Here is a 288,358-nt window from a genome sequence, read left to right as displayed (position 1 = left end):
ACAACTAATGGCCTTTGAAGTATCGTTTGTACTCACTGGCCACAATCCCTCCTCTTCATTTGTTCTTGAACATTTCCATCAAGACTTTCACACTCCCGACTCCACTGACAGGACTCTTCTCAAGGTCACCAGTGACTCTGTCTTTGGAGGATTCCCAGTCATCATCTTACTCACTCTGTCAGCAACAGTCAACGCTCCCTCTTCCTTGATGGGTCTTCTTCACTTGGCTTCCATGACAGACACCATGTTTTTCCTACTCTCCTTCTAGCTCTTGGCTGGCCCTTCTGTCTTTCAGCTTGTTTTCCTTCTTCTTCCCAGTCATAAACACTAGACCGTTCCAGGACCCACATCTTGGACTTCTCCACCTGCTGTCATTCCCTCAAAAACTTCATCTCTTGGCTTTAAATAACATCTCTTCATTGATGGCCCCCAAAGTTAATCTCCTGCCCCAGCCCCACCCTTGAATTCCAAACTCATATATCCATCTGCCTGCCTACTTGGGCCCTTCACTTGTCTAACACAGATCTAGGGTGTAAGTTGCTGCAACTGAATTCCTGATCTTCTTCCCAACCTGCACCCGTGAAGCCTTCTGTCTCAATTCATCGCAAAACCCTTTTTCTAGTTGCTCAAGTCAAAAACCTTGACATTCTGTTTGGCTCCTTTCTCTTCCTCACACCCACAACCAACCCATTAGCAAATCTTTTTGACTGTATTTTCAAAATATATCCAGAATCTCCCCACTCCTCACCATCTCTATGACTACTACCCTGGTGTAAGATATTGATACTTTCTTCTCCTCCTGGGATTATTTCAATAGCCTCCTAATTGGTTTCACCCTTGTCCTTCACGGCTTATTCTTAACACAGCAGCAAGTGATCCTTTTAAAATGCAAATCAGATCATGTCACTCCTAGGCTTAAACCAAACCGTGGCTTCTCTTCTTGCTCAGAGTACCTCAGAGTGCTGAAAAAGGCCCTCCACCATCCCCCACCCACACACCCACACCTTTCTGACCTCATCTTCTAGTCTTTTCTGTGCTCATCCTGTTTTTGAGTCAGTCACACTGGCCTGCCGGTTGATCCCTAAACTTGCCAGGTGCGCTCCCGCCTCTGGCCTTTGTATTTGCTCTTGTCTATGCTGAGAATGCTTCTGCCTCAGATATCCTCGTGCCTCTTTCCACCTCCTCCAGGTCTTTCTTTAAATTCCACCTCCTCAGTGAGGCCTTCCCTGACCACCCTATATCATACCGTACTCGTCTTTATTTTCTCCCTAGCACTTCTCACCACCAAACACAACACACACACACATTATTGTTGTCATTGTCTTGTTTATTGCGTGTTCTCCCCATAGAATGTACAGGGAGGGCTTCCCTGGTGGCTCAGTGGTTAAGAATCCGCCTGCCAATGCAGGGGACATGGGTTCAAGCCCTGGTGAGGGAAGATCCCACATGCCGCAGAGCAGCTAAGCCCGTGCGCCACAGCTACTGAGCCTGCGCTCTAGAGCCCGCGTGCCACAACTACTGAGCCCGTGCGCCACAACTACTGAAGCCCGCGCACCTAGAGCCCATGCTCCGCAACAAGAGAAGCCACCGCAATGAGAAGCCTGTACACCGCGATAAAGCCCACGTGCAGCAACGAAGACCTGACACAGCCAATAAATAAATAAGTAAAACAAATTTATGAAAAAAAAAGAATGTACAGGGAATGAGGGCAGGATTTCTGTCATTTTAGTTTACTCCAATTTCTCCAGCCCCTGGAGCACTGCTTGCTTATAATTCAAGCTCAGTAAATATTGATTCAGTGAATGAAATAGTCCCTACTCACAAATGAAAAACAAAACAAACAGCCTTCGTAAAAGAGATCCTGGGGGAAATCCCCAAGAGTTCTTTGGCCCGAGAGAAATACAACTCATTTGAAGGGGGAAATAGTTTTGGTTTTCCCCTTTATTTCTGAAAGTTCTATCTAACAAAGACTAGCCATGCCTGCCCCTGTAATCCCTTTCTAATTTTTAATATGCCTTCATGAGAACACAGAAAAGAAAGGAGTGTGGGAGCCTGGGGGACGGGCAAGGAAAGGGGGAGGAGAGGAGCGGAAGGCAAATGAAGGGTAGAGGGTTCCGAGGAACGCATGACCCACAGGAACTGGACTTGCCCTGAGTGTTTTCTGCCTCAAAAGGGCCCTGAAGCCAGTCTCCTGGCTGCGTCTCAGCTCTCTGGTCCCTCCTATGTTCATCACTTCCCCTAAACAAAGAATCCTTCTGGCCGCTTGCATCACTAATGGAGTTTCTTTTAGGTTGTATCACAGCCTCTCCATTTAAAATTTCCATCATAGAATGGTGTGTGTTAGGAAAGAATAAAGAGCCATTTACAGCCTGCGTAAATACCATTTCTCCCATTAGAGGAAGTGAGGGTAGAAAGGATGCTCACTGTCCCACTGCCTGACAGGGACTGTTTAGTTTGCTTTCCTTAAGTGCACACCTGAGTTACAACAGAATGGCCAACCACAGTTCTCCAGCAGGACCAGTTGGCACAGGCAGATGAAGCAGCCACTCCCCAGGCAGGATTTGAGGCTCACCAAAGACTGTTGTGCCCCTCACCTGCCACAGCATATGCCCTGCTCTGGTTAGGCTGGCCCTTCCCTGGGTTAGGGTGTTGTGTCTCCAGGGCTCGCCGATCAAAGCCCCAGATGTGCTGCAGAAGACAGAGTCCAATCCAACACAGTGTGGATTACACTTGCCAGGGCAAGAGTGCAAAGGGAGGCCTACGAGATATGTGTTTAAATACTTAAAAGTTATAAGTCAAGCCAACAAACTGTTAACCCTAGCTTTTGCAAAGATCACTGCACCTTGGATCCCACACAAAGAAAAGGCCAAAACCTTATTAGAAGTTATTTTCATAAGTCCCTGCTGTGTTTTGTTTTGTATTATGTTGTTTTAAAGCCCATTACATCCCAGTGTAATACTTTATCTGCTAAAAGAGTTTGGCATAAATGTTATAGGTAATGTTTCTGTACTAATTTATTCTCAGGAAAGTCTGTTCCAAGTTTCTGGTGACCACATGTATAGCACTTTTTTTTTTTTTTTTGGTACGCGGGCCTCTCTCTGTTGTGGCCTCCCCCGTTGCAGAGCACAGGCTCCGGACGCGCAGGCTCAGCGGCCATGGCTCACGGGCCCAGCCGCTCCGCGGCATGTGGGATCTTCCCGGACCAGGGCACAAATTCGTGTCCCCTGCATTGGCAGGTGGACTCTCAACCACTGTACCACCAGGGAAGCCCTGTATAGCACTTTTGATCATCATACTTTGTCTTGTATAGGCCAGTTATCTCCTCTATCTAATCATTTCCTAATAAGTCTTTATATTGTCATTTCATTTACCTTTTAACACCAAAAACATGGGTAGATTTTCATTAACTTGAAATTGTTGATTAAATGACTCCTAATTATAGTATCCAAAGTTTAGACTTTTAAGATCTGGCTGTTTAATAGAATTGGGGTGTGTGTGTGTTTAAAAAGTAATTTACATATCTAAATTATCTAGAGCCAATTTAAAATAAACTTTTATCATCAATCCTAATTTTTCTCCTTCAATAGCAGATTTAAATCTTAATATAAATTAAATGTACCTTAGTAATATGTTTTTATTTCTGGAATTTGATTAATGTTACAGGAAAACAAATACATTAAAAAGGAAAACAAACACCAAGAGACCTATGAGATCCTTAGCAAAATGGCCAACCACTCTCTTTCAAGTCCACTTATTTTTGGTTTTCCAGATATGTGGGCACATGACAAATGATTTCGGAAATAGGAAGAGTATGGGACTAGCTGGGAGAAGCTTATCATTAAGAAGTCTCTGATGGTAGTATTTCTATGATATCAGAATTGGAAATGATTTAATTGAAAAAAGTAAGATATTGTAAGTAAGGGTTAAGTCAATGACAAGGGTTAAGACAAACTGTCTAAAGACCAGCTCTCAGAGAATATGGTCTCTGACGCTAGTGATAGACAGTAGGGAGAGACCACCAATTGGTCCAGCAAGACACTCTCCCATCCCGAGAATCAGAGGGTGGTCTGTTACCTTTGTAGACCTCCATTAATCGAAAGTGTGAGTCCCCAGGGAATTAAAGGTTGTCACTAAGGGAGGATTAGGACCATGGAATCCTGGTCATCTTACTAGATCAGGATTTAAATACTTAGTGCTAAAATAATTAGGGACTGCCAAAAATAAGGCAAGCTCTTGAAGGGAAGAAGAGCCTTTGTTGTTTCTGCCCTAAAGGGTGTTTGGAGCTATCTCTGAATTTGGAGACAGAAGCCTTCAGCTTCTAGTCTGGCTTTGCAGGTAACTAAGTGACCTACTATCCTTTATTCCCCCATCTTGGGTACCAGCATCCTCCCATCCGGGGTTGCTATAGCTCACGCTGCACTTTGTTCAAATTAGGAAAATGTGCTCCAGAGAGACAGCCAGAGCCTGCACCCAAGACACCCTGGCCTGGAGGGTGGGGCACAGGCTACTTACCTCTGCCACAACCTCACAAGCGCAGGTGACTGTCCTTCTCCATCAGTTTTCAAACAAGCTTTGTCCCCCTTAAGAAACTCTCCTCCTGGACACCCTTCAGTGACTACCACAAAGCTTGTTTCTCCTTCCCACCTTTCAGTAAGGTCACCAGGAGATTCTAAGTGCCTAAATTTGAGGGACAGTTTTTGTTCCTCATTTCACTAGGTTCCTCTGGAATGTGGACTGTGCTGATCACTCTCTCCTTAAAATGCTCTTTCCCCGGCTTCTGTGGCACCCATGCTCTTAGTCTCCCTCCCCCTCTCTCTGGCCTCTCCTCTCAGTTTCTTTGGCTGGGGTTTCCTCTTTGAAACCATGCTTAAATGTGAGCCTCAGTCCTGACCTTCCCCTCTTCCCGTTCTAGACTCTCTTTGATGCCAGTGACCTCAAATACTATTCCCACAGGCAGGGAAGACCTGTTCCTGAATCCTCACATCCTCCCCAAGAAGGAATGGTACTGGAGCCCCTCTCCTGCCTGTCTCTCCACCACTTACCATGCTCCTCCAAAGACCGAGTATAGGAATTGATGGGAGGGTTGGGGAAATGCTGCACTAGCTCTAGTGACCACACTTCTGGGTCTGGCAATCTCCCCAGGAAGCCAGGAGGCAGGCAGCTGGGGTTGGGAGGTCTAATTCAGGGGGGAGGTGTGAGGAAACCCAGTGGTAGCTGCAGATTCCCAGCTGCATTTTCCAATCCAACTTTATCAGCAATAAAGTTGACATACTGATCCCTAGCAGAGTCCTGATCTTACTTCTCAGTTGGTTCTGAACTCAGAGGAGGGGGATTTGATTTGTTTCCTCCCCAACCTCAAACCATGGCCTACAAACCAGGAAGGCTTAAGGAACAGGCACAATGATAGGGCTTTGGAGATTTAAGATATATCCAGAGAGAGTGATGCTTCAGGTGTGACAGGGATAGGAGGTGTCAATACTTTAGTCAGCACAGGGCTTCCAGGTCCTCAACTGCTTTAAGACACAGCAGTTTAATGAGTCTGGTGTCACAGGACCTCGGCAGGCCCAAGCCTTTGCCACCTCAGTGTACACAGGCTTTGTAGGTTTTTGCAATTTATAGATCTAAGCAGGTATGCCCAACATGGGGATTAGATGGGTCTTTCTGTCACTTAAAACATGCAGAGTTTCAGTGAACAAATTATTTAGGTATTAGTGGTTGGGAAAATTTCTTGCTGCTCCTACCATATCTCTCAGGCAGGAACAGCCCCAAAGAAGCTAAGTTTCACATGAAACTTTCTGTAAATGGAACTAAGCTCCACCTGGGTGAGAGCTGTGGTTCTCAAATGCTAACATTCATAAGAATCACCTAGCAAACTCGTTAAAATAGTTTTCTGGGCTCCCACCACCCGATTTAGTAGGTCTTGGGTAAGACCTATGAATTTGTATTTTCTAACAAATTCCCAGGTGATGCTGCTGGTCTGAGGACCACCTGAGGACAGGGTTAGGATATACTAGTTGTGCATTAAGTCATCTGCCTCAAATTCTCTTCCTCCTTATGTCATGTTGAACTGAGTCCAGTTTTAGAGCCAAGGAGTAAACTGTGGTGGAATTAACCTCCTGATTCCTTAATGACTGATCTACAGACTCCTGGAATCACCCTCAAAGCCCACCACACAGATCAAAGTCCTCTCTAGCTTTATTGCTTAAGCCTGGCTCTGGCTTTGGTTAAAGGCTCAGATCTGGAGGGTCAGCCACAGAGGGTGGTGGCTTTTCATCCCCGAACAGATAAAGGAAAAGAGGCCCTTATTTCATAGGTGGCAGGACATCTTTTTGGACATTAATAAAAATATTAGTAAACCAAAGACTAGGAAGGAGTAGTAAGAGGCCTAATGCCAGGAACATGCTGTCTCTAGGAATCAAGGAGGAGCTGGATTGGTTTAGAAACTAACAAAGATTCTCTCCTTGACCAAACTCCAGTCTGGCTCTTCTGAACTCTCTCTCTCTCTTTTTTTTTTTTTTTGCGGTACGCGGTCCTCTCACTGTTGTGGCCTCTCCCATTGCAGAGCACAGGCTCCGGACACGCAGGCTCAGGCAGCCATGGCTCACGGACCTAGCTGCTCCGCGGCACGTGGGATCTTCCCGGACTGGGGCACGAATCCGTGTCCCCTGCATCGGCAGGCGGACTCTCAACCACCGCACCACCAGGGAAGCCCTGAACTCTCTTTTCAACTAGGCCCTGACTTTTAGGCTTCCGTGTTCATCTCTACTTTGTCCATTGTTAGCAAGAACCCCGCTAAGTCAGTTTAACTCCATCCTCAATTTCTGATCTTCCTCGATATCTGATTAGGTCCCTCATCCTCTACCATACCCCAGGTGACGTCTGATCACCCTTGCCTGCCTTCAGCAAGAAGGTTAGGATGGTTTAGCTGAAAATCCCCGCCCCCACTTACCCCTGATATTTCAGTAAATTTCCATCCACTGACCCCCCCTTCCCTGCTCCTCGGCTATAAATTCTCACTTTTCCTTGTTGTTGAGCCCAATTCAAAGTTGAGCCCAATATCTCTCCCCTACTGCAAAACCCCATTGGTTCCTACAACTACCACAATGGTGCTGAATAAAGTCTGCCTTACCGTTCTTTAGCAAGAGTCATGAGTAACTTTTTCTCTAACAAAACTTTGATCTTGAAATCAGAATGAGAACAGTTGGAGAGAGAAAGATAAATAAAGGAGCCAGGCTGTGTTAGCCAGAGACACACATTGGATGTTTGCAGCCCATGTCCATTCTGACTGGCCAGCACTGGGTCTTACCACCACTGCCATGTAGGGAGAAGGATTTCCTTAAGAGACAGATTTTGATGGCGGGGGCCAGCCTAGTCCAACATAAAAGACGAAAGGAGATACACTTGGACCTATGCTCTCAAGGAAGGTATTAGAAACCATTCTGTTTGTTTGTTTTGGTTATTACTAGACCAGAAAAGGTGACTGGGATCCAATGAACTGTAATGGAGGGAGGTGAAATTTCAGAGAACAGACTGGAATAATCTGCACCTGCCAGCCAAAACCAGGAGTGCAGTTCCAGGAAGCTCTTGAGAAGTGCCATCTTTAAAGGTCAGATAAAGGAGTCAACAGTAAGTTTAATTGGGGAATCACCCTTTAAAGACTGCAACAGTTACACCTGGTCACGCAACTGTGGCCAGATTTGGAAAGAGGAGCACAGCATGCTGCTAGCATTACCAGTGAGTTTCGAGGTGGCTCAATTATCGTAATTATCGTAATAGAAGAGAATGCAGGCATGGCGTGTGCCTTGAGGGAATGTAACCCAGGAAACTTTTGAAAGGGGATGTTCAGGGAAGGCGCAGGAAGGTGAGATGAGCTGCAGGAGAACTAGGTAGGACAGTGGCAGATAAAGTCCAGGCCTTAGATATTGGTCCAGTAGGACAACACCATCCATGAGGGGTCACCCACCCAGGAAGACGGATAAAGGACGACAAGATCTGTGTCAACAGCCACGTTTCTGGCAGACTCAAGACTTCCTAACTACAGATGGCTCACTGGGGTGGACCCCACAAGACAGAATCCAAGGAGTATATCAGAAAAGCAAATGTCTGGACTCAAAAGCATAGGGAAATAAAGAGGAAAACATTAATCAGTACAGCAAATGGTGCTGGCTGATGTGATAAAGAAGGAAATGATCAACTCAAGAAGCAAGTTAAAGTGTTAAAAATGTGGCTGGGTCTTCCTGAAAAGAGAAGTGGAACAACAGAGGCAAACAGATGATCAGAGACATGAGCCACTCCACAGAGAAAGAGGACGTAGGGAAAGTCTCTGCTGCCTTTGACCCAAGAGAAAGGCAGTGCTCTGTGGACTAGCACACGGCAGAGGTGGTTGTCCTCATCAGCCCCAGGGAAGAGCCTCAGAACCACCACCACAAACAAGTATGTGCTGAGAACTTCTGTGTGCCAGGGACTGTTTTAGGCCCTGGGAGTACAGCAGTGAACAAAGACCTCTGCCATCACGGAACACATATTCAATAGCAGCTTTAGTTGAGGAATCCACTATGAGAGATTCTCCAGACTAAGCAAGTGACACAGCTTCTTTAGGAGGCCTGAGAAATTCCAGGCAAGAGGCTGTGGCTCATAAGGGCTCGTAAAAGCTGACACTAAAATATTCAGGGGGCTTCCCTGGTGGTGCAGTGGTTGAGAGTCCACCTGCCAATGCAGGGGACACGGGTTCGTGCCCCGGCCCGGGAAGATCCTACATGCCGCGGAGCGGCTGGGCCTGTGAGCCATGGCTGCTGAGCCTGCGCGTCCGGAGCCTGTGCTCCGCAACGGGAGAGGCCACAGCAGTGAGAGGCACGCGTACCGCAAAAATAAATAAATAAATGAATAAATAAATAAAAATAAAATATTCAGGGATGTAACCTGCAACTTTGGTAGCTTGAAACCTTCCACAGTGGGAGTATTTACACCAAGGAAATTGGCAAGTGCTATCAATCAGGGCTTTTTTTTCTTACACAGAGCCAGTTTACCAGCACACCATTGCAATGACTGCTCACAAGAGGAAATGTGGCTGTGTCCTTGGTTTGACAGAGGAAATAGAAATTAAGGGGTTTTTAAGTGGGGAAGAAATAAGCCTCCAATAAATCCTGGAGAATCATTAAAAATTTCTAAATTTTGCAAGAGGCTGGGAAGGTTTCAATTTCCAGATATGATATGGTAAATCTAGGCCATAATGAACATCTTGATGAAAGACTTCTCCCAACACCATGTAAAGTTAACAGGTCAAGGGACTTCCCTGGTGGTGCAGTGGTTAAGTATCCGCTTGCCAATGCAGGGGACACAGGTTCAAGCCCTGGTCAGGGAAGATCCCACATGCCACAGAGCAACTAAGCCCATGCGCCACAACTACTGAGCATGTGCTCTAGAGCCAGCGAGCCACAACGACTGAGCTCACGTGCCACAGCTACTGGAGCCTAGAGCCCGTGTGCCGCAAGAGAAGCCTCCCTGATGAGAAGCCCGTGCACCACAACAGAGTAGCCCCTGCTCGCCGCAACTAGAGAAAGCCCGCGCGCAGCAACGAAGACCCAGTGCAGCCAAAAATAAATTAATTAAAAAATTTTTTTAAAGTTCACAGGTCAAGAACTATAGAAAAGTGATATATAGACGGAGAGGCATTCAGACAAGGCTAATATCAATAAGGTTTTTTTCTTTCGTGTTTTTTCAGTCTTCCCTCCTCCCCTCAGATTCTGCTGGACCTCTGCCTGGGTCTTCAGTTGGTGCCAGTACTATGTGTGTGTTCTGGGATTTCAAGAACTTTATTTTGACTGAAGTAGACATTCATCTTGATTTTTAGGTGCCCATCATCTACACCTCTTCCCACTCCTTAAGAGTCTTGGTTGGAGGCAGAGTCTGTCTCCTTTTATAGAAGCAGAAAATGCTACTCACTCACATTCCCAGCTTCCTTGAAGCCATATGACAAGAGTGCGGCCATATGACCAAGGCTTATTCTGTGAGACCCACCCACCTTGGATTTTGAATCAGGAGTCAGTGACACACAGATCCAGCCCCAGCAGAGAATTCCCCAAGTCTGTGGGTCCAGGGCTCAGCTGCTGACTACAGGGACTTCTCAGGACCAGTTCATAGGTAACACCAGGTTTTCCAGTCTTCCCTGTGATTCCGCCAACTGCCCAAAGAACTACTAATACATTCCTTCTCTGCTTAAATCAGGCAGAGTTGACTTCTGCAGCTCAAAACCTAGAATCAAGACTGATACAACTGGTCTAAATGCCAGGTAGGGCCAGCAGATTTGACCCTGTTTTCTAAGTTTCCTGGGTGTGGGACTGGTGCTGGGAAATCTATGTCCTGTTAACCCTTTGGACTCTAAAAGTAGAGCATATAAGAGACTTTGCCTGCAACCGCTGAGGGAACTCCGCTCTTTCCAGGCACTGAGTGATGCCCCTGGGCTGAGGCTGAACAGGATGAGAGTTTGTGTAGAAGATAACTGTGGACCTGAATGTCTGTGGTCTTTACCTTACCAGAGCAAGGAGATTTGATTTGGGAGCTTTTAGTCCTCTATGGGGATGTAATACTATGTTTCATAACATCTAACACACTACCAAGAGAGGGGGAGAAAATGCCCACTAAAGTCTGTACAACACTTGTCACTTAAAACGTTTATCTTATACTTTCTTAATAAGCTCTTTTAGACTTAGACATAGATCTTTATCATACATTGTTCTCATGCATATATTAAAAAGAATATGAGCAAAAAAACTTAAAGTATTCTTAGAAGCTCTTTATATTCAGAATTCAAATATTCTGAATCATGCTTATTTTCAAAGTTGGAAAAGAGCTTTTATTGAATATCCTTTTACTTTTTTCCCCTAAAAGATAGTTCACATGTCTATAAGCAGACTCTGAATACAGATATTTTTTCTTTTTCATATTCTTTTCCATTATAGGTTATTACAAGATATTGAATATAGTTCCCTGTGCTATACAGTAGGTCCTTGTTGGTTATCTATTTTATATATAGTAGTGTGTATCTGTTAATCCCAAACTCCTAATTTATCTCCCCCCCCCGCTATCCCCTTTGGTAACCATAAGTTTGTTTTCTATATCTGTGAGTCTATTTGTTTTGGAAGTAAGTTCATTTGTATCATTTTTTTAGATTCCACATATAAGTGATATCATATGATATTTGTCTTTCTCTGTCTGACTTACTTCACTTAATATGATAATCTCCAGGTCCATCCATGTTGCTGCAAATGGCATTATTTCATTCTTTTTTATGGCTGAGTAATATTCATATATATATATATATATGAATACACACACACACACCACATCTTCTTTATCCATTCATCTGTCAATGGACATTTATGTTGCTTCCATGTATTGGCTACTGTAAATAGTGCTGCTATGAACACTGGGGTGCATGTATCTTTCTGAAGTATGGTTTTCTCTAGATATATGCCCAGGAGTGAGATTGCTGGATCATATGCTAACTCTATTTTTAGCTTTTTAAGGAACTTCCATACTGTTCTCCATAGTGGCTACACCAATTTACGTTCCCACCAACAGTGTAGGAGGGTTCCCTTTTCTCCACACCCTCTCCAGCATTTGTTATTTGTAGACTTTTTAATGATGGCCATTCTGACCAGTGTGAGGTGGTACCTCATTGTGGTTTTGATTTGCATTTCTCTAATAAGTAGCAATATTGAGCATATTTTCATGTGCCTGTTGGCCATCTGTATGTTTTCTTTAGAGAAATGTCTATTTAGGTCTTCTGCCCATTCTTTGATTGGGTCGTTTGTTTTGTTTTGTTTTGATACTGAGCTGTATGGGCTGTTTGTATATTTTGGAAATTAATTCCTTGTTGGTTGCACTGTTTGCACATATTTTCTCCCAGTCTGTAGGTTGTCTTTTCATTTTGCTTATGGTTTCCTTTGCTGTGAAAAGCTTTTGATAAAATTTAATATTATTGAACTGAATACAGATTTTTAAAAATATAAGACCTCCATATTGGATGGTATTCCAAAAGGTACTTTTTAAAGCTTTTTACTTTGAAATAATTTTGGACTCACAATAACTTGCAAAAATAGTAAAAAGTGTTCCCATATATCCATTACCCAGCTTCTCTCGATGTTCTGGATCACTTTTTTAAAATGAGATACGATTCATATACCATAAAATTCACGCTTTAAAAGTGTACAATTCAACGGTTTTTAGTACGTGCACAATGCTGTGCAACCATCACCGCCACCTATTTCAGAACATTTCCATCATTCCCCAGAGAAACGCTGTCTCCATTAGCAGTCACTCCCCAATCCGTTCCTCCCACTCTCCCAGCCCCTGCAACCACCGATCTACCTTCTGTCTCTATGGCTGAACCACTTTTTAACTCAGAGTAGCCTGAATGATCTCAGATGGTATCACCATCTGTGTCATCAAGAGCACCTCGTGAGGGAGCATTTTATAACAACACTCTGCTCTGTCTGCTGGGTTTTCTTCCAAGCTGCTGACACCCATTCTGCCAGTTTTGATGCACATGGCAGGCAATGACACCTCCAGCATAACAGCTGCCTGGCTGAGGAAACTGTAATATGACTCCCAATTTTAGAGAGGTTAAAATGTGGGGAAAAATTCACATCCTAGAATCAATGAGATTCTGTAATGGAAGAACGTTATTTGAGACATTTCAATTTTATTGGCATTGCATCATTGTCAAACATCATATTATCGTAAGTTTATACTGTCATTTGATCCCATTGCATATCTTCTGGTAAACCAGTTGGACAATACAGCTGAGCAAATATGGGATAGGAAAGAGGACAGTGATGAGTTTTCACCTTAGGGTGCAGTGGGCATTGAAAAATTTATTAAATAACTGTTCTGCTCCCATTTCAGAGCCTTCTTGGAACAAAAGCTAAACGACCTAACAGTGGTTGAAGGAGGGACTCCAAGGAGCAGTGGATGGTAGGGGGCAGGGTGTGGAAGTTAGTCTCATAAAGGTGAGGACAGAACCATGTGCTGGTTCTTTTCTTTTCCTTTTTTTTGTTTTTTTTTTTTAAACTTCTTGGCCCTGTCGCCCAGCATGCAGGATCTTAGTCCCCTGACCAGGGATCGGGCTGCACCCCGCTGCAGTGGAAGCGCACAGTCTTAACCACTGGAGCACCAGGGAAGTCCCTGTGCTGGTTATTTTCTGATTGCCCATTCCCACCCTTTTCTGCCCTACTTTGTACCTGGGCAGGCTGACTGCTTAACAGACTACATTCCCTGGTCATTATAGTGCTCTGGTTTCCTGTGCGTTTCGTCAATGGGAGGGAGTTTAGACGGTGGGAAGAATGAGTAGGCTGGATATTTCCCCCCCTCACCCCCGCCCCCAGCCCATCCCTACCACTGGCAGTCAAGGGCACACTTTGGGCACTGACTCCTTCCCTCTGCCACATTCCTGTTGGGCAGCGCCTCTGCCTCAGCTACAACTCTCCTGAGTTCTGTATGAGCTCCCTCCTCTTGTACCTAGAACTAGAACTTCCATGTAAATCCTGGATGCTTCCACATCCCTTGTTTGTACCCTTAACCTTGCCCACACCTCTGCAAATAATCCCTTTGCTACATTCCCTTAAATTACCTCTTTAAGTATACCATTTATTTCCTGCTGAAACACTCAGTCCTTCCCCGTAGTAGGAGAGTAGTAGTCTCTCCTACATGATACAATCTTACTGGGGCAGGCTCTATTTCTGAAATAGGGAGATAAGCAGTGCGGGGCAATAGGTTAAGTCCTCGGGGAAGATATTAAAAAGTCCAGTTTTGTCTACAGATCAAAACTATACTCTATAATCTAGCTTAACCAATTAACAAAAGTTAAGGTTTTGTTCCCTAAGGTCTATTTCTCAAGTTGCTTCTGAACTCAGAAGTTAGGGGGCATTATTCATTGGTCCCCTTAAATCCCAACAACCACTCTCAAATGTATATCTCCAGTTTCAGACCCATATAGACAGCTGTCCTGTCATTTTGCTCTTCCTCTTTCTACCCCAACCTGTTCCAAGTTCCCTATTTCATTCCGTCTAACCACTCTCCACCCAAGTGCTCATGCTGAAAGTCATTCTTTTTTATTTGTTTTCTGAGGGCCGGCTTCCAGGTTTATTTTATTTTTTAACATTTTAATTGCAGTATAATTGCTTTACATTGTTGTGTTAGTTGCTGCTGTATAACAAAGTGAATCAGCTATATGTATACATGTATCCCCATATCCCCTCCCTCTTACGTCTCCCTCCACCCTCCCTATCCCACCCCTCTAGGTGGTCACAAAGCACCAAGCTGATCTCCCTGTGCTGTGAAGCTGCTTCCCACTAGCTATCTATTTTACATTTGGTAGTGTATACATGTCCATGCCACTCTCTCACTTCATCCCAGCTTACCCTTCCCCCTTCCCGTGTCCTCAAGTCCATTCTCTACATCTGTGTCTTTATTCCTGTCCTGCCCTTAGGTTCATCAGAACAATTTTTTTTTAAGATTCCATATATATTTGTTAGCATACAGTATTTTTCTCTTTCTGACTTACTTCACTCTGTATGACAGACTCTAGGTCCATCCACCTCACTACAAATAAGTCAATTTCATTTCTCTTTATGGCTGAGTAATATTCCATTGTATATATGTGCCACATCTTACTTATCCACTCATCTGTAGATGGAACTTAGGTTGCTTCCATGTCCTGGTTATTGTAAATGGAGCTGCCATGAACACTGTGGTACATGACTCTTTGAATTATGGTCTTCTCAGGGTATATGCCCAGTAGTGGGATTGCTGGATCATATGGTAGTTCTATTTTTAGTTTTTTAAGGAACCTCCATACTGTTCTCCATAGTGGCTGTACCAATTTACATTCCCAACAACAGTGGAAGAGGGTTCCCTTTTCTCCACACCCTCTCCAGCATTTATTGTTTGTAGATTTTTTGATGATGGCCATTCTGACCAGTGTGAGGTGATACCTCATGGTAGTTCTGATGTGCATTTCTCTAATGATTAGTGATGTTGAGCCTCCTTTCATGTGTTTGTTGGCAATCTATATATCCTCTTTGGAGAAATGTCCATTTAGGTCTTCTTCCCATTTTTGGATTGGGTTGTTTGTTTTTTTGACATTGAGCTGCTTATATATTTTGGAGATTAATCCTTTGTCAGTTGCTTCGTTGGCAAATATTTTCTCCCATTCTGAGGGCTATCTTTTTGTCTTGTTTATGGTTTCCTTGCTGTGCAATAGCTTTTAAGTTTCATTAGGTCCCATTTGTTTATTTTTATTTCCATTTCTCTAGGAGGTGGGTCAAAAAGGATCTTGCTGTGATTTATGTCACAGAGTGTTCTGCCTATGTTTTCCTCTTAGAGTTTGATAGCGTCTGGCCTTACATTTAGGTCTTTAATCCATTTTGAGTTTATTTTTGTGTATGGTGTTAAGGAGTGTTCTAATTTCATTCTGAAAGTCATTCTTGACACCTTCTTCTCAACCTTATACACACGAATTTTCAAATACTGCAGATCCTGTCTATGAACAAATCATTAATCCATCCAACGCTCTCCATCAACACTGCTACAACCTTGGTACAAGCCACCGGTAACTCTTGCCCAGACCTTAGTAATAGCTTTTCTTAAAATTTTAAGGGGGAGACAAACTAAAGAGACAAAGATTTGTCCATATTCTAAAGTCTCAGATGTATCATGAAGCTTCCAGGAAGTCCAAAATAATAGCTAAGAAACATTCATTCTAATACAGAATGAATTCTAGTCCTTTTTTCTAATAGTAAGTGACATATTTTTAAATGAAAGTGACTAACTAATATCTAAGGGCCTTAAAACAATAAAAAAAATAAGTGTCCCAGGGTTTGGAGCTGCGGGAACCGTGAAGGGTGGTGCTCTCTATTTGCTCGATGTTTGCAAGTGCTCCCTAGGATGAGACCTGAGCCAAATCTGACGTTCATCAGTAGCATCACTGTTCTAAGAAATACATGATAAGGAGGACATCTTTGACCCAAAGATCCTCCAGGGCTCTCTGCCCAAATCCATTGCTGTTGTGGGTTGAATTGTGTACTTCCAAAAGATATATTCAAGTCCTAACCCATAGTACAAATGAGTGTGATCTTACTCAGAAATAGGGTCGATGCAAATATATTTAGTTAAGATGAGATCATACTGAATTAGGGTATGACTGGTGTCCTTATAAGAAGAGAAGAAACACAAACACAGATACAGAGGGAAGAAAGCCATATGAAGATAAAGTCAGGGTTTGGAGTTATGCTGCCTCAAGCCAAGGAACACGTAGGGCTGCCAGAAGCTAGAGGAGGCAATGAATTATCTTCCTTCAGAGGCTTTGGAGGGAGCAAGGCTCTACAACAGGTTGATTTCAGATTTCTGGCCTCTAGAACTGTGAGATAATAAGTTCCGCTGTTTTAAGCTACCCAGTTTGTGGTACCTTGTTACAGAAGCCCTAGGAAACTAATACGCCAGCCTTTAGGAACTTAGTCCTCTAGAGCAGGGGTTGGCAAACTGGCTCACTGACTTTTTATTTGGCCCATGAGCTAAGAACTTTTTTTTTTCCAGAGGTACAATTTGCAATCAATTTGAGGATAGGAAACATTAACTTTGAACCTCAATTAAGTGAAATGTTGTCTCCTAAAAAAGAATTCCATTTTTCTCATTAGCAGACCTGTATTACAAAAAATATATATACTCAATTATTATTATATTTTTAATATCATCATTTTGAAATGTGCAGAAATTTGTTTTCTCTCTTATTATATGAATTCCTACATAGTATTTATGGTTTTGCCTCCTGGCCTGCAAAGCCTAAAGTATTTTCTATCTGGCCTTTTACAGAAAATGTTTGCTAAACTCTGCCCTAGAGGAATCTCAGCAACATCTTCTCATTTAGCCAAGGAAATTTCTAAGCATCAGTGAAAACATTTAAAAAAAATATTTATTTAGGGGCTTCTCTGGTGGCGCAGTGGTTGAGAGTCCGCCTGCCGGTGCAGGGGACACAGGTTCATGCCCCGGTCCGGGAAGATCCCACATGCCACGAAGCGGCTGGGCCCGTGAGCCATGGCCGCTGAGTCTGTGCGTCCGGAGCCTGTGCTCCGCAACGGGAGAGGCCACAGGGGTGAGAGGCCCGCGTACGGCACACACACACACACACACACACACACACACACACACACACACACTATATATATATATATATATATATACATATATATATATATGTATATATATATATATATATATATATTTGGCTGGCTGCGTTGGGTCTTAGTGGCGGTGCATGGGCTTATCTCTAGTTGAGGCAAGTGGGCTCCAGAGTGCGTGGGCTTAGTTGCCCTGCGGCATGTGGGATCTTAGTTCCCCAAACAGGGATCAAACCCCCATCCCCGGCATTGGAAGGCAGATTCTTAAGCACTGGACCACCAGGGAAGTCCCAAAAACATTTAATTATGATTTATATCTGTTTTCATTTGACATAAACTTTTTTCCCTTGTTATTTTTATAACAGCTTTATTGAGATATAATTCACACAACATACAATTCACCCACTTTATTAAAGTGTACAGTTAGATGGTTTTTAGTATATTCACAGTTTTGCAATCATCACCACAATCAATTTTGGAGCATTTTCAGCACCCCATAAAGAAATTTCGTACTCATTGTACCCATTAGCAATTAGCCCCCATGTCCCACTAGCCCCACACCCTCCAGCCCTAGTCAAGCATTAATCTACTTTCTGTGTCTATGGATTTGGACATTTCATACACATTTTCCATGTTACTTTTCTACATTTTCTTTGGTTGATCTTAATTTTTATTCATTTTCTTTCAATCCTTTAAACCAAGAACAAGATGAATTAAGACCAGAGGTGTGAGCCATAAAAAGCTTTTACTTCTCTGACATCCATCTTTCCCATCCTGATATTTAGCTCACACATATGGTCCCACTGGCTGCATGTCCCATGTAGACTAAAAATGTCCTGGACTTTACCCTACAGAAACGTTACATGATTGAATGTCCTGAGGTCAGGAAACTGGGACTCAGTCCATAGAGTTCCTAAACCTCCCAGCTTGTAGCTTTTTGAGCTGCTGAATTGTGACAAGTCAGGAATCACCCCAAATATCTGTCATAGTTTGTTGATAATATGAATCTCTGAAATAGGAAGAAGAAGTGGTAAAAAAAGAAAACTACTTACACAAATTGCCTTTGAGAAATACAACATAATCTTTAAACATTTCATGTTTACATAAAGTGAAGTTCTTTCAGAGTCAAGGTTTTTAAAAAATATTACTTGGCCTTACCAATTAATTATTTGCTTTAATTATCGGTAACAGATCCTCTGACTGGAAACCACCAGTTCACCTAGCTCGTTATAGTAATTAGCTATAATGACTTCTAATGGTCCTAGAGTTTTTTCCTTACTTATTAAAGAGCCATAGCATTTAAATCATCTCATCTATTGTTCCGGCTATCTATTGCTGCATAACAAACCACCCCAAAGCTCACTGGCCTAAAATGACAACAATCATTTTATTATCTCTCGTGGTTTCTGTGGGTCAAGAATTCAGGAAGAGCTCCACTGGGTGGTTCTGCCTTAGGTTCTGCAGTTGAAGTCATTCAGTGCCAGGAGCTGGAAGAGTGAGCACTGGGAGAGCTTGGGCTGGCTGAGCATCTCTCTCCATTTCAGAAGGTCTCTCCATATGGTCTGTCTGCAAGCACAAGCATGGGTTAGCTTGTGCTTCCTCATAGCACGGTGGTCTCAGGGTGGTACTGCTTCTTACACAGCAGTTCACGTTTCTAATGCAGGGCCCAGCAAACCAGGTAGACTCTGTACCACCTTTTATGACCTACCCTGGGAAGTCACATAATATCAGTTTTTGCCACAGTTTACTGGTCAACCAGTCACTAAGGTTTAGCCCAGATTCAGAGAGGGGCCACAGAATTCACCTCTTTATGGGAGGTCAAAGGATTTGCAGAAAGTTCCTAAAGCTGTCATTGTCTATGCAGAAGACATTTTTTGGCTTATGCAATAATTACTCCAGTGAGAGACATTATTTCTCTCTTCCTTTTACTTCCTTGTGTTTTTTTTCCTTCTTTCACAATCCCCTTAAAATGTTTCCAATTTAAAGATTTCAGCTCCATATACTTTGCTTGGTACTTTTGTGTTCTGCAGATAGACTAATTCTTGAGCCAGACCCAAATATTTCTGGCTGTTCTGTTCTACTCTGCCTACTTCCTGTTTGGTTGACTTTTATTTCCTGTACTCTTTGTCAAGGGCTTTGTCAAAACTGTAAACTTCCATTTTGGCCTAGGCACTGTTGTCTATTTCTGAATCTGCCAGTGGTCTTGAGCAATAGTATGCATACAGTAACTGCAAATATAATACCAGAAGTGAAAATTAAAATACTATGTCTTAATATAGATAGAATTAAATACCCACTTTAAGGAAATACATATTTTAGTGGAGACCATTTTCCAGGAGATCAGACCTCAAAGAGTCAGCTCACTTTCTCAGGGGTGAACCGCTTTGAGCCATTGGTTGGACCATCGACAATCCAGGTCCAAAGATCTTATTTCCAAGGGATTACAAGGCTGGCTAGAATTCTTTCTTTTAGAGACAGTTCTATAGCTCTTAAATTGTTTTGGGCTGCAAACAATGGGAACCTCAACTCAACTGGCTTAAACCATAAGAGAATTGTTTAAGCAGCTAGCCATGTCATGAAAAACTCAGATTCCCTCTAAATCTTTCTGCTGTAACATCTTCAGTATGTCGGCTTTATTTTTAACTCACGGTCTTAAAATGGCTTCTACAGTTCACTTGTCACTCGCAGACACAGCAAAGTCCAGTAAATTCCTAGATGTCTCTTTTTATTATGAATGAAAAAAAATTATTCCAGAATCTCCCTAGCAAATTTCCCATCTTGTTACATTGCTCAGAAATGTATCATTTGCCCATTCCTAAACCACTCTGTGGCTCAAGAATGGGATTACCATGATTGGCTTAAAGATGCACTTGGCATTTGTAGCACAGCGAATTACCCAAACAAAATCAAGATTCTGCTAAAAAGGAGGAAGAGAAGAAAGAATGACAGATGGGGAGCTTTCTAATATTTGGATTTAATGTAATACAAAGGGAGAAATTCCCCTCCCGTGGAGTTCCTAGATCATTGAATGGGACCACAATTAATACAGTTGCTCAAAGCAGAAACCTGGCAGTTCTCTTTACCTATGTCTCCCAATTATCTATTCCCCAAAGCCACTGTCTTAATTCAAGCACGTATATTCTCTTCCCTCCATTGTTACAATTATTTTCCTTACTGGTCACCTGCCTCTAGTCTTCCACTTCCCTTAATCCATCTTCCACATTGTTAAGAGGCTGAGCTTTCTCTCATGGATTATCAGGGTATTCTCAGTGGAGCACAAATGCTAAAAATGGAGTGACTTTCACCGTCCACTTCCTCCACACGAGTTGGTGAAATGTATTTTGTGGCTGCAGATGTATGAAACAGTTCTGGTGCAAGGGTGTTCAAGAGACAGGTGGGGAAGCAACAGAGGAGATGGGATGGCATTCGTTGCTATCATCAGCCTAATGATGGTATGGAGTCACAGAAGGGGTTAGAGCCGAAAGATAAAGATACTGTATTCATAGTAGATTCTGTGAGACTTTAGGCACAAGCAGTCTTTTGTGAGTCCCAGGTGACTGTGATACAGTGTTGGACAGAAGGGAAGGTCTTCTGAGCTCAGCAAAGCAGGAAAGAATATTTCATGATCTATTGTACTCTGTCCCTCCTATTTCAGTGATATACCAAGATCATATCAAAAGTCTAAGGCAACATGGATGGACCTAGAGATTACCATACCAAGTGAAGTAAGTCAGAAGGAGAAAGACAAATACCATATGATATCACTTATATGTGGAATATAAATATGGCACAAATGAGCCTATCTGTGAAACAGAAACAGACTCACAGACATAGAGAACATACTTGTGGTTACCAAGGTGGACGGGGGGTGGGGGAGGGATGGACCGGGAGTTAGGAGTTAGTATATGAAAACTATTATATATAGAATGGATGGATAACAAGGTCCTACTGTATAGCACAGGGAACTATATTCAATATCCTGGGATAAACCATAATGGAAAAGAATATAGAAAAGAATGTATATAGTGTATAACTGAGTCATTTTGCTGTAATCAAAAATTAACACAACATTGTAAATCAACTATTCATCAATAAAAATAAATAAATTTTTAAGACTAAGGCAAAAAAATACTCAAAATATACCCAGTAATATGAAAGAAAACTTTATGATTCTTAATATTGATCTATAACGTTGAATAAGTACTAAATAAAAATAAATGTGTACATGTTTACTATGAAAATGAAAAAGTTCCTTCTGGAATATCCAAAATTAGGTTTAATACAGTTTGAACCTCATTAGAGATTTTGATAGCTTGCTGTAAATATTAGATGAAATATTAACAATTATTATTAGATGAAAATTATGCTTTCTTCAATTTCAGTTGTTAGATAACAAAATACAAGTCTTTCTTATGCAATAATTTAAAAAGCCCAACTTTCTGCTCATAATTTCCTATTTTTCCAACTTTCCCACTCCATGGTCACACAAAATCTGTTTTTTAACCTCAGTAAGACCTACAAACCTTGGAACTATTCTCAGTTTGCTAGGACATCCATTTTCCAGCCAGCTTCCTTCCTGAAAGAACTTAGTATAAAAACTATGTAGCAACACAAGACAAAGTGGATGGTATAAATATCAAGTGGGGAAAAAAAAAGGCTACCAAATTTTATGTATGCATAGTATTCATCGCTGTAGCTATATAAATTATGCAATAAAAGTTATCTGAGGATATACTCCAAACCATTACTCTTGGATAATTTTTTCCCAGGGTTGGAGGTAAAGTCATTTTAACTGATTCTCATTTTCTCTGCTTTAATTTTTTACCATAATCAAGTAATAGCAGAAGAAATCAAAGCCTGCATATGAAAAAGTCCTGGAAGGAAACACATACACACAGTCACACATGCACATAGGTGATATCTGTATTAGTAAGATAGAATTATAGGCCATTTTTCTTCTTTTCTATAACTGTCTTTAATGTTATATATATATATAATTTTTTTTGTTTTGGCTGCACTGCGCGGCATGCAGGATCTTAGTTCCTCGACCAGGGATCAGACCCACGTCCCCTACGGTGGAAGCGCAGAGTCTTAACCACTGGACTGCCAGGGAAGTCCCCTATATGTATAATTTGGATGGAATTTTAAAATAAAAATTTTAGCAAAAATTTAAGAACTTTGCATATTATTGAATAATTTAAGTGGTTGGCTCAACTTGCTTCTATGATATTAATCCGTGATTTTGGTACTTGTCTTAATATAATCACTATTATGCCTCTCTGTGGGCATGGTTACTTACCTCTTTGGGGAGGAAGAGTTGAAGCCTTGTGTGTGTGTCTCTTTCTCTTTCTTTTTTAATAGTATCTCATGCCCAGTGGTAATAAATTGTTACTCATATCAATACTGGACTGATGCAATGTATAACAATTTATATTTTATTAGATATTTACTGAGCATCTCAATACTCAGGGCACTGTACTGACCACTGTAGGGAATAAACGATGAATACGATTTTTACTTTTCCCATGGAGTTCAATTGAGGACTTTTGGGAAAACAGCATGAGGGTCTTCTTTTTTTTTTAAATTGAGGTATAGTTGATGTACAGTATTACATAATAAGAGTCTTAAAAGATACAGAGCCTGTGAATGCTAAGAACTCCGTATGTTAGCATTTTTATTAGTAAGATTATGGCTGCTAAAAATTTTTTTTATATTGCTTTATATCTTAGATCAGATTTGGAAATGCAATGTGACATACAGGACAAAGATCCAAACTATTAGTTTGGAGGTCTAGTTTCAAGTTCCAACTCAGCAACTAACTAGCTGTATGACGTGGGCATAGTACTAAAATTTTCTGTCCCTCAGTTTTTTCATGTGTAAAATGGGTTCCTTCTAACCTTAAAATTTAACTGTCCTCTGTTGAGACATATCAGAAACATCATATGACTTTAAGGTGATGATGACTTTATTACCAGTTCTGAAAAATGCTAATTCTAAATCTGTGCAAGTAATTATTGGATCACATGCTTGTGAAACACCAGCTATTATTACTACCATTACAGAAACCAAGTTAGTATACTATGTCATACTTCCAAGCAGTGCTATACACATAAAACTAGCATATATAGAACTATAGGGCCTTCACAATGTAAAGATTAAAAAGAGAGAGGTATTTTATAAATGGATGTTTCATGACTGCTTTTTAGAGTTTTCACATACTAAGATTTCATTTCTCTGGGTGTTCACAAATCTCACGTTTCAGTTCCTTAAATGAAAATAGGTGAGTGGGGAGGGTTTCCTCAGAGCTATAGGTTCTTACTTTAGGGACTGGTGTTAGGGAGAACAGGCAAAACTGATGATGGCAGGATCTGGGTTTGCTGCCACACTCCAAACGATTTATGCATTTTTGAAGTTAATCTACATATTTCCATTTTCCTGACAGCAATTCCTGCTGTATCTGCAGTTTTCCAGATTAGAAATCTGGGACTTTTCTTTGACTTATGGTTCTTCTCAATTCCCTATATCCAGTTGGTCACCAAGGCTTATTACTTTTCTTTGTAATACCTCTTATTTTCCTTCCTCTTCTTTTTTCACTTTATTTCCACATTCACCATCCTGGTCTGTTTCAGACTCATATTTGTTTCACTGCAATAACCGCTTAATGGAGCCTTTTTTTTAAAAAATAAATTTACTTATTTAATTTTTGGCTGCGTTGGGTCTTCGTTGCTGCAAGCGGGCTTTCTCTAGTTGCGGTGAGTGGGGGCTACTCTTCCTTGCGGTGCGTGGGCTTCTCATTGCAGTGGCTTCTCTTGTTGCGTAGCACGGGCTCTAGGCACATGGGCTTCAGCAGTCGTGGCTCGCGGGCTGTACAGAGCAGGTTCATTAGTTGTGGCGCACAGGCTTAGTTGCTCCGCGGCATGTGGGATCTTCCTGGTCCAGCGCTTGAACCCGTGTCCCCTGCATTGACAGGCGGATTCTTAACCACTACGCCACCAGGGAAGCCCTAATGGAGGCTTTATATGCTACCAGTGTGATTTTCCTGAAACACTGCTCCCATCACAGCACTCTCTAGTTTAAGAACTTGGAATATTTCTCTAATGCCTATGAGACAAAATTAAACTACTCCTCTAACCCCTCCATTACCAGGTTTTAACCTTATTTCCCTCTGTTTCCTAACACGTACTCATTCGTTATTGTAATGCTAGCTGCTATAACACAGAGATCCAAATGCAATGGATGAGAAAAGAGAGAAATTCATTTCTCAATTTAATGTCTGAGTTCCGGGATGCTCCATGCAATCACACAGGTTCCTTCCATCTTGTTTCTCGATCCTAACCTCTAGGACAACATCCTCAATATTAGAACTGAGTCTGGATGACAGGACATCTTCTCATTAGCTTGAGGGAAGGCAAAAGAAAAAGAAGCAGGCTAAACATCTGAAAGGCTCTGCCTATGAATGGGTGGGCATATATTTCTACCCAAGGGAAGCTGGGAGATAGAGTGTAGTTGGTCAACCATATATCAAGCTACAATTAATACAGAAGAGGAAGAGGAAGAAAAGCCAGCTAGCACTGTCTGCTGCACACCCTCTGCTTCAATTGTCCTGGTCTCTCCAACATGCAGTTTTTCTTTCTTTCTCTCCTTCCCTTCTCTCCACTTAGCCAAATGACATCCACCCTACTTAAGCATTACCTCCTCTTGCCAGTATTGCAGCCATTTTCAAAGAATGCTTCCGTATGCTGAAGAAAGTGGAAATAGTTCCAGGACTGTTCAAAAGTCCTCATTGTTTTATGACGTGTTTTTCACTTTAATTTTGTCTTTTACAACCTCTTAATCCACGGAAGTGGATTTTGGAGGTCTCAAACAATGCCCACATAGGAAGTAAGTAAACAGGAGAGTAGCAGTGAAGAGTTCTGGTAAAATCTACTCCTAACAGCTGAGTCCGGCCATTACAACTGTATGTCCTGACTGGTAGTATTCGAACTGGGACTAGTGTGTAATCTTGATAAGGCTTAATTTCTTGTAAAGCATCCTTGTGGCCTAAATTGATACAAAATATCTGCATAAACTATGGATAGAAGTGGTATCAAAGAGAAGCAATGTGGTCATGTTCATCTAAAATTCTCTAAGAGACACAACGAATCTGATGAACAGGATCATTCTGGTTATCAGAGAAGTATAAAAATAACTGCTTAGGCACATTAAAGTATTGAGAGAGAAGTGTACCACTGTCTACAATCCAAGGTCTGTGCTGTTTGCAAAGCCAGGGCCCTTAGTTATGTATGGAATAGGGAAAATTCAACAGACTTTTTTCCACAGCCTCTATTAAATATTATTCAAGACTCTCTCACTCTTGGGGTAGTCAATACCAAATACAGATTCCAAGGCCCTTCTCCTACCAACTGAATCAGAATTTCTGGGAGCGGGGACAAAGAATCTGTATTCCCAACAAGCTCCCCATGTGATTCTTCTGACAACCAAAATTCAAGAACCACTGTTCCAAACCACTGGGGATATTTTGGAACTCTATGACCAAACAGTCCACACCACTGGCATTTACTGTAGGAGTGGTCAGGAACGCTAGATGCCCTGCAAAGGACAGTGCAGCATGGCTAAGGATTGTTCACCATCCTCATGACTTACCTACGTCTCACCAGAAATTCACGTTCATGTAGATGAAAAGTCTATTATAATAATACAAGCCTAGATCACCACTCCATTTTACATATAAACACAAAATATTTTTTGCATGGTTTTAACAGAAACTGAATTTCCCAGTAATACAACTACAGTCATACCTCAGTATCCAAAAGGGATTGGTTCTAGGACCCCCACAGATGCCAAAAATCCTTGGACGCTCAAGTCTCTTACATAAAATGGCATTGTATTTGCATATAAACTACAACACATCCTCCCTATATACTTTAAATCATCTCTAAATTACTTATAATACCTAATGCAATGTAAATGCTATGTAAGTAGTTGCTAGTGCACAGCAAATTCGTTTTGCTTTTTGGAACTTTCTGGAATTTTTTCCCCCAAACATTTTCAATCTGTGTTTGGTTGAACCTGTAGATGTAGACCCATGGATGACTGTACTGAGTAAATCAAGAGTAGATTGTTTTATTAGAAAACTTTTTAAAAGTTGAGAAATTGTTAACTGTGACAGCTTACCAATACAACATATCAGTGTCAGGCTGCATTTGGAGCCTGTGATTCTACGTATAGGTGCAAACATTTGAAAACTTCATTATGTCTTTTTTTAAAATTAATTAATTTTTCACTGCACTGGGTCTTCATTGCTGCACACGGGCTTTCTCTAGTGTGGCGAGCAGGGGCTACTCTTCCTTGTGGTGTACGGGCTTCTCATTGCGGTGGCTTCTCTTGTTGCAGAGCACGGGCTCTAGGCACATGGGCTCCAGTAGTTATGGCATGCGAGCTCAGTAGTTGTGGCTCATGGGCTCTAGAGCACAGGCTCAGTAGTTGTGGCTCATGGGCTTAGTTGCTCCGCGGCATGTGGGATCTTCCCGACCAAGGCTCAAACCCGTGTCCCCTATACTGGCAGGCGGATTCTTAACCATTGTGCCACCAGGGAAGCCCCATTATGTCTTTCAATGTAGTCATGCCCAAGCATTTACATATCAAAGTCAATATTATTTTTTATAAATGACTTTTTTATTTCACCTCGATATTGCTATTATGGCATTATTTTTGTTTGAAAACGTACATGGAAGGTAGATTATACATACGATTTTCAATTCACGGGAGTAAAGGGGATGTTACAAATATCTGTTATAGGGCTTCCCTGGTGGCGCAGTGGTTGGGAGTCCGCCTGCTGATGCAGGGGGCGCGGGTTCGTGCCCCGGTCCGGGAGGATCCCACGTGCCGCGGAGCGGCTGGGCCCGTGAGCCGTGGCCGCTGGGCCTGCGCGTCCGGAGCCTGTGCTCCGCGACGGGAGAGGCCACAGCGGTGAGAGGCCCGCGTACCGCAAAAAAAAAAAAAAACAAAAAACAAATATCTGTTATAAAACAGTGGACACTGATCTGGTAAGGCAGAGAACCACTGCTCTTGATACTAAAGAACATGCCTTAAACATTTTAAATCTTGCTGTTGAAAGAATAAAAAAGACACTTGGCATCAAACTGAATAGATATAGTTATAACATGGTTTTAGAATTAGATCAATTGTAGGCTCAGAAGAGCTATCCAAATGCAAGGTGTATGATATATAACACACTAAAGACCAGACCTGGTAGGATGTTCAATAACCCAACCAGGCTTGAGAAACAAAGGTGCTAATCTCTAGACAGGATAATTCATTCAACAAATATTGAACATCGGCTATGTGCCAGCCACCTGGAATAAGTTTTCCTGCTTTCAAGGATTTTATAGTTTAGTAAGGGAGCCAGGCACATGACCAGATAACTGTAATTCAGTGTGGTAAACCGGCTGATAGATAATATGCTGGCTATTATGTTGTCCAGAGAAGAAACAGCCTATCTGGCCAGGGGAATCTGTAAAGGCTTCCTGTAAACTGAGTCTTAAAGGATGAGGAGGAATGAACCAAGTGAAGAAGTGGGGGGGGGGGGGGTAATATAGGGGTTGGGGCGTGGGAGGTACAAACTATTAGGTGTAAGATAGGCTCAAGGATATATTGTACAACACGGGGAATATAGCCAGTATTTTGTAATAAATGTAAATGGAAAGTAACCTTTCAAAATTGTATAAAATTTTTTTTAATGTATTACATTGTGAAAAAAAATAAAATGAAAAAAGAGTACAAAAAAAAAAAAGAAGTGTGTGTTAGGATACGGAGAGGAGGAAGGTGGTGAGGAGGGTCTCAAGGTAGGGCTGTGCTGGTTGTGTGGCCCTGGTAGGGAAAGGTATTCAAAAGTCTTTTCAAGTATTTTTAAAAATTGAGATATAATGTACATAAAATAAACAAGTCTTTATACACCAGTATAGCTCAATTAACTTGTAAATATACGTAACCCATGGCAAAGGTAAACAAAGCCAGACACTAGTTACAGTGATAAAGACAGATTCTATTCAGTTCAGTAGGGAAGACAGCCCAGTGTAAACTGACTTCAACTTTCATTTGTGCAGAGGTAACTGGGCATTTTCAAGGGAGAATGAGGGAATAGGGAAGGAAATGAGCAGCATGAGGGAAGTGGAAATTTATAAAAAAGTGGGAAGGGGAGCTGGTCAGTATATTTAGGCCACGCAGGTTTGTTAACTGGCACTTATGGAAGTGAGGCTCCCACTCTCCCACAGAGACTGGGAGATAGAGGTCCTGACTTTAGGTGTTGGTTGGAATAAACAGTAAATTCTTTTGGCAATCTTGAGTTTTCTCAAGCAGGAACCTATGGGGGCTGAACTTGTCATCTTAGGGATGTGGCCTTGAGCTATTAGAAAATTTGCTGGTGTTATTCAAGTCTCTTAGCAAGAGAGGATTGGCAAAATCATTTGTGCTGAGAGTCTTCAGTTGTTATAGGCCAAGGTTGAGGCTTAGTTGAGAAGCGGGCTCAGAGGAGCCTGCCAAGAGTTTGGTCAAGGAGAGAGCCTTTCTCACTCACCACCCAGATCAAGATATGGAAAATTTCTAGCAACTCAGAAGACTCCCTCAGGGCCACTTCTTGTCAATTTCCATCCTTAAAGATACCTAATATTTTGCTGTCCATCACAATAATTAGTTTTATCTGTTTTTGAACTTGATATTGATGGATTCATATAGTATATACTCTATTGTATATGACTTTTCAACTTATAAGATCCACCCACATTGTTATGTGGCAATAGTACATTCTTTTTCATAACTGGGGAGAAATCTATGTTACGAATATAGTGCAGTTTATTTATCCATTCTGCTGCTGATGAACATTTGAGTTGCTTTCCTATTGCTGGATAATACAAATAAAGGTTCCCTTAAATATTCTTATCTGTCTTTTGATAGATACAAGCACTTATTTCTGTTTGGAATATACCCAATAATAGTGCTGCTGGATCATTGGGTATTTATAGTTTAGGTTTAGTAGACACTGCCAATTTTCCAAGGTTGTTTTACCAATTTATATTCCCACAAAAAATTTTAAGAGAATTCCATATCCCCACCAACACTTGGTATTATCCTTTTATTTTTAGTCATTCTGATGAGGTGTAGCATTATTTTATTGTTTTTTTAATACATATTTTCCTGCTGACTAGTGATTCTGAGCATCTTTTTATATGCTTATTAGTCATTTGGCTATCCTCCTTTGTAAAGTGCCTATTTGAGTCTTTTGCCCACTTAAAAAAATTGAGCTACCTATCTTTTTTTTTATTGATTTGTAAAGTGGATATGAGTGTACCAGTTGGGTACTCTGGGAAGCAGATGCCAATATGTAATGAGCAATGCAAGAGATTTATTGGGGTAACACCTACGAAAGACAAAGGGGAGAGAAAGAAGGAGTAGATAGGGAAAGTTCAGATGCAGGTCTGACACTTGTGAAAAGAAAGGGGGAAGGAAGGAAGAAGTGGACAGGAATAGAATTAGATTGGGGTGCATCTATGATAAAGTCTCAGCCAGCCCCATGGGGAGCTCTAACACAAAGATTGCCCACAGAGAAGTCCTGTGCTGGCCAGAGACAGCAAGCCTTTGTACCACCACTGTGCTTATAACTGGCTAGGTGCTTCCAATGAAACACACGGCCTTGGCTTGAAAACTGAGGTAGACCCTCTTGAGAAGGGAGATCTGAGCAGAGTATCTTCATGGATGCCATAGAGTTCTTTATCAGATGTATGTATTGCAAGTATCTTCTCCCAGTATGTGGCTTGCCTTTTCATTATCTTAGTGGCTTTTTTTTTTTTTTTTTGCAGTAGGCGGGCCTCTCACTGTTGTGGCCTCTCCCGTTGTGGAGCGCAGGCTCAGTGGCCACGGCTCACGGGTCCAGCCACTCCGCGGCATGTGGGGTCTTCCCGGACCGGGGCACAAACCTGTGTCCCCTGCATCGGCAGGCGGACTCTCAACCACTATGCCATCAGGGAAGCCCCTTAGTGGCATTTTTTAGTTAATTTTAATTAAGTCCAATTTATCTATCTTTTCTTTGCTAGTTAGCACTTTTTGTGTAATGTTCAACAAGTCTTTGCTTATTCCAAGGTTATGAAGGTATTCTCCTATGTTTTCTTCTAGAAGGTTCATTATTTTACTTTTCACATGGAGGTCTATGATCCATTTAAAATAATATTTTAGGTATGGTATAAGTTTGGGGTCAGGTTTCATTATTTTCCATATAGATGACAAATTTGTCCCAGCACCAGTTAATGAAAAGACCTCCTTTTCCCCCACAGAACTGCAGTGGAGACTGTTGTAACAAGTGACTGTATATGTATGGGTCTGTTTCTGGATTTTCTAATCCAGCCCATTGTTCTATTTGTCTAAAATTATGCCAATATCACTCTATCTTAATTTCTGTAGTTTTATAATAAATTTGTCTATCTGGTAAGGTACATTTTCCATCTTTATTTTTCAATATTGGCTTGGCTATTCTAGGACTTTGGTATTCCTAGATATATTTAAAAATTACTCTGTCAATTCCAACAAAAAATATGCTGTTTCTTTTTCCAATTTTTCAAAGACAGTTTTAATGCCACGGGGAAAATGCTCACGACATTAAAATGGAAAAAGCAAGATACAGTACCATATATGCAGTATGATCTCAACTACGAAATAATTTTAATATTTATACATTGAAAAAAAAAGACTGGAAGAAAATGCACCAAACATTTAACTGTGGTTATCTCTGTATAGTGGGAAAACAAGATACTGAATTTTTTACTTTTTGGAAATTTTAAAATTTTCCAAGAAATCAGTATTTATAAATCAGGAAACCAGTAAAAAAAAAATTAAACTTAAATGTTAAACTGCTTCACAGCTAACTACCAATGGGTTATTAAGGAAGTACTAGGTGAGTAAACTGGCTTTGAGGCATGGCTACATGGACTTTTTCACCTCAATGAAAAAAATGTCCAAGAAAATTTTATTGCAAATTCATAACAGTTTTGTATTATTAATGTTGGAAGCTTTAGTTAAGTCTTACCCACAGAAACTTCAGTAGCTAATATCTAATCTTAATATATAGAAAATGCCAACTTTTCACCAAAAATTTAATGCTATCTTAATTGCCTTAATTTGTTCAGAGGCTGGTCTGAACAAAGGGTATAATTTAAAAATTCCAGCCTTCAGAAGAGTTTCAATTAAAGAAGATTTAAAATAATCAATTTTAAGCAATTAAGAGATGAGATTTGCTTTTGGTGCATTAATCTCTTACATCTTAATTTCCAAATAAGTTTTTAAAACATTTTACTGTTAAATAACTATTGACAGTTCTGTTATTTCAGGAAGATGCAGAATACAACATTCAACAAACATTTATTAAGAATCTACTGTGTTCTGCACTTTGTGCTAGGAGTGTGGGCAAGAGGAGGAAAAGGGATTCTGAAAGGTGGTTGGATATAAATCCCCCACAGGTCAGTTCTAATTAATTCTGTACAACAGAAAATTGCCAAGAAGTTTCTTTCATACTGTACCATTGGTTTAAAAGCACTTAACCTAAGTATCTGTGTGGCTGTCAACGTTTGTTTCTATATATTTAGCTTTATCAATGGATGGAATGAAGAGTGACAGAAAAGGGGAGAGACACAGAACCAGGCATAAATAATCAAATTTCTTCTTAAAGGTACAGATCTCAATTTTATCAGGAAGATTTGTTCTCACCAAAATTTGGGAACTTCTCTACTACACACAGGCCAAAGAATGTTCTGACAAAATAACAAAAGCTACAAAACTTGTGCTCAAAGGAGCAAGAAAATCCTATTGGTCCATGCTGCCTAAAATCACAGCTTTCCAAAACTCTAGGCGAAGAAGGGATCCATTTTATGACAAATTAGGAATCTGCCTTACATTTTTTTCTAAATAAAAATTCCTACCTGACCTTACACCCCTAAATATATCAAATGAATGCATTTATCTTATATGGCCCTATACTCAGTCTCTCCAGATCCAAGAATCTTGTCAAGCCACTTAATGATTTTAAGAGACTAAGGATCACCACATATACCAGAAAAAGACTTTGTTAGACCAAAAAGAGAAGCCAGATATGGAGCCTATTAACTCCTGAAGCGATAGCACCTTGCCTCAATCTGATTGCCTGGGATTACATGCTTCAAACTGTCTAATAATACAATTCTTTTAGGCTAGAAACTCCTTGAGAGATTATGTGATTCATCTTTGTATCACCTGCCCTTATCACTAGCCTCTAATAAATAGAATGCTTGGCTGTTTACTGTGTTCACTAAATGTTGGGTAATAGGAAAGGCTACAGAATGACAAGATACATTTGTATTTTTAAATGATCACACCTTCCACAGAAGGATTTTAATTGCAGAAATCAGAACTCATAACACCACATATGCTGGGTTTTTGATTGGAATCCATTAAATCTATAATTTGAAGAGAACTGACATTTAAACAATATTGAGTCTTTCAAACCACAAATATGGCATGTCTGTGGGAAGGAGCATTCTAGGCAGAAAGGAAAGCATGAACAGGGCAGAAAGACAAGAAACGGCATGGCTCACGGAATATGAGAAGCTATGAAGCAGTTCAGTGAGGTGTGAAGTGCAAGGTGTGGAGAGCAGAGGATGAGGCTAAAGAAATGGACAGAGGCCAGATTATGGGGGAACTTGTCAGCCATGTCCAAGTTTGGATCTAAGGCTAATGGGTGGCCTTAAAGCACAAGAGTGGTAGGTCTGATGTGAATTTGTCTAGAGGATTCAAGCGGCAATGGGTTTGAATATGATTGAGTGGCTTTCAAATGGGACAAAAGTATAGACAGGCATAATAGTTAGAAGTCCATTCCAGTAGTTCAGGTGAGATATGATGAAGATTTGAACAAGGACAATGGCACTTAAGATGGAGAAGCAATGGATTCACACTGGACTGGTAAAATCAGCAGGACTTGATGATTAGACATTGTGGGTTTAGAGGATGATTAGAGAGAGTCAAAGATGGCTCCCAACTTTCTAACTTGTGTCTGGGTAGATGGTGGTACAAGGAATATGGGAATAAGAGTAAACCTGGAAGAGGAGATGCTGTGTTGATTGAGTCTGGGATGTCTGAGTCTCCTAATAGACAACTGGATATACAGGTCTGAAACCCATGCAAAGATCCAGGCTGGATATATGGTCCTGGGACCATAGGTAAAATAATGGGAATGGGTGACATCACCCAGGGAGTGTGTGTGAGCTGAGAAGTACTTAACATCCCTCCCTCATATTCTCATTTAGACTTAAATTTTCCTAGTTCTTTGTCTTCTTCTTCAAAAATAAACCCACTGATATCCCCTGGGTTAAAAACCATATGAGAAATACTGTGTACTGGTCTGACATTATATTTATGACCACAAATTTCAAATGATTATTCAGTACAGCCAGACACATCTAATGTTCCACTCTCACAGACTGCATTTTCAGCTTCTCCTCTTGCTTGTTGCCCTCCACTCTCAGCTGAACATAACCTCATACCTCATACTTCACTAAAAAAAAAAATGCAATTTGACTGACTACTTCATCTCTATACCATCAGGTCTACTAGGTTCTACTTTCCTTCTTGTTACCACAGAGGAAGGGTCCCCATTCCAATCTATGGCCAATCCTATAACCTGTGCTTTAGATTTCATTCTTTCTCCCTTACTCATTACTCCCTTCCTCTCAATCATCACCAATTTCTCCTTCACTAGTGAGTCAGTCTTATCTTTTACAAACATGCCTTAATCTGACCCTCTATAAACAAAACAAAACTGCAGTACCAGAGACTGCTAGTGATTACTCATATCCAATTTCTTCTCTACTTCCACGGCACATATTTAAATTCCATTTCTCAAATTATATTTCTCAGCCCCCTTGTGGAGACCATATGGAAAACAGACTGTTACCAGAGGAATGTATTCCACTTTCAGGTCTGGCACATAAAAATCTCCCATTCGTGATTCTCTATCCTCTTTCCTTTTCCAAGATGACTTTAAAATCCACATGTTGGTGCCACAAGATAGAAGGCATCTAGGTTCCTGGATAACTTCTGGAAGAAAGCCACTCAACTCACATTGGACTGTGACGCAAGTGATAAATAACCTTTGTGTTAACCTGGTGAGATGGAGGTTGTAGCACAGCCCTTAGCCTAAGACAACCCCACATCCCCCTCCAGCTATTGCCCCATTTATTTCCTTTAACAGTCTTCAAAGAGTTGTGTATACTCATCCTTTCCATCATTCTCTTCTCAACCTCCTCCAATTCAGCTTTCATTCCCACCATTCCACTGACATGGCTCTCATCAAGGTTACTGATGACCTTCATCTTGCCGAATCCAAGGTCATTTCTTTATTCTCATCTTTTGCAGTCTCTCAGCATCATTTAACACAGCTGACCACTTCCATTCTTTTTGAAACAGTCTCTTGGTTTTCCTCTTCTTTCACTGGCAGCTCCTTCTTTTCTACCAGCTTTCTTGGGTTCTTTTTAATTTTTTTCCTCTGTGCTCCTTTTTTTAAATGAAATGCTGCTGACTTACACATCTTTATTTCTACCTTTGACCTCTCCCCTTAGCTTAGTTCTATATATTCAACTACCTACTCAGATATCTAATAGGCACCTGTAACTTAACAAGTCTAAAACACAACTCCTGGTTTTCCCTCTCAAACCTTTCTCTCACCAGCCTTCCTTTTTACCTTGTTGCTCGGACCAAAAATGTGAGTTATCCCTGATTCCTTTTTTTCCCCTTCCATCTGCATCCAATCCATCAGCAAGTCCTTCAGGCTCTGACACCTGAATCTTACTGAATATGACCCTTTTCCCCCATCTCCTCTGCTAAAACATAAATCCAAACGACTTTTACTTCTCCCTTAGACAACTGCAACAGCCTCTCTGCCACTCTGCCTTCACTCCTGCCTGGTTAGCATACAGTGCCCCTAGCAGTTTAACACATCAGCCAGAGTAAACATCTGGAAATGTAATCATAAATCAATCACATGCTTAAAACTCTCCAGTAGGTTCCTGTGTGCACCTGGAATAAAATCCATCCTCCTTACCATGGCCTACAAAGCCCTACATTGATCTGGCCCCTGCTTATCTCTTCAACCTCATTCAGTTTGGTTTGGTCCCAGTGGTGTTTCAGTCCCTCACATAAGCTCTTTCCTGTCTCAAGGACTTCGTACTTGGTGTTCCTCGTACTGGAATGCTCTTTCCCTGAATCTTTCTGTGGATGTCTCTTTCTTATTCCTCAGGACTCCACTCAAATGTCACCTCCTCAGAGTATCCCTCTCCCTCAGTCACTTTCTATCCCATTACCTCATTTTCTTGACAGCAATAAAGAAACAAAATGGTTTAATAATAGTATTTTAGATGATCTTATTTGCTAACACGCTTGATGTCTTTCATGCGAAACAGAGCTGCATGAAGGCAGAGATTTTGTCTTTTTTTTTTTTAATTGAGGAGTAGTTGATTATCTTGTTATTAGTGTTCGTGCCACAATCTAAAGAGCAACTGGCACAGAATATATATTTGTTGGACTGAATAAATAGTAGCAAAAACTGTAAGCCCTTGAGGAATAATACCATGTGTTACATTATAATCCCCACCAATTAGCTGCCAATCATCTTTACAGTAATAAACTATTTTCCCCCCACATAAGTCTGAAAAAAATAAAAACCACTACTCACATTTGTTGTTGTTTTTAGTCCATCCATCACCTTGTCTTGTAATCTTCCTTTTTTTCTAATTAAGTTTTTATCCTGCACAAGTGAAATATTTTCACTTTTCAGATGTGGACTGGATCTTTGAAAAAAGGGTTCAGCAAGTTTCTAAAATAGTGAAAGGATTTTCAAAAAAGCCTTTAAATAGGTGAGATAATATAAATCTATAGCTTCTTCATGTGACAAATAGCCCTGGAAATAAATACAAACATGCCATCCTATTAGTGAGGAGGTTTAAATAAGTGAGTCTTTGAAAAATAAAAATAAAATAAATTCAAAATTCTGTAGTGTTACTAAATCTCATAAGATCCAGCTTGTGATTTCATAGTCGGAGTGGTTTTAGGACTAGTTTGGGGTCCTGAAACTGGGACAGATTCTGTTTGGCCCAGAACTCTTCAGTAAGCAAACATTATTGTGTCCTATTAAGAAGCATCTATGGGCTTCCCTGGTGGTGCAGTGGTTGAGAATCTGCCTGCTAATGCAGGGGACACGGGTTTGAGCCCTGGTCTGGGAGGATCCCACATGCCGCGGAGCAACTAGGCCCGTGAGCCACAACTACTGACCCTGCGCATCTGGAGCCTGTGCTACTCAACAAGAGAGGCCTCGCTAGTGAGAGGCCCTCGCACCGCGATTTAGAGTGGCCCCCGCTTGCCACAACTGGAGATAGCCCTCGCACAGAAATGAAGACCCAACACAGCAAAAATAAATTAATTAATTAATAAACTCCTACCCCCAACATCTTAAAAAAAAAGAAGCACCTAAAACCAATCAATTTCTGGAGGTGAAATATAAACAAATACACGCAAACTATTTTCCATTCCTATTCGTCTCTCACCCTCCTGTTGGATTCTTAAACATTTATGCTTAGTTCATTCATATAGTTCTCACATTTGGGGTTGTAAGGGTGAATACAAGTCTAAAATAATTAAATTTAAAAATCTGCCTGGTACCAAAAATAACAAAGAACATTACCCCCTCTCTTTTCATTTAGCAATTCTTTTAGAAAAATAGAAGCTATAAATGATTTCTCTGAGATGTATGTACACCTTTTAAAAAGCTAAACAAGTTTCTTGCCAGTTTTGTACCCCCTTAAGATCTTTCTTGGGGGCCTTTGAGCTATCTCTTTGAAATGTGAATATCAAGGAGGATGGTGCCCCATCTCTCTGTCTCTGTGGGAGTTTAAACCTTGGCTTTTGGCTCCAAGATGTAACTTCCTATTTTTTTTCCTTGGTAGAAGGACAACAGGTATGTAATTGATTGCATCTGTCTGATTATATAAACGAGTGAGATTTCTTCTCTTTGCAATCTCTTTAGTGCATCACAGTATGGTTTAATGCTTATTCTATAATAAAACTATTTCATTCTTTTCTACTTTTCTATATTTTGTGGAGAGGATGTTTTGGGCGTGGCAGAAGAGTTTATTTTTAATTATTTCCCCAACTGGGTCCTCCAGTTTTGGCACTTGTATGGCTAATACTTCCCATTGCCCCTCCATACTTACTTTAGGCAGTAAAGGATAGTGGAAAGAGCATGGAGCTTTTGGAGTCAGAAAACCCTGAGTTTAAACTGTTCTTTTTTTTTTATAGTAGCATTCTGAGGTATGAACAAGTTACTTAACTTCTCTGAACCCTGACTGCCTCATCTATAAAATGAGGATAATACATTATAAGATATAAGATAACTAAACTGACACATAGAAGGTTATTTACACATGAAGGAAACAAAGTTAATTTAGATTCCTTTAGCATACTAAACTTTCGTCCTCCTTTCCACGTGGGTAACTCTGTCAAACCCCAAGGCAGTGTCCACGTCATTAATCTCGAGCACACTGAGTGATGAGGCAACGAACTCACACTGCGGACCTCACGAGTTTAAAAAGTTTTAGTTTGTAAAGTACGTTAACAGAACAATTGAGATGATGCAAAGGGATAAGATCAGACTGCTGGGGTCCCCGTATGCAAATACCTTAATTACAGGCGCGCAGAGGCCGCTGCAGCTTCCGCACTTCCCCTCGACTGCGCTCCGGGACGCCCGCCTGCGCGGGGGCGGGGATTTGCATGTGCGAAATCAGGAAGACGGGGAACCACCCAACGAAAACCCCAGCTGTCCTTACCCCAGGCTGGGAGGACGGGCCCCACTTCGCCGCCCGGCCCGCCCCCAAGTGCTCGCGGGCGGCCGGCCCTCTAGACGTCACCGCACCCTCCCACCCGCTCCTGAACTTTAAGCCACGCGTCCAAGAACACCCTGGAGGAGGGGGATTTCTCAGGAGCCGGCGGCTTTCGCACGCTCGGGGCCGTCACCTCCCGGCTCCCAGCGTTCCCTGCGCTCCCGAAGGTCCCGCGCTCGCGCTTCCGCGACGAGGTCCCAAGCCCACCGGGGCTCCGGGAGAGCGGGCGGGGGCGGGGCACGGGCGGGGCACGGGCACGGGCGGGGTGGGGCGCGGGCCGGTCGCAAGACGCTCCGCCCCCGCCCCAGCCCGGGGGAAGCGGCGGTGAGGAGTTTACGTCAGCCGCGGGAAGTCCCCCCCCGCTGGGCTGTTCGCCTCTCGGGCAGACCTGCCCTCAGCTGTAGCAGCGCTCCGCCTCCTGGCTCCTGCAGCCGGGACGGGCAACGCCGGGTGACCGGAACGCGAGAATTAAGCGGGTGGGAAGGTGTGAGCCGCAAACCCAGAGGAGGGCGGGAAGGAGGAAGAGGAGGCCCCGGGGGTGGTCAGGGGGACTGGGGATCCCGCCGGCAGAGGTCCCTTGGCCGCCTGACTGACTAACGGGCTGATTGACTGCAGCGGCCTCGGATCCGGACGCTCGGAGCGGGGCGGCGCGGTGAGCTGAGCCATGGCCTCAGGTGAGTGTTCTCGGCGCGGGCTACCGAGGGCCGGGCGCGAGCCTGGCCCCGACGGCGGGGGCGGAGGAGGAGAGCGTCCGAGGGTCTTGCCGCTCAGGGTTTCGGGCGCTCAATTTTGGTTGTGACTCATTCTGTCTTTAAAATCGCCTCTGGCAAACTGTCAACCTTTTTAAAAAGTAAGCTGGTTCAGGGTTTGCGTGCGAAATCAAAGTCACGCTCTGTAATTTGATGCCATTATAATAGCCGAAGTCTTAGAGTTTCCCAAAGACTTGGTTTTTGGATTAGGGAAGTAATAAGAATCTAAATAAAGGAGGACGAAGATTTCCCGTATTTAAAAATTGATTTAAATTGAAATGGTGGTTTTACGTTTTAGAACAGGAACGAGGAACCTTCCGACCTCAGGAGAGGTCTATCTTTTTTAGTTTAATTTCATCAGTTGCCAAGAGGTGATCGCTGTCGTGCTGACAGTTGGACAAAATGCGGTGCGGCTTTAAAAATCACCAGTGGTATTTTAACAGGTCTTACGTGGAAATGTTGCTTCAACAAAGTGAATCATTTTTACTGTAAAGTGCGTACTTTCTAATTTATGGAACAGAAGTCGAGTTTTGTTTTGTTTTCCTTTGTTGGAAAGAAGGGGAAAAGAGGATTTTTAGAATCCCCGTGCTTTAAAATATGAGTAAGAATGAAAACAACTTTCTATCACTTATGTGAATACTTACTTTTAGTCAATAAATGCGTGGATCTCTTGCTTTGGGGGAAACCAGTTTACCAAGAAACTGCTTAAAGGGTGAGGGAGGGAGCCTCACATCCAGCCATGGTTTAGGTCTGTCTGTAATCTAAGGGAAGTAAATCAGGTAGACTGCATTCGAGTGGGACCTTTACAGAAGTCTGGCAAGGTTTATGGGGGCACTTTCCCGGCAGAGGGAGCAGCGTGAGCAGAGGCTGGGGGGCCTAAAAGTGTGGATTAACCCTGTGCTAGGAGGCTACAGAGGGAGGCTTGTTTATGCTTGACCCGCATCCTCCCAACTCCCTGGTTCAGTGACCCTCAGTAGAAGGCTGATGACTAGCGGAGAAGAGGAAGTAGAAAGCATAAAGGACTTTTTTTTTTAAAGGGTTGAGCAGAACAAATCCATAGCTAGTGCTGTAGGCTGTGAAGGAAATTGGGGTGGTTCACATGACATTTGATTTCAGTTTGTCTGTGGTTTTCTTGTGAGAATACAAATGTAGTTTAACATATTTCAACTTTCTCTTTAGCCACCTAAGTGACCCTGAACTTTCAGATAATCTTGTAAATTCATAAATTCAAACCGTGTATAAATTAAAAGTGCAAAGTGATTTGAAACACTTGGATAATTTATTGATTATCAGAAAGATTTTGTATGAAAGTTAAAGAAGGGCCAGCATTATAAGAAAAAAAAAATCAGCCTTCTGGTAATTTAACCAAACTTTGTTGATATATGGCATGAATGTAATACTCCTAATTCTTTCAAAAGAGAAAGAAAATAATTAGCCATTTATGTAGAGTATCCTAAGACCCACATCATTTAAAAATGTGATACAATTTAAACTTGTTTAATGACACTATATTTTGTCCTATTGTGAGGACTGATTTCCTAAATTGAAGGGGAAAAAATTTAAAGGAGGGGAAAGTTGTAGGGTAATTTTCTTTTCTTTTTTTTCCTGTTTTCTGGAGTTGCATTAAAATGGGACTGTTTAAAATATAACAAGTTATTTAAGTTGTAATTCAGTTGTCTGAAAACTGCTGAGGAAAAGTCTGGGTGTCCTTAATCACTCAGTAAAGACCTTAGACAGAAAGATTCACAAAATTATAAACTCCCATCCTGTTTTGAAACAGTAATTTAACCGAAAGAGTAACAACAATGACAAAAAAACTTTTGCTTAATTAGTTTATCACTGTCTAGTTTAGAGTCTGTTTGTAGTAAAGTTGTATAAAACCTCAAAAAGTATTTTTTATTGATTACCAAGCATTTAAGACCATTTCTTACCGGATGTAATATGTAAATAGGTGTCTGTAGTTGAATATATGATCTGTATAATGTGAAAGTAACAGATCATTATTTCATAAATAAAATTATATAAGTACCATGAATAACTGGGACTTTATGTATGATTCTAAATTTTGTTCAATTAAATTATGTTATTTAGGATTTCACAGCTCAAGTTCTATTAAGCTGTCTTTATTGCTTTTTTTAAAAAAAATTACACCTTGGTTCCAGTCTTTTGACACAATTAATGAGGACAGGCATTAAGAAAAATGTTCTCAGTCCTATCCAAGGTATGCATAGACAGTCATTACTCTTGTATATTTATGATTCTATCCTGTTTAATATAAATAAAATTAGCTCTTTTTTTGTCTGAATTTAAAGCTTCTCATTGTTCCAGTAGAAAGTGCAAATGTTCCTGTGTGCGCATAGCTCTGTTTACTAATAAATAGTACTGTATTTGGTAAAATATGTTTTAAAATTTAGGTTTTTTATTTACTGTTTTAAAAATTATTATTTTTTAAATTGGAGTATAATTGATTTACAGTATTGTTTAGTTTCACATGTACAGCATAGTGATTTGGGGTTTTTTTTGCATATTCGGGTATATTCCATTATGGGTTATTACAAAATATTGGGTATAATTCCCTGTGCTATACAGTAAATCCTTGTTGCTTATCTATTTTATGTATAGCATATTCACAGTTTTCTTTAGTATAGTTCTGCTATGTCACATAATAGGAAGTACACGAAGAAATCGTGTACTACTTACCAACTTTGTACTACTTACCAACTTTGTAGTGTAAATTGCAAGAGAACTGTTTGTCTTGAGTAAAGGGGAAAAACTCAATGTAGTACGACACAATTTAATCTTTAATGAAAAACTGGAGCTGGAATTGATAGGTAAAGACAGTGATTTATTGTTTTTAGTAGAAGACTGAACACATAAACATGAAGGCTGCTTCAGAAGTGCAACACATGAAAATGTAGAGATAACAGTAGTATAAAAGAATTAAGATGATATATGATAGACATAGAGTGAAGGGAATGAGCAAGTGAAATGACTAGGGAGGAATCATGATGACTCATAATTGGGAACATCTGGGGTGTGTGTAGTATCTTTCTCAAATATAATTTGAGGGACTCAGAATTTCCTTTTGTTCCATCTTTCTTTCATCTGTGTTTTCTGCAAATGATTGTGTTTGTAGGCACATGACCCAAATAATTGCATGGGATATACTTACAGTAAAAAATTATTTGTTTAATTCATATTTAAATGGGCATCCTATAATTTTTATTTTTAAATCTGACGGTCTTAATCCAGACAGATGATTTGGCCTTGCCATCTGTTTTTAATTTAATTTCTCTACTTTTTTCACCCTGGAAGTTAAAATTTTTTTTCAGGACTTATTCTTCCACCCCACACCCCAATGGCAGTGGAATCTCTAGCAGTAAAATCTCTTTGCCAAAATTTTTTACATATTTTATTTACCTTGTGGTGCATACATCAGTCAAATACTCATCTGAAAATTCCCTTACTTGGATTCTTAAAGCCCAGATGAGAGAGTCAGCCTGATATATTAGAGTAAACCTGGATTTTAGTCCATGATGGACCTGGGTTGGTTTTTATTCCAGTTCTGCCACTCTATGATTTGAAAATGGGTATAACTACTGCAGAGTCTTAATAGGAGCAAATGAGGTAATGCATGCCCATAAATGTTAGTTTTCTTCTGTACTGGAGCTGTTTTGGGACTCAGACCTCTAGGAAACAGGAGCTCCTAGAAACACTTGGCACTTAATACTGTTTAAGTATCCTGATGATTCTAGAATTTTACGAAACCTTAAGGTTTCATAAAAATAGACTAGACCAGATGTTAGATAGAAAATATATCTTTCAAGAATATGTAAGCATGCCCATTTACTTTTAAATAATTTGAAGTGGTTTTGTGTATATTTAAACTAGGGGAGTAGAAGTTGACAGTGATGTTTGGAGGCAGTCTCCTTTGTCCACTTAAATGATAGTAAGCATTCTGAAGAAGAAAGTAAATAAAAAATTGCTTAGTAAATAAACTGTGTGTCCTTTTGCTAATTTGATTGATATAACTTATCCTTCCTTTGATTTCTTTTGCACCTTCTGTGTTAGTCTTTTTCAGTCTTTATGGGAATAGGCTTGAGTTTTCCTTGCCCTTTTGTTAATTGGATACAATTCTGTGTAGGAAGTGGTAACTCTAAATTTTTATCATAATTGGGAAGAAATGGAAAAACTCACCTGTGTCTTAAGGTAAAGAAGGTCATCGACATAATTCAGTTGGGTTTGAGGAAAGAAGAACAGGTCTTTTCTTTTTCTCCAAAGTGAGTAGAGGTGATATTTAGAAAAGAATATAGTGGTAACTCCATTTGCTCCTTTGGGTCTCAGGCAATCTGTTATCCTGTACTTCAGTGAATGAGATTCAGTCTCTAGTCAGTTATTCAAAACTGTGGTGTTCACACATTGGCATGCTGTCTTGTAAGAAGTGTTACTGATGATAGTTAAAATATTAATTTTGTAAAAGATTTATTTTAAATATCAGTGCAGTTGAAGGCTATCTCTGTAATAGTGCTTTTTTTCTCTTGCTTGCATTTGGGTAAGCTTTTTAGAGTGGGAGAGAGTTACAAGTAGTCAGAATTCCTCCACCTAGTCTGTCCATCACCCGGTTCATCCTTGTACATGAATTTTGGGGTTGCTTCTCCAGATATGTGCGTTGTTGTTTCCACTTCTTTGTGTTTTAGGGCAATGGTTCTTAATCAGGAGTGTGTTCAAATTGCTTGGGAAGTTTTTTTCAGAAACAAGTCTGGGCTTTAGATGGATTTCTATCTCTATTCAGCAGATCTCAGGTGGGGTCAGGACACGTATGTTTTTTGAAAAAGCTACCTAGGTGATTCTGATATATAGCCCCAATATGAACTTTGTTCCAGGAATTTCATTGCATCTAAATACTCACTTGCCTGTGCCAAGATGCATTATCTTCTTAAACTAATTTGCATTTATTTTAGCTTATTTGCTATATCAGTTATTGTGACTTTATCCACAGCTGCTTTTATGCTGCTTGTTCTCTGAATTTGACCCCCCTGGGATCCCAGCTGTCATATTTGCTAATGTCATTCATAATTTCTTTTTCTTATAACTTTATATAATTTTGAACTTTAGTTTTAGCAACTGTAAAATGGGATAATAATTCCTGTCCTGTTTTTATGAGACTAAAGTTAAAAGGATCAAATGAGAAATGTATATTAAAGTGCCTTAAAACAGTGTTTTAATTACTATAATTAACATTTTTCACTGTGCAATTAATGCTGGTTCCCAGTGCTAGCTGTCTGACAGTTGATCATCCACTTTTATCTTTTATTTCAATGTACGTTCTTTTTTTCTTTTTTTTCCAATGTACTTTCTTTTTTTAATCTTAAAAACTCAAATAGCACTCTTTCTTGCCTAAGTGCAAATAAAAACATAAATATATCTTGCAAATACTTTGGCTATATTTCAAATGTTATTCTGGTCTGTATGAGCATTTTACAATACTGTTAAAAATTTAGGGGTCAATCCCAGCTGTGCATAATATTGGTTAAAGAAAAGTACAGTAATCAGCTTGTTTAGAACCAACTTTTGAAGACATTTCTATGATTTTCAAAACTGTAGTGATTTGAGATAATCTTAGTTAAGAGTACTCATTTTCTCTACAGTTCCCTGATTTATGTTTTACCAACTTCCACTCCATAGATGATTGCATTTCACCACTTTTTATCTTCAGGAAGGATGGCACTTCAGAACGGGGTACTGAGGAAGGAAGTAACTGATACACTGTACTGATGCATGATATTATAAATGATTTATAGCTGGGAATTTTTTTAAAATTATAAATAGAGGTAAAGAAATTAGAATATGAATAGGTATGAGGAGTATGAAGGTGTAACGATTTTAGTACTTACAAAGCACTGTTTTTTTCCTTAGTAGTACAACCTAATAAGGAAAATGTGAATAATTATTAATATAGTCTTTCAATGTTTGCATAATGTAGACAAACAAAGATCTTTAGATTTTCAGTCATTCATTCCACAGATATTTACTGAATATCTGTGCAAGGCACTGATGAGTAGGACACAATTCCTGCCTTTAGGTAGCTTGAAGAAATAAAACAAGTTGTTTGAAGAAATAAAACAAGTAGCTTTTTTTCAAGAAGAAATAAAACAGTGAGTCTTCCCTAACTTACAGTTATTTGCAATAATTGCCATAAACAAAACGCTGTGATAGTTTAGAGGAGGGGAAGATTATTTCCAGCTGGGGGAATGGAGAATATTACAGTAAACTCTGGTTGTTAGACTTTTTACCAATAAAGAGCTTCTACAATAGAAAGAGTTCAAGGGTTTTTTTAAGTACTTGATGTTATATGATAACTAATATTTGTCATTTTTAGAATTTAAAAATCTTTAAAAAATGTTTTATTTAATCTTTCAGCAACTGCTTTTCTGTTTTCTTGTCTACAGACTTTTTTCTTAAACACACTTTCTAGTTTAAGGAAGTGTTGTATAACCAATGAAATATTTGAGTGCTCACTTTAAGCCTAGCACTTTTATTCACACTCCTCCCTCAAAAGTTAGCCACTTACCATTAGTGATGTCATTCTATATCAACTTCCCACTAAGACACCTTTAAATAAGCAGTGGGCAGGGATTTATTTGACCTTTAGTTCAACCACAAAGATGATTTAAGATATTACTTAAAAAATACTGTTGAGTATTTTGAACTTCGTTTTCAGAGGAAAATGTACTTTCTTTTAAATACTCCTACAAGGATATATAAGGTTGTGAAATTTTTTGTCTTTTTTTATTAGAGTATAGTTCATTTACAATGTTGTGTTAGTTTCTCTTGTACAGCAAAGTGAATCATATATATATATATATATATACACACACACACACATATATACAAATATATATCCACTCTTTTTTAGATTCTTTTCTCATATAAGTCATTACAGAGTATTGAGTAGAGTTCCCTGTGCTATACAGTAGGTTCTATTTTTGTGGCTGCGCTGGGTCTTTGTTGCTGCGCACGGGCTTTCTCTAGTTGCGGCAAGCAGGGGCTACTCTTCTTGCAGTGCACGGGCTTCTCATTGCAGTGGCTTCTCTTGTTGCAGAGCATGGGCTCTAGGCGTGAGGGCTTCAGTAGTTGCAGCACGCGGGCTCAGTAGTTGCGACACATGGGCCCCAGAGGGCGCGGGCTTCAGTAGTTGTGGCGCGTGGGCTCAGTAGTTGCGGCGCACAGGCTCTAGAGCACAGGCTCAGTAGTTGCCCCACAGCATGTGGGATCTTCCCAGACCAGGGATCAAACCTGTGTCCTCTGCATTGGCAGGCGGATTCTTAACCACTGGACCACCAGAGAAGTCCTATAGAGTAGGTTCTTATTTGTTATCTATTTCATATATAGTAGTGTGTATATGTCAATCCCAATCTCCCAGTTTATTCTTCCCAAGGGTGCAAAATTGAAATACTCATCTGCATGCGTTACATTTTTCAGTAAAATTGAAATAAGTATTATTAACTTGATTAGGTTAAAGTCAGTTTTCCCTGGCTCTTTGCCTTTTGAATAAACAAATAGGTAGTAAATTCAAGCACAAGGAGTCTAAACCAAACAGAATAAAATTAAAGATACCAGTAATACTTTACTTAGTAACACAAAGTAGAAAATATGGAGCCATCAATGATTCTTTACTTTCTCTTAACTCTAATGTTCGTTCAGTCACCAAGTACTGTCAATTTTATCTTTTAAATAATCCTTCATTCCTATTATCACTACCAAATTTCAGAAATACTCTCATCATTGCCCACATTACTGTAACAGCCTCTAAATTGATCACCTTGCTTTCTCTTTTCCTTTTAATCTGTTCACTGCCACCAGAATTCTTACTCTAAAATGTCAATCAGATCATGTGATTCCCCTGCATAATACCTTACATTGATTCTCTGTCGCTCATAGAATGAAATCCAAATCTCCAAATGTACTCTGGCATTGGTTCTCTTTCTAAGGGTGGAAGTGTACTTCATTTCCATTGGGGCTGTATTGTGATTCTTTGGCTCTTTTTTTCTGTGCCTCCACCTTTGGACACACTCTTCCCTTTCTCTAGAATGCCTGCATTTCTCCCTTCCCCCTCCCCACCATTTTGCTTCAGTACCTCTTTTTATTCCTTTGACATAGGCTTTCCTGACTCTTTTGCTCTTATTACAATTTTATGCAGAATTTTGTTAGCATAAACAAAATTTTGTTCCTTCCTCTATAGTCTAATAATTTGTGTTGTTTGCCTCACTATTCTGTAAGATCCTTGAAAGAAGCAGTTGTGTATATACTGTCATGGTATCACTATAAATCATTGTTTTCAAGAAAGCATTCAAAATAATAATAGACCATTTACCGAATATTTGTTATATGTCTGATACTTGGTAAGAACCTAACACATGTTATCTTTAATACTCACAACAACCCTATGTGGTAGGTGCTATTGTTATTATCTCCATTTTATAGAGTAGGAAACTTAAGAGATATGATTTTCCAGGGTCTTCAATGTTAAGATGTGGCTGAGTAGTACTCAAAAGGCCTCTTCCCCATACTGCACTGATAATACCCACTGTGTTACCCTTTCTGAAGATTTGCTTGTATCATAACAGAGGATAAGCCTTTAGTCAAATAAATGGATATCTTAATTGTGGGAATTTAGAAATCACTAAACTGATTGAGGGAGGGTTTTTTGGGGGGTTTTGGTTTTTGATTTGGGGTTTTTTTTTTAGTGGAAGGCATCTTTATACCCCTGAAATAAAGATACATTGCTAAGTACCCTACTTGTAAGCACACTTGAGTGTCTTTAATTAAACTGTCATTTCCATGATTTGGATCATTTCCATGATTTGGATAATAAGAGGGGGCAAAAGTGCATATGTTTTAGACAGCTTTATTGACATATAACTAATGTACAATAAATTACACATGTTTAAAGTATGCAATTTTATAACTTTTGACGTATTTATACAATTTTGAGATCATCACCACGATCAAGTAATTAACATGTCTGTCATTCCCCAAAGTTCCCCATCCACTCCACACCCCTATGCTTAGGCAACCAGTGATCTGCTTTCTATCATTATAGATTAGTTTACATATTCTAGAGTTTTATATAAATGGAATCATAACAGTATGTGCACTTTTGATCTGGCTTCTTTCACTCAGTATATTTATTTTGAGATTCATCCATGTTGTTCTGTGTATCCCTATTGATTCTAAAGGTATATATTTTGAATTACATTCGTTATAGAAAGTAAATAATTATTTTCTTTTCCTCTGTTGTGTCTTATACTTTAGGTGGGACTGACTGAAAATTCTTTTGAGTGTAAAGTCCCTTCTGGAACTTGTTTTGCTGTACTATGTATAAGTCCTTTAAGATTCCAATGGAGATATAAAAAACTTAACATTTCCTTCTGCAAGGATTTAAATACATTTTCATTTTCAATGAACAGTCTTTTAGTCCACTGTTAAGTCTAATGTAAAATCAAGCAAAGTCACTTTTGGAATATAATACTGTACTTCTGAAGACTATCTTCTTGACCCATTTGGGAGAATTTTGGGGGAAAACCCTTCTGCTTGGTCTCATGTAAGTGGGTATCTCTGAAGTGGTTATCACAGAACTTCACTCTGGCATTAGTTATAGATACTAAACGATAAAGTACTAACCAGTAAATATGATTTGAACGACTTGTGTTTACACTGTACGGGAGCTCAATTTGAATGAGAGAGAAGAGTGTCTTTGCCACCCAATCTTTGATAATTACATTTCAACCTTGTTATTTAATATTGAGAGGGAAAATTTTTTAGTCTACTGTTTTATAAAAAACAAAATGGTCAAAATCCATTATCATTCCTATTGTAATCTCACCCTCCCCCCTTTTAAAATTTTCAGGTGGTAATAAACCACGTATAGAGATAATTGAACAACCCAGGCAGAGGGGAATGCGTTTTAGATACAAATGTGAAGGGCGATCAGCAGGCAGCATTCCAGGGGAGCACAGCACAGACAACAACCGAACATACCCATCTATCCAGGTAATAGACCATTCTCCTGTGTGTGTCTGTCTCTTAGTTGCTTCATATTTTAGCTACAGCAACTATGTTAAAGACTCAGCTTCTTCACAGTGATCTCCACTAGCTTTTCTTCCTATTTTTCTTTTTAATTGATCTATACTGCATAGAATTCTAGGGTCATTTCTTAAGTACAGCATGGATTCTTCATCCCTGTGGATAGTTATACATTGTATGTTAATCTAAGTAGAGTGATTCCCAGTGCTTAGTATACATTGGCAGCTTTTGGATGATGATCCCTTTCATGGAACAAAAAGCTAATGAGGAAAAAGCATTCTCTCCTTGCAGAGGTGATCAGAATTGTTCTGTAGATTGAAAACATGCATTTGGGAATTCAATTAGAATTCTTCCTGCAGTCACTTGGTTAATCTAGGGTCTATGTAAAAAGAACATTTTTTGTCTTTTTTTCCCCCTTACCTTTATTGCCTATCCCTGATACTCTGGGTTGCCTTGACTGATTTGAAATATTGTCACTTTTTAAATATAGTTTTTTCATATTAGCATAAATTTCAAAAGCAGTTTGACTTTGGTAATATACTATAATTATAAACTATACCATATTTGTATTTTATATTTATATGCATTTCCTTCAGTTTTTAATGATTTTTTTTTATTCTTTAAATGCCAGTTTAAAACCTTAATGGCAGAGTGGATTTTTGAAAAGTGTTATTCAATGTTTCATCAGCAGATCTGAATTCACTATTTTATAACTAGATTATTTACAGAGTTTACTCTATTGAACTTAAAGGAAATGCTAAGTTATATAACAAGCCAATGGCAAAATTACATATTGAATTACAAATTCCAATCTTCCATCACATTTTTTTGTTAGCAATATGGATTTGAGTTAGATCTAAGTCTTTTTATATAATGTTAAAATGGGAGAGGTGCTAATAAAAGGTAAATAAGAAAACAGTAATCTTCTATTCCTTTAAGAGTGAATTTTAGCTCTTCTCCATAATTCAGCTTATTCTATACATTCTCTTTAATATTTCTAAGGTCTATATCCTTACCATTCCAGTATGTTCTAAACAACTTTGCAGCTTGAGTTCTACATTAGTCTACCTTATGCTTTTTTCTTTTTTCTTTTTCTTTTGGCTGCACCACACAGCTTGCAGGATCTTAGTTCCCCAGCCAGGGATCGAACCTGTGCCTCTGCAATGGAAGCACAGAATCCTAACCACTGGACCGCCAGGGAATTCCCAGCCTTACACATTTAAGTTGTTACCTTCTCTTTTATTCAGAAAAGCAATAAATACTTTCTGGTTACTGTTCAAATTAAGTTTAAATTCAAAATTATGAATTTTAATGCCCTTTTACCTGTGAAACCACCTATTCTTACTTAACTGCCTTGTCATTTGTGCTTGCAAATTTGCTAGCTTCCAACCTAAACATTAACTCATCCCCATATGCTTCCTTCCTCTCCCATGTTTAACTCTTCTCTTCTTTCTCAGTGTTCTGTGTGAAAACTTAATTTTGCAAAACTCAACTTGATTTATTGCCTGTTATACAGTGAACACTTGCAGTATGCTTACTGATTAACAAATATTTTTGTAAAATGGAATGTAATGTATTAAGTAAAATGATCATATTTGTGTGGTATCATTCCCATTATGGCTTAAATATATACTTTTTTGTTTTTTGGCTGCATTGGGTCTTCATTGCTGTGTGTGGGCTTTCTCTAGTTGTGGCGAGTGAGGGCTACTCTTTGTTGCGGTGCATGGGCGTCTTATTGCCATGGCTTCTCTTGTGGAGCACAGGCTCTAGGTGCACCGGCTTCAGTAGTTGCAGCACGCGGGCTCAGTAGTTGTATCTTGCGGGCTCTAGAGCATAGCCTCAGTAGTTGTGGTGCACGGGCTTAGTTGCTCCGTGGCATGTGGGATCTTCCCAGACCAGGGCTCCAACCCGTGTCCCCTGCATTGGCAGGTGGATTCTTAGCCACTGTGCCACCAGGGAAGCCCTAAATATATACTTTGAAGGGATGTTTATGGTATGACAATGAATATAATGCATGGCATTCAGTGAATCAACATCTTAGAATTTCCTCATGCTCTGTGATAATATTTTGGTGTAATTTTACTTGTTTTCAAAGGAAAATAAGCAGAAATCAGATGATATGACCAATTGAATTAGGGCACAAAATAATATGCCAAGGAACTGAGAGGTAAAATTCTCCTCTACTGGTATTCTCTGTAAAGTTTCATCCAAACTGCAGTTGCCAGTCAATTGGACTTTATTTATCCAGTGCTAACTATATTATATAAATTGAACTCTCATTTTGTAGATCAGTTCTTAATGAGATGTATTTATGGATCATATATTTAATTTCCCCCCTTTTCAGATTATGAACTACTATGGAAAAGGAAAAGTGAGAATTACATTAGTAACAAAGAATATCCCACATAAACCTCATCCTCATGATTTAGTAGGAAAAGACTGCAGAGATGGCTACTATGAAGCAGAATTTGGACAAGAACGCAGACCTTTGTTGTAAGTACACAGTCACAGACATTTTTAGGAATAGGATAAGCATAGAATGAATGCTCTTGATTCCTATCCATGTACATCTGTTATTTTTTAGCAGAATAAACTAATTCCTCACTGTACTTCTATTTAGTATACATTTACATTTTCTTATCATTTGCATTGGAACTACCCTTTCATTCTTTATTAGTAGACACAGTCCATGCTGGTAGCAGGAATACTTCTTTATTGTAACTAAAAGTGAACAAACGTATTTTATGCTGCGATTTTCTTTCTTAGTTTGAACAACTTATGAAATATTTTCTTTCATAAATTTTTACTCTCTTTTCATTGATAGTTAACTTAAAAATTGCCAGATGTGAGAAAATCAACTGGAAAACTGGAATTATTATTTGAAAAGGGCAGTTATAAAATTAACATACAGCAATAGTTCTAAGATTTTTAAAAAAGTATGTAATACTTTGTGTTTGAGGCTGCTGGATGGATCCATTCATCCTATTGGTGAGAGTGTAAATAAATATAATCTTTCTGGTAGGCTTTTTAACAACTACATAGCAAAAGCCTGAAAAATATGAATGTCTCTTGAACTAGCAATTCTATTTCTAGGAATTTATCCTGAGGAAATAATTTCTAATTAAGCATGTTCAGAAATTTAGCTATAACGATGTTCATTGAAGCTTTGTTTGTGATGGCAAAAAGTTAGAAGCAATCCAGATAATAAACAATGGGGGATTAGTTAAATAAACTGGTATATCCATGCAGTGTACTCCTATGTAGCCTTAAAAATAACCTTGCAAATATGTCTTTGTATAGAATGATATTCCCAATATTTAGATAAATAAAATAGGGCTTTAAAACAATGTGTGATAAATAATTTTAAAAATTTTCATTTTATATTGGAGCATCGTTGATTAACAATGTTTTAGTTTCAGGTGTACGTGATAAATAATTTTTTCAAAAGTAAATGTGTACATATACATAGTAGTATAAACACTAAGGTATTGATAGTAGTTGTCTCTGGGTGGGAAGAATTGTGGGGTTTTATGTTCTTTTAACTGGTGTTTATTTTATAATTCATTTTTTGTAACGAACATGTGTTGCCTTTGAGGAAAAGTGAAACCAATTGCAACAGGAAAAGATTAGTAGCCTCCTTAAATACTAGCAGTAACCATTTAGAAAGTATACTTTAAAAATATTCCTCTTTCAGTAACAACACAAAACATAAACTATCTAGTTATACAAACTTGGCAAGAAGTATTTCCTGTTTATATTATTTGACCTCCCAATAGCATTTACATTGTAGATTACTCCTTTATTGGAACATTATTATTCCTTGATTTCTGATTTAGTGAGAACAAACCTTCCTGTTTTACTTCTTACTTCTCTGGCTGTTCTTTCTCAATCCTAGTTACAGGCAGTTAAATTTTTGGACTACCTAAATTATGTCCAGTGATGCCCAATAATGCCTGTTAGGGCTGTCCTACCCTTCCCCTCAATCCAAGATCCTGTTAAGGATCATACATTATTTTTAGGTGTCATGCTTATTTAGTCTCCTTTGATTTAGAACAGTTTCTTGGCCTTTGTTGGTCTTTCATGACATTAACATTTTTGAAGAGTTTAGGTTGTTTTGAAGAATGTTGTTCAATGTGGATTAGTCTGAATGGTTGCTCATGATTATGTCCATGTTACCATGAATAATAATTTCATGTTAACATGAAATATTTTGGATGAGAAATCTACAGAGGTGATGCTGTATTGTTCTCAAAATAATATTTTAGGAGACACCATATTAGTCTATATTAGTACTACTATATTTTCCCATTGGTGATATTAATTGGCATTCTGTTGTAAAGAACTTTTCCACCTTCCCCTACCTCAGTTGAAAAAATAACACTATAGACTCATGGATTCTTTTATTCAGTGTATTATAATTGAATGCTAGTCCATTACTAGCATTATTATTTTGATTTTCAAATTGACCCAAACTTGACCAAGGCAAGCCCCTTCAAACTGTTTCCTGTGTCCTTTTGACATGTCCCCATCTTTCTTCGAGCACTTCTTTACTTTCTGACACAGCGAAGTGTTCAAGACTTACTCGTACTTTTCTTGCCCAAGCCTTGAAATCTTCAGTTGTTTCTAAGGATCCCTGGTTTCTTTCAGTAGGGAATGGTAATAAGGGTGATTGCCTTTTTGACATATTCTCTTAAATAGCTCAAAAGCACCTCAAATAGAATATGCCCCAAACCTTGATCTTACCCTGATCATATATACCTCTTTCCTCTCAAAATTGGTCTTCCAGTGTACCTTGTTTTACTAGTTGCTGTAAAAGCCCCAAACATAGGTGTCATCCTTGACACCTCCTCACAGAGGTGCACATGTTGAATTCACTAACAGGTACCTCCTAAATAGGTCTTGAATCTATCCACTTCTCTCCATGACTCCATCACCAACATACTAATTGATCAACTCTCTCCTATCATAGGTTCCCGTGATATAATGTGTATCTCCTTTATAAAACTTGTCATGATTTCAGTTTAGCATCTTGGTGTGTGATTACTTCATGTCTGTTTCACTAGAAAAAAAGTTTCAGCAAACTTTTTCTGTAAAGGACCAGATAGTAAATATTTTAGGCTTTGCAGGCCCTGTGGTCTCTGCTGTACCTGCTCAATTCTGCTGTTGTGGCATGAAAGTACCTGTAGATAATATGCCAACAAATAAGTTTGTTCGAGTAAAACTTTATTTACAAGAACAGGTAGGTGGTGGGCCAGATTTAGTCCATGTGCTATAGTTTGCCAACCCCTGCTCTAGACTGTAAGCCCCATGAGAGGAGGGATTGTATACTTCCATTACTTACCAGAGTTTTTGGTACATAGTAGGAACCCCAGAACTTGTTGAATGACTATGAATGAATGAGTAATTGATTCAGATAATCTCTGTGATCCTCGGTTTCCTCATGTCAGAATTTCAGTGTGTGAATAGGAGTCAAATATGATTATTCAGAAGTAGTGTATAAATATATAAAAACAAAGAGTTCTTTAAAATCTTTTGTCAAAGAAAAAGTGAGAACCAACCTAAGAATCTTTCAAAGAAGTGGAATACTTTTGAGGAAGACAATCATGATTTCAGGGTTTCAAGAAAGGATTACAAGTTCAGGATGGACTTTTTAATTATTGGAGGCAGAAGAAGGAAATGTTAAAGATATTTTAGGTGCTAACAAAATCACAGGTGTGGTGAATGTGAAGAGCATGAACAATAAGACAACAGCGCATGGAGGGGGCAAACAGGGCAAGCGACCTCCTGGTGCAAAGGGCCATGTCAAGTTTGAACAAATAGTAATGTTAGTATAACCAAGTTTTGCTTCCTTATTCACACCCACCCAACTTTAATGATGTCATGGTTTTTCCATGTGGGAACAAGTATGACTGGTGGTGGTAGGGGAGTTCCCCCCACCATCATCTGTACTACACATATGCAAATTAGTAATATTTGTAGCAGTTGAGAAATTTTCCATAAATGACATTTTGAAACTTTTGTTAAATATTATTGTTGGTATTAAATATCTTTCTAATGAAAAAATATGTAGTTTGATGCTTTCTTATGATGAATGATTATTATAACTTCATATGATAAGGCACAAAACATATTCCACTGCTGCTGGCGGTGAAGTCATTTGAAGTCAAAAACCAGATGTCCATGGAGTGGAGAGGTTGAGGTGTAAGAGGATTAGCAGGCACTGTAGCAAACTGCAGAGCCCTGTATAAATGGGGCTGCAGGTGCTCAGCTCCAGCCAGGTGTTTCTGTGCCAATCTGCTGTTGCCAGACCTTTAAAATGTTCAAGAGAAGCCAGAAATCCAGAATGTTTATATGCAGTTACCTGGTTTTTAAATGTTGGTAGTCTACGCACATTTTTAAAAAATGTAGTCAACACTTTTATGAGCTCAGCAAAACTATATCTGTAGGTGTCAGCCTGTGGGCATCTTTTTACAACTTTTGCTTTACATTATCAAATGTACAGATTTTATTGATTTGATTATGAATTCGTTTGGGAGGTGAATTTTAGCTTTTTGGTGTTGCTTTCCTCTTAATCTTTGTCCACTTTGGTATATTTGATGCAGGAATATTAGTAAGATCTAACCATAAAATACTGTATGTAAAAGTGATGAAGTATACACTGCTTTTCTTTTAACAGTTCTCTTAGAAATATAGCCCCATTTTTTTATCCTCACATCTTTATCATAGCAATTGGAAATGTACTTCATGCTTTTAATATCTCCATCTGACATTATGATGACCTTTCAGTGCTGGTTATATGCTTGATTTTTGCAGTATCCTTTAATAAAACCTCATTTATGTGTCCTTGTATTCAGCTATAAGGAAATTTGAAAGTTCTGTGTTTTCCTTCTAGTTTTCAAAATTTGGGTATTCGATGTGTAAAAAAAAAAGAAGTAAAAGAAGCTATTATTTCAAGAATAAGGGCAGGAATCAATCCCTTCAATGGTAAGTATGTTTGATTTAATTATTTCTATTATTTGGATATTGACTTATTGTGATAAATGATTTCTATTTGTATCTTCAACCTGTGCTTTAAAAGCTGTCTTAAGTTCTGTGTTAACTTATATACTTGTCTTACACCTGTAAATGAGGATTGAAGTATATTTAAAATGCTTCAGTGTTGAAAAAAAAAATCTTACTCACACAAGGCTTTCTACTATCAGTGAAGAGTGTCATTGTTTTCTATAAGAAAACCCTCTCAAAAATATTCTGATTCTTTTGGAATGTGGCCTTCCTTTTGCCACTCCAGCAGACAATATATACTCCCCCCTCTGAATATTGAATAGGCACTGTGGTTATAAGGTATTGGAGTGCATTTAACTCAAGGGCATATTCAACAGTGAAACTTAAATTAATCCCAATGTGGAAGTAGTATAGAAATAGTAGAGGCTATACAAAATATTTTCATAGTATATTTGTGTGTACGGCTAGATATTTACTGTTCAGTGGATTTTGTTGGGGATGGCACTGTCTGGTGTAGCACCTGGTAATGGTACCACAATTGCTACAGAATAGGTGAGGGCTATATTTCTTGAATAGAAAAATGACTACCAAGCTGACGTCCTACACTACAGTGGTCTCCATTGTAAAGTCATCTGCAGCCACTTAAATATGCATAATTCAGGTATTGAACAACTATAAAATTTTCAAAGAATAGATTTCTTTGTCATATTTAAGATATCCTTATATTGTTAGTGTTTTTTGTGGATGTTTAAAAATAATTTCAGGGATATGATGATAATTTAAAGAATATCCTCATAGACAAGTAGTGTTTTTATGAATTATAAGGTCTGCATCTCTTTTCTCTAGGTCTTTATTTTTCATACTATTTAGTATAACACAAAAAGCAAAAGTTCCCTTCTTTCTCTTCAGTATTACTCACTGTAAGAGACTACTGTTAAATTTGATGTAAATTTTTCTAGAATTTTCTTTATACATGTGTCATGTATATATATACACACACATGTATTTTTTATACAAATGGAGTCATGTTACACTTCCTAATCTACTACTTCGTACTTTTCACTCAGGAATATATCTTAAACATCTTTCCATATTAGTACTTATAAATCTAGTTCACTTTTTAACAGTATTCTGTGGTTTGGGTAGGCTTTAATTTGTTTATTAGTCATCTATTAATAAACATTTAAGTTATTTTCAATTTACTAAAAAAAGTCCATTGAATATAGACTTTGAACTCTTGTGTGATATTTTTTTTTTTTTTTTTTTTTTTGCGGTACGCGGGCATCTCACTGTTGTGGCCTCTCCGTTGCGGAGCACAGGCTCCGGACGCACAGGCTCAGCGGCCATGGCGCACGGGCCCAGCCGCTCCGCAGCATGTGGGATCTTCCCGTACCGGGGCACGAACTCGTGTCCCCTGCATCGGCAGGCGGACTCTCAACCACTGCGCCACCAGGGAAGCCCGATATTTTTTAAAAAAATATATTTATTTATTTTTGGCTGTGTTGGGTCTTCGTTGCTGCGCGCGGGCTTTCTCTAGTTGCAGTGAGCAGGGGCTACTCTTCGTTGTGGTGTGTGGGCTTCTCATTGTGGTGGCTTCTCTCGTTGTGGAGCATCGGCTCTAGGCGCACAGGCTTCAGTAGTAGTGGCATGCAGGCTCAGTAGTTGTGGTGCATGGTCTTAGTTACTTAGTTGCTCTGCCGCATGTGGGATCTTCCCAGACCAGGGCTCAAACCTGTGTCCCCTGCATTGGCAGGCGGATTCTTAACCACTGGGTCACCAGGGAAGTCCCACTTGTGTGATTTTTTTTTTTCCTTAAATATTTTCTATGCCTTCATTTCCTTATTTATAAAGTGTAGCTAATAATAGTACCTACTTCATAGGTTGCTATAAGAATTAAATGAACTAAAATATGTAAAGCACTTATTATGTACTAGGAACTATTCTAAGTGCTGTATGAGTATATGTTATTAATATCATGCCTTGTTCTGGATTGGTAAAAACAAAAATCAGAAAACCCCCCAAACTTCCACAGATGGCCCATCTGCCTTTTGACTCCTGCATTTTCCTTTTTAATGCCCTTTCCACTGGAGTCAGGAGATCTGGATTTGAATTCCAGCATTGCCACTTGTACATGGTACGTGACTTAGGAAAGTTAAGTAACCAAAGCTTTGGTTTTCTCTTCTGTAAAGCAGAGATTAAATAAAATAGTGTACATAAAGTACTTAACATTTACTCCTTGACATACAAATAATACTTAATAAATGGTAGCTATTATTTATAATCTCCTTGTTTTATACTGCATTATCCCTGTTTCATACTATGCCTAGACTTGATGGCCACTTTAATTTAAAAGTTGGCCTTTTACTTTAGCAATAAATCAAAATTTTAAATGAGCATACTCTTGACCCAGAAATTTTCCACTTTTGAAAATTATCCTAAGGAAATAATACCTGGTGGAGCTAGAATTTGAAAACAGGTAGCCTGGCTCTCAGGCACATTGCTTTATCTCAACTATGCTTGTTGTATTAACTCCCCGCCCCCACCCATTAGAATAATATTAGAACAGTGCTTTAGCATATTATTGTGATTAAAAAGTTGCAATGGCTCCTTAAATAGTTTAAAAACGAAATGGCCCTAAATTGGAAATCTTCCACATGTAGCTCCAACATATCTTTCCTACCTTCTTGTCCACTGCTCCTCTTCATGAACCATTCTCTATTCCAGAAAAACTGTTTTGTTCATCTACCCTGACCATCTCTCAGTCGTCTCTGTTCTTCTCACTACCATTGTAGGAATGTAAGCTTACATCAGTTTTTAGCCTGGACTGTTATTGATAGCCTCTAAACTTGTGTTCCTGCCTCTATTCTAGATCACCCTCCAAGCAGTTTATACACTCTACATCCAAAAAGATTCTTCTGAAACCAATATGAATCAGTTCAGAACTCTGCTTATTATCCTTCAGTGACTCCACATCATCTTCACCAGTGACTCTCAATTTGAATGTGCATAGGAATCCCTTAGTACTTGCTAAAAATGTAGAATCCAGGCCACATTTCCCCTAATTTGATAGGTCTGATGTGGGGCCTTGGGCTCTGCATTTTAAGAAGCCTCTAGATCCATGTTTCTTAACTGCAACTTACAGTAGGAAATAGATTTTATTTGTCTACTCAATACATACACATGCACACATTCTTACTACATGCAGTATATTCTTACTACATGCAGTATACTCTAGTCCATTCCTTTCGATTTTTTTTTTAAAGCAAATGCATGTCCAACCCAGTAAATTAATTTTATGACCAATGGGTCCTAAACTCTTAGTACATGCAGTATGCTTTCTATTCTATTCAATTCCATTTCTTTTTTTTTTTTAAGGCAATGCTTAATGAAGCCACTGAATTAATTTTATGACCATTGGGTCTCAAACTACAATTTGAAAATCTCTGCCCTAGATGATTCTAATGCAAGTGATCCTGGACCACACTTTGAGAAACCCTGATATACTTACTAGATTCAGTTTCTCAAGCATGGCATTTAAAGCCCTTCATAATCTGATCCTTGTTTTCCATTCCAGCGTCATTTCTAGCTGTCATCCTCTGCCTCAACTTCCTGTCTGTCCTTCCCCTAGCACTGAGTGCACACATGCCATCTGAACTTTTGGCCATTCTGAATTACTTGTCATGTTAGAAGAGCCATATTTTTTCTTGCTACTGTGTTCTTATACGTGCAGTTCCTAGCATGAAATACCTTAATCTACATGGTGAATTCTTTCTGCTCATCCCTCAAGTTTAAGGGACACTTCTTTCAAGCTATCTGTGACCTTCTCAGAGCAAAGTATTCTGTTTTCCCAAAGTGCTGTACATATTCTAATATGGTTAATCCCCCTGAAAAAACTCAAAACCCTAAAAACTAATTAAAATAGTCTGAACTCAGCTATAGACCTTTCTTGGTTGTTTATTCTATGCTATTTTCAGGATATACTGGTAAATTCTACCACTTACGTAGGAATTTGTCAGAGCTGAACTGACACTTTTTTATAGATGTATCACTTAACACAGGAAAATTATACTGGTAAAGATAACAAGATACTAGCCGACTTTGTGTTATATCTTTATGATATATAGAAACAACGGAATTGGAAATGTTTAGCAGAATAGGGTCTACAAATTCTGGTCTATAGACTATCTCATTATGACAGTCTGTTCCCTAAAGATCAAATATGTGAAAATGCAAAGACTATTAAAAATTATTTTTACTTTGCATGTATCTAGGATGTTTTAAGGCGAGTCCTTATCTTTCTTGCCATTAGTTCTTTAAAACAGGAATTGTCTCTTGCAGATAGGGACATATAACAGTCAAGTAGTATTAAACTTGAGGCTTCATGTAAAATACCTGTTCAAATTATCTAATATGTGCTGAAGTCTAAATTGTGTGAGGAATTTATTTAAGGGCTCCATTATCAAATTTTAACAGTGTCCATTTAGCTGGCACCAAAAAAATGTCAGTTAGACTTCATAGGGGACTCTTACTGCAAAAGCAGGGAAAAAATTTTTAATTGTCACTTTCTAACTGTATTTAATGACATATAAGGAATTCTAATATTCAGTGATTAAAATCCATAAGATTTTTACAATAAAGTATTTGCAATTCTGTTTTATTAGTCACTTTAGTTTTTTTCCATGTACAGAGGACATTGAGTTGTTGTGAGAGCACAAAGGCTGTTTTGCAGTTGGGTTTGGGGGGATTATTTTATTTTGGTAGTCTGAAAGAGAATACAGTTTAAAAAGACAGGTAGTCTCTTAACAGATTCTTGTCTCTAAAAGTCTGGTTTGATACAAGAAAATAAGAGCCTTTCCTCACCACTTAAAACTTAAAGCCTAAACATCAAGAAGAAGAAAAAACTCTTGTGTACTTCATTGCAGTCATTTTAGAAAGCCTTCTTTATTATGCTGTGCAGAACTTGGGGCACTTTTATGCCTTCAGCATACTCCCATTTATAACACTTTTCATGTTACATTATGTAATTTTAGTTTATGCATCTGTTTCTCATCCAGACACTAATCTCACTAAGGGCAGGCTGTCTTTTCATATCTCTGTCTAGCATTTGTTTTAGCACATAATAGAAGCCCAATAAATATGTTGAAAGAATGAGTAATTAATGATAGACTGCTATGACCATTTACCTTTTGCCTGGCACACAAGCGCTTAAATGTTAGCTTTTATTATAACTATACATTTTAAGTAACAGAAATTAAAAGAATTATAACTAAACTTTGTTTTTTTCCCTTAAATAAGACATAGCTCTTAAAATTGCTAATCTATATACTGTACATTTTTGCCCTGTTACTTTTTAAATTTTAGTAATATTTAGCAATAATTAAAATTTTAGAAAAGTCACATCTCTAGAGCTAGTAGGTGTTATAATTGATTTAAAAATTTTAATCCCTACTTTGAAAACAAATAAATCATGATCATATCTTTTTGATAAAAATGAAATTCTTATTGCATATACACTGCTTTTAGGACTAAGGAGTGACATTTATTGCTAAAGATAGATTAAGGAGAATAATTGTTACCTTGTATGTATCTTTTTGATCACGTATAAAGGGAAATTTTAAACTAGTTTAAGAGAAATTTAAGAGAATTTGATTGGTCTCATGCTTTCTTTTGCTAGATTTTTCAACTATCATTTTTCACATTGCAGAATTTTTAAAATAAGACATTCTGTATCGTGCTATATATTTAAAAGCCTACTGCAGGCATTATCTAAGTGGAGGAAACATCCAAAGCATTCACTTTAAAGTTAGGAATGAGAAAAGGATGTGCACTCTTGCCACTTCTATTCCACATTGTACTGGAGATTGTAACCAGTGCACAGAGCTGATCAAAAATGAAGAAATAAAACTGTAATTATTGGAAGCTATTATTTACAGTGAAAACTCGAAAGGATATACAGATTATTAATATAATGTTTAAAAGGGTGAATGCATGTACAATTAACATACAAAATTCAGTTACATTTCTATACATCAGCAGCAAATAATTAAAGAAAATATTGTCAGAAAATATAAAATACCTAGCAACAACTCTAAGAAATGATGATCAAGATTTCTTTAGAGAAAATTATAAAATTTATTATGCGATAATAGAGAACACCTAAATAGATGGAGAGGTATATCATATTCTTTAATATCAATATTATAAACATTGCATTTTTTCCCAAATTGATATATGGGTTCAGTGAAATTCCAAACAACTCCCAACAAGATTTTTCACTAAAGTGATAAGATGATTCTGAACAGGAAAAGGAGGATAATTTATAGAGGAGGAATAGTGATGAAAAACTGGCCTTATCAGATATTAGGGTTTATTCTGAAGAAATACTTATGAGATATTAGGGTTTATTATGAATAAGTACTAATTAAGTAATATTGGGTTAACAATAGACAAATTGACCAGTGGAGTAAAATTGAGAGCCCAGAAACAGACTTAAGAAAATATGAAACTTTAGTAAATGACAGTGGTGGCATGTCAGATCAAGAGAAAGGGAGGAAATATTTGATAAGCAAAGCTGGAAAAATGATTAAGTTGGATTCCCTACCTCTCGCCATATATAAAAATCAGCTTTCAAATGGATTAAAGACTTTAATGTAAATCAACACTTAGAAAACTCTTAGTATAAAATATTGGTAAATAGATTTTAGTCCTTGGCTTATATAGAAAGACAAGACACAAAGTGTTTTCTATAAAACAGTTGATAAATTTGATGATGTTTAAAATTTCAGTTTACTGTATTTTTCAGTTCTAGAATTTTGTTTGGTTCCTTTTCCAATAGCTTCAAGTACTCTACTAAACTCTCAATATTGTCTTTAACTCCTTTCATTTATTAAGTGTAGTTATTTTAAATCATGTATCTGAAAACTTCATTGTTTGGAACCTTTGTGGTCTGTTTCTATAGTCTGTTGTTTTTCTTTTCTTTAAAAAAAAAATTATTTTGTCTCTTCTTATGCCTGCTTATTTAAAATAGAATACCAGTCATCCTATATGCAAAGTTGTTTAGGTCCAGGGTGTTTTCTCCCTTCAGAAGACCTTCTTGTGGTGGGTGGCTTGTCACACTAGCAGTCCCAGATCATCTAAAATTAGTGAATGATTTAGGTGAGGTCTGGTATCTCTGCATCCAGTTCACCCTTACTCCTAGGGTATAGCTCCTCCAGAGCCCCAACCAAAGCACTAGGCATTTATCAGTTTCTCCATCCTTAGCAGACCCTGAACTCCTTTATTTTTTGCCTGTAGTCTATTGAGAGTTCAATTCGATTTCTCATCCTCTTAGCTACCTCTTACAAAATTGGCAAGCTATATCTGGAAAAAAGAGTCCTCTTATTCTGAACTTACCTCTCTGGGTTTCTGTGATATTGTGATTTATAATAAATATATCTTCATTCCCATTCCTGGTTTATTAACAAGTCTATTTTTCTTTCATGTGCTATTTTAAAAGATTTTAAATAAACTTTTCTTGAGGTCTCATTTACATACAGTAGGATCCACCAGATATATGTAACACCACCACAATCAAGATAAGGAATATTTCTACTACCGCCACTATTAACTACAAAATTTCCTTGTCCACTTCCCGGTCAATTCCCTCTCCCATCTCTGGCTCCAGTCAGCTATTAATTTGCTTTCTGTTGCCATCAATTAATCTTTTCTAGAATTTTCATATAAATGGATCATGTGGTATATATTTTATATCTAGTTCCTTTTGTTCACATAATGTTTTCGAGATGCATACATTTTTGCGTATATATCCATAGTTCTTTTTTATTGTATAGCTGTCACAGTTTATCCATTCACATAGGTTTGTTTTTAAACTTGTCAGTTTATTTTTGTGTTTATTGATTACTCATCTTTGGAATTGGGAAACACTAATGTCTTCACCTCTAAATTTATAATGCTATAAAAAAATTATTTTGAAGAGGTAGATCTCTCATTGCATACCTAATTGTGCCAGGAGAGTATGCTGCTGTGGTACAGGTGTTTGTATCATAACATTTGACCTTTTAGTTGTACAAATATGTTTTTGTAGGCTCTTTGAAATGCTAGGCTTAAGATTGCTGACAATGGAATAATTTTTAATGTTGTGATAGCTACTGAGTGTAGTTTAAAAAAACAACAGTCAAAAGTACATATGGAGGTTCCTTAAAAAACTAAAAATAGAACTACCATATGACTCAGCAATCCCACTGCTGGGCATATACCCTGAGAAAACCATAATTCAAAATGAGTCATGTACCAAAATGTTAAGTATGGAAACACAAAAGGCCCCGAATAGCCAAAGCAATCTTGAGAACGAAAAACGGAGCTGGAGGAATCAGGCTCCCTGACTTCAGACTATACTACAAAGCTACAGTAATCAAGACAGTATGGTACTGGCACAAAAACAGAAATATAGATCAATGGAACAGGATAGAAAGCCCACAGATAAACCCACATACACATGGTCACCTTATCTTTGATAAAGGAGGCAGGAATGTACAGTGGAGAAAGGACAGCCTCTTCAATAAGTGGTGCTGGGAAAACTGGACAGGTACATGTAAAAGTATGAGATTAGAACACTCTCCCTAACACCATACACAAAAATAAGCTCAAAATGGATTAAAGACCTAAATGTAAGGCCAGAAACTATCAAACTCTTAGAGGAAAACATAGGCAGAACACTGTATGACATAAATCACAGCAAGATCCTTTTTGACCCACTTCCTAGAGAAATGGAAATAAAAATAAACAAATGGGGGCTTCCCTGGCGGCGCAGTGGTTGAGAGTCTGCCTGCTGATGCAGGGGACGCGGGTTCATGCCCCGGTCCGGGAGGGTCCCATGTGCCGCGGAGTGGCTGGGTCCGTGGGCCATGGCCACTGGGCCTGAGCATCTGGAGCCTGTGCTCCGCAGCGGAAGGGGCCATGGCAGTGAGAGGCCCACATACCACAAAAAAATTTTAAAAAAATAGAAAAATGGGACCTAATGAAACTTCAAAGCTTTTGCACAGAAAGGAAATCATAAACAAGACCAAAAGACAACCCTCAGAATGGGAGAAAATATTTGCAAATGAAGCAACTGACAAAGGATTAATCTCCAAAATTTACAAGCAGCTCATGCAGCTCAATAACAAAAAAACAAACAACCCAATCCAAAAATGGGCAGAAGACCTAAATAGACATTTCTCCAAAGAAGATATACAGATTGCCAACAAACACATGAAAGAATGCTCAACATCATTAATCATTAGAGAAATGCAAATTAAAACTACAATGAGATATCATCTCACACCAGTCAGAATGGCCATCATCAAAAAATCTAGAAACAATAAATTCTGGAGAGGGTGTGGAGAAAAGGGAACACTCTTGCACTGCTGGTGGGAATGTGAATTGGTACAGCCAGTATGGAGAACCGTATGGAGGTTCCTTAAAACACTACAAATAGAACTACCATATGACCCAGCAATCCCACTACTGGGCATATACCCTGAGAAAACCATAATTCAAAACTAGTCATGTACCAAAATGTTCATTGCAGCTCTATTTACAATAGCCAGGAGATGGAAGCAACCTAAGTGTCCATCATCAGATGAATGGATAAAGAAAATGTGGCACATATATACAATGGAATATTACTCAGCCATAAAAAGAAACGAAGTTGAGTTATTTGTAGTGAGGTGGATGGACCTAGAGTCTGTCATACAGAGTGAAGTAAGTCAGAAAGAGAAAGACAGATACCGTATGCTAACACATATATATGGAATCTAAGAAAAAAAAATGTCATGAAGAACCTAGGGATAAGATGGGAATAAAGACACAGACCTACTAGAGAATGGACTTGAGGATATGGGGAGGAGGAAGGGTAAGCTGTGACAAAGTGAGAGAGTGGCATGGACATATAAACACTACCAAATGTAAAATGGATAGCTAGTGGGAAGCAGCCGCATAGCACAGGGAGATTCGCTTGGTGCTTTGTGACCGCCTTGGGGGGGGATAAGGGAGGGTGGGAAGGAGGGAGACGCGAGAGGGAGGAGATATGGGAACAGATGTGTATGTGTAACTGATTCACTTTGTTATAAAGCAGAAACTAACACACCATTGTAAAGCAATTACACTCCAATAAAGATGTAAAAAAAAAAGATGTTAAAAGAAGATAAATAAATGTATTTATGTATGTATGTATGTATGTAATAGGACTAAATACTCCAAGTAAAAGATCAATATTATCAGACTAGATTTAAAAAAAAAAAAGGTACATTGTCATTTTTATTAGTTATTGCTAATTGTAAAGAATTGGGGTTTTGGCCTTCCCTGTTGGCGCAGTGGTTAAGAATCTGCCTGCCAATGCAGGGGACACGGGTTCGACCCCTGGTCTGGGAAGATCCCACATGCCGCAGAGCAGCTAAGCCTGTGTGCCACAACTACTGAGCCTGCGCTCTAGAGCCCACGAACCACTACTGAGCCCGCGTGCCACAACTACTGAAGCCCGCGTGCCTAGAGCCCATGCTCCACAACAAGAGAAGCCACTGAAATGAGAAACCCGCACACCGCAACGAAGAGTGGCCCCCACTCGCCGCAACTAGAGAAAGCCTGTGTGCAGCAACGAAAACCCAACACAGCCAAAAATAAATTAATTAAAAAAAAAAAGAATTGGGGTTTTAACTGTTTTCAAATTTAGTGTTTCAAATTTCAATACTTTCTGAAAAGTAAAAATGTTTGTATAATTTAATATGTGTATTTCTTGCTTTTTAAAAATAGGGCTATGTTAGTTATGGTTGATTGCTGCACCTTATAGTATCTTTGAAAAGGCAGTAATATTCTCCTTTGGAACTAGATTTCTTTTAAATAGCAATTTAACAAACTGTCATTATATTATATTCTGTAATAAAGAATGTTTAAAAACTTTTTTTTCAGAACTGTAAAATTTTCCTGCTGTAGCTTTTTTTTTTTTTTTATGCAAACCTAGTTTGCACATAAAATTTCTTATGGAAACTAGCTGACTTACATCCTCTAGTATCCTCTTGGTATTTAATCCCTAAAATATTGATCTAAGTTTTTGTAGATATTCCTGTGTATGTCATTTTTATGCAAAACATATGTAAAATTTTCTAATAGAGTTCAGTTTTTAAGAGCATAGGCTCTGGATTCAATGGCCTGAGTTTGAATTCTTCTGTGCCACTTCTTAGCTGTGAAATGTTGGACAAGTAATTTAATTTAATTTTTTTTTTTTAGTAAATTTATTTATTTTGGCTGTGTTGCTGCATGGAGTGTAATCTCTAGTTGTGGCGAGTGGAGGCTACTCTTCGTTGTGGTGCACGGGCTTCTCATTGCAATGGCTTCTCTTGTTGTGGAGCACAGGCTCTAGGCTCACGGGCTTCAGTAGTTGTGGCTCGCGGGCTCTAGAGCGCAGGCTCAGTAGTTGTGGCTCATGGGCTTAGTTGCTCCGCAGCATGTGGGGTCTCCCCAGACCAGGGATCGAACCTGTGTTTCTTGCATTGGCAGGCAGATTCTTAACCACTGCGCCACCTGGGAAGTCCCAATTTCATTTCTTTAAAATCAGTTCCTCATCTGTAAAATGGAGTAATTCTTATATAGATTTTGGAGATAATTTACAGAGTCCTTAATACATGACTGGACTAAATACATATTTGTTGAATTAATGAATGAATGCCTATTCTCTATTGTGTATAACCTGCAACCATTTTTGTAAAAATTTGATTTATGTCAAGTTTGGATTCTGCTCTAAATTTCACATGACTGGGGTAGTTACTGACCATGGTCATAACTTAACAAATTATGTTGGATAGTGACTATATGATGAAAAGGATAAAAGGCAGTCTTGAGATTATGTACCATTCTATTTTTGTTAGGACAGATTTGGATGCTACTAAAGGTTATAGGCTATATTGGGCAGGGAGGAGGACTTAGCAGGATTTTAGTTCTATGTGACTATTCTGTATTCTTAAAAAAATATATACTTTTCAGTCTCTGAGCAAGAGCTGCTTGATATTGAAGACTGTGACCTCAATGTGGTGAGATTATGTTTTCAAGTTTTCCTCCCTGACGAACGTGGTAATTTGACAACTGCTCTACGTCCTGTTGTCTCTAACCCAATTTATGACAACCGTAAGTAATTTATTTTCTTGTATTTGTAGCCTTAGCTCTTTAAAATGATTTTTTAAAGTGTTTTTGTAATTAGAAAAAGAGGGTTCATTATAGGAAAAATTCAAACATTACGGGGTAGATGTTATTTATCTGAAGTAGATAATGAGGAGAGTAAACCTCCTATACATCTCATCCTCCAAAGATATTTCACCGGCTTCTTCTTCATATATATATAAATACCTCGTTTCATCATCATCACCATCATTCACACAATATATTTTTGGCAACTTTTTGAAAAATCGTCATTGATTTTTTTTTTAACTTTTTTTTTTCTTCTCTTAGCAACATATCTTGAACCTCTTTACCTTTCAGGTACCTTATTCTTTTCGGTAGCTGCATATTTCCGTATATCATAATTTTACTAAATCATTACCCTATTACAAGACATTTGGTTTGTTTCCTTCTCAATTCCTCTTTTTGCTTTAGCAAATTGTTCTGCAGTAAATATCCCACATGTGCATATCTTGTGCAAATGTCTCTAGCATAAATTTGTAGAAGTAGAAATGTTGGCAAATGCTAGATCAAAGGATATGGATATTTATAGTGTTAAAAGATTATGAAATTGCCCTCAAATATTTGTGTGTTTGTATGCTCTTATATATGCACCCACCAGGTGTATGACTATACCAGTTTTACATGTAGAAGGATAGTGGGACATAGAACTATAAAGGTAAATCAGAATATCCTCATCATGGAGAGCTTTGAATGCCAGGGAATTACTGGAATAATGTTGACCAGATAATAGGAAGCATGAAAACTGCATTGCCACAGGGTTATGGTCATGATTTAAAAAGATTAATCTGATGACAATGTATAGGATGGATAGGACGAACCAGAATTTAGAAGCAAGGAGATTTAATTAGAGGACATGTCATTGCCTAGAAATGAAGTCATAACACTAAACCAGGGGACAGATGTGGATGATTAAGGTATTGAGTGCCCTTAATTTATTTATACTCTAAAGCTTTTATCTATCCTGTAAGTTGTTTTCCTAAAATTCTCCATCAGAAAGGAATAAGACATATTATGAAGGTAGCAACCCATTAAAAATATCCTTTATATTTAGGTGCTCCTAATACTGCAGAATTAAGGATTTGTCGTGTAAACAAGAACTGTGGAAGTGTCAGAGGAGGAGATGAAATATTTCTACTCTGTGACAAAGTTCAGAAAGGTATTTTTTTGTTGTTTTTTTGTTTGTTTCATTGAATTCAGAATATATTTTAGATTGATAGATACATTTTGCTTTCTTTTCCCATTGTTACTTGCTTTCGTATTCACTAGATGACATAGAAGTTCGGTTTGTGTTGAACGATTGGGAAGCAAAAGGTATCTTTTCACAAGCTGATGTACACCGTCAAGTAGCCATTGTTTTCAAGACTCCACCATATTGCAAAGCTATTACAGAGCCGGTAACAGTAAAAATGCAGTTGCGAAGACCTTCTGACCAGGAAGTTAGTGAATCTATGGATTTTAGATATCTGCCAGACGAAAAAGGTATGACTTTTTCATGGTAATATTTTATATATTTCTTGAAGTTAGTCCTGCTAAGAACATTTTCTTGTACGATACACTTGAATACAGTTGTGTTTATTCATAATTTATGTTTCTTTTCCTGAAAGTTTTTGGTTGATTTTTGACTGATCTTTGTGATCTTTGAATCTCTTCCTTAGGAAAGGTATCTGGAATAATTTCAAAGTATCTAAACTGTTTATCAAAATTTGTTTTACATTTGAGATTCTATTTTGGTCCCTATTGTGCCCTCTTGATAGATGGCATACTTGCCACTCAGAAAGTGGTCTCCATTTTGGTCCTTATCAGCCATTATTGCATTAATTGACATTGGTGACTTGTAGGTGTTATAAGAAAACAAGATGAATATTATAAACTATTTTTTACTAAGAAAAATATCCTTTATTACTGACTTAGGATGTAGTTTGTGACACTTATAAATCCATCTTATGTACATTTATTTAAAGCATTTTCTATGTAGGAGTAGAATATCTGTATATTTATTAAAGGAGAGGAAGCATAATCCCATGATGAATCATGTTTTCTCGGTTTCTTTCTAACCAGATACATATGGCAATAAAGCAAAGAAACAAAAAACAACTCTCCTTTTCCAGAAACTGTGGCAGGATTGTGGTAAGAATATTTTGTCATTGTTGTTTTTAACAAATTTATTTATTTATTTTTGGTTGCATTTGTCTTCGTTGCTGCCCACGGGCTTTCTCTAGTTGTGGCGAGTGGGGGCTACTCTTCGTTGCAATGCGAGGGCTTCTCATTGCAGTGGCTTCTCTTGTTGCAGAGCACAGCCTCTAGGTGCACGGGCTTCAGTAGTTGTGGCACGCAGGCTCAGTAGTTGTGGCTCGCGGGCTCTAGAGCGCAGGCTCCGTAGTCGTGGCGCATGGGCTTATTTCCTCCACGGCATGTGGGATCTTCCCAGACCAGGGCTTGAACCTCTGTCCCCTGCCTTGGCAGGTGGATTCTTCACCACCGCTCCACTAGGGAGGTCCCTGAACATTTTGGATTGATTTGTATTTAAGTAAATTTGTTTTGTTTTGTTTTGTTTTGCTTTATTCAGTTTTTCAAATTTTAACTGATATACTGTTGTTTTTCAAATTACATTTAATAATGGAAAAAATTTATCATAGGAGTTAATTTTCCTGAAAGACCTAGACCTAGTCCCCTAGGATCAACTGGAGAAGGAAGATTCATCAAAAAAGGTATTTTATTCCCTATAGAGTATTCCTTGTGATTAGAGAGACCAGTGCTTTGCACAGTATATTGGAATTCCATTCTTAGGAATGAAAACTGCCTCTTTGATTTATTCCACTCCTACATATTTTTTATGCTATGAATATTGAATGAATTGATCTCAGCTTCCAAAAGACCTGTTGGCAACTATGATTATGTTTTGGGGATTTATTGTTTGAGAAATTACATTTCATTCATATGGTGGTAATGTTACTAATTACAGTGTGTCATGGAAGAAATGATTTCGATCTGGCCAGTTGCCTATCTTTATTTATTTATTTGTAAAGTTTTACTGGAACACAGCTCATTTGATTGCATATTGTCTATGACTGCTTTTCTTGTACTATAGCAGCAGAGTTGAGTAGTTCCAACAGAGGCTGTATGGCCCACAAAGTCTAAAATATTTACTCTCTGGCCCTTTATAGAAAAAAAAGTTGCCAAATTCTGGTTTAGATCATTCAACCAGGGTTAATTAGAAGTCTTTTTTTCTTTTTACATTCTTAAATCAGAGCTTTTTCTTGGTTTAATATGTACAGCAGTCATATAACATGTAAATAAATACAGACTCCTTCATTTTTTTTCTGACTGGGAATTTTGTAGTACCTTAGAGTGAGTAGTATCTTAATATAGCTTGGAAATTTATGTAGATTTTTAAGTCATCCCTAATGAATGTTTCCTCCATCCCTCCATATTCTCCTAAAGAGGAGAATATGAAATAATTTTGAATATTTAGAGGCCCATTAACTGAAATTCTGATATTTATCTTTCACATTTCAAAAATACCTTTATAGGGACTCAGAAGCTAGATTTTCACATTTAACTGGAGTGAAATTTTCAATGCCAAAGTAACTTACCAAAATTATTTTATAGGTATTTGTAAAACAATTAGTATTAAAGAATTCAATTTTGGACTCGTAATAATTTTTAGTGCTATTTAACATTTCTATTTGAAGTGTTACATTGGTTTCCTTTAAAATTTTTTATGTGTTTATGTAATTTTAATTTAGAAGTAATGCTTTTTATAATTTTGTTCATTTCCGTTTTGTACAAATACATTTCCTCCCCCACAGAACCAATCTTGTTTTCACATGGTGCAGTTTTGACAGAAACGTCCGGGCCAGTTTCAAGTCAAGCAGAATCCTACTATTCCTCACCTGCGCCCATCTCCAGTGCATTGCCACATCATGCTTCGGCCATACCCCCAACGGTACCTCAGCCTTCTTCAAGCTGGTCATCAGTGGCCCACGCCACCTCACGTTCAGTCAATACAAATTCACTGAGTAGTTTTTCAACAGGGACACTATCCTCTAATTCACAAGTTATCCCACCATTCCTGGAAATGTCTGTTGTGAGTGATTTGAATGTGTCTAATGCTTGCATTTATAACAATACTGATGACATAGGCAGAATGGAAGCATCATCCATGTCACCAGCTGACTTATATGGTATTTCTGATGCCAGCATGCTGCCTAATTGCCCTGTGAACATGGTAACGCCCAGTAATGACAGCATGAGGGAGACTGATAATCCAAGACTTGTGAGCGTGAATCTTGAAAATCCTGCCTGTACTTCAATGTTAGACCCAAGAGACTTAAGGCAGCTCCATCAGATGTCCTCTTCCAGGATGTCAGCAGTCGCCAGTTCTAGTACTACTGCTTTTGTTTCACAGTCAGAGGCATTTGAGGGATCTGACTTTAATTGTGCAGATAACAGTATGATAAATGAGTCAGGACCATCAAACGGTACTGATCCAAACAGTCATAGTTTTGTTCAAAATAGTCAGTATTCAGGTATTGGCACTGTGCAGAATGAACAATTGAGTGACTCATTTGCATTCGAATTTTTTCAGGTTAACTTGTAAGATATAAATGGTGATTCAGGAATTAAATCCCTTTAAAGGTAACCCTTTTGATGTTACCTTTATAAATACAACATTATATATTTCTCTAAGACTATACTACAGTATATCGTGGACCCTTGAACAACACGGGTTTGAACTGTGCAGGCAGGTCCAGTTAATACTCACATTTTCTTCACTAAATATGTAGTGCAGTACTACACGACTTGAGGTTGGTTGAATTCATGGATGCAGAAGACATCCATGGAGACAGAGGGCCGACTGTACGGTTTTTGTTTTTTTTTTTGGCGGTACATGGGCCTCTCACTGTTGTGGCCTCTCCCATTGCGGAGCACAGGCTCTGGATGCGCAGGGTCAGCGGCCGTGGCTCATGGGCCCAGCCGCTCCGTGGCATGTGGGATCTTCCCGGACCGGGGCACGAACCCGTGTCCCCTGCATCGGCAGGCGGACTCTCAACCACTGCGCCACCAGGGAAGCCCGACTGTACAGTTTTAAACACAGAGTTTTCACTGCACGGAGCGTCTGCACCCCAACCCCCGTGTTGTTCAAGGGTCAACTGTAAGTATAACTTCAGGTATGTAGGGGATTCCTCTAACAGGCAATCTTGTCTTGGGAGCTTCTTGTTTTTCTGGCAGAGAATTTGTTGGGATATAAAAGATGAATGCTCAGTGCTTGAAGCTGCAGCTAAAAGAGACGGATGAACTCATTTCCCAACTTCAGGAAGAGTTAGAAAAAGTCCAGCATTTACAGAAGACTTTTGCTTCAAAAGTAGATAAATCCACACAGACTGAACTCCTAGGCTATGATGCATTGTGGAATCCTACATACAAAGAAAATTTATGTAAACCAGTGTATGATGAATCTGTGACATGTTAAATACTGAATAAAATCAATTTTTCCATTAAAAAAATCCAACTTTGGGTATGTAGAATACAAAGTTGGAAAGTCATAAAAGGAAAATTCCAAAATAGAAATTTAAAAGAGCTTTACTGTTTCTTCTTTTGAAACATGTGATCTGATACTGTGTGTGGTGGGAATTCTAGCATGAGAATCCTGCCACATTTTCCCAGGACAGACTGAGGAGAACATTAGAGCAAGGCTTCAGTTTTTCCAGCTACATCTTTTTATACTTCTTTTATAATGTATTAATGTATTCTTAGTTAAATGAATTAACTGATATTTGCTTTTAAGCAAATTTAAGGTAAAACCTGTAATGGCTATGTCATTGGAAAAATTAATTCCTTATTATTTTTGAGGCCAATGGGCCAAGGTGACCCCTAAGGGGTTTTCTGAGGCTTTCTGGAGTTTCTTAGATTTACATGTAAATCAAAATTTCTTTAAAATGTTAAGTTGGGCAGCAGGCAGTTGAAGTAAGCTTTCAAGGTATGGGAGTTCCCTACATTTTGAACTATTTAGATCCATACCTGTAAAATTGCTTATGATTTTAACTTTACATCCATGTTTTTAAGAGGAAGAAGTTTTCTTGGATCTGTCCTCTTTGTTATGTGTCCGAACTCACTGTGATCTCATCCAATTTCATGCTGTCAACTCCCAAATTTTACCCCTAGCTTAGACCCATCCCTTGAACTCCAGTCTTGGAGCTTATGTGTGTGTGTAAAACTGCTTATTTGACATCTCTACATAGAGATGTAATTAAAGCTCAAACTCAACACATCCAGAGCTGAGTTCTTGATCTTCCCTCCCAAACTTGCTTATCCTTCAGTCTTCCTCAACTCAATAAATGGCAATGCCATGTTTCCAGTTGCTCAGGTCCAAAACAATGGAGTCATCTTTGCTTCTTTTTTTTCTTTTATCTCTCATATCCAATCCATCAGCAAATCTGGTAGGCCCTACCTTCAAAATATATCTTAAGCTGCCCACCTCTTTTGACCTCTGATATTAACATCCTATTCCAGACCACCATCGTCTCTTGCATAGATTGAATTATAGCCTCCAAAAACTCTCTTCATACTTGTGCTCCTGCCATCTGTTCTCCCTGAAGTAGCCACAGTGATTATTTTTAAAAGAAATAAAATCATATTCACTTGCTCAAAACCATCCAGTGGCTCGCCATCTCACTTAAAGACCAAAATCCTTAAAATTAGCAGGCCCACACTCCCTCTCTTACCCTCATTCAGCTCCAGGCACTCTAGCCTCAATGCTCCTCTTCAAAAACACCGAGGACACTCCTGCCTCAGACCCTTTGTACCTCCCTGGTGGTGCGGTTAGGAATCTGCCTGCCAATGCAGGGGACATGGGTTTGAGCCCTGGTCCGGCAAGATCCCACATGCCACAGAGCAGACAACCCCGTGAGCCACAACTACTAAGCCTGCATGCCTAGAGCCCGTGCTCCACAACAAGGGAACTAGTTGTAAAATAAACTCAGTTGTATGTGTACCTCATGCCTTATATCCTTCAGTCTCACTCAACTGTTATTTGATCAAGGCCTTCTATAACTATATATACATTGACACTCCATGTCTCCCCTCCTTTACATTTGTCCATAGCACTTATCATGATCTGACTTTACTGTCTGTTTGTTTATATTTGTTTTCCCATACTGGAATATAAGCTCCGTGAGGGCAAAGTTTTGTGTTCTTGTTGAATCCCACATTTGTAGAACAGTGTCTGCTTCCTGTTAAGCACTCAGTAAATATTTATTGAACATTCTAAGTACTACTAATAGAACTTCGGTTTTTGAAAGAAAGAATAGCTTTAATTATTAGATGTTTATGATTTTTATAGTTCTGCTTCATGTGACATTGAGTTTATTATATCAGAATCATGTACATTCAGGTTGATGACTAATAATGGTGACCCAAATTGTTTGAAAGCAAAGTAATCCCAGTGGCAAAATGACTGTAGAATTTGGACAGTAATCTTAATTGTGATGGAATCATCATGATGCTAAGTAACTTGCTAAAGATAAAGACCTAGTTTATTTTACAGCTAGAATGTACGTAAACGTTGAGCATATTTCTAGCTAGAAACAATGTGTCTTTTCACTTATGTGTAGTATCCAACCAAACCATAAATTTACTGGAGCGATTAAAGCTAGTCAATTTTGTCAAAATGGGGAATGTGTGAATGTCCTAAAAATTAAAATTCTGAGTTGAATGATACTGGGAAATGAGAAGGAGAGCATGATAAGACTTGGGGTCAGAATAGTCTGGAAAGAAAAAGATTAAAGACACCTAACTATCATTAATATTTCTTAGAAATTATGATTTCAAAAAGAAATACTTCTGTTGTATAACTTTAAAAATCATAAGCATATAACATACTTTAGTAGAACTTACCAGGGAGAAGAAACATGAAGGCATTTCTTCCCTGTTCAAAATATGTACCCAATACTCAGCCATAAAAAGAACCGAAATTGAGCTATTTGTAATGAGGTGGATAGACCTAGAGTCAGTCATACAGAGTGAAGTAAGTCAGAAAGAAAAAGACAAATACCGTATGCTAACACATATATATGGAATTTAAGAAGATAAAAAAAAATGTCATGAAGAACCTAGGGGTAAGACAGGAATAAAGACACAGACCTACTGGAGAACGGACTTGAGGATATGGGGAGGGGGAAGGGTGAGCTGTGACAGGGCGAGAGAGAGTCATGGACATATACACACTAACAAACGTAAGGTAGATAGCTAGTGGGAAGCTGGGAAGCAGCCGCATGGTACAGAGATATCGGCTCGGTGCTTTGTGACCGCCTGGAGGGGTGGGATAGGGAGGGTGGGAGGGAGGGAGACGCAAGAGGGAAGAGATATAGGAACATATGTATATGTATAACTGATTCACTTTGTTATAAAGCAGAAACTAACACACCATTGTAAAGCAATTATACCCCAATAAAGATGTTTAAAAAAAATTCATAGCAAAAAAAAAAATGTACCCAAGATATCTCCAGATAGTAGCTTATAGATGGTGAACTTTTTTTTTTAAATACAGAATCCTATAATTTTGTAGTAACTAGCACTTATCAGCTTAAACACTGACTGTTAGGCTATCTAAATGGATACTTTCAACAACTGATTTGTTTTGCGGGGTTATTTTTCTATGTAAGTTGAATCAAGGTCCAGCTACGTTTGTGTTCAGAGTATTTCCAAAGGATTTTTCATTTTTCAGGTGCTATTTACTGATCACAGATTTTATTTTATAATTTTAAAAAATTGGTAACCTGCTTCTTTTTCTCTAAATGTATTTATACTTTCATCTGTTCTTTTATCACCCTACTTTTAGTTTTGAGGAGATTACCTCTTGCTTCCTAAACTCTACTTGTATACTGGATCCCTCTTCCTTCTCTCCCATCTTGTTTCTGTATCCTCATACTACCATTTAGTGCTTTTCTCGTATAAACACGGTAACTGTTTTCTCTAGCCTAAAGGAGAAAGGATAAACACCTTTCCTACCACTATCGTGCTCCTTCCCTTCACATCCAGACTTACAAAATGCTTTCAGCCTCCATTTCCTCACTTCCCAGTCATTCTTTAGCCTATCAGTTTGTCTCTTTTATCTCCTACTATTTTCTTATGATATTCTGGGAAAAGTGACCAGAGACACCTGCCCTAGTCAAATCTAGTGTCTTTTTATCAGTCCTCACTCTGCTTGACCTATCCTTAACCTATCCTCTCGACCACTCCCTCTTCAGATACTCTCTCTGAGGTTGACTTTCTTTCCAGAGTCTCATCCCCAGCGCTCAGTTGGTGCTACTTTTTTCCCCTGGGTGACCTCATCAGTGCTCAGAAGAAAGCTTCAGCTTTCTCTTACGATACCTGAATGTCTTTATAAATTGGCTGCTCCTGTTGCATTCTCTACTTTCATTAATGGCATTACCACTTACCCTACCATCCAAGATATTTAATAGGAGCCTCAAAATCGTATTTTATTCTTTTTCGTCCTCACACTCAAAGAGTTATCAAGTCCTTTTGGGTCTGCCTCCTGAAAATCTCTTGTATTTGTCCTTTCTTCATTCCTGCTGCTTTCTTAGTTTAGGCCTTCATTCTTTTTCCCTAACAAGACTCCTTTCCGTATTGCCCCAGTTAAAAATAATACCCCTTCTTCCATACACTGTATTGCATAATTAGCATTCCTTGAAGACTCTCTCAGGCCACTAGGCCTCCATGCCTTTCGCATGATGTCCGCTCTGCCTCTGCTCTTTACCTCCACAGCAAGCAGCCTTCAAGATGGGGCTTCTCGGTGAAGTTTGATCCTAGCTGAGGCACAGCTTTACACATACCCACCCTACTGCAGAACTCCTCTCACTGAACTATACAGTTATATGAAATTTCTCGTTCACCTTTGGAACTCCATCACTTAGCGCAATGCCTGGCACAGTTGGTGCTGAATAAATGGTAGTGCTGATAGAGAGGGAAGGGTGAAATTGACATAGGTGTGATTATAAAAAATGTGGACAAGGATATGGTTTTTAAAGGGAAAGGTATTTAACCTGGCAGGAAAAGCCGCGATGCCAAGATTACCAGGCTTGTGACGTACTTTACCCTGTGCCTCCTGTAGTGTCAACTGTATTGCGTAGAAATTTTACAGTTACTAGGACTGTTTCATATCTCTGACCTTACTCCTCCTCTCTCTGTGTGGCAGGTTTAATCTCAGTTCCCCTCTGGTGCATTTCCTCAGTACCTTACCCGTGCACAGAAACTCCAGTATTCATGTGATCAGTCACATTTTTGAATGTCTAATGTGCAAAGCACCATGTTAGGAGCTAGAAATGACATAGAGGTGAATGAGACAAAGTCTTGCTCTCAAAGATGTCAGTCTTTTTCTTTGGAGGGATAACATATAGTAAAGTGCATAAAGTGTACTAATTTTAAATTTGCAGCTTGATGAATTTTTACATATGTAAATAATCATTTCCAGCTCCCCAGAAGTTTCCTTCATGCCCCTTGCCAATCTACCTACTCCTCAAAGCCACTATTCTGATTTCTGTCATCAGAACCTACTATCTTAATGGCCTTTTACATTGGTAACTGGGCTTTCCTACTCAAAACCTTAGTGAACAAAAACAGCTGGGTTGTCAATTTCTAACCTAATGCTTCAGAAAAACTAATTATACTGTCCATGTTAAGAGAGACTTAGAATTGGTGGTCCAGTCTGCCTAGTAGCTCCAAATAATTTCTTCTATCATTAATTGATTTATTGAGGGATTTTAAAACTTACTGTATGATGTTAAATAGCATGGAGAAATGGAAAGAGTAAGTTTTAGTCAGAACATCTGGGTTTGAATCTTCAGCTCTGCCACTTAGAAGTCATTTAATATTTAGCAGATCACACTTTCTATGGGCCTGTCTCTTCAGATATAAAATGCAGATAATTCCCAGCATACTTAACTCACAAGGTGTGTTGTATTAAATAAAATAATGCATAAGAAGAAACACTGTAAATTGTATAATGCAAATCAAATATTGTTAGTAAACCAACATATACTTATATCCTGTGGCCCTGATAATCTCTAATCCAAACACTCCTTCCAGTTCACAGACAGATCACTATGGATTAGATTCTTTAGTAAGAACCCTGGAATGACTTCCTCTTTAGAGTGGCTAGCTATTGCCCAAATATGGGGGACTTTCATTTGGCCATATTCTTTCCCTAACATTTCCTATTGTATAGTGAAGATAAGGTCAGTTAATGACTTCGGGTTCTGAAATTCTATGACTCTTAATTTCTTTGCCAAAATTGACTATGAATTGGGAGTATTATGACTATCTTCCTAAGAAGGAGTCTCATCATAGCTAATGAAGTGGCCACGTAAAGATTTCTGATCTGTTTTGTTTCTGGAGATTGAGTATGAGAGGGGGAAAATTAGGGTGCTTTTTGCATCACAAATAATACAAAATTTCATGCTATTTAAAATTATAAGCCCAGGAGTGGGTAGCAAATCAGAGATAAATGTATGAGTTGTCTGTACCCAGTTTTATGCCTTTGTTTGTCTAAGACTTGGTCAAATTAATATCTTAACTAATACATCTCAGCAGAGTTTAAAGTACAAACTTAACATCAGTAAAGTCTCAAAAGTAATCATGTCACCACTACTTTCACTAACAAAACACAGATACAATTTTTAAAGAATTATTTCTTCTAAATATTTTTTCTATTCTAAATGTCTGTGGCTTTAGAAAAAATTACCTGCTAGTAATTATCTACTTAAAGGGAGTAGCATTTATCATACTCTTTTTTCTCACATCTCTTATTTCTACAATTTCAGTTTACTATTGGACTTCAAAAATTTAAAGAATCACCAAAAATTCATTAAATACCTATGTGTGAACAGTAATACACAGTAATTAGTACAAAATGTTGGTGCTTCAGTAAATCAAGTTTTCAGGAGTATCAGCAGATAAGTAAAATATAAACTTTGTTAAAGGTATCATTTATCTTGCTTATTTTTCTAATTAAACCTTAATCAGAACATTACAGCTCTGCATAAAATGTAGTGAAAAATAAGTTGGAGTGTTTGGGGACCCCATTTGTGGAATTCAGTCTCAGGAGACTTCGTTAGTGACACACTTGATTTTATTGGGTAATCAGCTAAAAATATTGGTTGCTGGTGCACAGTTCAGATAGCTTTGAGATGGAAAGGAAAACAAGTTTTTGGGTAATGGGCATTCTTAAATGCATGGTTCAGACCAGATGAACCCTTTTGGAGATGACTTCCATTTTAAAAGAATGTACTTAAAAATACTGTTGACTATGATGAATCCAGATCCCTGAAGAATGGCACTGCTTATTTTTAAACTGTTCTATTTGTATATGCTTCTTAATGACTGTAATGAATTTGGAAGCACTGAAAAAAATGATTTTTAAAAGTTCTCAGTGTTCAATTATTTAATGTTAAGTGTGATACTTAAAAGTTGAAATCATTTTTTAAATGTCAAAATGTCTTTTGTACAGAATATTTTATTACTTTTGTAATATCTTGTATACAGTGATTTTTTTCTTGATAATATAATAAATGGAAAAAATTCTAAAACCCTTACAAAAATTTGTTGCTGTTTGACTTCAAAATTATCAAGATTTTCTTGTATTTATAGCATCCTCCTTAAAGAGAAAGGCAGTTTTGGTTGCTTAGAAACATTAGACATTTTTATGGAATGCTGTATCTGAATATACTTACATATGTAACTGTCCTTTAGAGTGATAATTTTGGGGCTTCCCTGGTGGCGCAGTGGTTGAGAGTCCGCCTGCCGATGCAGGGGACGCGGGTTCGTGCCCCAGTCGGGGAAGATCCCACATGCCGCGGAGTGGCTGGGCCTGTGAGCCACGGCCGCTGAGCCTGCACGTCCAGAGCCTGTGCTCCGCAACGGGAGAGGCCACAACAGTGAGAAGCCCGCGTACCGCAAAAAATCAAATAAATAAAATAAAATGATAATTTTTGTAGAGTATTGAAATGCCTTTTAAAGAGATTTTCATTTTCTGCCTTCCTGACTTATTTCCTGCCTGTCTCTCTCCCTTCCTGAACAATTCAGGACAAAAGTCATTTGCTTATTCTGAGCAAGGTACAGTTACCTATTGCCACAGGGGGCAAAGATGGTGGCCCATTGTGGGATTACAGTGTGGAGCCTGGGAACATTTGAGGGCAGTAGGGAGGAGAGTCTCAGTGATCTGAAATAAGGATGCAGCAACAGGAGATTGGTTACTTATGAGGGGGAATGATCTATTAAGGAAAATATTAAGGCTAATGGACCCAGATTTCTCACTGTCAGAAAGGACTTACAAATGTGGAAAGGGGGAAAACTAGAATAAGGTTGGAATCGGAAGTACTGGTATAAACTCATAATTTTCAATATATGTAGATAAGTATATAGGGGTGTGTGCATGCATGCATGCCATGAGAGGGCTTGGTAGCAGCAATGCCACAACAGCAGTGAGCACACCTAGTGCCCAGATCTTTTTTCTATCATTTTCCATGAAAAGGAACCAGTTTTTCTTAGAGAAATAGCCCATTCCAGGGCTGGTGCAGATGAAATACAGGATGAGCCTGGAATGTCTTTGTATTAGAAAGTAAGAACATGCTCTAAGAATGATGGGGACATGTCACAAGGACAAAGGAGCCATCTTGAAGGGGCACCCACTGGCCACGTCAACACTTAGAAATCAAAATAAATGTCAGTAACAGATTATAAACCATCAAATAAAATAGGACGCCATGAATCCAGAAGAAGGGAAAGCTCTACCTTTCAGTGTAATGCCAAAAGGAATGGTGGAATTAGAAGATCATTTGATAATCATTGTGGTAATAGAGTCAGGTGAAAATATTCAATAAATGCTAAAACTAGTGAATGAAAGTTTGAAGGTCTCCCTACAAGATACTTATTAAAGGGAAAAAAGGGTAACCGTAAAAGTGAAGGAGATTGGCACACACCACCTTCGTTAACTGATCAAAGCCCAGTCATCAGTAACTGCAGTGATCAAAATTGTGACATCTGAGAAGATGCAAGAAGATAATCTCCCCTCTGTGGTATTCTTGCTAGAAAGGTACAAACTGAATCTAATTATAAGGAAACATCAGCCAAGCCCAAATGAGGAACAGTCTGCAAAATAACTGGCCTGAAATCCTCAAAAAATGTTGAAGTAATGAAAGTCAAGGAAAGACAAACTGTTTCAGATTGGTGAAGATTAAACAGACATAGTTAAATACAAAGTATCATCCCTTGGCTATGAAGGACATTTTTTGACAACTGGTGAAATTTGAGTGGGGTGGGGGTGGGGGGGTCCTGTGGATTACATAATAGTAATGTTAGTGTTAATCTGATTTTGATAGTTACATTGTGAGGAAGTAGAAGAATGTCCTTGTTTGTCGGAATTTGTCCTTGTTTGTAGGAATTACTAATGCATTCAGGGTGATACATTTCTGGGAAAAACATTCTTTGTACTTTTCTTGCAAGTCTGAAGTTATTTCAAAATGAAAAAATTGAATTGAAAATTTTATTTTCCCTATAATAATAAAGGGCAGCATTTAAAAAAATCAACTCAAGAAAGCTTACATCAAAGTTCATTCTCATATGGACTTAAAGATCAAAGAGTAAAGCCCCAAAAGATCTAAGTAAGATGCCTTTTTCTCTTTGGAAACAGAAATTTAACTTCTAAATTTATTTCATATAACTTGTAAATGAAACCAGTTACCTTACTTGGGAAATTTTTCATTTTACCAAAATTTTTTTTTCCCCATTTTTCCAGGTACTCAGTGTTTTTCCTAAACTAAACCACGGACTATATTTGGGAGAAAGAGATACTAAAAGTACAAAGGGCCCTTTCTCTTAAGTGTTTTTTGTTTTTTGGTTTTTTTTTAAATAAGCTATAGAAGATCACAAAAGTAATTTAAAAATATTTTTATATAGGCAAAAGTTAAACTATGTAGTACTCTCATGACTTAATGTCTTCTGTTCTGCTTAAATAAAGACTACATTAATTTTTAACAACCTATGTCTCATATGGATATTTGGAATAAGTATTTGCAGCTAATGCTTACTCTTGAAATTTTGTGTAATCCCAGGAATAGAAATTTAAGAAACAAGTCTTCTAATTTAAGTTTGCTAAGGAGATTCTTAATTCTTCCATTTTCAGATCCACTAAATTCAAAGCTGAGCCAAAAAGAAACCTGCAAAAGACGATTTCCCAAATTATTTAAATCTCTTTTGTAGCAAAGTTTCCCCCCAAACTGAGAAACATTCACACAAACATTCTTACCTTTTTATCAAGTTTATTTCTATTATCCCTTTCTCATTTACCGGCATTGAAAATAATGAAAAAGTTATTTGCTATTATTCACATATGAAATTTCTTCATGTCATTTCAACTGTTTTCCTGATTCTTAAGGTGAATGATACAACTTAGTATCTCTGAATTATGTTTAATGTAGAGATGGGAAATTGAATAATCCAATACTATCCAAGTCATGTGTTCCAAAATAAGCTCAGAAAGTTGAATCAGGGTGATGGAAACTGCACTTAAATCTGAAATTTTAATGAGACTCTTTTCTGAAACTTTTCTCTTAATGATCTATCCATTTTCTTTGCTTCTTTAATGTTTTTCCTCTTCGTATTACCAACTAATGATTAATTAACAAATGGTAATCATATGAGCTCATGTGAAATTTACTTGGGCAATTTTTTTGTAAGCCTGATTTGGTATCTAAATTCCAAAAGTCAATTCTCATGGTTATGTCCATTAAAATGACATTCTTGGTTGCCTCCTTCATGTAGCAGATGCTCAATAATAAGATTTATTAGAAAAGACCCTAGAGACCAGGAAACTTCAGTCCTAGTCCTAGATATGGAAGTAACTAACAATTTTTAGATAAGTCAGTTCACTTCTATTCTTTGGTTTTCATATTTATAAAGTGGAGATAATACCCTATCTACCAGATGAAGATGTTTGAAATTGGATAATACATTGAAGCACTCTGGAATAATATCAGCTTACCTTTCTTTAGCAATGTCAATTTTTCAAAATCTTATCCCTGGGACTGAAGTCATTGAAGGCACTTGGGACTCCTTATTTAAAAGATTTATGAAAGTCTCTTATGGTATGCCTCAATTCCTAAGGTCTCACATTCTCTCCCCCAGGAAATGTACTGACAATTTTAGATTGTCAAAAGAGTAGCTTGGAGTCATTAAGGTTTGTGACAAATTGTACCAAAACACACTTCTATTGGTAATAGCTTGCTTGAAGCTTACTGGGAAAAATATTAATGATGTCAGATTTGCATTGGGTATCTTAGAATATTACAAGGATACTGTGCTGCATAAATCTAGATGTAACTTTTATCAAGATCCTTTTAAAAATTTTAAACCTGATTTTAAAAGTGGTATCTGGGCTTCCCTGGTGGCGCAGTGGTTGAGAGTCCGCCTGCTGATGCTGGGGACGCGGGTTTGTGCACCGGTCCGGGAAGATCCCACATGCTGCGGAGCGGCTGGGCCCGTGAGCCATGGCCGCTGAGCCTGCGCGTCCGGAGCCTGTGCTCCGCAACGGGAGAGGCCACAACAGTGAGAGGCCCGCGTACCGCAAAAACAAAACAAAAAAAAGTGGTATCTGTCCTGTGGAGGGCAATTTTGCTGAAAGAAATTACAGCTTCTCAGATTTTCAGAGAATGTATCCTGTTTGTGTACCTCTCTGAATGGACGGTTTCATTATTCATAGTTTGGCTTGTGGGGGGTTGGAGAAGGAACGAGAAAAATCATAAGATATCCTTAGAACAATTCAACACAAAATATACATGTACATAGATCCTGAGATGTTACAACAAATTTAAAAATAGATAGATCAACATGATCCAAATGGTTTCCAAGACACCGTTATGGTGGGTAAAAACAGCCATCTTACAGTGTATGCTGAATGGACGTCCACATTTTGCTGGAAAACCCTACTCTTTGTTTCCCATTGAAAGCTAGTCATCCAGAGCAGGGGGCCAATCGACATCTACAGACTAGAAAGAAGAAAACAAGTCATTAAAACATTATTGTTAAAAAAAAAAAAAAAAAAAAAACATTATTGTTCTAGTAAGCATTTGCCGGTAATGCTGTATAAATCTAGTAGTTTTAATATAATGCAACAGAAGAAACTGCATTGGAAGAAAAGAGCCATTGAACACCACGATTTCACACTCTAAAATCCATTCTAGGACATAGGATTCTTGGGCCTGAGGTCTGTTCCTGAAATCACTATTTGGTTACTCAGCCAGTTATTAATTGTACCTTTTGGTCAATACAAGACTAGAGTATGTTTAAATTTTTCAAATGTTATTTATGGGAAAAGTAGCAAATAATGCAGGGGCCAACACCAACTTTCCCTCAGAAGTCTCAGGAACTTTTAGTCTTCTGACTGTTTTCATTTTCCCATCTTGCATTTAACAGTACTCAAGTAGTCTGTATACTTATAATCTTGTTTGTAACTTAGCAACTAAATGTGAAATAAATGGTTATGAAAGATCACCTGCAACTAGAAAAGGATCAGAGATCTTTGCATGTCACTTCAGCAGAATTTTTGTTTCTTTTAAAATTGAATTTATCTATCTCTACTCATCCTGGTTTGGCACTTCTAGAACGAAACCTTGATCTTTAAGTCATAATGGAATTACAGTAGCAGACTATTTGTCTCCACATAAATAATCAAGTCCCAGCCATTAGAAGTATGAAATTGCACTTTGCCTTAACTACCGTAGAGGGCCTAATTTAGAAGTTAAAACAAAAAAATACAAAAAACGAACAAAGAAAAACAAAATAACTACCATACCCATGTCGTTTTTTGAGACTTAAAGTGTAAAACCTGAAATGATTTACTACAAATTATTTTTAAAATTAATCTGAGTCACTACCAGATTTGGAAATTTTTATTAGAAAAGCCCAAATAAGTATGTGTGTATCTTTTACAGATGCCAAGAAATACTTTGGTTTTGTTTCAGAATATAGCCATAAAACAAACACCCATATATAAATTAATGGGTGGTTTCTCAAGCCTGAAAAACAAACATTACTGATCACAATCTTGTATGTGTTGAGGTCAGGGGAAGGTAGGCATGTTTGTAGGGTTTTAAAAACTCTACAGGTGATTGCAATGGACAATCAGGGCTGAGAAACCCCAGCCTTTGGCTCTTTGACACTCCTAAGCTGTCCTAAGAATTAAGGTCAAAGAAGATGAATGCATTTGGGATTTTCTTTAAGAGAAGGTGGTCTTCCTCAAAATGATAGTCTTACTAAGCAGACTCCCTGCAACCTTGAAGATGCTAGCACTGGTTGTACCACAGGTGTATAAAATCTAATCTGAACGCGCACAAGAGAAGTGCTGGTAAAGCAATGACGTTCCAGTGATCATTTGATTACCATGGCTGTTTTCATACTAGGCAATTATACCCACTTCTTTTTATTTATACTGAGATTATTCCCAAGTGCAAAAATTCCTTTTTTTGTGTGGGGTGTGGGGAAGCTGTTCTTAACCAGATATTTACCAAAGTGCACAACTCGTGACTCAATACCTATTGATGCTCAAATGAGAAAAATGTTTATGGAGAATTGTCTGAAAGATCCATTCATTCCATTCTTCTAATTACTTAAGAATGTAATCTGATTTCAATTTAGACTATAAGAGCAGAGAATTTCTCTTATACCACATCACAGAACCCTTATAGAACTGCTTTTATTTATAACAATTAGCTCATCCCATTTTCTATCCCTGTCCTGAATATATGTTTCTGAGGAGGCTGCCTTAAATTCTTTATAAGAGAGTCCAAAGGATATATGAAGGGCACTTACAACTTCATTTCCTTGCTTGGTTTAAGGGTTTAGATCTCATGTCATATGTAAAGCACAGTTAGTAAATTAGCTATATATTTGCAAGGATTATAAATGAGACCTTGTGTTTTTTAAAAAATAAAAATTCTGAAGATAGTCCCTCCCTGCAATTCAATGCTACTGTGAGATTTTGACTGTTTTCAAATACCTATTAAAGTGAATAGTACTATTTGGTTTAATGCTAAAAAAGCATAACCTTGGCTGATTCAGTGTACAAACAGGCATTTCCACAATAAAATGGTTTACCTCAACATCCAGCTCAAGAATATCTGCAGTCACATCCATCAGAGAGCAAATGTTCGGCTTCGTTCTTCCAAAGTCTCCATGTACAAACTCTTTAATGTAGCTGGGTTTTGTTTAAGGAAAAAATGAAGATAACCATGCAACACCAACTGTTTGATGAGATTTGACAGGTTGAAGGGGAAATGACAAACAAAAGCAGAAAGGTTATAAAAGGGAGTTTATTTCTGAGCCATGACTTGGGATGTATGTCTTAGAAATTACAGCTATGGCAATAAATAAACTAAGGATGGCAAACTGGTTCCTACCAGCCTGGCAGCCAACACTGGGACCTAGGGCCCATGTCAAACTTCCCAAGAGTCATGACTTTTCTTTTGGCTCATCTCCAAGTGCCAAGGTTTGAATATGGATTTTTTAAATTAACTATAGTAAAAAAAACCCTCAGCTATTTTCTTTTTTGCCACAGATTCTATTTGGTCATCTTTTTGGTCTCATCATTTTTCGATAATGACAGCAGGCGGCTGCCAAATGGTAGGTTTTCACAGGGTCACTCATAGAGTGACCTCAATGATGGCTTTCCTTATAACATGATCCAGTGACAACAGCAACAGGATGGGAGAGAAAATGAACTTATTAATTTAGACTTGATGAAGGCCCTTCAGAAGGATCATCAAAGGACGTAAATTTTAGTTGTTTGCAACTCTTGCATGGTTAGCAATAGACCTAATTCTTTTTGTGTGTGTTTTCCTCATAGATCTTCAAAATTTCAAAGTCAATGACTGATCCTAGAATTATTCAGATGACCTTAACACTCCTTACACAGAACTCTACTATAATCTTAACAGTATTTTATCTGAAAGATGTGTTTTTGCCAGCATTCAGTAAACACTCATTTAGCATTGTTGTGTCTATAAAGCAGCACTTAGTATAAAAATTAATATAATTTGAATATAAAAAAGTTTATTCTCAGATGATAAATAAAAAGTTAATACCATAATATGCTGACATTATGTCCTCCTCACTTTCTGATAGTTTGTTTACTATACTTTCACCAAATGTTTTGACTCAAGCATAAGGCATATAATTATCTATTAACTGTCTTCTTTGCTAAACTCATAATTACTCAACAATTGTCCTTTTTCTCTCACTTCTTTAGAGAGTGCTACTTCTAAGTAGCAATGATGAGGGGAGATGACCAAAAAGCCCCAGAATAACCAGTTAACAGGTCCAGAATGTTTTTTATGAGGTATAAGTCAAATGAACTACTTCATTATACTGAGCAATATACGAAAAAAATTCACATACTTCTGTGTATAACCACGTGGTATCTAAACTTTTACCAAATAGGGACTTCCCTGGTGGTGCAGTGGTTAAGAATCTGCCTGCCAATGCAGGGGAAATGGGTTTGAGCCATGGTCCGGGAAGATCCCACATGCCATGGAGCAACTAAGCCCATGCACCGCAACTACTGAGTTTGTGCTCTAGAGCCCGTGAGCCACAACTACTGCGCCCGCGTGCCTAGAGCCCGTGCTCTGCAACAAGAGAAGCCACCGCAATGAGAAGCCCACATACCACAACAGAGTAGCCCCCACTAGCCGCGACTAGAGAAAGTCCGCGTGCAGCAACGAAGACCCAACGCAGCCAAAAATAACTAAATAAAATAAATAAATTTATAAAAAAATAAAGTTTTACCAAATAGCCTTTCTTAGCTAATGCCTTAAGTACATGTACATGGCTGGTTCTAAAATATGTTAATGAGATTGAAAAGACATTAGCTTCTCCATAAGACCATTGCATTTCTTCCTAGCACACCAAAACCAAAGCTGAAATTAGGTAAAAATGTTTTTAAAATCTGTGATTTCTTTGAAATTCCATCCACATTCCATCTACAATAGGCAAATGTGCTCCAAGCCCACTGGTCTAAATAGATCCAAACTGCAAAAATTTAGAAGATTTTAGGAGTAAATAACCTGTACCTGTTTCAGCTTAGTCAGTCCTGGGGTGGAGTAGGGAAAGAAGAGGGGAGAGAATGTTGATGGGAAAGGAGAGGCAGACTAATTATAGCAATATAGTGAGAATGCTATTTGGTGATTAAAATGACACTTTTCCCTCTATTGTATCCAATAAGTATGTCACTAGTTTTATACTAATTAGAAGGTTTCATGCTTCATGCTATTGGATCACAAAATAATATAAAGCCAAGAAACAAACAAAAACTAGGAGCACCTTTGAAAACTAAACTAAAGCTAAGACTATGGCAGCTCCCTGATATATTTTAACCAGAAACTAAGATATGATACAAAACCACACAAAGCAGGGTAAGTTATGAACAAGTGATCAAACTGGGACTATTCTCTTGTTCTGGGCCAGTGGCCAAATAATGTGATGGTCTACATGTAAAGTAGGGCCATTCCCATCTACCATCCCTGTTTAATCATTTGGGGCAAATGCTCGAAATGCTGAAAGGACTCAAATGTGGTCATGAATATGTGACTTGCAAAATGTGTAAAGACATGAATCGATGAATGAATCAATTAAAAGTGTTCCCTGAGCACTTACTATGCCCTCAGCACCTCAGCATGATGTGAGACACTAAAAATTTTAAGGTTCACATTGAATTCGCTGCTGCCTCGTGGTTTAATATGTCATCTTGAAAAACACAAATTTAACGGGTAAAAACACTCCAGACCAAAAAAAAAAAAAAAAAACAAAAAGGATTCTTCTCCAGCCCAAACCTTTCCCGAACTGTTCCGAGATAAGGTTGAACCTCTTTTCTAGGGCAGCATGAACTTTCCCAATATGATTCTGGTTAGATTAGTGCTACACAAGACGGTGAAAGGATACGTTCCTGCCTGAGTCTTCAGGTAGAGGCGGAAATGGTGCTCATCCACGTAGTGTGTCTCCATGGAGTGAATGATGCGAGTTCTCACAGCCAGGGGCCTCCGGTGAAGGACCCGTAAAGGTGTCTTCTGGTCAATCTTTAAGTCCTAGAGGAGGATATGATAACCATGCGTCAGCTTTGCCGCCCAGTGAAGCCCATTTTAGCATCTTCTTTGTTCATCCATGGCTCACTACAGGCACCCCCATCTATCACTGTCAGGATAGAAACTAATACTATCATAAATTGTATCCTCTAAGGTTCAGATTCTGTGAGACTTCCTATAACCTAGGCCACAATTACTCATTTTCTGGGCCCCAGTATGCCATTTAAAAAAAAGGCTTTGAAGTAAATGATACCCAAGGTCTCTTTTGCTCTAATATTAACAAATTGATTGGACCCTGGAGTCTTATCCTGCCCTTTAAATAGAGCTCTTCTAAAAGATAATGTTCTTACCTTTTTTTTCCCTAACCCAACAGAGTGACCTAATAGTGGGGATTTCAGACTGAGGTGAGAAATGGTGTAGAAGGTGGGACATGAGCATCACCTGTGTGCCTGGGCAGTGTCCATGTTTTAGGGAGAGCCATATACCTACTCACAGAATTTTTTTTTTTTGGTTATACAAAAGGACTTATCTGGAAAATTAACAGCTGCATCTCTGTCTAGGGTGGTATTTCCAAATAATAATTACAAATAAGTGCGTACAATAAACCAGGACCTCTCAATATTTGTTAGCCCAGTTCAGGTTACTTGAGAATAATACTGCATGTTTCTTTACAACTCAGGTTTTTAGGGACAAAGTCTTGTTTTTCTCACAATTAGAGATGTCCTTTTATGTCACAAGATATAAATTAAGAAATAGAGGTTGGGCTTCCCTGGTGGCGCAGTGGTTGGGAGTCCGCCTGCCTATGCAACGGACACAGGTTCGTGCCCCGGTCCAGGAAGATCCCACATGCCGCAGAGCGGCTGGGCCCGTGAGCCATGGCCGCTGAGCCTGCGTGTCCGGAGCCTGTGCTCTGCAACGGGAGAGGCCGCAACAGTGAGAGGCCCACGTGTCGGGAAAAAAAAAAAAAAGATATTGGGCATAACCAGCAACTCAGGCTCATAAGAACTTTGAATCCTCTGAAATTTCTTGTAGGAACAACTCCTGCCTGATTTACATGATTAGTGAGTGCCTAAAGCCATGCTGAGAAAAGAAAGATTTCTGTCTGGTCTCCCCCTACCAAGTTCTGTACCAAGAAAGAAGAGCAGGTTCTGACAAAGAGTACACTTGAAATGGTATGACTGCTTTTATCAGAGCAGTGAGTCAGTGACTCCTCCTTACGATTCTATAATTCTTTGATTTTTAGAAGCACTTTGTTCTGATGAGATAAGTTGTTTCCACAACGTTTAACATTACTCTGGCCAAAAAGACCAAAAAAAGGACAAGGCTGAATTATTATAGAATCGATAAAGATATGGCCTCCACTTAAGAGCACAGAACCAGCTGGCCTTTAAAGGAGTGACTCGCTAAGGTGTGCCCTTCCCCTCTGTTTCCTTTACCTCGAGTCACTCCCTGGACTCTGACCCAGGAGCAGTCAATGGAGGTACAACTGAGCTAGTAGATGCACCACTGCTTCCAACATAACACTCAGATCAACACACTTGCGTGTCGTTTTTGGTTGCTTGTGTCTAGCAAATGAAAGGAAACCGCTTCATTTACTCCAACACTGCACTCTGCTGTCCCCATACTGAATTTTCAGAAACATACGCAGGTGACTTTTTTCCTTAGAAGTAGGTTGCCCTTAAAAAAAAGGAGGCAAGTGGTAAGTCTGAAGTGACCTTTTCTCAGAATGGGGCAGTAACTCAGTTTTTTTTATTTTTGATGCCAATAGGAATATCTGAAAAATGTTTTAACCCTAACACTTTAAAAAAATTATTAGACGTCACCTAGTCTCATCAGTCCAATTGGGCGGTGGGCCATTAAATCAGACCCTTTCACTACTTAGTGTGTACCTATAACAATCGTCTTTCAGCATCATTTCTGAATCAGCTCTATGGCTACTCCCAAACTGTAAATCTATTTTTAAAATGAGTTTTTATTTTCCCCACAGCATTCTAAATGAGCTGTATACATGTGCACATGTGATAGAATAGAGGTTTACAAATGTGTCTTGCAATCTTAAGGATATCTGTCTATAGCATAACTATCATCCTAAAGACCCTAGATAATAGGGCCAAAGGCCAGAAGGCCTTAGATTTGGAATCACAGAACCTGAGAAGTGGAGGGCCCACTGGGGATCATCTAGTCCACCCCTCATTTTATAGGTAAACTTCTCTAAGCAGGTTAATGACATGTATGTTTTCACCAAAACACTCATACTATAAACGTTATTCTGCACCTTGCTTTTTTCCGGTAATATCATGGGTGTTCCTACAAGTCCTAGATGTAGACCTACCTCTATCTTTTCTTCCAACAGTTTTAGGCATATATACACACAATAATGTAAATTAAATGGGATCACATGCTGTTTTAGTTTTTTTAAACAGCTGCATAATATTCCAACGTGTTCTACCATTTCCTTATTGAAGGAAATTCATTTTTGCTTCCAGTTTTGTTGTTGATTTTGTCACTCTGAACAAAGTCAACAAACATCCTTGTGCACATATCCTTATGCACTGGAGTTTTATTTCTTGTCCTGCCAGTAGTGGAAGTACTGGGTAGAAGACCAGTCTGTTTTTTATTTTTACAGTCACTGCCACATTGTTTTCCAAAAAGGCTGAAACACTTACATTTCTACTGAAAATGTATATAACTAGCCTTCTCCTCCCTCCAACCAACAGGTATTTTTAGTCTCAGAAGAATAAAGTGATGTCTTATTGTTACTTCAATCTGGAGGTGGAACATCTTTTCAAATGATTCTTGGCCATTTGGAGTTGCTCTTTTTTTTTTTTTTTTTTTTTTTTTTGTGGTACGCGGGCCTCTCACTGTTGTGGCCTCTCCCGTTGCAGAGCACAGGCTCTGGACGCGCAGGCTCAGCAGCCATGGCTCACGGGCCCAGCCGCTCCGTGGCATGTGGGATCTTCCCAGACAGGGGCACGAACCAGTGTCCCCTGCATCGGCAGGTGGACTCTCAACCACTGTGCCACCAGGGAAGCCCTATTAACAACATGTTTTATTTATGCACTTAATCTGAGCATCAATTCTATTAGATAAGTTCTATTTTCTATTTCCTTTTTGCAAATGGCCAAATATAATAATAGCATTGCTGAGTGTTTTCTATGTGCCAGATTCTATTCTAAGGGCTTTATATGGCTAACCCTGTTTAATTCTTCTAACTAATTTTACAGATGAAGAAACTGAAGCATTAAGAGGCTAAGCAACTTGTCCAAAGTCACACAACTAAGAAATGCAGAACCAGGATTTGCACCCAGACGATCTGTCCTTGGAGTCAGACTCTTAATCACTAGCAACACTGCTTCTCACACAGGTTAGATGAATTGCCCAGTCATTTAACTAGTAAATGGCAAAGGCAAGATTTAGAACCAGGTCTCACAGTCCCCAAAGCCTATGCGCTATGACTTGTTGGTAATAAACGAGAAGACAAAGGACTCTTTTATAGGCAGTAGAAAAATAAAAGAATTAGAGCACTGAACTACCTTTATGTCATCTAGGAATCCAAGGTCCTTCCTCTGTATTGCTTTATTTGTCCATATTAAGGCACTATAGGTCTTGGTCTTTTCTTCTTCACCTTCTTTCATATGACCTATTGCCTCTCTAAACAAAAACAATAAAAGAAAGTTTGTCTGAATATATAAAATACAGACAAGACTTGCCCCAAACTTCTCTTTCTTTAAAAATAGATTTATTGAGATATAATTTACATACAATTCCCCTGTGTAACTGAACGATTCAGTGATTTTTAGTACGTTTACAGAGTTGTGCAGCTATTACCACAATCTAACTTTAGAACACTTTCATCACCCCAGAAGAGAAACTCCGCGCCTATTTGCAATCACTTCTCATTCCTCATTTCCCCCAGCCCTTGGCAACCACTTGTTGACTTTCTGTCTCTATAGATTTTCCTACTCTGAACATTTCATATATTAAAATGTGAATATTGTAAAATACACAATAAGTGATATTTGATATCTAGCTTCTTTCACTTTATAATGTTTTCAAGGTTCATCCATGTTGTAGCATGTATCTGTACTTCATCCCTTTTTATTACTAAATGATATTCCACTGTATGGATATACCACATTCACATTTTGTTCATCCATAGACATTTGGGTTGTTTCTACTTTTTTGCTATTATGAGTAATGCTACTATAAACATTCATGCAGAAGTCTCTGTGTGGATGTACATTTCCATTTCTCGTGGGTATACATCTAGAAGTGGAACTGCTGGGCCATATGGTTACTCTATATTTAACTTTTTGAGAAACTGCTAAACTGTTTTGCAAAGTGGCACCACTTATAATCCCACAGCAATGTATGAGGGATCCAATTTCTCCATATCCTTGCCAATACTTGTTATTTTCTGTCTTTTTGTGAAGTGGGATCTCACTGTGGTTTTGATTTGCATTTCTCTAATGACTAATGATGTTGAGCATTTTTTCATGTATTCACTGGTTATTTTGTGTATCCTTTTTGGAGAAATGTTCACTTAATCATCTCTCCATTTTTAATTGAGTTATTTTCTTATTATTGAGTTGTAGGAGTTCTTTACATATTCTGGATACAAATCCCTTATCAGATAAATGATATACAACCAAAACTCCCCTCTTGAAAACATCTCCAGTGATCCTACCCTTACCTTGTGACAAGCTGCAAGTCACGGACTTGGATTTTGTTAGACGAGTTATTAATTTTCTGTAGTATTAGAGAAAGAAAAACAATTAGCAACTCTAGTTCAGTTACAGAGTTGCAGAAACATGACAATTTCCATGTCATGAAGTGGTTTACCTGCTGAAGTTCCTTAATTTCTTGTGAAGTGAAATGTACTCTATGAGGATTCACCAGCTCAATTGCAAAGGGCCTTCCTGGCAGCACACACCCCGTCATGAAACAGAAACGTGTTGATGGAGTTAACATTTGGGCTAATGCAAGAGGGTTAGGAGGTGTGAAAAAACGAGTTGAGCTCTAGAGGACTGAAAGTTTAGTGACATGACTACATCTGGGGGAGAGAAGAATGTGTGAAAAGAATCAAGGGGCTTTTTGGGGGCTGCTAAACCCCAGGACAGGCAATATGTAAAAACGACTGCTTTCCCAAAAGTCCATGAACAAGCCTGTGTTAATTACAAAATCAAATCCAAACAGCCACTAATTGACTTGGTTACACTAACATAATGTTGTCACATGCAGCTATGCCCAGGTATACCAAATTGAAATACATTCTCCTAGCCTAGTGAAATGAAAAGCTGAGATTCCATGAGAAGAAGGGACTATAAATCTCGAATACCTGAGGATTACTCTCATCATCCTTCTTGTAATGCAACAATGTAAAATGAGAGAAATGAAGGCTAAGAGAGCAGAAGCACTTTTTAAATGAAGACATTTTGCAATTTAAATGAGATGCATTTTGAAAATTGTACTGGTACTGAAATGTTATTAAAAGGAACAATTAATTATCAAAGTTTTGGAAAAAATCAGGCACCTCTTTGTTAATGCACATAGAAGTCCCTTATAACCTACAGGTATTCAATAAAGATGGCCTCTGAAGAAATGATCCCTGTTAAAACATAGTCATATAATTTACAAGGGTAGCTCCATAATCCACAAGGCTTCCTCACATGGAGAAGCTCTGGGCTCTGCCAACTTTGATTATGACTAAGTGACTACAAAAAAGCTGCTGTCTGAAAAGGGTGATAATCTGAAAGTTAGTTCCAGTCAAGTGATACTGTCACAATCTTACCATTTCCTAATGTTCTCACATCTACATCTTCTCTCCCAGAGGATGAAAAATTAAAGCCTTTGGAAAGCAGATAAAGAAAAAAAAAATCAGAGACATAACAGTGCTAAGACTTTCATTCCCATCCTTTGGTAGAAACCCAATTTGTCTTAAACAATCTACAAGAGAATCCCAAGGAATAGTCATCATCACACCTCTAATCCCAATCTCTACTAAAAATAGCAATGATAATAATAAATACCACTTATTGAGCACTTATTACATACCAGGTACTGAGCTAAAATTCTGCATACATTATTTCACTCAATCCTTTTTATAACCTTATGAGGTAGGTATTAAATAAAAGAACACCAAGCTTCTGAAAGGTTAAGTACTTTTCCCAAGGGAACATGATTAAATGGCAGAGCTAGATGTTTCTGATGTCAAAGCCAGACCTTACTTATCATCCCAGCCCACCATTCCATGGGAAAGCCAAAGGCATGGCACTGTTTGGAGGAAGGCCCCACTACCACCCTGGCTACAAACTTATGGTGAAAAATCTATCTTTCGTCTTTTCCTTGAAACAAAAGAAAACAAAATAAAAACATTATTTGAGAATTAAACTCTATGAAAGGAAGAGGAGGGGGAAAAAAAGGTTTGATTCTAAAAGGAAATTCATTATGTAAGCAAACCTAAGCTGGAACCACAATATAACTAGTATACACTTTAAGATAGATGGATCATCACAGACTAAAAGCTGCTAATATTGGAATGGGAAAGTGGTCAATACAGTGTGGGTGGGCAGGGGAAGTGGTTCCATGATAACTTTCTTAGATACAGAAATAACTGATGATTTCACCACAGGAAAGATTACCATGAGCAGGCATTATTCTAAGTACTTCATATATGTTAACACTATGAGGTAGATACTATCATTATCCCCATTTTACTTATAAAGAAGGTGAGACAGAGACAGCATAAGTAACGTGCCTAGGATCACATCACTGGTAATTGGTAGGGTCAGGATTTGAACCAGGCTGGCAGTCTGGCTCCAGAGACTCTTAATCACTGTCTACACTGCACCACCACAAAGACAGCTGGAAGAGCTCAGACTCGTGCCAACTGGGACAAGCAAGACCAATCAGTCCTCTTGTACCAGGGATTGGGAAAGACTAGGATGTTTTGGAAACCCTGGTCAATCCATAGTTCAGCCACTTTGGAGAGCACAAGATGAGGAAGGACAAGATTGCTGGGAAGGACAGACAGGAAAGGTAGAAGGGAAGGAGGGTCTGTACCATTTTGACAGACATTTTTCTCCTAGGAAAGGTTCAATATGCAAAGGTCCCATGTAGATTTTAGAAAAAGGAAGGCTAAAAGGCTTGAAAAGTGCTATAAAAACTACACTGAAGATTAGCTCTCCTTTCTAGGATGTTTAGCTGTGAAGAAAGTAAGATTTCACCCTTCCTTCACCTTTAAGACATCCCTTTAGCAAGTCAAGGCCAACGCTTGTTGGAAACATGGGCTCCAAGCTGTTGCCTGCCACCCACTGCCAAGGTGAAGTGGGCTCTGCCCACTTCATGGCCCAACATGGCCCAAAGCTGTGGGTCTCCCAGAGAGGACCAACCCAGGACTGGTTAGGTAAAGCCTAGGTATCTAAGGTCGGCCTAGAATTCAAGCTGCTCAGAGGTCTGGGTAACTTGTGCAGTGTTAACACCTGGGGACTAGCCAAGCGGGCAGCCATGAGGGGCACAATGTCAGGCTCTTCTCCAGGGGGAGAATCTACACCAGGCAGGTAGTAGGATTCTGCAGACCATTAAGTCCCAAAGAACCCTCCATTCCATGTCTATACTCCATTGTCAAGCAGCGAATAAACCTATAGCAACATCAGCAGCTTCTAGTCAGAGTCAACAGACTCAAGAGTAGTGCTAACTAGGGATGGATAGCTACATGGAGAGTTCAAAATGGCATCTGGGAAGCTGAAAGATACTCCCTGGGGTGGGAGTGGGGGGCGGTAGTTTGTCTTATACCTGCCCACCTCCATCTCTAATCCAGGCATAATACTGGGGAACCAGGACCCTACAGTGACTAAGCCATAACCTGTGACTGATAGGGGTGGAGGGAATGAACAGGACACAAAGAGGTAGATCTACTAGTGACTACTCAATCAGACCAGAAATCTCAAATTCATAAATTAGCCCATAAAACTTCCCACAAATTCCAGCCCATCAATAAGAAAAAAGTACAGAAAACTAGGCTCTTGAGAAGTCCAAAGAAACATTAAATCCAGATTAAGGGAGAAGGGGTATTTATTATATCTTTCAGAAAAATGTTGCAAATTTGGACCCTACGTTGAGAAATACTTCAGGCGGCAAACTTTAAAAAATAATTTGCAATTATGAATAATAAATGACAAAAAAAGGAAAAGGAGTCACTGCCTTAAGTATGAGGAAATATATGCTTAAAATTTAGTTGATTTTTCTAAACTCACATTACGCCTTGCCTTATCCCCCTAATCCTGTGAGTTCTACAGACTTCTGCTCAATGGAACAGATATTTCAAACATACAAACAAACAAACAACAAGGACAAAACCAAGGGCAAGAATGATCAGGAACTGTAAGGGGTTCAATAGTCTGTAGTGGCTCTCATACCTGGGGGCAGATAGACAATGGGACTGAAGAATGGGCAGAGGCCAGATGATGACGGTCTCAGAATATCAAGTTATATAGTTTGGACTTTACCCTGTAGCTAGTCACTGACCAGTTTTCAGCAGGGAACTGACATGACAAATATTTATTCCATAAGTGAAGTAATAAATGTATTAGGAAAACACTTCTTAGACATACTGATTTTGAGAGTGTGTCAAAGTTTTACTTATTAACTAGAGAACTGGCAAGTAGAGAATATGATGTGTCAGTCTGAAGTGGCTGAGAAACAAGTTTGTATCTCCCACTGAGGGGAAGGAGTACTAGTTACTTCTGCTTTATAGAAGTAGCTAGGCTGCTTCATGCAATACTGGTTTATTTTCATAGAGCTGTAAAGCACAGAGGTACAACTGTCAGAACCATTTTCCCAGAGTTGTCAGATGTGAATCACAGAAGTAACGAGTAATGTATCTGAGAAGCACAAGTTTAGCAAATCGATGCTATTAATCAGGCATTTCGAACAACAAGGTTTTATTTCACGACAAGGAGCCAGTTAGCACAGAGGCCCAGAGGTCTGCTTTTTCTCAAGCGGCTCTTAATAAATTTCCTCAGCACACAATTACAGATGCTAAACACACAGTTTGCTTTATTTTCAGTTTGGAGAAATTTTTTTCCCTCCTCAAATGGAAATTGACAACAAATCACCTTCATGAAAGATTTCAAGGGGGAAACATATAGCTATTTCAGAGCCCCCCAACATCCCTCTTGGTAATGGAGGCTTCCTTGGGACCCAAATAATCAGAACAAAATCTTGAATTTTCTTACAGAAAGGGAATAAGGTAGCCCCCCAAAAAGAGTTTGAAGGACACTTTTCATACTAACGCTTTATTTTCACTTCTTCGTAACTTGGATAAGTCTTAGGAGATAATCAGCGTGTAAATATTAAATCAAGTAGGTAAAAGCTCGTGGCAATAGCCCTTTACAGCTAAGATTTTGAAAAATATTACGTTGCTAGGTTACTTTCTTCTCCATTCAGTAAACAATTATTAAAGGCCCTTTTTAAAAGGGCCCACCTACCTGATAGGCAACAAATTATAAGAGGGATATGGTTTTTGAAGTGCTTCTCTTTCCTCTTAACAAGCAGAGAGCTGGACGGGATAGCCATGTCTCATTTTGGTCACCTGCTCGCCATTCCTAAAGCAGGCTTGTCTTAAGGTTTGTCAGAGAAAAAGATGGATGTCTTGGTCTATCTGGTCCTTCAAAAAAGGTGTTCTGGGACTTCCCTGGTGGAGCAGTGGTTAAGACTCCATGCTCCCAATGCAGGGCCACGGGTTCAATAGCTGGTCAGGGAATTAGATCCCACATGCCTGCCGCAACTAACAGTTCACATGCCACAACTAAGGAGACTGCCTGACGCAACTAAGGAGCCCACATGCCGCAACTAAGGAGCCTGCCTGCCGCAACTAAGACCCAGCATAACCAAATAAATAAATAAATATTTTTTAAAAAGGTGTTCTAATTATGCTAGGAGACCCACTCCAAAGAGTATGATATACTTACTCATTGTCTACAGTTTCTCCTGATGTACAACATGGTTTCTTGTGATTGAAATCTTAGTCCCTTTCCTCTAGTCTAATCCTAGGTGAAATCAAGGTTTTTTACTCCTTTGACCTGATAGTCCTATTGAGCAAAGAAAGCATATGCCTGACAGGATCTGACTCACCCCACAAACCTGGGCTCATTAATACTTAGGAAATTAAAACAACACAACTACTATTAAGTCTTTGTAAAATGGTAGCTATTGATCTATTTTCTCTAGGCCTGAACTTTATTCTGGGACACTTTAGCCGTTAAGATGGAAGCTGGGCATTTGCCAGTGATTATTCTTGAACAGCACTTGATGTGGAAGCTGTATTTTAATTACCTCATATTCCCAAAAAGAGGCAGAGGCTCAAGGTGTCCCAAGGTCAGAGCTTAAGTGCATTCATTTAAAGTAGTTTCAATTGTTTTGAATTTGCCCAGGAAAAAGCGTAATCTTGAGAGAGGAGAGAAATCCTAGGGCACCTTGGCTCAAATCCAGCCCAGGGCAGAGGAGCTCAGGACACAGCGGTCCCTGTTCACAGGAAGCTGCCAGCCAAGGGGCCCAGACTTGGTGGTGGTTTACAAAATATAGAAATCTTTCCTGCCACCTCCAAGAAGTCTATTCATGAATGACAATGTAAATAAAATATGGATATTATAACACTTACTCTCTGCTTTGAACACTGTCAAAAGATGGTCTGAAATTAATTCTTCCACTGAAGAGTCCAGCTTCCTTTCTCCATCAATTATCCAAGGAGTTTGTGGTAGATTCCTGGAGTATTTATTATATCTCCCTGCCAAAGAAATATAAAGGTCACCTGGATGGAATGTGTGCTTAACACAATAGGATAAAAAGGAAAGCAACAGCTATTTATTGAGTGCCAGTATCCTAGGTGCTATGATATAAAACAAGGCTTAGCCTTCAACTAACTTACAATCTAATTTGGAGAGTCAACACATACACATAATTAAATGAAAAAATTTAAGGTAGCAATAGAACAGATGGCTAAAGACACGGTATGAATCATCAAATGAGTTCTAAAGGAATGCTCAATATACTTATTAATCTTTTTGGCTGACTGAACAAGTTACAATAGTATGGAACACACTATGAATCACTTAAAAAAAGAGCAACTACTGTTTTTATGCCTGGTTAATAACACTCTCAGTGTAATAGTCATTGGTGATAATGTATTCCAAAGAATTCAAACACAGGAAATTTTGAAGTTTTTGTAAGCAAAAAAAAAAAACCCTAATAGAATATGACTCACTGTTTTATGAAAAAAGCTACTCCAAGGCAGGTAGCTTTTATTACACCAGGGCAGGGTATTATACTCAAGACTAAAGAGCAATTTCATTTCAGCTATTACTATGAAACAGCTGTAGCTTTCAAAACAAGAACTGTCTACCCGATTTACCTCTTGGGAAAGTCAATGCAACAATTTCTTTTTCCAGGCAGAAGCCAAATGTTTAGTCATTTTGCAGATAATAAAATAACTTTTTTCAGGATTGATTTCATGTTATAAAACATCCTCTCCCTTCTCCTGACCAGTTTCAGGTCTGTACATGTACCCATATTTTTACCTGGCCATCTCTGATGAAAACTATTAAACCTGGGAAGTATCATTTCCCTTCAACATGGCATTTTAAATAACAAATCTCCTGAGTGACCCTTAAGAATGTCTACAGAACCTACAATAAACTTGGTTATCAGCTCTAGTTCTCAAAAGAGTTAACTAATCAGAAATTAATAACAACAGTAAGAAGGAAACAGAGGAGGAGTTAGTTGAGTTTTTCAGAAAGGAGAGAAAATTGACAATGTAAGTATATCCTGGACTAAATATTTTACCAGCCACAAAAACAGCACCATGAGCACATTCAATTTCAACAACACTGCATACAGCCTTTGGTGAGTTTGGAGGACAAGGAAACTGCCTGCAAAACAAAATAAATTTTACAGCTACTATTTTCCAGACATGATATTGAAACACATAACTAAGATGAATCAGCACTGTCTGAGTTACACAGAGCCTGAGTCTCTCAAGGACTAAGCCTCTCCCTAATTTTAAGTTTTGGAACCATAAGGGTCTCTTAGGCCTCTGGAGTACCACTTTTCATACATGAGAGTGGCACTAAGTAAATAAGGGCTCGCTAATAACATTCATGCTCAGGAGGCCTCATGTTCCCAAATGACAGTTTCCAAAATCAACCTGGAGATTTGGGGAAAAAAATGCATCTATATGTAGTGGAAACCTCTCCAGGTTCATTTTGCTATCCATGAACACTTGCTGCTGGCTGACAAGGTCCTCAGTCATTTGGGTAAAGCTGGTGTGCAGTCAGAGACTGGCCACATGAGCATGTCCCACCTGTGGCGAGGGTACTCCAACATTTTTCTCTTTTTCCTCTTCATTTCAACTATGACCTTGGGAATCAGACCACAGAGCCAGAAAAAGTGGAATATGGCAGACTCTGTACTTTAGCTAAGAAACTTCAATCCAGCTGAGGACAGACCAGAAAGAGCAATGTATGGCTTTATTCTCTGTCCACCATCTGAGAAATTCCAAAGCCATGGAATGGAATCTACCTGTAAATGACTAGATGTGGACTTAATCCAAAATGCTTGTCTTAAAGTTTTCATTCCGTTTCCCAAGATGTCTTAACAAAGAAAGCACTTAGAAACTCAGGAACTATTGCTTGTAGAGAGTAACTGTCTTTACTTCCTAAAGTTTAATGGGGAATTCCCTGGCAGTCCAGTGGTTAGGACTCTGTGCTTCAACTGCAAGGGGCACAGGTTCAATCCCTGTTCGGGGAACTAAGCTCCCACAAGCCATGCAGCGTGGCCAAAAAAAAAATTTTTTTTTAATAAAAATATTTCCATTCTGAGACTCATGTTTAGTCAGAAAAATATATGAAACCTTCGCCATAACTTCTTCTGGAAGGATAACTATGATAATATTTTATTAAATAAAATGAACACACTGAGAATTAAATCTAAGATTTACTGTAGTTCAGTATATTTTAATAAGAAAGGAAACTCAGGAGCCCTTTTCTCCCTCTTCTGGAGATGTACAATAACAGGAAATCCAGGACGAGGGATGTAATGGGGCCAGTAGTAGGCTGGAGAATCAGGAAACCTGGCTCTATGTCCACTCTCTATTGCCCAGTTGAAATCTTAGGCAAGTCAACTCCCTCTTTGGACCTCAATATCCTCCTCTAAAAGATAAAGAAGTTGGACATGATTCATAAATTCAAATATTAATTTGACATTTACTGAACACCACTACATGCCAGATACTGAGCCAGGGATTGGGGATATAATAAAGATTAAGACACAATCCTGTTCCGTAAAATATATCCAGTCTTGTTTTAGAGATAATGCAGATTATTTCTAACATTCCCTTTATTCTAAAATTCCATGATTATTTCTTGTTTCTATAATTCTACTTACTTGCGGAAATCCTCTTCTTTAATCTTATTCAAAGCTTTCATAACTGCCATTCTAGTGAATACTGACTATATAGGGTAAAATGAAAAGAAAAGACATTTTATCACCTATATAAGAAAACATCAGAGTTGAAACAAAGAACATGGTTGGAGAAATTATATCATTTTAAACCATACTTAAAAGGGAGAAATACTTAAAAACTTCAAGAAAATAAATGAAGCACAAGTGTTCATACTGTCAGTTCTGTGATTGGTAGACCCTATAACCCTTCTCTTCAATCTAGTCTATGTCTATAATACCAGGTGGATCTAGCAGAATGTCTTCTTCACTGCACTCTCCCATTCCCCTCAAAATGTGGTATTCTTCAAATACAAAAATGATGACATTGCAGGAAATGTGCTTTGAATATTTTTTCCTAGACCTCAAAAGAAATTTAGACTGACCCATCTACCTTTTCTTCCCTACATCCCTTCAGGGGCCACGGTATATAGTTTAGGAGTTGGCTGCCAGGGTAAGGGGTAAAACAGAGCCAACCAGGCTGACTTGGCATCTAGCAATTCAATATCACTCACCAACCTCTGAGAAAGTAAATGAATCCACTATACTGAATAAAAGGGCATCTACAAACGTCCCACTCTGGGTTTTTTAAAATAAGAAAAGCCAAACCTCATGGTAGACATGCTAGAACTAATTAGTGCATATATTTGTGGTCATTATGATAAATCACAATTATTTCTTCTGTTATGAGAAATTATACTTGACTGAAAAGAAGAATAATGTAGGTATCTAAACAGTTTATCATCAAAAAATGATTTTCTAAACCATATTCTGGGGAGCCCTAAGGTGTCGTAGGGTTAGAATTAAAAATTAAGTGCCTGTTTGTTAAGATATGAAATCTTAGGCCTGAAAGAATCTCAAAAGGTCATTCAAATTATTCCCAGCCATAAGGCAGGAAAACTACATTTAAGACTATACAACACCTACTGGCCAAATGGCGTGGTGTCCATGATCGTTTGACAAAAACTTCCTTACTCTATTATTTGATGCTGGTACTTATATACTTCCTCAAAGATAACAACAAATAAAACTAGATCTTTAATATAAATATGGCTTACAGCTCATTTGGGCAGAGCTTCCCAAGTGGTATGGCAAAGCATACCACTGGGCCACAGTTGTGCCCAGATCCCTCTAGTTCACAAGGGCTGAGGGGCAGGGCCTGGAACAATGAGAACCCCCAGGCCTATTGCTTACAACTTAGAGCAACTTCATCTGTTAACCTCAGGGTGCTGGCCAAACATGGTAATGTTCTAGGTATACCATGATGTGAGAAAAGGAGGCAAGAAGTGTTTTAGGCTCCCTGCATTTCTGATTATTTCCACACAGGGTATTTGGCATATGTTACAAACTCCCCAACCCTCCCCTCCCACCCCAGGCAAGAGGAAAGACCAAAAGATGTATCTTTGGCAATAAACTTATATTCTTTTTAACAACCACAGCAGCGAAATGGATGTCGGTAAAACTAGGAATGCCTGAGTCTACACAAAACCAGTTAAGTAACTGGGGTGTGAAAGCTTGCCAATATCATACCATGCTATTCTATCCTGGCATAATAGAAACTAAAAGTACATGCTAACTAATTTTTCTCATTAACACGAAGACCAGCTCACATCAGACAGTAAAGGAGAGTTTAAATAAAATACCTTTTGGCAAATGTAGCCTGAAATAGGCGCTATTAATTCAGGACTGTTCTAAATAAAATAATTTACTTTGGATTATATTTTCAAAATACCGATTTCTAGAAAATAAATATTAGACAAAAGTTTGGAATGGTGATGATACTGAACAGGTATTTTCCCAGATGACATAATCTTGGGGAAACAATCCAGACACTGACACAAGCATGAGAACATTTGTGTGTTACGACTTCCCAGCCAAAGGCAAAGGTGTTGAGAACTGAAAAAATGGAAATAAATGTAGCAAATAGAAATATTTAAAGACTGATTCTTAGTATAATAGATTGCCAACATTTGTAATGCATATCCTTTTTGTTGTTAATTTGAATATTCAGCTCAGACAAAACTCACTAAAGAGTAAGAAGCAGGAATCCTTACCTGTTTGTTTTTGGCTGGCTTGAAACAATCTGGGCATATCGCACGTCTAAGTAAAATTCAAGGTAATATAAAAGATTAATGAGTTTATTTTGGGGAGGATAAAATTCAAATATATTTTATACAACATGGCTGCTAAATTCAGGATATCAGAAGCAGACAAAATGAATCCCTATATGAGCTGCATTGGTTTGCCTAGACCCTTATGTCAGACAGCTCACAACCTACTAAGACATGACAAGTTCTGACAGGCTCATTAGAAAGAAGAGCAATACTATTTTCACGAAAATCAAAAAATATTAACAATGTTGCACAATTGGCATTGTTGTTTACATTGTAACTTACAGGAAGTGGCAATCCTCAACTGTTTCTGGGTGAGCAAAGACCACACTCACTTCAAACAAGCTCTAAAAATTATAAAGACAGTTTAAAGATGAGCAAAAGGAAACTAACATCTAACAACTTATGAATGGAAACAGAAATTAACTCTCAAAGGTTGGCTCAGAAAAAGAGTGACAAGAAAAACTGGAAATACTACTGTTTTCATATCAGCTTGTTCACAGGGCAGCTGTAAAGGAAATCGTCTTTTTTTTTTTTTAACTTCTAAAACTCAATCATCAGTGATCCTACAAAAAACAAGTTTAAAACAAATTTAAAAATAAATTTGTATGATTTTTTGTACATGTATACATTTTTGTACAAGTATATTTTTTCTACATGTATAAATTTTGTATAAGATTATACAAAATTCCACACTGAGAAAAATATATAAATGTACAATTAGGTATGAAGATGAATGAGAATTCAGGGAATTGGAAAGGGATAACTGAAAGAAATGAAGAATTACTCCTGTCAGTACTATGATTAGAATTATTAGCAAAGCAAATAGCACTTTATGCACATGCTTAAAAACTCTGTATGAGGCTTGTTTTAAGTGCTCAAACTTCGTAACGGATTTGACTTTTAAAAGCAAGATCTTAATTTTTTGCTTTATTAAAAAAGTGATCATAATAAATTATAAAATAATCAAACAGGATGGGTTTTCAATCCCATTCCACTGAGGTAGAACCAGTAACAGTTTGGCATGTTTCCTTCTAGCCATTTTTATGAATATAAACATAAATGTATATACTTCTTTGTATATTAAACAGACTTGGAAAATTGCTTAATTCAATTAATATTGCATCATGAACATCTTTTCCACTCTAGGGACTGTTGGACGTTTAAGTTGTAGTTAAGTTTTTTCTGTTTTTAAAAAATGCCACAATGAACATCCTTGTACACAAAAAAGCACAAGTTCATACTCTATATACATTTACCTCCATGGAGATTATACAAAATTCCACACTGAGAAAAATATATAAATATCATACCATATAACAATTTTTCCTTTTTTATTGTGTTCTATATTTACTGATTGCATTGGATCGTCAGCAGGCCTATTAGCGACTCTATAATCACAATAGTGAATAGCTAGATTTTTGCTCTAATCTACAAAATAAAATTAAAATTGCAACACATTCCTTTTACTCAAGAAAACTTCATTCATCCTGAATCCATTAGAACATTACCGCATCTTTTGTTTTTTATTTTCTGTTCTCACTGATTCAACATGTAAAATTATCTGTGCTTCAAACTGAAATTTGAGGTTAAAATATTTTGCATCAATGACTTCTCTAATTTCCAAAGTACTTTCATCATCTCATTTCCTCTTCATACTATCGGTGAAGTGGTTTTATTCTCTATTCTGTTAGTATTCAGTTTAAAGGACAGAGCTTACTCTTACTAACAGAGGGAAACAGAGCTATATAATTCAGAACGAGGAAAATTTTTTAATTACTTAGCTTTGAAAGATGGTTTTGTGACTTTACTTGAATAGGGGTGTGTCTGATATTCAGGGAATTTCCTTCATGCAAAATGATGAAGCAATGAGGCCATACTATTAAAGTCTAATTTAAGAGGAGCTGGGAATATGTCCTCTTTCCATCTCTGGAAACCTATTGAACTCTTCCCTAAAATTCAATCCATTTCAAAGGCTGAGGCAAGGTCTGCCTTGGAATAGGGGAGATGGTAAGTGTTCTGGTTTCAAAGGCAGTCTGCTTAAAATTAAACAGAGGGACCTGAGATACCAACAAGGTGGGATAGGTTGAGCCCATGCTCACTGTAGTTGAATAGGGTCTGTCTGCATATTTGAAAACAAAATTAGCCACAGATAACCAAAATTAAACAGTCTAGAGATGACTCCACACTTGTTCCTAGTTATTTATGTTTAGCTTTGTATCAGTAAATCTATCTAATTAAACTATAAATATACTAAAGGCAAAGATTCACTTCTAACCTTTTAAGGTCAATTAGGATACACTGCACCTGTTATAAGTGTCTTGGATCACAAAGAAATCTTTAAAAAAAAAAAAAGACACAAAGAAAAACTTTAACCTCAATTTAAGACTGTTAGAAATTAACATTTTAAAATCTTAAAAAGCCTTCATTGGATTATTGAAAGAGAAGATTCTTTTGGATAACCAAAACTCTGCCATTTAATGAAATAAAACTAGTAAAACCACAGAATAAAATTAACAATGCTGATGACCCAATACCTTTCCATCAATGGGAACACCCAGTTCCTCTGAAAACAGGGGGTGAGTTATCCATTTGTAGGCTTCTTTTAGCTGAACTGTATCATTTCTTTCCAGCGACAGACTCTGCTTTCTGAATAACATAAAAATTAATTCACTGACATGAAAAGCTTCATTTTTATGAAAGTAAGAATTTATGTGATTATTAAAAAGTATATATTATTGAGTGCCTACTATGTCCCAGGCACTATTGTACACATTAGATAGAAAGCAGAGACCAAAGCAGACAAAAATTCCTCAGTTCATGGACCTATATTCTAGTAGAATCAAGAAACTGCTTTTTTTTAATGGCATATAAGACAGTTTTTGAAGCTTCAAAGACAAAAGCATACAAATGAGGTTTTTCTGAGATAGAATTGCCAGATTCCAGGATTTATACATCAGAAGATGGAAAGGTGGAATAGAGAGGATTATTTATTGCTTAGAAACTACAAACTGTGTATTACAATAATCTCAGACCAAAAATGTTTGTATCTACTCTCTTCCTGATAATGGGGGCTTACTTTTGGGAAATCAATGTAAAAGCTGTACTTCTCTTTACTGGTAAAGAAGAAGTATCAAATCCTAAAGTATCAGTGTTCTAGAATGCTCATCAATTTAACAACATATAAATATCTCAATAAATATTTTACATTCCCCCAAAATCTACTCATGAGCCAATAAATAGGTTTGGGGAAATCCCAATTATGAGTTCTAGCTTTTAGTTTGTAACCTAAAATGAGACAGAAAGGAACTGAAGAAAAAGGAAAGAAAAACATGGTATGGTAATATTTAAACAGTCCTACTCTGCAGTATCACTATTAAACAGGCCGTATCATTCAAATAATTAAAACTTCAAATCAGTCCTATAGCTATTTACAGGACTGCTTTTAACAAAAGAGGTGTTTAGGCCAACTTGTGAATCATTTCTTTCAATGTCCTATTTTCACTATTAGAAAGGACAATATAGTCAATATCCATTGTAATTTAATTCCTCAAGACCAAAAGACACTAAGAATTACAGGTAGAAAACAAAAAATAATTTAGCTAATGGCTAAACTTAATTGATCTAAATACACACACACACACACACACACACACACATAAAGACCACTGTCCCTCTAAAAAATGCAAATTAAGAAATAGTTGATCTACCCATTCTTATCCAGCTGAGAATAACTGGTTAAACAGAATGCTTTCATATGCTTTGGGATTGTGGTTTAACAATGAAATACTCTGATAAGCCCTACATCTGACAAAAAAATTAAGTTACTTCCTTACACTTAAGAACTTATTCAAACACTGAGCGTTTTAGCTTCATAAACTGTTCCTAGTTCTCTATCAGAAACATTTTAGAAATTTTCAGACTATCTTGATATTGTATCAACAGTTTAACTAATGATGTTTGCATAAAATAGCATCGCAGTTGAAAAGTAAATAATTAAGGTATGAGCACACATTTTAAAGAATAAAAAGGTGAAACAGAAAACACAAGAACAGAAAACCCTTCAAAAATTGTTTAGACTCTAGAGAGTACAAAGGATTGTAGCCAAAGCCAATCCTAAAAATGGATTAAAACATGACTCATTATATATTTAAGAAAACTGATACTTTAAGTCCCTCATGTCTCTGAAAAACATTTAAAGCACGTTAATCCAGTTTAAAAACTTCAACAGGAATTTTTTCCTTCCAGATTAAAGAGCTATAAGAAAGCGTTAAGAGACGTTTTGGAAACAACCTCACATTTAAGGCAAAAATATAATACTTAAAACTCCATATTTTCAATCCTGCAAGTTGAATGTGGCTAATAGCTTTTCTAATATAATTTAGGGTGAATGTTTTCACAAAGGTCCTTAGCTTATGGCTGATGGTCCTTTAGGGGAATCAGTAGTCATTAAGGTAAATTCAGTACCAATTTAATACTTAGTAACTGCATTTCCCTCTTTCCTCTGCTAGATAACTAATGATGAGGATATTAATTAGGATCACTTTTGCTATAGATACAACAGGATAACCATTCTAAAGCAAACATGAACCAAAATATCCAATACATTTTTCCCTAAATTCCTTGAATCAATTCTTTAACGGCAATTCCTCCACAACCTTTCGATATTAGAATGAACTAGGGACACTGAGAGAAAAGACTACTATTCTATATTTTTTTCTGTTCTAGTATCCCTATATTGATCAGGATCTTTTGGAAGAACTAAGCTTAGTTTAAAATCCTTCAATAAGAAATAACAACAGCAAGCAAGGTAGATGCAAATTGGAAACATTTAAAAAATAGCATGCTCTGACTTGACTATGCTAACAAATTTCTAACAAACACAGGATCAAATTTTATTACGCCAGAATCACAAGCACTTGAGACTAATTTAACATAACCTAACAGAACCCCCAAACCTTTAATAAACATGTGGTTATTACCCTTTTAAAAATGCAGATGTGAAATACAACACACACAAAAAAGCCAAATCAACTAATTTTCTACAAAACACCAAGTATGAGATTCTGATACAGAAATTTATACTTCTTTCTGTGGTTTTCTTTCCAGAGTACACAGGAAACTCCAGTAGTCACATGGTCCTTTTCATACTGGTATAAATTTTTTAATTTCAAAATCCAGAAAGCTCTGGGAAATTAAAGATTTTTTTCCTTAACTCAGTTGGCAACCAAACTCTGACTTGAACATGTGAGGCTATTTATTCAGACTTTGTTTATCAAATTTATTGTGACTATTCATATATTTCACTGCAGAAATATTAATGTTTGATTATATAGTACTATCCCAGACCCTGGAGGAGACGGGTATATTATATATGGTATTTATACTGCATTACATTTCCAAAGTCTAAAAAATTCTAAATTTCAAAACACATTTGGCACCAAGGGCTTCAGATAAAGGATTGTGGACCTATGTTTTCTATGTCTTATCTATGTATAAACTCATTGTTGTTCTGCCTTAACTAGGACTTTACTATGTATCTTTTATAGCATAATTAGTTTTATAATTTAGTTTCTAAGACCAGTATAAAATGTGTTCCTTTAAAATAAGTTGCCAAACTACATGCATTTACATTCATGATAAATCTACCAAAAAAAAAATGAGTCTGCTTTAATAGACTACTAATATGCTGTGCAAATAAACCAATTAAACAAGGTTAACACCTTAAATATATACAATAAAAATTTCCTCTTTGTGCCGATTTCTCTAGCAGCTAGTGAACTCCGTCTAAAAAAAGAGATAGTAGTAGTAAAAGTACTTTAAGAATCAGGTAGCTTATATTTAAAGGGTAGTAAAAATTCCCTACCTAAATTACTTACCCCATTTCCTGTTTTACCAGCAACCATGCAGCATGCTGTAGGCAATTTAGTCACACCCAGAAAGAAAAGGGAAAAAATGTTCATTGAAATTTGGTTCCAATATCATTAGTAAACTGCTTAAGTAACTGCCTAATCAAACTCTCCTTTTCAGGAGAGGAGTTAGTGTTCAGAAATGCAGCAATGACCTCAATCTCATTTAAAATCAGAAGTGAGGTAAGATGCCACTTTGTAGTGCTGGCTTGCTGTGGCCTACGAATTCAACGGTGGTATCCCCCTCCTCCCCACAGATTTCTATTTCTCATTAATGAGTTACAAGTGTTTTTTAATATGGGTAGCTTATATATATATTTTTTAAATATCTTACTATTTCATAGGGGAAAGCTCAAAGTGATTGAGGAGTACATACTATGTCTCCAAAGGACTCAGTTATGTTTTTTTAATAGAGCTAACATTTTTAACTCTAATTAATGATATCCACATATAAGTGTTTAGGAGTAAAATGTGCTAATGTCTATAACTCACTTTGAAATACAACAAAAACTAAGATGGGTGGCTGGATAAATTGATAGGTATATAATAAAGCAAATAAAGAAAAATAGCAACAAGTATAGAATCTAATGGGTATATGGGTGTTCACTGTACAATTCTTTCAACTTTAATATAGTTTTGAAAATTCTCATAATTAAATGCTAGGGAGAATGTTCTGGGAAGGATTAATAAAAAACTGAAAAAGTTGCTAAAATGAAAACAATAACATTCACAATCATGGTCGTTATGAGGATTAAGTGAAATTCATATAAAATGCTTTGCATGGTAAGTGTGTGACAGTAAGATTTCTCAGTTTGCCATTAGACTCCCACAGCTTTCACCTTAAAGAAAGGTAATACATGGCCTGCCTCGTATATACAGCATTCTGTGAACATGACAGAAGCATACGTGTGTAAGTCAATAAAATGCCATAAGTAGTCTCTGCTTCTACACGTCACAAAAATGGCCAGTCACATCCACTTCAAGACCTGGAGAAAGAGAGGGACAGAGAGAGCAAGACACAGAGAGAGAGACAGGGAGACAAAGACAAAGAGAAAGAGAGACAGAGAGAGAGACAGCTTTTGTTGTTCATATGTAGAACCCTGTCCTTTTAAACTTCAAGTGGCTGGTGGGGCACCAGAGACTGCTAAAGACTTAGGATCATTTGGAAACATTATGTGCATTACTTTGTTCAGACATGAGCCAAGCAGAATAAATTAATCACTAGCTAGGTAAGAACTAGAACTGTTCCCAATGTCTAAATGTCTCATCAGTACCTTCCGATCTGTTAGTTTGTTTACTTTGCTAGCTCAAACTAATACCATTTATAGCACTGCAAGACCCCTTCCTTCTTGCCTTCCATTTACTCAAGCTCTCTCTGAAAGTACACGGGCATGGTGTAATACACAAATTATGAGTTGTCAGAAGACCTGGCTTTAGGCTTTACCAGATTTCTGGCACTCTGTTTCCTAATGTATAAAATAAGAGAGTTAGACTAAGATGATTGTAATTTAAAATTTTCTGGATGGCTAAAGGTCATCATTAATGGACATTACTTAGTATACTGTTTTGTAACAGGGGCTATTAAGACTTATAGGACTTTGAGATCATAGAAAAAAATAAATAAATAATAAAAAAATAAATAAATCGACTAAAGTTGAAACCTCGTATTCAATGTTACCCCACCTTCCTTCAGCCTCCATACTTTATTTAACAGATCAATAAATACTTGTTTCTTCATCTGTAAAGGGATATTAATACTCCCCTTGCAGAGATATTATAAGGATTTAATGAAATTATATATGTAAAGAACCAAGTAAGATTCCTGGCATGTACTTAATAAATGGTAACTATTACTCTCATTTTTGAATTAAAACCTCATCTGTATTTCACAAGTAATAAAATTATTATCCCTTTAAAGACTTAAAAGGCTTGATCCCTTTCCCTCACGTCCCAAACTGCTCTGCTATAAGCAGTTCTGGAACCTCCCTCATCAATGAAACCCTCATGGGTATCTGAGCTATAGAGAACTATCTGTCCTTTTTTTAAGGGAACTCAGACTCTTCTGTCCTTTTATATTGACCTTTTTCTCTCCTCTTTTGAGGCAAACTCTGTTCCCTATGGTCACTTCCAGATGATGCCATCAAGTCTGTAATCCACCTGCCATCCTCTGATTATAAAGTAGGGTAGAACTGGAGGTTGCCAAGGGAAACCAGATTACCATGTGTAACATGTAAAATTAAATCAAATGTCTTCAGTACCTGAGATTTGTTAAAGGGTTTTTCCTTCCTAATCCTTTGCAGGCTCCCTGCTTAAGCATGCCAGCAGGTTGGACTGAACTAATCACACAGCAGGGGCTGGAAACCTGAATCCCAAAGTAGTCAGTGTTGCTCAATTATTCAATTTTTATCACGTGCTAATAATGCCTTGACCTGCTTCTGATGAGGAAAAAGAAGTACATTTCCCCCTTTCAGTCACCAAGATAATTTTAATAAATGTTCTTTTCCTTAGTGGAAAAAATTCATTCTCTAGAGTAAGCAATTTAATTCTTCCTCCGCAACAGAACCAAATGGCATTATAGTTATCAAGTTTAATCAAATCTGATACCAAAGGCAGCATGTCACCTCCTGAAAATTCAGAAACCACAGAATTTAATCCTGGGCTCAGCTTTGTTAAATGGGGCAGTTGAATAACGTGCTTGCTAAAAGTGCTTGTGCACTCTGGCCATACACAGACATACAGACACACACACACATAAGCATATACCTGTATACACACATCATGGAAACTCTATGCCTGGGAATTTTTTTTTTCCTTTTTTTTTTTTTGGCTGCGTTGGGTCTTTGTTGCTGTGTGCAGGCTTTCTCTAGTTGTGGTGAGCAGGGGCTACTCTATGTTGCAGTGCATGGGCTCCTTGTTGCGGTGGCTTCTCTTGTTGCGGAGCATAGGCTCTAGGCGTGTGGGCTTCAGTAACTGCAGCAAGCAGGTTCGGTAGTTGTGGCCCACGGGCCCTAGAGCATGTGGGCTTCACCAGTTGTGGTGCATGGGCTCAGTAGTTGTGACTCCTGGGCTCTAGAGTGCAGGCTCAGTAGTTGCAGCGCAGGGGCTTAGTTGCTCCACAGCATGTGGGATCTTCCTGGACCAGGGATCAAACCTGTGACCCCTGCATTGGCAGGCGTATTCTTAACCACTGCGCCACCAGGGAAGTCCAGGGAATGGCTTTTAAGCTTAGAGTTCTGAGCTGGGGGTGCATCCAGCACCAAACTATGAGAGTGGGTTACAGTAAGGCCAGGGATTGAGGCTGATTCAAGCAGAGGTGGAAGGAAGGAAGAACAGAGAGAGAAGGGGAGGAATTAAAAATGGCATGTTGTCACATATGGATCAATGGAACAGAATAGAGAGCCCAGAAATAAACCCACACACCTATCATCAATTAATCTTCAACAAAGGAGACAAGAATATAAAACAGGAAAAAGACAGTCTCTTCAGCAAGTGGTACTGGGAAAGTTGGACAGCTGCATGTAAATAAATGAAGTTAGAACACACCCTCACACCATGCACAAAAATAAACTCAAAATGGCTTAAAGACTTAAACATAAGACATGACACCACAGAACTCCTAGAAGAAAGCATAGGCAAAACATTCTCTAATCGTACCAATATTTTCTTAGGTCAGTCTCCCAAGGCAATAGAAACAAAAACAAAAATAAACAAATGGGACCTAATCAAACTTACAAGCTTTTGCACAGCAAAGGAAACCATAAAAAGAATGAAAAGACCACCTACAGAATGGGAGAAATTATTTGCAAATGATGCAACCTACAAGGGCTTAACCTCCCAAATATACAAACAGCTCATACAACTCAACAACAAAAAAGCAAACAACCCAATTGAAAAATGGGCAGAAGTCCTTAATAGACATTTCTCCAAAGAAGTCATATGGATGGCCAATAGGCACATGAAAAGATGCTCAACATCACTAATTATTAGAGAAATGCAAATCAAAACTACAATGAGGTACTACCTCACACCGGTCAGAATGGCCATCATTAAAAAGTCTACAAATAACAAATGCTGTAGAGGGTGTGGAGAAAAGGGAACCCTCCTACAATGTTGGTGGGAATGTAAGCTGTACTGCTGGAGAACAGTATGGAGGTTCTTCAGAAAACTAAAATTAGAATTACCATATGATTCAGCAACCCCCTCCTGGGCACATACCCAGAAAAAACTATAATTCAAAAAGGTACATACACCCCTATGCTCATTAACAGCACTGTTCACAATACCCAAAACATGGAAACAACCTAAATGTCCATTGACAGATGAATGGCTAAAGAAGCTGTGGTACATATATACAATGGAATACTACTCAGTTGTAAAAAAAGAATGAAATAATGTCATTTGCAGCAACATGGATGCAAGTATTATCACACTAAGTGAAGTCAGAAAGAGAAAGACAAATGCCACATGATATCACTTACATGTGGAAACTAAAATATGGCACAAATGAACCTATCTACAGAACAGAAACAGACTCACTGACATAGAGATCAGACTTGTGGTTGCCGAGAGGGATGGACTGGGAGTCTGCGGTTGGTAGATGCAAACTATTACATTTAGAATGGATAAGCAGCAAGGTCCTACTGTATAGCACAGGCAGCTATATCCAATCTCCTGGGATAAACCATCATGGAAAAGCATACAGAAAATCACGTCTATGTGTATAAAACTGAGTCACTGTGGTGCACAGCAGAGATTGGCACAGCACTGTGAATCAACTACACTTCAATAAAAAGAAAAAAAGGCATGTTGGGGAACTACAATTCAGTAAAGTTGGAGCTTGGGGTATGTATGTGTGTACATAAATGTGAGTAGGGGTTCAGAGACTAGAGATGAAACTGGAAAGGTCAGCAGATTTTGAGTGCCAAGCTAGGGCATGAATCCAAAGATTGAAACCATAACATGAAGTGCCACATTATGTGTATACAAATTCCCATGGCAGCACATTTGATCTTCTATAATTGATCAAGTCACAATATAACCATCATCTTCACACTATCATTTTTCTTATGCGGTAGCTTAAGAGAAAAATAAAGTATTTCTTGTACAAAAATATTTCTTTATTACACATGGGAAAATACAGTGTGAAACAGGCATATGTTCAGAAAAATGTCAGAATGACCGTAAAAAAGACAATCCACTTCTTTCATATTTGTTGCCTATCTGGCCCTTACAGACACCTGAATCTGTAATTCTTGGCAGAGGGAAACAAACACTAGACTCTAAATATTGTGTGAGCACTTTGCAAGGTGGCTTACCTCTCTGAGTCTTGGTTTCTCAACTATAAGATAAAGGGGCTCAACACTTCATTATTTGGGGGGTACCTCCTATGTGGTGATATCTTTACTGAGAAAACAGACCTGAAAGACTAGTTTCTGCCCATAAGGGAACTCGTGAACTAGGAGAGAATAAAGGTAAGTAAAATGATAATAAAACCATAATAATGATTAATAATATTAATACAAATAAAAATACAGAATGGTAGGGGCTGTGACAAGGACATATTCTGAGTGGACACTTAGGGCATCTTCAGCTCAGCCTTGGCATTAGAGTTATCAAGAAGTGACACCTAATCTGAGCTCTGAAAAATCAGGGATTGAGAATTAACTGGGTGAAGAGTGGGGAAAGTACATTCCAAACAGAGGAAACTGTTGTGCAAAGGTCACGGAGCATGAGGAAGGTTCTGGGAACTAAAGGTTAGTGGTCCCTAAAGAGCTGAGGATGTGTGGCTGCGAAGTGCGAAGGAGGAAGCAGGACTAAGGTCATAGAACTAGTGTACCCATGCTAAGAGGTTTAGATTTTACACTTAAGGCAATATGGTGCCACAGAAGGATTTTAAGCAGTGGAGTAGCATGGTCACATTTGTCATCAGGAATGCTCACTCTGGTTGCAGTGGGAACTAGAGGAAGAAGATGGGAACTAAGGGAAATGAAGACGTTTCGTAAACAAAAGCAGTAATTCAAGTAAGAAATAACACATATGGCAGTGGCGGTAGGAATGGAGAGGAGGGGGCAGCTGTAAGAGACAATAAAGACACAGACCAGCAGGACTTGGTGATCGACAGTGGTGTTGGGGTTTCTAAATTACCACTAATGCCCTTGAAACTCTGAAGTCTTTTGAATCCTACACATCTCTTGGACTCATTTATAATTACAAGGGTAAAGCAAATATAGACGTGCACCAACAGGGAAATGACAATAGTTGTGTGGGCAGCTATAAGTACTACGCCCTGCTCTTTCTTCTTCTCCCAACACACACACACACACACACACACACACTCTCTCTCTCTCTCACTCTCTCTCTCTCTCTCTCTCTCTCTCTCTCTCTCTCATGTATTTTTCTTGCATACAAATAGCCAGTTGGGAACTAGGCTCAATAATGATGTTAGTAACAACAGAAACTCTTATTCCCTCTTCCTACCCAGCAAAACTGCCTGAGCTTTCCTCCTCCTCCTCCCCACCCTGCAGTCTGCAACACTTTGAACATCTGCCTGCTCTTCACCTTGGGTCAGGTTTGGTGTCAGGAATGGTGGCAGAAAGAGAGGTAGGGAGAATATCCTCCTAGAACCCCTCTAGACTCTTCCACTTAGCTATCCCCATGTCTCCTCACCACCGTCACCTCCCTGCCACTCTTTTTTTCCCCAGAATCTCGGATGTCAGACCTGTGATGTAAAACTAACACACTGAGTCTGGATGTCTCTTTTGATAAATAAATGTTCTGTTAGCCGTAATTAAAAAGCCACCCCAATCCTCTACATTTTCTTTCTCCACAGGGTTGAGAAAAACGAAAATGAAGCCAGACATTTTCTAATTTTCTGTTCTTTTTATATAGCATGTTAAAAAGTATAGAACTGTTATTTACTGCGGAACGTAATTTTCTCTCTCTTTCTCTAAGGATATTATCTCAACCTCAAAGGTTTTGTGTTTTTCAGCAAAAAAAAAAAAAAAAGTATGAGGGTCCCTGGGGAGCAGAGGAGAAGGAAAAACCTCCTTCCTCCCATTCCCCCTTTCTTCCTCTTACTCTGATCATTGGATAGATATAAATTGCCACTGCTGCTGCTGCTGGGAACCTGGGTAAGACATGCTGGATATGGTCCAGAGTGACTATAGTCAATGCCAAATAACATTGTGTCCATGTGTGGTAGGCATATATTAGTAGACAAAACAGACACAAATCCCTGTCCTTACAAAATTTATAGTCAAACAGAAAACAAGCAAAATAAGTAAACAAATCACATGCTGTTTTATGTGATAAATGCAATGAGAAATGATAAATAGAGTGGAGAAAAGTAACAGACAGGAAAGAGGAATGGAAGAAGAGCAATTTGCAATTTTAAACAGGGTAGTAAGGGAAAGCCTCACTGAGAAGGAAAAATGATATGAAGGAGGTGAGGGAATAAGCGATACATATATCTGAGGGAGAAATATTTTAGGCAGAGAGAATAGCAATGCAAAGGCCCTGAGGCAGAAGTGTGCCTGTTGTGTCCAATGTGGCTGGAACAGTCAGGAAAGAGAACAAGTATCAAGTGATGAAGTCAAAGAACTAAGGTGCAGTGGTAGGGCAGGGCCAGTATAGGACCTTGTAGGCAATTAAAGGACTTTGATTTTACTCTGAGGGAGATGGGAAGACATAGGAGGGTAAGCAAAGGAAGGACATGAATTGATTTACTTTTTAAAGTGGTAGGGGACAAGCATGGAAGCAGGGACAGCTTTTAGGAGGCTACTGAAAAAATCCAAGCAATTGCTCAACCTGCCTCTGGATAAAGGAAATGATTTTGACAGGTACAGCAAGGAGAAGGATTAGGGTCTTTTCCAGTCTTGGATCTCAATGCCTTCAAACTAACCCTTGTTCAACAGTCCTCAGCCCTTTTGCTGAAAGAATAAGTTGAGGCTTTAACAGCTAAAACCCTGTCCTAGGTCTTGGCTTGTAACCCTATGCCTCACTGTGCTGGATTATTCCCTTCCAAGAAGGAGCTCCCAGTGCACAGGTAGCAGGCAGGAGGTACCAGGCCCAGGCATCTCATCTGTGCCCTGCAGTACATCTCCACAGGCACTGGCCTTCAGAGCCAGAGGCTTCTAGATAGTCATCATGGATAAGAAGATCAAATAGTCCATCTTGATGGGACTGGGGAGGAGGGTACACTGAGGACAGACAGCTGGCATGCATAGACTACAGGCCCCAGAAAAGTACTGACCATGGGATTCATAGTGGCCAGGATCCTGTATATAGCAGACTCAGTCTAGGGAGTTTTCTGGATTCCTACCCTGGACACAATATGGGTTTCAAGAAATCCAATGTAGGGCTTCCCTGGTGGCGCAGTGGTTGAGACTCCGCGCCTGCCGATGCAGGGGACACGGGTTCGTGCGCCGGTCCGGGGGGATCCCGCATGCCGCGGAGTGGCTAGGCCCGTGAGCCATGGCTGCTGGGCCTGTGCGTCCGGAGCCTGTGCTCCACAACGGGAGGGGCCGCAGCAGTGAGAGGCCCGCGTACCACAAAAAAAGAAATCCAACGTAACCATCAGAGCATAGGGCTGGCCTATGACAGCAACTTCCCTGGGAGAGCCTCCCACTCTTTCTGCTACAGATCAGGAACTCCATGCCTTTCATCCAGGCCGACCATCAGAAGTCTGCCAGTTCACATACCTAAGTCACTTCTGTAAACTTGGCCTGTGGACAAAATCAGCCACAAAGAAGATCCAAAATACCACGTGGGCCAGTTCTTCTATCTACATTGGGGTTCTGCTCACAAGCACACATGAAGAGACACACAATAAATATGTAAAAAACAAAGATGCAGCAAATACGTATGTGTACGTACAGATGCAGATATATATATGTATGTATATATATGTGTGTGTATGTGTGTGTGTCTGCGTATATATACATATATATATATAAACATACCCATAAGGCAGAAGGCAGAATATTCTATTCAAAGAAGATTTTAAGAAACATAGCTGATAAGTACATGTATTTTCAAAAAAATTAAATTATTAAATCTAGATCAGTGGTTCTCAAACAGTTTGGTTTCACGACTTTTTACAGTATTAAACATTTTTGAGAACCCAATATAGCTTTTGTTTATGTTGGTTATATCTATCAATATTTATAATATTAGTAATTAAAACTAAAAAATTTAAAAATATTAATTCATCTAAAATTGATAACAAAGTAATAAATCTACTACATGCTAACATAAATAACATTTTTAAAATATTATATTTTTCAAACAAAATAATTTAGAAGAATGGGAATGCAGTACATTTTTGCAATTTCCTCAGTATATATCTTAAAAAAAGATAGCTGTTTTTTCATATCTGCTTCTACATTCAATTTGCTGCAATAGTAGATATCATGTAGCCTCTGGAAAACTCCACTTGAGAGGATGAGAATGAAAAAGGCAAATAATTATATATATTATGAAAATACTTTTGGTCTTATGAATCTCTTGCAAGGACGCCTAGTAGTTCCTACACAACACTCTGAGAACTACTGATGTGACTGAAATGAACAATTTTGAAGAAACATACAAATAATTAAAATTTGACTCAAGATGAATGAACAAACACATATAGACCAATAACCTTCAACAGAATAAATGGAAAAAGTAATAAAGATCTCCCCTTAGTACTCCCTAAAATGTTTTCTTAAGTGTAGTCTATCAGAACTTCAAGAAACAGAAACAGATTACTCCTTTGTTGCTAAAATTTTCCAAAGACAAAAGATAGAAAGCCTAAATTTGCACAAGCCTCTTAGATAGCCTCATCCACCAGAGGGCAGACAGCAGAAGCAAGAAGAACTACAATCCTGCAGCCTGTGGAACAAAATCCACATTCACAGAAAGGTAGACAAGATGAAAAGGCAGAGGGCTATGTACCAGACGAAGGAACAAGATAAAACCCCAGAAAAACAACTAAATGAAGTGGAGATAGGCAACCTTCCAGAAAAAGAATTTAGAATAATGATAGTGAAGATGATCCAGGACCTTGCAAACAGAATGGAGGCAAAGATTGAGAAGATGCAAGAAATGTTTAACAAAGACCTAGAAGAATTAAAGAACAAACAAACAGAGATAAACAATACAATAACTGAAATGAAAACTATACTAGAAGGAATCAATAGCAGAATAACTGAGGCAGAAGAATGGATAAGTGACCTGAAAGACAGAATGGTGGAATTCACTGCTGCGGAACAGAATAAAAAAAAAAAAAGAATGAAAAGAAATGAAGACAGCTTAAGAGACCTCTGGGACAACATTAAATGCAACAACATTCACATTATAGGGGTCCCAGAAGGAGAAGAGAGAGAGAAAGGACCCAAGAAAATATTTGAAGAGATTATAGTCGAAAACTTCCCTAACATGGGAAAGGAAATAGCTACCCAAGTCCAGGAAGCAGAGAGAGTCCCATACAGGATAAACCCAAGGAGAAACACGCCAAGACACATAGTAATCAAATTGGCAAAAATTAAAGACAAAGAAAAATTATTGAAAGCAGCAAGGGAAAAATGAAAATAACATAAAAGGAAACTCCCGTAAGGTTAACAGCTGATTTCTCAGCAGAAACTCTACAAGCCAGAAGGGAGTGCCATGATATACTTAAAGTTATGAAAGGGAAGAACCTAAAACCAAGATTACTCTACCCAGCAAGGATCTCATTCAGATTTGATGGAGAAATCAAAAGCTTTACAGACAAGCAAAAGCTAAGAGAATTCAGCACCACAAAACCAGCTACACAACAAATGCTAAAGGAACTTCTCTAAGTGGGAAACACAAGAGAAGAAAAGGACCTACAAAAACAAAACCAAAACAATTAAGAAAATGGTCATAGAACATACATATCGATAATTACCTTAAACATGAATGGATTGAATGCGCCAACCAAAAGACACAGGCTTGCGGAATGGATACAAAAATAAGACCCATCTATATGCTGTCTACAAGAGACCCACTTCAGACCTAGGAACACATACAGACTGAAAGTGAGGGGATGGAAAAAGATATTCCATGAAAATGGAAATCAAAAGAAAGCTGGAGTAGCAACACTCATATCAGATAAAATAGACTTTAAAATAAATAATGTTACAAGAGACAAGGAAGGACACTACATAATGATCAAGGAATCAGTCCAATAAGAAGATATAACAATTAATATACATACACCCAACGTAGCAGCAGCTCAGTACATAAGGCAACTGCTAACAGCTCTAAAAGAGGAAATAGACAGTAACACAATAATAGTGGGGGACTTTAACACCTCACTTATACCAATGGACAGATCATCCACAATTAATGGAAATAAGGAAACAGAAGCTTTAAACGACACAATAGACCAGATATATTTAATTGATATTTAGAGGATATTCCATCTAAAAACAGCAGATTACACTTTCTTCTCTAGTGCACATGGAACATTCTCCAGGATAGATCACATCTTGGGTCACAAATCAAGCCTCAGTAAATTTAAGAAAATTAAAATCATATCAAGCATCTTTTCTAACCACAACACTATGAGATTAGAAATGAATTACAGGGAAAATAACCGAAAAAAACAAAACACATGGAGGCTAACCAATACGTTACTAAATAACCAAGAGATCACTGAAGAAATCAAAGAGGAAATCAAAAAATACCTAGGGACAAATGACAGTGAAAACACGATGATCCAAAACCTATGGGATGCAGCAAAAGCAGTTCTAACAGGGAAGTTTATAGCTATACAAGGCTACCTCAAGAAACAAGAACAATCTCAAATAAACAATCTAAACTTACACCTAAAGGAACTAGAGAAAAAAGAACAAACAAATCCAAAGTTAGCAGAAGGAAAGAAATCATAAAGATCAGAGCAGAAATAAATGAAATAGAAACAAAGAAAACAATAGCAAAGATCAATAAAACTAAAACCTGGTTCTTTGAGAAGATACACAAAATTGATAAACCTTTAGCCAGACTCATCAAGAAAAAGAGGGAGAGGACTCAAATCAATAAAATTAGAAATGAAAAAAGGAGAAGCTACAACAGACACTGCAGAAATACAAAGCATCCTAAGAGACTACTACAAGCAACTCTATGCCAATAAAATGGACAACCTGGAAGAAATGGACAAATACTTCGAAAGGTATAACCTTCCAAGACTGAATCAGGAAGAAATAGAAAATACGAACAGACCAATCACAAGTAATGAAATTGAAACTGTGATTAAAAATCTTCCAACAAACAAAAGTCCAGGACCAGATGGCTTCACAGGTGAATTCTATCAAACATTTTGAGCAGAGCTAACACCCATCCTTCTCACACTCTTCCAAAAAATTGCAGAGGAAGGAACATTCCCAAACTCATTCTATGAGGCCACCATCACCCTGATACCAAAACCAGATAAAGATACTACAAAAAAAGAAAATTATACACCAATAACACTGATGAATATAGATGCAAAAATCCTCAACAAAATACTAGCAAACAGAATCCAACAACACATTAAAAGGATCATACACCATGATCAAGTGGGATTTATCCCAGGAATGCAAGGATTCTTCAATATATGCAAATCAATCAATGTGATACACCATATTAACAAACTGAAGAAGAAAAACCATATGATTATCTCAATAGATGCAGAAAAAGCTTTTGACAAAATTCAACACCCATTTATGATAAAAACTCTCCAGAAAGTGGGCATACAGGGAACCTACCTCAACATAATAAAGGCCATATATGACAAATCCACAGCAAACATCATTCTCAATAGTGAAAAACTGAAAGCATTTCCTCTAGGACCAGGAACAAGACAAGGATGTCCACTCTCACTACTAGTATTCAACATAGTTTTGGAAGTCCTAGCCAGAGCAATCAAAGAAGAAAAAGAAAGAAAAGGAATACAAATTGGGAAAGAAGTAAAACTGTCACTGTTTACAGATGACATGATACTATACATAGAGAATCCTAAAGATGCCACCAGAAAACTACTAGAGATAATCAATGAATCTGGTAAAGTTGCAGGATACAAAATTAATGCACAGAAATCTCTGGCATTCCTATACACTAATGATGAAAAATCTGAAAGAGAAATTAAGGAAACACTCCCATTTACCATTGCAACAAAAAGAATAAAATACCTAGGAATAAACCTACCTAGGGAGACAAAAGACCTGTATGCAGAAAATTATAAGACACTGATGAAAGAAATTAAAGATGATACCAACAGATGGACAGATATACCATGTTACTGGATTAAAAGAATCAATATTGTGAAAATGACTATACTACCCAAAGCAACCTACAGATTCAATGCAATCCCTACCAAATTACCAATGGCATTTTTTACAGAACTAGAACAAAAAATCTTAAAATTTGTATGGAGACACAAAAGACCCAGAATAGCCAAAGCAGTATTGAGGGAAAAAAACGGAGCTGGGGTAATCAGACTCCCTGACTTGAGACTATACTACAAAGCTACAGTAATCATGAGAATACGGTACTGGCACAAAAACAGAAATATAGATCAATGGAACAAGATAGAAAGCCCAGAGATAAACCCACGCACCTATGGTCAACTAATCTATGACAAAGGAGGCACAGATATACAATGGAGAAAAGACAGTCTCTTCAATAAGTGGTGCTGAGAAAACTGGACAGCTACATGTAAAAGAATGAAATTAGTAACACTCCCTAACACCATACACAAAAACAAACTCAAAATGGAGTTTAATGTAAATGTAAGACCGGATACTATAAAACTCTTAGAGGAAGACATAGGAAGAACACTCTTTGACATAAATCACAGCGAGATCTCTTTTGATCCATCTCCTAGAGTAATGGAAATAAAAACAAAAAAAACCAGTGGGACCTAATGAAACTTCAAAGCTTTTGCACAGCAAAGGAAACCATAAACAAGACGAAAAGACAACCCTCAGAATGGGAGAAAATATTTGCAAACGAATCAACAGACAAAGGATTAATTTCCAAAATATATAAACAGCTCATGTAGCTCAATATTGAAAAAACAAACAACTCAACCAAAAAATGGGCAGAAGACCTAAATAGACATTTCTCCAAAGAAGACATACAGATGGCCAAGAAGCACATGATAGCTCTCAACATCACCTATTATTAGAGAAATGCAAATCAAAACTACAATGAGGTATCATCTCACACCAGTTAGAATGGGCATCATCAGAAAATCTACAAACAACAAATGCTGGAGAGGGTGTGGAGAAAAGGGAACCCTCTTGCACTGTTGGTGGGAATGTAAACTGATACAGCCACTACGGAGAACAGTACGCAGGTTCCTTAAAAAACTAAAAATAGAATTACCATATGACCCAGCAATCCCACTACTGGGCATATATCCAGAGAAAACCATAATTCAAAAAGACACATGCACCCTAATGTTCATTGCAGCACTATTGACAATAGCCAGGTCATGGAAGCAACCTAAATGCCCATCGACAGACGAATGGATAAAGAAGATGTGGTACATATATACAATGGAATATTACTCAGCCATAAAAAGGAACGAAATTGGGTCATTTGTTGAGACGTGGATGGATCTAGAAACTGTCATACAGAGTGAAGTCAGTCAGGAAGAGAAAAACAAATATCGTATATTAACGCATGTATGTGGAACCTAGAAAAATGGTACAGATGAACCGGTTTGCAGGGCAGAAGTTGAGACACAGATGTAGAGAACAAACATATGGACACCAAGGGGGGAAAGCCGCGGGGGTGGGGTGGGGATGGTGGTGTGATGAATTGGGCGATTGGGATTGACATGTATACACTGATGTATATAAAATTGATGACTAATAAGAACCTGCTGTATAAAAAATAAATAAAATTAAATTTTAAAAGTTTTAAAAAATGATAGAAAGCCTGATAATTAAATCTACATAGCTTACATAATCTAATATTCAAACCATAATCCAATATGTAATCTAATTGCATAATTTAAAACCCAATCCAAAGGTAGCATAAAAATGTTAGATAATAGGCTATTCTTATTTATATATATACATACATATTTATGTATATATGTAAAAATCCTATATAAAATATTACTAAGTCAAATTTTTATGTAAATAAAATGACTGAAAAATGTTATCTCAGGAAAACAACAAAAGTTCAACATAAGAAAACCAATTCATTTACTTGACTATAATAATAGCTAAAAAGAGAAAAATACGTCACAAAATATCTGTTCCTGATTCAAAAAACTTCCTATACTTGGAATGGAAGCAAACTTCCTTAAATAGATAAAGAGTATGTATTAGAAAAGAGTTAACAACGTAATTAATATTTAAACTCTAGAAACATTCCTATTATTGAGGGTCAAGACAAGGGTCACTAGTATTACCATTAGGTAACATGCTTTGGAGGTCCTAGTCAAGTCTATAAGATAAATACACACACATACATACACACATATACAATAAATATACACATAAATAGTAGGAAAAGAGAGTAGAAAAATGATCATTATTTGCAAATAAGGTAATAGCATATTTAGATAACCAACTGAATTAGAATTAATTCAGAATTAATTAATAATAGAATTATTATTAGAGGAATATCACTAGAATTAATAATAGAGGCTAGAAAGTTGGGCAGTTACAAGATAAATATCAAGACACACAAACATACACACATTACTTTCCTAGTAACCAAATAGAAAATGTTATTAAAAAAAAAAACCTACTCAGATTACAATTAAAATAAAAAATGAAAACATGTTAAAAAAACCCACATACGAATAAATTTATGAAATGTGAGATGAAAACTGTAAAATAATTGTAAGCCCAAACAAAGAATTGAAAAAATGTAGAGAAATTTGTTCCTAGTTGAAAAGTTCCACAAAAATTAGAAATTTAAGTTTTTTGAATGACCATAAACAAAGATAAATGACAAATGACAGGCTGAAAGAAATAAAATAGACAAAGGATCAATAACCATATGTCCAAAGAGCTCTTAAAAATCAATTTTAAAGAGCTAAATAACCAAATAAAAAGGAACCCCAATGGTTAATAAACATGCAAAAGAGATGTGAAACCTCACTTGAAAATCAAACAAGTGTAAATTAAACAAGATAATTTTTGCGTGGTTTAGAATACGAAAGAGTACGATATACCCAGTTTGGGCAAGGGTACAAGGTTGTAATACACTGTTGTAAACTGGTAACATCTTTTAGGAGGGCAATTTGGAAATACTTATCAAAATTTTAATCAATTCAAAGAGAAGAGTTGCCCATTTTAAATGTAAACCTCATTCCCCATAAATACAATAGCTATCTTTAGAAGTGCTGTGATGACAGAATGAATGTTTTGTAAACTATAAAATGTACACACAACACCCTCCCCCACCCCATATAACATGATCTTATTTTTAGAGAAAAATCTTTCTCCAAGTTAATGAATTTTATTATAATTTGAGAAATAGCTTATGTGTAAAGGTATTAATATTGGAGGCTTTCTAAATTTATTAAAACAATGTCCTGAAAACTTCAAACAAAATCTTTCCAAATAAATGACAAACTCCTCTGATCTGGTAAGGTTTAGTGTGCCTACCACTTTTTCTTTCCAGGAACTTGCCTAAGTAGTGTCAGAGGTGGGATGGGAAGGAGGTCAAAAAGCATCCTGGAAAAAGCATGGGAGTCTGAAATAGAAAGAACTGGGTTCAAGTTCTCTTCCTACTTAGCAGCAAGTAATTTGGGGCAATTAAATGCCCTTTTGGTGTTTGTTTCCTCGTCTGTAAAACAGGGAGAATGCTGTTTCTTGCATAATTGGAAGTTTAAATGAGATATTATACCAAAATGTTAATTGTTTTTTTATAATGCAGGTCTCCTAACTCTGTTTAGTAATGCACATTAAACAAAAAAGGGGATTTCCTCAAGCCTTGCCCCTTCCAAACTTTCAGTTCTAGTTTTAGTCTAAAAGTTTAAGGAAGGTGATTTGTTGTGAATTTGAGAATGGAACATCATCTGCACTGGGCCAGTTTCTAGCCATGAATGCTAGTTAACGGGTGTGCAGAACATAAAGGCAAATGATCAAGGCAGATCAAACCATATACCCAACAACAAAATGCAGTATGACGCTGGGGAAAGGAGAAAGGCAGGGGCCCTTGGACCTTAAATTTTGTCCAGTTTGAATCCTGCCAATATCTTTATTAGGACACCTTGATATAGTATTTGGAAGGAAGGGAGGGAGCAAGGGAAGGCAGGAAGGTAAGGGAGAGGGAAAGGGGGAGAAAGAGATGGAGACAGTGAGAGAAAAAGAAGGAAGAAGGAACCACAGATTCCTACGAATAATTTGGTGAAGACTATCTAATGGCAAGATCTAATGACAAAGCTTTGGTGGCTGGGATATTTCAAGTGCATTTCTAGAAAATGGCAGTGTGATGAGTTATTCATATACTATCACTGATTTGTACAATATGATATAAAAATAGAAGCTAAAATAACTAAACAAATAAAAAAGGCCTAAGTTCATGAGATGTCAAAAATGATTAGTAAATATACTCATGAGTCTAATTGGTAATGAATTTTTTCTACCCTTTTCTTCCACCTACCACTCCTCCATTATATAACCTTAAAATATGCAAACATTGTAAAGGTCATTATTGGGTATGAACGCTACTATTAACTGCCAAAAAAGAATATAAAATTTCTTCAAGAATATTTTTTCTTCATATTTTTCCATATAATTAATTTGTAAAATAAAAACTAAATTGACAGATTTCCATTAGGGTTGTTATAACATAAAAAAGTATTTCTAACCTCACAGATGAAAGAAACTAGACAGTATACTTTGATTTTGGTAATTTGTTTAATGTAGTAAATAAAAATAATGTAACTATAATAAATATTAAAATGAGACAAATGCAAAAATTGTATTTTAAAAGTAAGCAAATGTATTTGGACTTCTGGGTAAAGAGAGAATATCAAATTCAGGTATGTACTTTTGCTAATCCTCTAAAACAACAAGTAACGAGATTTGTTAAAAGAGCATAAAATCCACCAGGATGGGGACAGTGGGAGTGTAGTTAGAAATCTGGAAGTTGGAAAGCAGATAGAGGAATGGTAAAGGACAGAGACACACACAAAAAGCTGAAACCTAAACTGGCAGCACGCATAACTGATACGCCACAATCAACAAAAGTCTGAGGAGTAAACACACCACCATGGAATTCTGGAAGTGGGGATAGAAGGAGCAAAATAAGGAAGTTTGACTGAAGATCTGTTTGAAAAAAGAGGCAGCTCTTCAAATCCCCCACATCACTTCATTTAGCCAGGTGAATGACCTGCCCTAACTCCTCTAAAAGACTATTTATTTTTTTTGGAGAAGGTAAAATGAGGGTCTTTTCAGTGGGGGTCATGAGTCACATGAAGGGAAATGACACCAGATGTCAACTTGGATCTAGAGAAAATGAGGAGCACTAGAAATGGTAAATTTGTGGTAAATATAATAGGTAGGCATATTGTTTTCATCTCATCTTTAAAAGATATGTATTTCAGGGCAAAAATTATAACACAGTATTGTAGGTTTAAAACGTATACAGACATAACAGATATACAACAATTGCACTAAGAACAGTAAAATAGAAATATAATGTTGTAAGATTATAATATTCTTGATTGAGTTAAGATAAAGATGGTTATTATAGCCCCTAGAGCAAAGCTTGGCAACATTTTTCTGTTAAAGACCAGATAGTACATATCTTAGGCTGCTGGACATATGCATCTAGCACACCTAATCAACTCTGCTATTGTAGCACAAAAGAAGAAAAACCCAAAATAAACTATCTAAGCTCCCAACTTTAGGAATACAGAAAAAGAACAATTAAAGCCATAATAAGTAGAAGGAAGAAAATAATAAAGAACAGAAATCAATGAAATATAAAATAAACATATACAGAATTAATCAATGAAACCAAATACTGGTTCTTTGAAAAGATCAATAATATCAGTAAATCTCTAGCTGCACAGATCACAGGAAAAAAAGAGAAGACACACATTACCATTGTCATGGAATAAAACATTAAACCATAAGAAGGGGGAACATTATGAAAAACTTTATGAAAATAAATCTGACAACTTAGATGAAACAAATTCCTCAAAAGATACAAATTACCAAATCTGACAGAAGAAGTAATAGGAAACTTGAATAACCCACTATCAACTGAAGAATCTGAATTTGTAATAAAAAAAAACATGGTCAAATATCCTAAGGAATCTACAACAAAACTATTAGAACTATTTTTAAAAGTTTAGCAAGATTGCAGGTTACAAGTCTGCAAAAACCAACTATATTTCTACAGATCAGCAATGAAAAATTGGAAAATGCAATAAAACTCCAATTCCACTTACAAGAGCACCTAAAACAATGAAATTCTTAGGGACAAATTATTTTAAATATGTGTGAAATCTGTACACTGAAAACTGTAAACCATTATTGAAAGAAATTAAAGATCAAAATAAATGAAAGTAGGAATGTAGACTAGTACAACCACTTTGAAAATAGTTTGGCATTATCTGATAAACTCAAAGAAATGTATTCCTTATGACTCAGCAATTCCACTCATAGGCATATACCATAAACTCCTGCATATGTGCACTAGGATAAGCTTCAAGAATGTTGATGGTTTCACTGCTGAAAGTAGCTAAAAACTAGAAATGTCCTCAATATCCGTTAATAGTAGTATGAATAAACTGCAGTATATTCATGCAACTGAATACCGTACAGCAATGACAACCTACAGCTCCACATAGCAATATGAATGAATCTCTTAAAAATAACATCAAATGATAGAAGCCATACACAAAAGATTTATCATGTTATGATTCCATTTTATATAAAGTTCAAAATCAGGCCCATTTCAACTCTAGCTTTCGGAGTAAAGACAATGGTTATCTGTGAGAAGGAAGGGGTTAAATGCTGATGAATATAATAACATAAATTGCTAAAAAGAAAATGAAAATATTTCTATTCCAGGATAGATTTCAACTTCAAGGACTCACATCATGTAATCTCTGTGTTTCCTATGAGGCAATTACTTAAAATGTGAGAAACATGAAAGACAAAACAAACTGGAAAAAGACTACCTAAGATGTCCAACAAGCTATCCAATAGATGTACTATATCAAAAGCTCAGAAAAAAAGTCTCTATGCTAATTGAATATTGTTTATCTGAACACTCACTCTGATTCATTACACTATACCTGTAGTGAGTATGATTAAAAGCCCTTCAAAAGACACATGTGGGGCATCTTAATCTTATTTACAAAATAACTCAGGTTGCATCATGAATAAAAATGTATCCAAAAGAAGTGCCCTGAATACATGTCTGCATTTAAAAAAATCTTTTGGAATACCAATTTAGCATTCGTTCCTGGTTACTGATTTATTCAATAGGGCTTGAGTGTACATGCCCACTTTCTTCATAAGGAGAGATTCTACCAGGTAATGCTTTCAGAAATACGATCCAAAGTCTCACTAAAATCATTCTCTCAGTTTCTAATATGAATTTATAGTGATAATACCAAATGAACAAATATTATCAATACACATAACACCCCAGCTTCACAAAAAATTTAAATCCTAGATGTGAACTGAATTCTAAATAGAAACTATTTTATATTATGATTCTTTTAATGAGTTAAGTTTTTTTTAATTTATTTTTATTTTATTTATTTTTTTTTGGCTGTGTTGGGTCTTCGTTGCTGCACACGGGCTTTTCTCTAGCTGCAGTGAGTGGGGGCTACTCTTCGTTATGGTGCACAGGCTTCTCATTGTGGTGGCTTCTTTTGTTGCAGAGCACGGGCTCTAGGCACACAGGCTTCAGTAGTTGTGGCTCACGGGCTCTAGAGCGCAGGCTCAGTAGTTGTGGTGCGTGGGCTTAGTTGCTCCACAGCATGTGGGATCTTACCGGACCAGGGATCAAACCTGTGTCTCCTACATTGGCAGGCAGATTCTTATCCACTGTGTCATCAGGGAAGCCCTGATTTTTTAAATTGAGATAAAATTGGTATATAACATTATATAAGTTTCAGGTGTACAACATTATAATTTGACATCTGTATATACTACAAAATGATCAGCACCAATAGTCTAGTTACCATCCTTCACCATACAATTGACCCCCCTCACCCATTTCATCCATCTTGCAACCCCCTTTCCCTCTGATAACAACCAATCTGTTCTCTGTATCTGTGAGTTTGGAGGGGGTTTTTAAAAATATTTATTTATTATTTTTAGCTGTGTAGGGTCTTTTTGTTGCAGCATGCAGGATCTTTCATTGTGGCACACAGGACCTTTCGTTGTGGTGTGCCGGCTTCTCTCTAGTTGCGACGCATGGGCTTCAGAGCACGTGGGCTCAGTAGTTGCGGCACGTGGGTTCTCTAGTTGTGGTGTGCAGGCTTAGTTCCCCCGCAGTATGTGGGATCTTAGTTCCCTGACCAGGGATCGAACCCATGTCCCCTGCATTTGAAGGCAGATTCTCAACAGCTGGACCACCAGGGAAGTCCCCTGTGAGTTTGTTTTGCTTTATTTGTTCATTTGTTTCTTTAAGTTCCACATATGAGTGAAATCATACAGTTTTGTCTTTCTCTGACTTATTTCACTTAGCATAATATCCTCAAGTTTCATTCACAGTGTTGCAAGTGGCAAGATTTCCTTATTTTCATGGCTGAGTAATATTCCACTGTATACATATACCACATCTTCTTTATCCATTCATCCTTCAATGAACATCTAAGTTGTTTCCATATCTTGGCTACTGTAAATAATGCTGAATGAACATAGGGGCACACATATCTTTTCAAATTAGTAATTTTGTATTCTTTGGATAAATACCCAGAAGTGGAATAGCTGGATCATATCATAGTTCTAGTCTTAATTTTTTGAGGAATCCGCATACTGTGTTCCAATAGTGGCTGCACCAATTTATATTCTCACTAACAGTGTACAAGAGTTCCCCTTTTTCTACATTCTCTCCAACACCTGCAATTTCTTGTCTCTTTTATAATAACCATTCTAATAGGTGTGATATGATTTTTTTTTTTTTTTTTTTTTTTTTGCGGTACATGGGCCTCTTACTGTTGTGGCCTCTCCCGCTGCGGAGCACAGGCTCTGGACGCGCAGGCTCAGTGGCCATGGCTCAGCCGCTCCGCAGCATGTGGGATCCTCCCAGACCGGGGCACAAACCCGTGTCCCCTGCATTGGCAGGCGGACTCTCAACCACTGCGCCACCAGGGAAGCCCATGATTCTTTATATAAGAACAAAAGGGCTACCTGTGTTGATACCAACGCATCTATTTCATTATTTCATTTCCTTTTTTATACTTCATGACCACATCTAAATAAAATCCATTTTATTTTTCCCCACAAATTAGTTCCCCTCACATTATACCTGCCCAGATACTCACAATAACATTTTAACAACCACCTCAGAGATAAACTGAGATTCCACCAGAGGAAAGAATCAAGAGTTTCAATCACATCAATACTTCAACAGTTACTTATATGAATAACTTTCTTTGTCTTTTTTTTTTTCTGGCTGCACTGCGCAGCCTGTGGAATCTTAGTTTCCTGACCAGGGATTGAACCCGGGTCACGGCAGTGAAACCACCTAGTCATAACCACTGGACCACCAGGGAATTCTCTGAATAGCTTTTAAATGATAATAAAAATAATATAGGACTCTTTAATTTGCCATACATATAAATATTTAAATAAAAATTTATATAATTATATACCTCTTAAATAAAAAACTTGCCCTCTTCCTTCTGCCAGTACCTGCTCTGAGCACTCTTGTCAAGGTTGTAGAGACAGCTGTACACCCATCTGATCTCCGACCCACTAACTGTTAAACCCAAAGCTACAAGCAATAAAAAGGAAGTAACACTGTGAAATGACAATCCAATGCTAAACTAAGGCCTTTCACATGAGAGTTTTATAAATGATGAGTGTCCAAATTGGTTGAAAAATATTTATCATATTAAAAAAATCAGATAACTGCATAATAAAAAATAATGGCAAGGAAAAAGATACCCAGTTTTTCTTAGGAAAAAAAATTCTCAGATACCATTTCCTTGAAAGGTATTTACTCTAGAAAATAGATTCCACTAATACTGATCCTGTATTAATACTGGTAAGGAAAAACAAAGTTTCATTTAAAAGGAAAGATTTGTGGGACTTCCTTGATGGTCCAGTCAGTAAGACTCTGTGCTCCCAATGCAGGGGGACTGCGTTCGATCCCTGGTCGCGGAACTAGATCCCACATGCATGCTGCAACTAAGAGTTCGCATGCCACAACTAAGAAGCCCATGTGCCACAATGAAGATCCCACATGCTGCAACTAAGACCCAGTGCAGCCAAAATAATAAATAAATAAATATTTTAAAAAATAAAAGGAAAGATTTGTAAAGATAACATCCAATATTTTAAGCAGTACAACCTAATTTGTTTTTTAAAAAAGAAGCAGGAGCAGCTGTAGCACTACCATTAATCAATACTACTAATTCTTTTTTTTTTAAAGGTAAGAAAGTAGCAGTACTACTTCTCAAGGAAGAGATTTCTGAGAAGTCAATAATGAAGTTAGATTTGTCTGACTTCACGGTGGCACCAGCTCCCTCTTTTTGGATATTTGGAAGTACACATGACAAAAGGACATGGCTGAAATCCTGACATGCCCACCTCTAATTATTAAGGGAATAACATAATAATTCATCATCACACACACCTATCAATCGTTCTAAGATTAAAGGAAAAACAGAAGTAGCTCCTCACAAAAGTGAATGGAAATTCCTCTATTTTAAGACATCTGCTGTAAAAAGATATTTGATTTAAAACCTCTTCTGTACCTATTCCAGTTATCTGATAACAAAACTTGACCTCAAGTGTGGTCGGAAAGTGCTAAAAAATGTAATTTTAATTTTACTTTCAAAGTTGTAATTTTAGAGAATCACCAAATAAATTGGTGATTTATCATCATGTTTGTTAAATTATTACTCTTGTTAAAATATTACAAGAGCTCTGGTTCCATATATATATATACATATATACTTTTACCAAGAATCCTTTCCCTAACTTTGAAGATACCACACCATTTGAGTGTAAAGGTCAAAACCTAGACTAAGCCTCTCCTGTAAACACAGATACACAATAACCCACTTCTGATATCTATCTGACCAAATCACAGTGTAGGTAGTAAGTAGGGCACAGCAATAATCAAAAGCATATACTTTGGAGTTGGATACATGAGCGTTTAAATCCTAGCTCTGTTATTTATTAGCAGTGTAACCCTGAGTTTCAATTTCATCATCTGTAAAACAGAAATAATAACACTGCCTACTTCAAGGGGTTGTTATGATTAAATGAGACAGCACAGGCAGCACACTCTCCTACAAATAATAAATGGTGGCAGCTACTGCCCCTTGTTTTTTCCAAGAAAGGGGTTGTATCTCACTGCTCCTAAAATATAAGCACACATTGTGGTGGTGTGGCTGTTTCACATATAAACTATCACTTTATATACATATATTGTATATATAAATTATTATGAATGATTTTTCAAAAATAATAGTAGTTGAGAATTAGTAAGTCTAAAACATGGTGGTGATCTCAGCAAAAAGGGTAATTGAGATGACTTCTCTATGTAACAAAAGAAATCTGAAATAGAGTCTAATTTAGAAGCTCCCTTTTTCTGAAACTTAGTCCACTAGGCCATGCAGTCCTAAAACTGAATGAAAAAAAGGAAAGTTTGGTAAGGAACTCAACAGTTGGTAAGTAGCAATGTGATAATATGTTGCATTTGATGGGGAAATAGAAAAAGGATTTGCTTCATCTTGTATTCCTATTAACTCTGTTATATAACCATTTCTCACTAAAAATTTTAAAGATGCAGAATGGGACAATTCATGGAATAAGACCATACAAATTAAAACATAAACTTCAAAATTTTAAGGCTGCCTCATGCTCTTAACACACCCTGCTACCTCTCAACCACCCACACTGGTGGATTAGCCATAGCAACCTTTTCTTTCTTGCTGCCTCCTCTGCCTATACTTAGCTGGTTCAGGCCAAGAAAAAAGCAAAGCTAGGAAGTAAACATACGCACCTTCAAGTATTTAAACATATGTCTGAATACTCCGCCAACTGCATTCCTGAATCCAGTATACGTTATTGTGATGGTTTTTAGAATTAGCCTTGCTCCTTGTCCTACTTCACCATGGCATCTCATTCGCGGGAATATGATTTGTTCTTCCTTGCTACAAGGCTCAGTGACTTCAGGAAAGGGTTCTTGCTTTATTTGTTGGTCTCCCTGCAACTGTACCCTCTAATAGTGAGTTATTAAACCTATTCAATACCTGCTCTGACTCCCTGACAGCTGGACTGCTGACTGCCCACCCTAAACTAACCAGGACTTGGGTTCTACAAAGACCTTGACTAATCACAGGTCACTCATCCTTTCTTCCTTGGAACACACGTCCCAATTGTAGATGGAGTAACAGAATCCTGAACCTGCTCCCATGTCTAGTCCCATGTTCCCCCGATGCAACAGCTCTGCCTAGATTTTATCATTCTTTTGTCCCCTGATCCTTCTCGAGTGTATGGCTTAACAAGTGCAGTAGTTAAGAAAAGGCAATGCCCATAGAGCCAAGATAGTTAAGTAAATAAAACATGCCTAAGTATAAGAGATGGTGTGGATTTAAAAAAAAAAAAAAGAGCGTGAATGAGGGAGACAAACCCAAATTCCAATAAATGTGACACATTGGGCAAGGTTTGGTCTTCCCCCCTTCACATGAGATGAGTGAGATGATTAGTGAAGTAATCCCAATCCGTGAGGCTGAAAAAAATCATCCAAACACACCTTCTTTCCAATTCACAGACACCGGGGATCCGTTAAATTTTCAGAGATTAAAAGGTTGGGAACTCCTGGACTCCATCAGAGATTCTCAGTAGGTTTTAAGGGATTTATACCTGAGATGGTGGCATGGGCAGAGCTCTGACAAATCACAACCATATACATGTCATTTTTCAATGAGGCTAGATGGTCACCAAGGTCTCCTACAGATCTATGATTCTGTGATTCTGATCATGCAGACTTCCATATACTGATGTTGTGCTCACAGAGGTATGCTATTGGGGTCACCTCTCATAAGGAAGATGGGTTTGCTGCATGTCCTCTGAAAGGCTTAAAATGTTGCAGCCTGTATATGCAAAACATTAGCAAGGTTACATCCCCTCAACCCATCCATAAAGGATCTACTGAAAAATCCCTAAGAGGCCGAGACAGTGATTGCTATAATTTTGCATGTTTTTCAGTGCCTCATTCAGCAACCTTGTAAAAATGCTTTGCATGGATAAATGGACCACATAAAGATTGAAGCAAGTCTTAACTAACTAACCTAACCAAAAAATAGGGTTACAAAGTCTGAAAACGCCTTAGTAAGCCGAGAAAGTTTATCGATTGAAGTGAACCTTAAGTTGGTACTAAATGGTGGGTAAGAGAGAACAAAAACTGATTTAAGCAAGGTGTTGTCATACAAAATAAAAATTGAGAAGTCACAGAAAATGAATAAAACGTAGAAAATATGCTTGCTAAATTAGAGAGTTGGGTTAATGAATGAAGATAGCCAGCTCAGGCCTACACATACAATATGAAATTGAAAAGTGTAGCTCTCTGTACTTGAAGTCAGAGATTTCATCAAATTCTGTACTATGAGCTAATCATAATTAGAAAAAGCATTGCCCTTTAGAAAAAGTAAGCACATCAATCAATTACAGAGGGGGAAAATTACTGGAGTGTCCAATTAAGAAAGATCCTAGGTTAATGGCTGGGAGTTTGAGAGGCCTATATAAATACATGCAAAATTCTGAATACATGCATTTTTAGGACAAGGGAGTCATTGCTTTCTTTAGATTCTTAATGAGATGATGGTCCCAAACTGGCTAAGACCGCACCGATTTAAGTAAAACTCCAAAGTCTTTTGAATACCCATTTGTCAGAATTTAAGAAAAGAACAACTTTGTAAATATAAACTGCTACCACAGAAATGGTACTGCTTTTATTTTTGGCTACTTTTCTAGGGCTGTGTATAACTTATAGTACTTAGTGCAAAGCATGGAAATATCATAAAGTATAACAAATGAGAGAAAAAAGGTTTTGATTTGACAAATAAAACCCAAACTATACCAAGTTGCATATAGAGAAGTAGGTGTTTCAAACGACCAAAGTAACATTTAAGGTACAATTAACATTCAAAGTCAATAGTAATTAAGGACCTACTGTAGAGCACAGGGAACTCTGCTCAATACTCTGTAATGACCTATGTGGGAAAAGAATCTAAAAAAGAGTGGATGTATGTATAACTGATTCACTTTACTGTACACCTGAAACTAACACAACATTGTAAATCAACTACACTCCAATAAAAATGAAAAACAAAACCCCAAAAAGTCAGTAGTAAACAACTGTTTCCCGCACGCTGCTCCTGAGGTGGGGCCAGTAGGCCAAACTGATAGTACAATATTGCCCCCTACTGAACTGTACTAGTAAAGATAAACCTAGAAGAACAGGACTTTAAAGTGCTTACTTTTAAAAGGACCTACTTGGAATGCTCTTTTCCCATCAATACCAGGTTAGCCTAATATTAGCATAAGTCTGGGTTATTCACTCTATGGTAATTTTAGTGTGGCAGTAATGTAATGTGGTGTAGGAGTTTAGAGGAATCAATCATGAATATAAGGTAACATTTAAAAATTACTATAATAAATATTTTTCTTAAAACTATATAGGATCTTAAAGTTTGTAAAGGCTGAACAAAGTCTCTAGTCTAACTAACTATAGGTTCACAACTTCCTTATATATATATCTCTGCCAAGTAGTTGCCCAGTCTTGGCTTAAACATTCTGGTGACAGAAAACTCACCATTCCTGAAAACAGTCTATCCTGTTTTGGATAATCCTCCTTACAGCTGAAAATTACTCTATCTCTCCAGGAGAAAACCCCTCAAATATTTAAGCAGGGCAAATTTGTCCCACTAAATCATCTATTCTCCAAATTAAATAACCCAAGTTCCTTTGGCAGCAGTTCCTGTGACCAGGGTTCAGATGTCTCCAACATTCTAAATGCACTCATCTAATGTGTTTGTTTCTATTGTTGCTATAACAAATTCTCACAAATTTAGTGGTTTAAAACACAAATTTATTATCTTACAGTACTTTAGGTCAGAAGCCTGACACTGGTCTCACTGGGTCAATAGGGCCATATTCTTCTCTGGAGGCTCTAGGCTAGGAGGACCTGTTTCCTTGCCTTTTCTAGCTTTCAGATTCCACTCATTTTCCTGGGCTCATGGCTCCCTCCCACTATCTTCAAAGTGAGCAACACTGCATCTCTCTGACCATTCTCAAACAATCACCTTTTTCTCTTACTATCACCTCAGCCAGGAAGGGTACTTTTAAGGACTCACATGATTAGGTTGAGCCCACCTAGATAATTAAGGATAATCTCTGTATCTCATCATCCTTAACCTTAATTACTTCCGCCAAGTCCCTTTTTTAAAAATGCAAAATAACATATTCACAAGTTTGGGGGACTACTACAAAATGCCTTCCCATTTGTATTTGCTCCTCCTAAAGTAGAACATTCCATCTGACTATGGTACTCTAGGAATGGTCAGCACTGAGTAAAAAAGGATTGTCACCTTCATCTTTTCAGATACTATACTTCTAGTATCTGGATGAAAATCCAGAGAACTTATCTAATCACACCCATAATTCTCATTGGGCTACTAACTAAAACTCCTAAGCCATCACTATAAACACAGCTCTTTTTTTTTTTTTATTGGAGTATAGTTAATTTAAAATGTTGTGTTAGTTTCAGGTGTACAGCAAAGTGAATCAGTTATACATATACATACATCCACTCTTTTTTAGATTCTTTTCCCATATAGGCCATTACAGAGTATCGAGTAGAGTTTCCTATGCTATACAGTAGGTCCTTATTAATTATCTATTTTATATATAGTACTGTGTATATGTCAATCCCAATCTTCCAATTAAACATAGCTCAAGCCACTCCTGCCTCATCCTTTACTTGGCAGTTGTTTTTCTAAACCCAAGTATAAGAATGTAGGTTTAAGGACTTCCTTAGTGACACAGTGGTTAAGAATCTGCCTGCCAATGCAGGGTACATGGGTTCGAGCCCTGGTCCAGGAAGATTCCCACATGCCGTGGAACAACTAAGCCTGTGAGCCACAACTACTGAGTCCACGCTCTAGAGCCTGCGAGCCACAACTACTGAAGCCTGCATGCCTAGAGCCTGTGCTCCACAACAAAAGAAGCCACCGCAATGAGAAGGCCACGCACTGCAACGAAGAGTAGCCCCCACTCGCCGCAACTAGAGAAAGCCCTCATGCAGCAATGAAGACCCAACGCAGCGAAAAATAAATAAATAAAAGCAAGAAGAGTTTATGCAGAATAATTCTATTTTTTAAAACAGCATCTTCTATTTCTAATATGGAATATAAATACTTCATAAGTATTTAACAAATATTAAGTTAATATTGTTAAAATCATCACATGTGGTAAAAATGGACAATACAAATTTTAACGTAAAAATATAAACTTTGAGATGAAGATTGGTAGTAAGATATATAACCACACTTAGAAAATATATTTCTTTTCCTATTTTTGTTACTCAAACACTGAAAGCTTTTGTGAGTCACTTAGCTTTTGGAAGTCTGTTTTTCTCCACCAAAATTGGACCCTGGAGATGACCTATCTGTGAGAAATGTACTGATGATTGACTAGAAAATGACTTTAAGTGTTTATAAACCTCAGTATTATCATTATCACTGCCTTTACTCTTCCATTTGCTCCATTATCTTGTCATCAACAGAGATACTACTTAAAATCACTCTACTCTTTTTCACTTCCCAGCTCTTCTCTATCATTTATCCAGCCTCAACAAGTCTTAAGTCAATCTTTAGCCTTTTAGGGACTAATAAATATATTCACCCAAAGAAAATGATGGTATAAGATATAAGGTGATGCTTTGGGATTCTTAAGGAAAATATACCTCATACATATAAATAGATGTGTTTACAGCTCATTATAATTTGAGGTTACAGAGGCCATTCTCTCTATACTACATTTAACAGTATTAACAAAGATAGTTTTGTGTTTTCACATCAGTTTCTACACACAGGAACATTACAATAATGACTACTATTATTTTTTTCACTTACCAAAAGAAAAAAGTTAAAATAAATATGAGGCTATTTCTCTCCCTTTTTCCATTGACTAAAAGAGGTGCCGTCTTTTTATATTTTACTCTGGAAAAGAGAAGGCTCATCAAAATTAAAATGATCTTATCCTAGGACCATTATAAAACATATACATCTGCCCCAAAAGATCTCTGAAGTCCTGGTCAAATATCTTTCTCTGACCAACATGCCACTCAATGAATGTTGCTACTGAATTAGGACCTTTTAAAAAGATGGCAGTACTGTGATGAATAAACTAACTTGAACCAATAATTCCTTTTCTCATCCATTCACTCAACATCATTAAGCAACTATAATAATGTAATGCTTTCAGTCATTCAATAAATTCATAAAATGTGAAAATATAATATGGGAAGGAATATTTATACTTTCCTATATTTTTAGAAATTTCTATTGTGTACTTCACATATAGTTTTATGTATGTAAATGACCTTACCTCTCTTACAGATAGCTGTGGTGGGAAGGAGATTGACAATACCAAGTTGGTGAATTCAAACCCAGAGGCCTCAACCTTTTGGCACACCTAAAAAAGTATTACATAAAAAGTATTTTTTATTACATAAAAAAGTATTATATAAATTCCCAGGAACTGCTCAAATTTTTACACTAATCTTCATAACATGAATTTTTGGTCCATGAGATGACACTGCAAAACTTCTACACTTTTACCTTTGAGTAGGAACTCTCACAAACATCCTGAAATCAAATATTTGCCAACTATGACCCTGAGGACTGATATCACAAGGTGCCAAAAGAGCCAGGACTCACCTGCAGAACAACCTGTTGAATGTCAAAATACTTTTCTATTAAGTCACCTGGTAATTCAGAAAAGATCTTAAACAAAATAAAGCCAAATAGGCACTCTTGATACCTGGAAACAAAAAGCAATCCCACCTTCAATCATGTACCTTCCTCAAGGCTGTAACACTAGTCTTTTCTAGACACTAAAAGGTATGACTAAAGAAGAACTTTTCTCTAACTCCTTAGCTATGTTAAACAGCAAAGGGAAAACTGCTACATTTTTGTTCAATTGAACAGCACTCATAACTGAAATACATGGATACATATTTCATTAATTTTCAGACATGTTGATAAAAAGGTAATTTGAGAATAGTAGGCTTTTTTAAAAAAAATTAAGAAAACGTTCTAATGATCCATTTGTGTGAAACAACTTGAAACGAATGGCATTGTTCCTTTGGATACAAGAATTCTAGGCCTTAGAACTGAAAATCTTTACGAATCGCACATTAATAAAAAAACAGTTTACCTTTTTAATGAACTCTTTTTCACAGAAATCTTGAAGAATTCCTAGGCATACATTGCATACATTTAAATTTGAGTTCTTGGAAGCAATGCTTCCATCTTCAATAATCAAGATCTTTCCCTCTCCATTTTGACTCAGATTATCCATCCCATCAATCCCATCTTCTAGTTCTTGTAGTCGAATTTTCTTGGGAGGTGGGTTTGGAACTTCTGAAATTAATTCATCTTTTTCAGTTTCCAGAAATTTTTGCAGTTCATTGAGCAACTCCTGGAAAGTTAATTAAAAAAAAAAAAAAGTAATGACCCTTTAACAATGTCCTTAAGGGTAAGATGAAGCGTGAAAATTATGATACATCACAGACTTATACAATGCTGACTTACATCAGTTCTGGAGCAGTTAGTTTTATTAGCCAGCACTGGCTTTCAGGAGAATTTAAAAGAGAATACCTAATTCCTATAATATATGTGTGAATATTTTTTCAAAAGAGTTTCATACATCAGTGAAGCTAAAATCCTAAATCTGAGATGGAAAGGCTCCATTAACAAATTTATTAATTTGGCCTGTAGTTCTGTTGTGAGGGTCATTCACTTGCTAATTTCAGCAAAACAAACAAACAAAAACAAAAAAACCCAACTTCAACTCTAATTATTAGCAAATAGAAATGCAAACTGAATTTCCATCTATGCTAGGTTATTTAATAATCTCACAACCACTAAAACTTCATATGTACAATATTTAATATGAAATATGAAAAATTACATAGATTAGAAGTCTATTAAGTAAAAATAATTTCTAGTCAATTTACTAAACAAAGGCAAACAGATGCTGGCAATGCTGAAATTTGGCATCATAATTACAAACCATTTACAGGCATTAATTGAAAAAAGCCCTCTACTACATTCTGGTTTGCCTAATTTCTGTCACTCTTTGTATTGGAATGTAAAAAGTGGCATTCCTTTCAAACCACTATAATATTTCAGACATTCCACTCATCTAAATACTCAGAGGACTTTTCTTCTGTTTTGTCTAAATTGGGCAGGTTTTATTATTCAGTTGTTGAATAAATATCCTTTTGAAATTCACTCATATTACAATTTACTGACTCTAAAGGGAAAAATCTTTCACTCAAACAAATTTAATTCATTTTATTAAGACATGAGCTCTCCTATTAAATCTTTAACAGAGAAATACATACACATATACACATACAGGCATATTATGGCCCACACAAATATGTTTATTATTACCTAAGACCTATAATGTCAATATAACATCGTATAGATACATGCATGTGTACATATATCACATGAATAGAAAATATCAAAATATATTTACCCAGAAAAGTCCTCAGATATTTTCATGTTTATTTACATAAAATGATACAAAAGTTGGTAACACTAAGCGTCTTTCTATAATATATATTTTAAAACTTACAACATATGTATAAAATAATAGATTATAAGTGTGTCTGAAAAAAATTGTAAGGCAAGTTACACAAACTCAATCTTATCACTTCATAGTCATTATGTGTATAAAGAAATATAGATGTATATATTAATCATCATAGCATATGTACCATTTCCAGTTTTCAAAGTGTTTTCACATACTTTATTAGATATTGTCCCTTAAAATCCTGAGAGGTGGATGTTATCATCACGCCCATTTAAGAGAAGAAAACTGAAGCTGGAAAGTGGTGAAACTGGGATTCAAATCCATGTCTTCTAGCTCCAAATTCTAGGCTTTGGATTCAGACAGACAGTTCATATCCTAGCTTGCTCACTTAATAGCTGTGTAACTTTGGGCAGGTTGCTTAACCTCTCTGTGCCTCAGTTTCTTCATCTGAAAATAGAGACAATCATAGTATGTACTTACCTAATAGGTTATTGTGAGGATTATATGAGAGCTTGACATATAATAATGCTATATGAATACTGGATATAATTATTTCCAAAATAATAGAAACTAATACATAGGAGAAATGACTGCCATTGCTAACTCCTGGGCAATTTTTTTAAATTATAGGAAGCTGAATGTGTATGTGTATGTGTGTGTGTGTGTGCGTGTGTGTGTGTGTGCGTGTGCGTGTGTGGTGTATTCGTACTGTTTATAAGTACATATTTACACATATGTATATAATTACTATCTGCCTCTGAAAAGAACATCACTGTTAGAATAAAATATATTTCACAAAATGTTATATATTTTATATGAAATATTCTATTAAATGTCAAAGCTCTCTGTATATTACCATAAATGTCAAAGACCTCAGTATATTACTTTTGCTATTAATAGTGGTAAGTGATAATAAGCATTTACTTCTAGAGAGTTGCAAACACCTATTTGTAAATACAAGTGGTAATACAGAAAACAGAAAAAGAAAAAAGGCAACCAAACCCACCATGCTTCCACCCCCCCATTACATTTTACTAATATCTGGTGAGATGCACTATTTTGTGATATTCTGTCTAGATATTCTTTAGGAAAGATCTATGCAAACATTAAATGCACCAGTGAATTGCTTCACAAAGATCTCACTACATTAAATGTTAAATATAATCACTTAAGAAGGAACTTACATTTTATATGGTAATGGCAATTCCAAAATTACCATTATCGGTAACTACTTTATTATAGTTTTTTTAAAAATTTAATGAAGAGTTATGAACAGATACTTGCCCTCAAATACACAGGTATTGATTTAAGACCCTTTCTTAACTTAAAAAAAAAAGGAAGGAAGGAAGGAAGAGAGAAAGAAAGAGAGAGAGAAAGAAAGAAAATACCCTTACCTTGTAGGGAAGTTTGTATGGTGCATGAAAATCCACACCACAGAATCTGAAGATACATCTTGGACAGGTACCAGTACTGAGCAACAACTGGGCCACATGCTTGTTTTCCACAGTCAGTGGAAACATATTAAATAACTACAACTAGAAAAAAAGAAAAAGTAAAACTAATGAGCACCTTTTGTGTTTTACTTTCACAGACAAATATATGGTCACCTTTAAGGATAAAAATCTTTAAAGATAAAACATTTATATTTGAAAATCACTATTTGGTATTCTCCAATAATGTCCCTTTCATTATATCCATATTGAAACAAAAACTTGAAGGCAATTTATTAGATGGATCAGGTAAAAGTTTCTAATTGTCAAGGACTTTAACATTCTGGATTATGATAAAGTGCATCAACATAACTAAATCAATCAAAAGAAATAAAAACTAATAAAAAATGGCTATCTCTAAGGAGGGTAATGAAAACAAGAATACAGAGTGTAATTTTGCTTTTTATTTTGTACCATTCAGTATTGTTTGAGAACACAGAGTTGTAAATTCAATAAACTTTCCTGTTAGAAATAAGAAATGAGTTTGCTAGAAAAAATAATCAGATCAGTCTACGTTATGTAATACTTGACTGCCCTTAATGATAGTTAAGCAGTCAAGTATTCAAAGCAAACTGATCAGATTCAAAAACATCAATTTTACTTTGATGAAATAATAACTAAATAAAAGCCAACTATTAGCAAAATGAGAAAAATCTTCCTTTCATACACAAGTAAAAACTCCAACAAAAACAAATAAAGTGCAAAATATTTTAGAGTAATTATTATCTAAAACAAGTTGCCACTTTTTTGCAATTTGAACAAACTCACTTGGAAGTAAATACGACATAGAGAATGGGTTCTTGTCGCCAGGAAGGAGTGGGGTAATGAAAATTAAATTTCGTAGTCATTCTGTTTGGAGGGAAAAAAAGGTCTTCTGATTAATGAATCAGCTCACATTACTTTAAAATGAGGAACTAGTGATATTTTATAAAACTATGATTGCATGGTTATGGTACTGAGGTCATAGAGATAAAAGATTGTGGCACCTTTAATTTGTTCATTTTCATAATTCAAATGAATTTAGTATTTGTGGAGGGTGAAGCTCTTACCAACTGCTTACTATAAAGATGTGACTCTTAGAATTAGTGTTTTCTAACCCTTTAAAACCCACTACTTACTTTCAAGTTTCTAAATGTTTGTGGCCACTTATCAAGAATAGATCCTTGACAGAAAACAGATAGGACTATGGAACTCTTCACCATAAAAATAAGGTCAGCAAGCAGGACTACAAAAACCAGATTGCCTGTGGCTGGGTTCTAATTCAGGTACCAGAATATGTAAGTTGTCAGGGAGGGAAAGGGAAGAAAACCAAGCTTCTCTGGACACACCAGTGAGAACTTTCAGACACCCAGATTGGGAAACACTGATTTAGGATTGCCTAAGTAAATTTGAGCTCCAGAAAGTACAAAATATGTAAAGAACAACCTCTGCATAACGAAGCTCTGTGTGATCATTGTTATTTACAAACGATCTTAATCCCTTCCCCCAGCTTATTTAATCTAATAGTTTGATGCTGATAAGGGGTTGGGATTCTTTGAGGAGCTGATTATCAGCATTTAAAGTGTATCCCAACTGCATTCCCCTCACAGAGAAACTGTTTCTATTTCGTCCTTTTTATCTCCGCCTTTCCATTAGCTAAAGCCAAGGATTTCATTTAATTGAGAATTAACCTTTAACTCAGAAAGAGAAACCAATAAACCCTCCTGTCCAATAAATAAATCCAGGACTGAGTGCTTAAGATGGGCACTTTGTATCAAAGATTTCCCAGGAGACTTAAGTTAAATAGTTGTATTAAAATGTATGCTTTTCCCCCCCGTTGGCTTAAAGACAATGTTTGTTTCTCCAATAGGTTCACTAGAACAAAGGTATCACGCTAGTCAATAAATGACACATTATACTCTCTTGGCTCTAAAGTTTCCAAACCCGTTCAGAATTAGGAAATCTCCTGTCTTGAGTAATTTGAAGAGGTCTTACAAACCCTCTTCCGTAATTATGTCAGTAATCGAATGGCATTACAAATTTCTCAAGATCACTTTCACCTAGCAACAATCTAGCGACTTCCCAAGCGCGTTAACATTAGGAAAAAATACGTTCTTAAATTTGGTTGTTTCATCTTGATGTACAGCGCTGAAATGCCAGGATTTCATAAGACATCAGAAATCAGTTGTTCCATATTAGATTTATTATCTTTGAAACCAAGCCCTGAGAAATGCATCCCGTACTGTAAGGTTTTCATTATCAGTTGCCTTTAAGATGTTTGTTTTTCGTTTACGTGTTTACTTTACCCGAAGAACTGGAACATATCATTGCAACAGAATCTCTTCCCAGGTGTCAGGATCCTACGGCGATCCAGTCCCTGCTCCACAAATCAATGGTAACTAGCCCCGTCTCTGGTTTACCAGAGAAGATGGTTTTTCTTTTCACTTCTCGGACGATTACAGAAACTATTTATTACAAACAGGCCAGGAGCAGGCAAAAAAACCAGGCTGAGTCTCACATCCCGGGATCTTTTAAAACTCATTTTCATACAGAAGGGTGTCATTCGTCTTGTGGGGTGGGGGTGGGGTGTGGATTTTTAAAGAAAGGCGCTCGTAACTTCATCGCGCTACCGATACACTCAGCAGTGGAATCTACTCTAGATTTCTGGAAAGTTCAACCCCAGGTCTAACCTCCAGTCTTTCCTTTGGCCAACCAAGGAAGCCCTTCTCACCTTCAGTCGGGTCCCCAAACACTTCCCACTCACCCCTCCTTGCTAACAAAGCCTCTCCCACTGGAAGGAAACGATCCCCTCCATCCACACCTCTCCGGCATGCAGTCCTCACCCCCTCTCCTCAGACCTCCCTTGCCTCACCTTCTCCCACGGCGCCGGAGCTAGAGATTTAACCCCTTCCAGCCCTCCGAGGGAACGGGGAAGACTAAAGACAACGCACCTATTGCGTCTAGCAATTCTGTTCCCCGAGGAAACGAGAGCTATAGAACAAAAAGTACCAGCTCCCTCACGCGAGGACTGAGTGAATTCTCCCCTGCTTGTTTGCAGGGAAACCAGTCAAGATACCTGGCCGGCCGCCACGCACCCTGCCTGCCCCGCGGGTGGAGGAGTGGTGTGTGGGGCAGTACTCTCGGCCGCTTGCAGGACTTGTCCCAGGGAAGCCTCCTTGGGACTCTGACGTCTAGGACATTATAGCCGCCACCAGAAATATCGATGAGCTCTTACCCTCTGTTTAGAATGGAAGTTCTTTCCAAGGCAAATAAAAAGAAAGCGTTTCTTCCCATAGGTTAGTGGCATCCTCCTAGGCTGTAATACCAGCCAGCAAAGCACCACAAACCACATCCTGACTGCAGGGGAGGGCCGGGTGGAGGGCTCTGCACTCTGCATGTTGTGCCTGGCGCTTAAGCGGCTGGTGTCCTCGGGCCTGGAGAGTCCCAGCGCAGAGCGGGATCTGAGAGGAGGCGGAGATGGCGTCCCAGCCGCCGCCTCCCCCGAAACCCTGGGAGACCCGCCGGATTCCGGGGGCCGGGCCGGGGTCAGGACCCGGCACCACTTTCCAGTGAGTGTGCGATTTTTCAGGCCGCGAGTTTTGTGGGCCATAGCGGGGACTTGGCAGGAGGCGGTTGAGGCCGTTGTTGGGTGTGAAGTATCCCCTCCCCCTCTCAACCAGCCCCCACCCACACTCCTAGTCTTAAGGGAGGTCGAAGTGCCGCCGGGGCGCCTGCAAGGGGAATTTCGGTGTCAGACAGCTGTTTCTGACTCGGCGGCTCTCGGCAGCGACGTTTCCGGGGGGGTGGGTAGCGATAGTCCTGGGCTCCTGTCTGAGTGCCGGTGCTTGGAAGAAAGGGTCAGGTACCACCTGTCCCTTCTGTTTGGGGGACACCCTGACTGAACTGCACGACTCTCTTCCCCCCGCCACCCCCACCTTAAAGAGTTAAGACTTTCGGTCCGTAGCAGGTGAGAGAGGCATTTGCCCGGCCCCGGCTCGTCAGGGAGCAAAGTCTCTCGAAAGCTTTTAACCATCTCTCGACAAGTTGGTGAAAGCCCAAAAGGTTACTTTTACACAACTGGAACTCAAGCCTGTACAGATTGTGTTCTTTTCTAGCATAACTCAGCAATGTTTCGGATAAAGATTTGGAAAAGCAACAAGCGGGAGTTAAAAACTGAGGCCTACGAGTGGCCTTTGTGTGCTAGATAGTGTGTGATTTTTTTCTAAGGCCTGTGGTTTTTTGTTTGGTTTTAATCAGTGTTAAATGGATCTACAACTCAAAAAAGGCTAAAATAGAATAAAAGAGAAGAATTTCACATAGAGAATGGGTTCTTGTTGCCAGGAAGAACGTGTTTTGTGTTGGGTGGATCTGGACACCTTTTTTAAAAATTTTTTATATTGGAGCAGAGTTGGTTAATAATGTGTTAGTTTCAGGTGTACAGCAAAGTGATTCAGTTATACACATACATGTATCTATTCTTTTTCAAATTCTTTTCCCATTTAGGTTATTACAGAATAGTAAGCAGTGTTCCCTGTACTATACAGTAGGTCCTTGTTGGTTATCTATTTTAAATATAACAGTGTGTGCATTGTCAATCCCAAACTCCCAATCTATCCCTTCCGCCCTTGTAATCATAAGTTCTGTTCTCTAAGTCTGTGGATCTGGGCATTTTAATTCAGATGGTGAGACTCGAATGTCACATTGCCTACTGTGGTAGGTTTACTTACATAGAAATCCCCAACATACTGGAATGTATTTCTGCTATGTTCTAAAATCTTGTAATGTTTTTTTAAGGTGTTTGAACACAATTGCTACTTTATTTAATAATGAAGGTACATAAGTAGTAAGCTTTAATTTTGCTATTAAGTTAGGATGACACTTTATGCTACTTTAAAAAAAATAAATTTATTTATTTTTGGCTGCGTTGGATCTTCGTTGCTGCGCACAGGCTTTCTCTGGTTGGCAGCGAGCAGGGGTTACTCTTCGTTGCGGTGGGTGGGCTTCTCATGGCAGTGGCTTCTCTTGTTGCGGAGCATGGGCTCAAGGCACATGGGCTTCAGTAGTTGTGGCTCGCGGGCTCTAGAGCACAGGCTCAGTAGTTGTGGTGCACAGGCTTAGTTGATCCTCAGCATGTGGGATCTTCCCAGACCAGGGCTCAAACCCGTGGCCCCTGCATTAGCAGGCAGATTAGCATTTTTTGCTAATATAAAGGTAGCATCTGCTACCTTTTTTTATGAGTGGTTTGACCTTCTTTAAAAATTTGGACTGCTCTTTAGAAGAGAGACGTTTTATTTTTGCATCTGTTAAAGTTCTGTTTATGTAAGATTAACCATTTTCCCACTTTTTAAGAAAATGTGAGGTATTTTAAACACCTAGAGACTGGTAGAGAGTAAGATGATAAATACTTGTGTATTAGCTCCCAGCTTTAAGAAATATTAACATTTTACCAGATTTGCCTCAGATTTTTAAAAAAATAAAAATTAGAGCAACAGTTAAACCCTCCCATTCTTCTTTCCTACGGTAACTACTGTCCCTATTTGGTTTTTATTGTACACAATGTTTTTATACTTCAGTATTTAGCTTTGTATGTACATTACATATGTATATATGTATGTATTATTCAGTATATTTTTGACTTTAAATATATTCGAACTGTATGTATCATTTGCAAAGTGTTTTTCCAGTAAGTATTATTTATTTTGAGATTTATCTTGTTCATTCTTGTAACTGTACAGGCATACTTGGGAGGTATTGCAGGTTGGATTCAGACCACTGCAGTAAATCAAATATCGCAATAAAGCGAATGAATATCGCAATAAAGCGAGTCACATGAGGTTTTTTTGGTTTCCCAGTGCATATAAAAGTTACGTTTACACTCTACTGTAGTCTATTAAGTGTGCAATAGCATTATGTCTAAAGAAACAATGTATATAACCTTAAAGATACTTCATTGCTAAAAAAATGCTGACCATCATCTGAGCCTTCAGCCAGTTGTATCTTTTTGTTGGTGGAGAGTCTTGCCTCGATGTTGACTCATTGGAGGTGGTTGCTGAAGGCTGGGGTGGTTGTGGCAGTTTCTTTAAATACGACGACAATGAAGTTTGCCACATTGGTTGAGTCTTCCTTTCTCGAACATTTCTCTGTAGCATGCAGTACTGTTTGATAGCATTTCACCCACAGTAGAACTTCTTTCAAAATTGGAGTAAATCTTCTCAAACCCTGATGCTGCTTTATCAACTAAATTTACATAGTAGTCTAAATCCCTTGTCATTTCAACAGTCTTCATATCTTCTTCACCAGGAGTGGATGCCATCTCAAGAAACCACTTTCTTTGCTTACCCATAAGAAGCAGCTCCTCATCTGTTAAAGTCTTATCATGAGATTACAGCAATTCAGTTACATCTTTAGGCTTCACTTTTATTTTTAGTTCTCTTGCTATTTCCACCACATCTGTAGTTACTTGCTTCACAGAAGTCTTGAACCCCTTTAAAGTCATCCGTGAGGGTTGGAATCAACTTCTTCCAAACTCCTGTTAAAGTTGATATTTTCAACTCATCCCATGTATCACAGATGTTCTTAATGGCATCTAAAATGGTGAATCCTTTTAGAAAGGGTTTCAATTTACTTTGCCCAAGTCCATCAGCGAAATCACTATCTATGGCAGCTATAGCCTTATGAAATTTATTTCTTAGATAATAAGACTTAAAAGTCGAAATGACTCCTTGATCCATGGGCTACAGAATGGATATTGTGCTAGCAGACATGAAAACAACATTAATCTCATTGTACACCTCCATCAGCTCTTGGGTGACCAGTTGCATTATCAGTGAGCAGTAATATTTTGAAAGGAATCTTTTCTTCTGAGCACTAGGTCTCAACAGTGGGCTTAAAATATTTAGTAAACCATATTGTAAACAGATGTGCTGTCATGCAGGCTTTGTTGTTCCACTGATAGAGCACAGGCAGAGTAGATTTAGCATAATTCTTAAGGGCCTTAGGATTTTCAGAATGGTAAATGAGCATTGGCTTCATCTTCAAGTTCCAGCTGCATTAGCCCCTAACAAGAGAGTCAGCTTGTCCTTTGAGGCTTTGAAGCCTGGCATTGCCTTCCCTCTAGCCATGAAAGCCCTAGATGGCATCTTCTTCCCATAGAAAGCTATTTTGTCCGCATTGAAAATCTGTTGTTTAGCATAGCCACCTTCATTAATTATCTTAGCTAGATCTTCTAGATAACTTGCTGGAGCTTCTACACCAGCACTTGCAGCTTTACCTTGCACTCTTATGATAGATGGCTTCTTTCCTTAAACCTCCTGAAACAACCTCTGCTAGCTTCAGACTTTTCTTCTGCAGCTTCCTCACCTCTCAGCCTTCACAGAATTGAAAAGAGTTAGGGCCTTGCTCTGGATTAGGTTTTGGCTTAAGAGAATGTTAATGGCTGCTCTGATTTAGCTAGACCACTAAAACTTTCGTCATGTCAGCAATAAGGCTGTTTCACTTTATCAATAGCGTGTTCACTGGAGTAGCACTTTTAATATCCTTCAAGAACTTTTCCTTTGCATTCACAGCTTGGCTAACGGTTTGGTGCAAGAGGCCTAGCCTTTGGCCTCTCCTGACTTTTGACATGCCTTCCTCTCTAAGCTTAATCATTTCTAGCTTTTGATTTAGAGGTGTGTGACTCTTCCTTTCACTTGAACACTTAGAGGCCGTTGTAGGGTTATTAACTGGCCTAATTTCAACATTCATATGTCTTAGGGAATAAGGGAATCTCGAGAAGAGAGAGAGACTTGGGAGGAAAGGCTGGTCGCTGGAGCAGTCAGAACACACACATTTATTTTGAGAGTTTGCTGTCTTATAGGGGCACAGTTCATGGTGTCCTAAAACAACTAGAATAGTAACATAAGAGATCACTGATCACCATAACAAATATAATAGTAATGAAAAAGTTTGAAATATGGTGAGAATTACCAGAATGCGACACAGAGACAAAGTGAGCAAATGCTGTTCAAACAATGGTGCAGATAGATGGGCTTGACACAGGGTTGCAATAAGCCTTCAATTTGTAAAAAACACGATCTGCAAAGCGCAGTAAAGCAAAGCATCATAAAATGAGGTATGCCTGTAGTTCGTTTTAACTGCCATAGGATATTCTGTTATATAAAAGCAAACTATTTGTTCTGTTATAGATATTAGAGTATTAGTTGTTAAATATTTAAAGCTACTGCAGTCAACATTCATGTGTCTTTCTCCCTGTGCACGTTTCCAAGAGGTTTTCTGGGAGGAGAGTTGCTTGTTGGAAGGGTATGCTTATCTTCAAGTACTGACTATCATCAAGGTGCTCCTCGAAGTGGTCGTATACCAATTTTTACATTTTCACTAGCAAGGTATTCTGTTTCTCTACATTTTTTCCAACACTTGATGTTATTTTGTAGTACTGTATTTACCAATCAAATAGATGTGAAATGGTATTTAATTTGCACTTCTCTGATCAGTAATAAAATTGAGGATCTTTTTGAATGTTGATTTGAAATTTTTTCTGTTGGTAATCTTTTGCCCACTTTTATGTTGGCTTTATCTTTGCTTATCAATTTGTAGGACTACTTTATTGTTTGTACTGATCCTGTTTTGTTTTTATCTTTCAATCTTTGGCTTGTCTTATTGCTTTATTTACATTCATGTTCATTTTTGTTGTACAGATATTTTAATTTTAGTATAGCCAAATTTTTCATCTTTTATTTGTGCTTTTTCTGTCTTGGTTAAGAAACCCTTTCTACCTCAGATCAGGAAAATTTTTCTCTATATCTTCTTTTAACTGTTCGTTTCCCATTCATATCTTTTTTTTTTTTTTTTTTGCGGTACGCAGGCCCTCTCACTGTTGTGGCCTCTCCCGCTGCGGAGCACAGGCTCGGAACGCGCAGGCTCAGCGGCCTTGGCTCACGGGCCCAGCCGCTCCGCGGCATGTGGGATCCTCCCGGACCAGGGCATGAACCTGTGTCCCCTGCACCGGCAGGCGGACTCTCAACCACTGTGCCACCAGGGAAGCCTCCCATTCATATCTTTAATCCACCTGGAACTGGCTTTGTTGTATAAAAATCAGTGTGAAATAGAGAATTCAATTCTTTTCCATGTGGATAACTTATTATCCCAGCACCATTTATTAAGTAGTTTATTCCATACTACTTTATAATGCCATCTATATCACACCAAGTTCTCCTAAATGTGTGGTTCTGTTTGGGGGACTTTATAATATGTTCTGTTGCTGTATTTATCTATTCTTATGCTAACACCACACTGTCTTTATAATAAGTTTTGATATTTGGTATGTCAAGATCCTCCACACATTGCTGTTCTTCATAATTGCCTTTGTTGCACTTAGCCTTTATAAAAAGACTTATTGGGATTTTTATTAGAACTTTATATTTTATTGGAACTTTTATGTAAAGATCAAGTAAGCCTTTTTATCCATCAGTATTGTGTAAGGTGCAATTGGTGAGATTTTGACATTCTTTTTTGCTTTAAGTAGTGTTTTATAATTGTTTCCATGAAGTCCTTTCCCATCGTTTATAAGATATAAATATTATATCCAGCATAATGTCAGACTCTTAATTTGTTCTGATGGTTTGGTTGAAATTCTTTTGAGTCCTATGTTGACAATCCTGTCATTTACAAATAAGCCAGCATAAATTGCCAACATCCTTGTATTGTTCCAGGCTTTCATTGGAATGCTTCTGAAGTCTCACTATAAATTATGATGTTTGCTTTTTGTTTTTGATAGATATCCTATCAAACTTCTATCTCTCTACCTTGCTCAGATTTTTATTATGAAGGGGTATTAAATTTTATGAATAACTTTTCTGCATCTGTTGGGATAATTATGTGTTTTTATTTTAATATGAAAATGTGGTTTATTGCATCAATTAATTGTCCAATGTTGAATCATCCTTGCGTTTCTGGATGAACTCTGCTAAATTTTGATTTTTTTTTAAAAATACAGTGTTGAAATCTAATATTTTAAGATCTTTGCATATATGTTCCTAATTGGCCTATAATTTTCTTTCTTTGTATTATACCTTTCTGGCTTGGTGTCAGAGTTTTGTAGCTACAGAAATTTTTCTATTGAGTCTAATTTTTATTCCTTTACAGACTATGTTCTCCTTAGCAGCCTTTAAGATTTTCCCTTACCTTGGTCCTCTACAGCTTTATTAGACTCTATCTAGGTTCAAATATTCAGACATACATATGTACATGTATATATTTTCCTCCTGCTCAGCAGCTACAATGTTCATGCTCAGTACCCACAGTGTTGAATCCGAGGATTCACATCTGTCTTTAATTCAGGAAAACTCTCACGAATCCTATCTTTAAATATTGTTTGAGCACTATTCTTTCCCATCTCTTCTTCTGGAACTACTATTAAACATATCAGGAATAGTTCTGCTCCAAGTAACAATATCTGACTTTCTGTGCTTTCAACTATAGAGGCATTTATTGTTTAGTTGACTAGAAGTCTAGAGATCTGCTAACTCACCATTGTCATCAGGGGACCTACATTTTTCTTGGCTTCCTTTTTGTCTGTCAGCTTTCTGGCATTTTCAGTCATCTCTGTCTTACTCTTGCACCTTCGAAAGGAATCTCTTTTTTTTTTTTTCCAGCAGTTATATTTTGTTGGACTTCAGTGTATTTTTCATTATATTATTTTTGGTGGGATTCATAGAGATACTTGAATCTGACTTGATGTCTTTCATTGATTTCAGAAAAGGCTCAACCATTATTTCTTTAAATATCTCTTCTGCCCATCCTCTTTTCATTTCTCTGACCCCAATTACATATATGCTCTATATTTCACTATACACTCTGTATCTTACACTCATTTTGTATGTATCCTTTTGTTACTCATGCTTCATTCTGGGTATTTTCTTCTGAACTCTTCTAGTTCACCGGTATTTTTCTTTCAGTGTGTCTAATCTGATAGTAAACGAATCAGTCATTGAGTTCGTAGTTTCAGGTATTTTATTCTTTTAGTTTCAGAATTTCCATTTGGTCCTGCTTTATAGTTTCTCTTCTCTGCTGAAAATCTCAATCTTGCCTTTTTTTCCTTGAATATGTATAGCATAGTTGTTTAAAGTCTCCACCTGATAACTCCATTATCTGGATCCATATGGATCATTTTATATTGGCTAATGTCACTCATTTTTTTTTTAACATGTAGTTTTGTCATCATAGAGGCTCAATTATTTTTCAGTGAGAGCTGGGCATTGTATATAGATAATTTAAGGTGATTTGAGGCCTAGGATGGTCTCTTCCTCCAGAGAGTTTTACTTTTGATAGGCACCTTGGGCCACTAGCAATCTAAGATCATTTTAATAATTTCAAATTTGAGCTAACTTGAAATTGTGGTTTTCAGTTTCTCCCAGGGCTAGTCTATTTCTTGTTAACCTTTTTCCCCTTACTCCTAGCATGTGGCTGTTTAAAGTCCCAGTCTGAAGTGTGGGCATTTATCTTGTCCCTCTTTTGGGACTTCTGAATTCTAGTTTTTGTCTCCTTAGCCCAGAGAGTCTATTAAAAGCTCTACTCAACTTCTCATCCTGTCAGCCATCTCTTCTGGAATTGGCCCTCTTCCCTTGAGAAACATCTAAAATGGGCTCTCTAGATTTTCTCCTACTCCTGGATCTTGACTCTAATTCCTCAGTGTCTTGTCTTCTCATGCTTTAAACAGATAATTTTATATTTTTTCTAGCTTTCTAATTGTTTTCTGTGAAGGAGTTGGTCTGATTACCTAGAATATCATTACTTGAAGTAGAATTCCACAAGTTCCATATTTCTACTCTGTACCTTAGTGTACAACTAATTTTCTTTTTGCCTCATAGTTATAAGATGCCTTGTGGCTGTGGGCATTGTGTATAAGATTTCTAATGAAATTTTTTTCATATTTACATGGTTTTTTTTCAATTTTTATTTCACAGATGTTACTGCTACATTTATCTCTTTGACTTTTTAAAATCCATTCATTCAATCTCATATTATTCTTGTTCTGCTTATCTCTTTGACCATTTTAAACATATTTAGAATCTTTGATGAGCTATTATATAAAATTAATTTTTCCTTGAATGACTTTTCATTCTTATTGTTAATTTTTGTTATTTTGGTCTCTTTGTGTTTTTTTTTTCTTCTTGTGGGTAGTATTTTTGACATGTCCATTTTGAGTGGGAATTTTGGGGTTCTGTTGTCTCACTTTTCCTTCTACATTCAGCTCTTTCTATCTAGTAGGCTTCCTGTTGCTTGTACCTCCCTCTCAGCATCCACTCTCCATGTAAGAATCTGATATAAAGTGGCTTAGATTAAGGATATCGCAGATTAAGTCATTGAGTCAGTTGTTAACTTGTTTCATTTTCTGAGTTTGAGGCTTTATCAGAGTCTTCCCCCATTCTTAGTTTTGTGACTTTCTAAAAATCCTAAAGTGTTGTCAGCAAATTTTATAATCTCTTTTACCACTGTCAGCAAATTTTTATGAGGCAAGGTGGCACTTCCCAGTCCCCAGCCTCAAGCAATGAACTAGTTTCATTTGAGTGGAGCACTTACCCTCAGAGCTGCTTCATCCAAACCTGAATATACTACACTATTTGGTAGTCTACTGACCCTTTTTAAAGTTTTATTCCTTTTTTTATGATGTAATACAATCTGAGGTAAACAACTTCGCTCATGATTTATGCTTGCCAAAACCTTTAGATCAAACCTTTAGATGCATACTTCCAGTTTATACTTCCAGTTCATACTTCCAGTTTATACTTCCAGTTTAACTGGAAGTATAGAGGATAGGGGATAGTTAAACAACATTTGGGGGTAACACAAATCCAGAATGTGGGACACTCTACAAGAAATTGACTGGACTCTTCAAAAAGTCCAGGACATTATTGTTCTGTTTAGATGAGAATAGGGACACAACCAACCAAATGCAATATGTGAGACTTAATTGAATTTTTGTTTCAAAAAAACCTAAAAAGACATTTTGACTTTTACAACTCAATGATAAAAAGACAAATAACCTAATTTTTTAAATGGGCAATGTATGTGAATAGACATTTCTCCAAGGAAGATCTAAAACTGGCCAATAAGCACATGAAAAGATACTGGAGATCATTAACCATTAGGGAAATGTAAATCAAACCCACAGTGATGTACCATTTCACACCCACTAGGGTGGCTATAGTAAAAAAGACAGATAATAACAAGTGTTGACAAAATGTAGAGAAATTGAAACCCTCATGCACTGCTGGTGGGAACGTAAAATTGTACAGTTGCTTTGGAAAACAATTTGGCAGTTCTTCAAAAGGGTAAACAGAGTTATGATATGACCCAGCAGTATCATCCCCAAGAAGCATGAAAACACATGTTCACACAAAAATTTGTACATAAATGTTCATAGAAGCATTAGTCATAATACCCCAGAAGTGGAAACAACCCAAATGTTTATCAGCTGATGTATGGATAAATATAGTAATAAAAAAGAATGAGGTACATGCTGCAACATAGATGAACCTTTAAAACATTAAGTGAAAGAAGCCAGTCACAAAATACTACATATTGTAAGTTTCATTTACCGTAGATCCTCATTATTTGCAGATTCAGTATTTGCAAACTCTCCTACTCGATGAAATTTATTTGTAACCCTAAAATCAGTACTTGAAGCATTTTCATGATCTTTTCAGACACGCATAGAGCAGTGAAAGATGTGAGTCGTCTCTCAGCTAAGGGTGAAAAAAAAGCAACATTCTGGCTTGTTTCAGCTCTCATACTGTAAACAGGTGTCCTTTTCAAAATCAGTTAAGTGCCAGCCACGTTTTTCACATTTTTGTTGATGATTTCACTGTCTTTAAATGGCCCCTAAGCATAGTGCTGAAGTGTTCCTAGAAGGCCTTATGGAGAAAATATTAGCATTAGATAAACTTTGTTCAGACATGAGTTGTGGTGCTTTTGGCCATGAATTCATTGTTAATGAGTCAACAATGTAATTAGATAAAGTATCTTTAAACAGAAACATACATAAAAAAGTATATGTATTGATCAGTAGATAGATGAAAATGTTGTGACCAGAGGCTTGAAGGAACCTAACTCTTTGTTTCCTCCAGGAGCAGTGATTCAGTATTTGCTGATTCATTGTTTGCAGTTTTATAGAGCATAACTATCTCAAATAACAGGAATCGATTATATAGGAAATGTCCAAAGTAGGCAAACCTATAGAGACAGACAGTAGATTAGTGTGATTGCCCAGGATTGGAGGAGGGTAAGAAATGGGGAGCGACTGCTAATAAATACGGGATTTCTATTTGGGATGATGAAAGTGTGCTGAAGTTGCATATGGTGATAGTTGTACAGCTCTGTGAATATATGGAAAACTGTTGCTTTTTACACTTTAAATGGGTGAATTTTATGGTATGTGAATTTTAACTCAATAAAGCTGTTTAGACAAAGATATTTGAGAGTAATGGATATGTTTTGAATATCAATTGGGTAATAGATATGGAATTATTAATTTTCAAAGATGGGAAAACAGTATTATGTTTTTGTATAAAATATCTTTATTCTTAGGAAATGCCTGTGAGGCATTTAGGAGTAATTTATTAGGTCTACAAGTTAATTTCAAATAGTTCAAGAAGTTTTAAAAGACTAGAGAGTGATAAAGAGAAAGCAAATGTGGCAAAATGATAGCAGTTGTTGAATCTAGATAGAAGGTATGTGGATATTCATTGTACTTTTCTTTCAGTTTTTTTTTTTCCTGTTTGAAACTTTTCAAGATAAAAAATTGGGTGGGGGAGATTTTGCACATTCAGCAATGAGAATAAATCATTGTTCTTCTAAGTCATAGGCTTCTTTAGCTCTCATTATGCTTGTTGTAACAGAAAGCAAGACTGTACATGCACACTGAATGCACTTGTGTATGCCAGAAACAGACCGCATTAAAACCAAAGAAGAGTGAATTCCTTGGTGGTCCACTGGTTAGGACTCCTCATGTTCACTGCCGAAGGCCTGGGTTCAGTCCCTGATAGGGAACTAAAATTCAACAAGCTGAGCAGGGCGGCCAAAATTTAAAAAAAAACAACACAAGAGTAAGAGGAAAGCTCTTTATTTTTTTATTACCAAATGTTTAAATTTAATTCCCTATAATTTTTTAAGTTACATATTCATCACAATTTATGAAATAATACAAAGATATATAAAGAAAAATCTGTATTAATAGTGTGTGATATATGTGTATTAAATTTTACTAATGAAAGACTCCAGTATAGTGTTTGTATCAGTACCTATTTATATGCTAAGCACTATAGTTAGGTGATGGAGAAACAAGGAAAGCTCCCGTGCCTTTGAGGAGCTTGCCGTTTACAGGAAGAGTCAGATGTATAAATAAATGTAAGATACTGTACAAAATATGGACAAAGAATTATAGGAAGGACTTTTGATGATGGCAGAATAAGTACTTTAGGAAAAAAAACTATTGAGGACAAGTAGAAAGCTAAGCAGAATATAAAACATCTGGAAGGCATTATAGGGCAAAAAAGAAGATAAAGATTTATGGAGCCCAGATTCAGGAAAGTTAAAAATTCACAAAGGTGAGCATTGCCTTTGAAAGCACTTTTCCCATAGAAGCTTCTGCTGATTTCAGAAGAAGCAGCTTAGATAATGAAGCGAGTTGAGTAGAACTTCTGACAGACTCTTGAATCATGGTTGGAGTTCAGACGTCCTCCAAGACGAGATACTGATAAATTACCCATACCTAATGTTAGGTACATCTAGATATAAGGGTATAAAAGATACATCTAGATATAAGGGTATAAAAGAAGTAGACAGGCTCTTATAGGAACAGAAGCCCAGCGTCAAATCATCAATTCCTGAAATTAGGGACATCATGAATTGATAGTAGCCTTAGCAGCCTGCCTGAACCAAATTAGAGAATAGTTCAGAAAACAATATCCAGATACATATTACTATATATAAAATAGATAAACAACAAGGACCTATTGTATAGCACAGGGAACTAATGTATAGCACAGGGAACTATATTCAATATCTTGTAATAACCTAAAATAGAAAAGAATCTGAAAAAGAATATACATATTCACTTTTATATGTGTGTGTGTGTGTGTGTATATATATATATATATCTGAATCACTTTGCTGTACCCCTGCAACTAACACAACATTGTAAATCAACTACATTTCAATTTTTTAAAAAAATGAAAAGAAACAATATCCAGAATGAAACACATCTGGAGAAAGAGAACATCATCCAGAATCTCAAATTACTGCTACAATAATAATTGCTGACGCACAGCAAAATCAAGTAGCCAGAACCAGAAGGACATTATGTAACATAAATGACAGCTAAGTTAACATCTGGATAAACAAATTCATAGGGACTCTAGATATTGGAGTTAGCAGAGACTTTAAATTATCTTTAGTATGTTGAGGGCAATAAAAGAGAAGCTGAAGAATTTTGGCAGAGAATTGGAAACTATTAAAAGAGGAAAGGAATTTCTAGAACAAAAAATACAGTAACCAAAATTGAGAGCTCGTTGGATTTAGAAACAGATTAGACACCATTACGTAGAGAATTAGTGACTTAGAGCAGTACTGCTCAAAGTGTGTTCTGTAGCTGCTGAGAGTCTATGGGCTGGCTGCTATTTTTTGAACTATGTAGTAACAGTCCACAACAAGATAGGAAATTTGTGTCAATGTAGAACAAATTGACCCTGAGCATACCATTTAGTTCAACTGGCATTTTCTTTTCTTTTCTTTTAAATTTTTATTGGAGTATAGTTGTTTACAATGTTGTATTAGTTTCAGGTGGACAGCAAAGTGAATCAGTTATACATATAAATATATCCACTCTTTTTTAGATTCTTTTCCCATATAGGCTATTACAGAGTACTGAATAGAGTTCCCTGTGCTGTACAGTAGGGTCCTTATTAGTTATCTATTTTATATATAGTAGTGTGTATATGTCAATCCCAGTCTTCCAGTTTATCTCTCCACTACTCAAGTGGCATTTTCTTTTTCTTTTTTTTTTTTTTTTTTTTTGCGGTACGTGGGCCTCTCACTGTTGTGGCCTCTCCCGTTGCGGAGCACAGGCTCCGGACGCGCAGACTCAGTGGGCCATGGCTCACGGGCCTAGCCGCTCCGCGGCATGTGGGATCTTCCCAGACCGGGGCACGAACCCATGTCCCCTGCATCGGCAGGCAGACTCTCAACCACTGCGCCACCAGGGAAGCCCTCAAGTGGCATTTTCTTGATAGCAAAACTTTCTCTGTGAAGAAAGAATTTGTTGATTTACATTATAGTGCAAGCTCCTTATCTTGCAGATTGGCCCCTTGAGTAGCAGTGACTTAAAGAATAGTTGGAGGGCTTCCCTGGTGGCACAGTGGTTAAGAATCCGCCTGCCAATGCAGGGGACACAGGTTCGAACCCTGGTCCGGGAAGATCCCACATGCCACAGAGCAACAGCCCGTGCGCCACAACTACTGAACCTGAGCTCTAGAGCCCGCGATCCACAACTACTGAACCCACGTGCCACAACTACTGAAGCCTGTGTGCCTAGAGCCCGTGCTCCACAAGAGAAGCCACCGCAATGAGAAGCCCGTGCACTGCAATGAAGAGTAGCCCCCGCTCTCAGCAACTAGAGAAAGCCCGCGTGCAGCAATGAAGACCCAACGCAGACAAAAATAAATAAATAAAATTAAAATAAAAAAAAAGAATAGTTGGGAAGAAAATATCTAGAAGGAAGTACAAAGAGACAAAAGGACAGGAAAATACAGAAAGGAAGGGAAGAGATTTAGAGGATGAAGCAAGGTGTATTTTACAGATAGAAAAGATAAATAGTCCTTTAACACTTGAAGCAGTGCTTCTCAAAATATTTGTGATGATGGCCAATACTTTTTATAAAATGCAGTAAAAATATCATAGCAGTGTCAAATTACTTAAACACAATCTCGTTTTCTGTACTTACTATAGATTGGTATAAAATGGTTCATAAAATAGCACTGGTCCACAGACCACATTTTAAGTAGCATGATACTAAAGAAATTAAATTCATAATGAAAATTCTTCCCAGTAGGAGAATTCCAAGCCCATATGATTCACTGGTAAACTCTAGAAACCTTTAAGGAAGAAATAATTAACTTTTCTAGAATATAGAAAAGAGTGAAAGACTCCCCCAACTCTTCTTAAGAGGCCAGTTCAACCTTGATGTCCAAACCTGACAAAGACGTTTACAATAAAAGCATATTAGGACAGTCTCATTCATGAACATAGATATAAAAAAATCTTCAATAAAATATTGGCAAACCAAATTCAGAAATATATTGTGGCCTACTTGATTCTACTTCAGGAATGCAGGTTGGCTTTAACATTTGAAAATTAATGTAATTCATCATAGACAGTAAATGAAAAAATTCATATAATCATCTTGATAGGTGCTAAGGAATCGTTTGATAAAATTCAGCATTCATTCGTGGTAAAAAATTTTATCGAAAAGGAATAGAAAAGGAACTACTAAATCTACAACAAACCTACAACAAACATGATAATTATTGGTGACATCTTGAAAATTTTCCCTTTGAGATTAGGAATGAGACTAGGATACCTTCTATCATCCCTTCCATTCAAGATTGTACTGCAGGTCCTAGATGCAATACCTTAATAATCAAAGCTGTAAGAATTGAAAAAAGGAAGAAATAACCTATCATTATTCGCATACAATATGACTGCAGATCCTTAAGATTCTAGAAAGTACAAAAGAAGAATCCAAAATAAGGTTGTTAGATATAAGGACCATATTTTTTTAATCAATTATTTCTATATAACAGCAAAAAAGTGAAATATTAGAAAGACACCGTTTACAATAGCATCAAAAAAATCAAATATATAGAAATAAATCTAAAGAAAGACCTCACAGTAAACTATAAAACATTGAGACTCAGTGGTTATTTTATTTTTTAAATTAATTTATTTATTTTTGGTTGTGTAAGGTCTTGATTGCTGCCCATAGGCTTTCTCTAGTTGCGTGAGCAGGGGCTATTCTTTGTTGCATTGTGCACGCAGGCTTCTCACTGATGTGGCTTCTCATTACAGAGCATAAACTCTAGGTACGCGGGCTTCAGTAGTTGTGGTGCATGGGCTCAGTAGTTGTGGCTTGCGGCCTCTAGAGCGCAGGCTCAGTAGTTGTGGCTCACAGGCTTAGCTGCTCTGTGGCATGCAGGATCTTCCCGAACCAGGGCACAAACCCCTGTCCCCTGCATTGGCAGGTGGATTCTTAACCACTTCACCACCAGGGAAGTCCCTCAGTGGTTATTTTAAAAAAACATTATTAAGGAAAATCTTTAAAAGACATAAGTAAATGGAGGATATGTTATATTGAATTGAAACTCTCAATATAATGGAGATGTCAACTACCTCAAATTAATCTACGAATTTAATGTAATCCCAAACCAGCATCTCAATAGGGCTTTTGTGGGGAGAACAGTGTAGAACTTCAAACTCTGATTCTAAAATATATATGGATATTCAAAGGGTCAAATAGCCAAAACACTCCTGAAGATGAAGAATAGCGTAGGAAGATTTGTCTTATTGGATATTAAGACCTATTATAAAACTATAGTAATTAAGATAGTGCCATTTAGGTGTAAGGGTGGACAGATATCGAGTTGTAACTAACCCTGAGGAAATGGACATGTGTCTTAAAAAGAAACCAAAGGTTGAAGATACTACTAATAATGCAGCATAAGTAAACAAGAATATAGAGTTCAGTCAGCTATTTTATCTTATCCATTTTGTCTTAACACAGATTTTAAGCATCTGGATATTAGAGACTATTCCTTACTTTAAGACATCTTTAGTAGGATCTGTCATAACACTAGGTATATACAAAGTGTTTAATAGTTAACTTTGAATGAATTTATTGTGTGCTTAAGTTACAACTTTGAATCCTTTTTGGTTTTAGATCTGCTGATTTGGGTCCTACTTTATTGACAAGACCTGGACAACCAACACTTACCAGAGTGCCACCGCCTATTCTTCCAAGGCCATCCCAGCAGACAGGAAGCAGTAACGTGAACACTTTCAGACCTGCTTACAGTTCATTTTCTTCTGGATATGGTGCCTATGGAAATTCATTTTATGGAAGCTATAGCCCTTATAGTTATGGGTATAATGGGTTGGGCTATAACCGCCTTCGTATAGATGATCTTCCACCTAGTAGATTTGTTCAGCAAGCTGAAGAAAGCAGCAGAGGTGCATTTCAGTCCATTGAAAGTATTGTGCATGCATTTGCCTCTGTCAGCATGATGATGGATGCTACCTTTTCAGCTGTCTATAACAGTTTCAGGGCTGTATTGGATGTAGCAAACCACTTTTCCCGATTAAAAATACACTTCACAAAGGTTTTTTCAGCTTTTGCATTAGTTAGGACTATAAGGTATCTTTACAGACGGTTACAGTGGATGATAGGTTTAAGAAGAGACTCTGAGAATGAGGACCTGTGGGCAGAAAGTGAAGGAACTGTGGCTTGCCTTGGTGCTGAGGACAGAGCAACTAACTCAGCAAAATCTTGGCCAATATTCTTGTTCTTTGCTGTTATCCTTGGTGGTCCTTACCTCATCTGGAAACTGCTGTCTACTCACAGTGACGAAGTAACAGGTAAGAGTAATAAAATGGGTTCAAAAACCATATAACAATTTCAAGAATAGATTAAATTAGCTTTCTTTATGCATTTGTATTTAATATTTTGATCCAGTTATATTTTCAGTTAAGAACTTCAAAACTGGAAGAGGAACATGTAGCAAAAACAGGCTTCTTGATTTATTCTTTGTTACTTCAGTTTAACAGCACACATTACTTAACTACTGTTCACAAGTCACTGAACTTGATGCTGTGGAAGATACAAAGATAACATAGGGCATAATCCCTTTATCTTTCTAAAACTTACTGGGAGAGAGGTGGGCGAGACACATAAATAGGTAATTGTAATGAGGCATAAAGAGTGTAAGTAGTACGACAGTTGGGGAGAAACATAAGACTTATTGAGTCTTTTTTTTTTTTTTTTTTTTTTTTTGCGGTATGCGGGCTCATGGGCCCAGCCGCTCCGCGGCATGTGGAATCTTCCCGGACCGGGGCACAAACCCGTGTCCCCTGCATCAGCAGGCAGACTCTCAACCACTGCGCCACCAGGGAAGCCCGAGCCTTTTTTTATTATTATTATTTTCTTGAATTTTATTTTAATTATTTTTTTATACAGCAGGTTCTTATTACTCATACATTTTATACACATCAGTGTATACATGTCAATCCCAATCTCCCAATCCATCATACCACCACCCCACCACCACCCTCCACTGCTTTACCCCCTTGGTGTCCATACTTCTGTTCTCTACATCTGTGTCTCAATTTCTGTCCTGCAAACTGGTTCATCTGTACCATTTTTCTAGGTTCCACATATATGTGTTAATATATGATATTTGTTTTTCTCTTTCGGACATACTTCACTCTGAATGACAGTCTCTAGATTCATCCACGTCTCTACAAATGACCCAGTTTCGTTCCTTTTTATGGCTGAGTAATATTCCATTGCATATATGTACCACATCTTCTTTATCCATTCGTCTGTCGATGGGCATTTAGGTTGCTTCCATGACCTGGCTATTGTAAATAGCACAGCAATGAACATTAGGGTGCATGTTTCTTTTTGAATTATGGTTTTCTCTGGGTATAGGCCCATTAGTGAGATTGCTGGGTCATATGGTAATTCTATTTTTACTTTTTTAAAGGAACCTCCATACTGTTCTCCATAGTGGCTGTATCAGTTTACATTCCCACCAACAGTGCAAGAGGGTTCCCTTTTCTCCACACCCTCTCCAGCATTTGTTGTTTGTAGATTTTCTGATGATGCCCATTCTAACTGGTGTGAGGTGATACCTCATTGTAGTTTTGATTTGCATTTCTGTAATAATTAGTGATATTGAGCAGCTTTTCATGTGCCTCTTGGCCATCTGTATGTCCTCTTTGGAGAAATGTCTATTTAGGTCTTCTGCCCATTTTTGAATTGGGTTGTTTTTCTTTTAATATTGAGTTGCATGAGCTGTTTATATATTTTGGAGATTAATCCTTTGTCCGTTGATTCATTTGCAAATATTTTCTCCCATTCTGAGGGTAGTCTTTTCGTCTTGTTTGTAGTTTCCTTTGCTTTGCAAAAGCTTTTAAGTTTCATTACGTCCCATTTGTTTATTTTTGTTTTTATTTCCATTACTCTAGGAAGTGTATTAAAAAAGATCTAGCCATGATTTATGTCAGAGAGTGTTCTTCCTATGTTTTCCTCTAAGAGTTTTATAGTGTCTGGTCTTACATTTAGGTCTCTAATCCGTTTTGAGTTTATTTTTGTGTATGGTGTTCGGTAGTGTTCTAATTTCATTCTTTTACATGTAGCTGTCCACTTTTCCCAGCACCACTTATTGAAGAGACTGTCTTTTCTCCATTGTATATCCTTGCCTCCTTTGTCATAGATTAGTTGACCATAGGTGTATGGGTTTATCTCTGGGCTCTCTATCGTGTTCCATTGATCTATATTTCTGTTTTTGTGCCAGTACTGTATTGTCTTGATTACTGTAGCTTTGTAGTATAGTCTCAAGTCAGGGAGTCTGATTCCTCCAGCTCCGTTTTTTTCCCTCTAGACTGCTTTGGCTATTCAGGGTCTTTTGTGTCTCCATACAAATGTTAAGACTTTTTGTTCTAGTTCTGTAAAAAATGCCATTGGTAATTTGATAGGGATAGCATTGAATCTGTAGATTGCTTTGGGTAGTATAGTCATTTTCACAATATTGATTCTTCCAATCCAAGAACATTGACTATCTCTCCATCTGTTGGTATCATCTTTAATTTCTTTCATCAGTGTCTTATAGTTTTCTGCATACAGGTCTTTTGTCTCCCTAGGTAGGTTTATTCCTAGGTATTTTATTCTTTTTGTTGCAATGGTAAATGGGAGTGTTTCCTTAATTTCTCTTTCAGATTTTTCATCATTAGTGTATAGGAATGCCAGAGATTTCTGTGCATTAATTTTGTATCCTGCAACTTTACCAGATTCATTGATTATCTCTAGTAGTTTTCTGGTGGCGTCTTTAGGATTCTCTATGTATAGTATCATGTCATCTGCAAACAGTGACAGTTTTACTTCTTCTTTTCCAATTTGTATTCCTTTTCTTTCTTTTTCTTCTCTGATTGCCATGGCTAGGACTTCCAAAACTATGTTGACTACTAGTAGTGAGAGTGGACATCCTTGTCTTGTTCCTGATCTTAGAGGAAATGCTTTCAGTTTTTCACCATTGAGAATGATGTTTGCTGTGGGTTTGTCATAAATGGCCTTTATTATGTTGAGGTAGGTTCCCTGTTTGCCCACTTTCTGGAGAGTTTTTATCATAAATGGGTGTTGAATTTTGTCAAAAGCTTTTTCTGCATCTATTGAGATGATCATATGGTTTTTCTTCTTCAATTTGTTAATATGGTGTATCACATTGATTGATTTGCATATATTGAAGAATCCTTGCATTCCTGGGATAAATCCCACTTGATCATGGTGTATGATCCTTTTAATGTGTTGTTGGATTCTATTTTGTTGAGGATTTTTGCATCTATATGTATCAGTGATATTGGTGTGTAAGTTTCTTTTTTTGTAGTATCTTTGTCTGGTTTTGGATCAGGGTGATGGTGGCCTCATAGAACGAGTTTGGGAGTGTTCCTTCCTCTGCAGTTTTTTGGAAGAGTGTGAGAAGGATGGGTGTTAGCTCTTCTCTAAATGTTTCATAGAATACACCTGTGAAGCCATCTGTCCTGGACTTTTGTTTGTTGGAAGATTTTTAATCACAGTTTCAATTTCATTACTTGTGATTGGTCTGTTCATATTTTCTATTTCTTCCTGGTTTCAGTCTTGGAAGGTTATACCTTTCTAAGAATTTGTCCATTTCTTCCGGGTTGTCCATTTTATTGGCATAGAGTTGCTTGTAGTAATCTCTTATAATCCTAGGTATTTCTGCAGTGTCAGTTGTGATTTCTCCTCTTTCATCTAATTTTATTGATTTGGGTCATCTCCCTCTTTTTCTTGATGAGTCTGGCTAATGGTTTATCAAGTTTGTTTATCTTCTCAAAGAACCAGCTTTTAGTTTTATTGATCTTTGCTATTGTTTTCTTTGTTTCTATTTCATTTACTTCTGCTCTGATCTTTATGATTTCTTCCCTTCTGCTAACTTTGGGTTTTGTTTGTTCTTTTTTCTCTAGTTCCTTTAGGTGTAATGTTAGATTGTTTATTTGAGATTTTTCTTGTTTCTTGAGGTAGGCTTGTATAGCTATAAACTTCCCTCTTAGAACTGCTTTTGCTGCATCCCATAGGGTTTGGATTGTCGTGTTTTCACTGTCATTTGTCTCTAGGTATTTTTTGATTTCCTCTTTGATTTCTTCAGTGATCTCTTGGTTATTTAGTAACGTATTGTTTAGCCTCCATGTGTTTGTGCTTTTTACGTTTTTTTCCCTGTAATTCATTTCTAATCTCATAGCGTTGTAGTCAGAAAAGATGCTTGATATGATTTCAATTTTCTTAAATTTACTGAGGCTTGATTTGTGACCCCAAGATGTGATCTATCATGGAGAATGTTCCGTGCACACTTGAGAAGAAAATGTAATCTGCGGTTTTTGGATGGAATGTCCTATAAATATCAATTAAATATATCTGGTCTATTGTGTCGTTTAAAGCTTGGGTTTCCTTATTAATTTTCTGCCTGTATGATGTGTCCATTGGTATAAGTGAGGTGTTAAAGTCCCCCACTATTATTGTGTTACTGTTGATTTCCTCTTTTAGAGCTGTTAGCAGTTGCCTTATGTATTGAGGTGCTCCTACATTGGGTGCATATATATTTATAATTGTTTTATCTTCTTTTTGTACTGATCCCTTGATCATTATGTAGTGTCCTTCCTTGCCTCTTGTAACATTCTTTTTTTTAAAGTCTATTTTATCTGCTATGAGTGTTGCTACTCCAGCTTTCTTTTGATTTCCATTTTCATGGAATATCTTTTTCCATCCCCTCACTTTCAGTCTGTATGTGTCCCTAGGTCTGAAGTGGGTCTCTTGTAGACAGTATATATATATATGGGTATTGTTTTTGTATCCATTCAGCAAGCCTGTGTCTTTTGGTTGGAGCATTTAATCCATTCACGTTTAAGGTAATTATCGATATGTATGTTCTTATTACCATTTTCTTAATTGTTTTGTTTTTGTTTTTGTAGGTCCTTTTCTTCTCTTGTGTTTCCCACTTAGAGAAGTTCCTTTAGCATTTGTTGTAGAGCTGGTTTGGTGGTGCTGAATTCTTTTAGCTTTTGCTTGTCTGTAAAGCTTTTGATTTCTCCATCAAATCTGAATGAGATCCTTGCTGGGTAGAGTAATCTTGGTTTTAGTTTCTTCCCTTTCATAACTTTAAGTATATCATGCCACTCCTTTCTGGCTTGTAGAGTTTCTGCTGAGAAATCAGCTGTTAACCTTATGGGAGTTCCCTTGTATGTTATTTGTTGTTTTTCCCTTGCTGCTTTCAATAATTTTTCTATGTCTTTAATTTTTGCCAGTTTGATTACTATGTGTCTCCGTGTTTTTCTCCTTGGGTTTATCCTGTATGGGACTCTCTGTGCTTCCTGGACTTGGGTGTCTATTTCTTTTCTCATGTTAGGGAAGTTTTCGACTATAATCTCTTCAAATATTTTCTCGGGTCCTTTTTCTCTCTCTTCTCCTTCTGGGACCCCTATACTGGGAATGTTATTGCGTTTAATGTTGTCTCAGAGGTCTCTTAAGCTGTCTTCATTTCTTTTCATTCTTTTTTCTTTATTCTGTTCCGCAGCAGTGAATTCCACCATTCTGTCTTCCAGATCACTTATTCGTTCTTCTGCCTCAGTTATTCTGCTATTGATTCCTTCTAGTATAGTTTTTATTTCAGTTATTGTATTGTTCATCTCTGTTTGTTCTTTAATTCTTCTAGGTCTTTGTTAAACATTTCTTACATCTTCTCGATCTTTGCCTCCATTCTTTTTCCAAGGTCCTGGATCATCTTCACTATCGTTATTCTGAATTCTTTTCTGGAAAGTTGCCTGTCTCCACTTCATTTAGTTGTTTTTCTAGGGTGTTATCTTGTTCCTTCATCTGGTATATAGCCCTCTGCCTTTTCATCTTGTGAATGTGGTTTTTGTTTCACAGGCTGCAGGACTGTAGTTCTTCTTCCTTCTTATTGAGCCTTTTTTATATGCAAGACACTGTGCTAAGTATTTTGTGTATTTTACTCATTTAATTCTTACAACAATTCTAAGAGAAATTATCCTCATTTTACAAGTGATAAAACTGAGGTTCAGAGAAGTCTCTTGTTTAAGGTCACATCTTTAATAAGCCAGACCAGAAACAAAACCAGGCATATTTGACTGTTAAGCCTCTACTCTGTCAACTGGTACAGAGTATTATCTCAGCTCAGAAGAGAAGCTGACATTTTTTGACTCTTCGTATCCAGAAAGAAGTAGCATCTAAGTTAGATTTTTGAAAGATAGGTAACATTCCATCAGTTACATAGGAAAAAAAAAAAAAGACTGAAGCAGATGGAGTAGCTTGAACAAAAGTATATAGGTAGGAAATATGAGATTTGTTCATCAGCTGTCCTATAGTATTGAATAGAAGGATATTAAGAAGTAAGGCTGAGAAATTAGATTGGAGCCTAGTAATGGAAGATCTTAATTTCCATGACAATACTTAATCTTCATTTAGTAAGGAAAAGATGGTTTTTTGGTTGTCTGCTTTTGGTTTTGTTTTTTAAAGCAGGCTTGTGACGTACATATAAACAGTGCTGTAAAGAGGTCAGTCTGTCTTAAGTGTTTAAAATAGGTCAGTGCAGGTTAACACAGGTTGAAATTGGATGGTAAGATTAATAAACAATTTTGGGTTATACTTACCATTGTATTCCCGAAAGCTAACAACCTGACCAGCATATCCAAGGTGCTTAATAAATATTTATTAATTTAGGGACATCACTTATGATGCTTTTGCATTTGAATGGATGAGAAATAATGAAGACCTGAACTAGGGTATGTGAAAAGCAGCAAAGATATAATAGACGTAACAGATTTAGTTACTAGCTAGATGGAGTTCGTAAAGGGAAGGGAGTAATTGAAATGCCCTAGACCTTTTAAATTGAGTTATGAGAGGGATAATGTTTTATTTGTTAACAAATATTTGTTGAGTGCCTACTACATACCAGACACAGTTCTAGGATCTAGGGATATAGCAGTGAGTAAAACAGATTTTAAAAATTCCTGCCCTTGTGACTAGTGGGTAGAGACAGCAATAAACAACTAAGTCAAATATATAGTAAGTCACAAGGTAATAAGTGCCATAGGAAGAAAATAAAGCAGGGAAGAGTGTTGCAGAGTGCCAGTGGTAGGAAATGGGGTTACAGAGCTACACACAGGGAAGGCCTCTCTGAAGGAGATAAAGGGGGTAAGCTGAATGAGGGAACTGCTGGAGGCATAGGGAACAGCAGAACTGCCTAAGTGGCAGTGTGCCTGGCATGTCACATGAACGACAGGAGGCCAGTACGAATGGAGCAAAGTCAGAGTACCAGGAGATGAAGGAGGGAAGAGTACAGAGTGTCGATGGTATAAGCCTTGTAGACATTTTAAAGAACTTTGGCTTTTATTCTGAAATGCGAAGCCATGGCAGAATTTTGAGCAAAGGAGTGATATGATTTGACTTAGGTTTAAAAAAAAATCTTTTTCCTGAGAATGAATTTTAGGTAGAGCTAGGGCCACAGAGACCAGTCTGGAGAATCTAGAGGCTGTTATAGTAATTCAAGTGGGAAATGGTGGTGGCTTGGCTCTGGGTCACAGTGATGCAGGTTCTGAGGTAGGTCACATTCTGGATATTTATTTGAAGGTAAAAGTCAATAAAATAAATACAGAGAAATCACATGGAACAACTGGTTTGTGAATGATTATCATTCATTTCATTAGAGCTATATTGAGTTTGGTTGTGCCAGTGGGACATTCAAATGGAACTTGAGAAAGTTTCAGAAAGCAGTTTAAAAGGCAGGAAAGGATCTTAGGAAAGAGGTGAAAAATGAAATATTTAAGAGTCATCCACATAAAAGTGAGAGTTGAAATAGTGTTAGTGGATGATATTACAGTGGTAGAGAGAAAGAGGAACTAAGATGGAAACCAGGAAGAGCAGAAGTAGAACTATGTTAATCCTGTGTTATAGAAGTGAAGGTGAAAGGAGGAAATTTCAAGAAGGGGGAGAAGGATGATGCCTGGTGTCAGATGCTGTAGTAAGATAAGATCGAGAATTGAAAAAAGGTCATCGGATTTGGCAATTGGAGGTCATCAGCTCCAGCAAGCAATTTTAGTAAAGTAGAGGAGACAGAAACCATGGAAGAGTATAAAGGGTATATAAAATCAGAAGGTGTGAAAAAAGGAAAAGATTAACAATGAATGGAGGAAGAAAAATCAACAGGCTGCTTGGGTAAAAGCAAGTTGATGTGGTAGTTTTCCGTTTTTTTGTTGTGCTTTGTCTTTTATGAAGTGAAATCTGGGAATGTTTTTAGGCTGAAAGAAAGGAGTCTGTAGAGAAGGATTGATTGTCGAGGAGGGAGAAACAGGAGTCAAAAGATGAAGCCTCCTGTAAGAGGTGGGAGAAGATACGATCCAAGGCAGGTGAAAAGGAGGGGCGATTTTTTTATCTGAGGCCAAAGAGGGAGCAATGGGTAATGATACTAAGAGATTTTTGAGGAAAAGCGGAACTGAGGAAGCTTAGGCCCTATGACTTCTTAGCTGCTTAGGACAGGGGTCAGCAAACGATAACCTGTCAGCAAGATCTGCCTTGCTCCTGTCTTTGTACAGCCCACAAACTAAGAATGGTTTTTACAGTAAAATCCAAAAGAGTACTATTTGTGACATGTTAAAATTATATGTAATTCAAATATCTGTGTCCATTAGTAAAGTTTTATTAGAACACAACCACATTCATTCATGTATGTATTGTTATGGCTACTTTTGTACTGAAAGACCAGAGTTGAGTAGTTTGTAACATAGAGATCCTATCTATGTTGGCACTCTCATTGCTTTGCACTTGTTCTGCACACTGCAGATCTCAGTAACATAACTTGGCAATGTGTTGAGTGCCACATGTACTGTTATACTCCAATATATATTTTTATTATGAGTACGTACATGCCACACAAGAAAAGAAGAGTGAAGTGGACTTTGAAAGTCACACTTTTAAGGCACAGTATAGTCTGGATTATTTTGTTACTGAATTAGGTGGTAAACCATTATTACATTTATTATGCAGTGACAACATAGCTATGTTAAAGGATTACAATATATTGCGTTGGCCAAAAAGTTCCTTTGGTTTTTGTTGTGTTTTTTTTTAATTTTATTTATTTATTTTGGCCGCATTGGGTCTTTGTTGCTGCATGCAGGCTTTCTCTAGTTGCAGTGAGCGGAGGCTACTCTTCATTGTGGTGCACGTGTTTCTCACTGCGGTAGCTTCTCATTGAGGAGCACAGGCTCTAGGCACATGGGCTTCAGTAGTTGTGGCACATGGGCTCAGTAGTTGTGGCTTGTGGGCTCTAGAGCGCAGGCTTAGTAGTTGTGGCACATGGGCTTAGTTGCTCCGTGGCATGTGGGATCTTCCTGGACCAGGGCTTGAGCCTGTGTCCCCTGCATTGGCAGGCGGATTCTCAGCCATTGCGCCACCAGGGAAGTCCTCCTTTGGTTTTTAAGTAAAAATAAAAGACACATTTTTCATTTTCACCAAGAACTTTATTGAACAACATATTCACCATTTTGTTCCACTACCTTCTGCCATTTTTCAGGCAACTTCATAATTCCATCTTCCCAAAACTTTTTATCTTTTTGAGCAAAGAACTGTTCCAGGTGCCTTTTACAGTCTGCCAGGGAATTGAAACATTTTCCATTACGAGAATTTTGTAAAGACTGAAATAAATGGAAATCTGAATGAAGGTGCCATGTCTGGTGAATACCATGGATAAATCAGAACTTCCCAGCCAAGCTCTAACTGCTTTTGCCTGGCCATCAAAGAAACATGTGGTCTTGCGTTATCCTGATGGATGATTATGTGTTTTCTGTTGACTAATTCCGGACGATTTTCGTAGAGTGCTGCTTTCAGTTGGTCTAATTGGGAGCAGTACTTGTTGGAATTAATCGTTTGGTTTTCTGCAAGGAGCTCATAATAGAGGACTCCCTTTCAATCCCACCTTATGCACAACATCACTTTCTTTGGTTTTTTTTTCTTTTTTTAATATTTATTTATTTTTATTTGGTCGCACCAGCTCTTAGTTGCAGCTCACGGGCTCCTTAGTTGCGGCTCACCCACCCCTTGGTTGCAGCACATGGGGTCCTTAGTTGTGGCATGTGAACTCTTAGTTGTGGCATGCATGTGGGATCTAGTTCCCTGACCAGAGATCAAATCCAGGCCCCCTGCATTGGGAGTGTGGAGTCTTAACCACCACGCCACCAGAGAGGTCCCAACATCACCTTCTTTGGATGAAGACCGGCCTTTGGTGTGGTTGGTGGTGGTTTATTTCACATGCCCCACGATCTCTTCCGTTCCACATTATTGTACAGTATCCACTTTTCATTGCCCATCATAATTTGTTTTAAAAACAGAACACTTTCGTTACGTTTAAGTAGAGAATCACGTGTGGAAATATGGTCAAGAAGGTTTTTTTCTCTTAACTTACGTGGAACCCAAACATCAAAGCGATTAACATAACCAAGCTGGTGCAAATGATTTTCAACGTTTGATTTGGGTATTTTGAGTATGTCAGCTCTCTCCCGCGTGGTGTAACATTGATTGTTCTCACTTAATGTCTCAATTTGATGGGTATCAACTTGAACTGGTCTACCCGACCGTGGAGCATCCTCCAGCGAGAAATCGCCAGCACGAAACTTTGCAAACCACTTTTGACACACATTCGATCAGTCACAGCACCTTCTCCATACACTGCACAAATCTTTTTTTGCACTTCAGTTGTGTTTTTACCTTTCTTGAAATAATAAAGCATAATATGCCGAAAACGTTGCTTTTTTCCTTCCATCTTCAATATTAAAATGGCTACACAAAAATTCACCAATTTTGATTTTTTTTTTTTTTGCTAATATAACAGCTGTCACAAAACAGTCTAACAAAATTGTTTCAAATGAAGTTAAAGACAACTAAGCACTACTGGAGCCATCTTACAGAAAAATAAACTCTTTGGCCAACCCAGTACATCAACATTAGCAGACTGAGCACTCATCACAATATTCCCAACTCACAGGAAGTCAACAGTCAGAAAAATTAGAAAATTTAAAATGGAATAGCTCATCATAGCAGAATTTCCTCACCCAAAAGGGGTCAGGGGAGGGAGCAAAAGAAGGGGCTTCCCTGGTGGCACAGTGGTTAAGAATCCGCCTGCCAATGCAGGGTACATGGGTTCAAGCCCTGGTCCGCGAAGATCCCACGTGCCACAGAGCAACTAAGCCCGTGTGCCCCAACTACTGAGCCTGTGCTCTAGAGCCCACGAGCCACAACGACTGAGCTCGTGTGCCACAACTACTGAAGCCCGTGCGCCCAGAGCCTGTGCTCCACAAGAGCAGCCACCGCAATGAGAAGCCTGTGCACTGCAACAAAGAGTAGCCCCTGCTCGCCACAACTAGAGAAAGCAGGCACGCAGCAACGAAGACTCAACGCAGCCATAAACAAATAAATAAGCAAAAGAAGAAAAAATAAGCCTGCAACCAAAATAAGTTTCTGAGAGGCTCATTTGTCAGATTAGCAAGGAAATCTGTTTACCAGTGGTTATTGCAACAGCCAAGGAAATGTGTCAGAGAAAGTAAACTTGTTTAAGACTGTTAACCTTTCAGGGAGAACAGTTTCTTAAAGAGTATTTGAAACATCATTTTAATAGTCATTTTAAAACAAGGCAGATGAGTTCAAATGGATTTACTTGGCTCATGATGACCCAGTAGATATGGTTACTGCTCAGTGGTTTATTGGAAGAGTCAGTGTTGAATTTGAAGTGGCTGAAGATGTAGCCTCTGTGAATAGTCTGCATGGAACAACTACAGACAAGAATATCTTCAAAGAATTTGGAAAAAACTAATCTGCAAAGATATGTTGTGACTGATGGTGGTAAAAATTTGTGTGGAACAGAAAAAGGCTTAGTTGGGCAAAATTTACAGTTTTGAAAATATAAGGTTTTTAAAGCCTATAGTTATTCATTGTATTCTTCATCAGCAGGTACATTGCAGAAAATATTTGAATTTGTCATGTGTTACTGAACTAGTAATGTCAACGGTGAATTTCAGTCACCCTTGTGGACATAACTATTGTAAGTTCCCTGAATTTTTGTCAGAAGTAGAAGCTGAAGATCCTGACTTGCCCTACCACACGGCAGTTAGATGGCTAAGCAGTCAGTGGTTAAGTTTTATTACTCTTTTTGAGGGATCAAGGCCAAGACTGATATTTTTCTGAAAAACAAGAACCGCCATCAGCCACTCTTAGAAAACGTTTAATGGCTTTGGAAATCAGCTTTTGCTGCAGATTTGGTAATCTTCTTAATGAATTCAACCTAAAACTGTAAGGCAGAATAGCAATTATATTTTGAAACTTACATTGGAGTGAAGTTATTTTGACAACAACTAATATTGTTTGAATCACAAATAATGTCACACTGCTTTATACACCCCCCACCCAGGTTGTCAAAAGTTAAAGAAACAAGATTTCCCTTCCCACATAAATTTGCAGCAGATAGACTTTTCAAGCTCAAACTACAATTCAGAAGTGTTTTTGGACCTCCATGCAAGTGCGAAGGAAATGTCCATATTTCAAAATCCATTTAACTGCCGTTGAGGAGTTTCCATTTAGTCTTCATTTGGAAGTGATTAGTATCTAATGTAAGGACATGTTAAAAGGTTAATATTGAAGGAATTTAACAGAATTCTACTCTATTCATCTTCTTAGGATGAATATGCTCAATTAAAACCACATGTTCAATGTATTGATATCAGAATTTGGCAATACATATCTATGTGAAAAAACATTTTCAAAATGAAATACCTCAAATCTCATTACAAATTAGCATTAACAGATGAATATTTGCAATTGATACTGATGATAGAAAACACTACCTTTGAACCCCAAATTAAGTGAAATATTATCCTATCCCCAAAAGATTCCGTTCTTTGTAGTAGACCTATATTACAAAAAAAGAATTCAATTGTTATATTTTGAATTTTTCATAAAATTTATGGAAAATTTTTTTCTCTCTTTATATAAGAAACTACACAACATGTTCAATTTTGCCTCATGGCCTACAAAGCCTAAAATATTTACTATCAAAAATCTTTTTACTCTACAAGAAAATTGCTGACCCCTGGCTTAAAGTAAGGGAACTAGAATTTGGAGCTTAATAGGAAAAAGTTTATAATAGGTATCGTAATGAACATATTGTTGATTTTACGTAGTGTTAATTGTGGAATTTACTTTGAGGGGAACTTTTCTCTTGGCAAATAAGTTTATACAGTTTGCAAAACATAGCCACTGAAATATCTTTTTTTTTAAGTTTTACTAACCTAATCTTAATTCTTAATTTGGTTTATAGACAATACCAACTGGGCAAGTGGTGAGGATGACCATGTAGTTGCTAGAGCAGAATATGATTTTGTTGCTGTATCCGAAGAAGAAATTTCTTTCCGTGCTGGTGATATGCTAAACTTAGCTCTCAAAGGTAACAAAACATGAATAAATTGGAATTATCTGCATTTTTAGAATTTGTAAATGTAATATTAAAAACTGCATTAAAGGATCTTGGTCACCGTTAGTTAACTCAGAAGTAGTTACTAGGATTTCTTTTTGTCAATGTAGACCTTCTAAATCTGGGGGAGTGGGAGAAAAATGTCCCAACAGTGTTGTTCCAATAATATTTCACTGAGATAAGGAAAAATTTTGTTTATATAATCTCTTCTGAACTCAAAACACTTTTAATCACCACCCCAAAACATGAGGTTAGCGCTAAGTGTAACAAATCTAATAAACCAAAGTAATTGTCTAGCATCATCTAAGCATCCCTATTGGTCTTTTATTGCTGGGACTAGTATTGCTTTCTTTTTTACTTGAATAATGTTTACTTCAGAAACTTCAACATGAATATTTAGGAATTACTGTCATGACGTATTAAAGAACCTCAGCAAGAAATTTATAGGCATTCAGGTTAATTTTCAGATGAGGTCACTAATAGTTTTTAACGGCTCCAGACAAAATGGCCTTTTCCTCCACCTTTCCCCAGTAATGATCAGAATTTTTGTGGATTTATAAAAAAAAGATTTTTTGTGTATTTGTTGGGATTCGGGTTTGCCACGAAAAGTCACATTTTGTTGGTAAAGATACTAATAACAATAATAACAGCTGTCATTTATAGACTGCTTATTATGTACTAGGGGGAATTCCCTGGCGGTCCAGTGGTTAGGACTCCACGCTCTCACTGCCAAGGGCCCAGGTTCAATCCCTGGTTGGGGAATTAAGATCCCGCAAGCCATGGGGCGGCCAAAAAAAAAGAAAAAAAATGTACTAGACACTGTACTTTACATATTTCGTTTAAACCTTATAATAATGCTGTAAAGTGAGTACTGTTATTATCCTGTTCCTGCTTTACACATGAGGAAAGCGAGATTCAGAATGAGTAAATTGTCCTGTGTGTTGGAGCTGGACTATGAACCTAGGTTTATCTAACTTCAGAACCTGTATTTTTAACCACTTTGGCTGATTTGCATGTGATCTATTAATGGAAACTTTAGCCTTTTATTGGTGTTAGTCACTCTTTACATAAGGGAAAAATACCTTCAATGTTCAAATCATTAGTTTAATGTGTAAATAATTGAAAATTTTGGATCAAACTTGCTAAATCTCTGCCTCATCTCTTCACACACAAAACCTAGGCTTCCAATAAAAATTTTTAAATAATAAAATAAAATGTAACTTTTCAAAAATCCTGGCTTTTAGGTATTATACTCATGTTTCTCTTCTAGTGAAAATAGTAACTTACTATTTTAGATTTCAAAAGAATTATTTCTTTTTAAGATTTATTGTTAGAGGAAAATACAGATAATTAGTTTTAATAAATCTAATTAAAGAGTAAAGATCAAATGTGGTTTCTTTCAACTAAATTATAATATTCCAGAAAAATTTTATATCAGATTATTCTTCAACTAATAGTGCCTTTTAACACTTTGGCTTTGCTTTGTTGCTTTCCTCCATTGCTCAATTAAAATATGTGTGGGCATTTAGAACAAAATCAGTCACAGACATGGTTAATTTAACTTTTTAAAAATTATTATTATAGAATAGTATTAAACATGAAAATGTCATATTGTGCCTAAATTATAGTGTTGAACTAAAACTTAACAGTTAAACAGGTTTTTAAAGACATGGATAAAATAGGTGGGAGAATATCAAAATACAAAACTGAATATTTAAATAATCTTTCCTACTTTAAGCTTAGAGTATTGCCTTTAACTTTTTCTTATGTGGCTATAGTTAACTGAGGTCTTCAATTTTTGCCCACCTTGGATTAAAATTAACATTCACTGTCCTTCAGGATTATACATCACAATCATATAGAATGAATTTTATATTTCAGCTAAAAATATATAAAGAAAGCTGCCTTATGTAAATGTATATATTTATTTTCTATACTTACCCCTAACTTATCCTATTGAGAAGTAATGAGATATTCATTCCTTAAATTTCAATTTAAAATATGAAAGACATTGATGTTAATTTTCATCTTTTGATAGAACTGAATCGTTTTACTCTATGAATGCACCAACTGATGTAAACTTCATGTTCTTCAAGGCTGAAAAAATATTTAGTAAATATAAAATTAAAAGTGTAAGTTGTAAGAAGGGATCCTAGACTTAAACCTACTCATCTTGATTTTTTGAATATTCATGTACACTATTTGTTTATGTATTTTATTATATAAGTGTAACAGAGATTTTACTTAACATTTCATTATCAATATTCTGTTGGACCCTCAAAGTATGTGATAATTACAAGGCTGTCTTTTCTTCCATCAGAACAGCAACCCAGAGTGCGTGGTTGGCTTCTGGCCAGTCTTGATGGTCAAACAACAGGACTTATACCTGCTAATTATGTCAAAATTCTTGGTAAAAGAAGAGGTAGAAAAATAGTGGAATCCAGTAAAATTTCCAAGCAGCAACAGTCTTTTACCAACACAACACTAATTAAAGGAGCAACAGCTGCTGATTCTTTGGATGAACAGGAAGCTGCCTTTGAATCTGTTTTTGTTGAAACTAATAAGGTTCCAGTTGCACTTGATTCCACTGGGAAAAATGGAGATAAACAAGATCTTTGATAACTTTCATGTTTACCTGCAGCTGAACTATACTTCAGAGTACTTTTAAAAAGTTTCTTCTTACAAAGAAATTCATCTTCAATCCAATGAAAACATTTGTTAATGGCTATTCCAGATGTTTTGTTGCTAGAAATTATTAAAGTTGTACACTAGTATGTTGGTCTAGTGACCTGGTTACATTTTACGAGTTGTTATTGGACTATGAGGATATTTGTTTTACCTAGATTTTAAGATTATGGAGACTATCATTATCATCTAATTTAAAACCCTGTGTTTATTGAAAGAATACGATTCATGAACTATAGAATACACAGTTTGCTACAGTAGGGATCACTAATGCATTTTAAAATTCTAGATTAATTGACTTGGAATCCTCAGAAGTTGAGTGACAACATATAAATATCAGAACAGGCAAAAAGGCTAATTTTTCTACAACTTTAAACAGAATAATAAAAATTTTCTGATGTGTATTACATCCAGTATTGGGTTTTTTTAGGCAGTAGTAATGTTTTCACCCACTGACAATTGATACTTTTATCTTTTATTGTATTTTTTAAAAATTTATCTTGGAAAAGTCACTAGAAGCATTGTGAAGGAAATGGTTCCAGGGTGACATATAGCCCTAATTTAGTTTTCCCTGCTAATAAAGAGGCTATAATTTATCTTTCTTACAGATTATTTCCATTTCTTCAGAGGATCATATCCCTTTACAGTATGATTAGTTTTCATCCTGGGTGAATCAGAATACACATATGAAAGATTTACTTTGTTTTCCAGCAGCCAAGACTCAAGTCCTTTGAGTTTCCAACTCAGTTCCAGCAGCAACGATTTTAAATCTTTTCATAGATTCTCTGCTTCTACCTAATATAATTAACTTTTTAAAATTCCATATTCAGGCTGTTCTTTAAACATTGAGAGTGTGTCACATTGGGTACACATTTCTTTTAGGTGTGGTTTTTACCACTGAGACTATAAATACAATGCTGAATTGCCATTTAGAATATGATAGTGCTATTCGACTTGTTTTTTGTTTAATAATGATTTTAAATCTAGTTAAATTTCAGAACACTGAATATTTCCCCACAAAACTGGAAAATTCATGTACTTGCTGTGATCATACTACAAAAATAATACTATCAGAAATACAGGGTACAAGAATACATTTACATATATTGTTGAAAACTTGGAATTATTTGATATTTTGATTTAGTATTTTTATCTTTCTTCTTACAGACTTTATGTTTAACAAGTAAGTAATTCTAGAACAGTTCAAACTAAAACATTAGGAACCAAGTATGTGTATAATCAACATAGAATTTTACTAAAGGCTTCTTGGGAATCTCTCTTTTGAGACAATATAATAACTAATATATCATTTAAAGTACAAATGTTGACCCCGTGCAGAAAAAGTAATAAGATAGTAAAATCTGTTTATCTTAGGCATATTTTTCTAACACCCGGTTCTTCAAACCTTCAAGTTAAGGGGATTAAGTTACTTATATATTATTTTCCATTTGTGTTCTACAACTAGAGGTTCTGCTTTGTTTGTTAGAAAGTAATTTATGGAAATTTTGTTATTGAAACAATTTTTCATAAATTAATAAATTTGGCATTGAGACATCTAAATTGAATACTAGAAGTGAAGTAGAGGTGAGATGTTGAGTCGGCGCTGTTTAGATTAGAAAAGGTGGGTCTTTAAGATAGTACTTGTGATTGCTATTAAAGATGTATAGGGAGAAGAGTATAGTACAGAATGAATGACAAAAATAATTTGACTTGGGACATCCCTGGTGGTCCAGTGGTTAAGACTCTGAGCTTCCAATGCAGCGGGCGTGGCTTCCATCCCTGGTGGTCGGGGAACTAAGATCCCACATGCCTGCATGGCATGACCAAAAAAAGAAAAAAATTGACTTTTCTTAGGGTGTTTTTGGTTTTGTTTTGTTTGTTTGTTTTTGGTTAAGAATGCTAAATTGCAATGTATATTATCTGACAGGTAACTATTTGTGTTTGAAAATTCCTTTTCTATTAAGAATCTAGAAAAGGAATTTAGGACTAGAACAAGCAGAGACATTTTGTAACCTTTTTTAGATGACTAAATGTAATGTTTAAGGCTCCAATATTGTTATTTTTAGGAACTTATTTAAGGACTGCTACTTTACAGAAATTACTAACTGAAACTAAAACACTTTCAATTAAATAAAATAATAAATCACAAGTTACAACAATAAAACAGGTTTCATTTAAAAATTTTTTCTGATTGTAGTTTACCAGTGTAGAAAAGAAAAGGTAGGAGGACTATAAATTTTCATGTTTTAACATTTCATTTAGGTACTTGATTTAGTCTATCAGTGTGTCATAATTATATATTTACTTGAATACTGCTGTCCTTTATCTTGTGCTTTCTTTAATAGAAAAAAGAATGATATTAAATGCAGTTAAAATTTTATTTTTAATAGATTGTTAAGTTGCTTTTACTGGACAAATAAAAATATATTAAACTTGATTGACATTTTTTGAAGACAAACTTAACTCTTTTCAGGATTGCAATTAATGTAAAAGTCTCTGTATTTGTCTTCATATCATTGTGTATATTAACTACTGCAAACCAATGTGTCTGCTCTATTTCCTTGTGATTTAAAGAAAATATTAAATTTACATTTATATAAAAATTATCTAGAAGGTGAGTTAAATAAAAATAAGGCCTCAAGTCTAGGTTTTGGGAGACCTAGATTCTAGTCTGGACACCACTACTTACTTACTGTAAGATTATTTTTCAGTTTCCACATTGATAACATTGGAGATAGCTACTACATCTGCCTCACATGAGAGTGCTTTTTTTAAAATATGAAGCACAGTCAAAAGTAAGAGATTATGACAACTACTTATTTGTAATTTTTTCATGTATATTTAAACTTCTTACATCCTGTTAAAATGTCACAAGGTATTTATATCAATGTAAAATTTCAGATTCACACATAATTAAAATTAGTTCACTTATAACTTTGCCCAAAATGTAATTTTAAATTATTTTGCTGAATACCAGAACAGCCTAGAAAAATGCAGTGGAATATTTGTTCAACACAAAGAAATTTTGTTTTTTAAGCATTGCCTTTAAGTGTCCTTTCATATTGTATGTTGTTTTTATTTAGCTTATCTTATTTGGGAGAATGAACTGTTTCTTTTAAAGACAGCTAACTCACAAATCCTGTGGGGTACTTACTATATTATGCCCTATGGATAGTTTTTCACATTTAATGAAGAAATGTTTTAGTCTGACTTAACTGTGTTTCTCTCCTCATATAAATCGTTTCTTTTTTTTAAGGATTTCATGTGCTCAGCATTGACTCAATCATTAATTATACTCTTTATTAATGACAGCAGTATCATTGGTCTAGAAAACCTACACTTTTGTTCTGCTTCATTTTACCTTAATAGTTTTTCTTCATCTCCTGGCTGCAATTCCATACTCCCCACTCTCTACTATATTTAATGTTTATCCTTCCAAGCCATCTTCCAAATTTTTGATATATTTCTTTGAAAAAATATATAATAACATTTATTTTGTATAACTTTTAAATTTTATATCAATGATATTATGATATAAATTTCATTTTGCTTCTAACTTTTATAAAATATTAGGTTTTTAAGAACTATTCATGTTACTGTATATAGCATACTTCTGACTGCTGCATATTATTCTATTTTATTCACATACCATAGATTATCTTTTCCTCTAGTCATAGATAGGTTATTTCCAGCTGTTCCCACTTCTACAAACTTGTACATTTCTTCCTATGACTCTGCCTTGTAGTTTCTTTGGTATATATGGCCTAGAGTAGAATGGCCGGGGTTTTGAGTATATGCATATTTAATTTCAGTTAGTAATGCTGGATTGTTCTTGGAAATGGTTGTACCAATTTGCACTTACACCAGCAAGACATGATGATTTCATTTTCTCTACATCTTCAGCAGTACTTGATATTTTCTGATTGTTGTTAATCTGATAATGTATGAAATTGTATTTTGTTTAATCTGCATTATCTGATTACTAATAAGTCTAAGCATATGCTTTTTAGTCATTCTGGTTTTCCAGTCTATGGATTGCCTATACTTATAATTTGCCCATTTTTCTACTAGACTTTTCTCTTTCTTGCTGATTATAGTACAATAAATTCTTTATATAGTCTAAATAATGTTTCCGGAAATAACTTAGGCTTTTCATTTATTAATTCTTGTCTTTGGTGTCCTTTATGGAATAGAAATTTTAAATTTTGCCCCCAGTTGTTTGTATTTTTAAGGTCTTGTTCTATCAGTGTTATAGTTTTACCATTTACATTTAATATAATTGGAGTTTATTTTTGGATATAGTATAAGGTATGAGTCCAACTTTTTCTCCAGCTAATCATTAAGGGAAAAGTGTTATTAAGAAAACCACTTCTCTCTCTCTCTAGAGGAAAATTATCTTGGATTTACTTTTTCCTTAGCACTATTTCCTTGAAACAGTGGGTTAAGATAAATAAGGAATGCCAGCTGTTTACCCAGCAACATTTTTTTTATTGTAAAAAGCACAGGCTTTGAGATTTCTCTGAGTAAGGTACAACTGATAACCAAGCTTGTTCCTCCTTGGGGAGATGTGGAACCCACCTTTAGGGATTTTTACACCATAGTGGTTCCTGTGGCATGTGAGGCTTACCTAAGGTGGATGCTCTCCTCTATATGCTGTGTTTACAGTGCTATACCTTTCTGGCAAGCTAAGTGACATTGGTGCCTTTTGGATCTTGTCAGTGTGAATGTCTGCCGGGTATGCAGAGTAGAGTTGTAAGTTTTTCTAACACCATCTATTAAATCCATATTTTCCCATTTCATTACATACCAAGTTTCCATAAGCATGAAACTGGGGCGCTCTGTTCTGTTTATTGGTAAATGTCAATTCCTTTCCCAGTACAACACTTTTAATATAAGTTTGTAATATGTCTTAATAGGTGAATCTATTTGTCCTACTTTGTTAAAATTACCTTAGCTGTTTGTGGATTTTTATTCTATGTATGTATACATTTTAGTATCTATGTATACATTTTAGTATCAGTTTATGAAGTTCCCCAAAACAAGCTGCTGAGATTTTTATTGGAATTGAATTGAATTTGCAGATTAATTTAGAATTAACATTTTTACAAGGTCAAATCATCACATTTGTGAACATAATTTTTTTCTTCATTTATTCTGGACATCATGTGTTTATGGGTTTTTTATTTGTTTGTTTTTTTGGCTAATTCCTAGGTACTTCATACTTTTCGTTGCCATTGAAAATGGTATCCTGTTATTTCTGATCATGTTGAACTTGATGTTGATCTTGTATTTCCAGCTTTGATGAATGCTTTTTAATTCTAAAGTTATTGATTCTCTTTGGTTGTCTATCTAAATGCAAATGCAAATAATGAGTTTTATTTCTTCGTTTTCAGTCCTTATACCTTTCTTTCCTCTTTATTGTTTCAGCCAGGTTGCCAGTCTGTATTTGATGGTAGTTGTGGTAGCTGGCATTTTTATCTTATTTCTACTTCAGAATCTAAAGTTGCTTTATTAAATGTGATGCTTGCTGGAGTTTTATGCTAGTTAGTCTTTATCGAAAGAAGTTCCCTTTTATTGATAATTTAAATGTGCCTTTGTTTAGATGGTCTTTTGATTTTTGACCTTTAGTAATAGTAATATAGAGTATAACATTGATCTTCTGGTATTGAACCATTCTTGCATTCCTACTTGATGTTATTTTTTTCAATGAAATAATTTGTTTTATCAAAAATACATATAAATGAGCATGGAAGATGATTAATATAAAAGTGGGGTATCATGCAGGAATGTAACACTATTCAGAAGGCAGAATTGCCACTGTTTGATGAGGTGTCCCAGAAGATAAGCTGAAAAGAGGCACTGGGTCATAGTCTGGCTTCGTTGTCTCTAAAATTTTACAAGAGCCTTTTCTGGAGGAAGTAATTGGGCAAGGCCCTGAGCAAATATTGGGAAGCCTAGAGTTATCCACAGTTTACGTATTTTGAAATATGTGCCAGCTCCTAGAGCTGGATACTGCCTGTGACACAGGAGGAGTGGGCTGCTTAGGCTTTTCCGCTTTTAAGTTCCCTATGGCTGTCCTTCAGCACTCAGGAGTAGGTCAAAGCAGAACACTTGTGTGTTCTCAAAAGATCCAGGGAGCAGAAGGAAAGAGCTAGACCATCAGCACATGGTCTCACAAGCCAAGTACAGCAAATAACCTAGGCCAGAGTCACCCAGGCACTGTCAGATTTCTTAAAAATAAGGTATACCATAAGAAAACATCAGTTGTCTCTTAAGTCATTCTGCACGAATCTGAACTGGCTGCTCTCTTTGCCTGGTGCACAATTACCCTGGGTTCTGTATTTTCCTGAGGAGTCCTATGATCTTTCTTATTTCTGTACCCTACATTTGCCTCTTTCTTGGTTTACTCTCTTGGAGAGGTAAAGCACATCTAGTAGCTTCCTGAGAAAGGCTGCATGGGAGGTAAAGTGTGGGTCCTTGAATGTCTGAAAATGTCTTTAATTCTAATCTCAATTTGAATAATAGTATGGATATAGAATTCCAAGTTTGCAGTTGTTTTTCTTTAAAAATCTGAAGGGATTTCTCTGTTGTCTCTAGCTTCCATTGTGGCCACTGCGAAGGCTGAAGCTGTTTTGATTCTTGATCCTTTATATGTGCCCTATTTTGTTTTTGTTATCCTCTCTAGAGGCTTGTAGGATCCATCCGAGGACATTAATGATTGTAAATTACTTTGTTTTTTATTTGTTTGTTTATTTCGGCTGTGCCAGGTCTTAGTTGCAGCATGCAGGATCTTTTAGTTGCGGCATGTGGACTTCTTATTTGCAGCATGCATGCGGGATCTAGTTCCTGGACCAGGGATCGAACCCGGGCCCCCTGCATTGGTAGCTTGGAGTCTTACCCACTGGATCACTAGGGAAGTCCCTAAATTACTTTGTTTTGAAGTTTCCATTTTCCTACATAGTCTTTTCTTTCCCCTATGTTACTGTGTGTGTGTGTGTACGTGTGTACGTGTGTGTGTGTGTTTATGTTTTATCTCTATCACAATAAAGATTTTCCTCGGGTTTCTGCTGAACTTTGGCTGCCTGCTTATATTTAAGAATAAGAGTCTGAACAGCTGATTGAAGACTTTGAGCAGATAGGGAGGGCTTGTTGTCGGTGAACTTTGTGTTAAAGTAGTTTGGAACGTATGACATACGATTTGCTAATATTTCCCTAAATTAAACTTTCTATCCAGTCTCAGGTAGAGTGACCCACCAAACTTACAGAATGGTCAGGAAAACAGAACAGAAAGCACTTTAACTGTAGGTAGGCAGGCAGCTCCAATGAGAGTAGAGAGAGAATGGAAAACTGCTTGTGTATAGTTTCTCCTTCCAAACTCACCAATCAGCTAAATCACTCCTTCCCTAAGAAGCTGTTAGTAAAATAGGGAGAGAAGGAGGGAGAAAGAGGCACCAGTGTTATTCTAGAGAAATACTTCCATGTGAAAAAATGGAGTAGGGAATTATGTTAGATTGAACAGTATGTTAAAGTGAATGTATATTTTAGATTTGTCTTCATATTTGCTTTTGGGGTGGTCTCTTTGCTGTTTCTAAGAGAAATATATTTAAAAATCTCCAGTTGTTGATATATTCTCATGGTTTTATCAGTTGTTATTTTGTATATTTTTGCTACCTTACTATAAGTTTTGTACTTAGCATGCTTTCTGTTTCTTTTTTTTATAGATCAGATTTCTCTGCAGGTTTGGAAGCTGTACATTCTATTTTTATTCTCGTTGTGGTTACTTCTAACCCATAATTATGATTATTTTTCTCTACCAGCGTTTAAAGTTATCAATGTTGGAGTCTTACGATAACACAAGAATGTTGGCACACTATCCTCCCTGCTTTCTGCAGACACTTTTCCTATTGTCTCCCTGCCCCTATTCTTTCACTTGTTGGTATCACTTGGAGTTTTTTATTCCAGTTAATTTTTTATTTTGAATATTTGCCTAGTAGAACAAATAACTTGTCTGAGGTTACTATTTATCCTTCCTATATATGTTTTATCCATTCAGTTACATGTTTAACCATCAAACTAATAATCACATGGTTTTAAAAAATCAAATTGTGATTAAAAACACATAAGGAAATAAAGTAGTCACCTACCTCACTCCAGAGTCCTGATCCCAGAATCAACCACATTTAACTCCTTGCTAATCTGTTTCTATCTTCTTATTTCAAAATAATGTGGTCATCTCACTTTTTTTTTTTTTTTTGGCTGTACGCGGGCCTCTCACTGTTGTGGCCTCTCCCGTTGCGGAGTACAGGCTCCAGACGCACAGGCTCAGCGGCCATGGCTCACGGGCCCAGCCGCTCTGCGGCATGTGGGATCTTCCCGGACCGGGTCACGAACCCGTGTCCCCTAGCATCGACAGGCAGACTCTCCACTACTGCGCCACCAGGGAAGCCCTCATCTCACTGTTTTAACTTACCAACTTTAGAGGTTATCTATTACCCTCTCCTTCCCACCCCCTGCCATGGAGGATTTGGCTACCTTACACTACCATCCCACACTTCTTCTTACCCATCTTCCTAATATTATTTTAACTTTTAGTCAAGTCAGTGAAAATGTTTGCATTATTGTGACCATGTAAGTATTGTTTCTTTATTTATTATGTAACTCTCTGGTTTTCCTGGTGTTGACATTGCCTTGCTTTTTTATTTGTCTAGTTTCTATGTACTGTACCTGGCTAAAAGGAGTGGTGCCTAATGCTTTCAAAGTGCTGAGACTTTCAGGAGTTCTGCAGTGTAAACAGTCTTAGTTGTCAGAATCCCAGTCTTTGGTATAATTTCATCCCCTCTGCTAAGTCAGTTACCTTACATCCATTTGCTTTCTTACTGCTTCTGAAAGTCTCACTCATTGTTGTCTTCTCTTGGGACTTCCCTGGTGGTCCAGTGGTTAAGACTCCATGCTTCCAATGTAGGGGGTGCAGGTTTGATCCCTGGTTGGGGAGCTAAGATCCCACATGCTGTGCAGTGTGGCCAAAAAAACAAAAAAAAACCATTGTTGTCTTCTCTTTATGCTTTGTCCTGGTTGTTTAATACCTCTCATTCTTTTTTTTTTTTTGTCATTTTGGGGGAGATTTTGAGGGGAAAGGAGAACAAGGTGAATAATCTCTTGTATTTAGAAAACAAAGTGGTTTTCTGCAACCATGTGTTATATACCTTCGAGAGAGTTATCCATAGTGCTGCCCATTCATTCCTCCATACCTCCCCCTGTTCTGTGTTGAACTCAATTCAACAGGTTTTTCCCACCACCACCACCCCCATCAAAACAACTCTTGTTGAGGTCACTAGTGACCATTACACTGCTTTCCAGTGACCAATTCTCAGTCTTCGTTCTACTTGACTTAAGGTGGCACGGTTGATTACTTCCTCCTGCTTGAAAATCTTTTTTCCCTTGGCTTCCAGGACACCATACTCTCCTGGTTTCCCTGCAATATCACTGAACCCTTCTTTTCAGTCTTCATTGCTGGTTTCTCCTCATACTCCCTACCTCTAAATGTTGGAGGATCTCAGAGTTTAGACCTTGGACCACTACTGTATACTCACTTCCCTGATGATCTCACCCAGTCTGGTGACTTACAATACCATATGTTTTGATTACAAAATTTTTGTCTTCAGGCCTCATCTTTTATTTGAATTCCAAAATCATATCCACCTGCCATTTCACTATCTCCACTTGGTATCTACCAGGCATCTTAGGTTTAGTATGCTTAAAAATCCTGATGTTTCCTTCAAAACCTGTTTCTCCTTCATTCTCTTCCATGTGTCACTAAATGTCAACTCCATCTTTTGTTTAGGCCAAAAATTTTGGAATCCTTTCTCTTTTTCATTCATACCCCACATGTATCAGGGAATCCTGTTCGTAGTAACTTTAGAATATATTCAGCATTTAGCCACTTAGCATCTCCACTGCCCCCTCTCTGGTCTAAGCCACATCATTGCTTGCCTAGATTATTGTAATAGCCTTACGACTTGTGGCTCTGCTTCTGCCTTTACCTCACCAGACCTATAGTCTGTTGTCAAGACAGGAACAGAGTGATCCTTTTTTTAAAAAATCTAAGTCATAATACAACACTCCTCTGCTAAAAACTCTCCAGTGGCTTCACATTTGACTCAGTAAAAACTCAAAGTCCTTATAGCGGTCTACACGGTGTTAAGCTATCTGACCCTTTCTACTCTTTGCCTTCTACTTTCCTCCCAGGAGTCACATTGCCCCCCTTGTAGTTATTTGAATATTCTAGGCATGCTTCCATAGGAGCTTTGCACATAGCTTTTCTTGTGTCTGGAGCCCTTTTCTCCCAGATATCTTCACGGCCCTCTTCTGCATCTTTCTGGTCATTGCCCAAAAGTCATCTTCTCAGTGAGAAGATCCATGTCACTCTTTTAAACTGCAACCCTTTCCTTCTCCCTCTGCATTCCCTTATCCTTCTGCCTTTTTTCTTTGCAGCATATATTGCTTTGTGTCCTCCTGCATCCCCATACTTGAAAGTACCTGGCAAATTTAGGCATTCATTTATATTGAAAGAATGAGTGGATAAATCATAGTAGTTACCTGTTCCTAATACTCTCAATGTCAAAACGTTTCACTGTAAAAAGAGCATATACGACTGTTATGAAATTAACACTCATGTTAATGGTAAATGACAAAATCAGTGCAAGGTAAGTTAATGGCTTAAATTCATAACTACTAGCTACAGTATGCAATATTTCCCTAGATATGTATAATTCATCAATGTTTAGTTGCTTCTACCAAGGGTTAGGAACTAGGCTGCACAGCCGGAGGTGAGCAGCAGCAAGCAAGCAATCGAAGCTTCATCTGTATTTACAGCCGCTCCCCATCGCTCACGTTACCACCCGAGCTCTGCCTCCTGTCAGATCAGCCATGGCATTAGATTCTCATAGGAGCGCAAACCCTACTGCGAACTGTGCATATGAGGGATCTAGGTTGCACGCTCCTTATTAGAATAATGCCTGATGATCTGAGGTGGAGCTGAGGCAGTCAGTGATGCTAGCGCTGGGGAGCAGCTGCAAATGCAGATTATCATTAGCAGAGTTTTGACTGCATAGAGACCATAATCAATCAATTGCTTGCAGACTCATATCAAAACCCTATCAGTGAGCGGCAAGTGACAAGCTGCATCTGGTGGCAGGCTTTAAATCAGAATCTGACACTAATTTTAGTCCGCACATGGCCTGCCTTTTTTTTTTTTTTGGCTGCGTTGGGTCTTTGTTGCTGCACACACAGGCTTTCTCTAGTTGTGGCGAGCAGGGGCTACTCTTCGTTGCAGTGCACGGCCTTCTTTTTTTTTTAAACATCTTTATTAGAGTATAATTGCTTTACAATGTCCACGGGCTTCTCATTGCGGTGGCTTCTCGTTGTGGAGTACGGGCTCTAGGCAGGTGGGCCACAGTAGTTGCAGCACGCAGGCTCAGTAGTTGTGGCACATGGGCTTAGTTGCTCCACGGCATGTGGAATCTTCCCAGAGATCGAACCTGTGTCCCCTGCATTGGCAGGCGGGTTCTTAACCACTGCGCCACCAGGGAAGAACTCTGCCCATTATTTTATTTACCACTTCCATTCACACCTCTTTCCCACGCTGTGCACTTGTCTCAGTCAGTTTTGGTTAAGCCCACAAGCTAACCCTAGCCAAAATGAGTAAAAAACAAACGTCGCTGGAGAGCTTCTTTGAAAAGGGAGAAAGACCCAGTGATGAGACAGCAGAAGACTCTAAGACTGTCAACAAAACGAAATCTGCATTTAAAAGAAAATACCGAGTCGTACTTAAATTACGGGTTCATTGCAACAGGTAATTCACATTCTCCAAGCCCACTTTGTATAATATGTGGCAACTGGCGATCAACGAAACCATGAAACCTTCAGAACTGCTTCGCCACATGGAGACCAAGCACCCTGCATTAAAAGACAAGCCTTTGTAGTTTTTCAAAAGAAAAACCCCCACAAAGAACAGAAGCAATTATTGAAGGCCACCACTTCATCAAATGTGTCTGCACTAAGAGGATTATTCTTTTTTTTTTTAATTAAGTTTAAAATTTTTGGCTGTGTTGGGTCGTCATTGTGGTGCGTGGGCTTCTCATTGCAGTGGCTTCTCGTTGTGGAGCATGGGCTCTAGGCGTGCGGGCTTCAGTAGTTGTGGCATGTGGGCTCAGGAGTTGTGGCGCACGAGCTTAGTTGCTCTGCAGCATGAGGGATCTTCCCAGACCAGGGATTGAACCCATGTTCCCTGCATTGGCAGGTGAATTCTTAACCACTGTGCCACCAGGGAAGGCCCGAGGGCATCATTCTTAGTGGCTAACCGCCTTGCTAAATCTAAGAAACCCTTTACCATTGGTGAAGAGTTGATTCTGCCTGCTGCTAAGGACATTTGTTGTGAACTTTTAGGAGAGGCTGCAGTTCAAAAGGTGGCACGTGTTCCTCTTTTGGCTTAGCACCATAACTACATGAATTGATGAAATAGCAGAGGATATTGAGACACAATTGTTAGGGCTAGTGAGTCAACGTGGTACACAATCCAGGTTGACAAGTCTACCAATGTTGACAAGCCAACAGTGCTTGTTTTTGTGCGATATATTTTTCAGGAGGATGTGCATGAGGATATGTTATGTGCACTTTTGTTGTCAACCAACACCACAGCGGCAGAACTATTCAAGTCTTTGAATGATTACATAACAGGAAAACTGGTCATTTTGTGTTGGTATATGCACGGATGGAGCAGCTGCCATAACTAGACAGCTTTCTGGTTTCACTACTCAGGTCAAAGAGGTCGCTTCTGAATGTGAGTCTACACACTGTGTCATCCATAGAGAAATGCTGGCTAGCCGAAAAATGTCACCTGAACTTAACAACATTTTGCAGGATGTGATTAAATTTATCAACCACATTAAAGTAGATGCCCTTAACTCACGTCTGTTCGTGCAGCTCTGTGAGGAGATGGACCCAGAGCACACACGTCTTCTCCCATACACAGAAGTGAGATGGCTTTCTAAAGATAGATCACTGGCCAGGGTTTTTGAGTTACAAGAGCCACTCGAGAGATTTCTTTTAGAAAAACAGTCACCACTGGCAGCACATTTCAGTGACACAGAATGGGTCACAAAACTTGCTTACTAAACATATTCAACCTGTTCAATGAACTCAATCTGTCACTTCAGGGGAGGACGACAACTGTATTCAAGTCTGCAGATAATGTGGCTGCATTCAAAGCCAAACTGGACTTATGGGGGCAATGAGTGAACACGGATTTTTCACGTGTTTCAAACATTAGCAGAGATTTTGAAAGACTGTGCCAGGGCCTTCTTTCTCCCAGCTGGTGCATGATCACCCATCTCAGCTTTCAAAAGAGTTTGCGCATTACTACCCAACCACAAAAGACCCCCAGACGGGGAAGGAATGGATCCGTGACCCATTTGTGAATAAGCCAGGTGAATCGACCTTGTCCGTGCTAGAAGAGGATCAACTGCTTGAGATCGCAATTGACGATGGCCTTAAAATTATGTCTGAGACAAGTCCAAATTTCCATACGTTCTGGATTAAAGTCAAGGCGGAATAGCCTGAGATTGCCACAAAAGCACTGAAAAGCCTGCTTCCATTTCTAACATCCTGTCTTTGTGAAGCAGGGTTTTCTGCAGTGACAGCAACCAAAACGAGATTACAGAGTAGACTGGACATAAGCAACACACTTCGTGTGTCACTGTCTCCCATCACCCCCAGGTGGGACCATCTAGTTGCAGGAAAACAAGCTCAGGGCTCCCACTGATTCTGCATTAGGGTGAGTTGTATAATTATTTCATTATATATTACAGTGTGATAATAACAGAAATAAAGTGCACAATAAATGTAATGCGCTTGAATCATCCCGAAACCCTCTCTCTCCCCTACCCCCCAAAACCCCGGTCCGTGGAAAAATTGTCTTCTATGAAACCGGTCCCTGGTGCCAAAAAGGTTAGGGACTGCTGGCTTATACTATTAATAGACAATAATAAGTTAAGATTAAAATCCATAGAAATATCAAACTGTTTGCCCTTTATCATTTACATTTTGTGTAGTTTAAATTTGGTTGATTTTCAACTCCAGTAATATGTTCATAACCTAGCATACTTAAAGTTTTAGTTTAAAGCCAGCTTTAGTAAGCTTCAGTTAGAAATTAAGCCCCAGAGAAAAGACTACAAGTCATTTAGATAGCATACTTTTTAGATGACATAATTAGAATTGATACTGTAATTGCCCCCAGCAACTTCATTTTATTTATTCTATTCAACATACATTTGATTTCAGGATCTGTGGATCTTTGGATTCATCTTTTAATCAGTTCTGGAAATTTTACAATTATCTCCTTTCTGTTCTCTGTAGAATTCATATTAGACATATGTTTAGCCCTCATTCTACCCTCCATATCTTTGTCTTTCATATTTTTCATCTCTTTGTCCCTGTGCTGCAATCTGGTTAATTTTTCATGTATACAGCATCTGCATGTTCACTCTTCAGCTATTTCTAATTTACCATTTAACTGATTCACTGAGGTTTCTTTAAATTTCCATAATTATATTTTTAAATTTAAATAATTATAATTAATTATATTTCAATAATTGTATCTGGAAGTTTTTTTTTCAAGCTGCCTATTTATTATTGATCATTTATTATGCCCTTTATTTAAGTATGCTATGTTAATGTCTGCAAGAACTCAAATATCTGCAGTCCTTGGAAGCTAAAATGCTTATTGCTTGTGCTGACTCTCACACATAGTATCTGGCCTCTTTACATTTATGGTGCCCTTTATGAATTCACTGCTTGTTAATCTGTAAATTCCACAGGCCAAAACTGGGTAAGGCTTGACTGCAGAGGATTCACTTTTGCCTCTGCTGGTATAATAGAGGCATCATTATTTTGGGACCATTTCAGTCCTTCCTTGAAGGTCTTGAGTAACTGTAGGGGATAGTTAATTTCCTCTCACCCTCACTCTACTTCTGAGCCAAAGCTCAGAATCCTCACAGCTAAGTTGCTATGGTCATCCACTTCTCGGGACACTCATACCCCTCTCTTCTGCCTGCAGTTTCCACCAGTTTTGATGGATTTTGCCTCTCCCCCTACTTCATATGAGATCAGTAGTGTGTTGATGTGCGTTTCCCAGCCAGAGTCTTACTTGTTCATCAGGAGAGTCTCACGTGTAGCCAACCACAATGTCAAAAGTAGAAGTTCCCTCCAATTTCCAGACTCTCATAAACAGTTATTTCAAATTTTACATTGTGGAACATCCAATATATCTGTGTTTTTGTTTCTTTGAGATGTTTTGGTAAAACCAATATTTACTTTATAAAAACTAATCCTTTCATTGAAATTAACTGGGAATCTCAATATCCCCAATGGAACATGAGGAGAAACCAGGAATGAAGAAATGATATTAATACCAGAAAGTAAACAAAGCATAATTTCTATTAGTAAACTTAATAAACCAGCAAGCATGTATATTTCACCTTATTTTTCTCATTTGCCACAGATCTTCACAGGTCCTTAAATTAAGACAGATATTTGGAAACTTTTGCTTTAAGATTTAGGAAGATTCCTAAGTGCCTTCTGGCTCATCAAAGGAAAGTCAGATACATTTATAATAGTGTAGTTTTATGTATTTTTTATAGTCGATGGCAATATTCTTTGAAATTCTTTGAAAACTGTTCATCCATGTATGTTCAACCATATATGATAAGGCAACTAAACTACTAAATTGATTGGAAAACCCCACTTCTTAACCATTGTATTAATGATTAAACATTTAATGCTTTACTCTTTTTCCATTTGTATGTGAAAGAAAATTTTTAAAGCCAGCAAAAATTAATTTCTTGATATGAATGGTTAACACATTTTCTAACTGAAACTTGGTAATATTTATTAAGTTCAAAATAATATCTACTTTATTGAGTTGTTGAGAGGTCTAAAGGATACTCTGTGTTAAGCAAAGTAGGTAGCATATAATTAGGGCTCTTGTTAAAGGTCATAAGTACTTCTTAATAACCATGTTATCAAGATGCAGTTTTGAATCAGGAGCTGTCTTTAAAGACTAAGGACCTGCTCAGGGGATCAGGTGGAACAGTGCGGTTGGAACAGAGATGTTCTCTAGTAGCATCCTATTAGAAGAGTGGGAAATTATCTCTACCTGTTACTAGCACAAGTACTGAGGGACAAGGGGAAAAGTTATTGTTCAGGAGTAAGCAGTCAAGATTCTACAATGTTGAGCGTAGAACTGCCACACACATAGTACATATGTGTGGACTATGTATGTATACATACACACGTACACAGATGGAGGACTTGCAGGCTGAGCATGTGGTATATCAATTTAAGAATCTCCCAAAGCAGTGTCTCCCGAACAGCAAAACTGGGGAAGTTTTAAGCTAAGGGTACATGCATATTCATGAAGGAGCTTGAGCAGAGGAGGATTCAGCATAAAATTGGAGCAAAGGTCAACAGAGTCCAAGTCTTACTTGATTGAAGTCAGGAGGGTCAATATCATCATTCCATCCTTCACCTGGATGGGGGCCTTAGCTCCTGCAGAACTCAAAGGTATAATTATTATGTATATGCCTTGAGGAGGAGCTAGGACTCTGCTTTATCACTGCACTTTCTTTGTTCCTGCGTCCTTTTGTTCCCTTAAGATCATTAATTACTGAGTCATGTTCAAGGGCAAGCATCACAGCACGCTTAGATCACAAAATGGCTTAGGCCCAGTTGGCTTCTCTTATGTTCATAGCAGCACTATTCACAATAGCCAGGACATGGAAACACCCTAAACGTCCATCGACAGATGAACGGATAAAGATGTGGTATATATATATATATATATATATATATATATATATATATATATATATATTCCACAATGGAATACTACTCAATCATCAAAAAGAACGAAATAATGCTATTTTCAGAAACATGGATGGGCCTAGAGATTATCATACTAAGTGAAGTAAGTCAGAAAGAGAAAGACAAAAACCATATTGTACTACTCATGTGTGGAATCTAAAATATGATATAAATGAACTTATCCATGAAACAGAAACAGACTCAGAGACACAGAGAACAGACTTGCGGTTGCCAAGGGGAAAAGAGGATGGGGTGGATTGGGAGTTTGGGATAGCAGATGCAAACTATTATATATAGAATGGATAAACAATAAGGTTCCACTGTATAGCACAGGGAATTATATTCAATATCCTGCCATAATGAAAAAGAATATGTGTGTAACTGAATCACTTTGCTGTACAGCAGAAACACAACACTGTAAATAAGCTATACTTCAATAAAATAAATTTTTTAAAAAAAGGAACACTGACATGTAGCATTTACCCTACAAGACTAAACTTTATACATCTGACTAGGTTCCCAGCAGTAGTCACCACAATAACACACTTGGCTGAACATATTAATGTATGAAAACTCAACCTGTAACTCAGAGCTATTTACATTTTTCAAGAGATGCCTCCTGATGAAGACAATGCTTCACCCTAGATTCTTTTGATGTCGCTCAGATCATGCAATTTTCCCATTCTACCTAATCAGGTATATCAAAGACTCCAACAATTTCACCCAATTTTTATCTGAGTTCTTCTATCTCCCCTACGTTCCCCTTTCTTCTGGACTGAGAGTTGATCATGTAAGTTCTGGCTCGGGGCATCTGGTTGCTAAGAGACAAGACGCTGATAGGGTGGCACGCTGCACTGCGACTAGAGTGAATGCGAGGTGGGGCCGGGGAGGAGGAAGGCAAAGGCTAGGCGCAGCGGCCAGTCGCCGCCGCAGCTCCTCGGCTCCCTCCCTCCCGGCCGGAGCTTGTCGTTCATTGGCTGCGCCGCAAAGGCGCTGGCCTACGATTGGCTGGCGGCTTTGATCCCCGCGCTCCCCGCCCCGCGGAGCTGGTACCCTGCAGTCTCCTGCTAGCGGGCGGGGGTAGCTTGTGAGGGCGCCGCGGCCGGTTCATGGCGCGGGCGGTACCGGTCTCTGCAGGTGACGGAGGCACAGCGAGGGCCGCCCCGGCGTAGAGGTGAGCGGGACGCCGAGGGGGCTCGGGTGCCGGTTGGGGGCGGGAAGTGTGGCGAGAGGCGGTACCGCTGGCAGCTAGCGGGTTCCCTCTGCGGCCTCCTCCCCTGGCGGCCGGGGTCCAGCTCGTCCAAAGTGCCTCCCCGAACGCCCCCACGCGCAACCCGCAGCCCGCCAGCCGTGCCTACTCCAGGTTCCCGAAGCCCGTCCAGCCCGCGAACCAGCTGAGGGACCCCCGGCGTCTGCCTCCCGGCCTAGCCCTGGGTCCCTGCCCCGCATCTTCTCCTCCGTCGCCTAAGCTGTCCGCCCCGCGCCTTTGTCCGCCCCTCACCCGCTCAGCTCTCGGAGCTTCTGCCCCTTCGGGGGAGGCGGGGAGACCGCGAAGGTCTGGGCTGCCCCAAGGACGTGCTGCGCAGCGAGCCTCTGGGCCGACGGTTTGCAGGGCTTTGATCTATTCTTCTAGGTTTCAGCTGTGATTTTATTTTCCCCTTCAGGATCAAAGCCAGCTGCTTCCGTTCTCATTCGTGGTCAGAAAGCCTGGGCACAAGGCTTCTACCCTAGTGCGAAATAACTCTCTTATCCCCCACCCTCTGTTATGCCAGAGGCCTTTGACCTGACCTACTGGCCGCCGTCGCTTCCCATCTTCCTCTACCCAGGGGAAGAAGTCTCTGTCTACAAGACCCTTTTTCTGTTTGAAAAAAGAAAACGAAAATACAGATGCCAGTCGTGGACCTCTGGTCTTAATTACATTGGTTTTATTAATACATTTAAATAAACTACGATTGTGGGAATGGGGGAGAGGACATGAGGTGTGTTCTTTAAAAGTGTAGAGTATTAAATAGAATTTTTATTTTTGGTAAATAACACGTTTCACATTTAACATCTTTTTCATGTTTTATCATGAATGGGCGTAGATCTAGTAATAGTGTAGTTTGAGCTTCAGACTTTTTCTTATTGGCAGTTTTCAATAAGTCTATACTTCTTTACCAGGATGGGAGGCACTGTGACAGCTACTCAGAGAATTTATTAAGGTTTATCCATCAATGCTATACCTTTCATACTTACATTCTGACTTTAAGGGATGCTTTCTTGAACATTCGTTTAACTGGAATTAATACTGGGTAGTTTTCCCTTGCTTGATATGATTCAGTTGTGTAAAGAAAATGTTAACAGAAAAAATTTTTTTCATATTTAGATGATTTAAATTATTCTTAAACGTATATATTATAAATGAGTAGTATTATATTGGAAATACACATACAAGTTTTAATTATTTTATATGAACAGTATATTTGATTAGCTAACAGGTGCCTGCACATTGTAGGCCACAATAAATATTTTAGAAATTTTAAATGAATCTTTTTCGAAGTGGAGTAAAAAATCAGCACCCACGTCCTTTCCCTGAATTCTGTTTCAGACTAATTTTTATTGAGGCCCAAACAAATTGTAATAAAATACCCCATGCTCTAACATACTTCTCAAATTGCGTGGTATGAAAAGTGATGATGTGCTAGGCACACAAGTAGAGAACAGTGAAGTTCTGTAAAATCTATTTTCAACTGGTCTCAAGGCATTGTTTTACATTCTTAAACTAATTTTTGGCAATTTTTATGCCAATAATGGCCAAAATAGGAAAATAATAATAGCAATAATAAATTATTCATTGAGCACCTTTTGTATGCCAGGTAGTGTGTTATATATATTATCAAATCCTTACAATAACCTCAAAGGTAGGTATTATTTTCCCTATGTTGTAGCCGAGACCACTGAAATAATAGGTTGTACTGCTGGAAATGGTAAACTAGATAAGAATCTAGATCTGACTTTCTACTCATTTTGTTGAGAGCATACTTCTTGGAAAGTTGCTGTCTCTCCTTTCATCTGTCACATTTATCTTTTTGAATCCATTTAATCTGAGGATTTTTGGAATGGTAACGTTACCACTACAAACATTATGTAGTACTAAGTGCCAGGTAGTACTGTCCATATGTCCTCAAAAGTATGTGGGCTAGCTACTATTTTTCTTTGTTTTACAGATGAGGAAACTGAGGCATAGAGGTACGTAATCAGAACCAGATAATACCTTAAGTGGTAGAACCAGGACAAAAATTTGGGTAGTCTGGCTCCAGGGTCCATACCCAACACGATTCTGGCCCATCAACAAGGTACCTCTCTGGTTGCTAGGAAGCTGTGATTTTTAGAGTGCTTAGTGTTTTTCTTTGTTTCTTTTTAATGTTCATGCAGAAACATGTAGGATAACTTTATGATGTCTACCACCTGATGTCCTACATCAGTATTTTATGTAAACAATTACATAGTACTAATCATAGTTAACACTTAACTGAGAGCTTCTGCATTCCAACTCCCCATTCCAACATTTAAACATCTCACATAATCGTTAGCAGGATCCTAGGAGGTAGATACTGTTATTTTATGTTGCGTCACATTTGTAAGGTGCTTTTATTGTCTTCAAAGTGCCTTCACAAAAATAATCCCTTTGATTATTTGTATGATGTCAAGTAGAGGTATTACCAGCACTTAATTTTTATTGCAGAATTTCAAATGACTTGCCTTGACTAACTTGTGTGGAGTTAAAACTCAAACCAGAGCTTCAGACTCCTACGTTCATTGCTTTTTCCACTATACTGGTCTCTCAGTGGATCTTTGCTTTATACTTCTTGTCCTAAAATAGATAATATTTTTCCATAGGAACAGCTTATATTTGGAGATTATATTCCCAACCCAGATTCAACATCAGTTAAGTCATAGATATGATTAGCTGTAAATCTTTGTCATTATTTTCATCTGTAAATTTATGTTCTGACTTCATATATAATGCCTGGCACATGGTGAGGCCTCAGTAAATGTTAAAATTCTTTTTTTTTTTAAATTTCAGCTTTATTGAGACATAATCGACATAAATTCTCAAAATTTTCTGAATTTGAAGGGAGTAGCTTCTTTTTCTCTTCGATACCACAGCCTTCTCCCTCCCTTGCCTCACAAACAGCTTTCAAAATTGTTTCATTGAATCATAACTAACTTCAAAATGTTTAGACTCTCTCTCTACCCTAAGCCATCATTCCCAACTGCTGTCTTCCCTATACTCTCCTAGAATATAATGGAAAGAGCATGGATTTGAGAGTCAGTTTTACCTGGATTTGAGTCTTTGATCTCCCTCTTACTAGTTCTGTGGCCTTGTACAAATTATTTAACTTTTCTGAATGTGTTTCTTCATCTTGTAAAATTGGGGAAAGCATCTATCTTATAGGGTTGTGGTGAGAATTGAAATAACTTATATAAAAGGCTTAGCCAGCTCCAGGCTCCTAGTAAATATTCAGTAAATAAGTTCTTAAAATTCTCTAAGGTTGAAGGAGGTAGCTTCTTTTTCTCTTTGGTACTGCGGCCTTACCCTCCTCCACAATACCAACAGCTATTATGTGTCCCTCCTCTGCCCCTGATGGCTCCCCTCTGCTTTGGCTGTCAGCAAGTGATATTAAAATAATGTTTGTCTGTTTGTATCCTCAACTCTCTACTAGTAAACTCCTTGAGGACAGGGACCATGCCATATTTATTATGGTATCCCCAATGCTTGGCTTATAGTTGGGACTCACTAAATGTTTATTGAGCGACATCCATTTGGAAAGCCTTCTAGAGACTTTTTTCTTGGTCATCCTGTTGCCTGAAGATTTTGGACACACCCTTAGTTACTTGATTCAAGGTCTCCTGGATTGAACCAGAGGATGTGTGATGGTAGGAGAGAGGGTGCGGAGCCAGATGAAGAAGCAGGCGAAACCTCCACTCTGCAGGTGTGAGTGCATGTGTGTATATGTGTGGAGGTAGGTGCCTTGGCTTTTTATATATGAGAGTCAGGGTGTTTGTTTGGGTGTGTGTAAGGGTTAAACCTTATCAGGCCAGTTGTCACATTGCTTCTGAAGATAAGGAATAAGGACTTTCCAAAAAATGTTTCAAACATATAAAAACAATGCTAATTACATTTGTTGATATACTCTCCCCACCATATATAACTCATAATCACATGCGTAGTAACAATGATTATGCTTACCCTAAAATGTCAGATTAACTTAATTCTAAGTTTCGTTTGATTACATCAGTCAAAATTAAGTATACTCAGCCTCCATTGTTTATAGCATGGACATTCACTCACAGAGAAATAAAGGAAATATGGCTTAGGACTGCAATGAAATTATCATTCTTTTTAACTAGATTTTTTTTTTTCACAGTTTAGTTCTACCATCCATGAACTGCTAATCAAAATACAGATCAGGCATACATAAGGATTTTTTTTTAAGGAAGATATATTGTATTCAACTTTTTCTCTCAACATATTATTATGAAAAACTTTAAACATACAGCAAAATCAAAAGAATTTTATAGTGAACACTTGTATACCCGTCACTTATATTCTACCCTTAACATTTTATCATACTTTTTTAATCACATATTTACCCATCTGTCCATCCTTCTATCTATCTATCCACCCATCCATAATATTCAAATGCTGTTATATTTGAAGAGATTTGAGCTATATATTCTGTTTTGATTTTAGGTCAGTTTTATCTTTCCTTTATGTAGTAGTAGATAATTCTTAGGAGATAATTCTTAGGAATGAATTATAACTGATTTATAATGTTCTGAAAACATTTGGATTTCAGATGCAAATAAATCTATTTGTCTTCTCTGTCTCTAGTTCCAAAAGATGAGTCATGGATATTCAGAAAACAACAATTTCCTAAACAATAACAACCAAATGGTGTTGGACATGATCCTTTACCCATTAATTGGAATCCACCAGACCATCAACTGGGAATCAGTGGCAAGGCTTCTGCCTGGATTAACACCCAAAGAGGTAAGTAACAGTTTTCCAGGTATCTACTGAAAAGAGATCAGAAAAAGTGCTCAATTTAAAGGAATAACTGTTATACTAAGAAGAAATATTTGAGTTTTACATATTCATATGTACATATAAATACTGAATATGCATACATATGATGCAATTTGGCTAAATATAATCTATGTAAGTTATATGATATATTAACCCACCTGGTATGTTTAAATTCAACCTTATCTTAAATGTTTACAACTGAATGGGTAGATAACATTTTTGTAAATCCAGTTTTATTAAATTGCTAATTCTATGCTTTTCAAACTTGAGTAATGTACAGACCTTTTTAAAGGAAAAAAACCTTGAAAACTGCCAATGATGACTTAAATTATTATAGTGGAAATTAAATGTGCACTAACAATACTGGGTATAAACACACCTATACGATCATAAACCAAATTTACATTTTATAGACAAGTGAAAACTCAAACCAACACAATTCAAACTAATAAGCTTACTTAATGTGATAAGTAATAGTATTTTGCTGAAATTAAATTTCTGATTATAATGCAAATATTTGTGTAGCCTCTTGTGGCACAAATTTTTTTGCATTTAGCCTGTACTACCATGTGCCCTTCAAAGCCTTTACTCTTTCTCCACTTTTCTCTCTTTAACCCTCTACCATGAAGCTGTGTGTTGTGCCAGGACATTACTTGCCTTCTCTTGGCACTAACACATCTCTTCTCTATACCAGGTTTCTTCTCCACATTGTCCTTTATTAAAATTAGCCGTGGGGGCTTCCCTGGTAGCGCGGTGGTTGAGCATCTGCCTGCCGATTCAGGGGACACGGGTTCGAGCCCTGATTCGGGAAGATCCCACATGCCGCGGAGCAACTAAGCCCGTGCGCCACAGCTACTGAGCCCTCGCACCTAGAGCCCGTGCTCCACAACAAGAGAAGCCACCGCAGTGAGAAGCCCGCACACCGCAACGAAAAGTAGCCCCTGCTCACTGCAACTAGAGAAAGCCCGCACGCAGCAATAAAGACCCAAAAGCAGCCATAAATAAATAAATAATAGAAAAATAAAATTAGCCGTGGACAATTAAAATATTTCTTGGTACCAACTTAATTTTCAATTAATTTACAATAGAAAAGCGAATAGGCACGGAAATATTCTGTCATCCTAATGACCTGGATGATTTTATTAATGTTATCCTCAGAATCAAAACTCACAATCTAAAAACTCTTCTAGGGAACTCTTAGGTTTCTTGTAATTCATCTATGCACCCTAGTTGGAGAAACACTGACCTCAGAATTTTTTGCTGTTAAAAGGAACCCTAAAGTGGATGAGTCATCTCAGATTTCTAGAAGTAGAAAGGACATTAGTGATTTTACCCAGTAGGTTTTAAGCATATGTACCACTGCCTGGCCCATAATACACACTCAATAAATACCTATAGGATCAGTGAATGAACCAAATTCTACCCTCTTCTTTTACAGCTGAGAAAACCAGTACCCACAGGGATTACTTGCCCTCGGTTATGTTATAGGTCTTTGTGAAATGATGAGGGAATTTATTATTAAGTGTATATTATCATTCCCTAATCTATACTTTTTCATCTTTTGGAATTTTACGTGTTAGGTTTTAAAACAAGGCAAACCTGTGAATTTGACTATTTTTCCAACTTTTTATTGTGAATATTTTCAAACATACAGAAAAGTTAACAGAATAGTATAGCATCCCTATATCCTTTATTTGGAGTCAGCAATTCTAGGTGTTTGCTTGATCTCTTTATGTAACTTTTTTTTTCTTTGACATTTAGAAGTAGGTTTCAGACATCACGATACTTCATAGACTGTAGCATACATCTTAAAATAAGGATATTATTGCATAACTACAGTACCATGATCAAACCTAAGAAAATTAACAATAACTCCATCTTATCATCTAATATCCACTGTATATTCAAATTCACTCAGTTGAGAACTTTGTTTTTTTTTTGGCTGTACTGTGCGGCTTGCAGTTCCCTGACCAGGGATCGAACCCGTGCCCCCTGTAGTGGAAGCACGGACCCCTAACCACTGGACCACCAGGGAATTCCCAAGAAATTATTTTTTTAACTAAAATGCAACTAAATGTGAATCAGACTGTTTTTAAGTAATGTTAATTTTTTTTTTTTTCGCGGTACGCGGGCCTCTCACTGTTGTGGCTTCTCCTGTTGTGGAGCACAGGCTCCAGACGCACAGGCTCAGTGGCCGTGGCTCACAGGCCTAGCCGCTCTGCGGCATGTGGGATCTTCCCGGACTGGGGCATGAACCCGTGTCCCCTGCATTGGCAGGCGGACTCTCAACCGCTACGCCACCAGGGAAGCCCAGCAATGTTAATTTTTAATTAATTTCTTATTACTAAACAAGACATATCCTCAAAGAATACACACACAGACATAACACACACACACAAGGAAACAAGTGAAAAATCAGAATTATAAATATGACCCGACCTAAAGTAAGCTGTTGAAACCTTGTATATATCCTTCCAGATTCTTTTCTATTCATATATGAATTCTTAAAAGTGGACATGTAACAAATGTACTACTTTGCTGCTTTGTTTTTCACTTAGCATATTGTAAACATCTTTATGTGTCAGTTGCTAGAGTTCTACATTTGATGACAGTATACTGTTATTTGAGCTAAATCATAATTTATTGAACCTTTTATTGGATATTTAAGCTATTGTTTCCAACTTTTGACTACTGTAACAAATATCTTATTCTTTTCTTAGGGGATAATCTCAGAAGTAGAATTGCTTCATTAGAGGGCATGTGCATTTTTAAGGCTTTTGTTACATATTGTCCACTGGAAGGGTCATCCATGTTGTACTCCAGTCAAAATAGCTGAGTGCCTGATCCTTGCACTTTATATATCAAGTGTTATTTCTCTGTGTGTCTTTTCAAAATTCTTATTTATATGTAAATAAATATTTATATGATTTTAATGTTATCTCATCACAGTTTTCATTTCCCTTTCTTTAAATCCTAAAGGAAGAATGTTTTATATTTTATTGTTCCATATCCTTTTTCTATTTGTAAATTTGTTGTTTTACTAGTTTAATAACAGTTTTCTATGTATTGAATATATTAACCCTTAATCTAGCTTATTTTTCTCAGTTTTTTTTCAGCCTATAAGTTATTAATGATAGTCTCTTGTATACACGTTTAAAAGTTTATGTTAAAAATCTTTGAATCTTTTACTTTGATGTTCTCCTTTTTTGTCATGTTTAGAAACCTTCTCAACCTAAAGACCATGAATAATATAAAATCACCTATATTTTGCTGACTGCTTTTTTTTGTTTGTTTGTTTGGTTTTTTTTTTGTTTTTGCGGTACGCGGGCCTCTCACCGCTGCGGCCTCTCCTGTTGCGGAGCACAGGCGCCGGACGCGCAGGCTCAGCGGCCATGGCTCACGGGCCCAACCGCTCCGCGGCACGCGGGATCCTCCCGGACCGGGGCACGAACCCGCGTCCCCTGCATCGGCAGGCGGACTCCCAACCACTGCGCCACCAGGGAAGCCCTTGCTGACTGCTTTTTATTTTACATTTAAATGTTGACTCCACTTGGAATTTTTTTTTTTAATTATTTTTTTGGCTGCGTTGGGTCTTCATTGCTGCACACTGGCTTTCTCTAGTTGTGGCTAGTGGGTGCTACTCTTTGTTGTGGTGCGCGGGCTTCTCATTGCCGTGGCTTCTCCTGTTGCGGAGCATGGGCTCTAGGCACGTGGGGTTCAGTAGTTGTGGCACATGGGCTCTAGAGTGCAGGCTCAGTAGTTGTGGCACACAGGCTCTAGAGCACAGGCTCAGTAGTTGTGGCGCACGGGCTTAGTTGCTCTGCGACATGTGGGATCTTTCCAGACCAGGGCTCGAACCTGTGTCCCCTGCATTTGGCAGGCAGATTCTTAACCACTGTGCAACCAGCGAAGTCCCTGGAATTTTTTTAGTTTTAACTTTTTTCCTAATGACTAGTTAGTTGTCTCAACATTTATTGAATAGTCCATTCTTTATTACTGGTTTGAAATTTTACCTTCAGATCTATTTCTCAACTTACCATTCTAATCCATTGATCTCTCTATCCAATCCTACTGACTGTTCCGTACTGACTTATTTTCAATACTGTTTTATTATCTGGTGGACAAAAAGAAACTATATATATATATTTTTTTAAGGTTTATTTATTATTTATTTAATTTATTTTTGGCTCTGTCAGGTCTTAGTTGCAGCACGCGGGGTCTTTGTTGAGGCATATGAGATCTTTTCGTTGCGGCGTGTGGGTTTTCCCTTCTCTAGTTGTGACACGCAGACTCCAGGGTGCGTGGGCTCTATGGTTTGTGGCATGCAGGCTCTCTAGTTGAGGTGCGCGAGCTCAGTAGTTGTGACGTGCAAGCTTAGTTGCCCCATGGCATGTGAGATCTTAGTTCCCTGACCAGGGATCAAACCCGCATCCCCTGCATTGGAAGGCGGATTCTTTACCACTGGACCACCAGGGAAGTCCCCAAAATTATATATTTTTAAAGTTTCTTGAATGTTCTCTTAATCTCCAGATTTTTTTTTTTCATTTTGAAGTTGACCTGTTGGTATTTTGGAAGTGGAGAAAGGATGAATTAAAATTTTCTAGATAAGCATTTACCTTAGCTAAGATAATGTATCTAATTTTTCCAAAGTGACTATACCATTTTACATTTTCACCAGCAATGTATGAGGGTTCCAATTTCTCCACATCCTTGCCAACACTTTTATTATGTCTTTTTTATTATGGCCATCCTAGTGTGTGTGAAGTGTTAACTCATGATTTTGATTTGCATTTTCCTAATGGCTAATGATGTTGACCATCTTTTAATGTGCTTATAGGCCATTTATAGAGCTTCTTTGGAGAAATGTCTATTCATATCCTTTGCCCATTTTTCAATTGCGTTGTCTTTTTATCATTGAATGGTAAGAGTTCTTTATGTATTCTAGATACAAGTCCCTTGTCAGATATGTGATTGGCAAATATTTTCTCCTATTTTGTGGACTGTCTTTTCATTTCCCTGATGGTGTCCTTTGAAGTACAAAGTTTTAAATTTTAATGAAGCCTAGTATATCTAATTTTTCTTCATTGCTTGTGTTTCTAGTGTTTAAGAAACTGTCACCTAACCAAGTCATGAATATTTTTACCTATATTGCCTTCTAATAATTTTATAGTTTTAGCTCTTATACTTAGTCTTTGATCTCTTTTGAGCTAATTTTCTTATATGGTGTGAGGTAAGGGGTCCAACCTTTCTTTTGCATATAGATATCATGTAATTTTTGCTTAAACACAAAAGAAGATTTAACAATGTACTTTAAATTATTCACAGTTCACTTGCTTTTTGTTTAAGCAATCATGTGTTCATTTCAAATATTCAGGTTTCATAATTTTATTATTTCATAAGTATTAGAAATTGTTGTAAGCTTTGTTAAATAAGATAAACCTACATTCAGTTTCCAGTATAGCTATAAGAATTACCTAAAAGGTATCAGAAGAATCTACAGTTTAAAAGCCTACCTAGGGCTTCCCTGGTGGCACAGTGGTTAAGAATCCGCCTGTCAATGCAAGGGACATGGGTTCGAGCCCTGGTCTCGGAAGATCCCACATGCCGCGGAGTAACTAAGCCCGTGCGCCACAACTTCTGAGCCTGCGCACCTAGAGCCTGCGCTCCGCAATGAGAGAAGCCACTGCAATGAGAAGCCTGCGCACTGCAATGAAGAGTAGCCCCTGCTCGCTGCAACTAGAGAAAAGCCCGCTAGCAGCAACAAAGACCCAATGCAGCCAAAAATAAAAAATAAATAAAATAAATTTATATTTAAAAAAGCCTACCTAACCACTTTCACTGTTACAAAAAATAAACTCATTTTGTAGGAAAAATGGATTCAGTTAAATCACTTATATTCTTTATCCTATAGATGTACCTGTGAACCTGTACATTCTTCTAATCATTACAGCATTTTTTTTCTTTGCCAGGCCTTCAGCACTGCTTTTTTCAGTCCTCATACAAAAATATTTTCTGTTTCTCATATTAATTATTTTTATTTAATTTTAAGACTTTGCTTAAAGAGGTGGGCATACATACTGAGTATAATATTTTAGTCTAAACTTATGTATATTTTTGTTTTGTTTTTGTTTATTCTTTTGGCTGTACCATGGAGCATGTGGGATCTTAGTTCCCTGACCAGGGATCAAACCCATGCCTCCTACAGTGGAAGCATGGAGTCTTAACCACTGGACCGCCAGGGAAGTCCTACACTTACGTGTCTTTTAAATGCATTTTCAAAGGACTAAGCCTTGAATAGGGATTTCTTTGTAGTAATAGTACTATAGTACTATTAGTAAACAATCTTTTTTGAAAATGGTGCTTAATATCTAGTGGGTACTTGATAAATTTTTGTGTAATAAATGAATGATGACATACCCAATGCATTATTCACTTAACATATACGTGTATACGTGATATATATTTTTCTCCTTTTGCACCTCCCAGATTACTTGGTCTGCTATGCAATTTGCCACCCACGTTGCTACTGATAGAGATTTAAACATGAATGCTATAGAAGTGTTGTTTGACCAAGACCCACATTAAAGAAGGCATTTTATGTTGTGACGTAGTACACACTTAGAAATGACATTTTCGTGAAGGACTACTTAGCCTTATTATGCTTAATGCACTCTTGATATTTTCTAATCTATTGTATTTTATTTCTTTTTTTTTAGTTGCTAATCTGGGCTTTTCTAAATTGATTCTGTGACTAACAATGGGTTAAGGAAAAACACTGTTCTAGAACAAACTGCCCAAATATGTGGCCATGAAGTGTTACTACAGTATTTTGTGCATGGTGAACCTCACTGTTAGTAAGAACAAAGACTCATTATTTTAATAAAGAAGATCTAGTGTCACAAATCAGATACTTTTTGTTTTTTTTTTTCTTTGAAGGTTAGAATTTGGTCTTGTTCCTGGTGGAAATTCAGTGTGAAAATAAAAGCCAAGTTTTTAACTAAATTATTAAAATTATCAACTGATGATAGACGTAGACCATGGGGAAATATGGTTGATAAAGGCATTCTTCATTTTTCTACAAAAGCATAAGTACATTATGCCTTTGAGTTAAAGCATATTTTTTTTAAGAACTACCCTGAATTTTAAAAAAGAAAAAAGTAAGTCAGAGGCTTTCATGTATTGAAATGTGCGCAAATTTTCTAGCTGTTACCCAAGAGATTAATATTCACTTATAAAAAATGATTTAAAACCCCCCAGACATGCATTTCCTTCCTTTATGTCATTACAGTGTGCAAAGAGGTTTGATGAACTGAAGAACAGTGGAAGCTCACCTGTGGACAACCACTGTAGTCTCCTCATGGCTGCTGGAGAGAGTCCTGTTGAAACTTTAGCCACGTATATCAAATCCTCGCTTCTTGGCACACAAAGAGAATTTCAGGAGACTCCAGTTGGTCAGGAGGCAGTTTCTAAAACAGGTAAGGTTTTAAAAACAAAATGCAGTGCTTGTCCTTATGACAATTCTACAAAATATTATGCATTCCCTTCAACTTTTCTTTATTTAAAGGCTAATAGAAACATTAATAGAAAAATCTATTAGTATTTTCCTGGGCTTTAGAAATTTGTCTTTGCTGTATTTAAAAAAAAAAGTGTAGATGTTAACATACAGGTCAAACACTATTACCAAAAAGAGCTTTTTACTTTATCAAAATTTACTACTCCAGTCCATTAGCCTATTTATGTTATGTTGTAAATTTTAAAGGGATTTGACCTGTACCTTTTACTTAATTTTTTTTTTTTACTGGGAGAATCTTGCTTGCCTCTCATGTTATCTTTGCTACAGCTCCCCTCTATTGGAGTCAGCAATAGCTTCAGATGACATAGCAGCAGTGTAGAAGTGATGTTTTCCACAACTTCATTGGAAATAATAACTGGTTTTAGAAATCTTCAGTGTAGTGAATTATTTTAATTTCAGCAGCAGCAGAGTATTGATATAAAAATTTGCTTCAGGAAGAGAAAACTATATTGTAGGCTTTTGAAAATTTGACCCCATCCCTACACACCATGTTAGTATTTTTTAAATCTTCAGTGTAATGTTAGCAATTTGTGATCCTTTTTTCGTACTGTTTTTTTCCATATACCTTTAGAAATATTAAGGCACCTGACAAAGTACCATCTTTAAGTACTCTTGGAAACCATGAATTTATAGTATAACCATTCAATAAGTAAAAACCCATTCTCAGTTAGAAATGCTAACCTCCCCCCTTTGTTTTTGTATGTGTTTGTTTCTGTATTTAAGGAAGACATAGTATAGCTTCCACAAGGAATTGTTCTTCAGAAAGTGAAAATTGTACTACTCATAATGGTGGAGAAAAGACTGAAGAATCTGAAGGGTAGGAGGCTGGTTCTTTGCTAGATAAGCTTTAATATGAATATCAACTTTAAATTATAAAAATATGATTGCTAATTTTATATATCAGTTACCATAATTTAGGAATTTCACATTATGCAATTGCTGAAATAATTGAAATGAGGGTAGTTGATGTGTTGAACTATAAACAATTGCTTGATAGGTAAACGTATGGCTTATTCATATAACTTATAAATTGGACAATAGTTTTCCACTTTAAAAATTCATTTTCATCTTGTAAGTATTAGAAATAACATCTATTAACATAAAATTTTGAAAAGTGAATTTTAAAACCCAAAGAAAAGTCTCTGCCATTAGTTCTCCAAGTTTATTAAAGAAACTGGATGTGCGTTTTAGAACTATTTGAATATAATTACTCATTGTAGAAATATTTAAAAATTAAAATACATCTTTCAATATAATGCAAGTTTTGATAATTTTGTATTGTTTTGTGTATTTTACATACAATAAACTGCACATTTTAAGTATTCACTTTGATGAGTTTTAGCCATATAACCAATGAAGATAAAGAACATTTTCATCATCTCTAAAAGCTCCTTTGTATATTTTCTGTTCTGATAGTTTTTTATAACAGCTTTATTGATATATAATTCACATACCATAACATTTATCCTTTTGAAAAGTTCTGGAGATGGATGGTGGTGATAATTGCACATCAGTATGAGTGCACTTACTGCCAGTTAACTGTACATTTAAAAATGGCAAATTTTGGGGCTTTCCCGGTGGCACAGTGGTTGGGAGTCCACCTGCCGATGCGGGGGACGCAGGTTCATGCCCTGGCCCGGGAGGGTCCCGCATGCCGCGGAGTGGATGGGCCCGTGGGCTGTGGTCGCTGGGCCTGCGCATCCGGAGCCTGTGCTCCGCGGCGGGGGGAGCCGCATCGGTGGGAGGCCCGCGTACCAGGAAAAAAAAAAAAAAGAGCAAATTTTATGTTATGTGTATTTACCACAATAAAAAAATTCACCCTTTTATAGTTTAGTGAATTTTAGTTTATTCACATAGATTTTTTTTTTTCGGCCGTACTACGTGGCTTAGTTCCCTGACCAGGGATTGAACCCACTCCCCCTGCATTGGAAGCACAGAGTCTTAACCACTGGACTGCAGGGAAGCCCCCCTCACATAGATTTTTAACTGATAGGTTTTGGGTATGGCACAAAAATTTATCTGATAAATTAATTAGGATTATCTAATTTCATGTTGTGGCCCAAAAAGCCACAGAAATTTCATACTTCATTATACCAGCCATTACCTGTTTATATTTTGACCACAATTTCTTTGAAAGAACAACTTGCAAAGTTACTTAAATTCCTTTGACTTTGACAGAGCATTGATTATTAATCCTTTTTCTGTAGCCAGTTTTGTTTCAAATGTAATTTCTCTGTATTAAAATTTTTTGAAGTTCAATTAAACACACATTAAATTCATATTATAGGGTAGTCTGTCACTTCCTATCTAATCTCTTCCTTTTTTAATGACATGAAGGCAGTTATGGATCACACTAGTGTTTCTTTTTGTGGTGATGTAATTTTCAAGGGCATATAAATTCAAGGAGTATAGAATTTTTGAAGCAATCTTTCTGATGCATCATCTAAACTTATTCTTAAATTGTTTTTTAAATGTGTAAATAAGCATGTTGTCGTCTTAAGAATTTTTTAACCACATTTACTAATTTATATTTATTGAATGCCTAGAAACAAGCTTTCTTGCTGTTAAAAATAACAAAGTAGCTATGCTAATTTTTTGATACTTCAATGAATAATTTTAACTGTTTTTCCTATTTATTAATAGTAAGAAAATTTTAGTATTTAATCTATATCTCCATCCCATACCCATTACCATGTAAAAGTGCTGTTTTATGTTCCTCACAAGAATTAGAATGCATAATTTAATTTTTCTTTGTGAATTGGTATTTTTAAAAACATTATAATTAACTTATAATTTGAAAATAAATTTAAAGCCCTGTAAATTATAAGTTCTGTAGTAAAAATATTTTTATTTGTTTTATTAAATCAATAGCTTAACTAAAATTAGTCAATTTTCAGATACAGATCAGGTTAGCAAGACACTTATGAAAACTTCTGAATGTCAAACCCTGTAAAACTGATGTGTGGTTAAAACCTTGAAAAATATCTTGTTCTCATACTTCCAATAAATGTCAATATTATTGGCTCCTTTTCTAAAATTCTAATAATTTCGTTTCTGTGTAACATTTTTTATGAAGGCCAAACATGGTGATCCATGTATGTGATGAAGCAAAAAACTTGAAAGAAGATTTTATTTGCCCACGAGATCTTTTGATATCAGAAATGAAGTACTTTGCTGAATATTTATCTGTGGATGCCCAGCGCTGGGAAGAGGTGGACATTTCAGTTCATTGTGACGTTCACATTTTCAACTGGTTGATAAAATATGTTAAAAGGAACACTAAGGAGAATAAAGGTTGTGAGATGCCCACTTTAGGTAAAAGACAATCTGTTGCTTATTTTGTAGCGCAATTTTTGTGTCAGCTGGAAGTTGCTTCAGGCCAAACATGAAATGTGGAAAATTGTTCAAGCATTAGTATTTATGCTCAGATTAGTAATCACCTTTTAGGAAACTGATACCTCACCCTTTGTAAGCCAATTATAGTGAATTTATGGCAAATGGACAGGTCTCTAGATCAGCTATTTTCACTGTATGATACAGTGGCCAACCACTGGAGTCCTAAAGATCCTTTTAGAGGATCCACAAGGTCAAGAGAATCTGCTTAATAATGCCAGTATGTTGCTTGTCTTTCTCTCTGTGTTGACATTTGTTCAGATGGTGCAGAAGTAATGGAGGATAAAACTGTTGGAGCTTTAGCACACATCAAGGAAGGAGCATCACACTGTCTTAGTGGTCACTGTGTTCTTCAACACCATGTGCTCATAGGAAAAAAGAAAACAAAAAACATTTTCACTTAAGAATATCCTTGATGAGGCAGTAAAAATTACTAATTTTATTAACTCTTGAGTATACGTTGTTTTGATATTCTGTGTAATGACACAGGAAGTGCATTCCTGCTGCACACCAAAGTATGATGGCTGTCTGAAGGAAAAGCATTTGTACAGTTGCTTGAGTTGCAAACTAGCTGCTGTTTTACGAAACCATTTTTACTTGGAAGAATGGCTGACAAGTTATGGTTATTCAGACTTAGGCATTTGGCAGATACTTTCTTTCTCTCTCTCTCTCTCTCTTTTTTTTTTTTTTTTGGCCACACCATGCAGCTTGCAGGATCTCAGTTCCCTGACCAGGGATTGAACCCAGACCACTACAGTGAAAGCCCAGAATCCTAACCAGTAGGCCACCAGGGAACTCCCCAGACAAATATTTTCTTGAAAATGAATTCAATGAACCAGTCAACTAAAGGGAAACAACTAACAATATTTGTTGCCAATGATAAAATTCAAGCTTTCAATTGAGACTTAGAGTATTGGAAAACTTGTATCTGCTTGCATGTACTTGACAGTTCCTCAGTATTTAAAGATGTTTCTGATGAGACTGGTGAGATTTTGTGTGTGTGTGTGTATTGTGCAATGAAATGTTTCAACATTTGGAAGATTTGCGTAACTCAGTGAACCAATATCTTCCTAATGACCAATGCATGATGTTAAAAAAAATCATGCATGGGGTTGAAGGTCCACTCAAAGTACAAGATAAATCAGTGGATTTGAGATAGCAGAATAGGAAAAGTTCATTGATATGATTTCAATTCCCATTGCAACTAACCTTTAAGAAAGACTACTCACAAATTCAATGTGGAAACAGATACAAGAGAATCTAGCTGTCTTCCCTTAAGTCATACATTGAAGAGATTTATAAAAAAATGTCAAACAGTGTTATTTTCACCTATTTTTTTGTTTCTATTGGAAAATATAGTTATTTTTCATAAAATATGTTAATATGTAATTAGTTCATTATTTTTAAATGAATTTTTTTTAATTTCTGTTTTAATTTCCAATATGGTAAATACTGATAGATATAACCCACATAAACAAAAGCTCTCCAGGAATTTCAGTTTTTAAGATTTTTTTAAAGGGGTCTTGAGAGTAAAAGTTTAAGAACCAGTGTTCTAGAGGATCAGAAGACTAATTACTAAGTAATCTTTTTGGGGCATTGACTTGTATAGGAAATCACACTGGTGGTTTAATAAAGTCTTTCTGTGCATGAGAATTGCAATTTACTGTAGTAGCAAAATATTTCTAGACTCTTGTTAGTAAATAAACCTATACTGACAGTATGTAAGAAGTCTTCTGAGGAAGTTCATAATTTAATACATTTTTGTGAGCAAATTAATAAAAAAGGTTTCTATTGGTCCTTAAAATTACAAAATTGCTAACTCAAAATTTTCAATCAGTCAGAGCCCAGAGATTCCAGACCATGCAGATATGTATGTGTGAAATAAAAATCAAAATACCTAGAGAGAAAAAAATTACTGTTTGATCTAGTATGTTTAAGAACATAGTACAGGTTAAAAAAATGGTGCAAAACTGGTGTCTCTGTAATCTTGGACATTAAATCAGTGGCTACAAATGTAAGCTTTTATAAAAGCAATCTTTATTCTAACTAGGAAAACTACCAAAATGCTTAATTAAATTGCTGATAATCCAGACCTTGTGTCTTAATTGGAATGGGTTATATTATATTTTCCTGAGGAACTTTTTCACCAGCTCCTTCCTCCATTTACCATTGCTCTTTGAGAACCTTTAATCTAGAATTGTTACTTAAGGAAAGATTGGGATTACTTATTTTAATCATTGCCTGCATAGTCCTTTATTTAGGAGGATTGTCTTAGTACTATAATGGTAAAAATCACAGTTTTTTTCTTTTTCTTAAAAATATACCTCATGGGAGATGACTGAAGATGTTTTACTAAAATGATAGATAACATCAGCCGGCATCCCCCTTTCCCTGGTTGTGCCTCCGAAGTCTGCCTTTAGGAAGTAATTTTGTATTTCTGCAATAGTAAATTTTATATTATCTTTCAGAATCTTTTAAATTAATTACTTGTTCATAACAATCATTTGAACCACATTTGAAGTAGCTTCACTGTCATTTTTGTGTGATGAGTTATATTCACAACTTTAATTATCCTTTTCCCTGGTTTAGTTAAGGAGGAGTTTGCATATGTCATATCTTTAGCTGGAGTCTTTTTACTTGGTATGAATCTAATTCTAAGGCAAATTTACTATGCATTTTCTCTATACTGTAAGTTTTAACATTGCATTTTCTTTCTTTCATGTATATAAGCCATAGTAAGATTTTATTAAATTGTTCTTATTAAAGTAACATCCTCTTTTAAGGTGAGAAGGGCCTGTTCTAAGGAGATTGAGGTACAAATCCAAAGGAGAATTTAATTTTTCTCTCTTTTTTTTTTAGAGCCAGGAAATGTCATTTCAATTCTTATTTCTTCAGAATTTTTGAAAATGGATTCATTAGTAAGTATTAATAAGAGATTCAAGCTCTTCTATTCACCCATACTTGATTTAACGTACAACTTGATGTTTCCTTCAAGTATCTAGAAAATTCTAAGACATCTTCCTGACGTAATTGTTAATTCAAGAGTGTGATTCATTAGAATAAACTGCTGGTGTTTGGAGGTACTTTGTTCTATTGGGAAGGCTATTGTTAAGGCTACTATGTATCATTAGTATATGATGCCTATAAAACAAACAATTTATCCTCAAGGGAGGAGTTAGCTGTTGCATTAGGTGAAACTACACAGAATTAATTTTACGCCAAAAGGGATTTTGCTCTGAAACCAAATTAAATGAAAATTAATTGGAATACATTTGTTTTACTATTAAAGTAATTGGTTTAAGCATGTTTTACTTATTTGTGTCTTTCATTTATAGTTCAGCGAATTAAGAACAAACACCCAACTACTAAAAAATGTAATTTTGTATGTGTAAACCACATGCTCATGTCTGTTGTTTAAGAATAGTTGATAAAACATAAAAGCATAATATATACATATCAAGCTGTAACATTAAGTATATTTGTTTTTCTTCTTTTTCCTTTTATTTAATAAATTTCTTTATTGTTCAAATGTTTTTTATATGTTTTTTGTGGTTTAAATTAACATTTAAATGAATATTTGCTTTTAACCTCTGGTAAAACTAAGCAGAGCAAAATACCCCTTTGCTGTGTTAACAGATGTGAAGTTTATTTGTTTGAAGTTTTATTAGTTCCCTGTATTCTTTGTACTCCTTAGTCCTTCTCCTTTCAGTTGTTGGTATTTATTGCTTCAGGGGAGGGTTATAGAAAAAAAGCAGAGACTAAAAGAGTCTCTGAGTTTTGATTTTTGAAATCTAAGCCCTAAAGGATGATTCTTATGCCATAGCAAAATATTTAGAAGAATGCATAATTAACCATTGCTGTTTTTCCCCAAAACCCAAATCTACCTCAAAAAGTAAATAAATACACCTCACAGTGAAGAAAGGGGAAGAAAGTAGTCAGAGAGCAAGCACAACACAACTGAGAAAACCCTGAAGTGACTGAAATTGTGTTTCTGCCACTCAGAGAAACGGAGGCTTAAAATTATCACTAAGTTTAGTTATAGGAAGTCACATATCTTGTACCCTTGAGTTTGTGGACTAAAATTTATATCTGCCACAGTCATGAAAGATGTTCATTACATTATTGTTTGAAATATTCTAAGAAGTGTGAAAATTATTTTTCTAGCTATGTTTGTACAAATTTGACCTGCTAGACCACTTTGGAACAGTGTAGATTAACCCAAATAGGCAGAACTAAGTGATTGTGTAGCAATACATGGATTAGCCTTTTAATGAATCTTATCTTTGAAAAGTATTGATATGACATTATCCTTTATGCTACTATCTTCAATATTCATTTTCTATTGTGTTTTTTGTTTAGGTTGAACAGTGTATTCAGTATTGCCACAAAAATATGAATGCCATAGTAGCTACCCCATGCAACATGAATTGTATTAATGCAAATCTTCTTACACGTATAGCTGATCTATTCACACACAGTGAAATTGATGATTTAAAGGACAAGAAAGATAAGTTTAGGAGGTAATTTTTAAATTTTAATTTAATTTATTTATTTTTTTAAAACTTTTGGTGGCACCGCACGGCATGTGGGTCTTAGTCCCCTGACCATGGATCGAACCTGCACCCCCTGCAATGGAAGCACAGAGTCTTAACCATTGGATCACCAGGGAAGTCCCTAAATTTAATTTTAAAAGTAATGTTCCTATTAGAAGAAATGTATTATTTCTATTTCATTTTAGTAAAAATTCTATATTTAGAATATATTTAGAAATCTATTTCCATTTTATTTTATTGTTTTTGCGGTACGCGGGCCTCTCACTGTTGTGGCCTCTCCCGTTGTGGAGCACAGGCTCCGGGCGCGCAGGCTCAGCAGCCATGGCTCACGGGCCTAGCCGCTCCACGGCATGTGGGATCTTCCCGGACCGGGGCACGAACCCATGTCCCCTGCATCGGCAAGCGGACTCTCAACCATGGCGCCACCAGGGAAGCCCTCCATTTTATTTTAAATGAAGTAAAATATATCCTGAGCCAGTGGCTCAGGTAAAAATTAGTAATTAAATTGGTTACTCTGAATAAGACACATATAAGCAGATTGTGGTGGTGAATTATGTTAAAAATTATTAAGACAGGCCTTAGTATAAAGGGGCAGAGTGATATGAGATGAGGTCAGCAGCACTTAGGGGCTGTTTAAGTCATAGCAAGGAGTGTATACTTTATTCTAGGTGGAATGGAAGCAGAGGAGTGGCATGATCTGATTTGTTTTTAAGAGCTCAGTCTACTCTGTGTGGAGAATAGACTATAAGAATATAAGAAGCAAGACCTATTAGAAGTCTAGTGCAGCAGTCTAGTGAGAGATGAAAGGCTTTGGACTAGAGTGGAGGCAGGGGAGCTTGAAGGAAGTAGATGGATTCAGAATATGTTAATAGAAAGATTTGACAGATTTTCAAATGGAATGATGTGGGAAGAGAGAAAGTATTTTAGGATAATTACTAGGTTTTAAGGTTGAGCAACTAAGTGTGCTAGTTTCATTAATAGAGAGGGCAATGACTGGGGTGAGGGGAATCAGGAGATGGGTTTGGGTCTTGTTAAGATTATTTAATATACTTCTTGGACACACAGGTAGGATGGCAAGGAGATAGTCGGATATGTAAGTCTGAAGTTTAGGTCAGAGGTCAGGGCTTAAAATAGAAATATAAGAGTAGGTGAGGTTTGAAACCATGGAAGTGAATGAGATTTCCTAGCAATACCATATGCTGTCCCCTGAATTGCAGTGGCACCTTTACTGTAGATCAGGAGACTATACATGTGAGGTCTCTTTCTGAATTCTCCATTTTGTTCTGTTCATTTCTTTGTCTGTACTTTTATCAGTAGCACACTGTCTTAAGTACAGTATGTTTCTAATGTTTTTTTGTATCTAGTAATCTGAATTCTCCAGCTTTGCCTTCCTTCAAGATTGATGTCTTGGTCATTTTTTTTTTTTTTTTTTTTTTTTGCGGTACGCGGGCTTGTCACTGTTGTGGCCTCTCCCGTTGCGGAGCACAGGCTCTGGATGCACAGGCTCAGCGGCCATGGCTCAGGGGCCTAGCCGCTCCGCGGGATGTGGGATCTTCCCAGACCAGGGCACGAACCCGTGTCCCCTGCATCGGCAGGCAGACTCACCCACTGCACCACCAGGGAAGCCCTGTCTTGGTCATTTTGTATACTTTGCATTTCCGTATGAATTTTATAATCAGCCTGCCCATTTTCTCTTCTTTCCCTCTCGTACACACACACAACCCTGCAGATTTGAGGGTTAATATTCAACCTGTAGATTTGGAAAGAGACATCTTAATAATATTGAGTCTTTCAGTTCATGAACACGGTATAACCCTCCATTTATTTTAGCAATGTTTTATAGTTTTTAGTGAGAGATACTTTTCCTTTTTTAACTAAATTTATTCCTAGGCATTTGAATTTTTTGGTGCTATTGTAAAAGCTATTTTTATTTATTTTATTTTCTAATTGTTAGCAAGAGAGTATTGATAAAGACTGTCCAACATTTGGAGGTTCAACAAGGGAGGAGCCAGTGAGGAGCCTGAGAAGGAGGAGCCGGGGGTCAAAGGGAAGGCAAAAGGAAAGAGGGTTTCAAAAAGGAGAAAGTGATTAAGTGGTCAAATGTGTGGAATGCTGCTACCCTGTAGGGTAAGATGAGAACAGAAATGTGGCCAGTTGGATTTAAACAGCTTTTTTCCAGATGTTTTGCTCTGAATGATTGCAGAAAAATTCAGCAGTAGCTATTATAGATAGGTAGGCTCAAGAAATGATTTTTTTTTAAAGAAGGGAGATACTAGATTATATTTATATATGCTGATCAGGATGATTCCTTATAGTGGGAGAAATTGATAGTGCAGGGAATTATCTAAGAGTTTAGTCCTTAAGGGGAATGAGACACAGGGGAATTATCCAAGAGCTAAATACTTGAAAATGGAATCAGGATCCTAAATCCAGATTGGCCTTTAATAGCAGTCATTACTTGAGAGAAAATGGAGACAGTCAGGGTGTACACTTGGAATTAATGACATACTTAGAAGACTTAAAGTTCATGCAGAACATTATTATATTATGCATAGTAATAAAGTATTAACATTTATTGAATGTTTAATACTGTCTGGCACTCTTTAAAAGACTATCTCATTTAACCCTCATAAAATCTTATGCATTTGAAATAACTAACCCCATTTCATAGAGGGAGAAAATAAGGTTCAAAGATGTTAAGTTGCCAAAGATCACATACCAAATTATTGATAGACCCAGGATTGTTAACTTTCCAAAATCCTCGGTCTTGAATATTCCTTAACAAAGGACTGAAAGAGGGGTAGATATCCATCTGTCTCATTTTTCTTGTGAAAATGGATTCTTGATCAGGCAGTTCTCATTAGTAGGTTTATTTACTTAGAACACTAAATATTTATTATAAATTCCCAAGGAAGGGCTCTCTAAGGATTTATTAGTCTTATTTTCTACATGTGCAGATAGGTCAGTGTTTATTTTCATCACTATCAAGTAACTTTAATAAAGTAGATATAAAAAATTAATTGTTGGTCATTTGTTCTTAATAGTAAACTTTTTTGTAAGAAGATTGAGAGACTGTTTGATCCAGAATACTTGAATCCAGATTCTCAGAATAATGCAGCAACATTATACAGGTACAGTGATATGGTTTTCTTTGGTATGCTATATAATGCAGCTAAATTCTTTAATTTTACTACATTTGAAATTTTCTTCTTGGATGTTTTCGTATCTTCTTTTTTGTTGTTTTTTAATTTTTAAAATTTTAATACAATTTTTATTTTATTTTTTAAATATTTATTTATTTTGGCTGCACCCGGTCTTAGTTGTGGCACACAGGATCTTTAGTTGCAGCATGAAGGATCCTTTAGTTGTGGCATGCAGACTTCTTCAGTTGCAGCATGTGAACTCTTAGTTGTGGCATGCCTGCGAGATCTAGTTCTCTGACCAGGGATCGAACCTGGGCCCCCTGCATTGGGAGCGTGAAGTCTTACCCACTGGACCACCAGGGAAGTCCCAAATTTTTTATACAATTTTTAAAGTTTACTTTCCATTTACAGTTATTACACAATATTGGCTATATTCCTTGTGTTGTACAATACATCCTTGAGCCTATCTTATACCCAATAGTTTGTATCTCCCACTCCCCCACCTCTATTTTGCCCCTCCCTACCCTCTCCCCACTGGTAACCACTAGTCTGTTCTCTGTATCTGTGAGTCTGCTTCCTTTTTGTTATATTCACTAGTTTGTTGTATTTTTTAGATTCCACATATGAGTGATAACATATAGCATTTGTCTTTCTCTGTCTGACTTATTTCACTTAGCATAATGCCCTCCAAGTCTATGTATGTTACTGCAAATGACAAAATTTCATTTTTTATGGCTGAGTAATATTCCTGTGTGTGTGTGTGTGTGTGTGTGTGTGTGTGTGTGTGTGTGTGTGTGTATACCACATCTTCTTTATCCATTCATCTGTTGATGGAACTTAGGTTGCTTACGTATCTTGGCTATTACAAATAATGCTGCTATGAACATTGCGGGGGTGCATGTATCTTTTTAAATTAGTTTTTTGGGGGTTTTTTTGGATATATACCCAGGAGTAGAATTGCTGGGTCATATGGTAGTTCTATTTTTAGTTTTTTGAGAAACCTCCGTACTGTTTCCACAGTGGCAGCATGAATTTACATTCCCACTAACAATGTACAGGGGTTCCCTTTTCTCCACATCCTTGCCAACATTTGTTATTTATGTTCTTTTTGATGATATCCATTCTGATGGATGTGAGGTGATATCTCGTTGTGGTCTTGATTTTCATTTCCCTGATGATTAGATGTTGAACATCTTTTCATGTGCCTTTTGACCATCTGTATTTCCTCTTTGGAGAAATGTCAATTCAGTTCCTCTGCCCATTTTTTAATCGGGTTGTTTGTTTTTTTTGATTGTATCTTTGTGTTATAGATGCTGTTTGTGTAAGAAACTTTTAACAAAAGAAACAGAAAGAAGAATTCCTTGCATTCCTGGAAAAATCAATGTGGATCAACATGGAAATATTATCTACATTCATATAAGGTGTAGTGAAAATAAAATACAGCTTTTTAAATGTGAATTAATAGTGTATTTATTAAAAGCAAAACTACTCTTATAAGGAATAGGATACTATCTTTTCTGCAATGATCCAACTTTGATTTAGAAAGATGCTACTTTCAAAACAAAGTTGTTGTAAAAGCTTTATTTTATCTTGAAAGATATTCTGATCAGTGCCATTAAAATGATTTCTTTTCACTAACATTTTAGTTATCTATTATATAAGTGTTTTTGAGAAGACAACCAAATTTACTTTCAGATAAATTTTGGTGAGTGATGCAAATTGTCTTTAAAATTGGATTTTTTTGTAATTTATTCTTCATACTTTGTCAGTATTCCATTAATGCATCGTCCTTTTTAATTCCCCTTTAAGTTCAAAACTGGTTCTCAAAAAAAAAAAAAAAAAACTGGTTCTCATCCTGAGTTGGGGAGTAGGGAGAGAGTGTTATAAATCGGTATAATGTCTCAGGATAACAAAAACTTTAAAATATATATGTATATTCTCTGACAGTATCCTACTGCTAGGAATTTATTCAGAGAGGTAATGTTGATTTGTGAAAGCACTTAATAAGGACATTTATTGCTCTATATAAATAAGAAAAAGTAAAAAAAACACTCAAATGATTAAGTGAACTAAGATATATCCATAAAATAGTATATCTATATAAAACATCTAATCAATTCTTAATGTGCAGCCTTTGAGAATGTAAAAGAGTATATACTCAAACAGAAAATTGTTAGTGGTAAATTAAATAAGAAAAAAACAGGTTATAAAACAGAACTAGAAACATGTTCACTAAAATGTTAACTGTGGTTTTACCTTTGAGTGATAGTATTATGGATGATTTTCGTTTGCTTTTTTTCCTATATTAAAAATGTACAGTACTTTTACTAAAGAAAAAACCCTACAAATGTTAGATTTCATATTTTAAACATTAAAACAGAAACCCAGAGAAACACATGACATTTGACCCTAGTGTTAATAATAGCACAGTCAACATTAAAATATTTCATTTTTCTCTCCATATAATAAAGGGAATATACATTAGTTATTATAAGCACTTGGGATTTTTTTTTAATACAGCAGGTTCTTATTCGTCATCAATTTTATACACATCAGTGTACATGTTAACCCCAATCGCCCAATTCATCACACCACCATCCCCACCCTCCCCGCGGCTTTCTCCCCTTGGTGTGCATACATTTGTTCTCTACATCTGTGTCTCAACTTCTGCCCTGCAAACCGGTTCATCTGTACCATTTTTCTAGGTTCCACATACATGCGTTAATATACGATATTTGTTTTTCTCTTCCTGACTCACTTTACTCTGTATGACAGTTTCTAGATCCATCCATGTCTCAACAAATGACCCAATTTCGTTCCTTTTTATGGCTGAGTAATATTCCATTGTATATATGTACCACATCTTCTTTATCCATTCGTCTGTCGATGGGCATTTAGGTTGCTTCCATGACCTGGCTATTGTCAATAGTGCTGCAATGAACATTGGGGTGCATGTGTCTTTTTGAATTATGCTTTTCTCTGGGTATATGCCTAGTAGTGGGATTGCTGGGTCATATGGTAATTCTATTTTTAGTTTTTAAAGGAACCTGCATACTGTTCTCCATAGTGACTCTATCAATTTACATTCCCACCAACAGTGCAAGAGGGTTCCCTTTTCTCCACACCCTCTCCAGCATTTGTTGTTTGTAGATTTTCTGATGATGCTCATTCTAACAGGTGTGAGGTGATACCTCATTGTAGTTTTGATTTGCATTTCTCTAATAATTGGTGATGTTGAGCATCACTAATTATTATGTTGAGCTTTTCATGTGCTTTTTGGCAATCTGTATGTCTTCTTTGGAGAAATGTCTATTTAGGTCTTCTGCCCATTTTTGGATTGGGTTGTTTGCTTTTCTAATATTGAGCTGCATGAGCTATTTATATATTTTGGAGATTAATCCTTTGTCCGTTGATTCGTTTGCAAATATTTTCTCCCATTCTGAGGGTTGTCTTTTCGTCTTGTTTATGGTTTCCTTTGCTGTGCAAAAGCTTTGAGGTTTCATTAGGTCCCATTTGTTTATTTTTGTTTTTATTTCCATTACTCTAGGAGGTCGATCAAAAAAGATCTCGCTGTGATTTATGTCAAAGAGTGTTCTTCCTATGCTTTCCTGTAAGAATTTTATAGTGTCTGGTCTTACATTTAGGTCTTTAATCCATTTTGAGTTTATTTTTGTGTATGGTGTTAGGGAGTGTTCTAATTTCATTCTTTCACATGTAGCTGTCCAGTTTTCCCAGCACCACTTATTGAAGAGACTGTCTTTTCTCCATTGTATATCCTTGCCTCCTTTATCAAAGTTTATACTTTTTTATCTTGAGACTTGATTTACCTTTTGAAAATTACTTCCATTTTGACAGCAATAACTATTAATATTACTATGTGAATAAATGGATATTAACTTCGACATTCAGTTTTGTTGTTTTATTCAAAGTATTTTCCTGCAAATCATTTGTGGATGACATTTTTCAAAAATGTCTTTAACCTAAAACATGTAATTTCTAATAACATGATGGCATTTTGTTATTTATTGAACTAAGGACAAAACTAACAAAAGTTCAGAAAGATTGGGGACTTAGACAATAATAGGAACCTGTTACATATGACCATAGCAAATGGAGTTATAAGCCTTGCCTGTTTTTTTATAAGTTTATATCACATAACTTACAAATGTGTTATTACCAAGACCTGCTTTTTCATTACTTTATTACTCAACTACTAGAAAATGCCTTGTGAAAATAATATAAAGAACTAATACATTAATGGAATGTTTAGAATCACCAATAATTAATACTTATTTTATAGTATGTACAATTAGAATAAAAGGTTCCATTTAGCAACATAATCCTAAGTTCCAACTGTGAGCCTGCTCAAACTATATTTAATTTATAATGCTTTATCTAGCATAGTAAAATAATTTGGCATTCAGTCTGTCACAACTTTTTCTGTTGTCCACAGGAAAAAAAAAGAATAAACAAACTCCCAAATGAAATTTTACCTACCATTCAGTGTAGTCCATTCCACAGCCATCTTTTGGGGAACGTTCTTGGAAATATGTCACAGATTTTAAGATATTTGTTTGAACTAAATTGTTTATATTGCTTGTGTGTAAAATAATATAACAACTGAAGCTCTTTTCCCCAGAGATAAGACTTGGGATGTTCATGAGTATTTGAATAGTCTTTCTGAAGAATTAAAATCTTGGAGAGATGTATATTGGCGCTTGTGGGGAACAGTCAACTGGCTAACTTGTTCAAGATGTTATCAGGTGAGTTTTGTCTTTTTTTAATATCCTGCTCTGCAAACATTGAGAGCAGGCTCTTTTGATATATGCTGTTTAATTAGGGTGTGTTTGTACAATATCTGACATCTTTTTAAGAAACTAGTGTCAAAACGATGGTGCTGTTAAACATTGCTTGCATCTGACTTCATTTCTCATACTATGGTTCTTCCTCTATTTTATTTCCATTGCTGAGACAATCAATGACTTGATGAATTTTTATAAAACCAACAGGTTTTAAGTGATCAAATACATTTTTTTCAATGGAAAAAAGATAACAGAATTCTCACTGCCTTTCATTATTTCCAGCCAAACTGTTTCTCTGTTAGTCCATAAATTTCTTTAGAAATTCAGAAACACCCTTGCAGATAGGATACTAATGAGATGTGCCCTTCTTGTTAAAATAATTGTGTTACCAGAAAGGTTTTGTTCATTTTCTTCTAAATGAAGTCTATCATAAAAGCACAAGAAAGCTTGCTATTTGAAGGTACCTATAATAAATCCTTTTCTAGAATAAATAGATCTTTATTGGTCGCAGTCATTCCAAATTAGTCTTATGTATAAATCCAGAGTGTTCTACATAAAATTTTTTTGAATCCCTCAGGTCTCCCAGCCCCCAGTTCTTTTCCTTTCTCACTTGGGTAATTATTTTCAGTAGAAGGAAGGAAGAGCAGTGGACTCCCTATGTCCCCACAATTTTTAAAACCTTGGTTTATTGAAGTATAATTTACATACAGTAAAATTTATCCTTTTGTGAGGTTTGACAAACTCATACAGTCATGTAACTACCATCACAATCAAAGCATAGACCACTTCTGTCAGCCTAAAAAATTCCCTCATGCCCGTTTTTAGTCAATTCCTTCTTCCACCCCAGGCTCTGACAACCACTGTTCTGTTTACTGTCTCTATAGTTTTGACTTTTCCAGAATGTCATATAAATAGAATCATACAGCTTTAGCTTTTATTTATTTATTTTTTTTGCGGTACGCGGCCCTCTCACTGTTGTGGCCTCTCCTGTTGCGGAGCCCGGGCTCCGGACACGCAGTCTCAGCGGCCATGGCTCACGGGCCCAGCTGCTCCGCGGCATGTGGGATCTTCCCAGACCGGGGCACGAACCCATGTCCCCTGCATCAGCAGGCGGACTCTCAACTACTGCGCCACCAGGGAAGCCCAGTTTTAGCTTTTTGAGTCTAGCTTCTTTTACTTAGGAAAATGGATTTGAAATTTATTCACATTTTTGTATCTATCAATTTGTTCCTTTTTAGCCTTAGGTAGTAGTCCATCATATGAATATATCCCAGTATGTTTATTCACTTACCAGCAAAGGACTGTAGGTGTTTCTAGTTTGGGGCCATTATGAAGAAAGCATCTATAAAGATTCCCTTACAGGCTTTCATGTGAATATGTTTCTCTTGGGTAGTTACCTAGAAGTAGGATCGCTGGATTGATGGTAAATGTAAGCTTAACATTTACCATGCCTAACAGTTTCCCAAAGTTCCTGAACCACTTTGCATTCCTTCCAGCTATGTATGGGAGTTCCACTTACCCCACATCTTCACTAGCACTTGATATTGTCAGGTTAGTTTTTTGGTGTGTTGTTGTTTTTTTTTAACTTAATAGCTGTGTAGTGGTCCTCCCCACAATGGAGTGTCGCTTATAATCAAGGATATCAGGCTTCTAAAACCTGACTTGTTTAGCATGTCAGAATGTAGAAAATTTGAAGGATTTTTTTCTCTTCTTCATAGGAAATTAAGTCTTGATTTATAATATTTAATATTTTACTATGGAGAGTTCATAAACTCATAAAATAGTTTGTATGCACAATACTTTGAGTGTACACCTTATAGCTTTTATCAGATGCAGAAAATTTTAATTAAAATCTATTATTTGAAAATCATAATTAGAACTAACAACTAAGAATTCTGAATTATAGACTATCCTTTCTTGCTTTTGTGTTCAGGATCTTTTTATTTTCTTTAAATTATCTTACCAGCTTATAAATGTATCTGAAACATGACTATTAATTTTACAATTAAACTTCGATAAGATTTTCACCAGTGATTCAAGGTTACTCCATCGTTGTCACTAATACTGATGCTAAGTATTTACCTTAAAAAATATGTCAAAGAATAAGTGAGGCAAATTTTTATTTAATTTTTTCCATTGGAAAACCTCTTATGTGATTGGCCAATTATAAAATTAGATGTACATCAAGATCAATTTAACTCATCTGAACTTAGTGTTTTTGATTTTGTTTTTTAATAGCTTTACTGAGGTATAATTACGTTCCATAAAAATCACTCACTTTAAGTGTACAATTTACTGATTTTTAATAAATTTACAGAGTTGTGCAACCATCACCACCATCCAACTTTAGTACATTTCCATCACCCCAGAAAGATCCCTCATGTCCATTTGCTGCCATTCCCCAACCCTGTCTCACTTTTAACACCAGGCAACCACAAATCTGCCTTGTGTCTCTAGAGATTTGCCTTTTCTGTGCATTTTATGTGATGGAACATACAGTATGTGGTCTTGAGTGAAGTATTTTTGAGATGTATAATTTCATTGTGGGAATAATACTTGATTTTACGTATTTCTTTTATTCAGGCTTTTCTGTGTATAGAGTTTTCACATTGTCAGTATCACTCAGAAACAGTGATTTATCCTACTGCAGGAAGTTCGCTAAGTTCTGTTGGCACTGGAATCTATCCCTGCTGTAACCAAAAGGTTCTTCGGTTTGACCCCACTCAGCTTACAAAGGTAAATTTTGAATGTTGCCCTTTTGTAATTACAGCACTCACTAACACTTTGTATTTAAGTCTTTTCCTCTTTTATTGTTTTTAAAATGTAAATATACATTCATGTAGAAGAGACTTAAAGCAATGCATAGGTAAGTATGGTCTCTTCACACCACTCCCTCATTCTACATCTCTTCTTAGAGGTAACCACTGTTCACAGTTCCTTTCAGACCTTGTTTTATACATTTCAGGCACAAACTATATGTTGTTTTTCATTCTGGAAATAGGATCAGACTATTCATGTTATTCTTTAGTTTGCCTTTTTCACTCAATAATATAATTAGGTGATCATTCTGTGTAATATTAACTGCTGTGTAATACTCCAAGCTTTGCGTATTTCACAATTTATTTAACCAGTCTCCTATTGATGAACATTTAGGTTGTTTCCAGATTAATAATATTACAGTGTTGCAGTGAACATCCTTGCACATATATCTTGGTGCAATATATGAGTATTGCTCTAGGTTAGAGTCCTTGATCACTCACATTCTTGAAAATGTTATGTAATTAAGTTTCGTGAATGGACGAAAGGAACCTTCAGGTCTTCATCATCATCATCCATACAGTAAATATTTATGAAGTGCCAAAGTTGTGTCGCAGACTGTGCAAGGCAGAGAGTAGTGTGTAAAACTGGGTAGTTTCTGCCTCCATGGAGCTTACAGTTCAGGCAATAATGTCAAAAGGGGGGGAAAAGCAGGCAAAGGAATGTTTGAAGAATTTCTGTAATAGGCTGGTTTGATCTGGACCTTGAAATCAGGGAAAGCCTCCCTCCGTAAGGAGTTGGCACAGAGATCTGAAGGGTGGGTAGGAGTATGTGAGGCAAAGAGGAAGGGAAAGAGCCCCTTTGGTCAGAACAGCAAGGCCAAAAGGAATACAGTGGGTAAATGAGACTGAAAGAAACTGTGCCTGTTGTAAAAAAACATGCATGGCTGAAGATGGGGCTGGAGAGGTCAGCAGGTGTCAGCCATGCAGGGGTGGGACCTCCTAGGCTGTGCTTTAGTTTCTTCTTTATTTCAGATTTTGAAAATATCAATTGTGTGTGGAGAACGGCTTAGGGAATAGTCAGTGGAGTCAGGTACAAGGGGAACTATCAGAGTAGTCTTAGGGAGATGACAGTGACTTGGACTAGGGCAGTGGAGACAAAGAGAAATGGATGAATTCAGTATTTAGGAAATAAAACCGAATTGACCTATTGGATTATTTCACAGAGGGGATTGGAAGAGTCAAGGATGACTCAGTTTCTTGCTTCTGCTACTGGATAGATGGTGGTGCTATTCACTGAGGAGGAAAACAACAGAGGAATCAGGTCTGGAGAGGAGCTCATGAGTTCTGTTTTGGACATTTTGAGTTTGAGGTACTTTATGAGATAACCAGGCAAAGAGTGTTAGATACGTGGGTTTTGGTGTTTAGAGAGTGGGTAGGCTATAGGTAATAATTTCTAAGTCTTGCAAATAAGTGATAATTGAAGCCAGCAGGTATAGGTGAGCATAGAGCAGAGGGTTTACAACAGAGCCTAGAGAAACTCCAACATTTATTGGTTGGATAGAGAAGCATGATCCTGCAAAGGAGAATGATCAGGAGGGGACAGAGTAAACCAAGAATGTCATGAAAGTCAAGGGAGCAGTATTTGAAGATGGAGAGAGTGTCCACGATGCCAGTTATTGCTAAGAGGTCAAATAAAATAATGAAAGAAATGTGTCTTTTGTGACCTGGAATTCTTAAGTGCGAAGAACTGTTTTGATGGAGTGCTAGATTCAGAAGCCAGATTAGTATGGGTTGAGGAGTGAGTAGAAGAAAAACAAATGGAAACAGTGTGATTAACAACTCTTTTGGGAAATTTGAGAAAGGAAGAAGATGGATCAGTAATTAGGTTATGGATATTTATTGTTTCTGTCTTTTAAAAAATTTTTTTAATGGAGTATAGTTGATTTACAATGTGTTAGTTTCAGGTGTATAGCAAAGTGAATCAGTTATGCATATACATGTATCTGCTCTTTTTTAGATTCTTTTCTCATATAGGTCATTACAGAGTTTTGTTTTTTTAATATTTATTTATTTGGCTGTGCTGGGTCTTAGCACACAGGATCTTCGTTGCCGCATGTGGGATCTTTTAGTTGTGGCACGCAGGATCTTTGTTGCAGCATGCGAGGTCTAGCTCCCTGACCAGGGATAGAACACAGGCCCCCTGCATTGGGAGCACAGGATCTTAACCACTGGACCACCAGGAAAGTCCCATTACAGAGTGTTGAGTAGAGTTCCCTGTGCTATACAGTAGGTCCTTATTAGTTATCTATTTTATATATAGTAGTGTGTATATGTCAGTCCCAATATCCGTTTTCTACATCTGTGACTCTATTTCTGTTTCGTAAATAAGTTCATTTATACCATTTTTTTAGATTCAACTTATAAGCAGTACCATATGATATTTGTCTTTCTCTGTCTGACTTACTTCACTCAGTGTGACAATCTCTAGGTCCATCTATGTTGCTGCAAATGGCATTATCTTCTTTTTTATGGCTGAGTAATATTCCACATCTTCTTTATCCATTCGTCTTTTGATGGACATTTAGGTTGCTTCCATGTCTTGGCTATTGTAAATAGTGCTGCAATGAACATTGGGGTGCATGTAATCTTTTCGAATTATGCTTTTCTCTGGGTATATGCCCACAAGTGGGATTGCTGGGTCATATGGTAGTTCTATATTTAGTTTTTTAAGGAACCTCCATACTGCTCTCCATAATGGTTGTACCAATTTACATTGCCACCAACAGTGTAGGAGGGTTCCATTTTCTCCACATCCTCTCCAGCATTTATTGTGTGTAGATTTTTTGAGGATGGGCATTCTGACCTGTGTGAGGTAATACCTCATTGTAGTTTTGATTTGTGTTTCTCTGATAATTAGTGATGTTGAGCATCTTTTCATGTGCTTTTTGGCCATCTGTATGTCTTTTTTGGAGAAAGGTCTATTTAGATCTTCCACCCATTTTTTTCTTTTTTTAAAAAATATTTTTATTTTTTCCATTCTTTTTCAAATTATTTTCCCATTTAGGTTATTACAGAATATTGAGCACAGTTCCCTGTGCTATACAGTAGGTTCTTGTTGGTTGTCTATTTTATTTTTACTTTCTTTCTTTTTTTTTAATTGAAGTATAGTTGATTTACAATGTTGTACCAATCTCTGCTCTACAGCAAAGTGACTCAGTTATACACATATATACATTCTTTTTTTATATTCTTTTCCATTATGGTTTGTCACAGGATATTGAATATAGTTCCCTGTGCTATACATTAGGACCTTGTTGTTGGTTATCTATTTTAAATACAGCAGTGTGTACACTTCTGCCCATTTTTTGGTTGGGTTGTTTGCTTTTTTTGATATTGAGCTGCATGAGCTGTTTGTATATTTGGGAGATTAGTCCCTTGTCGGTCTCGTCATTTGCAAATATCTTCTCCCATTCTGTGGGTTGTCTTTTCGTTTTGTTTATGGCTTCCTTTGCTGTGCAAAAGCTTTGAAGTTTCATTAGGTCCCATTTGTTTATTTTTGTTTTTATTTTCATTACTCTAGGAGGTAGATCAAAAAAGATATTGCTGCTATTTATGTTAGGGAGTGTTCTGCTTATGTTTTCCTCTAAGAGTTTTATAGTATCCGGCCTTACACGTAGGTTTTTAATCCATTTTGAGTGTATGTTTGTGTATGGTGTTAGAGAATGTCCTAACTTCATTCTTTCACATGTAGCTGTCCAGTTTTCCCAGCACCACTTACTGAAGAGACTGTAGGAGAGACATTTTTAAAAGTCAGTAAGAAGGATCCAGTTGAGGAGGAGAGATTGATAGTACAAGGTTTATGAGGAGGCAGGATAAGGTGCAATTTTAAGCACATATGGCAGTATTCGTTTAGAGAGGAGGAAGGGCAGCCCCTCTATTATAACAGGAGAGAAGAGTAGGATGGTTGCAGATAATAGTAAAATTGTGTTTTTGTCATTTGGATGATAAGTTGTTCTAACCTATTATCTTTTCTGTTCTCTGTAAAGTAGAAGGTAAAGTCATCTGCTAAGAATGAGGGGGAAGGGACTTCCCTGGTGGTCCAGTGGTAAAGAATCCACCTTACAATGCAGGGGAGGTGGGTTTGATCCCTGGTCAGGGAACTAAGAACCCACATGCTGCAGGGCAGCTAAGCCCACGTGCCACAACTACTGAGCTCACGCACCTCAACTAGAGCCTGCGTGCCGCAAACTACAGAGCCCACGTGCCCTGGAGCCCACCCACCACAACTAGAGAGAGAAAACTCACACGCCATAACTAGAGAGAAGCCTGCGCACCACAGCGAAGATCCCAAGTGCAGCAACTAAGACCCGAGGCAGCCAAAAAATACAAATACAAATAAATAAATAAATAATAAATAAATCTAAAAAAATAAAAGAATTCTTTATTAAAAAAGAAAAGAATGAGGGAGAAGAGAGAAGGGTCCAAGGTTTGAAAGAAGTACCAAAGGTTTGAAATAGTCTTTTTGGAAACCAGGAGAGTGAATTTTCCAAAGAAATCTTGTAGGTTATTAGGCAGTTTGAAAGCCCTAATGGAATTAGGATCTAATTAAATGGAATGGATCATGAATTTACAGTGAAATCCAACATGCCTTTTTATATCACTCTCTCCAGCAGTCCTTAGCTGCTTGAGTGCAGGCGTAGAGAAAGTAGGTATTTGAGCTCATCTTGATGAGTATAATGAAATTTAGGGGCAAGGAATTTGGAGTATTAGCCATAGATGTTATTAAAATGATGGATCATGAAATTTAAGCTGGATTAAGAAATTTGTTATATTTACGATCAATTAACAGTTTTGATTAGTCAGAAATTTTATTGGTGAAGTAATAAACAGGTTACCCTTAAAATGTTCATGTTCATGTTTAAAGTTTTAGATAATGCTTTTCACACAAAGCTATTTAAATGGGGCATGAGACTTTAAGCAAAATGGGGTTCGCTTTGATAGGCCCAAGATAATTGCATTAATTCATGATTATTGTTATGGTTTTGCAGTAACATGATTTAGTCATTGCATTTCTTTATGGTCAAGCTTCTCTTTTAACTGTCACATTTATATCACTTTGAACAATATTTCTAAGAGTTGTATCTCTTTGGCTTTTTGTTGTCTATTTACTGGTTGTATTGACTACTGATATTCCATTCATTGTGAGAGGATTCAGGAATAAATAGCAGCTAAATTGTATTTTAAGTCTGGTGTGCAACATCATGGAAATTGATTAAAGTGATTTCTTAGACTAAGTGAAATATGAATAGCTCATTTGGTGAGTTATATTTCCAGTAATGGCAGACTAAGTAATTCAGACTAATCCTCCCATCAAAAGGTAACTAAAAAAAGAAGTATGAAATATAACTGTAAAGATTATATTAAAAGCATCAAAGAGCTAATGGGGAATTAGTGTTAAGATATAAGAGATGATGGGAACCCAAAGAAGTGAGCCAGCACTTAGGGCCATTTTTGTCTTGGAGGTGATGACCAAACTGAAAGAGACAGCTGAGAGTCTGGGCTGAGCTTTTGGTGCCTATCAGGTCCAGTAGTTAGGATGCCAAGAATGGGGACATTAATGAATAACATCCCCAGCCCTACACTTTGTATTGGTATCCCAAAGAAAATAAGAGGAAATGAGAAGCAAACCTTCCCTTGATTGAATAGCAACCTGGTTTTGATTTATTTGGGTAGCCTAAGAAATTCAGGCCCTGAACTTGGATTAAGGTAATCCTGGATTGCCATGGTCCCCAGACATCTGGCAAAAGCAGTAAACATCCTCTTTGAAGAAAGAGAACATTATTGTATACCTCAAATTATTTCTACAAAAAAATTTTTAAACAAAATATTCAGCATACAAAGATAACCTGACATAGATGAAAATAAGTTACCAAGAATGGGAACAGCAGAACTTAGACAACAAAAATAAATGACAGAGAACTCACATATTGGAATTATTGACACATAATAAGATTACTAGTTTAAGTTGATAGAAGCCAAGTTCAGAAATTTTTGACAGGGAATTATAAACTATAGAAAGTGACAAAGAGGGACTTCCCTTAGCTTCTGGTGGTCCAGTAGCTAAGACTCCACGCTCCCAATGCAGGGGGCCTGGGTTTGATCCCTGGTCACGGAACTAGATCCCACATGCCACAACTAAGAGTTCACATGCGGCCCGGAGATGGAAGGAACCTGGGCGCCCATCATCGGACGAATGGATAAAGAAGATGTGGCACATATACACAATGGAATATTACTCAGCCTTAAAAAGAAATGAAATTGAGATATTTGTAATGAGATGGATAGACCTAGAGTCTGTCATACAGAGTGAAGTAAGTCAGAAAGACAAAGACAAATACCGTATGCTAACACATATATATGGAATTTAAGGGGAAAAAATGTCATGAAGAACCTGGGGATGGGACAGGAGTGGAGGCACAGACCTACTGGAGAACGGACTTGAGGATATGGGGAGGGGGAAGGGTGAGTTTTGACAGGGCGAGAGAGAGTCATGGACATATACACACTGACAAACGTAGTAAGGTGGATAGCTAGGGGGAAGCAGCCGCAAGGCACAGGGATATTAGCTCGGGGCTTTGGGACAGCCTGGAGGGGTGGGAGGGGGAGAGTGGGAGGGAGGGAGACGCAAGAGGGAAGACACATGGGAGCACATGTATATGTATAGCTGATTCACTTTGTTATAAATCAGAAACTAACACACCATTGTAAAGCAATTATACCCCAATAAAGATGTTAAAAAAAAAAAAAAGAGTTCACATGCATGCAACTAAATATCGTGCATGCAGCAACTGAAAAGATTCTACACGCCACAACTAAGACCCAGCGCAGCCAAATAAATAAATAAATATTTTTTAAAGTGACAGAGAGTTTAAATAAAAACAAATAGAAATGCTACTACTGAAAAACGTAATAACAAATTTAAGATCCGTGGCAAATTTAACAGCAACTTAGTTATAGCTGAAAAATTAGTAAAATGAAAGATAAAAGTCAGAAGAAACTATCCGGAATGAAGCACAGACAGACAAAATTATGAGAAATATAAAAGAAAGTAAGAGACCTAGAGAGTACATGTCTAATATTTTTTAATTGTAAAGTAAACATAACATAAATTTGCCATCCTTTTTTTTTTTTTGGTTGCATTGGGCCTCCGTCGCTGTGCACGGGCTTTCTCAAGTTGCAGTGAGCGGGGGCTACTCTTTGTTGTGGTACATGGGTTTCTCAATGCAGTGGCTTCTCTTGTTGCAGAGCATGGGCTCTAGGCTCGTGGGCTTCAGTAGTTGTGGCACGTGGGCTCAGTAGTTGTGGCTCAGAGCACAGGCTCAGGAGTTGTGGCGCACGCGCTTAGTTGCTCCGTGGCATGTGGGATCTTCCCGGAGCAGGGCTCGAACCCATGTCCCCTGCACTAGCAGGCGGATTCTTAACCACTGCACCACCAGGGAAGTCCCCATCATCATTTTTTAAGCATACAGTTCGGTAACGTTAAATATATTCCTGTTGTGCAGCCCATCTCCAGAACTCTTTCCTCTTGCAAAGCTGAAACTCTCTACCTAATGAACAATTCCCATTGCCTCCTGGCAACCACCACTCTACTTTGTCTCTATGAGTTTGACTACCTCTATTGTGGAATCATACAGTATTTGTGTTTTTGTGTGAGAAGGTCTAAGTTTTTAATGGGGTTTCCCCTTAGAAGAGAAAAAGAATGGATCAGAGGCAAAATTTGAAGAGATAATGGCTAAGATATTTCAGAATTATTGAGAGATATTAATTTATAGATTCAAGAATTTCATTGACTCCCAATAAGATAAGAAATCCTGTAATATACAACATGATAAATGTAACTGTTATATATAAATGTTAAGAGAGTGAATCCTAAGAGTTCTTGTCCCAAGAGAAAAAAATCTTCTATTTCTTTAATTCCGTACCTATATGAGATGATGGATGTTCACTAAGCTTATTGCAATAATAACTTAATAATGTATGTAAATCAAATCATTATGCTGTATTCCTTAAACTTCTGCAGTGCTGTAGGTCAATTATATCTCAATAAACTGGAAGAAAAAAATTTTTTTAGTTTAAAAAAAGAATGTCTTTCAGGAAAAAAAAATCATACCCATACCTATCATAATGAAACTGCAGAAAACAAAAAGAGCATTTTTAAAGCAACCAGAGGGAAAAAGTATAGAATCTCTTCAAAAAATCAATAATTAGAGTTCACATCTCAGCAATAGCAATGGAAGCCAAGGTATAGTCCACTAGGTCTTTTTTGTTTGTTTTGTTTTGTTTTTATAAATTTATTTATTTATTTGTTTGTTTTTGGCTGTGTTGGGTCTTCGTTGCTACACATGGGCTTCCTCTAGTTGTGGCGGGCGGGGGCTACTCTGTTGTGGTGCGCAATCTTCCCATTGTGGTGGCTTCTCTTGTTGCGGAGCACGGGCTCTAGGCGCGTGGGCTCAGTAGTTGTGGCTCGCGGACTGTAGAGTGCCAGTTCGGTAGTTGCTCCATGGCATGTGGAATCTTCCCGGACCAGGACTCGAACCCGTGTCCCCTGCATTGGCAGGCAGATTCTTAACCACTCCGCCACCAGGGAAGCCCCTCTACTAGGTCTGCAGTGTGACAAAAGAAATAGTTAATAATCTAGAAAATCTGTGCCTTCCTTAAATATCCTTTGAGAATGAAAGCAAAATAAAGATTTTTTAGGCAAATAAAAATTGAAAGAATTTGCAGCTAGCAAACTGCTTTAAAAAGGAAATACTGGGACTTCCCTGGAGGTCCAGTGGTTAAGACTACACGCTCCCAATGCAGGGGGCCTGGGTTCGATCCTTGGTCAGGGAACTAGATCCCACATACCGCAACTAAGGGCCCACGTGTCACAACTAAACATATCCCACATGCTGCAACAAAGATCCCACGTGATGCAGCTAAGACCTGGTACAGCCAAATAAATAAAAATAAATAAATAAAAAATTTTTTTTTAAAAAAAAGGAAATACTAATGGATGTTCTCAAGATACAGGAAGGAATGAAGACCAAAGAAAGAAATTAATATATTGGTAAATCTAAATGAACATTGGCTGTATGAAGCAATAATGGTAAAACAATAGTGGTAATGCTTTATGTGTGTGTTTTTAATAAATGTATAATTACATTAATCATATAGACAATTTTAAAATAATTGATATATACTATACATTTTAGTGTATAATATTAAAACCCATAATAATAGCCTATAAGTTGGGAGAGTGATGAAATGGAGTTTAAAAGGTCTTGCATTAGGGAGTGTATTAAATTAGACTTTGATAAGTCGAGGATACATGTTATAAGTTCTAGGGTAACCACTAAAAGCATAGAAGGGTGTATAACTTCTGAATTAATGTGTGTGAAGGGAATGAGTGGAATGATAAAAAAGCAGAAACAAAAATTAAAATTCTTACTAATGGAAATAAAAGGGACATGATGTAATCTAATAAAGGATACATAATATAAGACTTACAGCAAATATTACACTTGATAGTGAAATGTAGAAAAATTTTCCTTTGAAATTGGGAGCATGATAAGGATGCTCATTGTCAACATACTTCTATTCAAATTGATCTGGAGGTCCTGAACAGTATATTAACACAAGAAAAAGAAATATTAAAAGGTTATAGAGATTGAATGGAGCTCTCATAATTTGCAGACGATAATTGTGAATGTAGAAAACCCTGAAGAATCTATAGACAAATCATTAGAATTAGTAAGAATTTAAGATTGATCTATTAAAAATCATTTACAAAAATCAATTGTATTTCTATAAACCAATGAGATTAGAAAATGAAATTTATAAAAAGAAACCACTTACAGTAGCCTCAAAAATAAGTACCTAGGAATAAATCTAATAAAATAAAACATAAGAACTCTATATAGAAAACATAAAACATTATTCAGAGAAAATGAAACTAAAAAATGGATTTTTATACCATGTTCATGGATTCAGACTCAATATTGTAAAGATATAAATGTTCACCAAACTGACCTATATAGATCCATGCGATCTCAGTAAAAATCCTAACAGGTTTTTATCAGGAACTTTTCTAAGCTGATCCTGAAATATTTATGGAAATACAAAGGGCCAAGAATAGCTAAGATACTCTCAGAGAACACAAAGGTAGAAGTACTTTCTCTGCTCAGTATCAAAATTTATTTTAAGTCTTAGGTAATTAAGACAGAGTGATACTGACAAAGATTAAACAGATGGACCAGTAGCAGAGAATGAAGTACATTTAACCCTTGAACAACACTGGTTTGAACTGTGTAGGTCCACTTATACATGAATTAAAAAAAATAAAGACGTACAGTACCACATAATTTGCGGTTAGTTGAATCTGTGGATTTTGGTATATACGGGGACTCCTAGAACCGATCCTCCACAGATACCAAGGAATGTCTGTACTCAAAGCTACTTAGATACTTGGAGTACTTTGTACTCAAAGCTACTTAGCTACTGTGACAGAGGTGACGTTACAGACCAGTGGGCAAAGGATAGACTTTCCAATGAGAGGTACCGGGACATTGGGATATCAAAATGGGGAAAAAATAGCCCAAACTATTCCCCCCAAAAAGCCTATATGTGAAACAAAAGCTAATAAAGCTGGGAATTCCCTGGCAGTCCAGTGGTTAGGACTTCATGCTCTTACTGCCGAGGGAGCGGGTTCGATCCCTAGTCAGGGAGCTAAGATCCCGCAAGCCGTGCAGGGTGGCCAGAAAAGAATAAAAAACTTATAAAGCTATTAAAAGATAATACCATAAAGGGAGAAATTTTAAATTCAAGTACATTAACTACATTAAATAAACTGAAACTGAGGAGACAAACTCACAAGTGGGACCAGATATTAGCAACACATATCCATAAAAGGTTCATATTAAGATTTTTTTGACTTGTACAAATTAATAAGAAAACGACAATAGGAACTTCACACCAGAAAGTTCCTTGTTGTTCAGTAAACATGAAAAGGAGCTCAACCTCATTTTTAATTGGGGAAATGCAAATTAAAACCACAGATACCACTACATGCTCACCAGAATGACTACAATTAAAATGTCTCACCAAGTGTTATCAAGAACATAGAATAATGAGAACTCTTATACACTGCTGATAGTAATTTAATTTGGTATACATGAGCACTTGTGCATCAGGAAACATGTTAAGGAATGTTCATAATACTACTACTTGGACTAGTTCCAAACTGGAAATAACCCATCCACCAGCTGTAGAATAGATAAGCAAATTGTGATTATTCATACAATGGCATTAAAGCAAATGTTAGTTACATGTAGTAACATGGTTGAATCACAAAAACATAGTATTAAAACAAATGAGATGGGACTTCCCTGGTGGCGCAGTGGTTAAGAATCCGCCTGCCAATTCAGGGGACATGGGTTTGAGCCCTGATCCGGGAAGATCCCACATGCCGCAGAGCAACTAAGCCCATGGGCCACAACTACTGAGCCTGAGCACTAAAGCCCACGAGCCACAACTACTGAGCCCATGTGCACAACTATTGAAGCCCGTGCACATAGATCCTGTGCTCCGCAACAAGAGAAGCCACTGCAATGAGAAGCCTGCGCACCACAACGGAGAGTAGCCCCCGTTCGCCACAACTAGAGAAAGCCCGTGTGCAGCAGCAAAGACCCAATGCAGCCAATAAATAAATAAATTTATTTCAAAAAAAAATACAAATGAGACAAACTAAACTGTAGTGTTTAGGAATACATCCTTAAGTGGTAAAAGGTATAAGCAAGAAAGTGAGAACCATAAAAGTCGAGGTAGAGGTTATCCTTTGGGAAGGATGGAGGCAATTATGGTTGGGAATGGGCCCAAGAGGAATCCTGGAGTATTGGCAATATTCTGTTTTTTAGTGTGGATAGTGTTACATGGATATTTGTTAAGGTATACATTTATGTTTCATGCTCTTTTCTGTATGAGTATTATTTTTTGAGATACTGAGAAAGGTGTAAAAGTGTTAGTAGGATGGTATGACGGGGCAAAGAAGAACAGAAACATACAGTCGTCTTTAAAGGAATGTTTCTATAATGAACCAACCTCTCAAATTTAGTCTTTTACGTGACAGGGTTGTAAAGTGAAGGACCACATGGTTGTTCTTCGTGATCAAGGTGAAGGTGAAGATTTGCTGTCCTGCCCAACTGCCAGAATACTGGATGATCTGCAGAAACACAAAGATATCATTCTTGTGCCTTTTGCTAAAGATACAGTCAGGTGAGGTGGGGGAAATGGTGTACTGCGGCTTTATTCAATGGTTCGCATCCTGGAATCCTCTACCCCCCAGTACCTCCCCAAATCAATAATGGCAGTCGTTTTCGTTATTTCAGAAAGCCTAGCTGAAATTATATGTTAGCTTACAATAAGAGCAAGCAGATGTTTATTTGGTAGGAAAAAAACCTCTAAATACTGGAAGTCCAAGGGGAAGAAAAACTAATAATAGGAGTTCCTGGTGATTCAAAGGGTGGGGCCCACACTCCAATTTTAGAGGATTTAAAAAATGTTTTTCCAAGTTACTTAAGCCCATCTTAGCTAATTGATGGAACTAGAAAAAAAAATTGATGGTTGAGGTTATCTTTGCATAAATTTGAACTCCTTGGATTCAGTAATTAATGAAGTCACTTCCATCATTTTACAGTTGCAACAGGCTGTCAGGTTGGGGGTAGGAGGACTCTCTAATAAAAGCTGTCCTCAAAGCAATATCCACCATAGCAGCCTGTTTCACCACCTGGCAGGTACAATGCTTGGAGTATAGTGGTGCTCCCCCCATATGGAGTGACTTATGCTGGGGGAGTCACTAGATGCATTAAGAAATGTAAATGTTGAAGTGGCATACCTTTATACTCAAGAACTGTATTTCTAAAGAGCAATTTATAAAACATTTGCAATAAGAAAAGATATTGTTTGCATTTAAATTCTTAAGAAATTGGGGAATTCCCTGGCGGTCCAGTGGTTAGGACTCGGCAACTTTCACTGGCAGGGCCCAGGTTTGATCCCTGGTTGGGCAACTAAGATCCTGCATGCTGCGCAGCAAGGCCAAAAAATAAATCTTAAATTGAACACTTCTCCATAAAATGTCTTTTCCTTTCAAGTGATTTTGGTGGTCCTTGTGATGAAAAGGGTCTAGACTGTGATGTTTTACTGGAGCCAAATACACCATGGGGCCCCAAGAGTGGGGAGCTCAATGCTGTAAGTATCTTGCTTCATTTATTCTTTATTTATAAAAACAATTGATAATATTTAATTTTTGACAGAAATTTGATCTGTTTAAATTAATACTGAAATTTTCCATTAATATGCATTAACTCTCATAACAAGGTATTATGCTGAGTTAACAGGACTATAAGGATGATGCATTCCTTGCACTCAAAGAATTAATAATTAATCAACTTAAATTTGGGGGAAAATATAGTCTTCAGGGTTTATTATGGACAAATAATGATTTGAGAAATGAAGATAGTATGAATGGGATATTTTATCCCCTCCTAGTCCTGTAAACATTTTTTGGTATGAAATTCTTTTTGTTAATTGTATTCAGTAATGCATTTAGTTTTTCCAGGGTTTCAAAACTGAGATATTTTCAAGGTGACTGGAAAGCTTTGATTCCTTTGATTCCCGTTACTAACAGCCAGGGAGTCTCTGTTTGCCTGTGAACTTCCTGTCTGTGTTAGTTGAAGTAGCATTTACTTGAGAAAATGAAATATTCCATGTAAAATGCATTATAAACTTTAGATGGCTGTGTTTAATAACTAACATTTATTTATAAGTTATTTACAAAATAGCAAATTAGATTTCTTGAATATCCATATATAGTCTGGTTCCTTAATTTATAATAGAATATAAACATTAAAAAGTGATTGAAATAATTCACAATATAAAATTATATTATCTCTATATGTGATTTACTTGTCCTTTGGAAATGACCCTAGGAAATGTTGATTTTTTTTTTTTTCTTTTTTGTAGACATACACATTTTTTCTGGGCAGGGAATACAAAAGATTGTACTATATCATTTTTAGATGAGTTTAAAATTATGTTTCAACCTAGAAGGGAATGAACTTTTTTAACTTTTTCCAACTCTTCTACAATATCCATATGAAAATAAGGAGCTGCAATCTGGGTAGATGGAGATATATGAATCTCTTATTCCTTTGTCTTTTTTATAGTTCTTATCACTGAAAAACTGGACACTGCAGCTGGTAAGTGAGCAACTATATTTCACTTTCATGAATCTCTTTCTTCCTAAATCAAAGTTCAGTTTAATAGAATCTCATGAGTATCTAATTTTATAGATTTTAGTTAAACGTATATCATCCTTTTCAGCTTCTGTAATTTCGCACTTCTTAAAAAGTCATGTTTAAAACAGACACATACTCCATTATCTAGCTGCAAAATCCATAAGTTTTCTTTTTTTTTTTTTTTTTTTTTTGCCGTATGCGGGCCTCTCACTGTTGTGGCCTCTCCCATTGCGGAGCACAGGCTCCGGACGCGCAGGCTCAGCAGCCATGGCTCACGGGCCCAGCCATTCCGCGGCATATGGGATCTTCCCGGACTGGGGCACGAACCCGTGTCCCCTGCATCAGCAGGTGGACTCTCAACCACTGCGCCACCAGGGAAGCCCCATAAGTTTTCTTAAATGACTTTTTTAAAGTCACTTTTAAGTCACATTTAGAACATTGAACAAAACAACATGTCAATTAAGTTCCAATTATTTGGTTGTTTGATTGATTTATTGATTTTTTTTTGTTTTTTACCTATTTGCCATTACTATGCCATCTGCCACCAGTATTCACAAGAATGGAATAGAAATTTGTATCAGTGATAACAGACAGTAGGGTAGATAGATGGAGGAAACTGATGACGATACGTTCAGATGATCCAGCACCACATTCACCCAGAGAATGTGCACATTTACTTGTTTATGAGACTACATTCATATTGGCAATTATTGTATTTTAGTTTAATCTTTTTTTTAGTTTTATTTATTTATTTTTGGCTGCATCAGGTCTTAGTTGCAGCACGCGGGATCTTCGTTGAGTCATGAGGGGATTTTTCGTTGTGCTGTGCACGCTTCTCTAGTTGTGGCATGTGGGTTTTTTTTTTTCTCTTTTCTAGTTGTGGCACACAGGCTCCAGGGTGCGTGGGCTCTGTAGTTGTGGCACATGGGTTCCAGAGAGTGTGGTCTCTGGTTTGCGGCACGCAGGCTCTCTAGTTAAGGCACACGAGTTCAGTAGTTGTGTCATGTGGGCTTAGTTGCCCCACGGCATGTGGGATCTTAGTTCCCTGACCAGGGATCGAACCCGCATCCCCTGCATTGGAAGGCGTATTCTTTACCACTGGACCACCTGGGAAGTCCATAATTTAATCTTAATATCAAGGAAAATACTTTCAATTGAGTGATAGAAGTGCAGTTCAACAAATACTGAGTACTTATAATGTGCCCATCACTCTGCTAGAATCTGTGAAGGAAATAAATTTTTAAAATATTTAATGTAATGCTATCTTGTCCTAAATGTAGAAATTCTTACATCCATTTCCTGAAAGTTGTGCTAGACAGTGGTCATTTTATCAGTTCTTGTTTGGCTCATTCATCCAAAATAAATTTAGATGAGTGTGTTTGAAAGAATTCATTGGTGATGTGATAATATACAGTTTTAATACAATGTATTTGTTTTTTCAATTCAGAAACAGCAGTCATTATTTTCAGAAGAAGAAGAATATACCACTGGGTCCGAGGTCACTGAAGATGAAGTTGGAGATGAAGAAGAAGTATCCAAGAAACAAAGTATGGATTTCTAAGTTAAAAATCAAGTCTCACTTTTATGAGGAGGGTATATTCCAAAGGATTTAATGCAAGGGATGAAGAATTGGCTTTATAAGTCTACATGGTAGGTTACAACATGGAAAAAATAAATAATAGAGGCTTCATCAAGATTCCCTAACCCTGACACTAACACAGAATACTCATAAAGTTATTTTTTTTTTAAAGTGCTGTATACTAAGAAATAACCCTCCAAGTTTTCATTTCAGGTGTAACCTAATGGGTTTCTCAAAATGTGTGACTATCTCATTGTACCTGAGATGATTTGAAGTGACACTCAAATGAAGCATTAAATAATAGTCATCAAAGTATGATTTTTTTAAGTTAAAACCATAACTTTATACACCTATAGAATGAACTTGTGTCAAAATTTTTCAACCCATTAGTGAGAGAAATAGCAGGGAAAGTTAGGGTTAGGGTTAAGCATTTGAAGGCTCAGGTATTTGTAGGCATTTGAAAAAAGAATGTTAAAAAAAGATTGCAAATTAGATACAACACTGATTAATGTCATATAAGGCAATAAACCCATAACCACCGGGGTTATCTTTGTTTTCCTTTTTTCCTTTTTTTGGCCCCGACACATGGCATGTGGGATCTTGTTTCCCCAACCAGGGATCAAACCCGTGCCCCCTGCAGTGGAAGCACGGAGTCTTAACCACTGGACCAACAGGGAAGTCCTGGGGTTATCTTTTCTATTGGACAGAAATCATTTGCATTTCTGTTAGAAAAATTTGTAAGGTAACATGAAAATTCACAGTATCTGGGCCTTCAATCAATAGTAGACAGGAAAGTCAAACATAAGGACGTTCTCTTAGAGGATTAAGTAAGCAGTCCTCCAGTATATCACTTAAAGGACATGCAGTCTTCCCTTTGTCTTATTTCTAAGTTTTATATAATTTTTCTTTACATGTTGAATTCCCCTAATGAAAAAACTAGTCATTTATCAATTATTTTTCAATACTAATTAGTGAAGGAGAAAATGCTACTATGTTTTGTGTGTGTGTGTGTGTGTGTGTGTGTTTCACAGTTGATTGAGGTATAGTTTACATGTAATAAAATTCATTCATTTTTAAGTGTACACACTGACGACTTTAAGCACAGTTGTATAACTACCACCAAAATCAAGACCTAGAATATCACTCCAGAAAGCTTCCTTCTAACCCTTTACACTCAGTTCCCTTTCCCCACTCCCAATCCCAGGCAACCAATAATCTGCTTTTTGTCACTGTGGTTTACCTTTTCTAAGATCTCATATAAATGGAATCATGAATAGCCTTTTGTGTCTGGCTTCTTTCACTTAGTATGATGTTTTTGAGATTCATCCATTTGTTGTGTGTATCAGTAGTTTGTTCCTTTGTATTGCAGAGTAGTGTTCCATTGTAGAAATATACCATAATCTGTTCATCCATCCACCATTTCATGGACATTTGGGTTCTTTTCAGTTCTTGGCTGTTACGAATAATGCTGCTGTGAACATTTGCGTAAAAGTTTGTGTGGACATATGTTTTCATTTCTCTTGGGTAGATACCTACAAGTGGAATTGCTGGGTCACAAGCTCAGTGTATGTTTAACTTTATAAGAAACTGCCAAACTGTTTTGCAAAGTGACTGTACCATTTTGCATCCCACCAGCAATGTATGAGAGTTCCAGTCGCTACACATTTGTACCAATACTTGGTATTATTGTGGTTTTTTTTAATATTAGGCATTCTAGTGCGTGTGTAATTCTTCGCATCTTTTCATGTGCTTCTTGGTCATTTATATGTCTTTTTTGTGAAATGTCTGTTTAAATCTTTTGCCTTAAATCTTTTTTAATTGAATTGTTTGCCTTATTGAATTGTAAGATTTCTTTATATATTTGTGGATACAAGTCCATATGTTTTGCAGGTATTTTTCCCTAGTCTATGACTTGCCTTTTACTTTTATTAACATTGTCTTTTGAAAACAAGTTTTTAATTTTGTGAACTATAATTTTTTAGCTTTCCTTTTATGTTTCAGGCTTTATTAGCTAAGAAATCTTTGGCTACCCCAAAGTCACAAAGATTTTCTATGTTTTCTTTTAGAAGTTCTATGACTTTAGCTCTTATATTTAAGTATACAGTACCTTCCAGGTTAATTTTTGTGTGTGGTATGAGGTAAGAGTCAAGATTCCTTTTTTTTCCCATAGGCATAGCCAGTTGTCCTAGTACTATTTGTTGAAAGGACTGTTCTTTCCCCATTGGATTACTTTAGCAACTTTGTTAAAGAATCAGTTGACCATTACATATGGATCTACTTCTGAACTTTGTTCTCTTCCATTGATTCTTCTGTCTTTACATCAGTATATCAATGTCACACTGTCTTAATTTTTGTAGTTTTTAGTGACTCTTGAAATCAGTGGTGTGAGTCCTCCAAAACTGTTCTCTTGTCTTAGTTTATTTTGGTATTGGAATTGTGTTGAAGCTGTATGTTGCTCTTTTATTTCCCAATGGTAAGTCTTCCAATCCATGAACACGGACTGTCTCTCCATTTATTTAAGTCTTCTTTAATGTTTCTCAATCATGTTTTGTAGTTTCATTATGCAAACGTTGTAACATCTTTTGTTAAATTTGTTCCTAAGTATTTTCTTATGCTTTTATAAATGGAAGTAGGTTTTTTAAAGTTTCCAATTGTTCATTGATGGTAATATTGAAATACAGCTGGTCTTTGTGTATTGACTTTGTATCCTATGACCTTGCTAAATTGACTTAATTTTTCTTTGCTTATTAGATTGCTTTCAGTATGTATGCCTTTTATCTCTTTGTCTTGCCTTTTTGTGTTGGTTAGGACCTGATGTTGAATAGAAGTGGTGAGAACAGACATACTTGCCTTGTTCCCTATCTTAGGGGGAAAGCATTCAGTCTTTATATTTCTAAAGATTTTTTTTTGATGTGGACCATTTTTAAAGTCTTTATTGAATTTGTTACAGTATTGCTTCTGTTTTATGTTTTGGTTTTTTTGGCTGTGAGGCTTGTGGGATCTTAGCTCCTCAACCAGGGATCAAACCCACACCCCCTGCACTGGAAGGCGAAGTCTTAGCCACTGGGACTCCAGGGAGGTCCCCTCTATCTTTAACCATTAAGTATGTAACGTTAGTTGTTGGCTTCTCATAAACGCCCTTTCTTAGGTTGAGGAGGTTCCTTTCTGTTTCTAGTTTGCCACATGAATGGGTGTTGAATTTTGTCAAATGCTTTTTCTCCATCTACTGAGATGATAATATAGTCTTTCTCCATCATTATATCAATATGATGAATTACATTGATTTTTCAAGTGTTACATCAGTCTTCCGAGGTAAGCTTCACTTGGTCGTGAGGTGTTTTTTCTCTTTATATGTTAGTGTATTGGACTTGCTTGTATTTTGTTAAAGATGTTTTGTTTGTGTTCATGAGGGATATTTGTCTGTAGTTTTTTTGTGATGTCTTCTTCAAGTTTGTTATCAGGTTAATACCTCATAAAATGAGTTGGAAAATGTTCACTTCTCTTTTCTGAAAGAATTTGTGTAGTATTTGTATTCTTTGTCCCTTAAAAGTATGGTGAAATTCAGCAGTAAAGTCATTTGGGCCTGGAGTTTTCTTTATAGGAAGCTTTTTAATTATCAGTTAAGGTCTTTAATTAATATAGTGCTATTCAGGTTTTCTATTTCTTCTTGAATGTTTTGATAATTTCTTTCAAGGAATGTGTCCATTTTATCCAAGTTGTCACATTTATTGGCATAAAGTTGCTCATGGTATTTTCTTATTACCCTTTTCTGTCTGAAGGATCTCTAGTGATATCCCTCTTTCATTCCTGATATTGATAATTTGTGTCTTATCTCTTTTTTTCTTGGTCAGTTTAGCTAGAGGTTTATTAGTTTTGTTGATCTTTTCAAGGAACCAGCTTTTGATTTCATTGACTTTCTCTGTAGTTTGCCTATTTTATATTTCATTGATTTTCCCTCTTATATTTACTATTTCCTTCCTTGTAATTACTTTGGACTTAATTTCCTCTTTTTTTTAGGTTCTAAAAGTGGAAACTTAAATCATTGGTTTTTGTTGGGTTTTTTTTTTTTGCGGTACGCAGGCCTCTCACTGTTGTGGCCTCTCCCGTTGCGGAGCACAGGCTCCAGACGAGCAGGCTCAGTGGCCATGGCTCACGGGCCTAGCCACTCCGCGGCATGTGGGATCTTCCCGGACCGGGGCACAAATCTGTGTCCCCTGCATCGGCAGGTGGACTCTCAACCACTGCGCCACCAGGGAAGCCCAAAATCATTGTTTTTTTACTTCTTTTCTAGTATAAGCATTTAAAGCTATAAGATTCACTCTAAGTACTGCTTTTAAGTATTCATAGACTTGATATATCTTTTTTTCATTTATATTCAATACAAAATATTTTCTAATTTCCCTTATGATTTTGTCTTTGACCCATGTGTTGTTTAGTAATGTGTTTAATTTCCAAATATTTTCAGATTTTTCTGGATACTTCTCAGTTGTAGGTTTCTAATTTAATTCCATCATGGTCAGAAAATGTACTCTGTGGTTTCATCTTCTAAATTTTATTGACACGTGTTCCAGATGTGCATGAAAAGAATGTGAATTCTGCTGTTATAGGTGGAGTAGTCTTTAAAGGTAGGGTCAAGTTGGTTTGATTTTCTGGTACAAGTCTTCTCTAATCATATTCTGACTACTTGTTCTATCAATTACTAAGAGAGTAGTATTGAAATCTCAAGCTATGCTTGTTAATTTATGTATTTTTCCTTTCAAGTCTGTCAGTTTTTGCTTTGTGTATGTGTTAGAGCTTTGTAATTAGGCACATGTACATTTATAGTGTATTGACTCTTTTCTCATGATCTACCCCCTCCTTGTCTATAGTAAAACTGCTTGTCTGAAAGTCTGTTTTGTTTAATATTAACATAATCACTCTAGATTTTTTTTGTTTACCAGTTGGATAACATATCTTTTCTCTATCCTTTTATTTTCAACTTCTTCGTGTTTTTAAATTTAAAGTGTGGGGATTTCCCTGGTGGCGCAGTGGTTAAGAATCCGCCTACCAATGCAGGGGACACAGGTTCAAGCCCTGGTCTGGGAATATCCCACATGCTGTGGAGCACCTAAGCCCATGTGCCACAACTACTGAGCCTGCGCTCTAGAGCCCGCGAGCCACAACTACTGAGCCCGCGAGCCACAACTACTGAAGGCCGCGTGCCACAACTACTGAAGCCCGCGTGCCACAACGACTGAAGCCTGTGCACCTAGAGCCCATGCTCCGCAACAAGAGAAGCCACCGCCATGAGAAGACCACGCACCACAACGAAGAGTAGCCCCTGCCCGCCACAACTAGAGAAAGCCCGCACACAGCAACAAAGACCCAACACAGCCAAAAATAAATGAATAAATAAAATTTAATTTAAATTGTGTATCTTGTAGATAGCATATTGTTGGTAATTGCTTGTTTATCTAGTTTGACAATCTCTGCTTTTTTTTTAAATTTTTGGCTGTGTTGGGTCTTCGTTGCTGCGTGCGGGCTTTCTCTAGTTGTGGTGAGTGGGGGCTACTCTTCGTTGTGGTGCGCAGGCTTCTCATTGCAGTGGCTTCTCTTGTTGCGGAGCACAGGATCTAGGTACGTGGACTTCAATTGTTGTGGCTCGTGGGCTCTAGAGCACAGGCTCAGTAGTTGTGGAACATGGGCTTATTTGCTCTGCAGCATGTGGGGTCTTCCCGGACCAGGGCTCGAACCTGTGTCCCCTGCATTGGCAGGCAGATTCTTAACCACTGTGCCACCAGGGAAGCCCAATCTCTGCATTTTGACTGAAACATTTATTCTATTTATATTTAATGTGTTTATTGATATGGTTGTATCAGGTCTGCCATTTTGCTATTCATTTTCTAATTTTCTCAGATGTTTTGCTTCTCTGTTTTGCCTTTCCTGCTTTTTTTGTGCTAAGAAAATAATTTCAGGGTATTATTTAAATTATTTTATTTGCTTTTCAGTTATATTCTTTGCATTTGTTCTAAAGATTACAACATGCCTCTTTAACCTATCACAATCTACTTAAAGGTAATATGAATTATTCCAGGTAAAATAGAAGAACCTTAAAATAATATATAGCTCCATTTTCTTCCCCTTCTTTGTGCTATTGTTGTCATATATATATGTGTATATAAATATCATATATCATATGATATACATATCATACATTTATATATATATAAATGTATATTTTTGCTTTACACAGTTATATGTCATTTAGAGAAGAATAAAAGAAAATATATACAATTAGTCTTTTATATTTATCATTTGTCTCTATCTTTGTTACATCTGATGTTATTTTCTTTCATTCTGAAGGACTTCTTTCATTATTTCCTGTAGTGTGGTATACTAGTGAATTCTCTTATTTTTATTCATCTGAAAATGTCTTTATTTTACTTTTGTGGTGTTTTTTTTTTAACATTTATTTGGTTGTACTGGCTCTTAGTTGCAGCAGGCAGGCTACTTAGTTGTGTCTCGAGGGCTCCTTAGTTGCAGCTCACTGGCTCCTTAATTGCAGCACATGGGATCCTTAGTTGTGGCATGTGAACTCTAAGTTGAGGCATGTATGTGAGATCTAGTTCCCTGATCAGGGATCGAACCGGGGCCCTCTGCATTGGGAGCGTGGAGTGTTAACCATGGCGCCACCAGGGAGGTCCCTTGCTTTTGTTCCTTTTTTTTAATATAAATTTATTTAGAGAGGGCAGACAGCAGAAGCAAGAAGAACTACAATCCTGCAGCCTGTGGAACAAAAATCACATTCACAGAAAGATAGACAAGATGAAAAGGCAGAAGGCTATGTACCAGATGAAGGAACAAGATAAAACCCCAGAAAAACAACTAAATGAGGTGGAGACAGGCAACCTTACAGAAAACGAATTCAGAATAATGATAGTGAAGATGATCCAGGACCTTGGAAAAAGAGTAGAGGCAAAGATCGAGAAGATGCAAGAAATGTTTAACAAAGACCTAGAAGAATTAAAGAACAAACAAACAGAGATGAACAAAACAATAACTGAAATGAAAAATACACTAGAAGGAATCAATAGCAGAATAACTGAGGCAGAAGAACGGATAAGTAACCTGGAAGACAGAATGGTGGAATTCACTGCTGTGGAACAGAATAAAGAAAAAAGAATGAAAAGAAATGAAAACAGCCTAAGAGACCTCTGGGACAACATTAAATGCAACAACATTCTCATTATAGGGGTCCCAGAAGGAGAAGAGAGAGAGAAAGGACCTGAGAAAATATTTGAAGAGATTATGGTCGAAAACTTCCCGAACATGGGAAAGGAAATAGCCACCCAAGTGCAGGAAGTGCAGAGAGTCCCATACAGGATAAACCCAAGGATAAACATGCCAAGACACATAGTAATCAAATCGGCAAAAATTAAAGACAAAGAAAAATTATTGAAAACAACAAGGGAAATACGACAAATAGCATACAAGGGAACTCCCATAAGGTTAACAGCTGATTTCTCAGCAGAAACTCTACAAGCCAGAAGGGAGAGGCATGACATATTTAAAGTGATGAAAGGGAAGAACCTACAACCAAGATTACTCTACCCAGCAAGGATCTCATTCGGATTCGATGGAGAAATCAAAAGCTTTACAGACAAGCAAAAGCTAAGAGAATTCAGCACCACCAAACCAGCTCTACAACAAATCCTAAAGGAACTTCTCTAAGTGGGAAACACAAGAGAAAAAAAAAGACCTACAAAAACAGACCCAAAACAATTAAGAAAATGGTAATAGGAACATACATATCAATAATTACCTCAACCCTGAATGGATTAAATGCTCCAACCAAAAGATACAGGCCCACTGAATGGATACAAAAACAAGACCCGTATATATGCTGTCTACAAGAGACCCACTTCAGACCTAGGGACACATACAGACTGAAAGTGAGGGGATGGAAAAAGTTATTCCATGCAAATGGAAATCAAAAGAAAGCTGGAGTAGCAATACTCATATCAGATGAAATAGACTTTAAAATAAAGAATGTTACAAGAGACAAGGAAGGACACTACATAATGATCAAGGGATCAATCCAAGAAGAAGACATAACAATTATAAATATATATGGTCCCAACATAGGAGCACCTCAATACATAAGGTAACTGCTAACAGCTATAAAAGAGGAAATCAACAGTAACACAACAATAGTGAGGGACTTTAACACCTCACTTACACCAACGGACAGATCATCCAAACAGAAAATTACTAAGGAAACACAAGCTTTAAATGACACAATAGACCAGATAGATTTAATTGATATTTATAGGGCATTCCATCCAAAAACAGCAGATTACACTTTCTTCTCAAGTGCACATGGAACATTCTCCAGGATAGATCACATCTTGGGTCACAAATCAAGCCTCAGTAAATTTAAGAAAATTGTAATTATATCAAGCATCTTTTGTGACCACAATGCTATGAGATCAGAAATCAATTACACAGAAACGTAAAAAATACAAACACATGGAGGCTTAATAATCCATTACTAAATAACCAAGAGATCACTGAAGAAATCAAAGAGGAAATCAAAAATACCTAGAGACAAATGTCAATGAAAACACAATGATCCAAAACCTATGGGATGCGGTTCTAAGAGAGAAGTTTATAGCAATACAAGCCTACCTCAAGAAAGAAGAACAATCTCAAATAAACAATCTAACCTTACACCTAAAGGAACTAGAGAAAGAAGAACAAACAAAACCCAAAGTTAGTAGAATGAAAGAAATCATAAAGATCAGAGCAGAAATAAATGAAATAGAAACAAAGAAAACAATAGCAAAGATCAATAAAACTTCTCAAAGCTGGTTCTTTGAGAAGATAAACAAAATTGATAAACCCTTAGCCAAACTCATCAAGAAAAAGAGGGAGGGGCTTCCCTGGTGGCGCAGTGGTTAAGAATCTGCCTTCCAATGCAGGGGACACGGGTTCGAGCCCTGGTCAGGGAAGATCCCACATGCCTCAGAGCACTAAGCCCGTGCACCAAAACTACTGAGCCTGCGCTCTAGAGCCCGCAAGCCACAACTACTGAAGCCTGTGTGCCACAACTACTGAAGCCCACGCACCTAGAGCCTGTGCCCCGCAACAAGAGAAGCCACTGCAATGAGAAGCCTATGCACCACAACGAAGAGTAGCCCCCACTCTCAGCAACCAGAGAAAACCCGCATGCAGTGAAGACCCAAAGCAGCCAAAAATTATATGAATATGAAATATGAATAATTAAATAAAAAATAAAAAAAGAAGAGGGAGAGGGCTCAAATCAATAAAATTAGAAATGTAAAAGGAGAAGTTACAACAGACACCGCAGAAATACAAAGCATCCTAAGAGACTACTACAAGCAACTCTATGCCAATAAAATGGACAACCTGGAAGAAATGGACAAATTCTTAGAAAGGTATAACCTTCCAAGACTGAATCAGGAAGAAATAGAAAATATGAACAGACCAATCACAAGTAATGAAATTGAAACTGTGATTAAAAATCTTCCAACAAACAAAAGTCCAGGACCAGATGGCTTCACAGGTGAATTCTATCAAACATTTCGAGAAGAGTTAACACCCATCCTTCTCAAGCTCTTCCAAACAATTGCAGAGGAAGGAACACTCCCAAACTCGTTCTATGAGGCCACCATTACCCTGATACCAAAACCAGACAAAGATACTACAAAAAAAGAAAATTACAGACCAATATTACTGATGAATATAGATGCAAAAATCCTCAACAAAATACTAGCAAGCAGAAATGAACAACACGTTAAAAGGATCATACACCGTGATCAAATGGGATTTATCCCAGGGATGCAAGGATTCTTCAATATACAGAAATCAATCAGTGTGATACACCATATTAACAATTGAAGAATAAAAAACATATCATCAAAATAAAAAACTTTTAAATATTAACAAATAAAATCCAGTAAAAAAAAAAAGGTTAATATATCAAGTAATTGACCAAGTAATGTTTATATCAGGAATGCAAATTTGGTTTTACATTTGGAAATGCATTTCACCATATTAACAAAATAAAGGAGAAAATCCATATCATCATCTAAAAAAATTTATTAATTTATTTTTGGCGGTGTTGGGTCTTTGTCGCTGCTCACAGGCTTTCTGTAATTGCGGTGAGCAGGGGCTACTCTTCTTTGTGGTTCACGGGCTTCTCCTTGTGGTGGCTTCTCTTGTTGCAGAGCACGGGCTCTAGGCATGCAGGCTTCAGTAGTTGCAGCACGTGGGCTCAGTAGTTGTGGCTCCTGGGCTCTAGAGCACAGGCTCAGTAGTTGTGGCGCACGGGCTTAGTTGCTCCACGGCATGTGGGATCTTCCTGGACCAGGACTCGAACACATGTCCCCTGCATTGGCAGGTGGATTCTCAACCACTGTGCCACCAGGGAAGCCCCTTGCTTTTTTAAAATTATTTATTTATTTATTTATTTTTGGCTGCTTTGGGTCTTCGTTGCTGCACACGGGCTTTCTCTAGTTGTGGCGAGTGGAGACTGCTCTTTATTGCAGTGTGCGGGCTTCTCATTGTGGTGGCTTCTCTTGTTGCAGAGCACGGGCTCCAGGCACGCAGGCTTCAGTAGTTGTGGCACGCGGGCTCAGTAGTTGTGGCTCATGGGCTCTATAGCGCAGGCTCAGTAGTTGTGGCACACGGGCTTAGTTGCTCCGTGGCATGTGGGATCTTCTCGGAGCAGGGCTCGAACCCGTGTCCCCTGCACTGGCAGGCAGATTCTTAACCACTGCGCCACCAGGGAAGTCCCTGCTTTTGTTTTTGAAGTACAGTTTTCTTGATATATAATTCTTTGTTAATAACACTTTTTTCTTTTTGCACTTTAAATATGTTGTTTCAATGTCTTCTGGCCTTGATTGTTTCTGATGAGAAGTCAGTCATTGTGATAAAATTGGTCTCATATATCTCAATATTTTTCTTGTTTTTTACAGAGGCTAAAATTTCCAGTGGTGGTAGTTTTCATTCTTGTCTTGTTCTTTATTCAATGATAATGCCTTTAGTGTTTAACCATTAAACATAATATTGGCCAGAGTTAAAAAATAAACGAATAAATATGTCATTTCAGTGTCTTCTGGCCTCCATTGTTTCTGATGAGAAGTCAGTCATTGTGATAAAATTGTTCCCCTCTGTATGTAATGTGCACTTTTAATCATGCTGCTTTCCAAATTTTCTTTTTAGCTTTAACTTTTAGAAGCTTAACTATGATATGCCTAGATGTGACTTTCTTTGAGTTTATCTTACTTGGGATTTGTTGACCTTCTTGGATCTGTAAATTAACGTTGTCTTACAATCTTTATTCTTTAAGTATTTTTTTTGCCCCTTTCTCTCACTCGTTTTCTGGAGCTCCAGTACACCTATGACCTTTTGTTAACTTCACGTTCACTGATTCATTTTTCTGCCATTTCACATTTTCTCTTGAACCCATCTGGTACATTTTTTCATTTCAATTATTGTGCCTTTCAGCTCTAGAATTTCCCCCTGGTTCTTTTATACTTTACGTTTCTCTGTTGAGATTCTCTATGTGCTTACTCAATACTACCATTTTTCCTTTGAACATATGTATAATAGTTGCTTTGAAGTTATTGTCTCCTAAGTCCAACATGCTGGCCCTCGCAGAATCAGTTGCTATTTACTGTTTCTTTTCTGGGTGTTTTCTGACTGTTTCTTTTCTTTTCACTTTCTTTATCTCATAACTTTTCAGTGAAAACTGGACATCGTAGATTATCTTTGTGCAGCTCTGAAATCTCTTTTGTTCTTCTGAGGATTGTTGGGATTTTTGTTCTAGTAAGCAATTAACCTGCTGGACCCAAACTGCAAAATCTGTCTCCTGGCTGGTATGCAGTGGATGGTGTTTTTCATAGGTTTTTTGGCTGCTGACTGCTACTGCGTTAGCCTGCCCCCACCCCACCCCCGGGGGCCACACCAGCCTGTGTAGTTTAGTGGTCAGCCAAGGATTTGGACAGAATTTATATTCAGATTTGGGGGCTCACCTGCTGAGTGGTTTCCTTGCTTTTTGGGTTCCCTCCTAGATTCCTACTTGTTTTTCCAGTTCCCAAGTCTGACCTCTGATACCTCAAGACTATAAGACTCTCAGAAGCTCAAGCTAAAGGCAGTTTGGGGAAATCATTCAGTCAAAAGGCACAAGAAACTCCCACATCTCGCAAAGAACAGTTCTGTCTTGCAAGGATCAACACCCCACCCTAGTTTCTGCTTGCCTTTTTAGCGGGGCTTCCTAGGGTCTCCCATATACCTGCAGAGTTTAACACACAGCTAGGAATTTGGGCATAGTTTATACTCACATTTTAGACCTCAAGTCTCTTTCTTGCTTCCATATTTTCCCCTTTAAATTTCCAGCTTCTTGGGGATTCCCTGGTAGTCCAATGGTTAGGACTCTGTGCTTCCACTGCAGGGGGCATGGGTTCAATCCCTGGTCAGGGAACTAAGGTCCCACAAGCCACGTAGCACGGCCAAAAAAAAAATTCCAGCTTCTCTGTTACTTCGAACTTTATCATCTTCTCCCTAGAACTCAAGGCTGTAATTTTCCTCCCTGAACTGGGGAGGTGGGGAAGTGCCCTCAGACAAGAAAGTCACAAACTCACAGCTCTTAGCTCTTGCATCTTTCAAACGTAAACACTGAACTTTCTGTCTTCCTTTGACTATTCCCCAGTACCTGCAGATGGTTGTTTATAATATTTTTGTTCTGTTTTTAGGGAAGGAATTATCCAGCCTTTTCACACTGCCATTATCATATGTCCCACCCTATCATGGCTTCTAGAAATTTTATAACGCTTAAATCTCCCACTTTAACAAAGAGACACGTCAGGGACTCAGGGCTTGCCAGCAGGCAAATAAATCTATCCAGATTATTGATGTTGTTTTGTCTTTATTCTGTTATCTTCAAAATTAGCTTCTATGTAGCACATTTTACAGGTTTTTCATTTATGGTAGTGATAAAGTTTCCCTTTTAAGATAGAGCAAAAAGTGTGAAGGTGGTGTACAAATAATTGATACTTGGGAAACAGTGTTCTAATGTGCTATTCTTAACCTTCAAACATTGTTTTTAGAGAAATACTTCTTTCCCCTCCTTTTTGCCTCTCTCCTTTCTCCACTAAACTGTCAGCCAGAGCAAAGCAGAATACTGACTGCAGGAATGCCTTAGTTTCAAATATACCTTGTCCCAGATCTGGTTCTTCACAAGATCATTTATATTCTACCTTCATAGCCCACCTCCTGCATGAACAAAAGACATTTTAAAGATTTTTTGTGAGCTCTTCTCTCCTCCCATTCTCAAATTGTGTTTTTCTGGGTTATAGTTATTTTTTATATAAAAAATTTGGAATTAGGAGGTGTGACTCCACTGGCAAATTAGATTCAGAGAAAGAAATATGAATAATTTCCCCAACATTTTTCTGTATTTAATTTCACTGGCACTTGGAATTCATTGCCCTCATTTTTTTCCGCAAAGATTTTCACCAAGTAGAAAGAAGAAAAGTAATTAAAATGAACCTCTGTAAAGCAGTTTTAGTTTGATTTCTCCATATAGTTACTTTTTATCCCAAGGTAATTTGTTAGTTTTTAAAAACAATGTTTTATTTTTCAGTGGTTTTATTGTTTGAATGTGACAAGTGCATGGGAAAAGTATATGGGACTTATGCTCATAACATTGACCTTCTGTTATCAGGGAAAAAGGAGAAGCCAAAGAAATTCACTAAACAACCAAAAAAGCAGATGTCTTCACCCTGTGGTCAGAAGAAAGAAAAGGCATTGGAGAAGGTAACACTAAATTATCTATTACTATTCTAAAGTTCATATTGAGAAATAAGCAGGTACAGCCAGGAAAAATTCGAAAAAGAAGAGTAATGAATGCCACAGTGGAATGCTAGCAGTGTAAAAATGAGTGAAGAATCACTATAAAGACTGAGATTAAAGATCTCTAAGGTATATTGACACATGAAAAAAGGAAAGTGAGTTTGGGGGAGAGAAATTAGGGGTTTGGGATTAGCATATACAAACTACTACTATATATAAAATAGATAAACAACAAGGTCCTACTGTATAGCACAGTGAACTATATTTAATGTCTTATAATAAACTATAATGGAAGAGAATGTGAAAAAGAATATATATATATATATATATATATATATATATATATATATATATATATATATATATATAACTGAATCACTTTACACCAGAAACTAATACAACATTGTAAAGTAACTATACTTCAATAAAAAGAAAAAAAGAAAAAAGGAAAAGTGCAGAGCAGTATGTATAGTGGCATATTATGCTACCATTTTTGTAGAATAGATGAAGGAATATATATGAATTTTCTTGTATATCCATAAAATATCTGTGGAAAGCTATACAAGAAATTGATAAAATTAGTTGCCCCTAAGGAAGGGAACTGAATGTCTGGGGGACAGAGGCTTTTTAATATATGTGCTGTTTGTACTTCTTGAATTTTGAACCAGTATTACTTGTTCAAAAAATAAGTAGCCTTTAAATTTTTAAAATAAATATTTTATGACCTTTTAAAATTATTCTTATTTCCCCGTGCCTTCAAAGGAAGGAGTAAAAAGCCAGGTAGGAATAAGAGAACAGTATAACTACAGTTAGCTAAAAGAGAAACTATAGATTCTAAAAATGTGTGAAAAGCTGGGGTTCAAACAAGTTCCACACAATATATGTTGGATGGGTTGTACGTTCATCTCCATATTAAGGACCACAGGCACAGAATGAGTGAATTCTAAAAGATTGCATAGAGGTGGGGGGCTTCCAGGTCAGATAAATAAAACTGGGTTCAAATTCTAGGTCTGTTTCTCTGTGGAAAGTTTCTTAACTTCTCTGAAGCTGTTTATTATGGAGGTAATAATAGCACCTATCTCACATGGTAGTTGCAAGGCTTCAGTGAAAGAATGCTTGTAACGCTCTTGGTACAGTATCTTGCACCCAATAAATGTAAACTCTTTATATTACCTATAACGCTAATCAATAAATATGTTCTAATTGGGCCTTAATGTTGTCTACTTTTTTTTAGTCAACTTCTAGAGATGTGTCTCCTTTCATGTGAGTATTGCTCCTTAATCCAGTCAGATGTTCACTGTAAAAGCATCATTGCTGATTTTTGTTTAATTTTTTCAATAGTGTGAGTATGCAGAAGAATAAGTGGGATGCCACAAGATCCTTGAGATTCAACCAAGATGCACAAAGAGAAGATGGTAAGTTTTATTATTTGTGTAGTGTACAAATTAGGTCTAAATAGCAATGATAGGAATCTTTTATTTTATGAAGTATGCTGAATAGCTTTAAAGATTCCAACTGGAATAAGGCCCAGAATTAGCACATTCCCTTAGGCATCAACCAGAGTTTCATTACTAGACAATCCCAGTAGATAATATGTTGTTTTATGTATCTGTCATTTTGAGGCCTCTCAGACTGACTTTCACCCACTACTTCTACTCTCAAGAAGGCTGAATATGTCTTAGGCTGATTTACAGTAATATTAAAAGCAGCACAGTTATCTGTATATGAGCCATTTTGCCACTTGCAGCCTAAAATCCTTCAAAGATAAATAGGTGTATGTGTCTATAAATAATATCCTATGATATTTTCATAAACTCTTGATGATTGCAATCTTCTTTAAGAAATAAAATAAAACATCCTCATAAAAAGTAAGGTTTATTAATTTTTACCTTCAGATCAACGGCGGATGTCTGAAATTACAGGGCACCTAATAAAGATGAGATTGGGTGATCTGGACCGAGTCAAGTCAAAGGAAGCAAAAGAAGTAAGAATTATGTACTCGTGTACTGTGCTTGCTTGGATTTGCCTTCCTACTTTATTTTCATCATAAGTATAAAGATGCTTTATAATTTTAAAAGAGTAAATTTTTTATGTATTTTTATATCCTGTACCAGTTAGCCAGTTTGTTCACATAAGTTTTTCACCACCTCTTACAGTCCATAGGTCCTCTCTATAACACACATAGTAAAGTACGTTGTTACTGAAAGTGTAATGTCCAACCAAGAGCAGATTAACTGTCTGGAGGGTGACCCCTGGAAGTTGCTAATTTTCATCAACTCTGCATGCAGTGCTTAGACATTATCTTTAAAATAAGATGTTATCTTGATGAAAATGATCACAAGAAATACCTTACTCTTACTGAATTACATGTTAGTCATAACATTATGTATCATCATTAGTACCAGTATTATGTATCCACAGTAACACTTGCCCCTATTTCTTTTATTTAAAAATTTACTTCCCTACAAGAACAAAACACAGGAAAAAAAATCTTTATCACCATGGGTTAGGCAAATATTTCTTAGCTACCACACCAAAAGCATTATCCATAAAAGAAAAAAATTGGCACATTGGACTTCATCAAAATTTAAAACTTCGTTTTGAAAGGCATTATTAAGAGAATGAAAAGACAAGCCATAAACTATGGGAATATATGTGTAAAATATTTATCTGGTAAAGGATTTATATCCAAAATATATAAAGAATTCTCAAAACTCATAATAAAATAAACAACCCAATGACAATAAGTGGGCAAAAGATTAATCATACACTTCAGAAAGAAGGGATACAGGTGGCAAATAAGCACAGGAAAAGATGCAACATCATTAGTCATTAGGGAAATGTAAATTAACACCTCAGCAAGATAGCACTATACACCCACTAGAATGTCTAAAAAAGTTTGGGGTTTTTTTTTGTTTTTTGTTTTTTGGCTGCATTGGGTCTTCGTTGCTGCGCGCAGGCTTTCTCTATTTGTGTCGAGCCGGGGCTCTTCGTTGTGGTGTGTGGGCTTCTCATTGCAGTGGCTTCTCTTGTCTGGAGCACAGGCTGTAGGTGTGCGGGCTTCAGTAGTTGTGGCTTGCGGGCTCTAGAGCGCAGGCAAGCTCAGTAGTTGTGGCACACGGGCTTAGTTGCTCTGCGGCTAAAAAAGTTTTTTAAATATGCTGGCAAGAATATAGAGCAACTGGAACTCTCGTGTATAGCTAGTAAGGATGCAAAAGGGAATGCCTACTTGGGAAAACAGTTTAGCTGTTTCTTATAGCATTAAGTGTTTACTCACCATACAGATCATTTCACACATATCTTTACAGTGGCTTTATTTAGAGTTGCCAAGAGCTAAAAACAACCCAAATGTCCTTTACATGATAAATGAGTAAGACTGTAGAATAGGTAAAAAGAATGAGCTATTGGTACATGCTGCAACATAGATGAATATCCTACACGTTATGCTAAGCAAAAGGAGCCAGATTCAGAAGGCTACAGACTGTATGATTCTATTTATATAATGTTCTGGTAAATGCAAAAGTATAGGGACATAAAACAAGTCAGTGGTTGCCAGGAATTGATAGTGTCAAATCATTGGACTTAAAAGGGGCACAAGGGGATTTTCTTGGGGTATTTGAACTGTTTTATGTCTCCATTATGAGTGGTTACGCAACTATATGCATTTGTCAGAACTCAGAACAGTGCACTAAAATGGGTGAATTTTACTTATATAAAATTGTAACTCAGAGCCTGAATTTAAAAAATCAAAATAAAATTACTTCTAAGTTAAAAAGTAATGCCATTTCAATAAAGCAGAGCCTCTATTGGTTCCTTAAAGATAATAACTTAATTTTTCTCCTTTACTGTGCAGTTTGCAGGAGGTATTTATTCCAGGCTCGAAGCACAGATCAAGGCCTCAGTGCCAGTCAGTGCACGGCAAAGCAGCTCGGAGAAAAACACAAGGTGAATCCGCATTAATGAATCCAGAATGCCACTAGCTTTGAAGTGATTTTTTTTTTTTTTGGAAAAATCATATGAACACTAGAAGCACATAATTTGAGTTTGGTTTTATTTTGTTTCGGGGATTTGATCATCCAGACATTAATTAGAACCAGATTTTTAACTTAAAAGTTAAGACTTGAAGAGGTCATGATCACAAAATTTAATGAAAGTATACTTTTTTTAAAGTTTTCTGTTTATTGAGTCAGCTCCGTTCTGAGCCAACTGCTGATAAAAATGTAAGCTATAGTGTGAATTAGCAGGATTTTTATACTATTTGTAAATAATATATTACTACTTTATATAAATCATTGAAACCTTTCTTGTTTCTTGTTCTATCTCTCTTAATAAAGTCTAATTTGTATGTTCTGTGTCACTTTACAGCACAGATTTTCTTTGAAAGATTAACAGTTACTGAGATTTGATTATTAATACTACAGATCCAAATGCCTTATCTGCAATTCTGAAATCCAGAAAGCTCAGAAAGCCAAAAGCTTTTTGCATACATTTGTGGCAACTCAAGCCTGACCTGAGCTACTATTTATAGTTTTTATTTATCCCACTTAATGTAAATGCTCATTTGTTTCACTGAAGAAGTATTAATGTGTTTGGTTGTGAGGCACTGCTCCAGATTCATAATATACAATATATGTACATATTATTTCCCCGAAATTAAAAAAATATCTGAATTCCAAAATAAATCTCCAAGAATTTTTGAAAATGGATTATGGAGCTACATGAAGTTTCATTAAACTTTGACACTGTCAAGCAAACATGACCTAAAGCAGTGGCAACTTATTGTTTTAGAAGCACCTCTGACCTTCTTTTCTGTTTAAAAAATCTAGGTCTAAAAGTCGTTTTGGTCAAGGTCGGCCTGCATAAAGCACCTTAAAATATAAGAAGACAGAAGACTCACCTCTGGACATCTGAAATTGCTCATCACTTCTTGAAGGTCTTCAGAATGATGACTTCTAAATGTTTTAAGTTATTTATTAATTATTCTTGCAAGCCACATAAATCGTAGTGCTAAAAGAAATATATAGTTAGGTCTTATGAAATCTAATTGTAAATATGAAACTTCTTAAATCTAATTTTCCTTTGGTGTGATGCTAGGCTATGTAGAAAATTAGTATTTACAAATTTGCATACTTAAGCCTCCTAGTATTTGTTATCCTTTATTTATTTGAAAGAGAAGAGGTCTAAACTCTCAAGTAGCTAAGAGTTTTTTAAGACCTTAAAAATTAGGGGAACACAGCTGGTAGTGGTATGGTACATGTGCACTAATTATAGTATGTCTTTTGGGCTGTAAATCTTGGGATAGCACTGAGAACTGCAATTTGTGTGATGAAATTTCCAGTGATGCTAATTTTAAGTTTGCATGATTATTAAGGAGTTACAGATCTCAAGACTGCATTAAATAAATTTTCAAGATGAAGTAGTTCTTGTGTTGGGCATAAGCCTTAATTTTTTTCAGCATTATTCCATAGAAAGCACAACGTTAATCCAACTCTTTTTTTTTTTTTTAGTTGTGTTTTTTTGTTGTTGGTTTGGTTTTTTTTTAGTTTTTAGTACTTATTGGTCATCTGAGCTGGAATTACTGATTATTACCTCTTTCTTCTGTGAAGCTAGTGCCATTCTGAATTTGTTAAAATAACCATTGATAATTTTAAGGCTAGTAAATCATTTTAGTTGTATGAGACACCCACTGTACAGTTCTCAGGGCACTAAAACTCAACCATATTTCTATGGCCATTCGAATAGCTCCTTAAAACAGTTATAATTAGTTATTACTTTAGAGATGTCTAGAAGGAAAGATTCCCAAATACATTTGATGGATGAAAAATTGCATATATTTAAGAAAAATCAAAATCAAATTCTATTCTATAGATCATGTTTTAATTTTCTAACCAAGCAGAAAGAGTGCTCAGGGAAAATTTGTTCCAAACCATAAGCATATAAAAATTATGCGTTTGGAAATTACTTGTATGTAGGTCTCTGAAAAACTTTAAGATGCACTGTTTCTATTTTTAGTCTTCCTTTGCCTTATAATTGAAATTTCTTCAGATTAGAAAACAGACTTTAATAGTGTATGACAGAACAGCAATTTCTGTTGAAATGTCCAGGTGTTATACTCAGTTTAGACGTACAGAAATCATTATTTTTAATGAGTGTTTTAGTTGGTAAATGAAGCTAGATTTTATTTGATGTTATACGTATGGCTTTGCCAAGATTTTTGAACTTCTCTTTGGAAATTTTGTTGCAGTCGATATATTTTTCAATTGTTTGATATTTTTGAAACAGATTATAAAATTTTTATTTTCAGAAGAAAATGTTTTATACTATATGATCTGTACGCCCTGTTAAATACCAGCGTCTTGTTTAGTTTACTCTGATCAAAAGGATTTAGGTTTGTACATGTTCTACAGTGCTGTGACGGTCACAATTAAAAGAGGAAAATATGCTCATTTGATTTTTAACTGATGGTAGCAAGGCAAATTACTTCTCCCCTGGGGGGACTGTACTGCTGAATTTTTACAAACAGAATTTGATTTTCTTCAGAATGTGCTTTTAATTTTGTGGATGTCTGTAATTCATAGCACAGGTACCACAAACATTTTAATCAAACTCGTAATAGCATTTGTTTTGCCAAATACTTTGAGGTTTTATCTTCCATTAATTCTGAATTCACATTTATTTAATTGAAATAAACATTAATGACAAAAGTTGTCTGCAAAGTCCCCTGATCTGAATCATTCCATCTTCTCAAAAATGTTCGGATGGGCTCTAGATCACAGGTTTTCATGGAAGAGGTGAACTTTGTAAATTTTAAGGTTGTTTTAAATGAGATTATCCTGGTAAAGATTCAGCAAAACGTTTAAGGGTAAAATACTTCAGAAAAGATAATTTGGTAATAGTGCTGATTCCATACTGTTGGACCATTTTGTTACTGTCCTTCTTCAGAACACTCAGCCAGGTATTGTGAGATATGCTAAGTGCTTTGGAAGCAGAGGCTGAAGCCCTATCACGCTAATCTGCCAAAGGCAAATCTTAGTATAAAAACAAACAAACAAACAAAAACCCTTTTATCTCCAGTACCTCGAATTAATTCTTCAACCCTCAACTATTCCTTAAAGAACTATTATGAACCTCACCTTTTCACACGGCTCAGTTAAAAGGCACTGGGGATACCTAGCCATAAATTGTAGTGCTAAGAGAAATATATAGTTAGGTCTTATGAAATCTAATTGTAAATATGAAACTTCTTAAATCTAATTTTCCTTTGGTGTGATGCTAGGCTATGTAGAAAATTAGTATTTACAAATTTGCATAGTTAAGGCTCCTAGTATTTGTTATCCTTTATTTATTTGAAAGAGAAGAGGTCTAAACTCTCAAGTAGCTAAGAGTTTTTTAAGACCTTAAAAATTAGGGGAACACAGCTGGTAGTGGTATGGTACATGTGCACTAATTATAGTATGTCTTTTGGGCTGTAAATCTTGGGATAGCACTGAGAACTATAGCCAGTCCAATTCTTTTTTAAATTTTATTTATTTTTGGCTGCGTTGGGTCTTCGTTGCTGCACGCGGGCTTTCTCTATTTGTGGCAAGCGGGGGTTACTCTTCGTTGTGGTGCAGTGGCTTCTCTTTGTTGCGGAGCACAAGCTCTAGGCGCGCAGGCTCAGTAGTTGTGGCTCACGGGCTCAGTAGTTGTGACGTGCAGACTCTAGAGCGCAGGCTCAGTATTTGTGGTACACGGGCTTAGTTGCTTCGCAGCATGTGGGATCTTCCCTGACCAGGGCTCAAACCTGTGTCCTCTACATTGGCAGGTGGATTCTTAACTACTGCGCCACCAGGGAAGTCCCTAGCCAGTCCAATTCTAATTGGCTAACTCTCTCATTTAAAGCTGATCTATTGGGGAGGATGATATGGGGATAATATTATTTCTACTTTTATAGGACTGTTGCGGGGGCGGGGTAAATGATTTAGAGATCTAAAACAATTAGAACAATATTTTCTGGCTAATCGTAAGGCCTCCAGAAATGTTAACTATTATTATTGTTGCACTGTGGGATCTTAGTTCCCTGACCAGGGATTAAACCCGGGCCCTTCGCAGTGAGAGGGTGGAGTCCTAACCACTGGACCACCAGGGAATTCCCTGTTATTTTAATATTTGGGAAGTGCCCTTAAAAGTCTTTAAGATGGGAGATTGATATCCCTCTTCCTATAACTTGAGTTGCTAAGACTGATGTGTGTTTGTTTAATGCAAGAAAGAAAAGAGGCACATAATAGTTCAGTGGTTGCTGTGGCATCATTTGTTACTTTGTTATACTAAACCTCTTGCCTCATTTAAGCAGTGTAAACAGGATTTGTAGGAAGAGGTAGGAAAACTGTTTCCTCCCGTGTGGTGGTGAGTGACCTGTGCTGTCTTCAAAGAGGTTTACTGAAGGAGAGAGTGAGGCTGCAGCATGGTCTTATAGCAGCTCTCCTTCCAAGATTATCTTTCCTTGAGAAAACGTAGCTAGTTTCGCTTTTACTACTTGTCTATGACAAGAGTAGTTCTTATCAAACTGTAGAAGAGTGGTTGCTAAATTAGTAGCTGCTGAGAATGCTGCTAGCTCTCTTAAGGTGCCTTATCTCCTTTAGTCTCACAATAAACCCCCAAATCGGGTATTATCCCCATTTTATAGGTGGAGAAGAAAGTTCAGGGAGCTAAAGTAATCCGCACACTGGGATTGAAGTCTAGGTCTGTCAGCACATTCCAACACCTTGAAACAATTTTACCTTGGATTACCTGAAACATTTTCTCTTAGAGTGCTTCCCGGCTCACTGGCAGCTCCTTCAAACTGAAAACAAGTGATCCCAGCTCACTCCCTGTGGTTCTAGCCTTGTTTATCCAAGTGCCCACTTGAGATTTGTATTTGGAATATCAGTAGGTGTCTCCAACTTAACGTAATAAAAGCAGGACTTGTGTTATGTCTCCCCAACCCACCACCAACTCCCTGCTCATTCAGTAAATGGCACTACTGCCCACTCAAGTGCACAAGCCGAATGTTTAGAAATTCCTCATTATTCCTCTTTTTCCTTCACTCCCCACATCCAATTCATCGGCAAGTCTGATATAAAACCTACATCCATTTGCTTCTCTCCATCGCCATAATCTATCACTCCAAGTTATTAACATCCCCAAGCCTCCTAAGTGATTCCAGCTCCCACTCTAACCTCTGTTATTCACAAAGCAACTACAGTAATTTTGAAACGTGAATCAGATCACATCACACTCCAGTAGCACCTCATCAAACCTAGAATAAAATCCAACTTCCATTGCCCGGGTTTACAAAGTCCCACACAGCCTAGCCCCTGGCTGCCTCTCAGTCTCCTTTCCCCTCTTGCTACTACATTCCAGTCACATGGCCTACCTGCTCCTCCAATAAGTAAGCTCATTCCCACCATTTAGTTCCTTCACATTACTGTTCCCACTGTCTAGAAGCCTCCTTATTATAATTCAGATTTTAGGTTAGGTGTCATTTCCTCACAGGAGGCATTTCCATGTACCCAATCTAAGGTAGCTACCCAAGTCACTCTCATTACATCATCATAGTTTATTTCTGTACAAACCACAAATCTGACATTATTACATCATTATTTTTTTCTTTTCTTTTTTTCTTTAAGTCTTTATTGAATTTGTTACAATATTGCTTCTGTTTTATGTTTTGGTTTTTTGGCCCCTAGGCATGTGGGATCCCGACCAGGGATTGAACCCGCACCCCCTGCACTGGAAGGCAAAGTCTTAACCACTGGACCACCAGGGAAACCCCTTCTTTCTTTCCTTTTTGTCTATTGGTTTGCAATTTGTCTTCCATGCCAGAAAATGAAATGCATCCAAATAGGAAAAGAAGTAGGGCTTCCCTGGTGGCACAGTGGTTAAGAATCCGCCTGCCAATTCAGGGGACACGGGTTCAAGCCCTGGTCCGGGAAGATCCCACATGCCGTGGAGTAACTAAGCCTGTGTGCCACAACTACTGAGCCTGCGCTCTAGAGCCCGCGAGCCACAACTACTGAAGCCTGTACACCTAGGGCCCGTGCTCCGCAACAAGAGAAGCCACTGCAATGAGAATCTCGCGCACCGCGACAAAGAGTAGCCCCACTCACCGCAACTAGAGAAAGCCCGTGCGCAGCAATGAAGACCCAAGGCAGCCAAAAATAAATAAATAAAATAAATTTAAAAAAAAAAGTAAAACCATATCTATTCACAGATGACATGATCTTGTATATAGAAAATCCCAAGAAATCCACTAAAAAACTATTAGAACATATAATTAAGTTCAAGATTTCAGGATATACAATCAACATACAAAAATCAATTTATTTCTATATACTAGCAATGAAAAATAGGAATATAAAATTTTTAAAAATTCCCTTTACAATAGCATCAAAAAGAATAAAATACTTAATAAATTTCACAAAAGAAGTGTAAAATGTGTACTCTGAAAACTACAAGATATCATTGAAAGAAATTAAAGAAGATCTAAATAAATGGGAAGATTATCCCATGTTCATGGATCAGAACAATTAATATTGTTAAGATGGTAATACCCCTCAACTTGATCTACAGATTCACCACACTTCCTGTCAGATTTCCAGCTGGCTTCATTTTAGAAACTGACAAACCAATCCTAAAATTCATATGGAAACTCAAGGGACCCAGAACTGCCAAAACAATTTTGAAAAAGAACAAAGGGTTCACACTTTCTGATTTCAACTCTTACTACAAAGGTGCAGTAATCAAGGCAGTGTAGTATAGTACTAGCATATGGATAGACATACAGATCAATGAAACAGAATTGAGAGTCCAGAAATAAACCCATCTATTTATGGCCAACTGATTTTCAACAATAGTGCCAAGACCATTCAATGGGAAAAGAATAGTCTTTTCTACAAATGGTGCTGGGAAAATGATAGCTTCATGCAAAGGAGTGAAGTTAGACCCCATCTCACACTATATATAAAAAAATTGATTCAAAATGGATCTCAGACCTAATTGTAAAAGCAAACTGTAAAACTCTTAGAGGAAAACACAGGGGTAAATCTTTACAAACCTTGGATTTAGCAATGGATACTTAGATAAGACACTAAAAGCACAAGCAACAAAAGGAAAGATAGATAAATTGGACTTTACCAAGATTAAAAACAATGGATTTAGCAATGGATACTTAGATAAGACACTAAAAGCACAAGCAACAAAAGGAAAGATAGATAAATTGGACTTTACCAAGATTAAAAACATTTGTGTTTCAGTGGACACAATCACGAAAGTGAAAAGACAGCCTATAGAATGGGAGAAAATATTTACAAATCACATATCTGATAAGGGACTTATATCCAGAATTTATAAAAAACTCTTACAACTCAAAATTTAAAAAGGACAACCCAGTTTTTTAAATAGTAAAGGATTTGAATAGACATTTCTCCAAAGAAGATGGCCATTTGGCCAAAGCCACTTGAAAAGATGCTCAACATCATTAGCCATGAGGGAAATGCAAATGAAAACCACGAGTTACCACTTCATACCCAGTAGAATAGCTATCACCAAAAAGCCACCTAATAATGTTGCCAGGAATGTGGCAAAATTGGAATCCTCATGAACTCCTGGTGAGAATGTAAAATGGAGCAGCTATTTGGCACTTTGCAAAGCAGTCTGGAAGTTCCTCAAAAGAAATTAAACATAGAGTTACCATTTATCTACCAATTTACCCTAACAGGTATATCACTTTTTATTTAGTCTCTTCTTGTGTTTACCTATATGCACATATCCATGCACAGAACAGTATTATCTGCTTTTTTTTTTCCAGATGGAGAAACTGAGTCCCAGACATGGCAACTTGTCTAAGAGAAACAGAAAAGAATGACCTGAGCAATGTGCCCTTGATGACGGTATTGCTATGTTAAACAAGTTAACACATGCATGTAAAGCAATTAGAACAGTGCCTGACATATGTAAGTGCTCAAAAAATGTAAAATATCATTAGACCATTATTATTTAGAAGTAGCTATGTGCTCATTCCCACTTTTGGCCTTGCCTCATGCTGTTCTCCCATCTAGATTGCTCTCTTGCTTTGCTACCTATTGAAGTTTTCCCCTTGCTCCAGGTCCCTGCTCAAATCTCACCTTCTCCATGAATCTGCTGACCTCTCTCTTCTCTGAATCGTGTTGCATTCACAACGTTTCCACAGTTTAGCAGTCAGATGTTCTCACTGCTTTTGTTGTTGTTATTGACCTTGACTCCCCAACCAACTCTTATGCTGTATTAGTAAAATTATATACGAAACAAACAACAGTGTTCACATTTGTTAATTTTGAGTGGTAGGTTGTTTAGACTATGCTTGTCTGTAGTTAATATTTTCCCAAATTAAAGAAAAAAATGGAGGACTTCCCTGGTGGTCCAGTGGTTAAGACTTCGCCTTCCAATGCAGGGGGTAGGGTTCGATCTCTGGTCAGGGAGGTAAGATCCCACATGCCTCACGGCCAAAAACCAAAACATAAAACAGAAGCAATATTGTAACAAATTCAAGAAAGACTTTAAAAATGGTCCACATCAAAAAATCTTTAAAAAAAAAAAATTTGAGCCAACCAGATGCTATTGACCATTGAAATTATGAGACTCTCAGAGACTTCCCTAGTGGTCCAGTGGTTTAAGACTCCACGCTTCCACTGCAGCGGGCACGGGTTTGATTCCTGGTCGGGGAACTAAGATCCCACATGCCGGTGAGAATTTCAAAAAAAATTAAGAAAAAGTGAAACTTCGGCAAGAAACGTAGGCAACTGTCAGAATTATTTTACATCAAGAACAAATACTTGAGGGGGGATTTCTAAAGTGCATTTTTCATTTCTAATGTTAAGTAGTCGTATACTCAGGGAAGAAACATGACTTTTTCCCAGTAAGTGATGTGCAATAGCTGAATATTTGTTAAATGACATCTAGCTTTGTCCAACAAATCAGTGTAAGTCTCTCTGACAGTGGTTCTGGAGTGGGCCTAGGTTAGTATTTTTTTAAAGGTCACCAGGTGACTCTATTGCAAACACTTTGAGAACCATACTGCTATGTGACATGATATCTTTAAATGACTAATACTGTAAACCTCAGTCAGAGTTGTGTTCAGGAGCATAAAAAGAAATCAGGAAAGCATAGATTCTGACATCAGAGTGCTGCCACAAGGTGGCGCTAAAAGCTCAAGGAAACCATAGTTTAAATTAAATCACATTAAGCTTCATGCTTGCTTAGTCTTCCTTACCAAGTGTGCATACGCATATTGTTTGTAGAAGGAAACAGAATATTGGGGAGAGAGCTGATAAGAGGAATTTTAGCTAATAAGGAATCCTAGAAGGCAAATGAGAAAAAGGTAGAAAAGCAGAAAAACAAAACGAGAAACACCACTTAAAAGATCAAACTTAAATATGACGCCCTTCTTCAATGCCAGAATTGTTCTCATAGCCATGCTTCTGTATGTTTATTCTAAAGGTTTTATATGCATTTAGAAGTCTCTAATAGTTCTGAAAAATTGAGAGGAAAAATGTTTAAAAAATCAAAATAAGTGATGGGAAATGAATTAATGCAAATTCTTAAATATAAAATAATGAACTGTTTCTCCTTTTAATAAATATATTAACTTAGCATAATTATGTCTTCTAAATGAGTAAATTGAGGTCCAAACTATCTAGCCTGCGAAACTCTGCACTGTCCTCGCTGCAGTTATCTGAAGACTTGCCACCCTGTTCCTCCTAGCCAGCTGGGCAGAGACACAAAGACACAGAGAAGCATTAGACAGGTTTACACCAATATGTTAATAGAGGTCATTTCAGGGATGGAGCAGGTAAGGCAGAATTATAGATGCTCTTTCTTTTCATTGTTGTTTGCCTATGTTTTCTTTTTAATTATTAAATATTTCAACTAGACAGAAAAGCACAGAGGATAATACAACAGACATTCAGGTACCTACCACCCAGCATTTTAACATAATAATATGATATATATATATTTTTTTAAGAAATGAAGCATTTCAAATACCCTCACCCTATATAGATAACACTGCTTCTAGCTCTTCCTTTCCCAGAAGTAAACACTTCTCTGAAATTTGATGTTTATTATGCCCATGCATGTTGTGATACTTTTACTACATATACTATGTATCCATAACATAATATACTATTTGAACTTTATATAGTGAACTTATCTCCTTATATGATTTTTTATACTCTAAATTATGGTTTTGAGATTTATACATTTTGAGACAGATAGCTTCTGTTTATTTATTTTAGCTATAGTCATCTATTCTATGAATCTACAAAAATGTATATATCTATTTCCTGTCAGTGGGCATTGAGTTTATTTTCAGTTTTTCTCTTAAAATAATGCTGCAATAAAAACTTTCCATCATTGTCCTTGTGCATATATGAGTTGCACGAATTGACTAAAAGTTTCCAAACTTTTCTCCAGAGTTGCTGTACCAGCTTGGCCTCCTGCTAGCAGTATGTGAGAGTCCCTGTTGTTCAGCTTCCTCACCAACAATGAAGGTTGTATCATCAGGATGACTAAATTAAGCCACAATAACCAAGAACCACCAGTGACTTAATTCAAAGGTTTGTTTCTTGCTGCAAGTGCAGTGCAAGTAAACAGTGAAGGGCCATTTGTCACACTCACTCAGGGACCTGGGCTGAGAGGATCCATCCTGACACATGCTTCTGAGAGGCAGGGAGAAAGAACTAAAGGGCTCGCGCTCTGGCTGTGAAAGTTTCTGCACAGAAGTGCCGGACATCACTTCTGCTCACATTTAATTGGCCAAAACAAGACGTGATCACCTCAAAGCATCCCCATTCCTACCTTTAGGGTCTGAATGTTTGTGAATGGTTACCAAGGTACTGATAGACTTTAATTTTTATTAGTCTAATGAGTATGAAATGGTGACTTGTTATTTTTATTTATATGCTCCTGATTATTACTGAGGTTGAGCACATATTCAGGTGTTTATTGCCCAAGTGTGTTTAGTCCTTTGAAAATTGCCTGTTGATATCCTTTGCCCATTTTTCTATTGGCTTTTAAAAATCTAATTTTGTAGGATATGTTTATAATCTGGCTACTAATCCTGTATTGATTCTATGCACTATAAATATCTTCTTCCAGACTGTGGCATTGCTCTCCACTTTGTTTAAGGTGCCTTTGTTCGTGGAATTTAACTTTAATGTAGTCATATATGACAGTTTTTTCCCTTATGGTTAGTACTTTCTGAGTCTCATTTAAGAAATCCTTTCTTATTTAAATATTTACACCAATATTTACTTTCAAAAGTTTTAAAGTTTTGGGACTTCCCAGTTGGCGCAGTGGTTAGGAATCCGCCTGCCAATGCAGGGGACACAGGTTCAAGCCCTGGTCCGGGAAGATCCCACATGCCGTGGAGCAAGTATGCCCATGTGCCACAACTACTGAGCCTGCGCTCTAGAGCCTGCGAGCCACAACTACTGAGCCCACATGCCACAACTACTGAAGCCCGCACACCTAGAGCCCGTGCTCTGCAACAAGAGAAGCCACTGCAATGAGAAGCCCGTGCACCGCAATGAAGAGTAGCCCCCGCTCACCGCAACTAGAGAAAGTCCGCACGCAGCAATGAAGACCCAACACAGCCAAAAATAAATTTAAAAATTTTTTTAAAGTTTGAAAGTTTTGCCTTTTCACACTCAGAACTTTAATCTATCTGGTATTGACTTCATGTGTGATACAAAGTGGGGATCAGATTCTTTTTTCTTTTTTTAATATTTATTTTATTTATTTGGTTGCACCGGGTCTTAGTTGTGGCTCACAGGCTCCTTACTTGCGGCTCACAGGCTCCTTTGTTGTGGCCCATGGGCTTCTTAGTTGCAGCAGGCAGTTTCCTTTAGTTGTGGCTTACGGGCTCCTTAGTTGTGGCATGCATGTGGGATCCAGTTCCCCAACCAGGGATTGAACCCTAGTTGATCCATTGGGAGCACAGAGTCTTAACCACTGCACCACCAGTGAAGTTCCGGGATCTGATTCTTATTTTTTTCCATTTAAATATAAAATGATTTCAGGTTCATTCATACTTTCTTCCCTGACTTATAATGCTGCCTGTCATGTAGTATCATGTTTCCATTTATGTATAAGCTTTTCTGGGATCCTTAGTTTGTTCCATTGGTTTTTGTCTAATCCTGTGCTAGAACTACACCGTCTTAATTACTACAGCTTTCTTCTTTTAACTTTTTTTTTTTTAATTTCTTTTTGGCTGCGTTTGTTGCTGCACACAGGCTTTCTCTAGTTGCAGCGAGCCGGGGCTACTCTTCATTGCAGTGCACATGCTTCTCATTGCGGTGGCTTCTTTTGTTGTGGTGCACGGGCTCAGTAGTTGTGGTGCACAGGCTTAGTTGCTCCACGGCATGTGGGATCTTCCTGGACTAGGGATCGAACCCGTGTCCCCTGCATTGGCAGGTGGATTATTAACCACTGTGCCACCGGGGAAGTCCCTACTATGGCTTTCTAAAAGCTTTTGTTCTGATTAAGTCCAACTACCTTGTTCTCTTTTATCTTTTTTTTAAAATAAATTTATTTATTTATTTATTTTTGGCTCCACTGGGTCTTCGTTGCTGGGCGCGGGCTTTCTCTAGTTGCGGTGAGCGGGGGCTACTCTTCATTGTGGTGCACAGGCTTCTCATTGCGGTGGCTTCTCTTGTTGTGGAGCACGGCTCTAGGCACGCGGGCTTCAGTAGTTGTGGCATGTGGACTCAGTAGTTGTGGCTCACAAGCTCTAGAGCGCAGGCTCAGTAGTTGTGGCACACAGACTTAGTTGTTCCACGGCATGTGGGATCTTCCCGGACCAGGGCTCAAACCCATGTGCCCTGCATTGGCAGGGGAATTCTTAACCACTGCGCCACCAGGGAAGTCCCTTATTTTTTAAAAATAGTTTACCTGGTTTAAAAATTAAAGACTATAAAAAGATTGCATGTCAGGAAATGGAAACCATACTAGGTGTTTCAATAGATGGGTGTTAATATTAGAAATTGGTTAGGGACTTCACTGGTTGTCCAATGGTTAGGACTGCACACTTCCACTGCAGGGGGCACAGGTTTGATCCCTGGTCTGGGAAGTAAGATCCTGCAAGCCGCTCAGCCAAAAAAAAAAAAGAAATTGATTAAACAGGCAATGGAGGATTTAAAAAATGAAAAGAGGACATTGAGGTACTAGAGTAATTGCAGGTATAGCCACCACCTTTAAGGCTGAGGAAACAAAGTGAAGTTTCCTATTTATCATTTATACTTTTACTTGGTAAATGGTGTCTTTTGGCCATTCAGAGTTTTTATGTTTAGCTACTCAAATTTACCAATCTAATCTTTCATGACTTTAGATTTTGAGTCACATGTAGAAAGGTCTTTCACATTTAAAGGCTATAAAGAAATTCTCCATGTTTTCTTCTAGAACTTGTATGATTTTATTTTTCCCATTTAAGTATTTGAAAGTTTTAATGGTATAATATGTGAACTATGGATGCAACTTTATTTTTCTTTCAGATGGCTACCCAGTTTCCAAGGTGTCAATAAGCACACATATTGGATAGAATTCTTTCCTCCACTAGTTTGAGATGCTGAATTTATTACACACTAAATTCTGGTTTAAGGTAATTCTAACTGCAAATCCCAAAATGGCTCAAACAAAATAGAAGTTTACCTTTCATTTGAATAAAATCCAAATAGGTGGGGCTTCCCTGCCAATGCAGGGGACATGGGTTCGAGCCCTGGTCTGGGAAGATCGCACATGCCGCGGAGCAACTAAGCCCGTGAGCCACAATTACTGAAGCCTGCATGCCTAGAGCCCATGCTCCGCAACAAGAGAAGCCACTGCAATGAGAAGCCCGTGCACTGCAACAAAGAGTAGCCCTGGCTCGCCGCAACTAGAGAAAGCCCACGCACAGCAACAAAGACCCAATGCAACCAAAAATAAATAAATTAATTAATTGATTAATTTAAATATATATATATATTCACTATTTTACTTAGCAATATATCCATATTAGTTCAACAACAAACACATCTATTTATTTTTGCAAAAAGAAACAGAAATCAACCAAAAAATAACAAAACTGTTATCTATGGGCAGCAGGAATGAGGTAGAGGGGTTAGGGTTGGAGAAGCTAGGCTTTACCTAGTTTTTAAAGCTAGGCTTTACCTAGGCTTTACCTAACTCTTTACCGAGTTTTTATTTTTAAAAACTTTATTTTGAAATCATTATGTTGTAGGAAAAAATGGAGCACAAGAGGATGGTCTTGTCCCAGGTCTTGGGAGTCCCTGGGACCAGCCACCAAGTGAGGGTCCTTCACTTCATGCAGAAAAGAATTCAAGAGTAGGCCATAGTAAAGTGAAAGCAGGTTTATTTAGAGAGATAATATACTTCACAGAGCTTGGACCATCTCAGAAGGTGAGAGCGGCCCCAAGGTGTGTGGATGATTAGTTTTTATGGACTGGGTAATTTCACAGGTTAACAAGTGGGAGGAATATTCTAACTATCTTGGAGAAGGAGTGGGGATTTCCAGGAATTGGGGCACCACCCACTTTTTGGCCTTTTATGGTCATCCTCAGAACTGTCATGGCACCTGTGGGTGTGTCCTTTAGCATATGCTAATATATTACAATGAGTGTATAATGAGGCTCAAGGTGTATTGGCAGTCGAATCTTCTGCCATCTTGGGCCTAGTAGGTTCTAACAGGTTTTCATGGTATCCTGTTCTTAATGGTTGTGCCCTGCCCTCTTCCTTCCTGTCTCAATTATAGATTCACTGGGTACTATAATGTAGCCAGATTGACACATAAAATGATTAAGTGGGGATGAAATAGGAAGCATGAGAGTCAAGAGCTGTTTAGGAAATAAAATCAACAAAACTTGGAAATTGAGTTATGAAATGGTAGGACAGGGGTGGAAAATTGAGGATCTCAAGATTTTTTTCTTGGAAGAGCCACTGGCTGAAATGAGAAATTAAAATAGAAGAGCAGACTTGGATTGGGGCATCTGGGAGAATTGTGCCCAGCTTCTTGTCATCCACACTGAAACAAACATTCTAGGAGAGAGCCCCACCCAGTAGTTGTCAACTACCTAGAAGTCAATTCATTGTATACAGAAGAACTCAGCTAAACCACTGAGAAGCCACTGTGTCTAGAAAAGTGCCATTATACATTTTGAATATAAATCGATTAGTAAACTTTCAGCATATGAACTAAGGTTTAAAAAAGAAGTACATATATAAAATGACAAGAGATTCTCCTCATTGTTTGGGAAGGAGACGAGAAACAAATAATTGCAAAGTTGTTTTTCCCTAAACCGCATACACTTCACTTTAGGCTGTAATGATTATATGACCTATGTATTGCATAATTGTGTCTTTGTCAAACAACAAAAACTTGAACTTAGCCCTTTTTTGCTGCAGAAAGTGTCCTTTTAGTGACTTTTAAAAATTGAGTGGCGGGCTTCCCCGGTGGCTCAGTGGTTGAGAGTCGGCCTGCCAATGCAGGGGACACGGGTTCGTGCCTCGGTCCGGGAAGATCCCACATGCCGCGGAGCGGCTAGGCCCGTGAGCCATGGCCACTGAGCCTGCGCGTCCGGAGCCTGTGCTCCGCAGCGGGAGAGGCCGCAGCAGTGAGAGGCCCACATACCGCAAAAAAAAAAAAAAAAGTATCTGGCAGAAGATTTTAAACAAATTTTTATCACTTTGGTGCAAAGAAAAAAGAAAATAGCTTTTAATCCAAATTAGCACTATATGCATTTATTTATGAGAATTGTAACTTAAATGAATAGTAGTTTTGGCATCATTATCTCTTTATAAAAAGGGATAGGGCTTCCCTGGTGGCACAGTAGTTAAGAATCCGCCTGCCAATGCAGGGGACATGGGTTCGTGCCCCAGTCCGGGACGATCCCACATGCCGCGGAGCGACTGGGCCCGTGAGCCATGGCCACTGAGCCTGTGCGTCCGGAGCCTGTGCTCCGTAGCGGGAGAAGCCACAACAGTGAGAGGCCCGTGTACCGCAAAAAAAAAAAAAAAAAAAAAAATGGAGTGGCATTTTATAATGAACTTAACAATGTAAAAATGGGATTTGGTTCCCAAGCTATTTTTGTACTTTGCCCTCAAATAACTGACTAGGAAAAACTTAAACTGACTAAAAAGGAACTAGAAGAGTCTTCCACTACCTTAGCTAGGAATGGACTACAAAAGTTTTTTCTCAAGGTACAGTGCACAATTGTTTAGAGTAAAGCACATAGAGCCCTTAGCATTCAATGCATTTTCTTTATATCTCTAAAGTTTCTTAAATATTTAACCATATATATCAGGAAAAGGACAGTTGGAGAGTAGAAGTTCAATTGCAGGCTTTTTGTATCAATGACATGTACATAAGAGCTTCTGAGATGACCCAGACAGATCTCTGTGTGAGCTGTGTATATATGATAGTGCTACCATATTTCTCATATTTAATGATATTCTACTTTTGGAATTTTAGTGTATGTATACAAAAATGGGTTTAATAACTCAACCGTGGTTCTGATTTGTCATATATTAATAATTTCTTAAAATTCTTGTATGTGCTTTTTACAATAAAAAGTACAAGTAAGTGATGCCAAAAAAAAAAAAAAAGAATAAAGAAACAAGGTGTATCTATATCATAGTGAAATTCACAATGCCACAGATGAAGAGAAGACTCTAAAACCTTCCACAGAGGGAAAACACCAAGCCATAGTCAAATTACAGGGAATTGAGATGACGTTGTATTCTCAAGAGCAACATGGGAAAGTAGAGGACAATGGAGCAAGGCAAAGAAGACAATAGAAAATGCTTTGAATCTTCAATTCTGTGCCTAAACTATCAGGTATGAGAGCAGAGTGGAGAGACTTTTAGTTAATCAATGACTCAGGAAGTTTACCTTCCATACATACTTTCTTAGGAGGTTATTTGTGTATGTAATACACCAGCAAAAGGAAAAGAAGGTGTGGTTACCCAAAAAACAAGGGACCCAACAGAGGAGAGAAATGAAGAGGACCTTCTTTCAGTCATGCACTGGAACCAGAGAAGAAAGTACAATCAGAGAAAAGTCTTTGGCTCTTCAGTGAATGGTATTTACACAATCATAGTAATGAAAACATTGTTTTTTGGTTTTCCACTTTTAGAATCAACATATGTGAGAAGGGGGCAGGGTCGTCCCTACAATCCCTTTGTTCATCTCTCACCCTTCTTTCCTACTCCATTCAAGCTATACCTTGGTCTCTACTGGGCCACACAGACCCAGATGAAGATGAAGATGTGAATCCATCCCAGTGACTGCTGAGGGTGAGAAGAAGCCAGTGACTAGATAAGTGAATTATGTGTCCAGGGAAGCCAGCAGTGGGATGGATGTGATTCAAAGGAGTGAGGGAACTGTGAGTGGAGGTTTGAACTGGTTATAATTGGATTTATAAAAATCAAATCCCTGAATGTGGTGAAATAAATTCATTAATCCACTAAATATAACATATATCCTTTTAACTTTCCTATACACTGGAAAACAGAGCTATCTAAAGAAATCTCTAAATATTATTCAATCAAATTAACGAGTGTTATGTGGAAGATAATGTTGGTTGCTTACCCAGCAGCCATTCCATTCTTGCTTTGCTAATAGAATTCCAATTTTGTTCAGGTGTTAAGTGGTAAACTGCTTGTAAAGGAAGCTGACCCTTTACTAGCCCCAGAAGATGAATTTTGATTAGTCCAGCCTAGTAATGGTGATTCACATTCCCTTGCCAGTGGTTCATTTAAGGAGAAGCATGTGATTATGGATAATGGGAGGTGAGGGAAAGTCTGTTGTAGCGCTTCTGGGAAAATTTCCCTGATGTTTAAAAATAGGCACGAGTAAGGGATGTACTTTTCTTCCCTTTCAGGCCTTTGGATGTTGTATTGTCAGAACATTAAGCTTGGAGTTGCTGAAACCGTATTGCAGTCATGAGGAGAGCCAAGAGAGGAGGACAAAGCTGCTATGCTGAGAGACGAAAGAGGGGAACAATTTAATGAAAGTCTGGGGCTGGCGATTAACACTTTGGCTAAACTACCTCAGAACATTTTGTGAGAACATGCTTTTTTTTTTTATTATTGTTTCAGACAGTTGAGTTAGATTTCCTGTTACTTGCAAGCAAATGCATCCTAACAGAGCCTAAAGAATTCTAGGGGGAAAAAAAAAAGAGTTCTAAGGATTTCTGGCCAAGATAGTAAATAGATTTTTTAAAAGTGATTTCTGGGGCTTCCCTGGTGGCGCAGTGGTTGAGAGTCCGCCTGCCGATGCAGGGGACACGGGTTCGTGCCCGGTTCCGGGAAGATCCCACGTGCCGCGGAGCAGCTGGGCCCGTGAGCCATGGCTGCTGGGCCTGCATGTCCAGAGCCTGTGCTCCGCAGCAGGAGAGGCCACAGCAGTGAAAGGCCCGCGTACCGCAAAAAAAAAAAAAAAAGTGATTTCTGGCTTCCCTGGTGGCACAGTGGTTAAGAATCCGCCTGCCAGTGCAGGGGACACAGGTTCATGCCCTGGTCTGGGAAGATCCCACATGCCGCAGAGCAACTAAGCCTGTGCACCACAGCTACTGAGCCTGCACTCTAGAGCCCGCGAGCCACCACTACTGAGCCCATGTGCCACAACTACTGAAGCCCATGCACCTAGAGCCCGTGCTCGGCCATAAGAGAAGACACCACAATGAGAAGCCCGTGCACCATAAAGAAGAGTAGCCCCCGCTCCCCGCAATTAGAGAAAGCCCGTGCGCAGCGACGAAGACCCAACCCAGCCAAAAAATAAATTAATTAATTAATTTTTTAAAAAATAAGAAATATAATGAGGCTCAAGGTGATTAAATGCCTGTGGTGACTCTGCTACAATGTACCAGAAATGGGGTTTAAAAATATATATATGTATGTCATTGGCTCGATGCTCAAATTATCCCAGACTTGGCCAGTGGGAGCCCCTTCAAGCCAGATCCTGAGTCCTCTTGGCATCTCTCCATCACTTACTTTTTATCACTTCCATACTTCTCAGCACAATAAGATGTTCCAAGCTCAACTGGTATTTTCCCTGTTCCTCTCTGGAATCAGCTATTGATTCAAGGAACACACTGGTTCCTTTTAGTGACGATGTTATTTAGAAACCAACATCTAGGTCCTAGATATACTCTACTAGGATATTTCTGCTTCCAGTCCCACTCTGTGGTCAGACCTAGGAAGTATAAGTATATACCTTCCTTCTATATTTATTTCTATAACTATCCACCTGTATTGTAAACTATTATTGCACATTGATAATTCCAAACCCAGTTCAATAACACGGGATTCATCTAATTTTCTCCCTTTTTGTTTTTGTTTCTTCCTTGTCAGTCAGTGAGAAATCTGGCTACCATTATCTGAAATATATATATGTTTTTAAATATTTTATTTTATTCACTTATTTTGGCTGCGCTGGGTCTTAGTTGTGGCACGCCAGATCTTCGCTGTGGCACGCAGGATCTTTTAGTTGCAGCATGCGGACTCTTAGTTGCAGCATGCGGACTCTTAGTTGCAGCATGCAGACTCTTAGTTGTGTCATGCAGACTCTTAGTTGTGGCATGTGGGCTCCTTAATTGTGGCACGTGGGCTTCTTAGTTGTGGCACGTGGGCTTGCGCATGTGAACTTCTTAGTTGTGGCACATGGGCTTCTTAGTTGTGGCATGTGGACTTCTTAGTTGAGGCATGCAGACTCTTAGTTGCGACATGCCTGCGGGATCTAGTTCCCCCACCAGGGATTGAACCTGGGTCCCCTGCATTGGGAGTGTGGAGTCTTACCTACTGGACCACCAGGGAAGTCCCTGAAATATTTTTTATTATGTGTTGAATCCTCTGTATGAGCCAATCTCCTGCCCCCGCTGCTGCCACTCTCTCCAATGCTCTCCTCACGATGGGTTGCCATTACCTGCTACCTTAGAGTTATCCCTGTTGCCCTGCTCTGATATCATCCTTATATGGGCCACCATTACGTTCTCACTTGTGAAATCAATCAATTCTGAAAATAAATAGCAGAGGATCCTTTTCTTTGCTAATAAACAAATACAATGTGAAATCAAGAAATTACTCAAGTTTAACTTTTTAAAATTTATTTATTTTATTTATTTTTGGCTGCATTGGGTCTTCGTTGCTGTATGCGGGCTTTCTCTAGTTGCGGCAACGGGGGGCTACTCTTCGTTGCAGTATGCGGGCTTCTCATGGCAGTGGCGTCTCTTGTTGTGGAGCACGGGCTCTAGGCGCGCAGTCTCAGTAGTTGTGGTGCATGCGCTCTAGAGTGCAGGCTCAGTAGTTGTGGCCCACGGGCTCAGTTGCTCTGCGGCATGTGGGATCTTCCTGGACCAGGGGTTGAACCCGTGTTCCCTGCATCGGCAGATGGATTCTTAACCACTGTGCCACCAGGGAAATCCCTATTTAACTTTTTAATATTTGAATGGTGGTATTCAAAAAAGTATCCAGTCTAAAAGCACTATTTGCTTAAAAAATATATTTAAAATATCTTGAACATGCAATAACAGGAGTGAATCACAAAAATATTATGCCATGCAAAAACAAAAAACAAACCCAGGTACGAAAGAGGTCTTTACATACTGTGTTTTACATACTGTGTTCACTTTGGCACCACGTATACTAAAACTGGAACTATACAAGAAAGATTAGCATGACCTCTGCACAAAGATGACACAAATTTATGAAGCATTCCATATTTTTTTGTTATACATATGTTACCATGATAAAAAATAGTAAACTAGAAAGAGTATACACTGTATCATTCCGTTTACATGAAATTCTAGAATAGGAAAAACTGTATCTATAGTAACAAATAGCAGATCAGTGGTTGCTTAGGGCAGGGGGATTCACTGCAGAGAGGCATGAGGGGGAACTGTGATGGAAATGGAAATTCCATTTTGGGGTGATGGAAATGGTTTATAACTTGATAATAGTATAAATTTGTCAAAACACTTGAAACTGCATACTTGAAATGTATTTCATTATATGTAAATCATATTTCAACAAAATTGATTTTTAAGAAAAATATTGAAATTATAGAGTTCTAAAGAGCTGGAAAGGATCAAAGTGTCTTCTGCTTTTTCAGATGATAAAAACTGAGCTCTAAAGAGGCTAAAGCCATTAGGCCAACCAGTTGATTGCAAAATTAGGATAGACTTAAGTTTCCAAACTTCAACTAGTTCAGTATCTTTCCATACCTGTCTCTTCTTTCTTGACATGCCATGGTGCCTGGCCAGAAAAGTACTCCGCAAAAGATCAAATTTGTGCTTTTCCTTTCTTTCAGATCACAGGTTAGGGTAGAGAATGACAAGTGAAGCCTTACTTAGAAGGATAGGCAAACAGTAGGGAGTTCTGAATGTCCTGGGAGAAGGGCACAGCAAGACTTTCTGTGTCTTGATATAAACAAAATAAACAAGAAACTGCCTCATGTTTTTGGGAAGTGGTGCTTGCTGGAGGGAAAGGGAGAAATGTGGTTCTGGAACCTTGATACATTGAGTCATCCTGACCCAGCCCTCCTGTGGCTGTGTGTGAGCTGCTCTGGCTGATTGTTAAGAGTGGGCCCTTGGGAGCCAAATGTGGAACATCCTTGGCAAACTTAACTTGTCTTCCTTCAGAGAGTTCGACCTCATAGCAGGAATATAGACAGGCAAGGGCATCATCCACAAGCAGTGGACAAGCAGTGCCTTTTGGATCGAGGGGGACCAGTTTCCAAAAGTGACAATGTGAGATAATGAGAAACTATGGCATTAGCCAATTGATCAGACTCCAATTAAGAAGAGAACAGAACCTGCTATAGACTGAATAAGTTATCTCTTGGTGTATCTGGGCAATTTATGAGGGAATGTTCTACAAGTGGGACATAATGGGCTTCCTGCTAAAAGGGCTTTTAGGTAATTAAGCAATTGTTTGGAAAAAATAAAAGCATTGCAAATATATGTGTATTTGAGTTTATAGAGCAGGTTATACTAATTTTATTGGAAATGTTAATCCATCCAGGCAGCAATATTTATTGAGCATACACTTACTATGTGTCTGCACTGTGCTAAGAACTAGGGATACTGGCTATACTCCTAGAGTTTAGGGGGTATAGATAAGGTGCTTCACAAAATAGATGGCTATGCAGTGGGGAGCATGGGTTCTGATGGGATTCAGAGAATAGACCCCTAATCTACTCTTCAGATGAGGAGAAAGGAGATCAGGAGGTGCCTCTCCAAAGAAAGTAACATTTTAGGCGTAGAGCTGAAGTAGAGGCTATCCACATGAAGGGGGATGACATTGTTCTAGGAAGGTGGAGACAGCATAAACAAGGCCCTGGAGATAAGAGGATGTGAATATTTCAGGATAAAAGGCAAGTGTAATAGTTTGATGTGCCTGGAATAGAGTCAGGGTAGCAGGAAAAGATGTGGGATGAAGCTCTGGAGACATAGGCTTTGATCCTAAGGGCAATGATGAACCACTGAAGGGTATTAAACAGGGCAGTGGCATGAT

The 288,358-nt window shown here is 37.5% G+C and overlaps 4 protein-coding genes and 1 non-coding gene across 7 annotated transcripts; 4 read left to right on the top strand and 1 right to left on the bottom strand.

The window, feature by feature from the left end:
- Nucleotides 1-38,783: 38,783 nt before the first annotated feature.
- REL (REL proto-oncogene, NF-kB subunit) lies at nucleotides 38,784-72,819 on the top strand. The gene is made up of 10 exons (XM_065891348.1): nucleotides 38,784-38,793; nucleotides 48,779-48,921; nucleotides 51,299-51,447; nucleotides 55,847-55,938; nucleotides 67,972-68,112; nucleotides 69,218-69,322; nucleotides 69,433-69,645; nucleotides 70,225-70,293; nucleotides 70,803-70,874; nucleotides 71,976-72,819. Exons 1-10 carry the CDS (start codon nucleotides 38,784-38,786, stop codon nucleotides 72,764-72,766), a joined length of 1,785 nt encoding a protein of 594 aa, XP_065747420.1. The 3' UTR covers nucleotides 72,767-72,819.
- Nucleotides 72,820-85,169: 12,350 nt separating this feature from the next.
- Nucleotides 85,170-146,317, bottom strand: PUS10 (pseudouridine synthase 10). The gene is made up of 17 exons (XM_065891386.1): nucleotides 146,192-146,317; nucleotides 143,409-143,672; nucleotides 142,578-142,664; nucleotides 111,778-111,812; nucleotides 108,436-108,547; nucleotides 106,184-106,245; nucleotides 105,842-105,887; nucleotides 103,734-103,798; nucleotides 102,135-102,220; nucleotides 100,954-101,079; nucleotides 96,085-96,141; nucleotides 95,136-95,212; nucleotides 94,987-95,042; nucleotides 93,827-93,944; nucleotides 90,154-90,296; nucleotides 87,316-87,415; nucleotides 85,170-85,208 (listed from the first exon to the last, which is right to left on the bottom strand). The coding sequence occupies exons 1-17, from the start codon at nucleotides 146,315-146,317 to the stop codon at nucleotides 85,170-85,172; spliced, it is 1,599 nt and encodes a 532-aa protein (XP_065747458.1).
- A 3,387-nt stretch (nucleotides 146,318-149,704) lies between these two features.
- On the top strand, nucleotides 149,705-183,640 carry PEX13 (peroxisomal biogenesis factor 13). Its single transcript, XM_065891285.1, has 4 exons — nucleotides 149,705-149,835; nucleotides 166,254-166,948; nucleotides 179,980-180,105; nucleotides 182,453-183,640. The coding sequence occupies exons 1-4, from the start codon at nucleotides 149,744-149,746 to the stop codon at nucleotides 182,749-182,751; spliced, it is 1,212 nt and encodes a 403-aa protein (XP_065747357.1). The 5' UTR covers nucleotides 149,705-149,743; the 3' UTR covers nucleotides 182,752-183,640.
- Nucleotides 183,641-205,621: 21,981 nt separating this feature from the next.
- SANBR (SANT and BTB domain regulator of CSR) lies at nucleotides 205,622-273,683 on the top strand. Of its 3 annotated transcripts, XM_065891244.1 has the most exons (20): nucleotides 205,622-205,771; nucleotides 213,096-213,282; nucleotides 214,104-214,197; nucleotides 216,457-216,695; nucleotides 219,633-219,691; nucleotides 221,133-221,293; nucleotides 224,371-224,457; nucleotides 225,780-225,890; nucleotides 229,109-229,232; nucleotides 231,855-232,007; nucleotides 244,197-244,342; nucleotides 245,218-245,314; nucleotides 246,292-246,324; nucleotides 247,811-247,910; nucleotides 261,672-261,763; nucleotides 263,034-263,062; nucleotides 263,141-263,214; nucleotides 263,695-263,783; nucleotides 265,653-265,744; nucleotides 266,626-266,662. In XM_065891244.1, the coding sequence occupies exons 1-20, from the start codon at nucleotides 205,622-205,624 to the stop codon at nucleotides 266,660-266,662; spliced, it is 2,154 nt and encodes a 717-aa protein (XP_065747316.1). The 3 variants fall into 3 exon arrangements, with proteins under 3 accessions (XP_065747316.1, XP_065747317.1, XP_065747318.1); XM_065891245.1 differs by lacking the exons at nucleotides 265,653-265,744; nucleotides 266,626-266,662 and adding an exon at nucleotides 273,627-273,683; XM_065891246.1 differs by lacking the exon at nucleotides 231,855-232,007.
- A 12,782-nt stretch (nucleotides 273,684-286,465) lies between these two features.
- Nucleotides 286,466-286,570, top strand: LOC136134289 (U6 spliceosomal RNA). The gene has a single exon (XR_010656568.1). It is a non-coding gene; the product is annotated as a U6 spliceosomal RNA (small nuclear RNA).
- Nucleotides 286,571-288,358: the final 1,788 nt, after the last annotated feature.

Source organism: Phocoena phocoena, chromosome 14, assembly GCF_963924675.1.
Source record: "Phocoena phocoena chromosome 14, mPhoPho1.1, whole genome shotgun sequence".
Lineage (NCBI taxonomy): Eukaryota > Metazoa > Chordata > Mammalia > Artiodactyla > Phocoenidae > Phocoena > Phocoena phocoena.
Note: the sequence above shows the minus strand (reverse complement) of the source record. Positions and strands in the feature narration are given on the sequence as shown.

What these genes read in the sequence shown, in the direction of transcription:
- REL (XM_065891348.1), top strand. An exon ending in AGGAATCAATCCCTTCAATG is followed by an intron (nt 55,939 to 67,971) that starts GTAAGTATGTTT and finishes TATACTTTTCAG; the next exon opens with TCTCTGAGCAAGAGCTGCTT. An exon ending in GAAACTGTGGCAGGATTGTG is followed by an intron (nt 70,294 to 70,802) that starts GTAAGAATATTT and finishes AATTTATCATAG; the next exon opens with GAGTTAATTTTCCTGAAAGA.
- PUS10 (XM_065891386.1), bottom strand. Translation starts at nt 146,317, where the DNA reads ATGTTTCCACTGACTGTGGAAAACAAGCATGTGGCCCAGTTGTTGCTC. An exon ending in TGGTGCTGTTTTTGTGGCTG is followed by an intron (nt 101,080 to 102,134) that starts GTAAAATATTTA and finishes TTTCTTTGGCAG; the next exon opens with GGAGATATAATAAATACTCC. An exon ending in TGTGAGAACATTAGGAAATG is followed by an intron (nt 95,213 to 96,084) that starts GTAAGATTGTGA and finishes GTGTGCTGCCAG; the next exon opens with GAAGGCCCTTTGCAATTGAG.
- PEX13 (XM_065891285.1), top strand. Translation starts at nt 149,744, where the DNA reads ATGGCGTCCCAGCCGCCGCCTCCCCCGAAACCCTGGGAGACCCGCCGG. An exon ending in TCACAGTGACGAAGTAACAG is followed by an intron (nt 166,949 to 179,979) that starts GTAAGAGTAATA and finishes TTTGGTTTATAG; the next exon opens with ACAATACCAACTGGGCAAGT. An exon ending in GCTAAACTTAGCTCTCAAAG is followed by an intron (nt 180,106 to 182,452) that starts GTAACAAAACAT and finishes TTCTTCCATCAG; the next exon opens with AACAGCAACCCAGAGTGCGT.
- SANBR (XM_065891244.1), top strand. Translation starts at nt 205,622, where the DNA reads ATGAGTCATGGATATTCAGAAAACAACAATTTCCTAAACAATAACAAC. An exon ending in TTTTGAAAATGGATTCATTA is followed by an intron (nt 219,692 to 221,132) that starts GTAAGTATTAAT and finishes TTTTTTGTTTAG; the next exon opens with GTTGAACAGTGTATTCAGTA. An exon ending in CTTGTTCAAGATGTTATCAG is followed by an intron (nt 229,233 to 231,854) that starts GTGAGTTTTGTC and finishes TCTTTTATTCAG; the next exon opens with GCTTTTCTGTGTATAGAGTT.